The sequence below is a fragment of the Pelodiscus sinensis genome, chromosome 11, assembly GCF_052426305.1.
Source record: "Pelodiscus sinensis isolate ZL-2025 chromosome 11, ASM5242630v1, whole genome shotgun sequence".
NCBI classification, from domain to species: Eukaryota; Metazoa; Chordata; order Testudines; family Trionychidae; genus Pelodiscus; species Pelodiscus sinensis.
In genome coordinates, this window is record NC_143062.1 from 18,910,938 (window position 1) to 19,115,941 (window position 205,004).

The following is a 205,004-nucleotide window of genomic DNA, read 5'->3' on the forward strand; positions in this document are numbered from 1 at the left end:
CCACCAGTTCCCCTATCTGTCTGGGACAGTGCCTGCCTAGGGGTTCCCCTTGAGAGGAGAGGACTGTCTCTGCTCAAAGATGCTTTGGCCAACCCGGGGAGCCCCATACAGGCACAAAAAGTATGCCAGGACTCCTGGGTCCTAGCGCTACCATTCTTTTGAACAAGTCTCCTGTGCTTTCGTTTTCTCCTTCACCACCATTTGTCTATTTAGATTGGAAACTTTTCAGGGCAGGGACTGTGCTTCTGCGCAGCATCCAGCAAGATATGGCCCCCACCTGGGTCAGGGTCTATGCAGCAGCAGGACCTAGTGAGATGACCCCAAGGGGCTGAGTAGGTGGGGTAGGCACAGTGGGGTGGGGAGTTCGGAGTAGTACAGTCAGTTGCTGAGAGGCTGGAAAGGCCCCAGGCAATCTTCAGTGCTTGAGAAGTCAGGTCACACCTGTGTTTGCAACTAAACCAGCCCCAGCCAGCGAGCCCTGGACACAGCCCTAACCTGCCAGTTAGGTTAGCAGGGGTGGCTGCAACACACATGCAGCACTGGCCCTCAATCCCAGCCCCATTCTCCTGCTATCCCAGATGGTGCCCCACGGCTGAGGCTCCCCTCTAGCTTTGCCATCAATGTTATAGCACCCTGCTATCCCCACCCTGGCCTCCTCCCCCACTTCTAGCTCTGCTGGTATCTCTTAGTCCCAACCTGCAGCCACCTAGTGGACTGGTTGGATCTGCCCCAGGGAATTAATACTAATAACATGTAACGAAGGGCCTTTTGTTTGGTCACATCAGGGTGGGTAAATGCATCCCATGTGACTTGGGGGCGGGAGCAACAGCTGGGTCCTCCTCAGGGACTCAAAGTGACCTTTAATGACCTTCAGCTCCCAAGGCCAAGGGGAGGCTGGTTCCACTGGGCAGGTACCAGAAACACAAGCCATGGTGGGTTAGAGTAAGAGGGCTAGGATGTTCCTCAGCTCTGCCTTGACTTGCTGTGTGACATTTCTTCCCTACTCTGTGCTTCAGTTTTCCCCTCTGACCACTGGGGATCATGCCCTGAGCTGACTCTCAAGGGATGGGCAGGGCTGGCTCCTGAGGATTTATGGATCAATGTATAAACTTTAAGATCAACAGGTGAGTGGGGCACAATGGATCTGCCCCTCCCCCAAGATACACCCCTTTCCCATACACTCCCCTGAGTCTGGTTTGGCCTGGGCACAGGATCTCCTAAGGTTACCCCAACTGCGGATGGGTGGTTAGACACTGCCCCATGTACCTGCTCCCAGTGGTAGGTCTCTCTCTCCTGCCCACCAACAGGGGCAGATGGACACATGTCTAAGTTGCCCCCTATTTATTTCTGTCCCCCTTTCCTCTGCTATATGCCATCCCATGAGCCCACCCCACCTATAATCGCCCACGAGGACTCTAATGCCCCCCCACTGACCACTAAGATGCCCCAAACATTTCCAGCCCCAGCCGCCTGAACTGGCCCCCCAGGAGTCCCCAGAGTCCCTCGCACCAATTAACAGCCCCGTCAGCCGGCACGCTCTGAAATCCCAGACGAGCCCCCTGCCCCGACGCCGTCTCCACCCCAGCCCGGGATGCCCGGCCCCAGCCCGCCAGGCGCGGCGCTAGCGCCCTGGGCGCAGCGTGGCTGGAAAGCAAGGGCCAGGCGAGCGCGTGCAGCCAGGCCCCACCCCGCTGCTGCATATTTATGAGGCGCGGCCCCGCCCCTTCCATTTGTCAGCTGGGAGCCCAGGAGGAAGTGCGCCGCGATGTCCTTTTGTGTCCTACACTCGGAGCGCAGCGCAGCGAGCCGGGCTGAGCCCGCGCCCATGGCCCGGCCGGCCCCCCGCGTCCCGGGCCACTGAGCCCCGCCCGGCCCGGACACGCTACTCCGGGCACCAAGGTCAGTGCGGAATCTGGGCAGGGGCCCCCACCCGGCCCATGTGACTCCCGCTCCGCAGGGGGGCTTGAGCGCGCGGGGACTGGCAGCAGGGAGACAGACGGGCGCTGCAGGGGCAGACAGCCGCGGGGCGGGACGCGAGGCGACACGGACACGCGTGGGAACGCGCGGCTCTGACACCGGGACGGACTTACAGGGGCGCGGGGACACGCAGACAGACTTGGGGAGGCGGACGCTCCTGGGACCAGACAGCCAGACGGGGGGCTGCCCAGTCGGTCAGATTCTCGGCGGACACGGACAGACTCGCAGGAGTACGCGCCAGCCCTGGAGACTGACAGACCCGCACACCGCTGGCCAGATTCAGAGAGGTTCAGAGCTGGCCACACAGGTAGGCATGGAGTCTCATAGGCGGGACCCACGAGGAAACACGGACCCCTGGACAGACAGGGAGACTTGCAGGGGCGTGAGCAGCTGTATCCTCGTGCCAGAGCATGTGTTCCTGGAAGTGACCATGTGTCAGTCACACAATCTCCTGCCCGGACACAGCCTCTCGGGCCCCCTGCTGCCTCTGGCCTGGTGGGTGCTCTGGCCAGCCTGCCAGTATGAGTGTATGTGAAGTAACTGGAAGGGAGGAGGGGAATGGCAGGTATCAAACTGCCTTTGCCCCCCCCTTCCATGAGCAGTCAAGTCTGAATCCTCTAAGGTCAAAGGTCATAGTCCTGAATTGGCCCAATGCCTAACCCCAGAGAAGAGAGCAGGTGGACAAAAACTACAGGGGTGAGCTATGCTGGGATCAGAATGGGGAGGCTGTGGAATTCTCCCCCACACTTGGAATCCCCACCCTGCCCCTCCAGCACTTAATGGGGCCAGGAACCACCAACCCAGATGATGGATGTTATTTACTGGGACTTTCTTGGACTGGGAGCAGAACACAGTGTCACTACTCCAATACACACCTGAGGGCCTCCTGGTACATGTTCCTGTTGCCCATTGCACCCCCCTCTAGGGGTGGGGGGAAAGAAAGTTTGACCAACTTTTCTATGTCTGTGCTACAAATGGGAGGGAGGATATAAGCAGGGTGAGGGATGAGTGCAGGGGAAAGGAGGGTGAAAGCGTTGTGAGGGTGGGGTGAAATGGGGGTACATGAAGGGGGTCCCAATCTCCCCCAGTGTCTGTTGCATTCCCCATCCCAGTTTCCCCTGAGGACTGCCTCAGAGCTCCAGGTTAGCTCTGGGGAGGACGTTGGCCTAGGGTTGGACCAGTGTTGGGGAGTGGTGCAGAAAGGAGGGTGCATGGATAGTGGGGTGCAGAACAAGGGTAATGGTTGGGGGCTGCAGAGGGGGAAGAGTGCAGGAGGGTAGAGGACAGTCTGTAATCATAATGGGGCATGAGGGAGGGTCCAGGCCTTGCTTCCCCTCCGCCTACTCTTTCGTAACCTCCCCTTCCTCCCCTGCTGCGGGACATTAGGACAGAGACAAGACAGCGTAAAGGGGACAAAGGTCGGGGGGGAACACGGGGACAGAGGGAATAACAGACACTGCTGGCACGCCTGGAATGCTAAAGGATGCAATGCATGGACATATGGGGAGCACTCTAATATGGGACTTACACGCATGAACATGCCTCCCCCCCAGCTGGAGTGAAAGTGGCCTCTAGCATTAATTCCTGGCCCAGTCTGTACTGTCCTGGACACCTGGGTTCCATTCTTGATCCCAATTTTTCCCCCCTCCTGGTGAGCTGGGAGAGCAGCCAGGTAAGTTCCAGTGTGGGGGAGGAGGAATATGGGTGCTGGGCTGGTGTATGTGTGTTTTTTTTGGGGGGGAGGGTACAGCTTTGCAGGGTTACAACCCTTCCCTGACCACATGGGCTCCATGTGACGAGTGCCTGGCCTGGGTCAGTATGTGGGAGCACAGGCAGGTTAGCCCTCCCCCCCCACTCCCAGATCCTCTGAGACCCTGCCCAGAAACTCCTTCAGAGCCTGGCACTGAGTTAAACAGAGCAGTAAGGAATTGTGTATGGGGGGGGGGGGGAGAAGGGGCTGAGCCCTGGAGAGTGAGTGTGGGGTAGGGGATATCTGTGCGCTAGCAAGTGGGGATAGGTGTGTTGGGGAGGGGGGAGCTGTCTGAGCTGTGGCCTCCAGACTAATCCCTCTGCCGTGACCCTTATCTGCCTTCTGCAGCCTGGGTTGACTTTAGTGGGGGGGGAGGGGGGGCGGCGTTAATTCCTGCACCAGAGATTGGGGGAGAACACAAAGCTGAGACTATATCTGCAGCTGGGCTGTTGGTACCAACTTTTGCCCTCCCAAAGCCCCCTCCCTTGCATGCCCACCCTCAGCTCCCCTTAAGCAAATACACACAGCTCCCCACCCCCAGCCTGTGATCAGAGTCTCTCTCTGTGACCTTGAGCCTGTCACACACCCGACCCTGAGATACTGGAGCTGGCACTGGGAGGGGGAGGGAGTGTGCTGAACATCTGGGAAGAGGCCCCAAGGTTTGTCGGGGATCTTGGACAAAGGTGCTCAGCTCTGACATCAGAGCCAGCAGGATGGGACCGAGTCTCCCCTGTCAGTTTTCCCGTAGCTCCCAGGGGAAAGACCAGGATGTGGAAAGGGATCTGTGTGTCTGGTTCTTGACCCTAGAAAACTCCCACAGTGTCTTGGCAGGGTGTAAAAGGCCAGATGGAAGGAGAGTGTCTTACTGCCCCCTCAACCTTCCTTCTCCCCCGTGTCGCCCCCCGCAGGCCACCCCAGTCATGTCGTCTCGGGATCACCGTGCTGAGTTCTTCATCAAGACGGAGCCGGCCTCCCCGGACAGTCTGGCTCAGCGCAGCCCCAGCGGCTCCTCCGATGCCAGCGGGCCCCCCCATGACCTTGAGCCAGGGGCACTGACTCGCCGGCGCCATGACCAAAACCCTGATGAAGCTTCACCCCGGGGCAAGTATGTGCTGAGCTCCCTGCCCAAGCGCCTGTGTCTGGTGTGCGGGGATGTGGCCTCAGGATACCATTACGGCGTGGCCTCCTGTGAAGCCTGCAAAGCCTTCTTCAAGCGCACTATACAAGGTAACCCCCTCCACAACCCCTGACCCACAGCTCTGGGCCCCATCTGTGTAGTGAGGAGAGGTGGTGCTCCCTGCTCCTCAAGAAACTTGGAACTGAGTCCTAGTTTCCCAAAGGGGTAGTCACACACCCCTGCCCTTATCTCAGCTTCTCAAATGCTGGGCTGAAAGGAGGAGGGGGAACCTATCCAACTGGATGGGACTGGGGGAGGGGATGGGGCAACTCTGCAGAGCTCCCTGGTCATGATTAGTTAGTGATTTTCCATGTGGGGCAGGGGAATTCGATTACGCTTAAATTGTTCTGTTTTTCCCTTGGGAAAATTGAGATGAAATCTCGAGTAGATTTGGCCTCAGCTACTGCAGTGCCTCTTGGGAGCTATAATTCAGATACCCTGTGCTCCCCATTCTCCTGGAGGCTGGGTTTCACAGCAGAACTACATCTCCCATGATGCACAGTCATCACCCTTATTGAACTACCCTAGTGCTTGATAGGAATTGTAGTTCAGGTGCCTCATGGGGCAGTTCTCCTAGGGTTGGGCTACATTTCCCATCGTGCCTGGTGGTCTCTCTCCTCCCAGTTGCATTGCGGGAGATGAAGCCTAGGAGTTACAACATTAAGAGGGAGGGTCGCTTCTGCTTTGTGGGTGGGTGTGTGGCACTGGTCTCCCTCTCCTTCCGGCTATATACCTTCCACGCTGGTTCCTCCTCCAGTTCTCAATAGTTTGGCCCCTCCTTATTGCATGCCCCCACTTCCCTCCCCATCTCAGCCTCCCCAATGCCCTCCCACCACAGGCTCATCCCCCTCTTTCCCCTCCCCCAGGGTTTTTCCCACTGCCACTTAAGTTTGTCTCTGGCTGTCTTCCACCCCAACTTGGTCTCAGCCCCCTCTCGCTATGCTCTTCCCCCAGGCAGTATCGAGTACAGCTGCCCAGCCAGTAACGAGTGTGAGATCACCAAGCGGCGCCGCAAAGCCTGCCAGGCCTGTCGGTTCACCAAGTGCTTGCGCGTCGGCATGCTCAAGGAAGGTACGGGGGGTGGATGGGCCCAGGGCGGGGGTTGGGGAGACAGCAAGGGTGGTTCTAGGGAAGGAACTGGGTGGGTTGGCAGGAAGAATTGGGAGGGAATTTGGGAAAGGGGAAAGAGCTGGGCAGGATTAGAGGTCTGCTGAAGGAGCAGTGGATGGTGAGCTGGGGGTCAGGTGGGGGAGGCAGGATGTGGGAGAGTCAGGCAGACATGATAATGTCCGGGGGAACCATCAAGAGAACCTGGGGGGGAAACAGCCCCTCATTTTCTCCCCAGCTGTTATGAGGGTAGAGTGGTCTCCTTGGGAATGAGCAGGAGGGGTGGGGAAGAGGAGGGTCGTGAGGGGTGCATTCTGACTCCACATCTTCTGCTTTGCCCCCTAGGGGTGCGGCTGGACCGGGTGCGAGGGGGACGCCAGAAATACAAGCGCCGCCCTGAGGTGGACGGGGCCCCATTTCCCAACACATTTGCCACTCCCCAAATTGCCACAGCAACCAGCAAGAAACCAGGTGAGTGTGGCTGGGCTGTGGGTCAGGATTAAGAGGCAGAACTGGGAGGAGAGGGGGAAGCTCAAGGCTATGGTAGCAGGGGACTATAGGTCAGGATTGTGGGGCACAGGCAGATCTGGGAGTGGGAAGAAGGCCCATGCGATAGGGCGCTAGCGGGGGATCGAGTGCTGGGGATCTCCTCATGTTGCCCCATCTCTGCAGCTCCCATTAACCCCATGGTGTCCCACCTCCTGGTGGCGGAGCCTGAGAAGCTGTATGCAATGCCTGACCCAGCGCTGCCTGATGGGCCCCTCCGTGCTACCAGCGCCCTGTGTGACCTTGCTGACCGTGAGATTGTCGTCATCATCGGCTGGGCCAAGAACATCCCAGGTAGGGCTTCACCTGCTCTGCAGTGTTCTTTATAGCCCCTGCTCAGCATGGCCCCTTTGCTCCATTCCCATGCGATGCCCCTCCAACTCTTTCTCCCTCATCCCCAGCAGGTTTTTGTCCAGGCCTGCCCTCCCACCCCCATCTTCCCTTCCCCCCCCCAGGGTTTCCATTCCCCATCTCAACTCCTGTTCCATAAGCCTCGCTGTCATCCCAGCCCCCTTAATTCCTCTTCCCCCTTCCCTGCCCCCCCCCCCCCCCGAGTTCCTAGCCTGCACTGCTCCCTAACCCGCGTCTCTCTCTGCAGGATTCCCAGCACTGTCACTGGCTGATCAGATGAGTGTGCTGCAGAGTGCCTGGCTGGAGGTGCTGGTGCTGGGCGTAGCCTGGCGTTCGCTCCCCTGCGAAGATGAAGTGGTCTTTGCCGAGGACTTTGCACTGGATGAGGAGGGGGCGCGTGCAGCGGGGCTGTGGGAGCTGAGCGCCGCCCTCCTACAGCTGGTGCGCAAATACCGTGCGCTGCGGCTGGAGCGTGAGGAATACGTGCTGCTCAAGGCCCTGGCACTTGCCAACTCAGGTGGGTCTTGCCTTATGAAGGGTTGGGGGGGGGGGGCAGTTCTCTGCACCTGGCTTTTATATTCTCTGGGCTGGGCCCAGCTCTCCTTCTGCACGGTGCCCCCCTCCCCCCCAACTGCCTGCTTCTTGCCAGGCTCTGCTTACCACCCCTTCCTCCTTGACTCCCACCCCAGATATGATGGTTTCTCTGCCCCTCTGAGTTGGTGCACAGCAGTGACATGGCAGCGCCCCACACCCCTCTGGCTCTAACCATGTACTATTCCCCCCCCCCCCCAACTGAGTGCACATCAGAGACATCGCTTCCCGCCCCCCTCACCTACATGGTATCCCGCCAGATTCGGTGCACATTGAGGACATGGCAGCTGTGCAGCGGCTGCGGGATGTGCTGCATGAGGCCCTGCTGGAGTATGAGAGCAGCCGACGGCCGGAAGAGCCACGCCGGGCAGGAAAGCTGCTGCTCACACTGCCACTGCTGCGCCAGACAGCCGCCCGCGCCCTGCACCACTTCTACGGCATCAAGCTGGGAGGGAAGGTGCCCATGCACAAGCTCTTTCTTGAGATGCTGGAAGCCATGATGGACTGACACCTCCCCCTCCTTTGTGTGGGGGGGACAGACGCATGGACTGGGGTGAAGGCTCGGGGACTGACTGACTGACCGACTGACCTGGGGCAGGGAGACAGATGCATAGATATGGGAGAGGGGCAGGGAGGTATGGGACAGATGCTGGAGAGAGACAAGCAGGAGGAGTAGGGGGGTGGGGGTGGGGACGGGGACAGACATATGGACACTGGGACAGTGAGTGTTGGGGGACAGACACATTCTCTGTCTGGGGCTGATGAGGGATGGGGGGGATGCATGAGGACAGTAGGGCAGATAGTGGGAGGATTGATGTGGCTGGTGGGAGCAAAGCATGGCCACAGGGCTGGAGACAGAGGGGGACATTCGTGGGAGGGGACAGACTGACATGGGGATCCCGCCCCCCCATATGCACTGGAAGCCATATTCTAACTTATTAGCTGGGGGAGGGATTGGGGGGAGCACCAGGGCCCCCTATGGAAGCCATAATGGACCTGAATAGCAAAAAGTTGGACTATAGGGATATGTTAACCTCATATACGCAGACCTGGCCTGAGGGGTCGCTGCCTCAGAACAGGGGAGCTCCTCGTTGAGTGGTGCTTGCCCAGCAGCCAATGCATGCTTGGACTGTAGGTAGCTTGCCACTGGAGGGGATCAGTTAGGTGGGGAAGGCAGTAACAAGGGCAAGTGATTTTCTCTGAAAGCGGGGCCTTCCTAGGGACATCACCCCTGTTTGTCGGGTGTCCCTCTCTTCACTGAACTCTCTGCTTAGGGGAGAAAGTGTGTGTGTGGGGAAAATAACCTTCTCAAACCAAAGTGGGACTTTGTGAGACCTACCACCCCTGCCCCATAGTGGGGATGAGGGGTTTACAATCCCTTCAAGCAATAAACAAACAATGTATGCACTTGGTGGGGGGAGGGGAACCCTCTGATGGTCTCTTGGCTCAGGGCTGGGAGAACCCTGTAGTGGGGATACTGTAGATGAGGAGAGTGTTGGGGTCCCCTCAATTGGGGATCGGAGGCTGGGGGGGCGATGTCCCTTGACTTAGCCAAGGAAGTGTGTGGGTGTCTCCTAGATTAGAGGGGAGTATATTCTTGTGTCCTAGGAAGGAAATTGAGATTTGGGGGGTGGTAAGCCTGTACTTTGCCTTGAAACATGGTGGAGGGTGCAGGAACCCGGGATTTCCAGGGAAAATCTAGTGGGGTGGCATAGATAACTTAACAGCAGGATCTGGGAACCCCAGTGAGTGCTAGTCTCCCCCCACACCCAAAATGGTTGAGAATCTGACAGGAGTGGGGGTCTGACATGGGGAGCCCCTGATGTAGTTGGGCCCGGGCTGGGGGGGGTGACTAAGACAGAGAAGGCTTTGGAATTTGGAGAGGGGAAAAACAGCACTGTGATTGGGCAGCTGTACAGATAGGAAGAGGGGTTGCAAAGGCTTGGCCATATTGAGGGGGTCCCTAGGGAAGGAAACAGAGGCCAGTATCCCCTCCATCCCCCCTCAAGTTTCCTCTTGACCCTCTGCTGCCCATAGCAATAAGCCCCCCCTTTCCCTTGGGATGGGGTGAAGATGCTGAGAAACATGTACATAGCAATATATCAAACTGTATATTTGTTGCAGGATAATACGTGACCCCTTCATCTCTGCTCCCCTCTGGGGGTGTATCCTCAGTCTCCCCATTTCTATAACAAGTGGGGTGACATGGAGGGCGTTTGTATTAAATTATGTATGTGTATATATTATAAATACCTCTATTTTGTGTATAGGTGCTATACACACACATACATAGAGCTATATTCCAGAGCCAGAATAAACCATGGAGATATCAGTCTGTGTCCAGTCTTCCTTCCTAGCAGTTAAGAAGGAGCAGGATCTTTGTCTTGTTCTGTGTTTGTGCAGCACCTAGCCCACTAGAGGCCTTGCTCTTGACTGGGTATCTGAGCAGTGCCCACTCCACCGGGGGATCTGTTTCAGGTCTAGGACTCCTAGGTACCACTGCAAACCAAATAACTATCCAAGAGGAACAGGGAGTTCGGTGCAAGGTGTGGGGTAGGTCAATGCTCGGACAGACCCAGGACTAAGCATGGAGATGGTACTAGAACAGAAAGTCGCCAGCACAACAGTGGGTGGGAGGAAGCCCAGGGCTGGGATAGCTGAGAGCTGCAGGTTAGGATTGAGCGACACAGCAGGGGAGGAGGGACAATTAATAGATGGTATGCCCTAGGCCAGGCTCCACCTCATAGTTTTATTTATACACAAACCAAACAAGCAAAGACTGTCTTCTACATCATACAGGACTCTCCCTCCCACCTCAGGGAGCTCCCCTACCCCATCTTTCCGTCTTGGACACCCAGGCCCTTCACGTCTCCTCCTCACTTAGCAGCATGTTGGGGATGCCCTTGGTGATGGGGAACTCCCGGCCAGAATCAGGGCACTTCAGTACACCTTCCATCACCTCCACCTGTGTGTGAGGAAGAATCACGGGTCAGCTACAGTGGACAGCCTGTGCCCTGGCTCTACCCAATCCAGACCTGAAATGCTGTAAGGGAGAGCTGGAACTTCCCCAGAACACCAGTTTTCCCCTCTCAAATGTTTGAGATTAGAGGTGTTTTGCTGAAGTCACAACTCCCTAACCACCTCATGATTCTTAGCAGTTGGGGAGGGGGCAGGATGCTCTGCAAAAGCCAAAGGATCATATAATCCAAGTGCTAGAGTGTCTGCTGAACTGCCAGAACCCATGAGAGTGGATTTCAACACACAGCTAGAGCAGTGGGAGAATGCGCTGCACTATCAACATACTCTCACTGTGAGTGGGTCCCCTGGGCTTACATTTAGAACAAGAGCAACAACTGAAAGAGGTCCCCCACGCTGGAGGATTCCAGGGAGCCCTAGTGTCTCTATGGGTGGATAACTCCCCGGTGTCTCAGCCAGACCAGGAAAGGATCTGTGTTTGTATCATAGGCCCCTGTCATACAACCTTAGCCAGGGTTTTTGTGGTGCCTGGGAGCCAGGGCCCTGCACCACACAGGATGCTGGTGGGGGGTTGTGGACAAGGATTGTGGAGAAGAATCTCACCTCCAGCAGCACATGATGCACCTTCTTCAGGAAGTCTTCATTGTTCTCATACTCAGGAGGCAGCTGGGGAGGCAGGTCTGACAGGTGGCCCAGCTGTAGGAGGAGGAAGATCCATGTCACAGTGCTGCACCAGAAGAGAGGGTTTGCTCTTATCGACTCAGATGCTTCCCAAAACCACTTCTCTCCAATCCCCCCAAAGGCTGCAGTGCAGATCCATGCTGCCTATCTGCCATGATAGCGCCCAGAGTGAGCTCCTCCCCCTGCCAAGCTCCTCCCACCCATGCCCTGAACGGGCTAGCCCCTCCCCCATACTCACGCTCTCAGCAGCCTCCACCAGGGCCCCCCACTCCACCTTGGGGATCATCCGTGCCACGAACTCCTGGTTGAAGTCCACGTTACTCACTTTCACCTCGGTGGCCTGCGGGGAGCGGAAGAGCCAATGAGGCGCAGCCGGGGCCCCATCAGGCCTATGGGGGGAGGAAATCAGCCCAGGCAGACGTGGGCCCCTGGTTGCTGGAGGATCCTGTTACCTGGATACGGAGGGGGAAGCCGCCCCCGGGCCGCACGCCCCGCACGTGCGAGGTCAGCATGTTGTGCGTCAGCAGCTTCATCCTCGCGCCGCTCCCGCGCAGGGCGCCGCTCGCGTACTCACGTGGGAAGCCAAAACTTGGCTACTTCCGGTTCAATTCGCACCCCCCCCCCTCGCACAAACGCTGCTTCCGACTGGAATGTCCCTTACTCAAAAGGATCCGGCGGCTGGAAGGGAAACACGGGGCCCGAGCTGAGGGTTCCGGAGAGATGCGGAGATAGAGCGCCACCCCGAGGGATCCCGGCTACTCCACTGGGCCTCTCGTCCCAAAGAGGAAGAGAGAAGAATTGGACTGGAAACAAAGGGATTGATGTATGCAAATAATATTCAAATTACATGCAGTTTTGATTTAAGTATATGCACAAGATAGAAGAAAAGCAGCCATGAATCACAAAGCTTGTGTTAATTGTATGCAAATTAATGCCGCGCTACCAATCAAAATCAATCTGTGTAAACACTGTACAAACTTGTCATGCAAATGAGCCACCTATGATATGCAAATGTTATGCAAACACAGACTTGTGGGTTGCGGCGCATGGGCATTCCATTCCACCCTGAAGGTGGCAGCCCCCCCGGCCGTTTCCTTGGCAACTGTCATTCAGGCGGTCTCCATGGTGACTGTGTTGAGGGGTGTGGCGGGGGCTGCTGCAGGCTGGGCCCCCGGCGCCGAGCCCAGAGGATCCGGAGCTGCCGAGCCCAGCGGCTGTCATGGCGCCCGTCAAGGTGAGAGCGGGCGGGGCGGTGAGAGGGGCCACCGGGCCCTCAACCCTCCAACCTGCCCCGCCCCTGTCTGGGCTCCCCTTAAATCAGCCGCCGGCCGGGGCCCCCGCCAGAGAACCGGGGCCCCGAGCGGAGCCACCTCTCCCGAATCAGGGCTCCCCCTCGCCAGCCTGGCCTCGGGATCCTTAGAACCTGTGTCCGTGCCCCCAGGGCTCTTGCCTAACAAGGGGGCCCCGAGCGCCCCACACCCTCCAGATCTAGGGGGCAGGGAGAAGTTGGGAGTAGAAAGGACTGGGGGGGGGATGAATGAAAGGCAGGATGGAGAAGGGGAAAATGGGGGAGGGGGTTAGGCTGCAGAGAAGGGGAGCTCGGTTATGGGGTGAAATGGGAGGCAGGAGTGGGGGGAGCTTGGGGTCGGAGCAGGCCCATATGCAGGAATTTCTGTGGGTGTGGGTGCCTTTTTGTAAATGTGCACCACAAAGGTGTGAATGCATCCCCCATGGCTCCCCTAAGTAAGTGGGAAATCAGCCCCAGCCTTCCCCTGGCTGGCTGGAGCATGCTCACTTGGGGGGTGCTTTTGCACCATTCGCACAAACCTCCCCGCCTCTCTACCTCCTCCCCCCACCCTCATACATGCCTGCAGAGGGAGCTGGATTGTGCAAGAGGGAAAACAGGGTAGAGGCTGGGGGAAGGGTAGGTGTGAGCTGAAGATGGTGGGTTGATTGTAAGGGATAGTGGGAGACGTGGAGGTTGGTTGGGATTGTGGGGGGATGATGAGCAGGCTGAGGTGGGAGGGTTATTGGTTGTGAAAGGGAATAGGGTTGTTTAAAAACAGTTAATTAAGCAACTAACCACTGAAAATTCTCAGCTGGCTCCAGGCTCGCACCAGCTCCGCCTACAGCCCTTCTCCCGGAGGGGCAGCAGCAGCCAGCTCCTTGGGAGCCAGTGTGCGGCTCTCAGCCTTGCTCCCAGGCAGCTCATTGCTGCCCTGTGCTGCAGGCTCTTGATATAGAGCCCACAGCGTGGGGGGGCAGCTGGCTCCCTGGGAGCAGGGCTGGGAGCTTGTGTGTAACTGTTGACGGTAACTAATAAGCCCAGACTTATCACGTAACTGTTCGAACAGTTATACTATTACATCTCTAAAGGGAAGTACACATGGCAATCCAGAAGGTTTTGGGTGGGTATGAGGGACAGGGAACTGGGGGAGGTGTCTAACTTATGAGCTTGAGTAATCTGTTTGGAAACTCCAAGGCAGAGGTGCTGAGTCACTGAGTCTCTACCCTGTTCCCTGCCCTGGATTGTTGTGACAGCACCCTTGCACATAGACACAACTGAAGGGTGCACATGGGGCTCTCCCTATGCCAAGGGGAAGCTCATCATAGGCTTTGTGCTTCTGCTGGAGGGGTGTCTTTCCAGGCCTGGGGGGCAGCTTCTGAGACAGGAAGCTGGCTGGATGGGAAGGGAGACCCCCCCCCCCTTGGTCCTCAGCTGCATAGGGTCCACATCTGCATCTGTTCTAGTCATGCCCTGTTGGTGCTGGGACAGAGGTGGGAGGGTTATAGCTGGGGCTAGAGGAACAGGCTCCTAGTTGGAATTCCTGAGTGTGGGTAGCTCCTACCCCCTGCACTGGAGTGGGAAGATGTTTGCCCTGAGTGGTGGGGTGGAAGGAGACATGGCAAGGCTTCCCTCAGCTCTCATCCTCTGTGTCCTCCAGGTTGGAGACAAGCTGCCCAGTGTGGAGGTGTACGAGGGAGACCCTGATACCAAAGTGGATGTGGCAGCACTTTTCAAGGGCAAGAAGGGGATTCTCTTTGGGGTGCCTGGTGCCTTCACCCCTGGCTGCTCCAAGGTGAGGTTTGGAGACCCCCCGCAGTTCCCCGTCTCCCCCCCCACTACCTTACCCATTTTAGAATACACACCGACTCTAGAGCACCCCCACTCACCCTTTGTAATCCCTATCCTAGACTCCGCTCCCTGCTCCCTCAAAGCCCCCATCCCAAGGTGCCTTCAAGCACTCCTCAGAGTATCCCCATTCCCATCCAGTTCCTCAGAACTCATCCACCAGAGCACCCCTCCTCCCAAGCCCATCCCTGGAGTGAAGGGATTCACAGGATGCGCTGAGAAAGGGACACATATATGAGCTCAGTATATCCTGTCCAGCACCCTCCCTGGGTGCTGAGGGACATGCTGGGTGAAGGAGGTTCCTTGGGCTGATGTCTAATGCTCCCCCCACTCTGCTCTCATGCTGGGAAACTAATGCTCTTCTTGCTCTCCTCAGACCCACCTGCCGGGCTATGTGGAACAGGCCGGAGCACTAAAGGCCAAGGGCATGGACTTGATTGCCTGCCTGGCTGTGAATGATGTCTTTGTCATGAGTGAGTGGGGCAAGGCCCACGGGGCTCAGGGCAAGGTGAGAAGTGGGGGCAAGGCCCACAAGGCTCAGGGCAAGGTGGGAGGGAGAAATGGGGACAAGGCCCAGGGGGCTCAGGGCAAGTTGTGTGTGTGTCGGGGGGGCAAGGGGGGAGGGGAGAAGTAAGGGCAAGGCCCATGAGGCTCAGGGCAAGTGAAAGGTAAAGCGGGAGCAAGGCCCACAAGGCTCAGAGAAAGGTGGGGCATGGGGGCAAGGCCCTGAGGGCTCAGGCCAAGGTGGGTGGGGGAAATGGGGACAAGGCCCATGGAGCTCAGGGCAAGGGCAGGGGCAGGAGGGATGGGGACAAGGCCCATGGGCCCAAGGCAAGGGAAATGAAGGGGGGCAAGGCAGGAGTGAGTGTGGAAGTTGAGCTATGGCACCCAGGATGAGAGGGCCGCAATGCCAAAGCCTGGAGGAGCGGAGGGCTGGTGAGGACACCAGCCAAAGGGAATGTGCAGTGTACCGGGGCCATAGCAAGGGGAGCGAGGTTGGTGGGACTAGGGGTTCCTGGGCAGGGGGAGTGAGCAGGGGTCAAGGCCCAGAGCAGTGTCTTTATAGGGGGTGTATGGTGTTGAGTCTCGAGGGGCAGAGGAGGAGTCTCTTCTCCCTCATCCAGATGTTACCTAACCCCAAGGCTGCATGAGCCCTACCCCACCCCTGGGTGACTCATCCAGGCTACCAGGAGCACTTCCCTTCCTGGCAGGAGTTGTTGGTTGTGCAAGGGCCTGTAGATTGTGTAATTCCAGGATTGGGTGTAGCACTTGACACTCCTAGCCCTTGCCCCTGCCTCACAGCCACCTCCCCATTGGCTCCCTAAACCTTTCTCCCTTCCCCCCCAGGTGCGGATGCTTGCTGACCCCACAGGAGCCTTTGGAAAGGTAACATCCTCCCAATCCATGCCTCCATGTGCCAGCTGGTGGCATCATTCTTCAGGATTAGTTCCCATTTCCTCCCCCTCCCTCCCCTCATCTGTATGCCTCTCTCTGACCCTTTTCCCCCCTAACCAGCACCACAGCCCAGATTCAGGCTAATTCTCTTTCCCACACCACCATTTGCCTGTCCTGTCTTGACCTCTGCTCCTCCCCTTGTCCTCAGATCCAGCCCCTGCTCCAAGTGGGGGGTGTTCCTGCTCTGGGACTGTGGGGAAAGGGACTATGGAACCCCATCCTTCATTAGAGGCCTCCGGGGTTCTGCCTCCCAATGCCATCTCCCTGACACCAACAGAGTTGTGGTCAGAGGACGTCTGGAGACCAGGCAGCCCCACAGGCCTTGTGAGGGGCAGTGTCTAGGCTCTGTCTGATTCCATCCCTTGCACTCTCTTTCTCCCCTAGGCTACAGAGCTGCTGCTGGACAAGGAGACTCTGCGTGATCTCTTTGGGACCAACCGCTGCAAAAGGTAAAGCAGTGTGCTCCCTACCCTGCTGCAGCCTCTGGGATACCCCTCGGGGAGAGCTGGGGGTTTCCTGTCTGTAAGGGGACCTGCAGCTGCCACTGTGAGCCTCTGGGTGTCCCCTTTGCCTCCGGGGATGGTATGGAGGGAAGGGGAAGGAAATTGAGACCTCCTCTCTCCTCTCCATCTGCATGGGGAGGAAAAGCTGACAGTATTCTCAGCTCTCGCTTCTCCAGGATGTGGGAGGGAGCCCTGGCTGTGTTCCCACATTGAACTCCCCAGTCTCCCCCTGGGTTCTCTATGGTGGTAGGAGTTGGGGAGTCCTGGAGGGAAGAAAGGGGGGAATCACTGTGGAGGGGAGGCAATTGTGTTATCTTGCAGACACATCCCAGGTTTTCTATGGTGGAGCATGGCATGAGGGGAGGGGGCCCTGGCATTTACCCCCCGCCCCCCATCTCTCTCAGGTTTTCCATGGTGCTAGAGGATGGTGTGGTGAAGGCTCTCAACGTGGAGGAGGATGGAACAGGGCTGACATGCAGCCTGGCCAATCACATCCTCTCTCAGCTCTGAGCACCAGGACACCAGGGGCTCTCCTGCTGCTGTTGCTGCTTTTCCCCCTCCCCACTGTGCCCTAGCACCAGGTGTGGGGCAGCGCAGCACCCTTTATCCTCCTAGTGTGATAGTCTGCCCCCTGAGGGGGCATTGCTGCTGCTCCTGCTATCATGGGCTTGGTATCTAGGGCACTCGTACCTTGATGGTGGGGTACAGCCTCACCCTGCTGTGTATCAACCTGAAATAAACGGTTTTTGTGTGCCTTGCCTCTGTGTCTCTGCTGGGGGGAATCTAGCCACAAAGAGAGCATGGGGGGAAGCAAGTGCCAGCATGTGCCAGCCCCCAGTTCTACCTTGCTCAGCTCCCCTCCACCCCAGCATGTTGTCCTGCCCATGCCTCCTGCACACCCATTCTCCAATCTCTTGGTCCTCTCTTTCCTCCTTGGGTGTGGAATAAACAGGCTGGAGAGGGGCCACGTGAGCAGGGGGAGATGGGTGAGGGGGCTCTATACCCTAGAGATGGGGTGGGAAGAGCTCTAGGAACATTGCTGAGTCATGGGGGAGGGTTCCTGCTTCCCTGATCTCCCTGCCGTGGCTGAGTGGTCATACTACAACCCCCTCCCCATGGTGAGTCTCCCCAGGGTGCCTGAGTGTATGAACTGGGGCCCACCTGAAGTCATGCTCTCCCCTAGCCCTGGGTGACAGTCACAAGATCTGGGAACGGGGGAGGGAGTGGGACTCAGCATCCCCAAGATGCAGGACCCACCCCACTGACCATTCCCAAGCAGGATCCTTGGTGTGGGCTCCTGCCTGGCCATGGGGGGGCGCATGTGCTCCACCAAATGCCAGGACTGCCTCATGTCTGGTGGAATGGGGAAGGAGGTGGTTGGAAACTGCTTCTTGGGTGCTAGAATTCTTGCCCTGCAATGCCCTGGCTCCCCTCCTCCAGCCCAGGAGCCCTGACTTCCCACCTCACTAGGCTGGGAGCCCCACTCTCCACCTCCCCCAGAGAGAGCACAGGCTTCCTTCCCCCTCAGGCCAGGAACCCAACTACCCCCACCCCTCTAGCCCAGGAGCCCCAGCCATTTCCTGTGTTCTCTGCCCTGTGTTCTGGCCTCCAGGGCCAGGAACCCTGGCTCCTTCCACCGGCTTGCACAATGGGTCCTGGCTTCTCAGATGGAACCTGAGCCAGAGCAATACACAGCGCTGAGAGGCCAATTTCCCACCCCCACAGCAGCAGGGGGTGCAGCACGTCCCCCTGCAGCTACCACCAGCATGAGAAGCAGATTTGCTTCTGGCCTAAAATGATTTAAGAGGTGTATTCTGGGTCCCAGTTCAGAGCCCTTGTCAGGCCAGTGCTGCACAGACCTCATCAAAAGCAGGTCCCCACCCAGGGCCAGGCACTACAGACACATAAGGAGCAGGATGTGAGTCAATTGGAGACCCATCTCCTTGGATTGGGGTTTCAGGGCAGGCCTCTCAACCAGTGCTCCATCTAATATTTTGCATCCATGTGCAGAATAAGTTTTGCTATGTGCACTGAGGTATGAGTGGATGGGCACCACCAGTAGAAACACATTCTCCCAGGTGTGGGCACTCTGTTAATCAGCTGGTGGGCACCTGAATCTCTCTTGGGTGGCCGCACAAGTGCTCAGCTTACAGGGAACACTGCCCTCAATTGTGGGTACTGGGAGACTCCTGGGGGACAGTTAGGTGGGGTTTGGAAGAAAGGGGCTCAGGGAGAACTGTGTCCCAGGGGGACTGCTGTGTTGCTTTCCCCATCACAGGGATTGGGGGGGGAGGTGTTAAAAAGCAGCTCAGCTGTCCTCTATGGGGCACTGTGGGTCTCCTCACTGCTGGATGGTTTCAGGATCTGACCAGGAATAATGCCTTCAGGTTTTTAATGGGGAGAGGTGGTGACGTGTGTGTGTGTGGGGGGGGGGGCGGTCTGACACCCCATCCCCCAATTAAAGGCAAAGAGCTGGTCCTGCCCTGATGTGGGGTTCCTATCACCTCGGCTCCAGCTCTGCTCTGTGGCTGTTGATTGTCATGGCCCTTCCTCTAGGGCTGATCACAGTTGGAAGCAGGCTGCTGAGCTAAATGGCCCGTGAGTCTGATTCACGGTGGGAATGCCCAGGGGTTTGACCTAGAAGGGGAGTAAGATACAGGTCTGATCTGGAGCAGGAGGGAGGGAGGGACTGGCCAGAGGGGCCCATGCAGCTGATTTAGAGCAGGGGAGAGATGGGATGGCAGGGTAGACGGGCCCATAGGGAGGTATCCCCAATTCCCCCCAAGCCAGGAGTGGAGAGACCTACCGGCAGCTTTCAGAAGTCTGGTAAGTGCCGGTGGGGATTTCCTTCCTCCCACCCCACAGTAGCGCTGCCGTGGGTGCTGGTTTCCTGACATCCCTGCCCCCCCCACAACCGCTCCCCACCCTGTGATTGCGGAAGTTCCTCTTTGCGCAGCGCGGAAAACTGGAGTGGGGGGAGCCAGCTGGGGCGGGGGGAGCGGACGCACCTGGGCTTGGGGTCCCCTTTGTGGGAGCCGCACCAACCACAGAGACCTAGCAGACGATGGATGGGGACGGGCGTGGCTTGGAGAGCTTGGGGGATTTTGTCTCTGGTCCCCTTGTCACATGGGTGAGTGTTGCTGGGAGAGGAGAGCTGTGCCTCTCGGGGAGGGATGGGATTTGTGCCCTGGGTGGAGTTGTGCCCCTTTGGGGGTGTGAGAGCCGTTCCCCTGTGGAGAGCTGTGCCCCTTGTGGGGAGGAGAGCACAGAAATGTGCTGGCTCAGGGCAGGATGCTGCTCTCTCATACCCTGCAATCGGGACACTATACCCACCCTTCTAGCATGGAGCAGGGAGGGGCTTGGTGCTAGATAAGGAAAGGGGGCTGGAGGCAGTTAGGGTGAATGGGAGCTTGGGTGGAGTGGGGAGTAAGAAGTGAGTTGCAGCTTTGGGGTGATGTGGGGGTGCTCTATGAAGGGTTGGGAGTGATCTGGGTGGACAAGGATGGGGGAACCTATCCCCAAGCCTGGCATGGGGTCGGCACAAGCCCCAGTCAGACATCCTGGGCCTGGGTCTGGCCTCCCATAGGCACCTTGGAAATGGCCAGGGGAGGGAAGCACATCGTGTGTGTACTGCACGGGGCGGGACAGGAAGCTCCTTGGGATCCCTGACTCTTTGGAGTCAGAGTTAGCAGGGACCCCTGGGCATGGAGGCTCTGGGGTCAGGCCCAGGCCAGGGAGGGGCAGAAACAGTGCTGTCTGTCTCTGCTCCCCAGGTGAGGACGCTGGAGAGCCTGGTGCCCCTGGGGCAGGCGCAGGATGAGCCCCAAAGCCCCAGCGCCCCAGATAAGCAGGCAAAGGCCCGGAAGTATTTCCTGCACTTGGTGGATGGAGCCTTCCTCACCCAGGTCATGAGGCTGATGTGAGTGAGGGGCAATGAGAAAGGGGGATGCACCTGAGCTCAGAGACCAGCTGGGCAGGCAGTGGGGGGGCCTGTGCTGTGTTGGGGGCCCATGTGGACAGGCAGTGGGGGGGTCTGTGCAGTGTTGAGGGGCCCTGCTGGGGACAATGCGGGGCTAGGGCTGTTTCGGGGCTCGGCTGGGCAGGCCGTGTGGGGCTTGTGTTGCATTGAGGGGCCCAGGTGAAGGACAGCGTGGAGCTGGGGCTGTCTGGGGGCTCAGCTGGGCAGGCAGTGCAGGACTTGTGCTACATTGAGGGGCCCAGGTGAAGGGCAGAGAGGGACTGACCCTGATAGGTGACTCAGCTGTGGGGCCTTGAGGAGGGGCTGGACGGGGCTGTGTTGGGGGGGGCCCAACAGCGGAGCAATGGGGGAACTCTCAACTATGCTTGAGGAGCATAAATGGGGACCCCAGGCTATATTGTGGGGCCCAATTGGAAGGCAGGGGGGTTGTCTCACCCATTCTTTGCATTCCCCCCAGCAGAGATCCAACTCCTTGGGGTACTCGGCCACCCCAGAGCCAGCAGGGTGACAAGACCCTGCGACTCCAGACCCTGCGTGCCCTGCTGAAGCAGCTTCATGCCTTTTACCAGGTGGGGGTGCTAGGATGTGGGGCAGCATGTCCAAAGAGAACTCTGTCCTCCAGGGCATGGTGTGGCTGGGGGCCTGTGGAGTATGCTTGAGTCTGCCTCGCTTTTCCTACCTGTGTACTCTTGTGCTCTCGTATGTACACACTTGTGTCTCTGTCAGCAGTGCACTCTCATGTGCTCGCATTTGCACACTTGTGTTTGCTGGCCCATGGCTCTGCCCGGCTACGTGCACAGGGAGCTGTTCCTCTCTCACCTCTGCAATGTGCAATCCACAGGGGCAGGCAGGAAGGGGAAGTGGTCAGCGTCTGTGCAGCTCCTGGCGTGCAGCTGGGGGAGTCACTCACCCCCCCAGTGACACCTCTGGAGGACATAGGGTAGATTCAGGGGCAACCCACCAACCCTGAACCCCTCCCCACAGCCAAAGGTTCTTTACATCCAACCTCTGACCTTTGCAGGATGACCTGCAGCAGCTGATTCTAATGACTCCCCCTAATGTGCAGCTTCTTGCCAGAGACCCCCTGACAGGTAACTGGGTCTATAGCTCTGGTGTGCTCTCAGGAGCTGGTAGAGGTGGGATGCTGGGCTCGATGGGCTCTGGAGTTTGATTCCTTGGAGGAGGGGTGGGGGTCTTTCTCTCGCAGGCTGTATTCACCCTTCTCTCCCGCGGTCTCAGAACAGGGCATTGAGGCGATGCGGAAGCTGCTGCTGCTGCTGCTGGGGGCTGCTGTGCAGGTATGTGGGGGATCCAGGGTGTGGGGGAGTGAACCCTGCCAGTGAGGAGGGTCTGTGCAGCTGTCACTGCTGGGTCCCTGGTTTGCTGATCCCCTTCTCAGTAGCAATGAAGTGGAGAAGAGGAGTCTGTCTCCCTGTGCCCCCAGTAGGCTGGCTGGGACGTGGAGCAGCCTTTCAGGGGGACCAGGGGTTAATGCAGGTTCCCCCCGGGGTTGGGGTAGCATAGATTTGAAGGCCAGAAGAGCCTGTTGTCGTTTAGTCTGGCTCCTGTCTAGTGCAAGCAGTAGGCTGGCCCTGAAACAATTCCTGATTGAACTTATTGAGCAGATCTTAGAACAAAACATCCAGTCTTGGTCAGAGCCCGCTTCAGATCAAATGGTGCCCCAAGCGACGAACAGCTTCACCCTCCATTTGTTAAACTTTTGAATAACTTATTTTTATTGCAGTTGTAGCCCCTTTAATGACTTTGGTGCATGATTTGCATGCCTGCTTTGTCCCTGTCATATGAGATGATACATGTGCATGCTAGGAGCTGTAAATCTGTGTTTATTCATGCCATGTATACGCAAATTCAAAATCGGTTCCTCTCAGTTTACAGAAACTTGTTAATTTTAAGAATAACTGAAATGTACAAACATCAAAAAAAACAAATTGTGCCCCAACATTAAGTGGACCAGAATTAAATAATGTTACAGTTGGTGGCAGTCTCAGAATGTTACCCTTATCCTTTAGTTACCAAGGTCGCTTTTCTCGCCTTTGCCTTTGCAAACTGAAGCACAGTGCCAGAGAGATCCAGAGACTGGCCAACAGCGTTTTCAAGCAATAATTAGCCAGTTATGTCAGACTCTCATCGGCCATCGTCAGTGTGTTTTCATGAGCCCGAGCCTTGAAAAGCTGCACCTGCCATGTGGAGCTGTGGATTGCAGCATGAGCAGAATCCTCAAAGCTATCGGCATCTGTCTCTCTCCCTTTCTCGGGGTGTCTCTGAGGGATGTAGTGGCCCTGAGCCCCATGTTTCTCCGTTGCCCCCTCAGCCTGTGATGCCCTGGTTCGAACACTACTGGACTCCTATGTCCAGACTGCGTGCCCACAATTTGAGAAGGCTGCTAAGAAACTGGAGAGGGCTCAGAGAAGAGCCACAAGATCAATGAAGGGACTAAAAAACATGAGACACCCAAAGAACTCAGTCTGTTCAGCTTAATGAAGAGAAGACTGATGGGTGACCTACATAGAATCCTAGAGTACTAGAACTGGAAGGGACCTCGAGAGGTCATTGAATCCAGTCCCCTGCCCCCAATGGGGAACAAATATTTAACAAAGGGCTCTTCAGCCTGGCAGCCAGAGGTCTAATATGGTCCAGTGGCAGGAAGATGAAGCAGGACAAACTCAGATGTGAAATAAGATGTAAATTTGTCCCACTGACAGGAAGTAACTGGGGGGACAACTTGTCAAGGGCTATGATAGATTCTCTATTGCAGCCATCTAGGGGCAGGCGACTGCCTACAGTGCTGGGCCTAGAGCGCATTGGGCTTGGGGAGCTGTTCCTGTTCTTAGCAACAAAAGGGAAAATCAAATGTTCCCAGCATTCTGTCTGACAGCTGTTTCTTTGTGACCCCACATCCCTCCCCCTCTCTGTGCTTCCTCCCCTTCCCCAAACTCCTTCCTCTCTATGCTGCCTCTCCTCCTCCTACACCCCTTCCTATGCACCCACCCCTTTGTGCTCCCACCTCATCCCTCTGCCCTCCTCCCACATATCCCATCCCCTGTACCTCCTCCTCTGCACCCTGCCCCATACTGCCTCCTCCCATAGTGTGAACGGAAGGCAGAGATCATTGAACAGATCCAAGGGCTGGACATTGAGACTCAGACTGTGCTGGCTGGTGCCATCCAGGAGGTAAGGACACCTCCCCCCGGGCATGACCTTTCCTTTTGCTCCTATTAGCTGGGTCCCCCCAGTTGAGTTCCCATTGGGCAGTCACTAAGTGGCACCCCACCAGGCAGTGCCAGGCTGCACTTGCCCAGATACCACGGGGTGTGTGTGCGAAAGGTGCGAACACCCCCCCCCCCCATGGTCTCCCTAGTAGGCGTGCTGTGGCCAGCCAGGGGAAGGCCAGAATGGCACATTGCCTGAGCCTCCCTTCCCCATGCTCTGGCTGGCTGGGGGAAGGCTGGGTTGATTCCCCGTCGCCCCTGGGGGGTGCATTTGTACCCTTGTGGTCCACATTTACAAAAACGCACCCCCCACCCACAGTAATTCCTGCATATGGGCCTGTGAGGGTAACTGGGGAGCTGTAGGCAGGGATGCTGTAGCACTTGTGCAGGCAGCAGGCATGGGTAAGACTGCCGTGTGAGGAGCTGCTGTGTAAGGGCTATGAGATGTGGGTCTGTGGGAAGGGGTGGCCATAGAAAGGGAAGCTGTGCAAGGAGCTTGTGTGCAAGTGGAGGCCATATGAGGAGCTAACATACCAGGGGAGACCATGTGAGGAGCTAACATACCAGGGGAGACCATGTGAGGAGCTGTGTGAGGGGAAGCCGTGTGAGGGGAAGCTGTGTGAGGAGGGGCCCTCAGGCATGTGCCAGGGCAGGCACACAGGGAATTGTGTTGTATTGCTCTGGTATTGCAGGTGACACAGGATCCAGGGGTAGTGCTGAGCCTGCAGTGGGGGGCGCTGGCTGAGCTGCATCCCACGGAGCTGGCACAGGTCCTGCAGAATCTGTTGTCCCAGCTGCGGAACCTGGTGCAGGAGCGGGATGCAAGTGCTGAGGTGAGGAGGGTCTTTGGATACAAACCTGTCACTCCTTGGGCTCTTCCCCTCTCCACAGCCCCTCATCTCTTGGGGTTTTTCCACCCGCTGCCCCCTTGTTCCCCTGCCCCCACAGCCTCTGTTACCACTTCCCCCTCATGCTGTCTTCTTGAGCTGTCCCCATACTTCTGCCCCCCATTGTCCCTTCCCCTTCACTCAGCTTCCTTTATCTCTCTCCCCCTCCTGCTGTCTCCTGAAATTTCCCCACCCCACCTGTTGCCGCCTGCTCTCCTTTAACCCAGCTCTCTTGCAGAGACTGTGGGAGCTGGAACAGGAGCGGGAGAACTCACCCCCCCATGGCCCGATGTCCCCCGAGGGGTCGTGGGACAATTGCCAGCACCTCGGGGTGCAACTGGCTGAAGCCCGGAGCCAGACCCGGCGCCTGCGCCAGGAACTGTGAGTGGGGGGGGCACTGATGGGAATGGATTAGGGGTGTAGGCCTTAGAGGACTGGGGGGCACAAAGGCCAGGAAGATGGGGAAGCCTGGGATGGGGGTTCCACTGAGGAGGGGCTGTCCATGGGATTGGGAATGAGGGTGAGTGTATGTGGGGGGAGATCATGGGGTTTCTCTAACGTGCCCTCCTGGGGCTCTGACCCCATCCCACCAGGGAGGAGAAGGCCGAAGAGCTGCTGGATCAGCACCAGGAGCTGCAGGAGCTGGAGGCCGAGCTGAGGAGGCTGCGACAAGAGGTACCAACCCTACCCCGCTCCTCTAGTTCCATCCACCCTGCCCTTTCCCCTCCACCCCATCTCATTGCTCATCCTGTGACCTCCCCCAACCCTCTCTCCAGCCTCCCACCCACCCTGCTTCTCCAATATCCCTCATATAGCCCTCCATCTTAAACTCTCTCCCCCCTAGCTTCAACCCTGCTTCCCACATCCCCCAAATCCACCCACTTTCTTCATGCCCCCACCCTTATACCCCATTTCCTTGCCCTCTGCATGTATGAGATTTCCATGGGGCATACACCCCCCAGCTTTTCTTCTCATCCCCAACTCCTCCCACAGCCCCCCATTAATCCCAGCTGTATCCTTGCCCTCCCACTCCTGCTGCTATGGCCCTGCCTGCCCACCCCCATATCACGCTTCCGCTCTAAGCCTGCCCCTCACCCTTTGTCACTGCCACCCACCTGTCCCACCCCCCAAGATGCCCTGGGCTGTCACCCCATCCCCTGCATCAGGGCCCTTTCTGTGTCAGGATCTAACCCCATCCGCAGTGGTGGCCAGGGTGCTGAGACTGTATTTCCACACCTCCTCTCCCCAGTGCCCTGAACAGTGCTCTGACCCTTTTCCCCCTGCCCAGTGCCCTCCCCTGTTCCCCTTAGCCCACTGCCCTGGGCCCTGCCCCTGTTCTCGGTACTCCCAATACCCCAGGTTCTTACCCAGTGCCTCTTTCTCACAGCACCGGGCGGTGGCAGGTGAGGCACGCCTGGCAGGGCTGTACCGAGATGAGCTGGATGCCTTGCGGGAGAAGGCAGCCCGGGCTGAGCGCCTGCAAGGGGAACTCTCGGCCCTGAGGGAGCGACTGCCCATGCTGGAGCTGTGCCGGGGCAGGTTGGAGGTGAGGTGGCACGGGGTGGGAGAGACACAGCAGCTATGGGGTGTGTGACAGATCCAGAGGGGCGGGGCTATTCCCTCAGCTTTGGAACAGTCTCTTGGAGGACCCCTCGTCCCTTCCTGCTGAGACTGCCCCTCCAGGGCTTCGCAGGAGACTTGTCCGCTCTCAGGGCTTAATGCAAGGACACCAAAGTGCACGGAGAAAGGAAGGAAACGGCCCATGCCCAGCCTAGAGCCCAGTCAGGCTGCAGCAACCTCACTGCCAGACTGTGTCACGCTCTGACCTGTCCTCAGGGGAGAGGGCCCAGGCCATTTCCAGCAGCCCCCAGCCTGTCACCACCCCCAGCCCTCCGGTCACCAGCTGGGGGCTCTGTAAATCCAAGCTCTGGAGCTTGTCTTGTCTCTTCTGGCCCCAGCTGAGCCATTCAGTTTCAGCCACTTTCTTAGAAATTCTTCATTCCCTCGAGGCAGGGAGGTGAGACACGGCCCCCATGACTGAGTCAGCCCTGAAAGCAAATGTAATCCAAGCCATGCAACAGAGAGGGGAAATTGAGGCGCACACAGGCTAAACCCTACAAAATTCCCACTCTGTCACAAGGCAGTGGGAGGCTCTGAGCTGGTGAGGGACTTGCGGGGGTGATAGTGAGGGACAATGGGGTGATAGTGGAGTGATAGTGGGGATCATAATAAGGGGTGAAGGCCCAATGATAGAATCATAGAACTGGAAGGGACCTGGAGAGATTGTCAAGTCCAGTCCCCTGTGCTCATGACAGGACCAAGCACCATCTACAGCCTAATAAAGGCGGGGGGATAGGGTGGCATGGTGGTTTTCTTGGCAGAAGGAGTGGGAGCTGGGGGGACTGCAAGGGGCTCAGGAGGCCAGTAGGTGTTTCTCAGCAGGAGGCGTGATGGAGGGACACAGAGACGGGCTGTGTGACAGTTCTCAGGGTACCCAGGATTGTGAGTTACCTTGTTACCCCATCCCTAGCAAGAGGGAGACTTGCTCATAGTTGGGTGTCAGCTCCCTACCCCCCAGCCTGTCAGCCACTATGCACTCTGCTCTGGGCTGCGTCTGTCTTTGTCTTGCAGGGTAACAGTAGGTGCACCCCAGTCCTGAGCCCCTTTGAAGCCTTCCCATCATACCCTGCCTCCCAGAGGAGCAGTGGGCCCCAGTTAATTAATTTTATCATGAATCATTGCTCCTGTAACCCTCATACTTATAATAAAACCCCGAAAGGTTTTGTTAAGCAAGAACAGAGATTCCACCAAAAATGAGAGGGAAGGACGTGAAGTTACATACAAAACAAACTCATCAAGTGCTCAGGAACAATTCCCTTGGCTAGTTAATGAAACTCCTCTCTGCTGCAGAGCTGGCTTCACAGAAACCAGGACCCAAACACCCCACTCCATAAGATATTTCCTCAGTGAATGTATCCAGGGTACCTCTCCACACTCTGTGTGATACTGAAACAGCCTCTTGTCTCTGTTCCTAGCCGGGGCTGTCCCCTGTCTGTTGTAGTGGTTCTCCTTTGCCTCTCAGTGCTTTCTGTTGTCTACAGTGGGCCTGGTGGTTTTCCATTGCTAGTCTTGGAAGGAGCTAATGGAAGGAGGGGGGCTGTGTGGCAGTCAGCGGGGCTTCATGGTGGGGGGCTCTGATGGGACTTTCCCTGGCAGGAGGAACGAGCTTTCTCCCAGGCCCTGCTGGACAGTAAGGCCCAGCTGGAGGGGCAGCTGGAATCTGCCCGTGCCCGTGCCCAGCGCCTGCCCCAGCTTGAGAAGGAGAATCTGCTGCTGAGGAGTCAACTGGAGCAAATGGAGGAGGTGAGACCCCTGGCCTCAAACAGCTCCTTGTAGCCTCTCCACAGTGCCCCCTCCAGGCCCCTGCACACAGCCTGTCCTGTTACTAGATTAACTGCCTCTGCCCCTTGCTGGGCTTTCCCCAAGTGCCCCCCATTGGTGCCAGTTGGGATCCCATGATTCACGCATCTCAGGGCAGCCCCTGGTGACAGGCGTGGGTCAGTCAGTGGGCCTCTGTGTTTGTCAGCCAGCCAGCCTTGTCCCTGGCAGCCTGGCTGGCCTCTCCCCATTCGCTCAACCCCAACCTGATCTAGAGACTTGAGAGGAGAGACCAGGGATCCTTTGAGCCTTGGGAAGAGGAACATCCTCCAGCCCAGTGGGGTCACCAGGACACTGCTCCTGCTTGCCATTGTTCCTGTCACTCCTTTGCGTCTCCTGAGAAGCTCTCCTCTGTGTCCGTTTCCCCACCCTGCTCAGTCCTAGCTCTGTGCATTGGGACAGGCAGCCAGGCGCAAGGGAAACCCGGTCACACAGACTTATCGGAATAAATGCTGCAGCCCTTCTCCCCCATCTGTCTCCCCTCCCCCCATGCCCTTTTCTGGAAAAGGCGGGCTGGAGTGGCTGGGACCTTCCCTCACAGCCAGTGCTCCTCCCCTACTCCCTACGGTGCCTTGGAGACTTCCCCTCTGCCCCCCGTTAGCCTTCTGACCCTCCCTACAGTGCCCACTGCAGGAGCCTCTTAGACTATGCTAGCAGGCTCTGTGTCATGGATTCACAGGGTCTGGTCTCTTTCCCAGCCTTTAACCCATCTCCTGGGGGTGCCCGATTATCGTGCTGGACCTCCAGGATCCATACCGTTCTGCAAGGGCAGGCCTGTTGCCTCCATGGCTCCAGAACTGGGGCTTTGGGCTCCAGCTACCCCAGTGTCTCTCCATGGCTCCCTGCAGTGAGTCCAGCGGAGCCATCCTCTCACAAGAGAGGTTTCCCATGTCAGGGCACAACACTCCTTAGGCCTGCTCTGCACTGGAAAGCTTGGCTCAGGGGCCTGAAAAATCCAGCCCCCACGTGACACTGTGAGGCCTCAGTCAGCAACGGCAGCAACACCAGGCACCTGGTTCAAAACAAGGGCACCTTCGTTCATCACCGGTCAGAGGTCTTAGTGTGAGGGATGCAGGCTCAGGACAAAGTTCCTGCTTTGCCATGCCCTGGCCCTGCTGCCCCTGAGCTCCACCCACCCTCTCCCTGTACCCCTTGTTTGCTCATGCCAGGGGTGCCACGGTGTGGCTGTGAGCCCTGCTCTTCCTCGCCCTGCTTCCCGACACCTCTCTTCCCTCTCCACCACAGCCCTGCCACACTCCTCAGCTGCCTCTGCAGCCTGGAGTTTGCTGTCTTTGGGGATCTGCAGATGTATCCCCGCTCTGAGCCAGACCCTCATGCCTCCTGCTCTGTGCCAGGAAAAGCACGGTAGCCCCTCTGCAGCTAGTGGGTAACTGTACCAAGGCCAACAGGGAGATGCCCACTTTTCATAAGGCCATTGCAGAGAACTCCCACACGGGTCACCCTCTGCCCCCAGGAGCGGGAGAGGGAGCATCAGCAGCTGGAGGAGCTGCAGCAGGAGAAGGTGTTGCTGGAGGGGGAGTTGAGACAGAATCTGGGGGAGCCTGTGCACCTGTCCTGGGAAGAGGAGCAGGAGCCAAATGAAGTTCCCAATGGTGAGTGCCTCTTTCTCTGCTTCGCCTCTGGCCTGTAATGCTTATAAGAAGCACATAGAATCTTTTTCAGGGGAAAATGCAATATGAAAAGCTGCATCCCTCACCTCCCAGGTGTTCTTATAGTTACCAGTCCGTTGTGGCTCAAGTCCCTCTAATAGCCAGTTAGACTGAACATGAGTGAGGAGCTCGGGTCTAGCATCAGACGGGTAGCCTTGTTAGTCTGGATCTGCAAAAGCGACAAGGAGTCCTGTAGCACCTTAGGGTATGTCTACACTACCCCCCTAGTTCGAACTAGGGGGGTAATGTAGTCATTCGGAGTTGCAAATGAAGCCCGGGATTTGAATTTCCCGTGCTTTATTTGCATGATGCCGGCAGGCGCAATTTTTAAATGCCGGCTAGTTTGGACCCCGTGCCGCGCGGCTACACGCGGCACGGACTAGCTAGTTCGGATTAGGCTTCCTATTCCGAACTAGCTGTACGCCTCATGGAACGTGGAACGAGGCGTACAGCTAGTTCGGAATAGGAAGCCTAATCCGAACTAGTTAGTCCGTGCCGCGTGTAGCCGCGCGGCACGGGGTCCGAACTAGCCGGCATTTTAAAATGGCGCCAGCCGGCATCATGCAAATGAAGCCCGGGAAATTCAAATCCTGGGCTTCATTTGCAACTCCGAATGACTACATTACCCCCCTAGTTCGAACTAGGAGGGTAGTGTAGACATACCCTTATAGACTAACAGATGTATTGGAGCATAAGCTTTCGTGGGCAAAGACCCACTTCGTCAGGTGCATGTAGTGGAAATTTCCAGAGCTAGGGTCTGTCGGTCATGAGCCGAATCTTCGAGGTGCTTTGCAGGACTGAACCCAGAGTTGGCAAAACCACCCCGTTTTTATATTTATAAATTCCCATTGGCGTCTATGGGTTTTGCAGTGTCATGCTGCAATCCTTCATCCTTAAGTGGTGCTAATCTTTGGGGTTTCCTGCAGTTATTCTTAGGTGGTTATTGTCAGGCTTCCCATGATTATCTCTTGTTTGTCTTCTCACCTTTGCTGTCCCCAAGGTTCATCACTTCACCAATTCATTCAGCCTTGGGCACAATGGGTGTTTTTTGATAATCTCCAAGTTTCTCTCGTCATCTTGACCATCTGGGCATTTGTGATGGCTCTCACACTTATCCTTAACTATGCACACAATCTTTCTCTCCCACTAAACAGTTTTACAGAACGTTTCAGACAAAAGATTACATAGTTATTAAAGAACTAACAAAAGACCCTTACATAACTTCATTTGCAATGCCAATAAGAAACACAAATTAATTTGGGATGCTTATGTAACCCACACACCAAGGCTCCGTCTACACTGTCAAGTTTTTGCGGAAGAGGAAATGCAAATGAAGCACTCATTAGCATTTCTCACACTCTCACTTGCATATTCTCTTTCTATACTTTTTGGGGAAAAGGTTTTTGCGGAAAAAAACGCAGTGTAGACTGGATCATTTTGTGCAAAAAAACCCTCAATGAGGAATAAGGGTTCTTGCGCAAAAGAGTTTTTTTGCTCAAAATGACCCCGTCTACACTCTGTTTTTCCGTGCAAAAACCTCTTCTGCAAAAAGACTGGGGAGAGGATATGCAAATGAGAGTGTGAGAAATGCTAATAAGTGCTTCATTTGCATTTCCTCTTCCGCAAAAACCTGACAGTGTAGACGGATCCCTGGTGTGGTTTGCTGTCCCTTGTAGTGGCACTAGACCACTTACAGTAAGAGATAAGAACAAGGGAGCTCTATAGCCTAGGTTGAGAGCCAGCTGGCTTTTAGCTCAAGCAGTAGAGGCTCCTATACTAAGCTCTAGAGGTCCCAGGTTCAAATCACCACTAGAAGCAAGGTGGGGTGAAGCAGAGAACCATACAGAACTGATAAGCAAATCATATAGAATTTATTACCATCATTATAGTTATTCTGATACCAACACTAAAATACTACATTTTGGCTACAGACCTCCCAGCTCTCCACCCTCCCCAGCTCATTGATGTGACACTTTCTCCCCCCAGACCTGGCTGAGGCTCCTAAGTCCCTGAGCTACGAGGTGACTGAGGTGACATCTGGCCGCCTGCTAGTACTGGAGCGGGAGAACCAGGAACTGCGCCGGAAGCTGCAGGAGGCACTGGAGACCCCAGGAGAACCCATGAGTTTGGGCCTTGAGCAGGAGAATAAGGCTCTCAGTAAGGAGGTGAGGGAGATGGGGCTCCAAGAGAAGTATTCAGGGCCTTGTCTCCCTCATTCCCCAGCCAACCACTTCCCTGGTCCTATGGCTGGACTGGAGCTGGCACGCCTGTGTCCCATTCCTTAGCCAGGAGGAGTTGAGCATGTGTCAGGACGATGATTGGTTTTTGGGGATGAGGGGGTTGTGCTTGGGGGAAAGGCTGTATGGGGGGTTGGGGAGAGAGATCACTCTTTGGGGAAGCCTGGGGGGGGGGTGTCTGTGTATTGGGGAAGGCTACAGGGAGGGGGTCTGTGCTGTGTTTTGGTAGAGGGAGTTTGGTAGAAGGATAGAGGGAGGGGGTCTGTGCTGTGTCTTGGAGGAGGGTTGTATGATGGAGAGTGTGGGGGAAAGGCACTCTGTGGAGGAGGCTGTGAGCGGGGAGGGTCTGTGTGTGGGGGTTCAGGGGGAAGGGTATCTCCGTGGGTGGTCCCTGTGTGGGGGGGGGGGTCTGTCTCCATGTCAGCCCAGTCCCCCTTACCCCAGTTGCCTGGCACAGGTGCAGCGGCTGGGGACAGAGCTGGAAGCTCAGCGGGCCCAGAGCTGCCAGGAGCGGGAGGAGCTGAGCACCGCCCTGCTGAGGGAGAAGGAGCAGCTGGAGCAGGAGCTGCGCAGTTTGCAGGAGCAGCGGCACCGCGAGGTGGGGCACGGCGCCCGGGGCAGGGCACAGCACGCTGTGTAAAGGTTGTCATTTGGGCAGTAGAGGGGAGCTGCAGGGGGAGGCAGCAGGCCCAGGAGTGCCCCTAGCATGGTGCCCCCACATAGTTGCAGTGTGAAGGCGTCAGTCCCATTGCATGGAACCCCGAGTGAGGGGCTGGAGGAGCAGGCAGGCAGGTGGGAATCCCACCACCACACCCTCCCAGTGGCCAGCCCCTCACTCCCCCCGGGAGGAGACACATGCTGTGGCAGAGCCTGGGGGGAGTGGATTGGCTGCAGGTTGTCGTGGATTGACAGGGCAGTGACCCCACTGGTGTGCCAGAGCCACTTTCCCCAGGCCTCAGCAACTCCAGGACTGGGCCTTCGGGTGCCAGCCTCCCAACCCCCCGCTTCCTCTGTGAGCTCCTCCCGCCAGGCCAACTGCAGTCAGACCCCTGGGCTCCGGAAGCGATGTGCCCAGGGAGAATCGCCGGTTAGGCCGGGCAGCCTGGCCAGGCCCAGAGAGCATCACAGGGTCCTCAGACCGGCCTGGGAGCTAGGCTTCTACCAGAGTCTGTGTTAGTGGAGGCCAGTCCCCAGCATGTGCTGCTGCCCTGGGATCCAGCTTTACTCTCAGTCTGGGGGAGGTTTATATGTCTTTGGCCAGGAGGACACATGGGTACGAGGAGGCTCAAAGGCAGCCTGGATCCCTGGTGATCAGCCTGGGGCAGGCACCTGCTCTGAGATCCCACCACACGGGGAAGGAGGTGCCTGGGGCTGGTGGGGGCAGGAGAAGGCATCCCTCAGTACAGCAGTGCTGGGGGCAATGGATCCCACTAAGCTGCTGAACTGTCCCTGGTGCTGATGCCAGGTTTGTCTTTATCTGGAGCAGATCCAGTGCTGCGTCATGTCTGGGCACAGTGTTGGGGGAGGAGGAGGTGATTCCTGCCTCCCTAGCGGTTGGGCGAAGGATCCAAGGGCAGCTCAGGCATGTGGCTAGGGATCTGGGAATCCAGGTGCCCCTGCCACGCCAGTCAATGTCTCCCCTGCTCTGTTCCCCTTCGCCCCAGGAGTCTCTGCAGAGCCAGGCAGACAAAGGCAGCTGGGCCCAGGAGAAGCAGGAGGCACTGGAAGAGAGTGAGCGCCGGCTGTGCCAGGTGGAGGAGCGGGCATCCAGCCTGCAGGACGCACTGCACCGACTGGAAGCCACGCACACCAAGGCCCTGGAGGGGCTGACGGCCTCCCAGGAGGCACGGGGGCGCCTGGAGCAGGAGCTGCTGAGGCTGCGGCAGGAGCTGGAGCAGCGGCGCCTGGAGTCCTTGCTGCTGGAGCAGCTGGAGGCGGAGGCCCAGGCTCTGGAGAAGGAGCGGGAGATGCTGCGGGCAGACCTGAGCCAAGCTGGGCGGGAGCTGGCAGAGGCCCGGGGCAATCTGGAGGTTGAGCGGCAGCGGGCCGGGCGCCAGGCTGAACAGGCGCGGGAGGCTGCGGAGGAGTTGCGGGTGTCAGAGCGCGAGCTCGCCACTCTCCAGCGCGGGCTGGAGCAACACAAGGCAGCCCTGACCCAGCTGGAGGGCGAGCGAGGGGCGCTGGAGGCAGTGCTGAGTCAGGCCGAGAAAGAGCGCCGGGAGCTGGACAAGGAGACCCGGCATCTGCGGGCTCGGGCCCAGGCCCAAGAGGAGGCGCTGGCAGAACAGGGCCGCAGAGCTGCCCAGCTCGAGGCCCAGAGCCGGCTGCAGGCGCTGGAGCTCGGCGGGCTGAGGGAGACAGCGCAGCGGCTGCGGGAGCTGGAGCAGGAGAGCAAGGGGCTGCGGGAGCAGCTGGCAGCCGAGCGCAAGGCTGCAGCTGCTCTGCGAGAGGTAAATAGGGCTCCGGGGGCAGGGAGCAGCACAGCTGCAAGGAGTGGAGCAGGAGAGAGCTCCTGGCTACTCCAGCCTGGCCTGGCCCAGCAGGGGGTGCTGTAGGGAGGGGTGGAGGTCCTGGTCTTGCGGCGCTCCCAGCTATTCCAGCCTGGCCTCTCCCAGGAGTGGGATGGGCGGGCTTGCTGCAGGTGACAGTGCGGGACAGGGAATGGTGACAGGAATCCGCCCTCCCAGTGCACAGGGTCCTGGCTGGGTAGCGAAGGTAGGAAGGGGAAGCCCTGGCCGCACCCCCCTCTGTGCTCAGAGTCCTGTTGGTTCCTGCAGGAGCTGCTGGGTGAGAAGGTGAAGGGGCAGGAGCGAGAGGCCACTCTGGTACGGCTGCAGGAGCAGCTGGAGCGGAGGGAGGAGGATCAGCGCCTCCTGGAGGAGCAGCAAGGCACCCCGCAAAGGTAAAGCCATGCCCACACTTGTACTGGGGACAGGGATCTCAGGGGGAACTGGGCAAAGGAGGGCCAGGGGTAGGGATCTGGGGAGGGGCTGGGGCAGTTTCCAGGGGCTTTGGGGTGTAATGTGCCCCCCTCTCACCCTAGTCAATACCAGAGCCTGGAACAACGGCTGGAGTCATCCTTCAAAGAGATGCTGGCTCTGAAGGAGGAGAAGATCAGCGCCCTCCGCAGCCGAGTGGAGGAACTGCTTACCCTGAACCAGCACCTGGGGAAAGAGCTGTGCCAGGTGACACACCCAGTGTCCCCTGCCCTCACCCCTCAGATACCTTCCGCCCTCCCCCTCCCTACACCCATACTCTCACTCCCAGTGCCCCCAACCCTCACCCCTCGGACATCCCCTTCCGTCACCCCTCAGTGCCTCCTGCTGGGAGAGGCCAGGGCTGCAGTAGTCTCCCACCTGCTCCTTTTCACCCCCTCCCTTGTTCTCCATGTCCAGGTGAAGAGCAGCACTGGGGTCCCACCGCCTGAGGTGCCAGGGGCCAAGGAGCAGGGCCAGGGGGCCCCTGAGCCCATGCTGGGACTTCAGGCTGAGCCAGAGAGCGACACCCTGAGCAGGCATCTCATTGAGGTGGAGCGCAGTGTGAGTCCAGGACACAGGGTGTATTCGAGGGGCTTTTCCTTTGCGGTGGGGTGGATGGGAGCTGGAATCTGGTGCCTCTTGAGGTGAGACAGGGAGGGGGGATAAAATGGGAGGTTCCTCGGAGACTGGGGCATGGGGATCCCATCCTCTCCCCACAGGAGGGGCAGGGATTGTGGGGGTGGAGGCCCTTTGTGATTACTGGGGACCCCCCTCACTTGCTGATGTTCCTTGCACAGAATGCGGCACTGCTGGCAGAGAAAGAAGCTTTGACAGGGCGGCTGGGGCAGCTGGAGTCTCAGCTGGGCACCCTGCAGAGGGAGCTGCTGAGCTTGCAGGGGCAGAGCGGAGGCCTACGGGAGGAGAGTGGCCGTCTGCAGGCCCAGAGTGGGGCCCTTCAGGTGAGACAGCCCATGTGTACTCCCAGCCCTCTGTTGTTCCCCCCTGGGCCCAGTTTGGGCTCTCCATTGAGTCAGAGAGTTGAAGGCCAGAAGGGACCCCAGATCGTCTAATCTGACAAATCACCACCACTAATCCAACAGCCAGTGCTCTGAGGATACGTCTACACTGCAACACTATTTCGGGATACCGGAGTATCCCAAAATAGCTATCCCGTGTCTTCACAGCAAGCCCCTTATTTCGGGCTCACTATTCCAACGCCTCTGTTAACCTCCTTCTACGAGGAGTAAGGGACATTTTGGAACAGCAATTTATTTTGAAATTTGGCGCTGTGTAGACAGCACCAAATGACAAAATGAGCTATTTTGAAATAGCATCGAAATAAAATACACAATTTGTGTAGCTTAAATTGCGTATCTTATTTTGAGTTATGGTGCAGTGTAGACGCTCCCTAGGAGACTGGCCTGCTCTGAGCCCCAGGCAGAGTACAGAGGAAACTGAGGGGCCCCCAAGGCTCCTGCAGTGGCAAGGAATTGCTGAGATGAGCCATGTCCAGGTGGTTCCAGCTCCTGCCACTGCTGTAGAAAGAGGTGAAAACTCCCAAGGGAAATTCCCTCCCAGACCCTAATCTAGTGATCAGCTGAACCGTGAGCAACTGGCCAGCGCCCACCAGCCAGGCTGCTAGAGAGGAGATTCTCTGGAGCAGCTCAGCGCTTGGCCCCTCCTGCCTGGTGTCCTGTCTCTAGCTGTGGCTGGTCCCCCACCTTTCAAAGGATGACAAAAAAAACCCAACCCAGAATTACCTTTGGTGAAAACCCTTTCCTGGCCCTACAGGTGACTGGCTAAAGCCCTGAAGCAGTTAGGAACATACGACATAAACCAGAAAGGATTCCCAAGGCTGCCGAGCCCTGCCTGCTCCCCCCAAGCAATCCTACCACATAATCCCATTCCCAGAGGAATCAAGCTGCGCGGGGCGGGGCCCCGTCTGACTGAGGTCTCTTTGCTGATATAACTTTTCTGTGCAGATCGGGCCTCCATTCATTCCTGACCAGTTTGTTCCTATTTGTTCTTGTGCCAGCATCAGCCTTTAGCTTCAGTTGCTGCTTTCCTTCCCTGAAGCTAAAATCCCCCACGTATTTATAGACACAGCCAGGTCCCCTCCCTGTCTTTGCCCAGGCAGGCTAAACAGGCCCAGCTGGCTCGGGCTGCTCTCTAAGACCAGCTCTCCTCTCCCCTGGGCAGCCTGGGAGCCCTTCTCGGCACCGGGCAAGTTTGGCCCCCTCCTTCCTGACCATGGGTGACCAGGACTGCAGGTGACTTCCCAGTGCCTCAGCCTGGGGCATTAATGCTTCCCTATCTCACTTGAAACACCTCGCCAGATATGGCCTTGGATCCCACTGGCCTTTTTTGCAGCCACATCACACAGTGGCTCCTGGCATCCTGTGTTGGGCCCGTACCTGGGGCCTCTCTTGCCCTCTGTGGCTTTCAGGAGATGAACCCCAAGGTTATAGAGGAACTATTAGACCCTAAGTGCACTTCTAGAGTGACTAGACGTCCGATTTCATAGGGACAGTCCTGATACTCAGAGTTTTGTCTTGCATGGATGCTGCCTCTTACCCCCCCTTCCCTCCCACTGCTGTCTGGTCACTGTGCACTCCACACACTACCACCCTGAGACTATCACTCACTCCAGCCCCCAAGCGTTACCCAGTCCTTGGGTACGGTGCAGCTCTTTGTGTTGACAAAGGCTCAGTGCCTGTCCTCAGCAGGCTTTGTTCCCATCCTTCTTTTGTGCTAATGTTCAGGGGGATCCATCTAAGACTGGGCCCTAAGGAACTCCCCTGGCAACTGGCCTCCAGTCCTAGAGGGCAGCATTCAGCACCGCCTGCCACCTTCCTTCCTTTCACCAGTTCTCTGGGGAGACACTGCCCCTGCCCCACACCTCTTACCCTCCCCACCCCCCCCGGATCCAGTGCAGCGCACTCTAGTAAGATACTAGCCCCCAAACACCTGTGCCCCACAAGTAGGCCCAGTGTGGAGCCCTCAGGTGAGATGCTGCATCCCTGGCTCCCCCTCCTGCCCCAACCCCAGATCCAGTGCGGGACCCTCCAGACCTCCAGATAAGACACTGCCCCACCCCAATTCTCACTCTGTCCATTCCCCCCCCCCCCTCGTCTTTCACTGCCCTTCCCCTGGCAGGTGGAGAAGGCGGCGCTGCTGTCTCAGAAGGCAGCACTGGAGGCCCAGTCCTCGGAGCTGCGGGAGCGACTGGCAGGACTGGAGGCCGAGGTGCGGGTGGCCCGGCAGGAACGGGATGAGTGGCGCGGGCGCCACGAAGGCCTGGTGCGCAACCATGACAAGCTGGCACTGCTGCACGAGCGCCAGGGTGCCGAGCTGGAGGGACTGCTGAGCAAGCAGGCCAGCCTCAAGGGTGCACTGCGGGCACTGGAGCAGGAGCACCGACAGCTGCAGGACAGGTAACTGGAGAGGCTGGGGACACCAAGCCAGGTAACGCCCCCCAGGCAGGGGTGGGGGACATGTGGCTGTGATGGGCCAGGTAACCCCAGGGAACATGGGGAGTTGCAGGGCCAGGAACCCTGGGGAAGCACGGCTGAGAGGGCCTAAGAGGGCAGCACATCAGGCTATCCTTTGGAAGGTGTCTTGGCTCTCCAAGGCTTGGTACTCCCAGTTCCTCTGGGAGCAGCTCTGTTATGTGCTGAGTCTGCCGCTCTACCTGCCCAGGGCTGGGGCTTGGCTCCAGCATCCCCTGAGCTCCCAGTGGCTCTCCAGCCCATCCCACTGAGTTCAGAGAAGCTTTATACCTTCAAGGGAGCCAGTCCCCAGGGTGGATCTGCAGCAACCTAGCCAAGCCCAGCCCAGCCCAGCCTGTTCAGAGTAGGGATGTTAAATATGGGTTAACTGAATAGTCCATTAACCTCATGAATTCTTATCGGTTAGTCGACTATTCTATAGTCCCTGGGGACGAGGCTGGCAGCCAGTGCGCTCCAGCCCCCACTCCCGAGGAGCCCCCTGCCATCCTGCGCTGCTGCCTCTGTATCAGAGGCAGCAGCATGGTGTGCCAGGCGGGAGCAGGTCCATGAGGGGAGCCAGTTTAAAAACCAGCTCCCCTTGAAGACCTGTTGCCCTGTGCTGCTGCACAGCGTGGGGTGGCAGCAGCCCCTGTACGGGGGGAGGTGCGGGGCTGAGCTCCCAGACCCTGTGTGAGCCGGAACTGAGCCGGTCTGCCTGCCCGCCTGGCTCCTAATACAGTTTAAATGCTGAGCTGCAGCAGGGGTGGGTCCCGGACCTGGCATGAGCCAGTACTGAGCTGGGCTGCTGACCAGCCTGCTAAAAATTTACCAGCAAAGGCCGGGGGGCAGGGAGGAGGGAAATGCATGTAGTCGATAGCATTAATCTATAAGCTTTTGCTTATCCATTAACTGACTACCCTATTACATCCCTAGTTTGGAGCAAGCAACGTTTATTTATCCACTGGAACCCAGCATTAAAGAGCCCCTGTCAGGTTGGGGAAGCCAAGCTTAAACCAGAGAGCATGGGAGCAGACTGGCTTGGGAGCAGACTGGCTTCACCTCACAGCTTTCTGCAGAGGGAGGAAAACTGGGCTAGGGCAATGCTAGCTAGACCTGGGGCTCTGGGGCCAATTAGTGAGGCCTCGGCCTAGTTAGGGGACTGTACTGGTGGCCTAACTCTAGGAGTGAGTGTGAATTACTAACCGTCAGGAAGCTCATCCCAAGTCCCTTCCTTAGTGCAAAAGGGGCTGTGAACCATTCCCCCCCGGGGGGTTTGTGCTGAAGGCTGCACTTAAAAATTAGATCGACTCAACTCCTAGGGAATCTTCAGATCTGAGGAATGTTGTGCCCTGAGCACTGGAGTTAGGTCACGTAATCCCCCAGGGCAGCCGCAGCAAGTCTATGGAAAGAATTTTCCGTCAACCTAGTGGCCCTCTTGCAGAGAGCTGAGTTCATTACAGCAACAAAACACCCTCCTGGGGATGTAGGAAGCACCTGCGCTCTGGCGCTGTGGGACCCAACTGTCGTGCAGACATGGCCGGAGTGAGGGCGACCCAGTTAACCTACTCTGTAGATGCAACTAAGTGGATAGAATTCCCTCAGCCTAGCTCTTACTTCTGGGGGTGGGGGGTATTACTGCATTGATGGACACCCCCCTTCTGACTTCCCGCTGTCCTTGTCACTGCTTGGCTTGCGCTGTCCACACTGCATCTCCAGGGTCCTCCATTTGCCTGGGTTGATCCCATCCACTCTTGGATCACGCACCTAGCTTAGACAGGCCTCTATGGCTCACAGCTGTCCTTTTGCTCTCTGCCCTAAGAAACTGGCCACCCCCTAGGAGGGAGGGGCTAATACCAAGTGAGTGAGGAAACTGAGTCACAATGTAATTCATTCAAGGATGATAGTAATTCCTATTTTCTCCACAGCAGATACCCTGGGGGGGCACCAAAAGTGTGACGAGCCAGTTAACTCCGGAGGGGCACAGGGAGCTATTGGTCAGATAACCGCAAGGTGGCATGGGAGGGAAGGCAAATAGGGGCAGAGGGCAGATGACTGTGGAGGGCCTGGCAGGTGGGGCTGGAAAGCAGGTAATCATGAAGGAGAAGGGGTCATTGAGGCAACCTCATGGGGGCCACGTGGAGTCTCTCGCCCCATGCTGCTCCCCCCTTTCTCTCCCCTCTAGGCACAGCCATCTGGTGGCACAGCAGGCCGGGCTGGAGCAGCGGGAGGCAGCCCTGCGGGGGGAGCGAGAGCGGCTGGAGGGGGCTGAGCGGGAACACCGGCAGCTGGGGGAGCAGCACGCCCGGCTGCAGGAGGAGCATGCACGGTAACTGGGGGACCGTGAGATGGGGGGTTCCTAGCAGATAGGAGGTAATGGGATATAGGGAAGTGGGAGATGGGGGCTAGCACTGGGTTCAGCGTATGGACTTCCCCCTCGGAGCCCCCCCATTGACCCCTTGCCCCACACAGGGTGCAGGCAGCACTGGCAGCGGCCGAGCGAGCACAGGCGGAACAGCAGGGGGAGCTGCGGGGCCTGCGAGGTCGGCTGACAGGGCTGCAGCTGGAGCAGGCGCGGCTGGAGGCGGAGGGCACTGCCCTGCGGGAGCAGAACCAGCAGCTGGAGATGGCACTGGGCCGGATCGGAGACCAGTGTGAGGTATACAACCTCTGGTACTCCCTAACCCCACCCCAGCCTGAACCCCTCAGGTCTTGCCCAGAGCAAGGTGTTCAACCCCCTAACTCTGCCTGTGGTACCTCTGCTCCCCAGCATCCCTACAAGGACCAGAGCAAGGTGCACAACCCTGCTGCCCCCAGTTCCACTCCTGGCACCCCCCAGCCTGAGCCCCCCACAAACACACACTGCCCAATGCCTTTGTCTACCTAGCCCTGCTCTCCCCAATGCACCCTCCATAGCCGCCGGCCATGAATTCTCAGGCCTGGTGCTCTGGATCAGTCCCTGGGAGGGTCCCTCCAGTGTGTGAGCCCCCAGGTGGATCATGCTACAGCAGACCTCTCGCCTTCACTGCCTCCTGGGACCAAACCTTGGAGCCTACAACAGCCCTGGGTCGCACTGTGAGCTCCCCTGAGCGAGTCCATCTAAACTGAACACCTGGGGAAGACCTGCACCCCCCAAAGGGAGCAGCGCAGCCCTGGCTTCCCCAAGGTGCAGTGACTCAGCCAGCGGTGGAACTGCGAGGGGTTTGTTAGGCATCTGGAGCACAGCATAGAAAGTGCTTCATTAACAGAGAGAACAGAAAGTTACAGCAAAGTCCATCCGGGTCACTCCAGAGCCCCCTGGCCCCTTTAGACACAGTTCAGCAGTGGCCCCCTGCCTTCAACAGCCCACCCATCACCCCATCTGACCCCTCCCCAGACCTTTGTCTTTCAGCTGGTCACACCCTGCTGGCTTCCTAAGGAGGTGGCCGTTCATGGTCCTTGGTCACCAGGTGCCGAATACCTGGGCAATTAGGGTGGCCATTCTCCATAGGCATTGGTCCTGACCCCAGGAATCACATGCAGTCTCTGGGTCTCTGCAAGGAGCAACCCACCTTTGCCCAACCTAATTAAACCAAGGCTCCCTCACACCTTCCACAGCTCCACTCCCCCTGCTCCAAGCTAACAATGGGGACTGGTCCCCCCTGAAGCCCTGATCAGAGAGGGTTTCAGCCCAGAGGGCCATGGCCTGTTCTATTAATATCTCTGCTGCCCCCCCCCCCCAGCTCCTGGCCCAGCTGAAGGGGAACCAGGAGGAGGAGAACCGACACCTGCTGCAGGAGATCCAGAAACTGAGCCAGGAAAACCGCACCCTGCTGGAGCGCAGCATGGAGAGCCGGGAGCAGTACCACTCGGAGCAGCGCCAGTACTTGTGAGTGCCTCCCACCCTCTGCCAGACCCCCAGCACCCTATGCCACTGGAGCTGAGTGTGGAGAGCCAGGAGCAGTACCACTCAGAACAGCACCTCCGAGTGCCCAGATGGGAGGCTGGCAGCATGTGCTTGGGGCTCCCTCGGGCCCATGGGGCAGGTGTGCAGGGAGGGGGGCAGATGGGTGATTCGGGGCACATGGCAGTCTGGATGGGGAGTACAGGAGGAGGGAAATCACCCCCAGACCCTGCTTGGTTCTTGCTCCCCAGGGACAAGCTGAACGAGCTGCGCCGGGAGAAGCAGAAGCTGGTGGAGAAGATAATGGACCAGTACCGGGTGCTGGAGCCAGCACTGCCCAAGAGCAAGTGAGTGTGCCCCCGCCCGCCCCAGGCTGGCCCCAGCCACAGACCTCCCCAGGGCCAGCCTCAGCCAAGCTGCAGTGCCCTCCCACTGCCATGGACTCCCAGGGCCAGATTAACTCTTGTGCGACCCCCTAGGCTCTACAGTGGGGTCCAAAACAAGAGGTTCAGTGTGCAGGAGCAGGCCGTGGGTTGAGGCAGGAGCGGGTGAGGGCTCCAACAGTGTGTGCCAGCTCTGGGGTTGGGCTGAAGTATTTGGGATGCAGGAGGAGGCTCCAACTGGAGCCAAGGGGGTTGGAATGCAAGAGGGGACTCAGGGCTGAGTTGCAGCATCTGGAGATAGCTAGGGGTGCAGGAAAAGGCTCAGGGCAGAGTGTGAGGTCTGGAAGGGAGTTAGGGTGCAGGAGGGGGCTCAGGGCTGGAGCACAGGCTTGGGGTGCAAGGCATTTACCCGGGGCAGCTGCCATTTGGCTTCACGCTGCCCCATGCTCACCTGAAGGCACTGCCCCCCTGCAGCTTCCATTAGCTGCAACCCCCAGCCAGTGGGAGCTGCAGGGGCAGAGGCTCCAGGTGAGGGTAATTTGGGGACAGCTTCCTGCCATTCACGGTGATGTGGCTAGGGTTGCCAGGTGTCCGGTTTTGAACCGGACAGTCCAGTATTTGAACTTTCTGTTTGGGAGACAAATTGAGAAAATAGAAATGTCCGGTGTGTTGTAAATCAGACGGAATATCGATTGTGATGTCATGTCAAGTGTGTCCGGGATTTTTGTTGAAACCGCCTGACAATCCTAGATGTGGCTCCGGCTCTGGTAGGGGGTGGGGAGAGAGTGCACAGAGCTGCTTCTTCCCCCTCCTCCCACAAGGAAGGGCTGGCCGGGATCACAGGGGCTTTAGTGGCTGCAGCCCAGGAACCTGGGCTAAGATGCCCTCTTTAGCCCAGGGCCCTGGGCTGCATCCCTAATGCCCCTTTCTTAATCCAGCCATGCAGATTCCCACACCTGACCCCCAGCCAAGAATCCTTCCCTGCCACCCTGGGCCCCCCATTATCTGAAACAGACCAAGCCACCAACGCTGGCCCAAGGCAGGGGACTCCCTTATACCCCAAGCTTGGGACACCCCCCTAGAGCCTACGACCCCCCAAGGCCTAGTCTGAGCCAGGGACCCTCACTGCCAGTTGACCAGAGTGCCCCTGCATGGGCCAGTGTGGGGGGGGTGGAATCCCCCAGGATACATATCAGGGCTCACCTAGGCCCCCCAGCATGTGACTCTCACTCTCCACCCCACAGGAAGAGCAGCAACTGGATTGCAGACAAGATGAAGAAGCTGATGAAGCCGCGGCGTGAGCCCTCCCGGGAGCAGCAGCGCCCCCTGGCCGAGGGGGCCAGCAGCATTGAGAACCTGCCAGCACTTGTGGGGCAGGATGGGCGCACGCCTGATGGGGGTGAGTGTGGGACCCTTCACCCATTAGGGTCTGGGGTGGAGAGACCAGAACAGGGGAGGGGACCCAGGCTTCCGGGACAGCAATGCAAGGTGTTCCCATGCAACACTCTCCCTCCCCTGCCCCACTAATCCCTGCTCCGTCCACAGACTCCAGTGCCCCCGCCTCGCCCGGACCCCTGCGCAAGGCCACCAGTGTGCTCAGCCTGTCTGATGCCCAGCGGGTGCAGCTGCGGCTAACTCGGCGCAAACTGAGCTCCCGTGTCCTGGGCAGCGAGTCCTTTGGGGCTGGGGATGCCACTCCCCGCCAGCGCTTCCGCCAGCGCCAGCGGCCCCTGGGCTTCCTGGGGGGCTCCCGTGAGGAGGCCACTGCCTCCTGGGAGGCCCAGGAGGGGTCGAGACGCCCCAGTTCTGGCGGCGAGGAGAGAGGTGAGGTGTTGGGGGGTGGGGAGGTGTCATTCCTGGATGGGGGGATAGAGTGTCCCCCAAGGATTGTGGGGGCAGGGACAGGGGAGGCATTACTCCAGATATTGAGTGTTACCCTCATAACCTAAGGGGCAGGAACTGAGGGAGTGTCACCCTCCTATAAAAAGAACATGGGGGAGTCACCCCAGGATAAGAGGAGACATGGGGGGCAGATACTGGTGGGAGGCCAGAGAGCGAGAGTCTGCCCCAACAACCAGAAGAGAGGGGAGGAGGAATGGGGGGGTCAGGGAGGGGATTTCCTCTGGAGGAGGGGCTGTTGGAGCACTTGGGGCAGGTGTGACTGGGGGTCCTGTCTCTTCCCAGGGCTACTGCAAGGCAAGGAGAAGGCACCGCTCTCACCCCAGCTCAGCCAGTGAGCTCAGATTGTTCCCGTCGCACCCCAGATGGCAGCGACAGAGGAAACGGAACCAGGAAGGGGTCCTGCGGCAGCCCCTAGTCCCACCATCCTCCAGCCACGTGCCTGGAGCACAGAGGATTGGCTGTTTCAGCTCCCCACCCCCATCCTGCCCTGACACCCTGTCTCTCACAGGCAGAGCTCAGGATTTGTATTGTATTTTTATAATTTATTAGAAATAAAATGTATTATTTATCACCCCGTCGCCTGTCGTCATTGTAGCCTCCCCACAATGTGCCTCCTTCCATCCCTTCGCTCCCCTCCCCCTGCCATTTCCTCACTGCCACTCCATGGCTGTCCGTCTCTCCCCTCCACCCGCCTCCCCAGGCACTGTTGGGAGGGAAGGGGTTTCCTCCCAGCTCACCGCGCTCACTCTTGCACCATCAGTTCCTTCCTCTCTCACGGTTACATCACTTTCCTAACTGCAATCCAGGAGCCCCTGTGTTCCCTTCAGTGCTGCATCCTCCTGCTTTGCACCACCTTCCCACTGCACCCCCACTCTGCACCACCCCCACTGCATCCCCCTGCTCTGCACCACCTCCCCACTGCACCCCCCGCTCTGCACCACCTTCTCACTGCATCCCCCTGCTCTGCATGACCTCCCCACTGCACCCCCCGCTCTGCACCACCTCCCCACTGCACCCCCCGCTCTGCACCACCTTCTCACTGCATCCCCCTGCTCTGCACCACCTTCTCCCTGCACCCCCCGCTCCTCCCCACTGCATCCCCCTGCTCTGCATGACCTCCCCACTGCACCCCCCGCTCTGCATGACCTCCCCACTGCACCCCCCGCTCCTCTCCACTGCATCCCCCTGCTCTGCATGACCTTCCCACTGCACCCCCTGCTCTGCACGACCTTCTCACTGCACCCCCCGCTCCTCCCCACTGCATCCCCCTGCTCTGCATGACCTCCCCACTGCACCCCCGCTCTGCACCACCTTCTCACTGCAACCCCTGCTCTGCACCACCTCCCACTGCAGCCCCACTCTGCACCACCGCCTCACTGAATCCCTCCGCTCTGCACCACCTCACCACTGCATCCCCCTGCTCTGCACCACCTGTTACACCCCCCGCTCTGCACCACCCTCACTGCACCCCCTGCTCTGCACCACATCCCCACTGTACCCCCCAATCTGCACCACCTCCCACTGCATCCCCCTGCTCTGCATCCTCTCCACTCTGCCCTACCTCCAGTCCCCACTGCACCCCTCTGCTCCGCACCACCTCCCCACTCAGGGAGGAATGTGGGGAGCATGTGAGGTCTGTCAGTCCCATCTGGTGAGGAGTGTGAGTTGAGGGAGGGATTCTGCACAGGGAGGTTGGGGGTATTCCCCATGGGAGAGGTGCAGGGATGGTCTTGTTGGTCCTTCCCCAGGACAGGAAATGTGGGATTGGAGGGGTTTCTCTACAGGGAGTGCAGGGGGTTAGTTGGTACCACCCTGGGCAGGGGGTATGGAATCTGGGGGTTCCCCTTTGGGATGTGGGTCTGTCAGTCCCTCCCCAGGGCAGGGGTGTGGGATCCAGGGGAAGAGATGCAGGAAGCCATGTCTGCCTGAGCTATGTGGGGTCTCTCTCTAGCTTCCAGGAGCAGGTGTGGAAGCCAGGAGCTACCTATGCAGGTGGTGAGGTCCTTAGGAAGTGTGGGGTCTGTGAGTCCCTCCTAAGAGTGAGGGGAACACAGGGGCTCATCCATTGCTCCCAGGGGCTACTGGGGCAGGATCCATGGGGGCTTTCTCTGGTGCGTGTGAGGGTTCCACAGGATCGGGGGGTTCCCTATGAAGATTCCGGGGTCCCTGCTGGAGGGGTTTCCAGTGGGGAGGGAGATGAGTATCTGTCAGTCCCTCCCTGGGGGCTCCCTATGGGGTGCCGGATCCAGGGGGTTTCTTATGGGGATCTGAGCGAGGGGTTCCCGGTGGGTGTGCGGGATCCGGGGGTGTCAGTGCGGAGGGGTCTCGCTGTTCTTTCCCGGGCGGGGGGTGCGCGATCCGGGGGTGACCGGGGGCTCGGGGGGGTCTGTCGGTCCCTCCCCGGGGCGGTCCCTGCGCTCCGCTCCCCGCTCGCTGTCACATTCCTGCCGCCTGAGTCAGGCCCGGAGGCGGCGGCGGCACCAGGAAGCGCCGGGCCCGGGCCATGTAACCGAGCCGAGCCGAGCAGATCCCGGCCCGGCGCGGCCATGGGGGACGGGGCCGAGGAGGAGACGGTGGAGCTGCCGCTCACGGACGGTACTGGGCGCGGAGGGGCGCAGGGGGCACCGTGCCGGGGCGCAGGGGGCCTGGAGGGCTCGGTGCGCAGGGGAGGGGCAGCTCCTGGGAGCTGGGGGAGAGCTTCCTGGGCTCGGGGAAGGAGGGGAGTCGGGGGAAGTTCCCGGGAGCGGGGTTGGGGTGCTGCAGGTCCAGGGTGCAGGGAAGAGGAGGTGGCGGGTGCAGTGCAGGGAGGAAGGAGGAAGTGAGGTGCAGTTCAGGGTTGCAGTGCAGGGAGGAAGAGGTGAGGGGTGCAGTTCAGGGTTGCAGTGCAGGGAGGAAGGGGTGAGGGGTGCTGTTCAGGGGTGCAGTGCAGGGAGGAAGGGGTGAGGGGTGCTGTTCAGGGGTGCAGTGCAGGGAGGAAGGGGTGAGGGGTGCTGTTCAGGGGTGCAGTGCAGGGAGGAAGGGGTGAGGGGTGCAGTTCAGGGTTGCAGTGCAGGGAGGAAGAGGTGAGGGGTGCAGTTCAGGGGTGCAGTGCAGGGAGGAAGGGGTGAGGGGTGCTGTTCAGGGGTGCAGTGCAGGGAGGAAGGGGTGAGGGGTGCAGTTCAGGGTTGCAGTGCAGGGAGGAAGGGGTGAGGGGTGCTGTTCAGGGGTGCAGTGCAGGGAGGAAGGGGTGAGGGGTGCAGTTCAGGGGTGCAGTGCAGGGAGGAAGAGGTGAGGGGTGCAGTTCAGGGGTGCAGTGCAGGGAGGAAGGGGTGAGGGGTGCAGTTCAGGGGTGCAGTGCAGGGAGGAAGGGGTGAGGGGTGCAGTTCAGGGGTGCAGTGCAGGGAGGAAGGGGTGAGGGGTGCTGTTCAGGGGTGCAGTGCAGGGAGGAAGAGGTGAGGGGTGCAGTTCAGGGGTGCAGTGCAGGGAGAAGGAGAGGGTGCTGGTGCAGCTCAGGGGCACGCAGGGGCCACTGGTTTGAACTGTGCATGCCCCTGGGACCTGCGGGGATGCAGGGCCACTGGTGGAGTGGTGTCGGAGAAGGGCAGCTATTGGGGGAAAGGAAGTGCAGTGCCATGGGAGGGAAGGTAACCCTGCCCCCCCTTCTCCCAACCCTCTAGCACTCCCCCATCGCTGCAGGCTCAGCCCCGTGGGTGGGCAGCAGCAAGAGGGGAGCGGGGGTGGGGATTAGTCACTGCTTCCCCCCTTCCCCAGGGACTGGCAGCTCAGAGGGCTCACAAGAGTTGGCGGCATATGAGAGACAGCCTGCTGGGGAATGAGGCTGAGGGTGGCCAGGGATATGGGCAATGAGACAGGCAGCTACTTAGGGGATGACATGGACAGTGGGGTAGGGACAGCTACTTAGGGGGGTGGATGCTAGTGGGGAGAGGGGGCGACATAGGCACAGGGGTAGGGGCTGCATGGAGGGCAGGCTGTCCCACCCAAAGCTGGGCACTGGGCTCTCACACCCATTGGGTGCCAGGTTCAAGCCAAACTTGCTCCCATCTTTGTCCTGCTGCAAGGACGCTCACGTTGCCAGGCTGGGTGCTGGCCTGTCTCACGTGGCACTACTCTCTGGTGCCTGTTTAAACCCCAGTGGGTGGACGGTGGCAGGGGGCACTCACTGCTCTGGGCTGGGCAGTCTCCTGTCAGGTGTCCTGGAGCCTTTGCAGTGATGGAAAGAGTGAAGGGACGGTGCCAGGTGATCATCCTGGTACCTGCCACTTGGTGCTGGCTGTGGAGGGTCACATGGGCAAATTATAGCCTCCCAGGACAATGTGAGGGGTTGAGGGGAGGGGTCAGAAGCCTTCTTGTAGCTGCCAGGAGCTTAGAGAGGCAGGTTAGTGCCAAGCAAAACCAGGCAGCATCTGCTGCTCTTTGAGGAAACTGTGGTGGCAGGTAAGGTGGGGGAGATGTAGAGAGATCTGGCCAAATTTGGTGGGGGGGGGCTAAGCAGGTAATCTTACCCACCTTCCTCCCAGGGGTAGACTCCCTATTTCCCCACCGCACCCCACCATCATCCCCTGAGCTCTGTCCCCTTTTCCAGAAGGGGTTGTAGCGACCCTCACCTTGCAGTCCCCATTGGGTGAAGGAGATGTCTCTCTAGGTCCTTCATACCTCTTACCCCCACAATTGCCACCACACCCAGGTCCACCCTCTCTCATAGGATCCCCTGGGGCTGGTTCCTTTACCCACAGTTCTGGGCTGTGGGGGAACCCCTGGGTTGGCAATCTTCCTTTGAGCAGAGGAAGTAACATGTAGTCTTCCCATTCGGCAGCATCACAGGGCTAGGCTGGCATGGTCCATCCTAGAGACATGGGGGGATTAAGTCATGTCCCCACCTGGATATGGAAGAGGCTCCCCCTGCCCTGGCTCCATCCCAGGATGCCCCAGGAGGTCCCAGGGTGTCTGTGGGATGGGAATTGCTGAGCTCAGGCCTGCCCAGCCCCTTGGCACCAGAGCTGCTGTGAGTCACTGACAGGAAATGAGGACTGCTCATCACTGTGCCTTGACCCCACCCAGAGGCTGAGGCATGGGTGGGTGGGGGAATGAGGTGCAGCAGGATGGGGGGGTAAGGCAGGGACAAGTAGTGGAGGGATGGGATGAGGCTGGAGGGGGGATGGAGAGATGTGCCTGTGGGGGATGCTGGGGTGAGACAATGTGGGAGGAGGACAAGGTTTGTGGTTAGCAGGTGGAGGGTGGGGTGGCACTGGACCACAGGCTGGCTTTAATCCCCCACTCCCATAACCTTGTCTCTGTGGTAGCAAACTTGACTGGCCATGAAGAGAAAGTTGGCATGGAGAACTTTGAACTGCTCAAGGTGCTGGGGACTGGAGGTGAGTGGGATACACTGGGGGGCTGTGCCATGGGAGGGCACTAGAGGTGATCAGAGGTACTGGGGGGCTGTGCCTGCATTCCTCCTCCCAACGGCATGGCATCCTCCCCATCAATCCCCTGTTCCCCCAGCCTATAGGAGGATCCTCTGCCCCATTGAGCTTGCTGCCCCCATCTCCACTTTCCGGGGTCCCATAGTCTCCCCACTGTCCTGGGATCCTCCTGATGTCCCCCTCTGGGGCATCAGCCTACAAGAAGATCCTCTGACACTCATCTGTATCTCCCAGCCTACGGGAAAGTGTTCCTGGTGCGCAAGGTGACAGGCCACGACATGGGGAAACTGTACGCCATGAAAGTGCTGCGTAAGGCTGCCATCGTGCAAAAGGCCAAGACCACGGAGCACACACGCACGGAGCGGGCTGTGCTGGAGCATGTGCGGGCATCGCCCTTCCTAGTGACCCTGCACTATGCCTTCCAAACCGGCTCCAAGCTGCACCTTATCCTGGGTATGGGGGAACGCTGGGAGAGGGCAGGGAGGGTGGGATGCTGGGACCCAGGGGTGTGTGTGTGGCAGATTCTAGGTGGATGGGCCAGGGGCAGCATAAAGGGGGAGTTGAGAAGATGGGCACCTCAGAGAAAGGAATTGGGGATGAAATCCATGGAGGTGGGAATCTCAGAGGTTGGGGTGTGTGACAGAGGGGACCCATAGTGTGGGGGTGGAGCTGAGGAGCAGAGGGACTCCAAGGAAAGGACATAGTTATGGGACCCCAGTGCACAGAGTTAGTAACCCAATGGCAAGGGGTATGGAGCAGTGAGACCCATGGGAGCCCTAGAGGATGGAGTGTGGTAAACGCCCAGGTGCAAAGTGGACCCAAAGGAAAGGGGAAGGTGAGACTATGGGACCCAGCAGGTGGGGGGATCAGGGAGACCCTAGGGTGGGCATTAGGTGAAGCTGGAGAATAATCAGTAGTTTTTACCACAGCTGTATTCAGTGAAAACAGAGTGGGTGAGGTTTTTTGCTTAACTTTTCCAGGGGAAAATTTTCAAGTTTTCAGCAGGAATTTAAAAACTGATATATTATGATAGAGAAATACTGCTGCCATGCCTGATGGGAGTCGTAGTTCATATGCCTTGCATGCCTGTGCTTTTATGTACTTTGCACCACTGTTGGACTACATCTCCCATGGTGCAGCAGGCAATGGGGCCACGGGCACATCCCTTAGGCTATGTCTACACTCGCGGCTTCTTGCGCGAGTAATATGCAAATGAGGCTAAGCGTGGAATATCGCCGAGCCTCATTTGCATACCTAATGAGCCACCATTTTTTTAGAAGAGGCTCTTGTGCAAGAAGGAGGGTCTACACTGCCCCTTCTTGCATAAGAAAAACCCTCTTGCGCAATGCTGTTACACCTATTACTTTTCAGGAAGAACGGCATTGCGCAAGAGGGTTTTCTTGCTCAAGAAGGGGCAGTGTAGACGCTCCTTCTTTCACAAGAGCTTCTTCTGAAACAAATGAGGCTCGGCGATATTCCACACTTAGCCTCATTTGCATATTACTCGCGAGTGTAGACATAGCCTTAGTGTCTTCACAGTGGGACTGTGGTGCTTTGTGGGTGATGTAGTTTGCTCAGGGAGCTTAGTCTATAGAGGAGAATGGAGTGCATGTGTGAGGCAGCTGCCCTATAGTTCCCATGAGGCGTTCAAGTCAGTTGCAACAGTTGCAAGAGGAGGCGGTGGTGAATTGTGAGAGATGTGGTTCAACTTGGGAACTTTGCTTATAGAAGAGAATGAGCGTGTGAAGCACCTGCACTACATCTCTCAGGATGCACCACGGCCAGGGACTCATAGCTAGAATGGGGAGGGGGGGGGAGACTGGACCATGGTGCATCATGGGAGATGTATGGTATATTTGGTTTTTCAGTTAAAAAAAGCAAGTTTTCTCCAGAAACAGGCTTTTTGGGAAAATGTTTCCTTTTACCCTCCCCTCTCCTCCAATTTTTCCAGGGGAAATGCCTTGCCCTGGGGGTGGAGCACTAGGGTTGATATAGGGCATCTTGTGGGCAGGGAAAGGCCTTCCCATGCAATGGGGTGTGAGCGACTCCAAACCAAGCTGAGAGGGGCCGGAAGGGGACCAGCTGGGGGGCTGGGTGCTCACTCTCTGTCCACCTCTGCCCTCCAGACTACGTGAGTGGGGGGGAGCTCTTCACCCATCTCTACCAGCGGGATCATTTCACGGAGGATGAGGTGCGAATCTACGCAGGGGAGATCGTGCTGGCGCTGGAACATCTGCACAAGGTGGGGGGCTGCGCCCAGTGATGGGACAGGAGGGGACCCACTTTCCAAGGGATGCCCATTTCGTGGGGATGTGAAATACCTGGAGAGTACACCCCAGATCCAGAGTCCAGACAACTGTTCTGTCATGGAAGGACTTGAGGGGCTGTGCCACAAGGACTGTGGGGGTGCTGTCTGTAGGAGTCTGTTGGGGGTCTCTCGGGGGGCTGTGTAGGAGGAATTCCTGGGGAGCTCTCAAAGGCTGTGCTGCAGGAGCCATGGGGGTGCTGTCTGTCAGGGCCCTGAGGGGCTGGCAGGCCAGGTCGAGGGGCACTGAGGGGAGCCTGGGGCATTCAGGGCTGGAAATCCCCATTCTGACCCTATGCCTGCCTGCAGCTGGGCATCATCTACCGTGATGTGAAGCTGGAGAACATCCTGCTGGACAGTGAGGGGCACGTGGTGCTCACTGACTTCGGCCTCAGCAAGGAGTTCCTCGCCGAGGAGGTCAGACACCCCTACCCAGCTCACCAGCGCCTCCCCTGGGTGCTGCCACATCCTGCCCCTGCCCATGATCCTTCTTTTGGAGATCCGCCCCTTTTGTCCTCCCTCCCCCAGGAATCTCCCTGGCCTCACTCTGTGTTCCCCCATCTTCTTGATAAAAAGGGGGGAAGAGTCTCTTTGCTTTCCAAGGGGGGGGATCTTTGCCCTGCCCCTCTAGTCACTGATGTTTAGGGGCAGAGGAGAGATGGCAGCCTCTCTTCTTTGTGGGGGCTCCATAGCTTGCATCCTGGCATGGAGCCCCCCATACTTCTCTCCCCTCCCCTCCACAGAAAGATCGCACCTTCTCCTTCTGTGGCACCATCGAGTACATGGCCCCTGAGATCATCCGCAGCAAGTCAGGGCATGGCAAGGTGAGGGGGGCAAGGCAGGAGTAAGGGCATAATGAATGGGAGGCTGTGGTGGGGGAGGAGGGGTAAGGTGTGAGAGTCAGGAAGGCCATAGAGGACACAGCAATGGGGCCACGAGAAGTGGGAAGGCCTGGCTAGATGAGGGGAGTGAGTGGGGAGCTGGGGAAAGGCAAGGCTGAGGGGGCAAAGTGTAGTCAGAGGGGGTGGCAAAGAGAGTAGTGAGGGAGTGGGGAGTTAAGTGAGCAGGGGGTAACTGGGCATGGCAGGCAAATGGGGGGCTGGCTAGCGGGGGGGTGTCTCAGACTGTTACCCCTCACCCCAGCAGCAGTGTGAGGAGGGTTGGGGAGCTGTCTGCTGGGGGGAGGGCATCGTTCCAGGTTCACTGACCCCTTTCCTGCAGTGCAAGGTGGGGTTGGTCTGGGGGGGTTCTAGGCTCATCACCCCACACCCCTTCCCCCACAGTCAGTGGATTGGTGGAGCCTGGGGATTCTGATTTTTGAGCTGCTGACGGGGGCCTCGCCCTTCACACTGGAGGGGGAGAAGAATACGCAGGCTGAGGTGTCCAGGTGAGGGGGCTGCTGGATAACGGAGGTAACAGGGAGGGAGATTGGCGGGGGCTGCTGGGTAACGGGGGGGGGAGGGTATTTACAGGAGCGGAGGGGGTCACAGGGAGGGAGATTGGCAGGGGCTGCTGGGTAATGGGGGGAAGGTGTTCACAGGAGCTGGGGGGGTCACAGGGAAGGGGATTGGCAGGGGCTGCTGGGTAACGGGGGGGGGGGGGGAAGGTGTTCACAGGAGCCGGGGGGGTCACAGGGAGGGAGATTGGCAGGGGCTGCTGGGTAACGGGGGGGGAGGTGTTCGCAGGAGCCGGGAGGGGTCACAGGGAGGGAGATTGGCAGGGGCTGCTGGGTAACGGGGGGGAGGTGTTCGCAGGAGCCGGGAGGGGTCACAGGGAGGGGATTGGCAGGGGCTGCTGGGTAACGGGGGGGGGGGGGAAGGTGTTGGCGGGGCAGGAGCCGGGAGGGGTCACAGGGAGGGAGATTGGCAGGGGCTGCTGGGTAACGGGGGGGGAGGTGTTCGCAGGAGCCGGGAGGGGTCACAGGGAGGAAGATTGGCAGGGGCTGCTGGGTAACGGGGGGAGGTGTTCGCAGGAGCCGGGAGGGGTCACAGGGAGGGAGATTGGCAGGGGCTGCTGGGTAATGGGGGGGAAGGTGTTCACAGGAGCCGGGGGGGGTCACAGGGAAGGGGATTGGCAGGGGCTGCTGGGTAACGGGGGGGGGGGGAGGTGTTCACAGGAGCCGGGGGGGTCACAGGGCAGGGGATTGGCAGGGGCTGCTGGGTAACGGGGGGGAGGTGTTCGCAGGAGCCGGGAGGGGTCACAGGGAGGAAGATTGGCAGGGGCTGCTGGGTAATGGGGAGCTGTCTGTGCCGTAGGCGCATCCTCAAGTGCCAACCCCCATTCCCAACTGTCATTGGCCCCGTTGCCCGCGACCTGCTGCAAAAGCTGCTGTGCAAGGACCCCAAGAAACGCCTGGGCTCGGGGCCCAATGGGGCACAGGACATCAAGGAGCATCCCTTCTTCAAGGTGAGCGGGAGGGGACACCCTCACCATGGCCACAGCCCACTTACACATGGCTCGAGCCCCTCAGCAGAGCCCCATACAGCCTGGGCAGGCCCCATTTTGCATAACCCTCCTTCCCGGCAAGGCCCCGCACATATAGGTCTTAGGTAGGGATTGCCCCTGCCCCACAGCTGCCCTATGTCCCAAGCAGAGAGCCCCTCATTTACTCCCATCCCCCTGGGAGGGGCCTACGTACAGCCCCTCTTATACTGCTTGGTCATCAGGGCCCCCTGGCCAGATCTCACTCCCTTGTCGGCCAGAGATCCTTGTGCAGCCCTCACATCTGGGAAAGAACCTTGTGTGCACCCCTAGCCAAGGTGCCCGTGAGTCTGCCCTGGCAAATCTTCCCTCCACAACTTGCAGCCCCCTCCCCTGCAATGCTCCTCTCCTCCAGCCTTGGTGCACTCATCACATGCAGAGCTCCCCATGGATTGGCCAGCACCCCAAATCCTAGAGTTTGTCTTGGGGAGCGAGCCCCAGTGCCTGCTATCCAGCCTAGGCTCTCAATATCTGCTGGACCCTACCCCTATTTCCCCACCCATCTCCTCCCCCATAGGGCTTGGACTGGGTGGAGCTGGCCGCACGGCAGGTGAAGGCCCCGTTCAAACCCATCGTCCGCAGTGAGCTGGATGTTCGCAACTTTGCTGAGGAGTTCACCCGTCTGGAGCCCGTGTACTCGCCTGCTGGGACCCCCCCCAATCTGGACCGCGTCTTCCAGGTGAGACACCCCCCCCCCCATCTCCCAGCAGTACCCAGCATCCTGTGTGCTTGGCTGCTGGAACCCTCCCAACCTGGACTGCATCTTTCTGGTGAGACCCCTGCCACACAACAAGGTCCCCACCAAATACTCCCTACTGTGTACTTGCCTTCCCCCCACCAAACTGCAAATTGCAAATGAGGCCTCTGCCCTGCTATGCCCTCCCCCTGCCAACCTCATCCGTACAGTGACTGATCTCTGGGCCCTGGCAGAGGACACTGGCTCCTGAATCCTCTGCTCTCCCTGACAAGGGGGGGCTCTCTGGTGTGTGTGCAGAATCTCCCAGGCCCCCCAGAGCTGCGGGGTGACTCCAATGGGTGTAGCCATGGAGATATCATAGCCCCTGGCTCCATTGTACCCCTCCCTCCCTCTTTCAGGGCTACTCCTTCATTGCTCCCTCCATTCTCTTCAACCACAACGCTGTCACCACAGACGTGCTGGAGCTGGCGCTGAGTGGGGAGCGCCCGGGCAGTACTGCTGTGGCACGCAGTGCCATGATGAAGGTAGGGGCCTCTTGTATGAGTGGACTTGGTGAAAGTGGCAGAGGCTGGGTAATAGGTGAAGAAATGGTCCTGGTTTGCACTGGATTCCTCATCAGGGAGACCTTGTGGGGGGGGGGGGGGACTCCTCCCCAGCAGTGGGCGCTGTTGATGCTCCAACTCTCCCTCCCTCCAGGACTCTCCATTCTTCCAGCTCTACGACATGGACCTGAAGGAGGCAGCGCTGGGTGAGGGCAGCTTCTCCGTGTGTCGCCGATGCCAGCAGCGCCAGGGTGGCACCGAGTTCGCTGTCAAGATCATCAGCAAGAGGTGGGGTGCTCCCCCCCATGCTTCAGTTGCTATGGCAACCCGTTCCTCCCCCATGGAAACACCCCCACGACATTGCCTATAGCAACCTCTCCATGTGCTTCCCCGACTTCCCAGCTCCCACACCAACCTCCGAAGGGCCCATGCCTAGCTCCCATAGGTGCCTCCCCAGACTCACCTCTGGGATTAAAGGGGGAAGGTGTGCTGCAGAAATTGGGAAGTCACTCTAGACTTTGCCCCCCAACCTCGTTGACCCTCAAGCGCTCCATTGCCAACACCACCCAAATAGGATCTTTACCCTCCATCAGCCACCACACTCCCCACCCCCACCATCATCTCCCTTCCCCTGAACTCTCCTCCCACTTCTTTGCTGTCCCATTCCCCTTCCCCCCCAACTCCCTGCTGGGTCCTTCCTTTCCCCCACTCCATCCCACAGTGCAGTTCTCCAGAGGCTCTGCTAAGGTCTCCCTCCCCTTCTCCTCAGGATGGAGGTGAACACCCAGCGAGAGGTGATGGCCTTGCAGCTGTGTGAGTCTCACCCCAACATCGTCAAACTACATGAGGTGCATCATGACCAGGTACCCCTTTCCCCACAGCACCCTCTGGGACTAGCACTCCCCTTCTTCCCTAGGCATCAATAGCCCCCATTGCCTCTTCCCAGAGATGGTGATATCTCAGTGCTGGATGAGGGATCCCTGTGAAACTGGCCCCTGTGCCCCACCCCAAAGGTAGCTGCATCTTAGTGGGGACAGCATCTCCATGTTGTAGGATCCCCTCTGCTCAGTGACGTTCCTCCCCTCTCCCTGAGCAGTACCACACGTACTTGGTGATGGAGCTGCTGCGGGGGGGTGAGCTCCTTGATCGTATCAAGAAAAAGCAGCATTTCAGCGAGTCAGAGGCCAGTCAGATCATGCGCAGCCTGGTGTCAGCCGTCAGCTTCATGCATGATGTCGGTGTGGTGCATCGGGACCTCAAACCAGAGGTATGGGGCAATGGAAATAGGTTCGTGGGCAGGGCCTCGGGAGATCGAGTGCATGACCAACATAAAATGTTGGGGAAATGGCCTAAGGGGCTTGGGGTGCAGGGCCTGGGAGACTATGGAATTGGGGCACAGGGCTTTGGGTTTTGTGCTGTGGAACTTGGGAGATTTGGGAATAAAGGTGCGGGGCCTTAGGAGATTGGGATGCTGGGGCTCTGGGGCGTGGGCCCTGGTGCTGCCCCCAGGAGCTCAGGGCCCCATCCTCCTGCTGTCCCCCAGAACATTCTGTATGCTGACGAGTCAGAGGGTGCCCCAGTGAAGGTGATTGACTTTGGCTTTGCCCGCCTGCGCCCCTCGGACTCGCAGCCCATGCAGACGCCTTGTTTCACGCTGCAATACGCCGCCCCCGAGCTCTTCGCTGATGAGGGCTATGACGAGTCCTGTGACCTCTGGAGCCTTGGTGTCATCCTGGTATGTATGGGGGGAACGTTGAGTACAAAGCACCCCAGATCAGCACAGGGCAGGGGCATTGTGATGGCAGGGTTCTGGAAGGGTCCCAGTCTCCCTGCTGCTGTTGCTGAATAGGCACTTTGCACTTCACCCCAGCATCCCAGAGGTGAATGATTTCAGCTGGGCTGAAGAATTTAACCACATGGTGGCACATTCCCCCCACCCACCACCCCAGCGCAGCCCATAGAGTCCAGTGGGGAGCAGGGGAAGTACTTACAGCTCTGTTGTCTGGCTTCCTGCCCTCTTCCCTGGGAGGAGAGTTAGGACAAAGGCTTTTGACTTCCCTGTTCTCCCATGATTTGGATAGGAGGAGGAAGAGGAGGAAACAAAGAGTTAATCCCCACACACACACACACACACACACACTTTCACCAGGGTCAAAGAGCATGCTCCCAAGGCTGGACTTGGACTCTGCCCACCGATAATAAGCCTGTGTATACATGGAGCTGGGCTGTTAGGAGGCTCCCCTCTTCTCCTGCCACTCCTGGCAATGGCAGCAAGCCCCGCTGTACTTCTCTGAGGAATTCCTGCTAGGGCTGGTCCTGTGAGAGACATATAGTCCCAGTGCTGGCATGAGGCTGGCAGGGTCCCACAGAGCAGCGAAGCTGAGATTATTGAGGGCTGCTCCCCCCCTGAGTGATGGACTCATGCTCTCTGCAGACTCAGGCAGGGGTCTCTGCCTCAATTTTGCTCAGGGTAGCTTCCCTCCTCCTCAACCCAGCGGTCAGCTCAGGCTCTCTGCAGACTCAGGGCAGGTGTCTCACATTTTACAGCTTTTCCCCCAAACCATGATACCTACAAACTGACTTTATATAACAGAAGCTGCTGTTCCTCTGCAGTCACCTGACTCCACAAGCTGGTGCACCAAGCACGTGCCAACCTCTAAACCCAGCCGCTGCCTCTGGAGCAATAGTACTGTGTCCTGAAGAGCCATTGGCCCTGTGGGGTGTCAGTGAGGGAGTGTTGTCTGGTGGGGTTACTCCAGGGCAGGGGGAAGGGAAATGCAGAGGGGCTAGTGGGTTCCCCATGAAAGCAGAAGTCTGTGCTGGGGGGGCCACTTCCACAATCTCTGTTCCTCTCTGAGCAATTTGAATGGAAAAAGCAAATGCTCAGCTCTGTGCTGTGCTTGTAGGTGGGTAGAGCTGCAGGATCACCCCCTTCCCAAGGGACCCCAGCATGAGGGAGGGGATTTGGGAGACTGGGGGGAATCACACACACCCCTTGGAGTAGCTTGCTGGTATTTGCCCTGAGTCAGCTTCACCCAGCGTGTCTGGTAACACCCCCATTGTCTCTCACTCCCCCCAGTACACCATGCTGTCCGGACAGGTGCCTTTCCAGAGCAGCCAGGAGGGCGGTGCACTGACCCACGCAGCTGAGATCATGCACAAGATCAAGGAGGGACAGTTCTCACTGGAGGGCGAGGCCTGGAGGGGAGTCTCCGAGGAGGCCAAAGAGCTAGTCAGAGGTGAGGGGGGCATGAAATAAAGGGTCAATATATAGCCAGTGGTCCCCAACATTTGGAGGTTGACGGGCACCAGGGCGCGTGGCCGTTCGCCTGCCAGGCACCAGGGGTGGGGCCCCCCCATATCAGCGTGCCCGGGGGCGGGGCCACCTTCCAGAGCTGCATGCCCGGGGCCGGTGTCCCCCCTCCCAAGCGCTGCGCGCCCGGGGCCGGCCCCTCCCCCCCCCCCGAGTGCTGCGTGCCCGGGGCCGACGTCCCCCCTCCAAGCGCCATGCGCCCGGGTCCGGAACTCCCCCCCTCCAAGTGCCGCACGCCCGGGGCCGGAGCTCCCCCCCAAGTGCCGCGCGCCCGGGACCGGCGCCTCCTCCAAGCGCTGCGTGCCCAGAGCACGGGCGGCCAATTCGCGGCGCTCCCGGGGCCGGCGCTCACCGTGCACCATGCGTGCGCCACATGCCCAGGGCCAGGCCAGCCCCGAGCACTTGGCGGACGTACACGAATGACCCGCGGGCACCGTGTTGGGGACCACTGATATAGGCCAATGTTCCAAGAGTTGGGGGGTGAGAGTCTGTGGTTTATTCCTCCTCCCACTTCAGATGGAAGGTGTGCTGCAGAAATTGGGAAGTCCTTCTCCCAAGGGATGAGGGAAATGGCATGTATGACAGATCTGGCAATTGCCTGTAATAGCTTTGAGGATCTCATTGTATTACATTTCCTTATCATTGTTGATGGTTTGCAGTTCCAAGAAGAAGGGGGAACAATAGCCCTTCAGGAGTGAAGAGTAGTGAGGGTTGGGTAGGGGTGATTATGCAAACTCATTTCAGGCAGCAGCACCCCCACAAAGATCCCACCACCTGAAGAGGCTGGATGGTTCTCCATGACTGGTGGTTCTCCAAGACCAGTAGATTGAGAGAGGTCTTTTGGATAAATAGCCTGAATTTAAACTGACTGGCTACGTCTACACTGGCCCCTTTTCCGGAAGGGGCATGTAAATTTCACGAGTCGTCGTAGGGAAATCCGCGGGGGATTTAAATATCCCCCGCGGCATTTAAATAAAAATGTCCGCCGCTTTTTTCCGGCTTTTAAAAAAGCCGGAAAAGAGCGTCTAGACTGGCCCCGATCCTCCGGAAAAAGTGCCCTTTTCCGGAGGGTCTTATTCCTACTTTGAAGTAGGAATAAGAGCCTCCGGAAAAGGGCGCTTTTTCCGGAGGATCGGGGCCAGTCTAGACGCTCTTTTCCGGCTTTTTTAAAAGCCGGAAAAAAGCGGCGGACATTTTTATTTAAATGCCGCGGGGGATATTTAAATCCCCCGCGGATTTCCCTACGACGACTCGTGAAATTTACATGCCCCTTCCGGAAAAGGGGCCAGTGTAGACGTAGCCACTTTGTGCTTAGCAAACAGGCAGATCCTTCTTCTGAGGAGGACCCAATGCTTCCTGGGAAGGGTTAAAAGGGCTTTAGCTTGCTGAGGCCTCTGTTAGACAGGGTGGCTGCTCTCTGCGAAGCCTTTAGCAGTGGGTATCAACTTCGATATAATTCTGTGTAATATTTTCACCTTAAGAATAAATGTGCCTGCTTAGAAAGGGCTATTCTGTAACTTGTGATTAGTCTGTCAGTGTGTTTGGCTGGGCTATTGCTCCCTCCAGGGGGAAGGGCTGGGCATGGGAGAACTTCCCCTTTCCTCAGGGAAAGAGCTGCTGAAGGGCCAACCCACTCATGCTCCCCATCACTAACCCATGGTTCTCCTCTCCCCAACCTGCAGGGCTGCTGACTGTGGACCCTTCCAAGCGACTGAAGATGTCAACGCTGCGCTACAGCGAGTGGCTGCAGGATGGCAGTGCCCTCTCCTCCACCCCACTCATGACCCCTGACATCCTGGAGTCCTCAGGACCCGCTGTGCGCTCAGGGGTCAATGCCGCCTTCATGGTGAGAGGGTGTGTGGTGCCTGGCATGAGGGAGCTGGCCTGGTGGCAGAAGGGAAAGTGGGCTGATGCAGGTCGGTACGGTACATTGTTAAGAACCAGCCACTGGTATTGGCTCACAAATGGCTGACGTTAAAGCACTGCCACAGCTGCACTTTAATATCGCTGCCCCTTTTGATTCTCCCATTGGCAGCTCTGACGTATGGTCTGGCAGCCACGTTAAAGCACTGTCAGACCCTACTGTTGGGCAACCAACGGTGGGGGGGAGCAAAAGGGACAGTTGCTCCAGGGCCCAGAGATTTAAAAGGATGTGGGACTTCTGGCTGCTGCGGCAGCAACTGGAAGCCTGGGGCCCTTCAAATCACTGCCAGAGTCCTGTGGGTTCTAACTGCCACAGTAGTAGTAGAGGACTAGTTGTGAGGGGGGTCTGTTCCCAGCCCTGCCCCTTCCACCCAAGGCCTCATCTCTGCCAAAAGCCCAGAGCCAAGGATGCAGGGCCTGTGCAGGGCACACCAGTAAGTTCTGGTGTCTACTTTCACCCTTAGTTGGCGGGGGGGGGGGGGGGGGCAGCTGAGGCTCCCTCATATTGGGGGCTGATTCTCAGGGGTGTAAGAATGGGTTGAGGCTTTGGAGGAGCATAGTGTCAGGGAGGGAGAGGGAAGGGTCTGAATAGGTTGAAAGAGGGCTGAGGAATAGGCCCTATGGGGGTAGATGTGTGGGGAGACAGACCAGGGCAGGGAGTAGTTTGGGGGATCAATCTTTGGGTCTCATCTTTTCCCTCACCCTCAATATCTTACCCCCCAGGCCTTCAACAAGGGCAAGCGCGAGGGCTTTTTCCTGAAAAGCGTGGAGAATGCACCCCTGGCCAAGCGCCGCAAGCTCAAGATGTCAAGCACGGGGGCCGAGGCCCGGCGCAGCTCCTCCTCCTCCTCCTCCGGCTCCTCCTCAGCACCCCCTGCCCGGCACCCCCGCTCCAAACCACCTGGCCGCCGCCACAATCCCCCCTTGTAGCGCCTGTAGGACAGGGAGGGGGGGCTATTTATTGTCTCTATTGCTTGTGGGGGAGAATGCAGGTGGGTGTCTCATTTGGGGTTTTTTAGGGGGGATGAGGATTCTGCCCTCCATGTGGACATATGTTTTTCATTCATCTTGTTTTTCCTTTTTTTAAGTTTGATTTAAAACTGGGGGTTGTCCTGTGTACGTATGGGAGTCATGGGGGATTGTTTCAGTGTGACAGAAATTTGAAGTCCTCCAGGAGCTAAAGTGAGGGTGGTCTTTGGGTTGACAGGTAAGTGGGACAGCCCTGGGTGATTGTGAGTGGTGTTCTGTGGGGCAGGTGTGGGGATCATGGGGTTATAGGGCAAGGAGATGTCTCGAGTAGATGCATATGCCTGGGAGCAGTTCTGAGGCTTGGCTTCCAGGTGAGACCAGGGTCTATCTCTGCCCCCTATACTTTAGGGTTGTCCCAGTCCACCCATACAGGGGAAGGAGCAGCTGTTCTTTACTGGGGAAGGGAGATCCAGTGTGTACTGCTACCACCACCACCACCTAAAATCTGAGGGCAGGTCCTTTCAGTCAGACTCTGGGGCTGGAATGAGTAGCGAAGGTCAGACTGGTAGGGTCACTCTAGCCCAGCCAAAGGGGGGGGGGTCTATATTTTTATTTCTTTTAATCTTTTTTTGGGGGGGGTGAGTGGGGTCACCATGGGCACCATCTCCCCTCAGGATTGTGCTGGGGGATAGACCCAGAACAAAGAGCTGGACCCAGGTGCTGTCCCAACCAATGTGTTCCACATCTCCCAAAGCAGTTAATGTGATACCCCTGCTGTAAGGAAAGGGGGCAGGACCCCCATTGAGCAATGGAGTACAGGGTAGGGAGATGAAGGTGAGTCCCTGGGATGGTGGGTGGGCTAGAATTGCATCTCCCCTTCCCCACGCAGATTGGGGTGGAGGAAGAGGGAGAAGATAAGAGATTTTTTAAGAGAAAGAAATATCTATTTTTAAATTAAAAATGTGGGGTGGTCTCAGAATATAGCCCCTACCCCCAGCTGGGAGTGAGTCTAACGGAAGCCACCACCCAACAAAATTAAACCCTAGACAGCCCCTTCCAAGCAAGCAGAGTGAAGCAGCACAGGCATGAAAGGCTTTCATGGAGGGGTCACTTTAAGGGGGGGCTCTGAATCAGTCACTTTAAGGGGGGTTGTGCAATTGGCTCTGCCAAAGATTGGGGACGTGTGGGGGTGAGGTGGGAGAAGAGGCCAGGCTTGTGGGGGCGGGGAGACAGGGGGCTCGGGCCCATCCCACTTCCTGGGTGCTTCCATCCTGTGTGCCGCCTCCATGTGCGGGGAGGGCGGGCTAGCCTGGGCCCCCCCGGCTCTCTGGCGGACCCCCGCCCCACTGCAGGGGGGTCAGACCAGGGGCTCTCCTGAGCGCCCCCCCTGCGGGTTCTGTTTCGTAGGCGCAGCTAAGACTCAGGGGTGACGTCTCGGGGTGTCTGGGCGCCCCGCTGAGCAGTTGCACGTTGGGGGCGGGGTTGACGTGAGGGGGGGGGGGGCGCCTCGAGCCGCCTCTCGTCTGCGCGCGAACCGCCTGTGTTTTGTATTTGAGAATAAAACGCCTCTGACACCAGGTTCGGAGTGTGTAGGGGGCGGGGAGCGCTCGCCGGGGGCCACGTGGGGTCCTGCCGCTGGGCATGACGGGAAACCGCGCCGCTATAAAGCCCAGCGCACGAAGCAGTTACAGACGCCGCTCACAACGAGGCAGTGGGCTCTGCGTAGTCCTGAGACAAGCGACCGTCACGCGCCCTAGTTCCCCGGGTCCTAGCGAGTCTGCGAGCGCCGCCTCCTCTTATTGGCCCTTCCTTGGGGCAGGGCAGCTGCTCATTAGTTCCGACAACGGCCAATGGGGTGAGCGGGTTTAGTATAAATTTAGGCGGCGCGGAATAAGGAACCGGAAGTGGGACCGCTAGGGCGAGGCTGTCGAACGGGAAGTGATTTGAGCTATAAGAGGCGGAGCTCCCTCCCAGCGGGTTAGGAATTGTGGAGCCTAAGGCCTGGTTGCCAGAAGTGCCGCGGCTTGCCTGGATCAAGTCCCCGAGGCTCACACCTCCCCTCAGTATTGGGGAGCCGCACTCTGGCACTCCAACCCCCCTGCCCTCCCATCACATGGCTGGTGCTCACAAAACCTGATAGCCTGGGCTCCCCCTGCTCTACTGCAGAGGTCTTCAACCTTTTTGAGCATGAGATCACTTTTTGAATTCAAGTGCAATCCAAGATCCACCTCAGATATAAATACCCTTGCCCCACCTCCTCTCCAAAGCCCTGCCCTTACTCATTCCATCCTCCTTGCCCTCCTCTCTTGCCCATCATCATTCCCTTTTATCAGGCTGGGGCAGAGGGTTGGGGCACTGGTCTTAGATTAAGGGATCTGACATGTGAGGGACTCTGAACTCTTGGGCTGTGTCTAGACTGGCATGATTTTCCAGAAATGCTTTTAACAGAAAAGTTTTCCTTTAAAAGCATTTTCGGAAAAGAGTGTCTAGATTGGCACGGACACTTTTTTGCAGAAAACAAATCTGAGCTGTCTACACTGGCCCTTTTGCGCAAAAGGACTTTTGCCTGAACGGGAGCAGCATAGTATTTCCGCAAGAACAATGACAATCTTACATGAGATCGTCAGTGCTTTTGCGGACATTCAAGCGGCCAGTGTAGACAGCTGGCAAGTTTTTCTGGAAAAGCGGCTGATTTTCCAGAAAAACTGGCCAGTCTAGACACAGCCATGGGGTAGCTAGTTGGGATTTAGGAGTGGGTTCTAGGTGCAGGCTCTAGGAGGGGGTTTGGATGCGGGGTGCTCAGGGCAGGAGTTTGGGGTGCAAAAGGGGGTTCATGACTGGCGTAGAAATTTGGGATGTGGGCTCCAGCTGGGCATTGCTGGTGGCTCCTGGTTGGTGGTACAGTGGGGCTAAGGTAAGCTCACCCCTGCCCTGGCTCTGAACCACTCCCAAAAGCAGCCAGAAAACTCCATCCTAAGTCCTGTTGTGCCCCCTCTCTGCTCTGTAGAGAAAAGATATAGAGTGAGAGGGGGCACCTTGACATCAGCATCCTCCTCCCTCCCCTGCCCTGCCCAGAAAGCAGGAGGCTTCCCAGGGGGAGGTGCAGCTGCAAGCCAAAGGGCAGGAGATGAGCAACAATGTAGGGTGGGGTAACTGAAGTACTGGCACTTGATAGCCTCTTGGCCAAACTAGTCAAGATCACCCTGCAGCGGCTCCAAGATCTACAGTAGTTCCCATCTACTAGTTGATGACCACTGCTCTACTGTGTGAGGGGAATACGGGGGCTGCATCTAGACTGGTATGATTTTGCACAAATAATTTGCTTTTGCACAAAAGCATCAGTGCCAGTGTAGATGCTCTCTTGTGCAAGAAAGCTCCGATGGCCATTTTAGCCATCAGGCTTTCTTGCGCAAGAAATTAACTTGGCTGTCTACACTGGCCCTCTTGCGCAAGAATACTTGCACAAGAGGGCTTATCCCTGAGCGGGAGCGTCAGAGTATTTGCGCAAGAACCACTGATTTTGTACAGTACAAAGTCAGTCTTCTTGTGCAAATACTCGCGGCCAGTGTAGACAGGCAGCAAGATCTTGCGCAAAATCATGCCAGTCTAGACACACCTGGGGAGTGTCTTTCTGCTTCTCAGTCAAGCCACATTAGTGATGCTTGTTGGGTTTTTTTGCTTCTCATTTGGGTGCGATCCCAACTGATTTTTCTGTGGGCCAGCAGCCTCTGAACCAAAAACCACCACTGCCCAAGGCATAAGCCTTCTCTCCGCTTCCGCTAACCTTATAGGCTACGTCTAGACTGGCATGATTTTCCGGAAATGCTTTTAACGGAAAAGTTTTCCTTTAAAAGCATTTTCGGAACAGAGCGTCTAGATTGGCACGGATGCTTTTCCGCAAAAACACTTTTTGCGGAAAAGCATCCGTGGCCAATCTAGATGCGCTTTTGTACAAAAAAGCCCCGATCGCCATTTTCACGATCGGGGCTTTTTTGCGGAAAACAAATCTCAGCTGTTTACACTGGCCCTTTTGCGCAAAAGAGACTTTTGCCCGAACAGGAGCAGCATAGTATTTCTGCAAAAAGCACTGATTTCTTACAGTAGGAAGTCAGTGCTCTTTTGCGGAAATTCAAGCAGCCAGTGTAGACAGCTGGCAAGTTTTTCCAGAAAAGCGGCTGATTTTCCGGAAAAACTGGCCAGTCTAGACACAGCCATAGAGTAGGACTGAGAAGCATACCCCATCCATTCCCTGCAAGCAGGCATACTTTCTACAGGCCAGCTTGCTGGCTACTGCCTCTCACCAGGCAGGTAGTAGGTCTAGCTGCAACTATCTTTTGACCTAGTGCTGAGATTCAATGGCCTGTTTGCATTGTAGCCCACTGTGAGAACTAATCTCTTTTACATAAAACACTGAAAAGATCAATATGTTGTTCCTGGGCCAAACTTGAGTTTAGGTCTCCCAGAGGCTAGGAAAGGCACATTTTAGCATTGTAGTCAAGCCTACTATGAAATAGGCTACAATCTAGATTAACATGGCACAGGGGTGGCCTTGAGTAAGGCCAGCATTAAAAACATGGGACATAGAGCTTCTTTATAGAACAGTGATTTTCAAACTTTTTTCTTGTGATCCAGTTGAAAATTGTTGCAGCTCATGACCCAGCATAATTATATCTTTAGAGTAGAGTACAGGCTCCAGGGATGAAAGCGCAGGGGGAGAAGGTTTTGCCCGGATGTGTGGGCACTGGGGCGGGGCCTGATATGAGGGGTTTGGAATGTGAGGTGGGGAGTAGAGCAGAGGGGTTCTGTATGTGGGCAGGGACTCTGGACTAGAGCATAGGGGTGGAGAACAGGGGCTATGGAATGGGGCCAGAGGTGAGGTGTTTGGGTGCAAACAGGATTTCTGGGATTGGGGGTCTCAGGGCTGGGACAGATTGTTGGGGCACAGGCTTACCTCTGGCAGCTCCCATCCCAAGCTCTAACTCCACATTTCCATTAGCAGTTTCCTGATTTGTCACCACGCATTGCTGAGCAAGAATGGAACAAGTTCATTTTTGGGCTTGTTTTGCTTTTTAATCTTGTGAGAACTGCTAGGCTCTACCTAGGAACTGGACTTGCTGCCAACTGCTTCCAGGGCACAGTGCAGTTCTTAGTGCGAGCACATGCAGGAATCTGGCCTTAGCATCCCTGCTGGTCATCCTACATCAAGGCAACCCAGTGCCTGATTTCCAAGACCCATACTTTGAAAATCACTGTATAACATGGTGGAGGTGGGGGAATGGGGAAAACGGTTGAGAACTCTGCTGTAGTAAACAACCTTGTCTGGGAGACCTAAATTCAAGACCTGACCTAGCAATATAGATAAGGTTATATTAACTTTTTACTGCAGCTGTGCCTGTCCCCCAACAAACCTTTATCTATTGCAGCCCAGGAAGAAACTAGTGTGCGTGCGCAGGCATGCACACACGCACGCGCACACACACGCACACGAGTCAGCACTTGGAATAGAAACCACACAGAGAGACTTTATTGAAAATAAAACCTTACACTACCTGGAATGGAACTGAAGCATCCCCCAGAAGCCAATATGGATTTGGGGGGGAAGGAAAGGAATTAAGAGATAAGGGGGGAGGGGGGAGAGAATATTAAGCAGTTAAGAAATTAACAGTCACAATATCCAACATATGCAGATACATCCAGGAAGGCAACAGTGGCCAGTCAAAGAGACAAAGTCAGCTGCCCTACCACCGTCCAGGAGCATTCAAGTGGGATGCTGAATATGGGAGGGAGAAGAATCATCAGATGGAAAGCAGTTTGCAGAGCCAGCCCACAGCAGGGGCCTGCTCCCCCAAACAACTTAGAGGAGCAGGCCATAGGTCCTGCTGGGCTTCTGTCCCTGTGGCGCCCAGCATACAAGCACACATTGCAGAGGAGGTGAAAGCATGCACTGTCCTCAAAGGAGAGCAGCTGCTGATGGCAGGATGGCACCAGGGACAGAGGAGGGGTGACGTGGCAGCAGTAGGAAGAGTCCATCCAGTCTGTACAGGGAATGGGATGCCCTACCAGAGCCTACTTAGCTGTCATCATTTGTACAAACTCTGCAAAGCAAAGGCACAGGGTCAGAACAAGAGAAGAGACTGACCCTCCCTCCCAACCTTGCCCAATTTCAGGCAAAAACAATTTCCCCCACCCAGGCTGCTCTTGGAGGTGCTGGGTCTCCATTTCTAAGAGTCAACAGTATTTCTGACATATTGAGCAGCAGAGCTGGGATGAGGCATTCTTCCCAGACTTATCATACCCACTGCACTTGGAGAGACAGCTCAACAGAATCCCTGGGGAAACAAGTACCCTCTTCAGAGTAGTATTATCCTGTGCACCAGCTGCACCCTCTGGATAGACAGTAAAAGCTGCCCTGCCCCCCTCACCTTCATAGTTGACTTGTCCATCACCATCGATGTCAGCTTCCCGGATCATCTCATCCACCTCCTCATCTGTCAGCTTCTCACCCAAATTGGTCATGACGTGGCGCAGCTCAGCCGCACTGATGTACCCATTCCCATCCTGGGGGGCAGGAGCCATGTCAGGCAAGAAAGCCATAGGGCTGGCCCCCCTTAGCACAAGCACCATAGGGACCTCACCCTGTTGGCCTCCACACAGGTCTGGGGGGGAGGAGCAGCAGGTGGACTATTACAGGCATTCCCCCTTTCCAGCTTCTCCCTCCCCCCCCCCCCCCAACACACAGAACCACCAATGTCAGGTAGCTGATGACTCTCCAGACTCAACCCCATGTGCAAAGGGAAGCTGTCCAATTGTAAAGCTCATGCACACATGTACTCAGCTGTCCCTGCAGGGAGTTTAGCTCTGGCTGCTATTTTGGCACTCGTGGGCAGAAAGAGGGGGAGCGCATGCACAGCCACTAGGGATAAGGGGGAGTGAGTGGAACTCCACAGCCTCACCTTGTCAAAAACCCGGAAGGCCTCACGGATCTCCTCTTCACTGTCTGTATCCTTCATCTTCCTTGCCATCATGGTTAGGAACTCAGGGAAATCAATAGTGCCATTCCCTTGAGCAGGGAAAGAAGCCATTAGTGCTGGCACTGACACTGGGTTGGTGACCCCATGTGGCATCCAGTATCCTTCCTCCCACAAATCCAAACCCCCAAGTATGGGTGGAGGGGAAGATTGCCAAATGGGGAATAGGGAGCTTTGGGGAATTCACTGAAACACCCCCTTCCCTCAATTACAGACTTGCCTTGAAGAGATTCTTCTTCACCACCCCCCTACAGAGTTGTGGAGGTCCTAGAAACAAACCCCAGCGCTTTGTAGTTTGGGCTGCTGGCTGGCCTACAAACTTTGAGTAAACCCCCTAGGTTTAACTCAGGTACAACACCCATACTGGAGCAGGAAGAGGTAGTTCTCTAAGGGGTCTCCATTACTTTGCGATGAGAAGCCACAAACCTTGGAATAAGATGATTCTCAGCTCAGCCCCAAGAGACCTTCAACTGTGTGAGCAGGGTAGCTAACAGCAGTACCCACAAGGGAGGGGCTGGGATTAGGTGTAACACACAAGGACCTAGGGCTAGAAGGAGACTCCTGGGTCATCAAGTCCTGCTGCAGGCGGACAGTGCTCTCTGTAAGATGGGCACTTGTGCAGCCACTCAGGAGAAATGCAAACGCTGACCAGCTGATCAGCAAAGTGCCCATAGCTAGGCTTTGTGTTTCTATTGCTAGTGCACATTTGCACTACTTGGTGCTCATACGAATTATTCCACACATGTATGAAAAAAATCCACATTGATGGAATGGATTAGAGGGAACATTGCAGATAGGTCTGTCAAAATCTCAGACAGGAACTTATCAGTGTTTCCTCCCACTGGCAGGCTGTTTCAGAACCTTACTCTTAGCTTTAATAGCTCATTTTCTCCTGGACGTATTTACAAAAAACAATCAGATCTACCCTCTCAAGTTTCATCTGGCCAATCTATACAAATCCAGCTCTTTCAGTCTTCTCTCCATTCCTCTGATTGCCTAGAAACCCTTCTCAGCCCCTAGCCCAAAGTTCAGAGTCTAAACAAAAAATATTAAGGGAAACTGAGGCACAAAAGGAAAACGACACCAAATTCAGAGCAATACACAGAACACAGTAGCTCTGCCCCCCCCCCAGCTCAGATCATTTCTATCCCAACCCTCAATGCCATGAGCACAGGGGCTGTATCCCCACCCGCCACACAGCCTCCTCTCACCATCAGCGTCCACTTCATTGATCATGTCCTGCAGCTCTGCCTCAGTGGGGTTCTGCCCTAGGGACCTCATGACAGTACCCAGCTCCTTGGTGGTGATGGTGCCATCCCCATCCTTATCAAAAAGGGAGAAGGCTTCCTTGAATTCTGCCGGGAGAAAGAGTCGTTGAAGGCGGGAGCTGCCACAGGGCCCCTTCTCCCTGCAGTCCCCTCCCTCCCCTCAGCACCCTGGGCAAACAGGCTCGTGGGCCTGCGGCCAAGCACACTGCGAAGCGCCAGGCCCCGTACACAGGACTGGGGGCAGGAGGACGAAGGGATCTCACCTGCGATCTGCTCCTCTGTCAGCTGGTCTGCCTGCAAGAGGAGACAGTTACTGACCTGAGCGCCCGGCGCCGCCCGCAGCCCTGCGGGCCCCCCAGCCCCGCCCCGCCCCGCGAATCTGGGGAAGAGATTCCGCCCTCAACCGCCGGAGCCCGCGCCCCCTGGTGACCCCCGACTACCTGCTCCCGCTGGCCAAGGGGGGACCCCACCCGCCGGCCAAGGAAGGGACCCGGGCGCCCCTCCCCACCCCTATTGCTCTCTCCGCGCACGTCCCCAGCACCCCGGCCCCGGAGTCTCAGCAGCCCCCTCCCCCCGCCTGCCCACGAGAGACCCCTGGCCCCGTTTCTTGCCATGGCGGCGGCGAAGGCAGGGGGCTGGTGCTACAACCGCTCAGTTCCCCGTATTCTTCAGCTCCCTCCGCCCGGGACGCGCCGCCCAAATCCCTCCGCCCGCAACGAGTCCCGGACCCAGCAGTAGCCTTCCGTTGCGTTTTGCGCCGAGCCCTTTAAATACCGCCCGCCCGGCGCGGCCACGTGACCCGCCTGCCCCGAGCCCATTGGCCGGCTCCCACCTGCAATGCGTCAGGGAGGCCGCTTAAAGGGGAAGGGGGAGACGAGGCCGGTGTTCGGCCGACGGAAAGTGTCGGGGGGGTAGAGAACAGGCACAGAAGAGCAGGTGTATTTAAAGGCGCGGTGATGTGTAAAACGGGAGGGTGGAAGGCGCCCAGGGGGAAGCAGTGGGGAGGGCTTCTCCTGTTCAAACACTGGCTCCTCGGCCAAATGGGAGGGTGGGGAGTCACTCCTGGACTTACAGGCCCAGCATGCACTGGTGCAACTCTTCCTCGTGTGCAGGGAGATGCAATCACCCCTCGTACCCAGGCTGCTCTGCTATAGGTCTGTGCAGAGGGAGCCAACTGCCATGGGTCGACCAGCTCTCATGTGGGCGGATTTAACTACAGGCCAGGGACTTGCAGAGTCTAAGGATCTGCCCCCAGCCACTCAGTAATCACAGCAGAAAGAAAAGGGGATCCTCACAGTGCAGGCAAAAGGTGGGGGTAGATGACAACTAGTGAATATGAAATGTGTGTGGTTTGGGGGAGGGGGAACATTGTCTTTCCCTCCTCCCCTCAAGGCATGAAGCAGCAAGGGGAAAAAAGGTCATGGATCATACTAGAAGAAGAGACAATCCAGAATCACTAACCAGAGCCTTTTATTAACTAGTTCCATGCTGATCCCAGCAGCACTCACAAAGGGTGTAGCACAAAGCCCTCCTCCCCTTACACACACCTGTCCCACAAATGGCACCGGTCCCCACCATAGGGAGAGAAAGGAAGAAGAGAAAGACAAAAAAGAAGAGTGACCCCCTATGCGATCCCACCACACAGAGCACCCAAAATGGGGGTGACCATGGGAGGAGGGGCAGGGGGGATGACAGAAGGGCAGGGCCAGCCCCACAGGAGCTAGAATAACTTTGGGAGTGCAAGCTGCAGCCAGTGGGGTCTAAACCCTTTGGTCCCTAAGGCCTCGTCTACACTACCGGAAGCCCATGATCTAAGTTACACAACTTCAGCTATGAAGTTGATGTACTTAGATTTACTTACAGCTGTACCTTCACTGCAGTAAGTCAACAGCTGACACTCTCCTATCAACACCAGGATAAGGGGAGGTGTACCAGACTCACAGGAAGAAGGGGAAAAAAAATCTGATGCCCTCTTTCCCCCCCTCCCCCTCGATCAAATCGCTGCCCATGGATCCGGAGGATAGTGAAGACAAACCCAAAAATCTAGTTGCTATCCCATCTTGGGGAAACGCAACGTGGAGCCCAGATCTGCTATAGGCACCATCCTCTCAGGGATGCTAAGGGAGGCTAGCAAGAACTGGGGCACATCAATCACCAGTTTCCCTTCCCACTGCCAGCCTGCCCTTAGGAGTCCTGGAGGTCTGTCCTGATACATGCCAAGCTCCAGGGTCCTGTTCTCCCAACTCAAGGGAGAACATAATATAGGTGCCTTCTTACCTTATGGCTGCAGTTCCCCTGCCCTCTCCCCATCCCCACCCCCACCCCAAGGCCTCACTGCTGCCCCTGGAGGTGTTAGTAGGATTCACATGAACAATATCCTTTCCTGGGAGGTGGGACACCCTGGCCTGCAGGGGAGGCCCCTTCCCTAAGCTACATAGGGGAAGTGCAGCAGCAAGCCCTCGGATGACTCCAATGTCAGATCCTTCAGGGACAGCTGCCCCTCCTGACGCTGGGGGTCAGTGCTGAGCTCCACAGTGGCCTCAGGAGGCAGATGAGAGTGGGTGATGGTGATAGGGATGCGGGTGGCAGCAAAGTTGAGGACCACCAAGAAGCGTTTGTTCTGGTCCCAACTGCGCAAGTAGACGCAGACATCTGGTGCTGGCGTGGGTAGCATCGTGAACTCCCCATGCAGCAGTGAGCGCTCCTTGCCCCGCAGCTCGCTCAGGTGCCGGAACAGGGAGAGCAGCGAGGAACGGTCCCCAGTCTGTGTCTGGGATTGAAGACATGAGGTTAGTACAGGGGGTTCTCAAGAAAAAAAAAATTAGGACCTCAGAGGGCACCCACCAACTCTTGCAGGTGGCTGCTCTCACTAAATTTTCCAAATAGTTAATTATTTTTTCCTAGAGTTATGCACATAAGCTATAATGATTTAGATATGTATTTGCAGGATTTTTTTGCAGACTCAAAAAAATGTACAGTTGTGTCTATTCTTTACTAAACCTGAAGAGAAACACAAATAAGGGGCTTTCTACAGTCTTGTCTTGGTTTTATTGTTTATTGCCTTAAAAAAAAATAGGGCTGTCAATTGATGTGCGTTAACGCCTGCGATTAATGCAGGGCAGGATTAACGCGTTAATTTTTTTAACACATTAATCGCAGGCACTCCGGTGCTTCAAAGGGGCAGTGCAATAGGAGCCTGGGATCAGCTGGATCCCCAGCTGCCGGCGGGCTCCACCTTGTGCTGCCCCGGTGCTTCAAAGGGGCAGCGCACTAGGAGCCTGGGCTCTGTGCAGCGCTGCCCCTTTGAAGTGCTGCTGTGGTGTTTCCAAGGGGCAGTGAGGCATGGAGCCCAGGATCACCTGGGGACTCCACCTGATCCCGGGCTCCTGTGGTGCTTTCCATTTGAAATGCCGCCGCTGCATTTCAAAGGGGCAGCTGCATTGAGCCTGGGGTCAGCAGAGGACTCCAGCTGATCCCGGGCTTCTGCAGTGCTGCCCCTTCGAAACCACAGCATTTCAAAGGGCAGCACATGGGATTAATCACACGATTAAATTTTTTATCTCAGCATCCCTAAAAAAAATACATATTGCAGCTAGCGAGTCTGCTACAGGGAAAAGTATATGTTAATATCACTTTTCACAGCCTACCAGCTAGTTGCTAAGTCTTCAGTGAAAACTGATATTCACATTGATATTCTTGTGATATTTGTTTCTATGTGAATATCACTTCTCAGAGAAGACCTATTCAGCTCTCAGGAAGCCCAAGGACAAATTAAGCCCTGCATGGGCACCAGAGCACTGTACAGCCAGGACAGTGGAGATAGTGAGTCAAGGGCTGGGGCTAGGGCCTGCCATTGTGCAGCCAAACCCAGAGAAGGCAGTAAGGACCAAGTGTTATGGGGGGGGGGGGGTGAGCCCAAGGACTGACCCTGAAGCCCTGTGGCTGAAGCTTGGGGCCCCAGAGCCAGTCATTGCCTAGCTGGAACCTGAAGTCCTGCGGCTGGATCCTGCCCAGAGTGGAAGCCAGAGTCCCACCATTCCCAAAGTTGGGAAATTCAGTAGCTGCATGCTTGTGTAGAGCCCATCTCTTGGGGATGGGTCGGGACGGGGGGGAGGGGAGGGACGGAACGACACAAACCCTCCTGGCAACCTCAGGGGAAGGACTGCTTTGACCCCCCCCCCCCCCCAAAAAAAAATTACTGACTAGGAGATTGTGGCCTCAGAAAAAGCCTTTGGTGGCCACACTTGAGAATCCTTAACTCCTCCCACACCCTAAGTTCGGTCCACATTTAGCCTACCCTCACCATACCACCCATGTTCTTCCTCTGAGCTCTGCCTGCATGCCAGCCCTCACCTTCACAGTGAAGTTGCTGCTGGTGTCCCCATCCTGAGGCAGCGTCTTTGAGGAGAAGCCAAAGTTGGCCGAATCATCCCACCGCATGCGGGGTGCACTGGACTGGGGAAGTGACAGGCATGGTTAGAGAGAGTTGCACAGCTGGTTGCCCATCTCTTCTTGCCCCAGCCCACCCATCCCTTCCCCAGGCATCCCTCCCCCCGCAGGAGCTGCACAAACCTCCCTGTCCCCATCCCTTCCTCCCCCCAACCCCTCTTCTCTACCATCCTCCCCCTACCCCAATATCGCTCTCTTCCCAAGCACATTCAGAGACTTCAGTCCCCCTTCATCTTCCTACTCGTATAGAATCATAGGACTGGAAGGAACCAGGAGAGGTCAAGTCTAGTCCCCTGCACTCATGGCAGGACCACACTCCATTCAGAGTATCTTGTCAGGTGTTTGTCTAACCAAGAGATTCCACACTCTCCCTAGGCAATTTATTCCATCACTTACCCTCCCTGACAGGAAGTTTTTCCTAATCCTCATAAGTACATAAGAGCAGCCATACTGGGTCAGACCAATGGTCCATCTAGCCCAGTATTCTGTCTTGCCAACAGTGGCCAATACCAGATGCCCCAGAGAGAGGAAACACAACAGGTAATCTTCACGTGATCCCTCCCCTGTGACACACCTCCAGAGAAACAGAGGCCAGGGATACCATTCCTACCCATCCTGGCTAATAGCCATTGATGGACATAACCCCCATGTATCTATCTAGCTCTTTTTTGAATCCTATTAAAGTCCTAACCTTCACCACAACCTCTGGCAAGGAGTTCCAGAGGTTGACTAAGTGCGGAGTGAAGAAAAGCTTCTTTTTGTTTGTTTTAAACTTGTTGCCTATTAATTTAATTTGGTGACCCCTAGTTCTTATATTGGGGAATAAGTAAATAACTTTTCCTTATTCACTTTTTCCACACCAGTTATGATTTTATAATCATATTCTAATGTCCAACTTAAACTTGCCTTGCTGCAATTTAAGCCCCTTGCTTCTTGCCCTGTCCTGAGATGTTAAGAATAATTTCTTCCTCCACCTTGTAACTACCTTTCAGGTACCTGAAAATTATTATCCTCCCCACATACCGTTTTCTCTTTTCCAAACTAAACAAACTCAGTTTTTTTCCAATTTTCTACACCTTTAATAATTTTTGTTCTTCTTTCTGGACTTTTCAATTTGTCCACATATTTTCTTAAGTGTCGCACCCAGAACTGGACACTATACTTCAATTGAGACTAGGGATGTTAACAGATAACCCACTTGTCATGGGTGGAGGACTGATCCAGCCCCACAAACCCTGTGTAGGGCCACCGCTTCTGCCAGCTCCGTGCTGCTTTATTCAATTGGGCTGGAGCATCCCCCCATCTACCTCCATTTAATCAGTTAACCGATTAAACTTAACGTTTAACCAGTTAACTAATTAAACAGGAATTTACATCTCTAGTTGAGACATAATTAGCAGAGGGGAAGAATTACTTCTTACGACACTCCTGCTAATCCATCCCAGAATGAGTCTGCTTTTTTTGCACCAGCGTTACACTGTAGACTCAGTTAGCTTGTGGTCCACTGTAATCCGTAGATCTCTTTCCGCAGTACTTCTTCCCAGGTAGTTCCCATTTTGTACTTGTGAAACTGATTGTTCCTTCCTAAGTGGAGTACAGGTTGCACCTCTAATATATGGTACTCTTTGGTCCAGCTGCTCCTGGACCAGAGAGCCTGGGAGCCTAATGGCAGGGGGGCCAGCAGCCCAGCCAGGGCTGGGGGCAACGGAGCCAGAGGAGCCCTACAGCAGTGCTGGGGCCAGTGCCAGGGCTGTAGCACCCTTGCAGCCCATGACAACATGGGGCTGTGGAACCTTGGACACTTGCAGCAGCGTGGCGCTGGGGAATGGAGAACCCCATTCAACCATGGCAGCATAGGGCTGGGTGCCAGAGAAGCCCAGCAGCACACAGCAGTGTGGAGCTGGAGAACCTCAGCTGCACACACAGGGCGGGGCCAGAGGTGAAGAAGCCCAGACACCTGCAGCAGCAGGGGGGAGGGGTTGGAGAATCCCAGTCACTCATAGCAGCATGGAGCCAGGGAAATCTGGCCGTTCACAGCAGTACGAGGCCAGTGCCCGGGCCCAGAGAACCCCGGCCCTCCCATGGCAGCTCAGAGGGGGCAGTGAAAGCGGCAGCACAATAGACAGCCCAGTTTGGGATGGAGTAGAGGGATCCAGAGTCGGGAGACCAGCTGACTTGGAGCAGGTGGCACCTCCCCTGGTCGGGCAAATTCTCTTGTTCGGGACAGGTCAGGTCCTGATGGTGCTGGACCAGGGAGGTCCAACCTGTACTTTGCATTTGTCCTTACTGCATTTCATCCTATTTACTTCAGACCATTTCTCCAGGTCATTCTGAATTACAATCCTATCCTCCAAAGCACTTGCAACCCCTCCCAGCTTGGTTGCATCTGGGAACTTTATAAGCATACTCTATGCCATTATCTAAATCACTGATGAAGATATTGAACAGAACTGGACTTAGAACTGATCCCTGTGGAACCCTGCTCATTATGCCTTTCCAGCATGACTGAACATGAATAACTACTCTCTAGGAATGGTTATTTAGCTAGTTATGCAGCTACCTTATAGTAGCTCCAGCTAGGTTATTAATGAGGTCATGCAAGACTGCATCAAATGCCTTACTGAAGTCTAGATATACCACATCAAATGCTTCTCTCTTATCCACAAGGCTTGTTACCACATTAACTAACTTTCCCAGACCTTCCCCTACATAGGCTGCAGAGGAATTGCCCAGCCATGACCGGGAGGCCACCATGGATTCTGAGCCCCACACTGCCCCTACCTGTCCTGGCAGCTTCCCCAGACCAATCTCATCCCCATAGTTGGTGAAAGGCGTCCCCGGCAGCGTGAAAAGTAGCATGTGATAAAGTCGCAGCAACCGTTCCTTCACCAAAGATGCCATATGCTCTGCCTGCAGGCCCCCAACCTGAAGAGACAGCAGAAAGGCAGTGTCAGCACAGGAGGTGAGAGCTGGACATCATCCCCAGCCCTGGGAAGGAAAATGGGGCTAGTGGTCATGTCCCCAGCCTATCGTTTTAGGCAGCTAACACAGAACACACCTGTGTGCTTTGTGGCAGAGCTCCTTCCCAGCCCAAAGGGTAAACCAGTCTGAGCACTGGAAGCTAAGATACAGATTCAAAGAGGGGCTTAGCAAGGCAATCCTGTGAGGCAGGGATAGGGGTGGATGGGGGGGGTCCATGTCCCAGCTCCTCCCCCCACTGCCTATAACTGAAGACAAGGAGTAGGGGGAGAACAGCACTTACACTCCAGCTAGGCCATTTCTCTGCAGCAGCCTCGATGTAGTTTCTAATTGCGTTTTCCATTTGCTCTCCAGGGGGCTCTGACCCTAGCTCCATCAGATATGGGCTGGCCAGGAGATCAGCACTAGTCTCGTTCATCAGGGACAAAATCTGTGAGGAGTTCTGCTGGCCTGTCCCAGCGATCAGCACTCTGGCAAGAAGGGAGTCAGGACACAGTGAGCACTGGGGTCAGTTCTGAGGTGCTAGGAATGGGGAGTTGTAGGGGGAAGTGTCTGAAGATGGAGGGGTGTTTTCTAGAAGGTGGTGAATATGGGGGGGGGGGTTGCTGGCATTTAAGGGGTGGCTATGGGGAGTTGGCACTAGGAGATGGGAGAGGGAGCCTGGAAAGTGAGCCTATTCAGGAGGGCTAGCATCCCAGTGGGCCAACCAGTCAGCCACCACCTCAAAAGAGCCAGAACCATTTGATGAGAACTTGGCACCCACCTGGTGTTGCCATCAGAACTGTATTGGCTGGTGAGGTTCTTCCAGTCCATCAGGAGCTGGGGGTCCTGCAGGAGGAAAAAAACCTGTGAGACAGTCACCCCACATTACCTCCAACCCTAAATACACAGACTAGCAGTTACTTACATTGAGCATCTCCACGCTTTTGATCTGGATCCCCGCCACACCAAGCTCCAGCCAGTACTCCAGCGCCGCCTGCCCAGAGATTGAGTGTCAAGCACCACTACTTGGTATTCCCTACAGTCACCAACCCTGATGCCTCCTATCACCTGGCAGCTCCCAGCCCCCACCCTCCAGTGTAGCCTCCCCCCAACATGAGAAACCCAGATACAGCTACTAGCTGCTTTCCCCTAAATAGTGAGGATTCAAGGAAGTGACAAACCAGGCCTAGACAGATCCATGGGGAGCAAGACACCCCAATCCACCCAAAACATAGTTAGGCTTCCAGCTGTTCTCAAGAACCCCCCTCACCTTCATTTTATCCTGGAAATTATTGTCATGGGGGGTCTCTAGACTGAACCAGGGAATCTTGCCACTGTAATTGGGGGTCAGGTCCAGGATGACTTTGAGACCTAGGGAGAAAGGGATGTCAGGTGTACATCCTGGGGAAGGGAAAACTCCCCTCCCAAGACACCAGGTTTCCCATTTTCCACCCCTCATCCTTGGAGGGTGGGGGGAGAGGGGGAATCAGATCCAGCACCTTCAGGGGAAAAGGCACCATACAGGGATTTTTCTTACTCTTTTTCTTGGCAGCTTCCAGCAGCTTAGTGAAAGTCTCCTTGGTGCCAAACTTAGGGTCCACTGTCTGCAGATCAGTGGCAATCAGACTGTCTGGGGCATTAACATGTATGGGTCCAATTACCAGCCCCTTCACCTTCAGGGAACTCAGGTAATCAATGCGCTGCTGCACCCCTGGGGGAGAGTGGACAAGGAAGGGAGGGCCAGGTTAGAGGCTTGCGGCTCTCCCAGTCTCACACAACTGCTTCCCTCAGCCCAGGTAAAGGCTGTCCCCATAGCCCCTGCTTCTTGCCCACCTTACTAGAGCCCTGCAGGTATACAAAGTTTGTATCCATATCCACAAAAAAAGAACCGTGGCTATATCCATGGATATCTACATCTATAGATAAAGTAGATATCCGCTATTTGCAGGGCTCTACATATTACCCCTACCCCCCAGGCAAAGGTTACTGGCCCAGTCTCCCTTCCTCCCCCACCCAGAATGGAACCTTTAACCCAGCCAATTCCCCAAGTTGATATTAGCCTCCACACATTATGGGCCCTTTGGCCCCCTGCTCTCTTCCTCCCCACGGGACTTTAACCCCACAGCTCCCTCCCCCCCGCGGGACCTTAACCCCACAGCTCCCTACCCCCGCCCATCCTCAAACCCTCCTGATAGCTGAGTCAGCGCAGCCTGGATGACGTCAGAGCTGATGAAACAAAGCCCAGTGCTTGCTGCCAGCCGGCTAAAACCGGCTTGGAGCAACTTGGACTGGAGCAACTCCGCCAACTCTCCCTCCCCCGCCAGTGGGGGCGGGCAGCCAGCCGCCGGCCAGCAAGCACAGGCTTGCGCTAGGAGCACGTGCGGGGACTGATTCCCCCACCCCCAGACAGGGAGAACCGGAGAAGGGGGCTCACCCCAACGCCACCCGGGCTCCAATTTGTGGCAAGGCGGCAACTAAACCCCAGTGTTCATCCGGATGTTCTGCCACCCCCCATCCTTCCCTCTCCCACCATCACCCTCCCCTTCCCACCCTCCTGGATTAATCCCTAGCTATGGGAGGGAAGTGGGGCCCTGGGTTATGGGGGAGGGAATGACCAGGACTCCTGGGTTCCATTCCCAACTGGAGTCGGGGGCGCGGGGGAGAAGGACTGAGAATCAGAACTCACCTGCTAAGTCCCCGACTCCATCGGCATCTGAATCCTGGAAGGCCTCCAGCGCCTGGATGCGATATATGCCGCCTTTGTGCCACCACTCTTGGGGAGGCAGCTCCTTACAGCGGGGAGCCTGCACGATGATGACGATGGCCCCCGCCAGCATACCCAGCCACCCCAGCCAGAAGAGGATGAGCAGGGCCCAGCGGGTGCGCACCCACGCTGGAGTGCCCGCTACCTGCAGCAGCTCCTCTTTGGAGAGCCCCGTGAACTTGGTGTCAGCATCCGCCTCGCCATCCTCCGGCACTTTCACCTTCACCATCCCGTTCTTCTCACCCAGGCTGCCTGGGGAGCCCGATGCCGGTGAGGAGGGAGAGCCCGTCATGGGCTGCTTCTCTGGCTCCATCTCATTCAACTCCACCTCCTTCATGTCCACCTCCGTGTCCTGGCTCATGATGCCTGGTTAGATGCCACTGAGTATCACTACGGCCTGCAGCGAGGGGAGAGAGGCAGAGCCATGTGCCCCAGGCACAGAGCACCCGCCCCCCCCCCCCTCCGACTTTGGCGCACAGCCCTCCAGCCCAAACGTATTTCCCCCCACTTGACAGAACTCCTGGTGCGGAATTCAACCGCAGCCATACTAACTTCTCACCTCGTGCCCCCCGCTGCCAGCCCCCTCCTATAGCCCTGTGCGCGCTGGTACCCAGTCCATGCGCCTAGGGCGCAGCGCTTCAACACGCCAGCCCCATGTGCCCAACATACCGCTGTAGATCATACCTAGAGCCTGACTTCCCTGACTATAGAATAGAGGCGCCCGAGCTGCCAGCACTGATATATCCAGATCCGGATCCGCCTTCAGCTCCGCCTCCTACCAGGCTTAAGGTGGAAACCGTTAATTACTCTATGTTCCTATGAGCTACTGCTTGGAGAAGTGGAGAGTATCCTGCTTGAGGAGGGAGAGAGACGGGGAAATTGGGGACTATGAAGGGAGCAGTGCCCCAAGTTTTAGATGGCAAAGAAAATGACGAGAAATTGCCTCTACATGGAAAATTTGAGGTTGAGAATGGAAGGGTTTCCAATAGGGGATAAACAGAATGAATCAGAGAGTTTGCCACTGGATGTCTCCAGGGGTGGGGCAAAGGGGGTAACTAGGCTTGAAAAGAATACGTTCATGAGTGTGCCTAGTGGTTAAGATGGAGGGGCTGGGTGTGAAGACACCACTTTACCATCAGTGTTCTGTCCCCACCTCTGGCAGGAGTGGTAATACCTAGTGGTTAGAGCAGGGAGTAGAGCTTGGAAAGCAGGATTCTGCATGCCTAATCCCAGCTTCGGTGACTCATTTGCATGTGGCTCCGCAAAATCTTTTGCTTCAGCCTGACTCCATTTTGCCACCTACTCTTTACTTCATAGTCTGGCTCTTGCTGAGAAAGAAAACCATTTCGTGGTATGGGGAGGGGACAGATCAGTGTCTGGGAACCTTGGGTATGGGGACATCAAAGGTTAGGAACCCATGAGGGAGCTGAGGGATCATAGTCTGGGAACCCTAAGGGGGAAGGCTAGATCAAAGGTTAGGAAGTGGTGAGGCCAGGAATCAGAGTCTGGGAACGCCATGGGGGGGGAGCTGCCATCAAAGGCTGGAAATCCAGCCCCTTCCCTCCTGCCCTGACAATCACAAGAAATCCTTGATTGTTCCCTGGCCCAGTTTTGTCACCAATGAGAGAGTTCTGTGGTGGGAGCCTCAAAGAGAGAGCTCTGTGGTGGGAGCCCCCCGCCCCACAACTCAGCCACATACATAGCAGAGAGAGGCAGCTTGAGGGGGCTACAGCAGCTTTTCCATTTTCTGACCCTTGTGAGAAGCCTTAAGCTCTAAATAGTCCCATGTACCGTTGGGAATATGTGACTAATACCCCCACCCCAACCGTGGGTACAGGGAGGGGGAGATACTCCTTCACCCCTCCCCCAGGCTAATCAAACCTCCTCCTCAAGAAACCTCCCAGGAGCCAATACCCCTCAGTGCTCCCCCAGCTAATCCTACCCCCTACCCAGCTAACACCACCCTGGTTATGTCTACACTCGCTGCTTCTTGCTTTACAGTACGACATGGTAAAAGAGGGCTTCTTGCGCAAGAGCTGCACTCTTTTTTAACAGGTGTAAGCCCTCTTGCGCAGGAGCTCTTGCTCAAGAGGGCAGTGTGGACGCTCGGCCAGGGTTTCTTGCGCAAGAAAGCCCTATGGCAAAAATGGCCATCAGAGCTTTCTTGCACAAGAGAGTGTCCACACTGCCATGGATGCTCTTGCACAAAAGCACAGCTGGCACATGGCAGTGTGGACGTGTTCTTGTGCAAGAAGCCGCTAGTGTAGACATAGCCCAAGTGATTAAACACAGATCTGCCCTTACCTGTGGGCTTCTTACCCACCAACAAACAGTTCCAACTGCCTCCTGGTCCTGGAACACCCCTTCCCCCACCCCCTCCATAAAGTCCAGTTCTCAGCTGCATCTGAATGGCATTAACTGGGCAGGGCTTCTGGGGCTGATCTGACCATGGAGACAAAGTGCCCCCTCCAGCCATAGCAAGTTCTCCCCAAAACACACACTGAGGCAGGGGTGTTACAAGGAAGCTTGCCAGGCCACTACTCTGTGATGGCTACCACCAAACTGCCCCAATTCAAATTGGGCATTGAATTTACCCAAAAGGAGTGGAATGGGGGAGGGTTCAAGTGCCACAGCTGAGGTGCTGATCTCCCAGCACAGGTGCCCCAGCTCTGCCACCATAAGCAGCAGCACCTGAGTCAGCAGAGAAAACCAGGAGCCACGCCCCCTACCAAATGTGGCCTAAAGGCAAGGGCTGTAAACAAGTGCCAGTCACACAAGCTGTAATCAGAGACTAGTGCCCTCATCCCTTCAATGGGCAGCCTCCCTGCTCTGACCAGCCTCTAACCTCTCTCAGCACCCTCGTGCTATGTATATACCCCATTATTCATCCCACTCTATGTACCCCCCTTTTCTCCCACTCCATGTGCTACCTGGCCTCTCCATGTTGTATATACACCCAAATATTCTCCTCCATGTGCACACCCTCTTGATCCTGTCATTCTGTGCACCCCTGACGTTCTCTATCCTGTATACACACATATCCCTTGCCCCTTTCTCTCTGCCCACTGTGCAACCCTCACCATCACATATGCCCCTGCCCTGACTCTGACATGTGCATGTCACTCCAGTTCTCTTCTCCCACAGCAGCACACACACACATACACAAACCCTGGGGAATGCTCCCACATTGTCATGTTGGGGCTTGAATCCTCAGGAAGCCAAGGGCGTGGGAGAGACAGGGAGGGAAATAGCAGGCGCCAAGATGCTGCTCCAGAGCCACAAATGGATCCTGAATGCTTCTTGCCCAATGTTGCCAGCCAGTCAGGGTGGCGCCAGGAATGGGAGAAGAATTCACCACCCCAGGGAAGGTTTAGGCCCTAGCACAGCTCAGCCATCTTGGGAGAAGAATTACACAAAATGGCTTCCAGCAGCCATCTTTGTGTTTCCACTGACCTGCCAACAGCCATTGCATCTTGTCACGCAGCCATCTTTGTGCCTCCCCTATTCATGACCATTCTCCTCCTTGGCAGCCATCATTGTGCCAATCTTTCTTGGAAGTCATCTCTCTGTGTTATTACCCTGACAACCATCACCCCTTCTCTGGCAGTCATCTTTGTTTTGGAACTTAGTACTGCCCCCTAGCGCCATGGACCTGTGATGACTGGGAAAGGGGCACCCCCACTTCCATGCCAGCAGTTGCACTGTAGGGCAGCATCAAGATTGGGTATCATTTCCTAAGGGCCCAGGCCTGGGAACCACTGGCAGAGCTGGGGGGCCCCTTCCCTGTGGGTCTGTGTTGAGGCAGAAGAAGCAGGCTCCATGGAAGCCCCAGCTCTGCTGACCTCAGCCCTTAAAGGAGCTGCCCTGCTTAGAGGAAGTGAAGGGGATACACCTCACCTCCCCCTACTGCATTTCCTCAGTAGGGTTGCCAGATGGTTTCAACAAAAATACCGGACACACTTGACATTACATCACAATCTACATTACATCTTATTTAGAAGATACTGGACATTGATATTTTCTCATTTATATTTTCTCAATTTATTTCCCAAACAGAAAGCTCAAATACTGGACTGTTCTGTTCAACACTGGACACCTGGCAACCCTATTCCTCAGGGAGTCTGGGCCTGTGAGCCAGGGCTGCAGAATACCTCACACTCCCTTTGGGTATGTCTACACTACCCCCCTAGTTTGAACTAGGGGGGATAATGCAGTCATACGGAGTTGCAAATGAAGCCCGGGATTTGAATTTCCCGGGCTTCATTTGCATAAAGCCGGCCGGTGCCATTTTTAAATGCTGGCTAGGTCGGACCCCGTGGCACGGACTAGCTAGTTTGGATTAGGCTCGTGGAACGAGGTATACAGCTAGTTCGGATTAGGAAGCCTAATCCGAACTAGCTAGTCCGTGCCGCGTGTAACCGCGCGGCACGGGGTCCGACCTAGCCGGCATTTAAAAATGGCGCCGGCCGGCTTTATGCAAATGAAGCCCGGGAAATTCAAATCCCGGGCTTCATTTGCAACTCCGTATGACTGCATTACCCCCCCCTAGTTCGAACTAGGGGGGTAGTGTAGACATACCCTTTATTCCCAGCACTTCAGCTTCCGCTGCCTAATCTAGAATACCCCAGTGTCCATTGATTTCCAGTGCCCCTGTACATCCATTCCCAGTAACCCCTATTGCCCATCCCAGCTGCCAGTGACCTTCCCTATTCCATTCCCAGTATCCTCACATCACCCAGCCTCTGCTGTTCCAGCTCTTGCTGATAGCACCCCATCAGTCCCCCCAGCCTCTAGTGTTTGGCCCCCATTACTACTACTCCAGTCCCCAGGGCCCTTATTACTCCTTAGTGCCCCCATCTCTCCCTTGTGGTGCCCCATCAATCCCCAGCCTTCCCTTCACCAGCCTACAGTGTCCTCCACTGATTCTCTCTCCACCTAAGATCTATTGCCCCTCCTCCAATCCTGTTTATCCCACAGACACATTTGCTCCTGGCAGAACCCCTCCCCCCTGCAGTTGTTGTTATTGCAACAGGAGCTGTCAGGGGTTATTAATAAGGCCAGTCCCAGCCCAGAGCCCCTGCCAAGCCAGTTCAAGGGGAGGGGAGGGACTCAGCCGCTTGTTGTTGTAGCATGTTTTGCAGTTAACAGTGTCCTTTCTGTGCCCTGCTGGAGAAACACAGACAGAATTCCCTAGACTCAATCTGCTCAGACTTTTTCTCCCAAAGATTCCTCCACCTCACCCCCACCCCCAATCCAACCTAACCTATCCCCACCAATTTCCACTTGTCCAACCTAAGCCTCAGCCAAGTCAGAACCCCACTTAGAGCTACAATAACTGAGCCTGAGATCTCCAGCTCCCTCTCCAGCCCTAGTTCCCTCCACCAGCCTTAAGCAATGTCCCCTTCCTCTGGCCTATGTCGATTCACGCTCCACACAGAGTTTGCATCCCCAATCAGGAGCCCCACACTCAGGTTTACATGATCCATAAAGTGCAGGAAAGAGGAGTGAATTTAAAGGAGGCCATACCCTGATCCCCACCATCTCTCCCCTTCAAAGTCTGCAGCTGGACACCGAGAGATGGGACCTTACAGGAACCTCCTGTCCTGGGAAGAGACAGGAAATTCTGGGAATCAGAGGAAACAGTGTGAAGCAAAAAGGAATTCTTGCTCCCCCTCTGCCTGGCTGGGCTCCCAGGCAGAGATGTAAACAAGACTATAATTATAGGGATCATGGCTGAGAATGAGCTATCCAGGACTCTGGCTGTTCCTACAGGGGATTAGTGACTCAGTGCTGTCCCTAGTACCTCAGGTGATCAAAGGGTAAAGTGCTGCAGAAAGCAGTATGGGAAGATCAGAAGGGGGAATTCTCCCTCACTGCAGGCTCCCAGTGCCCCAGAGTGGACTAAGGGCATTGTGCTCCTGGCAGGCACCATCTTTAAGTTCTGCAGTAAAATCCAGGGGTTTGTCTCTAATGTTATTATTTATTTGCATTATAATAGCACCAAATTTGGTGCCTCATTGTGCCAGGTGCTGCATGGATCCCAAACAAGATTGGGATCCCATCACTCTGGGAGTTGCACAGTGACAGTCCTTGCACTGAAGAGGTCACAGTAAAACTATAGAAAAAAATGAGGGAAACTAAGGCACAAAATGGGATGGGGGGAGGCAGAAGAGATTTTCAGTTGCAGAGTCAGGAATAGAACCTAGATGTCCTGAGTCTCAGTACAGTACAGTACCCCACCTTCTGGACCACATGTGACCCTAGAGATTGCCTTCTCCCTTCTCCTTCATCCCTTCCCCATGGCAGATACGCGCCAATATGTTGGATGGGCCATGGCATTGTTCTGAATGATTGTGTGTTCCTCATGCCTTTTATGAGCTGCACAATGTCCCTGAGACTAATGTTGCCCCTCCCAAGCTTTCCCCTTCTTGGGGATCTAACAGCACAGTCTCTCCCCTCATGGGCTGCTGGCCAGGATCAGAGCCATGGTCTGTCCTTCATCCACAGTTACTATGGTGACCATATAGTGGGGGTGAGGCCAGGCTCTGGAACCCTCCCAACCATGGCCATGTTCTGGAACATGGCCAATCACCACAGTAACAGCTGGGGGGGGAATTCAGGTAGGCACCATGTTGGGGGCCCACCGCCACTCTATGTTCACCAATGCTTGCATCAGCCCCTCCCTGGATCCCAAAGCCCGGGCGCCTGGCACCCTCTACCAAAAGAAGGGCAGGGTGCACCTGTTAGGACTGCTTTCAGGCTCCCTTCCCCAAGAGGTAACTCCTGGTACTCCCTGCCCCCTTTGTGTACTGGCATCCCACAGTCCTTGGGGGCCCAACATCTGTTTTCGACCACCCAAACTCTACCTTCCTCTCCCTGCTGTGAAGGACTCCCACAACGGGCAAACACCCAGGGAAAAATTTGGGGCTGCAGTTTGTTTTTGTAGGGTCTCCTTACCTGGCACGTGTCTTTCTTTCTCACTGTCCTGTGTGGATGTTTGTAGAGTGACACTGCTGGCTAAGTAGAGAGAGCAAGGGAGTGGAGTTAGGATGCACTACTTCCAGCTTTAGGAGGGAGTGTGGTGACTAGTGGACTAGGTAGTTTTGAGCCAGGACCTACTGAGGGAAAGGCTTCCTGTCCCAGTCTCTGTTGCCTGAGCCAGCCAGTCCCCTAGAAGAAAAGCCAGGTCCTTCTTGCCTCTGCTCTGCGGTTTCAGGAGGAGGTTTTCAATAATGGTGATGGAATCGTGGTCTTGATGAGGAAAGGGAGGAGAAAGGGGTCACCCAGAGGTCCCCCCTCAGGGAGAAGAGGCAGCCGGGTCCCATGCTGCAAGATGCAGGAGTCCTGTGTGAGTGACACCTGTGATGGGGACCAGGACTCGGCCCAATCTGCAGGAAGGTAAGTAGGATGGATGGGATCCTTATGGCCATTGGGCCAAACTTATGCTTGCTGCTGCTGCATAGAGATTTTATTAGTAGTGTCCACATGTGCCGACTGAGATCAGCACCCCTTTACGGCATGTGCTGCACAGATCCCAAGACCAGGGCCACAATTGTGCTGTGCACTACATAGACCCTGACCAAGATTGGGGCCCCCATTCTGCTGGGTGCTGCCCAGGCTCGTCAACCCAGATCAGGGGTCCTCATTGTCCCAGATGGTGCACAGATCCAGACCAAGATGGGGACTCCACTGTACTGGGCACTGGACCGACACGCAGTGAGAGACAGTCTCTACCCCAAAGGGCTTGCCTTGTAAAGAGACAAAGGGAGAAGAGTGGGTTCTACTGGGCTAGAGCCATGAGGAGGGGGGCAGCTAGGAGTCTGTTGCTGGCTCAATGTGAGATGTGGTCATGTCTATGGTATGCCCTGTAGATGAACCCATTGGCTTAGTCTAGGGTAGCTGGATAGGAGTAGCGATGCTGGGCTCATTAGCTGGGGGATACTAGGCTAGGTGGCTCCATTGCTCTGATCTGAAACTCATCATCTCCTTTTCTCCCTACCACCAGGCAGAGAGACATTCCTAAGGACCCATTTCCCTCCAAGTCAGCTCCTGCCTGCACCCTTGATCGCCCACCCCATTGCTCCCGCCCCTCCTTCCCCTTCCAGTGGATGTGGGAGGAATTCTCACTCAACGGCCGTGCCCTGCTCCCAGCCCCTTCCCTGGACCAGATGAAGAAGGGGGAGCCCCGCAGAGCTCCCAACAACTCTCCCCGTGAAAGTGTCCACCCCAAGAAGATGGGTTTGCATAGACGTGCAGACCAATGGGCTGGCAGCTCACAGGGGCACAGCAGCACTGAGGGGGGCAGGGTTAAGCGAGTACCCCACCCCACCTCCAGCAGCCTCTCCCCACTGTATTGGAAGATGGAGGCCCGGAGTGAGGCCCGCAAACGCCAGCTCCGGGAGGAGAGGAGGCACTGGCTCCAGCTGGCTCAGCAGTTGCTGAGTCTGGAGGAGGCTGTGTCTTCCCCGGCCTGGGAGACGTCCACCTCTGCCCAGCAGCTCCGGGCCAGGCTAAGAGCTGAGGCTCTGTGCCTGGCCACAGAGCCACAGGACCCAAGCCCCAGGGGGCACAGAAGGAAGGGCAAAGGGCTGGCCCCCAAAGACAAGATCCGGTACCAACCCATCATTAACCGGACCATCCCTGACTTTGAGACACTCCACAAGAGGTTCCAGGAGCAGCTGGAGAAGAGGAAAGTGAGAGGTGAGCCAAGGAGATGGATGCAGTTGCTTTTGGGGGCTGTTTAAACGGAACCTCATGCCCGGCACTGAGATGGAGCTGCCTCTGATGTGGGACTGCTTATACAAAAATCCCTGGAGTAGGAGGCACAAGGGCTGATTATTCAGAGACTCTTCCCCTGGCAATTAAGATGCAACTGTTTCTGGCGTGGGAAGTGCAGCTGATGGGAAGGTTCAGGAACCCTCCATTAATACTTTCTGTGTTTTCCTCCACCAGCCAAGATGACCATCTACAAACCCTTCCATCTCCACATGGCCAGCAGCTCTCAGCACCAACCTGGGGACCAGCTCAGAGACTGGGAGCAGCACCAGCTCTGGAGCTTCCACTGCAGGTCCCAGTCCTGCTCAGAGTTCGACCCCTTCCTCTCAGTGCCACCCACCAGAGCCTCTGACAAACGGCAGGAGGCCACCAGGTATGGACAATGACCTTCAGTTCATTCACACCCCAGTTGTTCCAGCCCTGGCTTCCCTCAGCTCTGCTGCGGCCCCTCTGCCATCCCCTCCCCAGCGCTGCTGGTCCCCCATAATCCTGACCTACAGCTAGGGTGGCTACTCATGCATTCCAGAAATACCAAACATTCCAGTGCTACTGGGAATGGCAGGAGCCCACATCTGCCAGTGCCGCACAAGGGGCGCTATTTTGAAGAGCACACAGCCCACCTCTGCCAGCATCATCTGACACATGTGGCGTGCATGCCAGGTCACACCAGAGGGGGCAGAGAGGCACTCTTCATTATGGCATCTCTCATCTGATACTGGACAAAGCCACATTGTTTTTCTCAGTACTGGATAGAAAGGCAGGATAGTCTGGCTAAAAGCAGATAACTGACATGCCAAGCTAGAGGCCCCTGCTATCCCAGGCCTGGGTTTCAGCACACACTGCCCTCCAGCACAGCCCCTCCACCCTAACCCACAGCCTCCAGCTATGCCAACCAGGGGTGCTGGAACAATTTTTTTAGTGGGGGAGAGAAGAGCCACTGAACCAAATTGGAAACCCTATATATAATGGAAACTATTCAAGCCAAGGGGTTCAACAGCACCCTTACTTCCAGCACCTGTGCCCCCAGCTGTGCCTGTGCCCCTCAATCTCAAATCACAGTCCCCTGAAATGCCCCTTGATTGATCCTCCCCCTTGGCTTCTGGTGCAGGCTATTGCTGTTGGAGTGGGAGCGACGGGAGCAGCAGGAGAAGAGGCAAGCAGAACAGCGCCGGGTCAAGCAGCAGCAGGTGCAGAGGGAAGTGGCCAAGTGCCTGGCAGGCTATAGTCCCCCTGACAGCTTGGCTCAGACCACACAAAAGAAGAGGGAAGAGCTGAGGTAATGGAGAGAGGAAGAAGGGAGTAAGTAGCCTGGTGTGAGTGAGAGAGGAGTCAGTGTGGATACTACCATATGGTGCTGTGGTGCCTCTTGTCCCAGTCCTCAGCCCCCTGCTAGGCCAGCCCTAAGCTCCCCTGGAGCTCTGCCGGTGCTCCTTAAATTGGACCTATGGCCCTCTACCCTCTTCTATTGGCATTAATTGTCAGTAGGTAGAACAGAGAATTAGTGCTTGGAATACCTGGGTTCCATTCCCATCTGTACTACTGTACTTCAGCAAGACCCCTCTGGACCTCACTTTGTTATCTGCCCCCTTTTTCTGCTTAGAATGGGAGCTCGCTGGGGTGGGGACTGGCTCTCATGAGGGGGCTGTCTACAAAGCAACTGGGAGGTGTGACTGCAGATCATGCAGAAATACCTATACTAGCTTTGATCTAGCTAGCATACTAACAGTAGCTGTGTAGCAGTGTCAGCACAGATTAGCAGCCAAGTATAATCCCACCCAGGGGCGGATATAGGGCAGGGCGAATGGGTTGGCCGCCCCGGGCCCCGCGCTTCAGAAAGCCCCGTGCATGCGCCGTGGCGCCGCTGCGCATGCGCATGGCGTCACTGCGCGTGCGCCGTGGCAAAGGGGGGGCCCCGTGGAATTATGCTGCCCGGGGCCCTGCAAAACGGTCATCTGCCCCTGATCCCACCCAGTACCCTGGGTATGGATGCAGGTAACTAGCCAGTTCCACCGTCTATGCCGCCATGGCTATACTTTTATTTTTAGCATGCTAGCTGGATCACAGCTAGCTCAGGCATGGCTACATATTCTGCAGTCACACTTCCCAGCTGCACAGTAGACAGAACCTGTGTGTCTGTACAGCACCTGCTTCAGCAGGGGCCACATTCATGGTTAGGGCCTCTAGATACTGATACACCTAATAATAACAATCCAGAGATCGTTTCTGTTCATGTGCAACTTTTCTCACATAAGTGGCCTTCTTGAAATCAATAGATTTGATAAACAAACTTATAATTAATTGAAATAATTGTTCATAATTTAGATACATAACAATTTAATACTGATTATAATCAGCAGTGATTTAAAATAATGCATCCATAAATTTAACATAATGTATGGTAATTAACAGTGATCAATAGCAAATCAACATGCATAATTATCAGTTTATATTAATTCAGTAATAATATTGATTTTTGTTAATGTAAAGCTATTAGTAGTGATCAATATTAATTTAACTGATCCACAATAGTTAATATTAGGGCTGGATTAACTCTTCTATGGGCCTAGAGCTATCAGATATTGTGGGTCCCCCTAGGCTCTGGGGCAGAGCCAAAAATGAGGGGTTAAGTGTGTAGCTTGAGGCAGGAGGGTGGTGAGGACTCCAACTGGGGATGCAGGCTCTGGGGCGGGGGTGGGTATGAGGTGTTTTGAGTGCAGGAGGGGGCTCCGGACTGGGGTCAAGAGATTTGGAGTGCAGGAAGGGTCTCAGGACAGGAGCTTGGGGTGGGATTCCAGGGTCTGGGTGGGAGCTATGGTGCAGGAAGGGGCTCTAGTCTGGGGCAGAGGATAGGGTTGCAGAGTCTAGGAGGGAGTTAGGGTATGTCTACATAACAGCACTAATTCAAACTAACTTAATTTGAATTAGTTAATTCGAACTAAGCTAATTCAAATTAGTGCATCTAGACCTAAAAACTAATTTGAATTAGAGTTTTGCTAATTCGAAATAGCATATCCACATTGAGTGGACCCCAGTTAAGGCTGGCCAGAACCAGTGCCGGCAGGGCATCAGGTTAGGACTTAGAGTGTGGAGCTGCTGCCTCAGGCTAGCCGAGGGCTGTGCTTAAAGGGACCCGACCCCCACCCCGGACAGACAGTTCTCAGGGTTCCCCGCTTGCTTGTCTACCTTGATGAGGGACAGCAAAGCAGTCCTGTCTAGGAGTGCCCTGAGTGCCTGCACTTGGCACATCACAGCACTTGGCCATCAGCCCGGCTGCACTTGCCACAGGCTACCATCCGGGGGGGGTCAATTGGGGGCTGTCAGGATACAGGAGGCCCTGCAGGAGAGCTTCCATCCCAAGGAGCCCGCACAGCCACCCCAGTCCGCCCCATGGGGGCTCGTGCCCCATTCCTCCTTCACCTCCTTCCACTTACCCCTCCCTAACCCCCCTTCCTGATATAAAAAATAAAGGACACGTGTTCAAAAATAGAAACTCTCTTTATTTAACAAAACTGGGGGAGGGGGGGATTAATCTCTGGGAAGACTAGGAAAAGGAAGTGGGAGAGAGAGGGTGGAAGAAGGGAGGGGGAAACCTGGGAGGAGGGAGGTGGAAGGGGGAAACCAGGGGAAGAAGGAGGAGGGGAAGTATAAAACTATGGTTCACCATATCTTCAGTACTGTGTACAGATGTGGTCTCCTCACCTCAAAAAAGATATTTTGGCCTTGGAAAGGGTTCAGAAAAGGGCAACTACAATGATTAGGGGTTTGGAACAGGTCCCATATGAAGAGAGGCTAAAGAGACTGGGACTTTTCAGCTTAGAAAAGAGGGGACTGAGGGGGGATAAGATAGAGGTATATAAAATCATGAGTGGTGTGGAGAGGGTGAATAAAGAAAAGTTCTTCATTAGTTCCCATAATAGAAGGACTAGAGGACACCAAATGAAATGAATGGACAGTAGGTTTAAAACTAATAAGCGAAAGTTCTTCTTCACACAGCACATAGTCAACCCGTGGAACTCCTTGCCACAGGAGGCTGTGAAGGCTAGAACTATAACACAGTTTAAAGAGAAGTTAGATAAATTCATGGAGGTTGGGTCCATGGAGTGCTATTAGCCAGGGGGTAGAAATGGTGTCCCTGGCCTCTGTTTGTGGAAGGCTGGAGATGGATGGCACAAGGCAAATCGCTTGGTCGTTGTCTTTGGTCCATCCCCTCTGGGGTATCTGGTGTTGGCTGCTGTCGGCAGACAGGTTACTGGGCTAGATGGACCTTTGGTCTGACCCAGTACGGCCGTTCTTATGTTCTTATGTTCTAAGCTCAGGGCTTAGGGTTGGGGGGTCTCACTGGACCAACTTGATTTTCATGCAAACCTGCTCCTGGGTTCACATGTGGCCTTTGGGGGCCAGGCTGGCCCTAGACGGCTGCATTCCTGTGCCTAGTGCGGAGGTCGTGGACGTTGGAGGCCTCCCCCCAAACCTCGATGAGGTCCATGATCACCTCACTAGACCAGGCAGGCGCCTGCCTCTTGCGGCCCCGGGCAGGTCCTGGGAGTCGCCAGCCTGGTCCTGGGAAGAGGCGGAGGGCTGGGTGGCAGCGGGTGGCTGGCTCATGCTGTGCCAGGTGCAGAGTTGTTAAGGGCTCTGGGGCTGGGAGGGGGGCAGAAAAGTTTCCCTGGTTTGGCCCAGAATGGCCACCAGGGCAAGCTGGGAAGGGCTAGCCTCCCACTAGTTCGAATTAAGTGGCTACACAGCCCTTAATTCGAACTACTTAATTCAAACTAGGCGTTAGTCCTCGTAGAATGAGGTTTACCTAATTCGAATTAAGCGCTCCGCTAGTTTGATTTAGATTCGAACTAGCGGTTTGCATGTGTAGCCGCTATTAAAGTGAATTCGAACTGATGGCTGTTAGTTCGAATTAACTTTGTAGTGTAGACATACCCTTAGAGACTTAGGCGGCAGGAGGGGTCTCAGTGCTGGGGCAGGGGATTGGGGTGCGAGGCGCGTACCTCGGGGAAGCTCCTGTTTGGTGGCGGTAAAGACATGTGGCTCTGTGCTGTTCCATTCTCACCTATTGGCACTGCCCCATGCAGCTTTTATCGTCCATGATTCCCAGCCAATGGGAGCTGTGGGGGCAGAGCCTCCAGGCAAGGGCAGCACAAGAACAGAGCTTCCCAGCCCTCACAGCTCCAGCCCTGGGTGGGGAAGGTTTTGTGGAGCTGCCTTTCCCACTCTCACCAGGAAGGTTTGGCCCAGATCACAGGAGTTTTAATTGCTGCAGCCCCTAAGCCCCTTTCTTAATCTGGTCTTGGGTAATATTGATGTAGTAAATTTTAAATATTAGTAATTACTAGAAATGTAGTGTTAATGATGATCAATATTATTTAATATTGAGAAATAAATGCTAGTGATTAATATCAGTATTTTAATGGTGACTCATATTAATTTAATATTTATTAACAGTAGTAGTTAATTGTTATTTCTTTTGATACAAACAGTTAGCCAAATTTTTGGTATTGTGAGTTGCCCCAGTTAGGAGGAAAAATTGAAGACGGAGTCAGGGTTTTTCTTTGGTGCTATTCTGTTTGTTATCAAAGTTCGTACTAAGTCCTGTTTCCCTGAACACTGGAGGAAGCAAACAATAGGAGATAATTTCTTTGCTCACAGCCCCAAGCCTCCTCAGTAGCACGAGGCCCACAAGTCATCAAGCCTCTTTAAGCTTCTCTCAAGGTCCTACACCATGCTCACGTCTGCTAAGTCTCTCACTTCCTGTGTGCTCTCTGTTGCTTCTCTTATACATATACAGGCATTGGGCTTATCTCTGTGGTGAATATTTTGCAGGCATAGTAGAGCAGCATAACTAGCCTGCCAGAGCCCCCTAGAGGAGATGCAGTGTAGGCCATTAGAAGGAGTTTTGCCAGCACATTGACATCAGCCCGCTGAATGACATTAGCTAGGGCTGGATCTACACCAGTGGTCTCCAACTTTTTTAAGCACAAGACCACTTTTTTATTTTAAGTCAGTTCAGGATCAACCTCAAAACCCAAATATACCTGTCAACTCCTTCTCCAAGGCCTTGCTCCACCCCTTTGCCAAGGCCCAGCCCTCTTCACTGTGAAGATGGGGTACAGAAGAGGTGGACAGAGTGACAACAGCACCCCCCTGGCTCTGTCTCCCCCACCCTGAGCAACAAGCAGGAGGCTCTCAGGGGGCAGCTCTGAAGCTCTGGATAGGAGCAGTAGGGCGGTGGGGCAGCTGAAGTGCCAGCACTTGATAGCCTCCCAGTCAAACCAGTTAGGATCATCTGTCAGAGGCTCCAAGATCTACCCATAGATCCTGATCTACTGATTGGTGACCACTGGCATAGATACTTAACTCTTGTCTACACTCCTGTTTCCTTCAATATAACTTACAGTGCTCTGGGGTGTGAATAATCCACATCCCTGAGTGACATAAATTGCTCTGACCTACGTGCCAGTGTGGACAATGCTATGCCAGCCAGAGAGTATAGCTACTACCTCTCATGGAGGTGGAGTTATAATGCTGATGGGAGAGCTCTTTCCTGTATGCACAGAGTGTCTACAAAGGTGCAACTGTGCTGATGTGGCACATCTAGTGTAAGCTAGCCTTTAGTACAGTGGTGGGAAGGGTTCTCTTATCACTGTAGCAAACCCAACTTCTTGTGAGAATTCCTCTATCAAACTGTCTGTCTCTAGGGATGTAAAATCCCAGTTAATCAGTTAACCAGTTAAACCTTAAATTTAACAAGTTAACCAGTTAAGCGGGATCCTGTTCCCACCCTCCCTGCATGCAGGGGAGGGGGGCAGCTTCTGGGTGCTGCTTACCAGGTAACTGGTTAACCAATTACCTTTTCACATCCCTAATCTCCACCTGTGGTTAACTCATCCTAACTTTCTCACTCAGGGGTGTGAATTTTTCACACCCCTGAGAAATGAAGCTTGGTCAGTCTAATTATCTACTGTAGACCAGCCCTAAGACTACAGAAGCAGCACTCTTGTGTCACTATAGTTGCATCTACACAAGGAGCATTGCTGGCACAGATGTGTCAGCCAAAGGGTGTGGTTTTTTCCTCACTCCAGTCCAAACCAGCCTAGCTATGATGGTAAAACTCAGGAGTATAAGCGTAGCCACGAACACTCACATGTGGTCTGTGCCTAACCAAAACCATCTGCCCACATTGTTCCAATCCCTGGGCAAACTCACAAATGCTTTTGTTGTATTGGGAGTGCTGATTTTCCATTTCTCATTGCTATATTAAGTAAAGGGCAGCAGCCACCCTCACTAGCCTCAGTGATGCTTCATGCACACACATACCCCACCCAAACAAACACATACTAATATTCAATTATTAATTAATCACAGTGTTCACTCAGCTTGTGTGTTACACTCCTTCCCCCATCGTGTGTTGTCTCATCTATGTAGACGGTAAACTTTTCAGTGTAGGGACCATCAGCTACTTTGTGTTAGACAAATGTTTTGCAAAATGGAGTCAAACCTTAGTTGGCCCTTAGGCACTTCCATAGTAAACATGATTAATAAATAAAAATAAATAAATTATAAGTGAGTAGTATATGGTAATTGTTAATAGTGACATTAACCAGGTGTCTATCAATGATCAATATATATTGACATACTATTTGTGCAACATAGACATTAAGATTTTTAGCATTCATAATAAAGTAATAATATTTAGTATTTATGGATATTAACACTAGAAATTATATTGTACGCCATGGCCGAAGAACTGCTAATGTAGTTCCTATTTTTAAGAGTTCCTAATTTTAAGAAATGGGGGAAAGAAATTAAAGGCCTCATAGTTTAACTTCAATTGTATGCAATGTCCCGGAACAAATTTTGAAAGAGAAAATAATTAAGGACATAGAGGTGAACAGCCATTGAGATAACATACAGCCTGGCTTTACAAAAGCTAGATCATACCAGATCAATTTGGTCTCTTTCTTGGAGAGGATAGCTTTTTTTAAACAAAGGAAATGCAATAGACCTAAACCTGGATTTCAGAGAGGCTTTTGCGGCGAGGAGTCCTGTGGCACCTTATAAACTAACCGAAGTGTTGGAGCATAAGCTTTCGTGGGCAAAGACCCACTTCGTCAGATGCAGAGGCTTTTGATACAGATCCATGTGGGAAATTATTAATTAAATTGGAGAAGGTGACGATTAATATGAGAATTGAAATGTGGGTAAGGAACTGCTTAAAGGGAAGATTGCAACAGGTCACACTGAAAGGTGAACTGTCACGTGGCAGGGAAGTTACTAGTGGAGTTCCTCAAGGATCACTCTTGGGACCAATCTTATTTAACACTAGAAGATTTACCCAGCATTGCTCAGGTCCTTAACTCAATTAACTTTTTTCTCTATGGAAAATAAAATGAAAATGTTCATGCTTCACTTAAATCCATTGCTCTGGAGTGAAGCTGGGGGTGAGGGGTTCAGTATGCAGGCTGTCTCCAAAAGAGAGGCAACCATAGCCCTCTCTCACCACAGGAGTTTGGGGCTAGGTGAGAAGTACCTCTCCCTGGCCACTGCAGCTCCACAGGCACAGCTGCGGGAGGGTTGCATGTCCCCTAGCTGAGGTAGATCCAAGTTCGTCTGCCCCCTGTGCTCCCCAGCCAGAGTGAGGAATGCAGTAAACTGTGTACTTTCCCTTCACTCCCCGATAAAGGGGAACAGCCAGTAATGGTCCTGTGCAAATGTGGGGGGGGCACATTACCACTTTCACCCACCCTAAAGGACATCTGTGGGGAGGGAGGCTCAGGGCAGGAGCAGTCCTGGACAGTCACCTGTCTGGTAATTCTGTCTACTGTATGGTTTTATGAGAAGCAATCCTATTCCAGACACAGCCCATTTCCCTTGCACAACCAAACCCTTATCTTGTTTAAGTTATAAGAGGAAGCTGCATACCAAATTTGGTGAGAAGAGTTGTTTAGGTGCCAGTATGTATGTAAGAACAAATAGTTATAAACTGGCCATCAACAAGTTTAGGCTTGAAATTAAGTGAAGGTTTCTAAGTATCAGCGGAGTGAAGTTCTGGACCAGCCATCCCAGAGGAGCAATGGGGCAAAACACCTAATTGGCTTCAAGACTGAGCTTGATAACTTTATGGAGGGGATGGTGTGATGGGACTGCCTACAATGGCATGTGGCTTATCTGTGACAACCTGTTCAAAATCTCCAATGGCTGGAGACAGCACCCTAGAAGGGGAGGTCTCAGAGGGTATGTCTACACTACCCCACTAGTTCGAACTAGCGGGGTAATGTATGCATACCGCACTTGCTAATGAAGCCCGGGATTTGAATTTCCCGGGCTTCATTAGCATAAGCGGGGAGCCGCCATTTTTAAATCCCCGCTGCTTCGAACCCCGTGCAGCGCGGCTACACGGGGCTCGAACTAGGTAGTTCGGACTAGGGTGCCTATTCCGAACTACCGGTACACCTCATTTCACGAGGAGTAACGGTAGTTCGGAATAGGAACCTAGTCCGAACTACCTAGTTCGAGCCCCGTGTAGCCGCGCTGCACGGGGTTCGAAGCAGCGGGGATTTAAAAATGGCGGCTCCCCGCTTATGCTAATGAAGCCCGGGAAATTCAAATCCCGGGCTTCATTAGCAAGTGCGGTATGCATACATTACCCCGCTAGTTCGAACTAGCGGGGTAGTGTAGACATACCCAGAGTTAGTACAGCGAGTTCTTTCCCAGGTATCTGCCTGGCAAGTCTTGCAGATATGCTCAGAGTCTGCTTGCCATATTTGGGGTCGGACAAGAATTTTCCCTTGGGTCAGATTGGCAGAGACCTTGGATAGTTTCCACCTTTGCAGCAAGGGGCACAAGTCACTTGCAGGTTTAAACTAGTTGAAATGGTGAATTCTGTGTAACTTGAAGTCTTTAAACCATGACTTGAGGACTTCAGTAACTCAGACTGAGATTGGGAGTCTATTACAGGAGTGGGTAGGTGAAGTTCTGTGCCCTGCAACATGCAGGAGGTAAGACTAGATGACCATGATAGTCCCTGCTGACCTTAAAATCTATGAATCTATAATAATTAATATTGCTGTAATGTATTTATGAATTATTTATCTTAATATAATATTAATAGCTGTGGTGAATATATTAATATTCTTAATACTGGTTAATATTATTATTACTATTATAAATTACTATTAATGCAATATTTTAAATATAACTACTAGTGTTAATTTATTGTTTGCTGCATTAGTATAGCCATGTGATCTCAGGATATGAAAAGGACAAGCTGGGTGAGTTAACAAACAGAATTTGGTCCATTAAAGCTCGACTCTCTCAGTATTAATTTAGTAATTGTTAATAGTGATATTAACTTACTATTCAGGAATTACGGAGATGTTAACATTTATTAAGAATAGTAATTTATATTTAGTAATTAGTAATAGTGAGTAATATTTAGTATTTATGAATGATTATTATTAATGTAATATTAATTAATGAATTAACATTATATATTTTAATATTCAGTATAGCCTCTTGGATAGAGTTCTGAACTGAGACTCAGGAGACCTCATGGCTCTGCAAGTGACCTACTGGGTGACCTTTAGAAAATGACTTCATTTTTTCTGTGCCTCAGTTTCTCCATTTGTAAAATTAGAATAACAATGCCAACCTCTTTTATAAAGGACTATGAAATCTGCTGATGAAAAGTGATACAGGAGAGCTAATTATCTGTATTTGTATTTTCCTTTGCTTTGTCCCATCACTCAGGGTACATCTACACAGCAGGTCTAAAGTTGAAATAAGCTATGCAGTTTGAGCTATGTCAATTACGTAGCTTAAGTTGAAATAGATTATTTTGGCTTTTTGCGCTGTCTACACATTAGGAAGTCCTAGATAGAGCACTCTTCCTCCGACTTCCCTTACCTCTCATAAAATGAGGGTTAGAGGAGTCAGAGTAAGAAGTCCTCCAGCTTGACATTATGTCAGAATAACTGCTTGTAGTATAGACGCAGACTATATTATTTTGGAATAACATCAGTTATTCCGAAATAACACTAATGTGTACAAGTACAAGAGCTGTTGACCCTGAGGGTACAGCATCTCAAAGTGTTCTTGTTAAATCGGTTTCCTAGCTGATAAAAACATTCTTCATATCCTCTTTCTATAATAGTATTATTATTTACTTTGCATTAATAGTAATTTATAATGGGTTCAGGGGTCAATGCTGAGCTGTCAAATCAGGGTGAATTGCTTAGAAACAGGGCTACTTACAGCCAAGTCCTCCACTATCTTTAACAAACACCAAAACAGTGACAAAAAGCACTTCTGTTTGACACACTGGCCAGCAAGAAATCATACAAGCAGCTCCCTCAGGGTACGTCTACACTACAACGTTAATTCGAACTAACTTAGTTCGAATTAGTTAATTCGAACTAAGCTAATTCGAACTAACGCATCTAGAACTAAAAACTAGTTCGAATTAGCATTTTGCTAATTCGAACTAGCGCGTCCACATTAAGTGGCCCCTGAACCAGGCTTAAGGATGGCCGGAAGCAGTGCCGACAGGGCATCAGAGGAGGACTTAGAGCGTGGAGATGCTGTCTCAGGCTAGCCGAGGGCTTTGCTTAAAGGGTCCCGACCCCCACCCCAGACAGACAGTTCTCAGGGGTGCCCTGCTTGCAAAGCAGTCCTGGCTTGGAGTGCCCTGAGTGCCCACACTGGGCACATCACATCACTCAGCCATCAGCCTGGCTGCACTTGCCGCAGGCTGCCATCTGGGGAGAGGAGGCAATTGGGGGGCTGCAGGAGAGCTTCTACCCCCAGAAGCCCGCAGAGCCAGCCCAGTCCTCCCCATCAGGGGCTCGTGCCCCATTCCTCCCTCACCTCCTTCCACTTACCCCTCCCTAGCCCCTCTTCTTGATGTACAAAATAAAGGACAATTGTGTTCAAAAATGGAATCTGTCTTTATTGAACAAAACTGGGGGAGACTGGGAAAAGGAGGTGCGAGAGGGGAAGAGAGAGGGTGGGAGAGGGGAGGGCAACTAAAATGATCAGGAGTTGGGAACAGGTCCCATATGAAGAGAGGCTAAAGAGACTGGGACTTTTCAGCTTAGAAAAGAGGAGACGGAGGGGGGACAGGATAGAGGTCTCTAAAAGCAGGAGTTGGGTGGAGAAGGTGCATCAAGAAAAGTTCTTCATTAGTTCCCATAAAGAAGGACTAGAGGACACCAAAGGAAAGGAATGGGTAGCAGGCTTCAAATTAGTAACAGAAAGTTGTTCTTCACAAAGCAAATAGTCAACCTGTGGAACTCCTTGCTGCAGGAGGCTGTGAAGGCTAGAACTAGAACAGAGTTTAAAGGGAAGTGAGATCAAGTCATGGAGGTTGGGTCCATGGAGTGGTATTAGCCAGGGGGTAGGAGTGGTGTCCCTGGCCTCTGTTTGTGGAAGGCTGGAGAGGGATGGCACGAGACAAATGGCTTGGTCACTGTCTTCGGTCCATCCCCTCCAGGGTCCCTAGGGTTGGCTGCTGTCGGCAGACAGGCTACTGGGCGAGATGGACCTTTGGTCTGACCCAGGACGGCCATTGTAAGCTCAGGGCTCAGGGTCGGGGGTCTCAGTGGACCACCTTGATTTTCATGCACACCTGCTCCTGGGTGGCCAGGCTGGCAGCTATCCTGCCCAAGCCGGCCACTTTCCTGTGCCTACTGCGGAGATCGTGGACAAGGACCACGATGTCCGCACTAGCCCAGGCGGGTGCCCGCCTCTTGCGGTCCCGGGCAAGCTCCCAGGAGCCGCCAGCCTGGTCCCGGGAAGAGGGGGAGAGCTGGGGGGCATCGGGTGGGTGGTTCGATCCGTGCCAGGTGCAGGGTCTGCTGGCTGGGTGCTGGCAGGCTTGCACCTGGCACGGGCACCGTAACCAGCCCGTGCCCCTTTAAGCGGTCCGGGGCCGGGAGGGGGGCAGTAGAGTTTCCCTGGTGTTGGCCAGAGTGGCCACCAGGGAAACCTAGGGAGGGCTAGCCTCCCACTAGTTCGAATTAAGGGGCTACACACCCCTTAATTCGAACTAGCTAGTTCGAACTAGGCTTAATCCTCGTGGAATGAGGATTACCTAGTTCGAACTAAGCTCTCTGTTAGTTCGAATTAAATTTGAACTAACGGAGCGCTACTGTAGCGCCTATGAAAGTTAGTTCGAACTAACATCCGTTAGTTCGAACTAACTTTGTAGTGTAGACGTACCCTCAGACACTTGAGCTTCTCTTGAGCCAAACCTTACACAGATGAGAGGTTATGGAAACCAGTCTCACCAAATCTGAAGAGGTTCTTCTGGTCCCAAAGGACTTGTTACATTCCCAGGTCAGTTTATACCTTAGATCTTACCCAAAAGAGCACACTATGCCAGTCTTTTAGAACCTAGGATCTAAATGTTCATTAATAAAAGAAAGAGAAATTGAGAGTAAAATTGTTAAAGAAAACATATTACATATATCAGAAGGGTAGCTGTGTTAGTCTGAATCTGCATGAACAATGAGAAGTCCTGTGGCACCTTATAGACTAACACAGGGGTTCCCAAACTTTTTGACACCGGGGATCAGCAAATCCATTCTCAAGCTTTTGGAGGACCGGGACCATTTATTTGCATATTTGCATATTCATTAAGCAAATTATGAATATGCAAATAAATTGTTTCTGGTCCTCCCAAAGCCTCCAGTGCCAACTTTAGCCTACAGAAAAGTCAGTCGGGGCCACATAAGTGAGATACAAAAACACAACCCCTCCAAACCCCTCAAACCTCACTAATGTGGTCCCATCTGTGCTTGTAGGTGCTGGGACAGAGTTCTGGGGAAGGGTGTCAATGAGTGCTGGGGCAGGAGATGGGGGGCTTGTGGGTGCTGGGGCAGAGTACTTGTGGCCGTCTGGCGGGGAGGGGACAGGGACTGATACCTGGGGATCCTGTAGCTGCCAAGACCCAGGAAGTGCGTGGGCTGCCTCCCGTCCCCCAAACAGCGGCGCAGTATTTGACACGCTAATCCATTGCACGCCTGATGCCTTCCTGCGTGGGGGATGGGGAAGTCCTGGACAGCGCCAGCCCCAACCACTCAGGCAGCGTGTGCTTTGCTCCTCCACTCCCCACAGCAGCACACGCCGCCCAAGCAGCCAGAGCCGGCGCAGTCCCGGATCCCGACCCACTCCCACACACGCAGGAAGGCAGCAACGGAACAAAGTCCCCAGTGCGTGATGGACTGGTGTTTTAGGTACTGCATTGGCTGTTGGGGCAGAGGGGAGAGCAGCCTGCACACATTTGTGACCTGGCGCGCAGCTGCAGAACTGACCCCTGACCCCGCAAGAAGCCCACACTACCTCTGTGGTCCCTGGAGGTAGCATCAGCATGGCTTGCATCTTGGGTGTTGGGGGCAGCGAGGCGGGCTCTCTCGCAAAAAAATTTCTGAGGCCTGGTATTTTTTTTTCCATGGACCGGTACCAGGCAGCAGACCACAGTTTTGGAAACACTGGACTAACAGATTTATTGGAACATAAGCTTTAGTGGGCAAAGACCCACTTTGTCAGTTGCATCTGACAAAGTGGGTCTTTGCCCATGAAAGCTTATGCTCCAATAAATCTGTTAGTCTATAAGGGTATGTCTACACTACAGCACTAATTCGAACTAACTTAATTCAAATTAGTTAATTCGAACTAAGCTAATTCGAACTAGTGCATCTAGACCTAAAAACTAGTTCGAATTAGCATTTTGCTAATTCGAACTAGCATGTCCACATTGAGTGGACCCTGAACCGAGGTTAAGGATGGCCGGAAGCAGTGCCGGCAGGGCATCAGATTAGGACTTAGAGCGTGGAGCTGCTTTCTCAGGCTAGCCAAGGGCTGTGCTTAAAAGGACCCGACCCCCACCCCGGACAGACAGTTCTCAGGGGTTCCCCGCTTGCAAAGCAGTCCTGGCTTGGAGAACCCTGAGTGCCCACACTCGGCACATCACAGCACTCAGCTATCAGCCCGGCTGCACTTGCCACAGGCTGCCATTCAGGGGGGGTCAATTGGGGGGCTGCAGGAGAGCTTCCACCCCGAGGAGCCCGCAGAGCCACCCCAGTCCTCCCCATTGGGGGCTCGTACCCCATTCTTCCCTCACCTCCTTCCACTTACCCCTCCCTAGCCCCCCTTCCTGATGTACAAAATAAAGGACACGTGTGTTCAAAAATAGAAACTCTATTGAACAAAACTGGGGGAGATTGGGAAAAGGAGGTGGGAGAGGGGAAGAGAGAGGGTGGGAGAGGGGAGGGCAACTAAAATGCTTTAGTTTAGAACAGGTCCCATATGAAGAGAGGCTAAAGAGACTGGGACTTTTCAGCTTAGAAAAGAGGAGACTGAGGGGGGATATGATAGAGGTCTATAAAAGCATGAGTGGTGTGGAGAGGGTGCATAAAGAAAAGTCCTTCATTAGGTCCCATAATAGAAGGACTAGAGTACACCAAAGGAAATGAATGGGTAGCAGGCTTCAAACTAATAACAGAAAGTTCTTCTTCACAAAGCAAATAGTCAACCTGTGGAACTCCTTGCTGCAGGAGGCTGTGAAGGCTAGAACTAGAACAGAGTTTAAAGAGAAGTTAGATAAATTCATGGAGGTTGGGTCCATGGAGTGCTATTAGGGGGTAGAAATGGTGTCCTTGGCCTCTGTTTGTGGAAGGCTGGAGATGGATGGCACGAGACAAATGGCTTGGTCACTGTCTTCGGTCCATCCCCTCCAGGGTCCCTAGTGTTGGCCGCTGTCGGCAGATAGGCTACTGGGCTAGATGGACCTTTGGTCTTACCCAGCACGGCCATTCTAAGCTCAGAGCTCAGGGTTGGGGGTCTCACTGGACCACCCTAATTGTCATGCAAACCTGCTCCTGGGTGGCCAGGCTGGCAGCTATCCTGCCCTAGATGGCCACTTTCCTGTGCCTAGTGCGGAGGTCATGGATGAGGTCCACGATCTCTGCACTAGACCAGGTGGGTGTCCACCTCTTGCGGACCTGGGCAGGCTCCCGGGAGCCGCCAGCCTGGTCCCGGGAAGAGGGGGAGGGCTGGGTGGCAGTGAGTGGCTGGTTCGTGCCATGCCAGGTGCAGGGTCTGCTGGCTGGGTGCTGGCAGGTTTGTACCTGGCATGGGCACCGTAGCCAGACCGTGCCCCTTTAAGGGCTTCGGGGCCGGGAGTGGGGCAGACGAGTTTCCCTGGTGGTGCCCAGAGTGGCCACCAGAGAAAGCTGGGGAGGGCTAGCCTCCCACTAGTTCGAATTAAGTGGCTACACAGCCCTTAATTCGAACTAGTTAATTCGAACTAGGCGTTAGTCCTCGTAGAATGAGGTTTACCTAGTTCGAATTAAGCGCTCTGCTAGTTCGAACTAGAGGTTTGCCTGTGTAGCGCCTATCAAAGTTAATTCGAACTAACATCTGTTAGTTTGAATTAACTTTGTAGTGTAGACATACCCTAAGGTGCCGCAGGACTTCTCATAGTTTATATTACATATACCAATTACAAGGCTCCTGGTGCAGGCTTGTAGCAGAGATGGAAAAGTCTGCTGTCTTATAAGTGTCTGGAATACATCCTTTATTGGGATGGGTCATTAGTCCTTCTGGGCCCAGTTAATACCAAAGCTGCTTCTGAAGTGATGAGGTGGAGTGAAGGCAAAGATGGAGGAACCCCTAGGGTCCTTTTTATAATCTTGCCCAGGTGAAGGGAATTCCATTGTTCTCCCTGTGTGAAAGTGCCTCCCAAAATGGAATTTGTCACATGAGCAAGTCACCTGTCCATGTCCTTTTTAGGCAAGCCACAATCGTCTACCACAATCGTCTTCTGGTCTGCATGTTCACAGGGAAATTCCTTAGATGTGGATTGCATCTGTAAGGTCCATTGACAGTGAAGTTCTGCTGTTCACTTAAGTAGCCACCATTTCACAATAGCCGGGCAATGCTTTTTGATATTTTCCAGAAGCAAACATTTGAAATATAAGTACACAGCCAATAGTCATAACTTCAAAGAAAAAAATCATACAGGCATAGGAATAGTATAAAGAGAATCAGCAAAGCATCAGCTTTCAATAGACACCTCACTTGGCCCACTTTGTACAAATTTTGGGCAAACACACAACAGTGGATGCAACAATGTTCTGCATGTTCGCACCAAAAATTCAATAATGTCCAACCTTAAGCATCTCTAACCATCTTTTCGTGAGTCTTCCTTGTGATCTTTGTCCTTTGACTAGTAGTTCTTGTCTCTGGCTACCATATCCCACATGTTGTCGTCTCACATGACCCAGCCATCTCAACAGATTCTCCCTCCACTTTTCTGGGGTGGTGGCTACCTACAGCATGTTTCACTGCATAATCTATTAGCTCTCGTCTTACCCAGTGTCCAGCTGAGCATTCTTATTTGGCAGCATGAAGTAGTTGTTTTTCTCTCTTCCTCGTTAGCCAACATTCTGACCCCATGCATCATGGCTGGGCTAATCATGATCTTACACATTTTGAATACTTGGGATATTTGTATAAAAGACAATTCCTGTCAACTTCCTCCATGTACACCAAGTATTTTTCATGTGGCTTCTAACTAGAGTTCTTAAATATTGGTTAATTGAATAGTCAATTAACCTCTTGAATTCTTATTGATTACTCGACTATTCTATAGTCCCCAATGGTGGGGCTGGCAGCCTGTATGCTCCAGCCCCACCCCCGAGGAGCTCCCTGCCATGGCATGCTGCTGCCCCTATATCAGAGGCAACAGTGTGGGGTTCCAGGTGGGAGTTGGTCCATGAGGGGAGCCAGTTTCAAAACCAGATCCCCTCGTGGTCCGGATGCCTGTCGCCCCCGGGCTGCTGCTTCTGTTATAGAGGCAGAAGCGTGCCATGGCAGCTGCAGCAGAGGTGGCAGCAGCCCCAGTCCAGGGGGGCCTGAGCTCCTGGACCCAAAGTGAGCCAGAACTGAGTCAGGCTGCTTGCCCGCCTGGCTCTTAATACACCTTAAATGCAGAGCCGCAACAGGGGTAGTTCCCGGATCCAGAGTAAGCCAAGATTGAGCCAGACTGCTGGCTCACATGCAAAAAAATTTACTGGTGGGAGGGAGGGTAAATGCATGTAGTCTATAGCTTTAACTGATTAGCTTTTGCTGATCAGTTAATCGGTTAATCAACTATACTATTACATCCTTACTTCTAACACCCACATCTATATTCCCATCATGTCTCAGCGCTGAACCGAGGTATTTTAATTATTGCACATACTTTATACCATCTAATTTTACTGGCTTCTCATTGTGCCACTCAACAAAGTATTGCATGTATTCCATCTTTTGCTGGCTGATTTGTAAGCCATTTTCTTCTAATGCAGTCCCCTAGCCCTCTAAGTCCCTTTCTAGTTCATATACGTCTTCACAACACAACAAAATGTCATTTCCCTTTATGTCTCCTACAATATTTGGGTTGCAAACACTGCATCCATTGTTAGCTTTCCTGGCATAGACCCAAATGAGCAGATGCTTACTTGATGCAGCAGTTTCTCCCAAAATCTTGCGGATAATTCTTTCCAGCCATCTCCTCATGTGACTTGTTAACAGGATGGGTTGGTAATGAGGACATTCTTGCACATCTCCTTTCTGAATAAAGTTAGGGACCAATGTGATCTTTCTCCAGGCCTCAGGCTTTTTTCCAGGACAGAGAATTAAGTTGAAGAAGTTTGCCTTTGTTCTCATTCCCTCACAGCCTAATGCTTTAAATGCTTGATTGTCCCACATCCTCCCCATGTTGCAACATCTTTGCGCTGTTTGCATCCCTATCATGAGGAGAGGTCCTGTGAGGTTATTGTTGGCAGATACTTCCCTCAATAAACTTAAAAAACAACAAATTGACTTGCAACATCTATGTTTTGTTACTCTTTAAGGTGCTGCAAGACTATCCATTGTTTTTTAAGTTTTTCCAGTTACAGACTAACTTGGCTACCCCTCTGAAACTTCCCTCAATGTTTTAATCATGTTCTTTTCATTGAGCAGCTTCTCATAAAATCACTGCCATCTCCTAATGATTCCACTGTTTTCCAGCAGTACTTTTCCATTTTCACGTTTGACATATTTTCCAAATCCTCTGTTTCTTTGCTTCACTTCTTTGCTTAATTGTACAAATCTAAGGCCAGGTCTACAGTAGACCCAGCAGCTCAGCTTAAGGTATGCAACTCCTTAAGGTATGCAACTCCTTAAGGTATGTTAAGTTCCAGTGGGACAACTTTTGTGTCCAAGTCTGGGCACCACATTTCAAGAAAAATATGGAGAAATTGGAGAAGGTCCAGAGAAGAGCAACAAAAATGATTAACGGTCTAGGAAGCATGACATATGATAAGACTGAAAGAAATGGGCTTGATTAGTTATAGAAAAGAGAAGACTGAGAAGGGGACATGATAGCAATTTTCAAGTACATAAAAGGGCGTTACAAGGAGGAAGGAGAAAAATTGTTCTCCTTGATCTCTGATGATAGGAAAAGAAGCAATGGGCTTAAATTGCAGCAAGGGTGGTTTAGGCTGGACATTAAGAAAAACTTCCTAACTGTTAAGGTGGTTAAACATTGAATAAATTGCCTAGGGAGGTTGTGGAATCTCCAACACTGGAGATATTTAAGAGCAGGTTAGATAGGCATTTATCAAGGATGATCTTGATGGCACTTGGTCCTGCCATGAGGGCAGTGGTCTAGACTTGATGACCCCTCAAGGTCCCTTCCAGTTCTAGTAGTCTATGATTCTATATGGTAGCTATTCCATACTCCTAAGAATTTTTGCTGCCCTTTTCTGAACCTTTCCAATTCCAATATATCTTTTTTGAGATGAGGCAACAACATCTGCATTCAGTATTCTAGATGTGGGCCTACCATGGATTAATATAGAGGCAAGAAGATTTTTTCTGTCTTATTATCTATCCCTTTCTTAATGATTCCCATGATTGATAGCCATTTTGACTGGTGCTGCATATTGAGTGGATGTTTTCAGAGAATTATCCACAATGATGCCAAGATCTCCCTCTTGAGTAGTAATAACTAATTTAGACCCAACCATTTTATATTGCAGATTATGTTTTCTAATGTGCATTACTTTGCATTTATCAACATTGAATTTCACCTGCCATTTTGTTGCCCAGTCATCCAGGTTTGTGAAATCCCTTTATAGCTTTGGACTTAACTATACTGAGTAGTTTTGTATCATCTTCAGATTTTGCCAACTCACTGTTTACCCTTTTTCCCAATCACTTATGAATATGGTGAATAGATTGGTCCCAGAACAGATTCCTGAGGGCATCACTGTTTACCTCTTTCCATTCTGAAAACTGATAATTCTTCATTTTCTATCCTTTAACCAGTTAGAAGTCCATGAGAGCACTTTCCCTCTTAGCCCATCACAGCTTACTTTGCTTAAGTACCTCTGGTGAGGGACCTTGTCAAAGGCTTTCTGAAAACCTAAGTACACTATTAGGGTTGCTAACCCTCCCACTTTCACCAGGAATCTCCCAGAATCATTCTCTGTCCCTGGAGGCTATCTCAGCTAAACTGGGAGATTTTGAGTGCTAACAAAAAATAGTACTTTATAGGCTGCTTAGTCTATAAAGTACTACCAGACTATTTGTTGTTTTTTAAGTGAAAAGAGAAGATTTAAGATAAGCTTGATGGGCAGATTTCAGATCCAGATCAGAACCCAAAGGTCCCACGGGATCACCTACCCCCTCACTTACCCAGGCCCTATAAAGCTTCCAGATCTCTCATATCCTATAGATCTCCCACAATTTCCCAGATTTTACAGAGCCTCTTGCATTTCCCAGTCCCAATGGGCCAGACCCTATAGATTGCCTGGTTCTTCCAGACTCTATAGTTCCCCCTGGATCCTCCAACTCTACTGGACCAGATTCTAAATGCCCTGGGGCAGAGGATCCAGCAGATCCCTGAGCATCCTTGTGAACAGGCACTGAGGAGGGGCATGACTGGAGGTGGGATTCACTGTGCTTACCCTTTCTATGTTGTTGTTCTAGGAGGCTGGAGCAGCAGCGCATGGCAGAGTATGATGCCCAGCTGCGAGAGATCCAAGAGAGGGTGGAGAGTCGGCCCTACCTCTTTGAGCGTGTTATGCAGGTGAGAGAGGAGTGGGGCTACTGGGTTAGAGCAGAGGGAGAGGGCTGGGAGTCAGAACTCCCGGGTTCCATTTCTGGCTCTGAGAGAGGAGTGGGGTCTAATGGTTAGACAAGGGAGAATGAGCCCTTAGGACTTCTCAGTTCTATCCTATCAGCTCTGGGAGGGCAGTCTAATGGTTAGGACGGGGAGTCTGGGAGCCCAGATGTCTGGGTTCTACTCCTGGCTGTGGACTCCCCCTATTGCTGTCTTGGCTGGAGGAGGTCCCTGCTACGCAGTTGGGAAAGGTTTGAGGTTGGGCAGCCTGAGCCCAGCTCAGTTCTGTGTCTGATGCGAATGGTGTCCCTGCCTCTCACCTCACAGACCAACGCCCGCCTGGCTGTGGAGCGGCGCTTCTCCCAGGTGCTGGCAGCACTGGGCATTGATGAGGGGATGCTGTGGAGACATGCTGGGCGCCTGGCCAAGGGCAGCACTTCCAGGACAGCTGGCAGAACCACACAGGGGAGGTCACGGAGCCTCTCTTAGATCAGGTGCTGGATCCTGCAATCCTGGGCCCTATACAACCCCCTATCCTGTAGATCCCTCCTGGATCCTACTGCTCCAGGTCTGATAGAGTTCTCCTGGATCCTACCGCTCTGAGCCCTGTAGATCTCATTGTCTTGGCCCCTATAGCTCGTCACCTGGCTGTCCAGGCTCCAAGCGCTATGTCTCAGACAGCCATGGGGTACTCCAGCCTCTATAGATCCATCATTCCTCTTTGTCCAGGATCTATAGATCTCCCAGCACAGGGCCTGCTGATCCTCCTGCTTCATCCATTCCTTCTCAGAACTCCTAGTTCTCTGGGAGGGAAGGGGGATCTAGTGGTTCATTTGGTTCATGTCCTGTTGACAGGTTGCTGCTCAATAAGAGGTTAGAGTCTCTTCTGGACTCTTTGGATACTGCCTGAGAATAACCCCGTCTGGAACGGAGAAGGGTCACATTCAGCTCCCTGAGTGAGAGAAGCAAAGTACCAGCAAATAAATGAGTCTTTAAGAACAGAGTTTGCTTTTTTCTTACTGGGATTACTGCAACAAAGTGAGTTGGAGGTGTTACGAGCTGGAGACTGAGAGCCAGGACTCCTGGGTTCTATGCCTGGCGTTGGAAGGAGGATATGGCCCAGTGGTAAGAAGAAAGCAGGAAGCTGGGAGTCATTATTATTATTGTTATCTTTATAGAAGTGTCAGTGAGAGGCTTTGGCTGAGATTCGGGCCCCCAATGTGCTATCTGCTACATAGACCTCCCAGTGAGATCAGTGCTTCCACCGTGCCAGGCACTGCACAGACCCCGACTAAACTCAGGGTGCCCATTATGCTGTGTACTGCATGGACGCTGACAGCAGATGCTCCATTTTGCTGGGCCCTTCACAGACACAATGAGGGTATGTCTACACTACCCCGCTAGTTCGAACTAGCGGGGTAATGTATGCATACCGCACTTGCTAATGAAGCCCGGGATTTGAATTTCCCGGGCTTCATTAGCATAAGCGGGGAGCTGCCATTTTTAAATCCCCGCTGCTTCGAACCCCGTGCAGCGCGGCTACACGGGGCTTGAACTAGGTAGTTCGGACTAGGTTCCTATTCCGAACTACCGTTACTCCTCGTGAAACGAGGTGTACCGGTAGTTCGGAATAGGCACCCTAGTCCGAACTACCTAGTTCGAGCCCCGTGTAGCCGCGCTGCACGGGGTTCGAAGCAGCGGGGATTTAAAAATGGCGGCTCCCCGCTTATGCTAATGAAGCCCGGGAAATTCAAATCCCGGGCTTCATTAGCAAGTGCGGTATGCATACATTACCCCGCTAGTTCGAACTAGCGGGGTAGTGTAGACATACCCTGAGAGAGTCACTGCCCTGATGAACTGATGGGTGTATAGTTTTCAGGGTTAACACCTCACTGAGAAACCTGGAGCATCTCAACCTTCCTAGAGCAATCAGCTCAGGCTTCCTGCAGACTCAGGCAGGTGTTGCTGCATTGGTGATATGAGGATTGTGGGGTGATATTTGGTAGCAACCACAGGACTGTGGAAGGGACAGGTCCCTGGCAGATGAAATTAAAAACAGGCCGGGGGGGGAGGAGGATAGTGGGAACACAGCTGTAGGGACAATTAAGACATCAAATATGCTGTCAGCGATTTGGCAGTACCCAAGCCCGGAGAGACAGAACCCTAGTGTCATAGACCATGGCTGGAGAAAACATGGCTTGGGGAGGAAAGAGCACTGCAGTACTACAGTCAGTACTACAATCAGTGGGTTGGGGTGAGGGAAACTCTCAGACTGGGGTCTCCCGTGCTGCCCCAACCCCAGATCCCCTTATCCTAGATCCTTACTGCCCAAGCACCGCTCCTCCCCCTGCCCTGAGTCCCTCTCAAACCTAGATTCTCCCCTCCACTTTCCCCAGCCTCAGATCTCCCACTGGACCCCTTCTCCCTCCTACCTGCATCCCCCTTCGTCTCTGTAGCCCTGGATCCCTCCTTCATTCCTCACTACCCCAGATCCCCTCACCCCCAGTGCTCCAGAACAGCCCTGGATTTTCTCTTCCTCTCCCCCACAGCCAGAATACCCTCAGCTCCCTGCTCCACTTAGCACAGCCCTGGACCGTCCCTTCCCTTCAGGCTTCCTTGCCCCTCCCTACCTAGGCAGCCGACTGCCTCCCAAGAGCCCTCTCTTCTGGCTCGTCTAATATTTCTCTCCTCGCCACTACTTAGTTCTGTCTTTTTCCCGCTCCCCAGGGCTGCACAGGCACTGACGTCTCCCACCCCACAATCCAGGTGAGACGCACTCAATCTGGGGAACAAGGCTCGGAGAGCATGTGGAGCCCGGATCTTGGCTAGAGCATGCCTGCCTCCCTGCTGATTGTTTACAGAGCTCTGTCCTGGCCAGGTATGAACACAGAACTCCTGGGTTCTGTCCACAGGTCTGGGACAGGAGTGGCGTCTTGTAGGTTAGAACAGGAGGGCTTGTAAGTGAGGATTTCTGGGCTCTATTTCCAAGTCTGGGAGGAGAGCGAGACCTGGTGTGACAGAGCAGAAGGAACAGGGAGCCAGGACGCACCCCTGCCCTGTGGCAAATATGTGTGTGCAAGGAGGGGGGAGGGCAAAGGAGGCAGGCTGGGAAGCAATATTAGCACCATGAATGCTTAGGAACCGGTTTATACTGATCCCGCTGCAACTTGCTGCGTGGCTCTCTGACCTTATTGTCCCCCTATTCTCCTTCTCCCCTCCTCATAAAGGACTCTGCACCTGCCTCAAGATAAGAGCGGATCATTGTCCCACCCACTGAAAGCTGAGATGAGCTCCACTTCGGAGGGACGATCAGCTCCCAGCTCTAGGGGCAAAGTGAGGTCTAGTCGCTAGAGCAGGGGACTGGGAACAAAGACCCCTGGGTTCTAGCCTGGCTCTGGGAAAGGAATGGCAGCTAGTGGCTACAGCAGGGAGGCTAGGACCCCAAACTCTGTTATTGCTGCCCCTCCCGTCTCCAGGCTTCTGGTTCCTGCTCTACAATGGCTCTAAAGAGACAAACCCACCTGGTGAAATGCTCTGAGAACTAAGGGAAGCACAAGTGCCATGTAAGTCTCCCAAAGGGCAGAGGTGTGTATGGGGGTACCTGAAATGCCATGGGGATTATGGAGGGTAGCTGAATGACAGTGGGTATCTGTCAGGTTTGGGGGAGAGGGTTGTCAGGGTGTATGTGGAGGTACTGAAGTGGATTTGTCATTGTGAGTTTGTGGGGATACCAGGTACATCCATGAGGATTGTTAAGATGTGTGTACGGGTGCAGGGGATAGCTGAGTGGCTATGGGGGGGGGCTGTCAGGCTGTTGGGTGGGTGGAGTTGAATGATTCTGGTGCGAAGGTTCTGTGTATGTGCGCAGGTGGTAGTTGAACAGCCATTGGGGGCTATTAGTGTGTGTGTGAAGCACAGACCTGAAAAGTCCTCATGGTGTGTGTGTGGGAAGTGGCAGTTGATCCACTGTGAGGGATTATCAGGGGTGGGGGAGTGTGTAATTGACCAGCTGGGATGACAGAGAAGGAAGTAATGGATCGGCTGTGGGGGGCGGGGGTAGTTGACTGGGGTTGGAGGGAATGAGCTGTCAAGGGTGTTCGGTGGTACAGGGGGATCCCTCATTTACCACTGGGATGTACCTTCTAATCAATGTTCCCTCTATTTTTTTTCCTTCCATGTGTGGAATAAATTTTGTTATGTTCACTGAGGCATGTGCAGATGTGGAACACCAGTAGAAACACATTCTATAGGCTTTCTGCTAATCCGCTGGGTGGCATTTGGCAGTCGTCCAATTGCTCAGCTTTCAGGGAACACTGCTTCTAACCCCTTCCATTCCTTGCCCTACAGCTCCCCTCCACACACCATGAAGCTTGGCTACATCAAAGTCTATGTCTGGCTGGCCTGTGTCTTAGTCGCCAATGTGATACTCTACACTGTGGTGATGCTCTCAAGGAGGCCGCTCAGCCTGCAGACTTCAAGGAGAACAATGTTCATTGGGGGCCATATGAAGCTCTGGCAGCCCATGGACCTCCATGGCCTCCCACTCTGGCACCTGTTAAAGCTCTACATGGCCCAGCTGGACAACCCCATACTGAGGAATGTCACAGCTCAGTTCAATCTCATGCTGCCAGGGACGTGTGGAGAGAGCTTCCATGGGGCCTCCCAGAAGTTGGCAGATTTCTCCTCCTATCCCAGCCACCTCCAGGCTTTCGTCCTGTCCATGCATTGCAGGGACTACACACTGCTCATTGGGCCAGCGGATGACAAGGCTTGCTCAGATGGGACCCAACTGCTGGTGGCTGTTAGGTCCCAATTGGCAAACTTTGACCGACGTCAAGCCATCCGGCAGACTTGGGGCCAAACAGGGCTGGTGAGGAATGTGACAGTGCAGACTCTCTTCCTGCTGGGCAGGCAGGGGTCAGGGGACAGATATCCAGATCTGGAAGCACTTCTGCAGTTAGAGAGGCGGAAAAACAAGGATCTCCTGCTTTGGGACTTCCAGGATACCTTCTACAATCTGAGCCTAAAGGACATCCTATTCCTAGGGTGGCTACAGGGACACTGCCCCAGTGTGGAGTTCATCTTCCTGGGGGATGATGATGTCTTTCTTAGGGTGGATGCTCTTGTGGCTTATACTGGGAGCCTTAATGCTATTCCTCAACGGGGCTTCTTCACTGGCCATGTCATCCAAGATGCTGCCCCAGTCCATGACAGCAAACACAAGTATTATGTCCCTGAGTCCTTCTATCAAGGCACCTACCCACCCTATGTGGGGGGTGGAGGGTTCCTCTGTTCACGGGATGTGGCCACCCAGCTCTACGAGGCCTCATGCCACTTGCCCCTTTTCCCCATCAACAACGTCTACCTGGGGATCTGCTTGGAGGAGCTGGGGCTTGTGCCACAGAATCATCCTGGTTTCTGGACTTTCAACATGGAGGATGAGGGACAGGAGGATCTGTGTGCTTATAAAGATCTCATCCTGGTGGAACACAGGAAACCCCAGGATATCATTCGGCTGTGGCGAGGCCTGCATGACCCTGCTTTGGCCTGCTAGGTTATGGGCATTTTGGTTGTCTACTTTTCTTTGGTGGCCATCTTGGTTTTCTAGCTTTCATTGGCGGACATATTGGCTGACCATCTTGGCTAACTGGTTGACCAGTGTTCTTTGAAGGCTGTCTTTGCCTCCTGAAGGATATTCCTCCATTCATGCATGGCTACATCTCCCTCATGTTGACTCCAAGAACTGCTGCACTTGTAGAGGTCCAGTTCTGAATCCCACAATCCCAGAATCTGGAGGCTGATTAAGCCATTGGGACCCACTCCACCTCGCTACCTTCAGCTGATGTCTTAGACTCCCTACCTTCAGCTGATGCCATCTCCAGCCCTGGAAAAGCTGGTGTTGGTGCCAATATGGTCCAGGGTGTGGGGGGCATGGGTGGGGCTCAAACCCATGAAGATGGGAATGCCAGTGTTGCCATGTTGGAGGAGTGAATGGCTCAGTAGGGGGCACTCTCCCCTCAGAGTAGATGCTTCCCCCAGTGCCCTAGTGTGCATTTGGGAGCTCTTTGCTGCAGAAAACAGGACAGGGAGGTCTGAAGGAGGTGCTCTCCAGTCGCAATCCATGCTGACCCCACATTGAATTAGACGTTGTTACCTGTAAGGGGTGCATAGACTTATCTTGGGGCTTATCTAGAGTTGCAACTAGAGTGGTCATTTTTATATGCAATTCATTGGCAACATGCAGAAATCCTCTCTTTTTGTTCTTGGTTCCTCCTGCATTCAGAGAAGCAGGGCGTTGTACATTTCTTATAAATGATCAAGATTGCATCAAAGAAATACCTGAATATCACCAATATCTCCTGTTAACTAGAACACCTCCTGAGCCCTGAAATTTGACTATTTGCTTGGATCAAAAATGGGCAACACCACAAACTTTACATGGTGCATCTCACATCAGCAGGTAAATTATGGTACATAGTAACTACAGCGCTGTCTATGAATTGTGCTGGCTGTGATATATTGCATGTCTTTGTTTGTCGTTTGCCTCCTGCTAGACAGTAACAAGCTGGTAGGGAATGTTTTCCCTCACCCTGCTGTTGCCTGAGCTATGCTGTTCTGTAGTGATACCATAGATACAGTCTTTGGTCACTGTGGCTATGTCTACATTGCACGCTTATTTTGAAGTAACTCATGTTATTTTGAAATAACAGAGTGCGCATCTAGATAGCAAGGTTGTTATTGTGAAATAATTTCAAAATAATGGGCATCTTACTCTGACTTCTGAAACCCTCATTTCATGAGGACTGCGTCTAGATTGACATGATTTTCCGGAAATGCTTTTAATGGAAACATTTTCAGTTAAAAGCATTTTCAGAACAGAGCATCTAGATTAGCACGGATGCTTTTCCGCAAAAGCACTTTTTGCGGAAAAGCGTCCGTGCCAATCTAGACGCGCTTTTCCACAAAAAAGCCCCGATTGCCATTTTTGTAATCGGGGCTTATTTGCGGAAAACAAATCTGAGCTGTCTACACTGGCCCTTTTGTGCAAAAGCTTTGTGCAAAAGGGACTTTTGCCTGAACAGGAGCAGAATAGTATTTCCGTAAGAAGCACTGATTTCTTACAGTAGGAAATCAGTGCTTTTGCGGAAATTCAAGCGGCCAGTGTAGACAGCTGGCAAGTTTTTCCAGAAAAGCGGCTGATTTTCCAGAAAAACTGGCCAGTCTAGACACAGCCGAGGAGTAAGGGAAGTTGAAGGAAGAGTGCTCTTCCTTCGACTTCCTGCTGTGCAGACAGCACCAAAAGCTGAGTTAAGCTACTTGGATTTCAGCTACGCAAGTAACATAGCTGAAGTTTCGTATCTTAATTTGACTTTAGCCCGCAGTGTAGACATACCCTGTAAGAGACAGGAAGGCTGGCCTTGGCTTTAAGGCACAGAGCTGAGACCTAAGAATTTTGGTTTCCATTTCCAGCTCTGCTACAGTCTCTCTGTGTGAGCTTGTGCAAGTCACTTCATCTCACTGGGTTTCAGTTTAACCACCTACAAAGCAGGGCTCACAATCCTTTATTTGTCTAGTTAGATGGAGCTTTTCAGGACAAGAGATGTCTCTCAGTGGTTGTCTTAAGGCCTGGCACAATGGGGGCCTTGGATCAGACCTCCTGGTTTCTCTACCTTCTCCTGCCATTATGACTATAGCCAGCTTGCTTCCTCTCTCTGCCTCATTTTGTCTTTGCCAGGGGTTAACTTATGAACAAGCTTTGAGCTCTTTGGCAGCAAGAGGCCTGAGAAGGGGAGGGGCAGAAGCAGTAGGAGCCCTGGACAGGCACAGGAATGTTATCTGATCATGCTGAGAGCTGCAATTTCACCCCCCACGCTCCAGTTTACATCTCTCCTATTGCACTCTGGTTATGAACCAGCAAAGGAGAAAGAAATGGAGAGCAGCTCCTTCATAATTGGCCAGGAGTCAGGACAGTGCCCTGAAATAACCCTCTGTGTAGAGGAAAAAGAAGGTGAACTGAAAATACAAGACTAACAAAACATATAGATGGTATCATAAGCTTTTGTGGGCACAGCCCGCTTTTTCAGATGACCGGAGTGTTGGATGTCCAGAACTCAGTGTTTTTAGTTCTGGACATCCAACACTCTGGTCAGCTGAAGAAGTGGGCTGTGCCCGTGAAAGCGCATGATACCATCTACATGTTTTGTTAGTCTTTAAATGCTACCAGTCTATTTTTTGTTTTTTAAGTTTATCCTGTACAGACTAACTCGGCTACCCCCTGAAGCTTTTGAAAATATAAGATGAGGAATAAAGGTTCCTTGGGGAACTGTTACCTTCTCCTCCCAGTAGTACAGTAGTGCGAGAGTGAGATCTAGTGGTTAGAGAAGGGGAGGCTGGGCGTGAAGGTCAGCACACTTAGGGTATGTCTAGACTACATGGCTGGGTATAGTTTACCCAGCATAGGCAAAGAAGCGGGGAATTAAATAATGCCCGCTTCATTAAAATAAACATGGCCACCACGCTGTGCCGACGATCAGCTGATCCGGCACAGCGCGGCAGTCTAGACGCGGATCTGACAGCTGGGGAAACCTTTGTTGACCGCTCCTGTAAACCTCGTTTCTTTGCCTATGCCAGGTAAACTAGTTTACATGACTCCATCGACGGAGCCATGTAGTCTAGACATAGCCTTAGGTTCTATCCCAAGTTCTGGGAAGGGAGAGGGGCCTAGTGGGCAGCATTGGGGGGCAGGGGAGCTTGGACTCACAACTCTTGGGGTGTGTCTAGACTACATGCCTCCTTCGACGGAGGCATGTAGATTAGCCAGATCGGAAGAGGGAAATGAAGCCGCGATTAAAATAATCGCGGCTTCATTTAAATTTAAATGGCTGCCCCGATCTGCCGATCAGCTGTTTGTCGGCAGATCGGGGGAGTCTGGACGCGATGCGCCGACAAAGAAGCCTTTCTTCATCGGCACAGGTAAGCCTCGTGAAACCAGGTTTACCTGTGCCGATGAAGAAAGGCTTCTTTGTCGGCGCATCGCGGCCAGACTCCCCCGATCTGCCGACAAACAGCTGATCGGCAGATCGGGGCAGCCATTTAAATTTAAATGAAGCCGCGATTATTTTAATCGCGGCTTCATTTCCCTCTTCCGATCTGGCTAATCTACATGCCTCCGTCGAAGGAGGCATGTAGTCTAGACACACCCTTGGGTTCTATCTTACTCTGGCAGGATTTAGGGTATGTCTACACTACAATGTTAGTTCGAACTAACGGACGTCCATCTAGCCCAGTAGCCTGTCTGCCGACAGCGGCCAACCCTAGGGACCCTGGAGGGGATGGACCGAAGACAGTGACCAAGCCATTTGTCTCGTGCCATCCCTCTCCAGCCTTCCACAAACTTTGGGCAGGGACACCACTCCTACCCCCTGGCTAGTACCACTCCATGGACCCAACCTCAATGACTTGATCTCACTTCCCTTTAAACTCTGTTCTAGTTGTAGCCTTCACAGCCTCCTGCAGCAAGGAGTTCCACAGGTTAACTATTTGCTTTGTCAAGAACAACCTACTCTTACTAGTTTGAAGCCTGCTACCCATTCCTTTCCTTTGGTGTCCTCTAGTCCTTCTTTATGGGAACTCATGAAGAACTTTTCTGAATGCACCCTCTCCACCCAACCCCTGCTTTTAGAGGCCTCTATCCTGTCCCCGCTCCATCTCCTCTTTTCTAAGCTGAACAGTCCCAGTCTCTGTAGCCTCTCTTCATCTGGGACCTGTTCCCAACCCCTGATCATTTTAGTTGCCCTCCCCTCTCCCAGCCTTTCTCTTCCCCTCTCCCACCTCCTTTTCCCAGTCTCCCCCAGTTTTGTTCAATAAAGACAGAGTCAATGTTGGAAGAAACGTTATCTTTATTTTGTACATCAATAAGAAGGGGGGCTAGGGAAGGGTAAGTGGAAGGAGGTGAGGGAGGAATGGGGTACGAGTCCCCGATGGGGAGGACTGGGCTGGCTCTGCGGGCTTCTGGGGGTGGAAGCTCTCCTGCAGCCCCCCGATTGCCCCCTCTCCCCAGATGGCAGCCTGCGGCAAGTGCAGCCGGGCTGATGGCCGAGTGGTGTGATGTGCCCAGTGTGGGTACTCCGGGCAATCCAAGCCAGGACTACTTTGCAAGCGGGGCACCCCTTAGAACTGTCTGTCCGGGGTGGGGGTCGGGACCCTTTAAGCGCAGCCCTCGGCTAGCCTGAGACAGCATCTCCACGCTCTAAGTCCTCCTCTGATGCCCTGCCGGCACTGCTTCCGGCCATCCTTAAGCCCTGTTCAGGGTCCACTCAATGTGGACTTGCTAGTTCGAATTAGCAAAACGCTAATTCGAACTAGTTTTTAGTTCTAGACGAGTTAGTTCGAATTAGCTTAGTTCGAATTAACTAATTCGAACTAAGTTAGTTCGAATTAACGTTGTAGTGTAGACGTACCCTTAGAGTTTAATAGGTCAGAATAAGGTTTTATTTCAGCTCTGGGATGGGACTGTGATCTAGTGGCTAGAGAAGGGATGGGTGAATAGGCTGCCAGAACACCTGGATCCTCTGTGTTTAACTGACCCTGATTTTCTATGTGATCTTGAGGTATGTCCCTAGGTATCTGGCCCCCATCATAATTGGATCTGCACCTCTGTTTCTTTGTGGCATGAAGATGATATGTCCTGTTCCCAGAGGAGGCAGGGGAAAGGGAAATGTGATACAGTTATCTGATCTCTGCACAGACCTTGGGGCCCAATGTACTTCTCTTTCTCTTGTTAGTTTTTCCAATGGCTGTCTTAACTCCAATTAACTGCCACCAGGATCCACAGCTCTGCATTGCTGGCTCCAGCTTCACCAGGAAGCCAGCTCTGTGCATAGAAAGTGCCCCCATCATGCCCAAGAAGGAAGTCTCTGTTTATTTTTAGGGATCAGAGTGATTTAAGAGATAGTCAGAGGCTTATTTCAAGTATTTATATAGGGCCACTTTGGCTGGCAGTACAAAACAGACCCTAACCTATTTATGCTAGTTACCATTTTAAGGTGCAAGAGTAAGTAGCAGGGAGTCTGCAGAGATGTTGCATCAGGATTCAATTTTGTCTGTTTTCACAAGCTAAGATGCTGATGCTGATGCAGTAGGGCAGGGGTGGGGAACCTCAGGCCCAGGGGCCAGATGCGGCCCCTGGCTTGCCTGGATCAGTCCTCCAAGGCTCAGAGCCAGCTCCCCAGCATTGGGGAGCTCCTGCTGGCCCCCCAGCTCCCTGTTGCCCCCCACAGGGCTGCAGTACAGAAAATCTACTAGGCTAGGGCCCCCAGGCTCTGATCTGCGAGGGCAATGTAGGGAGTGTCTCTTTCTCATTTGGGGGCCACATCAGTGAGGTCAGCAGCCTCAACTCAATAAGGGTTCCTCACCTCTGCAGTAGGGACATTCTCCTCTCGCAATCTGCTGGCCCCAAAGACCCAGCATGGTGGAAAAACTGATTTGCCTCTAGGGTATACCCCGATACAGAAGGGTGTATGGGTCATAGCATCCCTTCAACAAAGCAGAGGAGGGAATGAATCTTCATCCCACCACTCCCAATGATATTTCCCCCTCTCTATACAGAAGGATATATGGCTTATACTACCCCTTCCTCTGCGGGATGGAAGGGTGATGATTCTTTCTTCCACTATTAATGGGATTTCTCTTTGGGTATGTCTACACTTGCCCCCTACTTCCAAGTAGGGAGGCAAATGAAGCATATCGAAGTCACAAATCAAGCCCAGGATTTAAATATCCCGCGCTTGATTTGCATGTTCCCAGCCAGTCACCATTTTAGAAATTCACTAGCCCGGAGTAACTGCCCGCGTCTACACACGGCAGTGAAACGGGAGTCCGATTTAAAGCCCTAACTCAAATTAGCTGGTATTCCTCCTGCAATGAGGTTTACCAGCTAATTTGAATTAGGGGCTTTAAATCGGACTCCCGTTTCACTGCCGCGTGTAGACGCGGGCAGTTACTCCACGATAGTGAATTTCTAAAATGGCGACTGGCTGGGAACATGCAAATCAAGCGTGGGATATTTAAATCCCGGGCTTGATTTGCAACTTCGGTATGCTTCATTTGCCTCCCTACTTCAAAGTAGGGGGCAAGTGCAGACATACCCTTTGTGTATAGATCTATTTATAAAGAAGAGAAGGGCTATGTCATTCAAATTATTCCCCACCTCTGTTGTGGTGTGAAGAAGAAATTATATAACTAACCCCCCAAGTACAATAGCATGTTCCCCTGTTAGGAAGGCAGGACCTCAACAATAAGTTTGGCACAATATGAACTTATTATCAAAATGTCACTTTAGTATTAGTATTAGTATTATTAAAGTGTCTAAAACACTGACTTTTCAACCTGTGATATGTGGGTCCCTGGGGTCCTCAGAGTGTGTCTAAGATTGCCAAAAGGGTCTGTGGCTGCATTTGAAAATGTTTAGAAGTCCACAAATGAAAAAAGGTTGAAAACCTCTACTCTAAAAAAATGACACTTAATTATGGTATTTCCTATAACAGAATTAATTCAGAATAAAACTGAGCATGATCTGGGTGTGATGGCAGCAATATAAAGGGGTTTCTGAATGTCCCTTCTTGTCCACAATGTTATCAATCCCTGTGTACAGCTTCACTGATGTACTGGAGTCATTGAAGTTATTGAATTGGGAATAAGTGAATTTGGGATGATATTTCCTTTTAATAAACTTTCTCTCTGAAAATGACTGTCTGGTAAATATACACTAATCCAAGTTTACCATCATCTCAAAGGGCAAGATCATCTATCTGAGAAAAATCTCCTTTAGGAAAAATTTTCAGAATGGTATCAGTGTCACAGTCTCTCCCGCCACCATACTTTATGAAAATTTGCTTATGAGAATACATAACTCAAAGATAGGGTTGCCAGGTGTCCAGTTTTGAACCAGACAGTCCAGTATTTCACTTTCTGTCCGGGAAACAAATTGAGAGAATACTGGACATATAAATGTCTGGTATTTTCTAATTATGTTCTTATTATTATCATGAGTATCAGTACGTAGTTGCATACTGCCTAGCTGGTAGACATACTCATGCAGAACGCAACTATGCAGTAGAGAGGAGGGGGGCAGGGGTGGGATGGAATCCCCAGGGCCAGACTTGCCCGTGTGACCCGCCGAGACTGTGCGCAGGATGGGCAGCACCCTGGGATCTGCGTGTGCCTGGGCCAGCCCCACTCCCCGGCAGCCGGTTCCCAATCCTCCCATTCCCCCCTTCCCGGCCACCCCCGCTCCCCTCTCAGACGGTCCCTCCCCCCGATCTGAGATCAAGTATGTCTGGTATTTTTTTTAAACCATCTGGTAACCCTACTCAAAGATGTTTTATGCAAAATAAATAATGTGACATGTAATTTTAAAGTTTGTAATCCGCTGAAATTGTATATCCTATTTTTGGGTTTGTATCATTCTTGTATGTGGATCTGTTAATTCTAAATGTGTTAAAAAGGATCATTACTGATGCTCTGGAAACGTAATGACTCAGCTCTCAAACTAACGATCTGTGAATAGCCTTGTTTGTCCTGTGAGTCCAAACTATGGTTGATCCTAGACAGATATGTGGCCAGGACACTTGAGGCTGAAACCCATTTTGGATCTGGTACTTTTCCACTTAAGGTGAGAAAAGTTTGAATTGAGCACAAAGAATTCCTGCCTTGGGCAAAAGGAATATGGGCCAGGGCAAAGAATAGGGCAGTTGCCAGATGCCAGGAGACTCAGCAATTACCTAAGATGCCTGCTGGAAATATCTAGGACTGAACAGGGGGAAAGGATTGGGCCCATAATAGCAGGCTGCTTAGCTTGTGAAAGAAATGTTTAGATCAATTGTTTTAGGATAAGAATTCACATGCAACACATTTCTTAGTATATCAGAATTAGCTGGGTTTTTTTTTATTTTAACTTTGTAACTAACTTTGATCTGTTTTCACTTGCAACCATTTAAATCTTACTATTTGTACTTAATTAAAAACATCTACGTTTATTACCAAGCCCAGTGTAAATAACTGTTACCTGGGGGATTGCAACTATATTCATATCTCTCTTTCATTGATAAAGTGGGCGGGCATCTTTACAAGTTTTCTCTGTGTAAAACTTTTACACAGGGGAAGACGAATTTGTTTGGGGTTTTGGTTCCTTTTGGGGGTTGGTTTTCTTGGTGCTAAGCCCTTATAACTGACTCTTCCCAGAGCTAAATTAGTTCAGTGTCAGTTTTGCTCTGCAGGGTGGGGCAGGAACCCCAATTCTGTGCCTTTGCTGGGGGAAACCAGAGCTTCTGGTCAAGCAAGACAGGGTGGTGAAGAGCCCCAGAAGGCAGGAAAGTGGGCATTATTGACATGATCAGCACACTAGGGGACAACCTCAAAGGGACGTCTGTAATCTAACCCATCACAATCAGATCTTGGTTTACTGGAGATATACACAATCCTTTTAATTTATTCCCAAGTCCAGAAATAATATTTTAGTTCAAGAATTTCTAACTATAAATCTGGAAGATAATTATCAACATCGGTGCACAAAACAGTGACAGTATTAGTAAAGAGATCCATAGTAGAGTTATCAATCCTAAAATTTTCTCAAACAGTGAAGAGTCACAGTGTAGCAAAAGGCAAATCCTTCTCTTGTACATATGTTAAGATGAAACACAATATTGATGAGGAAATCCAAGTCACTTATATAGTCTCTGTCTTCAGTAAGTTTGTCATTGTCATTGTCATTGAGTTTATCCCTCTTTTCCAAAAAAGTTAGCACTGGCTTTCCATATCTCAGATTTTTTTGTGATCCTTTCCCTTTGACAGCCAATGAACATTCCAGTGGAGCACTAGCTCTTCCTGCAAAGCGATCCAGTGGGATATTTTGTGTTCATGGCTACATAGATTTATGCCAAATGCCACTCAAAATCAAACTTTTTTCATAGGGCTATAGTGTCACACAGTAACCCTATAGATTTAGACTCTTTTCCTTCTATAAACAAGAACGGGTTTTCCCAAGCCATGTTAAATTCTTTCCTTGCAACAGCATTGTCATAGATTTGTTTGGATGTGCTGGGCTTACTAAACAATACAGTTAAGTAGCTAGCTGTACAGAGTTCAAAGGCCTCACAGAACTATTATAAATCATGAGATGGATGAGATGGTTGGGCCTGGACTAAGGATGTTAAATATCAAGTAATTTACTAGTTGAGTAGTCGATGGAATTTTCATTGAATACTCCACTAGTTGATAGGCACTTCCACATTCCTCCTTTGAAATGTACAAGAGCCCCTGCTGGGGTACTCTGTGTGCAGCCTGGGGACAGCAGGAAGTCCCGCTGACTCTGGGCTGCACAAGGATATCAGCTTTAAAATGCGCAAAAGTCCCCAGTGGAGGCTTTTGTGCATTTCAAAGCAGAAGCACCTGCATGGAGCCTAAGGTCAGCGGCAGATTCAGGGTACACCTAGAGGGCAGAGTTTTTCTGGGATACCAGAGGTATCCCAGAAAAGCTCTGCTGCATCCAAGCAATGCATCTGCTTTTAAAAAAAAATTCAGAAAAGCAGATGCATTTTTTGGCATCCCTGTAAACCTGGTTCTGTGAGGAAGAAGGGATGTTCCAAAAGAGGCTTTTTTCCTGACATTTGGCCTGCTGTAGACGGGCCAATTTTCAGAAAAGCCTCTTTCTGAAGAAAAGTGGGAAGAAAAGTGCAATTTGCATATCTTTTTCTGATAGAACTTGGTAGTGTAGACGCAGCTTCAGAGTCCACCACTGACCTCAGACTCCATGCTGCGCCACCTCTTTGAAATGCCATGCAGAGGCATGCCCCTCTGGCTGACCCCGAGCTTCATGCAAATGCCACCATGGTGCTTCAAAGGGGCAGTACTGCATGGAGCCCCAGGGCAGCTGTGCGCGACACTGCTTTAAAACGATGTGGCGTTTCAAAGGTGCAGTGCCGCACAGGTGAGCTTGGGATCAGCTGTGCAGTGCTGCCCCTTTGACAGAGCAGCACCGCACAGAGCCCATGTATGAGCCCTGTGCAGCATTGCCACTTTGAAGTGTCCACCCCTTTCTTCCTCCCCCCCCTTTGCTGCCTCTGTCAAGGGGAGGGGGAGGGAATTAACTAGTCGACTGGACTATCTGATAGGCATTTGCTTATCAGAGAGTCAACTAGTCCTTAACATCCTTAGCCTGGACTCCATGGGAGCTAAAGGCCTTTATTTATTGGGGTTTTAAAAATTCTTTGACACTGGGATGCCTGCCACACCCTGCAATGTCTGCCAAGGGCAGCTAGAGCCACAGAGCGTCCGCCCCGCGTGATGTAACGAGGTAGAGAAATATGTGTCCTCCCCCTCCACTGGTAACTGCACATCCCAGTTGCCTGGGGGCAAAGACGAACTAGGGGACAACTTCAGCCAAACAGGAAACACACCCTCTTGACACGGAGGTAATAGCCTTGTAAACAGGAAGTGACGTACAAGTATACGGGCATTAGACAGGTCTGAACAGGAAGTAGCAACAAACGAGAAGTGACGTACATATAAACAGGAAGTAACCTATAAATTATCCGGAATTCGTGCGCAATGAGCCTGGACGAGCATGTAATGACCCGGAAGCACTGTAGCGCCGATCCCGGAAGTTTCGTGTTGCGTCGGTGCCATTTTGCGTCTCCATGGGCTCCTCGAAGAAGCACCGGGAGCGGGGAGAGACCGGGGGCTCTGAGGAGCAGCAGCCGCCGCCACCGCCGCCGCCCCCTGCTGCCTCCTCTTCCTCCTCCCGGCACCGGGAGCACAAGAAGCACAAGCACCGCAGCGGCGCGTCGGGCGAGCGGCGCGGGAAGCGCAGCCGGAGCCGCGGGGAGCGGAGCAGCCGGCGGAGCGGGGGAGAGGAGGCGGCCCGTGGCAGCCATGGCCGGGCCGGGGACAGGGGTGCCCAGGAAGCCGAGGGTCCCCGGCGGATCAAGCGGGAGAAGCGCGACGAGGGATACGAGGCGGGTCAGCGTCCGGGCAGGGGAATGGGGAGGCTATGGGACGAGCAGCCCGAGAGACTGAGACGCTTTTGAGGGGAGGACACCGGGATTCTGGGAAAGGGCCCAAAGGGAAGAAGTGTGGGGTAGAGGAGGAGGCTGCCATTGAGGGGCTATTGATGGCCGAGAGAGGATGGGCTGTCAGTGAGTGTCCGAGAGAGAGGAATTTGCGTGGGGGTGCTCTCGGGTTCAGCAGGCGATTACGGGAGTTAAAGATTGGCGTGTGACTATGGGGCTTGTAGAAGAGTTATGGTCAAGGCTCTGCGGCCCAGGGAGGGGATTGGTGTGGTAAATGAGCTCAGGAATGAGTAGAGTAGTAGGCTTGGCGAGAGGTGCTCTGGGATGGCAAGTGTCTGGAGGTGTGAAGGTGGCTATGAGAGTTTGGATTGTCTGTGAGGTTTTATGGCGGGGACTGGCTGCTGGGGAGATGTTATGGAGGTCACGTTTTGGGAATGGGATAGGTGGGGGATCAGTGCATGTGCACCCTATGTTGTGACACTGAGGCATGAGCTTTAGGAGGGCAGGGGGCATGACTTCGTTGGGGGGTATTGATGAGGCATTCTAATCTGTGATGGTTTAGTGTTGGGCATGTGAAGTTTCATGAGATGGAGGAGGAGGAGTCATCAGGGGCTGTCCTGGTGGAGGTGGGGCATGAGGTTTAGGGAAAATGTAGACTTGCTGACTTAAGGGGTGGTGAGGTGAGTTTGCAGAAGGAAGAGGAGTGAAAGAGTAAAGCAAGGAGTGTGAACATGCACATACGTGTAACTTTTCATAAATGGGTTATGAAAGGATTTTGGAGCAGATGAAGTCAGGACACGTCAAGGCTGTGTCTACACTGGGCCACTTATTCCGGAAAATCAGCCGCTTTTCCGGAATAAGCTGCGAGCTGTCTACACTGGCCCTTGAATTTCCAGAAAAGCAACGATGCTCTACTGTACAAAATCAGCTGCTATTCCGGAAAAACTATTCTGCTCCCGCACGGGCATAAGTCCTTATTCCGGAACACTGTTCCGGAAAAGGGCCAGTGTAGACAGCCCAGTAGTCTTTTCCGGAAAAGCGCGTCTACATTGGCCACAGACGCTTTTCTGGAAAAAGGGCTTTTCTGGAAAAGCAGCCTGCCAATGTAGATGCTCCTTTTCCGGAAAAACTGAAAACGGAATAGTATTCCGTTTTAAGCAGTTTTGGAAATTCATGCCAGTGTAGACACAGCCCTAATGTAAAGGGGCTTCTTTGGTTGGTTATGGAGCATCTATGTATAAAGTGCCCTGAAAAGGTGTCTTAATCCATAACTCTAAGCAATAACTGTAATGACCTATGATTTGGATAGACCTTTTTTCTGGCAGTATCGGTTTAGTACATCTTGTTTTACGGTACCATATTCTGTTGTGTCATGGTATCTAGCCACTGACCTTTGATGCTCCAGAATAGTGCAAGCTATTCAACAGAATAACAGCTTGGTTCCCTCTGTGGGGATCTTTATTCCAGGTAATGGGCAGTACTGTAGGAGACATGCTGAATTTTCAGGTTACCGTAAAGTGTGTCTGTCTTCACAGCATTGTTCATTATAAAAAGTGTATATGTCTGAGCTGGGTGGGGTCTTTGGTAAATGCTATGCAGGAGGTCACACTAGTTGATCAGAGTGGACTAGGGATGTCAACGTATAGTCAACTATACGATTAACCGATAAGCCTAGACTTATTGGTTAATCCTGTCAACTGCACACATTTTCCCCTCCCCCTTGCTGCCTCTGTATCTAAGGAGCTGATACAGAGCGGGAGCTGATAGAGGCAGCAGTGAGGTGGGGTGGGCTAGAGCTGATGTGCATAGGGAGCCAGCTTTCAAGCCAGCTCCCTGCACCTATCGGCTCTATGTACTTGCCTCCTACAGAGGTAGGGGGAAGTAGGGCAGGCAGGAGCCAGTGCTGGGAGGAGCCAGCAAGTCCCCCCCCCCCCCCCCCCCCCGCCCCGCTTATCAGAGGCAGCAGCGCAGGGGGTGGGGCAGGGGAGGCTTCCTCAAAGCAGCTCTGTTTCTGGCAGGCTGAGCTCCCGGTGAATAGAGGCTGTTCCACATCCCACGGAGCAGCCTCTGTCTGTGGTGAGCCTGGACCTACCACGGGCAAAGGTTGCTTTGCGGAAGCAGCCCGTCTGCAGGGGATCCATCCCGCAGAGCAGCTTCTGTCTGTGAGGAGCTTGGACTCCCCATGGGCAGGGATGCTGCTGCCCCACACTGCTGCCTCTGCATTAGGGCAGCAGGCAGCTGGTTCACAAGAGGAGCTGGTACAGAAGCAAGACCTTGGGATGGCAGAGGCCTCCCTGGGAGTGGGTCTGGGAGTGCACTGGCTGCTGGCCCCAACCCTGGGGACTGTTGAATAGTCATGTAATCACTAACATTTCATGCCGTTACGTGACTATTTAATTGCAGGATAGCTAACATCCCTAGAGTGAACCCTTCTGGCTTTAACAAAATCCTTGTTTGAATACATTTTACTTTTATCTTGTTTACAAACATCTCTCTGATTTATCTCTAAACAGCTGCTAGCTCAAAGGCCAGCTTGGGGGATGCTTCTCTCAGCATCGAGGAGACCAAGTAAGTGAGATGCTATATCTAAGGTGCCCTTCCCATTGTGTCTGAACACCAAATGCATTTATTCCATCCTATGAAGTTGGATGATACTTTTATCGCCAATTTTCAGATGGGAAAACTGACACATTCAGGCTAAGTGACTTTAATTTTGTGTGGGAAACGTAGGTTCTGTAACTTATTTCTCTAATTGGCACTGAGAATGCAGAGCCTCCTGGCTCTTTGGGGAATTTGGAAAGAAATGAATGGGCAGTGGGTCAGAGATACGTAAAGATGACTCTGAATCTGAAATCTTTGCAGTACATCAGCCATCGCTTAGGGCCTGAACAAGGCTCCACCATCTAGTCTGTCATGCTTTCTGCTAGAATGTTACCTTGTGTTTCTGTAACTGTTTTTAGAAGGGGAGGCAGCATGATCTAGGGGGAGAACACTAGACTAAGAACTTGGAAGATCTTGGGTCACCTTCCCACGAGTTAGACTCCTGCCAGCAGAGCTCTCAGGGTCACTAGATGTACAAGCATTGCCACTGTCAAGGTGCAATTCCCAGGGAAGGCATAGGGCATTTGTGTGCATAGTTTTCACTAAGGAAAACTGGGTAACCAAGACTCAGCCTTGGATTTTATCACTTGTGTGTTCCAGTAGCTCCCAGGAACCACAGTCATGAACCAGAGCCACATTGTGGTAAACACTGTGCAAACATAAAGCAATGCGTTGGTATTTGTCTTCCCTTCTCACCATTCCTGTTGCTCCCTAATCATTGATGTATCTATCCTCACAATACCCCAGTGGAAACCTGAGGCACAGAGCGATTGACCTGTCCAATGTCACACAGAAAGGGGTGGAGTTGAACCTTGCTGTTCTGAGTCCCATACTAGTGCTTGTGCTTTCTTCCTTTCTGTAAAGGAGTCCTGTCTTGCAGGCTGTGTGTATTTGATGGCTATGTCATGTGACCCTATGTTTTGTTCTATCTGCAGTAAACTCAGAGCTAAACTTGGGCTGAAGCCTTTGGAAGTCAATGCCATCAAAAAGGGTAAGTCTGGCTTTCATGTTAATTAAATCCCCAAACCTTGCGTTTGGTCCCAAACTACTTTGTAGGAATGTCACAAAAATGCAGGGTCTCTAATATTTTGCCACCTTAATGTTCTCTCTTTTGAGTGTATTATAGTGGGTGTGCACTGGGTTCACTGTGGGGCATGCTGGGTTGAAATTCTCTAGTCTATGCTATATAGGGGTGCATCTACACTGTACTGTAGCTTGAAATAGGATTTGAGTTATGCCAATTGTGTATCTTATTTAATAATAACCCGCTATTCTGAAACGTCCCTTTCTTCTTGTGGAATGAGGGTTAAAGGGACGTCGGAATAGCGAGCCTGTTATATTTTGAAATAACAGGCTTGCTGTGAAGACGTGGTAATAGCATTGCAGTGTTGATATAGCCTAGGAGGTAATGCTGGATGACCTAATGGTCCTTTTTGGTCTTAAGCTTTCTGAAACCATTAAATATCTTTCTCTTAGGCTCTTTCTGTAACACCCAATGGCCCAAGACCCCTTTGTGCTAGGCACTGTACAAATAATACTGTTGTGTGTACTTATCTGGCCGCTATCTCTCTAGCATTGAGAGCTTCAGCATTTGATATATTTATCCACACAGCTCCCTGGAGCAGTAGGACAACCCTGTTACGCAGATGAAGAAATGAAAGACAGGGGTCTTGTTTGTGCTAGGAGCTCCTTATCAGTATACTCTATCAGTGGAGCACCTGATTCAGTAATACTGGTGTTGTGCTGGTCTAGTAATCCTATCCCCCCATGAAGCAAAACTGCTCCAAGTGTAGCTGTAGCTATACAAACGAGCCTGCACTAGAGGCTGTTGCTGGCACAGTTCTTGTCAGTTGCTAGTCAAGCCTAATCAGACCCCTCGCTGAGAAAAGTCTGTACTTTAGACATAGCCTAAGCAACTTGCCTGACGTCACACAGGGAGTCTGTGATATAGCAGAGACTTGAACCCGGGTGTGTCCCTCAAGATGAGGGCTGGCTGGAAGTCTCTCCAGCTTCTGTCTGAATTCTCTCAAGATGATCTGGATGGGCTGGTCAAGAGCTCTCAATCTTGGTCTGGAAGCCAGTAGGCATAGAGTTAAGGCAGTGCTAAGTGATTGTTAAAATTCTGCTCTCCGCCAGCTGAGGCCTCTAGGGGCTCCCTTCCAGCATGCTTTTCTGCACTAGGTATGATGGCAGGGCAGGCAGAACTAGATGTTATAGAAGGGCTTGGGAGCTGTAGGACCCCTTCTTGGTGGAGAAGAGCAGGTCTCAGCTAGACACAGACAGAGCTCATAGTTTTCCTGACCTCTGTGCCTCAGCTTGCTGTCTAGCATCACCAGGGCTTGACAAACTATAGAATCTACTTGCCCGTGGCGAGTAGATTTCAGCCGCACGCCCCGTTTACTGGCAGCTCTTGTGCATGTGCAGTGCAGGGCTGGCGAGCAGCTTTTGCCACTGTTTGTCAAGCCCTGAGCATCACCATACAGTGTATGCCTACAGACTGTTCTGGACCAAGCTCCCAGAAACATGCCTGCTTCCTGCTAAGCAGCCCTTTGGAATGTGGTCTCCAGATCCCACTGCTGCTCTGTCCCCAGGAAGCAGGGCTCTGTGATCAGATGTGGGAAAGACTCCACCCTATGCCCCCTCCCAGTTGAGTAAGACCTATAATTGACCCCACTGCTGTTCTTTTTCATCAGCTAAGCACTAATAAGAGGCATGCAAGTGGCAAGAGGGGGGCTGTTGCTGCAACTCCCCTGTCCTATGTTTTCCCCTGCAGAAGTGGGCAGTAAGGAGGACCCTGTGGCAGCCGAGGTGATCAACCCAATTGTGCTAAAGCAGAGGGAGGAGATCCGGGAGAAACTAGCAGCTGCTAAGGAGAAGCGGCTTCTCAACCAGAAATTAGGGTAAATTCCCCACCCCACTTTGCTTTGTTCCTGCTTGGCCCTATTATTGTTGAGTGAGATGCAGTGTCAACACCCACTGTCTATTGCTCTGGCCCCACACTTTATACACATGTAAGGACATCCTGGGTTGACAACAGAGGTTGAACCTGGGGTGCCTATATCTAATGGCTTGGTGTCATTAAATAAGGCTCACGTTTTTCCTAGTGAGGGTAATTAACCCTAGGAACAAGTGATCAAGGGCTCATGTGGATTCTCTATTGCTAGCCATGTTTAAATCAAGATTAGATATTTTGAGATCTGCTCTAGTTCAACTAGGAACTACTTCAGGGCAGTCCTATGGTCTGTGGTATTCTGTGGTCAGACTAGATGATGCCACGCTAGTAGCCTGCAGAATTTATTGACACGGGATATTAACGTTGAGAATGTAGCTGGATTCTAAGAGGTGGCTGGACATTTCTATGGAGAACAACAATATTCAGCGTAGTTAATACAGTCACGTTATGAGAGATCTAAACACTTGGGCTTCAGGGCTTAAGCTATGAATTGTTACATGAGATCTTCATGGTGAGCAGATTATCAGAGCCCTGCAAATCCATGGATATTCACAACTCCTTTTTGTGGATGCAAAATTTGAATCCGCATCTGTATCTAGAACCCTGCAAATTTGCAGATAGGTATTCCGTGTCCACACACGGAATTTTGTATCCACACAGGATTCTAAAGGTTATCCAACCCTGCCTACTACAGGGTTTTTGTCCTCTGAAGCATCTGGCAGTGGCTAGTGCAAAGAATACAATACTAGCTCTGATCAATTGACAGTTCCCAATATGCAATGATTGGGTCCAGCAAAGCCTGACACAGATGAGAGGAGAAAACAGTCACAGAGAGGAGAACTGTCATAATAGGTATATTATGTTAGTGCTTGGAGCATCCAGTCAGAGTGGGGCATCACTCCAGGCACTGGACAGGTCCCCAACCGATATCAAGGAACCAGGAATGGTGTGCGTGGTGTCCTATTCCCAGACCACACTGCTTTCCCTCAGGCAGTAGGGAGAAGTGGTCTGTCTTTGCAATACCCAGCCATGGCCGACTCAGAGGTGCTGGCTATCCATTTTATCATCTGTCTTGGCTTTCCAGAGGAATTTCAATTTCCAGTGTCTGGTTGTGACCGAAATTGGGAATCCTAAAACCTTACGCATTGCTTAGTGGGTATTTAGTGTCTCTCGTCACTGTCATATCAAAGCACCTCCCTGTGAGGTGAGGGAAGATTATCTAGATTAACAGGTGGAGAAACTGAACCACTGGGTAGTTCTAGTGAATGATGCAGGGTCACACATGAAGCCTGGCAGAGCTAGGAATGGAACTCTGACAACTGAACCATCCTGCTCTACTTTCCCTCTTCCACCTCTCTCTAATACATGGCTCTGCATTGATTAGAATTTGGACCCAGGTCTCCCGTAGGGGTAGGCATATGAATTCTATTGCTGAACCACCAATACCTTTCCTCAGGTCAGGGAAGGCATTTGAATGCCTGCTCACTTAAAGGGTCAGAAGGACTCCAGAGAGGTGGTGACAGTGGAGGGGAACCCTCTAAGGTAGCACAACCGCCTGCCTTGCTAGCTTCTGCCTCTGTTCTCCGCTTTCAGGAAAATCAAGTCTTTGGGAGAGGATGACCCCTGGCTGGATGACACAGCAGCCTGGATCGAGAGGAGCCGGAAGCTGCAGGTGGAGAAGGACCTGGCTGAGAAGAGGGTTAGTATAGTTCTGGAGCATCGGGCTGCATGGGCAGCTTGCTGGGAACACTAGCTGCATGTGTGAAATGGACCAGCTGCTCTTGCCTTCAGTTTAGTAATGAAGTGTGTTCCATCCCTAGCCAGCAGCTGGTGCCATCTAGCCTGCTCTCAGTTGTGCCAGCTCTCTGATTGCCTTTGCACTAAGGAACTGAGGCTGTCATTTGCCGTGTGTGCTGGAGAGTTACATGGTGACTGGTACTCTGAGGCAGCCTGATGCAAGTGCAAGCATTTGGTGTAGGAATGCATGCACTGGGATGTTGTCTTGCTGTATGCTTTGAAAGAAATGCTCTTCAGCTTAGCCAGCCCCTATCATGCTGTGAGCCTGCTGCAGAGGCTAGAAGATGTTGGCAGCAGCCAGGCTTGGCTCTTGCGTGGTTTAGGTGTATTACGGTAGTGCCTGGAGCCTCCAGTCACAGTGGGACATCCCTCCAGACACAGTACGGGTTCCCAACTAATGTCAAGGAGTCAGATATGGGGAAAATGATAGATTCCGTGACAGAGCTTGTCCAGGAGCTAAAGTTCTCTCCCCACACATGCCACTGTTCTCGCCTCTGGATTGTGCTCAATGAATAATGGAAACCAGAAGTCCTAAAGCCCATCTCTAATCACTAGACTCTACTGCTTCCCAGTGCTGGGGAAGGAACATATGAGTCCTGCCCCCCAGCCTTTTCTCCCAACCTTTAGCCACTAGGCCCTGTTTCTTAATATATCCTGTGTGAGTGCGGTTAATTTTAAAACTCTTAGCATTGTTTCTCTTTGGTGGTTAAATTTAGGCCAAACTCCTTGAAGAGATGGATCAGGAATTTGGCATCAGCAGTCTTGTTGAAGAAGAGTTTGGACAGAAGAAGAAGGTGAGAGCAATTTGGAGGTGCTGGCAGACTACAAATGACTCAGCAGCGTGTAGAGACCACCCGCAGTCAGGGCTCCATTGTACTTCATCCTGTACAAATACAGGGTCACTGTCCTCAAGGAGCTTACAGGCCAGTCGGGGGGGGGGGGGGAGAGGGAGGGGGAGCACAGCTAAGGAAAAGGGGTACAATGCAGAAGTAGAGTGAACAATGCTTTGGCCACAAACATCTTGATTGTTCTAGGGAGGGCATGAGGTGGAGCAAGTGCCAGTCAATGCAGGATAAAGTCCCTTCAAATCAATACAAAACATTGTCTTACAGTCCCAGTTTCAGCTCATTCGGCTCCTTCCAGTATTAGTCTCTATTTGGCTCTCCCTGAAGTTTCTCTTGCCATAGCACACATGGCTGCTGAGTTGGGAGTGCCCCCAGAGAGACCGTTGTGGATCTGGGGCATACTGGGAAGGAGGGCTGGCCATGTTTGCTTACTGAAGATGTGGTAGTATTGATGTCTTTGTTCTGACAACAGCTTCCTTGGAAGGCTATCCAGGACTCCATGTGCTATGGTCCTAATTCATGTCAATCACTCCCTTACTTCAGTGCGGCTCTGTCAATTTCATTTATTCTGGAGTGAATTGGGCTGTAAGTGCTGCAGCCATGGTTTCCCCCTGCAGCCTGACATTGCTTTATGGTAGAAACGGCAGGTCCTCCACCTCCAGGCATCTAATCTGAAACCTGCTTCTCTGGTCTCTGTATGACACTGAAAACATACAGTGTTTGGCTGCTGGATTTGTGTCCCATTCTAGTGTGCACAGATGCAGAAGGATTTTATAAACCAGAGAAGGCTCAGAAGAGCCATGCACCTTACTAAAGGATTGGAAGCGTTGTCTTCGAGTGTGATAGGCTGCACACTCAATCTAGCTAACTTAAAAATTTATAAGTGAGGAGAGTTAACAACTTCCCAAGGGCTGTAGTGGATTCTCCATCACTGGCAATGTGTAAATCAAAGTTGGAAGTTTTTCTAGCTGATCTGGTTCAATCAGGAATGAATTAAGGGCTGTCCTATGGCCTGTGTAGTACAGGAGATCAGTAAGATGATCAGTGGTCTCTTCTGGCACTCTAATTTATGCTTCTACTGCAGGGATGGTTGGTAGTGTCTGAAGTTCTGGCTTGGGGGCTTATTTGGGCCTTTTCCTCCCTGATGCCCTTCTGTTGGATTTTTCTTTTGCCAGGATCGCTACAGCTCCCGGGACCTGCAGGGCCTGACAGTGGAACACACCATTGATTCCTTCCAGGAAGGAGAGACTGTTATATTGACACTCAAAGACAAAGGTAACTGAAGGAGCCTCCCTTGCAACCTCAGTATGGGAGTGGAGGGTACGTCTGTCTGTATTGGGTCAACATGCTACCATGAGGGCCTTCCCCACTCCCTGTTCCTCACTGTAAGATCTGAAGTTATTTTTGGGCCTGTCTGTATAAATCCTTGAAAGAAAATCTGTCAGTAAAATTGCTATATGGTTCTGCACACAACCTATGTACTGGTAGAAGTGTGTGTGCTTGTGAAATTCAGCCAATAAAGTTATTCTGGGTGCTGCACAGATCCTGCTCTCAAGTAGTTCCTGCCTCAGAGAAAGCACAGGCTGAACTGGAATAGGGTGAAGGGTGTATGTGTGGGGACAGGACTGAGGCAGAGAGCGGGAAAGAGCCTTGCCCAAGGCTGCCAAGCAGGGAATAGAACACAGATCTCCAACTCCCAGTCCAGTGACCTGCCCATTAGGCCACATTGCCCCTATCCACAGAATGGAGATAATGGGGGACATTCCGGAGGCTGGGCAGCTGGGGGCAGGTTTCATACAGGTTTCAGAGGCAGAGCGAGCTCAAACTTGGTGTAACGCCTGCTGTGTGAGAAGCCCTTTGGCTGGGGACTCCATTATTGGCATACTTCCCCTGCATAGCAGTCATTGAGTCACTGTGATTTGCTTCAGATTCCTACCCTACTGGCAGTGGGAGGGAGAGTGACCCAGAGGCTGGAGCAAGATAACAGGAAAGGCAGGGACTGGCTTTTGTTTGGTTTGAACAGTAGATAGCAAAAGGGTCCTGGTCTGTGGGTAGAGCTCCTGGGCACTATCATCAGTGCCACTGCTGACTGAACTCTGACAAGGCACTTAGATGTGTTGGGCTTTGGTTTTCCTTTTTGGAGCCTCTCTGGGGTGTGGTCGGGGATAAAATGCCAGATACAAAGGACCTTGCAGGTATAGAGGAGCAGGAGGTGATGTTACACGCTGTTGTTCCTCCTGGCCAATTGAAGCCCTTGAACACAGTGGGTAATATATAGTTTGGGGGACCATATTCTTCAGCTACGGTGCTGGGAGCGCTGTAGCTGGGGCCTAGCCAGGGCTGTACGGTAACTCCATGGCGATGGTCTCCTCCCAGGTGTCCTGCAGGAGGAGGACGATGTCCTGGTGAACGTCAATATTGTGGACAAGGAGAAAGCCCAGAAAAATGTGGAGCTGCGGAAGAAAAAGCCGGAGTACAAACCGTATGAGGAGGAGAGTGTGGATGACATGGCCATTGTAAGGGCAGTGTGGGATACAGGCAGGCTATGCTGGCACTCATACCCTCCTCCTGTAGTTTAAAATGGGCCCAGGTTCCTCACGTATGTGTCTGCGCCCTCATGTCTGGAATCTTCTGGAATGGTAGCATGAAATGTCATAAGTGACCTAGATCCCCAAAGCCAACAGCCTTTAATCAAGCTATTGGCAAACTCCATGATTGGTGTCTAACTTCTCACTTGTTCTCTAATCTCCTTCAATCCAGGCCCATGGGCATCAGGGTTCTTGGGTTACAGCAGTACTGTGGCTCTAGAGCTGGGGGTCTCAAACTCAATTTACCTTGGTGCTTGTGCCAGTCCTTAAATCCTCCTCCTAGTAGGCACCCTCCCCCTCTCTGGCAGGGCTCTGGCTGTGGGGGCGGGGGGGGGAAAGGGGGGAACTCCCCTAGCCCCTAGCCTTGCCTGCTGCTTCTGGACAATTTAATTCCCCTTGGGGAGGAGGAGCCTGGTGCCACCACCAGCAGTACAACAAGGCTAGAGCAGTTTCTGGCTGCTAGCTCTACCCTGCTTCCCTGTGGCCTGGGGAAATGTGTGCAGAGTCATCTTGTCCGTAGGATGATCTGGCGCAGCTGCCCCAGCCCCACACTTTGCTGCCCCATACTTAGGTTAGCTTGCATGGCCCTAGGTGGGCTGGGGTTGGCAGCAGGGGTTGGGCCCACCACATTCACTGTGAGGAGCTGTGGTGAATCAGAGTTATGCAGCAGCCTGCTCCCCTTCTCTGCCAACTCCCAAGGCAGCCCATTACCAGGGCGCTCAGTTTCCTGCCACCTTGATGAAGTGGAGTGAACAGTCTGGCTTACAAGATGGCGGTGGAGCGTAGCAGAAGCTCCTTTGTTGCTCTGTTTCCTTATGACTCCTGTTGCTGCAGTGGGGGAGGGTGGGGAAAGGCTGTCCTGTGCCAGGTCTTGCTCCCTCACACCCCCTGCCAGTCAGTAATCCTTGAGGCCACATCCCTCAGGAGGGGGGTTGAGGGAAGAGGTGTGATGGAGGGAAAGGGTGGGGCAGGAAGAATGAGGGAGGTGGAGCAGAGGCTGGACTTGGAGTGTGGGTCCATATCCTTCCCCCAAAGTGGCCACAGGGACTAATGTGCCAGCAGCTGTGTGTGGGCTGAATTGTGGAACTACCTGGGATGTGACTTTGAGACCCATGCACAAGAGGGCTATGCACTTAGCATGCAGAGCATTTCCTGCCCTGCCTGGGAAGATGCCCTCATGTAGGTTAGGCTGAGGACCAGCCTACTCAGAGGGTGGATTCCTGGTTTCACTGCCTGCCAGGACTAGAAGTGACTTGCTTTGACCATGGAGACTGCAGTTCAGACCCTGATCCTGAGAGGTGTGAAGCATCTGCACAGGGTGGGAAAGGGCATTGTAGATGGTGCTGTGATCTCTTCCTCTGTGACCTGCTTCATGGCTGAGATTGGAGGTGGGAGCCCCCAGGGATAGCAGGCAATGCTCCAGACACAGTAATCTAAGTGATCTCTTAATGCCTTCAAATCCAGACCAGAGGCCTTTCTGGGAGAGGCTTTAGCCAAACACAAGATATTGGGCCCAGTCCAGGGGAAAATGGGTGAAATTGTTTGGCCTGTAATAGGTCAGAGTGGATGCTCTAATGGTTCCTTTGGGCCTTAAACAAACCAGATCCAAAGAGATTAATTGGGGCAGGTTGCCTGTGGGATTGTGGGCAGTATAGCTAACCAGATCACGAAAGATGGAGGACATGAATTGGGGGAGTGGGCGGGGAGCTAAAGGAAATAGCCAGTCAGCAGAGAGGAAGACATATCCTGAGTGGAAGCCTGAAGGAAAAATGGTGGGGAAGACATGAGCTGCCCATGAGCAGCAAACCCCGTCCTTCTGATTTCCCCCCTCACTCCAGCTGGAACGCCTTATGTTGCCTTGATCCTGGAGGACTGGGCGTGGGAGAACTCTTCTGGATGCTCACATGCTGTCTCTCCCCCAGTATAAGCACAAGAACATCCTGTCCAAGTATGATGAAGAGATTGAAGGGGAGAAGAAGAAATCTTTCAAGCTGGACTCGTGTGGCATGGCAGATGGCTCATGGGAGCGGGAGCTGCAGCAGGTTCGCGATAGCCTGCGGAGCCAAGCCCAGAGCCTGGACATGCCTAGTCTACAGCTGGCCTCGGAGTATTTCACCCCAGAAGAGATGGTAAGGAGGCTAGCACCAGCTCCTTGTTTATTCCAGAATCTAGCTCCTCACTATAGTAGTGGGATGGATCGAACAGGGCAGGCCAGGCTCTCTCTCTAGTTGCCAGCCTTATGGGCCTTATCCAGATGCTCAGGGTCCAGTTGAAAGCTAAATTTGGGGTTGGAGAAATTTGACCAAGGTCAGATTGGCAGGGTCCTCGGGGGTTTTCACCACCTCCTGCAGCCTGGGGCAGGGATCGCCTGCTGGGCCTCGGTTGTTGGCCTCTTGCTCTCTCTTGCCAACTGCATATGGGGTTCACTAAAAGTTAGTGCCTGAGGGATGAGATGCTTAATTTTTTGACTTAATTTGGGGAACTGAGTGAAATTCCTGGCCTGTGCTGTACAAAGCCCACACTTGGATCTTTAAACTTTATGAAGCTGAGACTGATGTTGCTATTTCTGTTACAGGAGTGCAGGGGTGGGGAACCTAAGGCCCATGGGCTGGATGCAGCTTCCAGCTTGCCTAGATCTGGCCCCTGAGGCTCCCCCCACAAAAACTGGGGAGCCTGTGCTGGCACTCCAGCCCCCTCACTTCCTTGCAGGGCTGGAGCACAAAAAAAACCTACTAGCCTGAGCCCTCCTAGGCTCTGGTGTGCAAGGAGAGTGTCTGTCTTCTCATTCGGGGGCCACATGAGACTTTGTTGTTGTTTTGGTTTTTGCTGCTTGTTTGTGGCCAACTGATTTTTCTGTGGGTCAGCAGCCCTGACCTCTGCATTAGTGCCTAGAGGGGGCTTGTATCCTAGGTGCTGCAGAGGTGACTGTGATCAGGGCCTCATTGTGCACCAGGCAAAGCACAGGTCCCCCAAACTGGGATAGTGGCTCTTCCCATGCACAGAAACAGTCCCTGCCTCAAAGAGTTTGTAGTCTGACTAGACAAAAAGTGGGACTGGGGCATAGAAGAGATGGGACTGATGCCAAGGTTAATGGCAGAGCTGGAAATAGAACCCAGGAGTCCTGGCTCCCAGTCCCAAAATGGTGCTGCCATGTATCCATGGTGGACATTGGCAAAGAGGGGTTGGATACCAGATTCCCTGTGGGCTGGCAGGGACTGGAGCTGAGCTCTGGGCCCCAGCCAACCTGGCTTGGTGGGTTAAAGGCAGTGCCTTGTCCCATTTGCTCATGGTATGTATTAGGGGATGGCATTACGGGGTGTGCACCTGCACTTGTGGCTCTAGGTTTCCAGGCTTGGCAGGGGCAGGGAGAATTGGTGCAGTGCAGGGCTCCAGCTGCTCAGGTAGGTGTGTGTGGGGGTGGTTGGCAAGGTGCTAGGACATAGGTGCTCATGAAAATTAGGGCAAGATGCCACCAACCAGGCCAGGACCCTTCTGTGTGGGTGAGGGATGGGGGCTGTGCTCTACTCACCACTCTGGTCTCTCCTTGCAGAATGTCACCTTCAAGAAGGTCAAACGGCGGGTGAAGAAGCTGCGGAAGAAGGAGAAGCCGGTGAAAGCAGATGATCTAGTACCTTTGGGCAATGAGACTAAGGCGAATGACTTTGGCTCCCGGTAACTGGGGGATGCAGGGAATTCTGGGGTGGGGTAGCCAAGAGGGCTGTGGCAGGGAGGGGAAGGTTGGCTCACATGCTAATCAAATTCTCCCCACAGGTTACGGGGCCGAGGGAGGAGAGTCCACAGGGAGAGGGAGAGAGAGGAGGAGGTGGAGGAGGAGGAGGATGACGATGACGATGAAAGAGACATAGAGCAGAATGCGAACCAGGCAGCAGACCTACCACTCCAGTCAGATGACAACCGGGTGGAGAACATGGAAATCAGCAGTGATGGTGAGGGGCTGTGAGCCAGGACTCCTTGAGTTCTCTCCCCTGTTCTGTGAGGAGAGCGAGCTGTGCTCTCACTCGTCTCTGATCTCCCTCACAAGTTAAGATGGCAGCAAAGCTGGTCCCTGGCATCAAGCACACTGGTTAGTGTGTCAAGGGCTCTGGTAGCCTGGCTTCTTACCCAGCAGCCCCCAGTGCCTGGCCTGATGCTTCCCCAGAGCCCAGCCTACTGAAGCAAAGGCCTCATGAGATCCCATTGCTGACTACCTCTTCCCCCCTCTTGCCTCATGTTTCTTTGCCTGTAGAAGATGCTGAGAAGGTGCCCAAATCCCCAGTTGCCCTGGAGGAGGATGAAGCAGAGCAGGAGTTGCAGAAGCAGCTGGAGAAAGGCCGTAAGCTCCGGCAGATGCAGCAGCTGAAGGAGAGTGGGGAGAAGGTGAGGAGCCTGGGATCGGGGTTGGGGGGAGGCGGGGGCTTTGATCTTGGTCTGAGAGGCAGTCTGAGTGCTATTCCATATGGAATAGAATGAAGTCAGAGCTAGAACCCAGGAGTCCTGGCTCTTAGTGTTCCCCCAATCCACTAGACCCCACTTCTCTCCATAGTCACCCTGTTCTATGGATGGATGGATTTGGCCTCGACTGCTCCTTGACTGAACACTTCACAGAACACATGGTGCACAGTCACACCCTTCCCTAGAATGCAGATCCAGTGCCGTAACTGAGGGCTCTTAGTGATCTTTGGTCCAGTGTGTGAGCCCCCTGCCTTAGCTCCCAGCTGCTGTCTAACCTGGCCTCTTGCTCCCAAAGCAGGTCATTGAGATTGTCAAGAAGCTGGAGACACGCCGTAGCCGGGAGGATGACGAAGAGCTGGAGAAGAAAGGAGCGATAGTTTTCAATGCCACTTCAGAGTTCTGCCGCACACTGGGCGAGATCCCCACCTATGGGCTGGCAGGCAACCGTGAGGACCAGGAGGAGCTCATGGTGCGGCTTCCTGAGGGTTCCTCTAAGCTGTGAAAGTGTAAATGTGTACACAGTTAACAGATGAGCCTGGGCTCATTGTTAACATGCATGGTTACATGTAGCCCTGCTTCAATATCAGCAGCAGTAGGGGGGCAGGTGGTAGCCGGTGTGCGTGGGGAACTGCTGTCTCCCGTGTGTCCCCCCCCCCCCCCATGCTGCTGCCTCTGAATCAGAGGCAGTAGCATAGGGGCAGGGGGGAGGTGGCTCAAAAGCTGGCTCCCCATGCACGCTGTAACCTGAAATTTTCAGCAGTTACATGTTTACCTGAATAAATGCATTTTAACATCCCTAGGTTCTTCCTATTCCGTCTCCATTTACACGGTGGGCCGGGCTGTAAGGAACCTGCCCCAGATGGAGGGGCATCAGCAGAGCTAGCAGGGCAATGGAGGGCTATGGGTCAAGATTAAGGGGTGCTGGCGGAGTGGCCAAGGTAGAAGAGCCCAGGACTGCGATAGCAGCAAGCTGAGTGTAGGTTGAGACTGATCAGCACCAGCACAGCTGAGTGGGCTGGGGGAGAGCCCTGGAACTGGGATAGTTGTGGATTAAAGGTTGAATCAGACATCGTGCCTTAGGGGAATTGTGGTCCAGGTGCCTCATGCTCCCATTTTCCTCTATGGGCTGGGCTTGAACTGGCTATCGTTTTCATTCTACACCATGCCCTTTCCTCTGGTGCACTACATCATGGGAGTCCTTGGCCATAGTGCATCCTGGGCAATGTAGTCTGGCCTATGAAGGAAAATGAGCATATGAAGCAATCGAACTACCACTTCCAGGAGCCTCTGTGGCAGCACAAGTGCTTCCATTTTGGGACTCTGGGCTCTTAGGTCAGCCCTACCTGGGAGCATGGGACTGCAGTGCATGTTGGGACATGCGTTCTCTATTAATGGAAGTTGGGGAGACCCCTAGCTCCACTTAGCCAGCCATGCTAATGCCCCAGCTGGCCTCTCTTCCACTGTCAGGACTTTGAACGGGATGATGAGAGGTCAGCAAATGGAGGCTCGGATTCTGATGGCGAAGAAAACATCGGCTGGAGCACAGTCAACCTAGATGAGGAGAAACAGCAGCAAGATGTGAGTATGGGGAAAGGGAGGTGTGAGGGGGGGACAGGAATCACTGCAGTCAGAGCTTTTTCTGGTGGGGATTGTCACTTTCACTTACCCTTTTCCCCTCCGTATAAACTCGGGGGCTGCAGGTCAGATCTGAGGCCCATTGGTAGAGGTGCAGGATGGGAGCTCAGAATTGGGATAACAGGAAGCTGTGGGGCAAGAGTGAGGGGCCCCAGCAGGGTGGAAGGAGCCCAGAGCTGGCATAGCAGGGGGTTCTAAGCAGATAGTTCCAAGCCCTGTCTCCTGATTTTGCAGTTCTCAGCATCCTCTACCACTATCCTGGATGAGGAGCCCATAGTGAACCGGGGCCTAGCTGCTGCCCTCTTGCTTTGCCAGAATAAAGGTAAGTGGGGAGCTCAGGATGAGACCCCTGTCCTAGAATCCCTCAGTTTTGCCTGCTGTGCTACATACACATGACTGTGTGACCTAGTGTGTCTGGGGCATCTCTCACTGGAAATGCCAAGGACAGGACAGGCTGCAAAAAGGGGAGCGGATACTCCTAAGGCTGGTGGGTGGATGCTACACTCCCCAGCGAGTCACCAACTGTGCTTCTGATCCTCACACTAGTTATCAAGAAGGGGGGGGGTGGTGGGAGGAAGGAATCACGTAGCCTCCTTATTGCATTGCACTTCTTTGGCTCCCACTCATACCTGGGTCCAGAACAGTGAGAAGTTATTTAGTGAGCAGAGGTGGTGTGTGTTTTTGTATTTAAAAAAAAATGTTCTTATGACCCCAGTGGACCAGCCACATTGCCAGGTCAGCATTAATTTGGCTCCACTATTCCCCATAAGCTCTGCATTTGTGCAGCCCCTCAGGAGAGATTCAGGTGCTGCCCAGCTGATTAGCAGAGCACCCACTGCTGGGTTTTTTGTTTCTACTGGTGGTGCACATTCACACACGCCTTGGTGCCCATGGATGGAAAATATAGAGGGAACATTGGCTGGTTCTTACCCAAAATACCACACTGCCAGCCAATCCTTATAGCATTTAAAACTAAAGATTTCTAATAAAAAAGAAGAAAGTGAATCTTTGTATACATGTGACTGCTTTACCATTTAAAAGTTCCAGTATCAGGTTCTATGCAATATTGGTGAGTTGCTGGCTTGAAAGTCCCTCTGGAACACATCCACCGCTTAGATGGGTGTCTCTGCCTGTTGTTCAGAGCTTCCATTTGTAGCACAGTTCCTCCAGAGGTAAGAAGCAGTGAAGACCAAATGGAGATGATGCAGCTGCCCTTTTGCCATGTGTCTGGTACTTTCTTTATTCCAAACACAAACTTCTAGGACATGGCATTGAAAGGCCTTGGAGCATTAGTTCTCACCCTTTTGTACCGGTGACCCCTTTCACACAGCAGGCCTCTGAATCAAGTGGTGTGGTGTTTTGTTTTGTTTTTTTTTTTTTAAAGGAGGGGAGGCTGACTGCTTGCAATGCCCCCCCATGTAATAGCATTGGAACCCCCTGTGATGGGTCACGAATCATGATCCCCAAGTTTGAGAACTCTTGCCTTTGCGTTCTCTCCATAGGCACATCCCAGCATGCCTTGCTGAGTCAAGTTATAGTCCCTGGAATGGCTCATTATACAGCTGATGTCCCTTTACGGGCCATCAAGCAGGCTAGTGCTCGTGCCAATCTGTCTAAACACAGCCCAAGTTTGGAAACAGCTATCCCACACATACCTATAACTCATGATACCAAGGTGCTACACAAACACAAACAAAATTATCCTACTTGGCAAACTGTAACACTTTCACAGTTGCCTCAAATAGCATATCTAGTTAGATTCCTTGCAGTTTTAGATCTCTATCGATATCGGCATCTCCCATATTTCACACAGCGTCACAGACGGTCTCCCTGTTCATGGCAGGCCCGACTCCTCAGTGTCTCTAAAAACCCTTCCTGGTGGCTAGTGAATTTGTAGTAAGGCAGGAGCTGCACACCTGCTGGACGGTGCAATTGTGAGGTTGGGCAATACAGTTGTGGTTCTCCTGACCAGGAGAACTTTGCTCAGACCAGAGGTAGGAGGAGGAAAGATGTGTCAGAGCTAGGAACAGAGCCTACGAGTCCTGAGTCCCACTCTGCTGCTCAGCCCACTAGAATGTGCTGCCCCTGAAAGCCCTTTTCTGAGTGATCCAAGACCTGAGATCTCCAGGGGCTAGTGTTCTGAGAGGGAGCTTCTCTGAACATTAATGGCCACTGAACAGGGCCTGACCCATGCCTCTTCTCCCCGTCAGGCCTGCTGGAGACGACCGTGCAGAAGGTGGCCAGGGTGAAGGCCCCCAACAAGTCGCTGCCCTCTGCTGTGTACTGCATTGAGGATAAGATGTGAGTGGCCTGGTGGGGCAGGCAAAGCCCCAGGGTAGATCAGTAGCAGGGACTGAATCTGTCATCTCTGGGTCTTGGTGCCTAAACTAAAGCCCTACTGTGTTAGCCTGGTTGTAGCACCTGCCACCACTACGGGGTGTAGTGTGGGTGATAGTGTCTGTTGCCAGAATAGGTGTTAACAGTGCCCCTGTGCCCTGCCCTGTGGCAGGTTCCCCCAGAAGAATGCCCATGGCCTTGTAGTGGAGACTGGCAGCAAGGGGAGCAGTTGTAATGGTGGTTTGGGGTCTGTAGGCACTGGTTGTGCACACCCAGGAACACCTGTCCCTTCTATCATAGCTCTGGGCTCAGGTGTCAAGTTATTGAAAGTCCCTGAGTGCCAGGGGATCATTAGTAGTCAGGGGGCTAAGAACCCTGGTTTAGTGCCCCTAGTGCTGTGCTGAGTGCTGGCTTCAAGGGGAGAGCAACCACTGGCACCACACCAGTCTCGGCAGTGGCTGCAGGGAGATCCCTCCCCCCACTCCTCCAAATTAACTCTCTGGTTGGGCTCCTGCAGGGCCATTGATGACAAGTACAGCCGGCGGGAGGAGTACCGGGGCTTCACCCAGGACTTCAAGGAGAAGGATGGCTACAAGCCTGATGTCAAGATTGAATATGTGGACGAGACAGGTCGCAAGCTCACCCCAAAGGAGGTAGTAGGAATGGGGTGCTGGGGGGGGGGGGAGGCAGTACTGATGCAGCCACATCTTCCCCATCTCCAATTTTGGCTGGGGGAGCAACTGATGGTGAAATAAGGCTATTTCTTTTGGTGGTGAAAGGGTTGGTTGGGAGCTGCGATGGTGAAAGGAGTTCTGTGGCAGGATCCCCTGCTGCCACGCAGTTGGGCAAGGGAGTTGTGGGTTTCCCACCCCTGGTGCTCTGTGGAGGGTGGTAGGAGGCTCCCTGAGTGGGGCTGTGCCAGTCAGTGATGACCCCCACTCTGTCCCCCAGGCCTTCCGGCAGCTCTCTCACCGCTTCCATGGGAAGGGCTCTGGGAAGATGAAGACAGAGAGGAGAATGAAGAAGCTGGACGAGGAGGCGGTGAGTGGGCTATGTGGCTGGTGCTCCCCAAGAGCAGAACCTGCAGGATGCTGCAGGAGGGCTGGGGATGGGTGGGGGCAGGTCCAGTTGCTTACTGCAGGGTAAACAGTGTCAGGCATGGATTGGAAGCCTGAGGCAAGCTGGGAGACACAGGGGTTCACATGGGGTGGGTGTTTTCACACTGTCAGTGCTGGCTCCAGTACCTCAGTGTGGCACTAGGGGGTGCTGTGCTTCTGCATCAGAAAAATGCTGAGTTATTTGTAGTCATCAGTGATCTTGCTTTGGCCTTAGTCAGATGGTTATGCCTGGGGTCCTGGCCAAATTTCTCTTCAAATCAATTGTCTTCTCTAATCCCCTGCTGTTGAAATAGGGGAGTTCTTCCCTTGCTATGGGCTGGGTTGGGCTGATACAGCCCTAGCACTGAGTGAGGATCCCTGGCTTTTAGCCTAGGCTCACAGGTGAGCTGGTAAAAGTCTGCATGGGGCTTTATTGACCTAGGCTCTCCCCGCAGTTGCTGAAGAAGATGAGCTCCAGTGACACCCCCTTGGGCACAGTGGCGCTGCTGCAGGAGAAGCAGAAGGCTCAGAAGACGCCCTACATCGTGCTTAGTGGCAGTGGCAAGAGCATGAACGCGTAAGTACCTGTCCTCCTGGCTATCAGGTGGTTGGTCTGGCCTCCCTGATGCTGGCATGCCATGTCCCAGGGCCTAAAATCCCCAGGCAGATGGTTGGAAGGGGAGCATAGGACACGGGTCTCCCAAGTCTAGTGGAACTAATATAAGGGTGATTGACCTCTGTTAGGGGTGACCCCTTTCCCCTGGCCTGAGTTCTCCTAGGAAACATCCCCTCCTGGGTCCTTTGCTTATGTCCCCTTTCTCCTTGCTTCAACAGAAATACCATCACCAAGTGAGTTACCAGCACCAATCCTGGAAGCAGATGCGGCTTGCACACCAGCTCCCAACTGGTCTAACTTTGTGCATCCTTGGTTCTGAGGGTGGAGAGTCTGTACCGTCCTGGGGGCGGTGCTCCAATCCTGCCCCAACCTCACCATGGACCCACAGGTTGTAGAATGGGAAGTCAAGGGGGAGGATGACTTCCCATGGTGTTGTGCTCCCTTGAGTGGCTTCCACCTTTCAGTATCTGCTGTGGGGGTGTCATACTGTCCTACACCATAGAGGGGAGTTGTCCCTAAGCAAGACACTGGGGTGCAATATGTTAAACTCTCCCTTCAACTCTTGATGACTTGGATGCAGGCTGACCTGTCCCTGCAGGGCTAGGACTATGTATATAGTTGAGAAGCTGTGATTCTTAGCATCAAAACCTTGTTTTTTGTATTGATGTGAAACCAAATCGTTCATTAAAAGCACCAATTCCTGTCTGGGAGTTGGGCCCTATTCTTGTCTATGGGGAGCAGTTAACTCCTAGGGTGTGGGTCTATGTAAGCCTGGAAGTAGGGCTTGGCTCCTGCTGTTTCTACAGTACCTAGCACCACACCACATGACTGAGGCGCCCAAAAATTACCCTGTCCAACTTCCTGGTCCCAAGGAGGCCTGACTAGGGATGCAAGCAACTAGTCAACTGTCCGATAAGCATAAGCTTATCGGATACTCAGCTAGTAATATGACTAGTCGCTCACCCTCCCGGCCCCTGGCTGCCTCTCTCTGATGGAGGCAGGAGCCAGTGTTGGAGAGAGCCAGCTTAAAAGCTGTTTCCCCCCCCAGTACCATCTCTGCGGGAGACAAGAGAGGTGGAGAAACAGAGTGAGTGGGGACTGAAGCATGCTCCTGCCAGTACTGCTGTGATTTTGCTTTTGAAATATACAAGAACCCTGGGGAGGGGGTGGCTCTTGTACATTTCAACGGCTGAGATGCCACAGGGAGTGCAGAGCCAATGCCCTGTTGGTCCCATGCGCCCTGCAGGGCTTCCTTTTGCAGTTCAAAGGTGGAGGTGCCCTTATTAACTAATCGAATAGTTGATGGAAATCCCATCAACTATTTGATTTGTTAATCTAAATTTAACGTCCCTAGGCCTGACACCTGTCTGCAGCACATTTGGTTCTGTTGCACAGGGTGACTGTGCTGTACTGCTCATCAGCACTATGAGGGGAGGGGACATAAGGAGTGTCCTGAACCAGGAAAGTGCTGGTAGCTGGCCTGTGTAACATCAGTGAGGGTAGCAGTGAGCTCTACCTGCCACCCACTACAGTTCAGAACCTGTCCCTGGGACCCAGCTGGCCGCCTCCATCCAGAGCTGGCATAGGAACATCTGCTTGTTTTTGTCTTGTGCAGTTTCAAATCAACCCATCTGGCTGCCTGTGGGAAAGTCTTTATTGAATAAGGCAGAGGGGAGGCAGCTTATTACACAGCATTTGTACCTTGGACAGACAGCACCCAGTGCTTTGCCCCAGGAGCTGGCATTAGAGCAGAGGGCAGTCCAATCCCCCTTTAAGAGGGGCCATAGAGTGGTGAAGCTGGGCTACTCCATCTCTGATGAGGCTTCCCAGCTGCTCAACTTTACTCCTCCCCATTCCCGTTTACAGCTTCAAGCAGCACTGCTGCCTAGAACCCCATTTCCCTTTGCCCCAAGGATCAGTGCCACTCTCCCCAAAGTGGGTTGGGTTAACAGTGAAATAATCATGCCCTCGGCACCACAAGCCCAGCACTTTCCTCTAGTGAGCAGGCTGCTCCAGCAGCCCCTGGCTCAGATAGCAGAGATGGAGAGAAGAAATATGCCCCCAATGGGGGGGGGGGCAGCACTGAGGCAGTCCCAAGACAGCTGGAGCATTTACCAGGCCTGTGGATGTGAGTTCAGGTTCCTTCCTGCTGCTTCAGATTCCTCAAGGGTAGGGAGGCTAGAAGATCACATTTCTGACCACGGGTTGCTATTTTTCTTCCTCCTCTTGGTCACTGGCCACCACAGCCTCCTCCTCGCTGTCATCCTCGCTCTCTGTGCAGCTGTAGTGCAGTCTGTTCGTGTTCACAAACAGGTCGCTGTCGTCATCTGAATCCTCTTCCCCCGAGGAGTGCACAGCCCTTTGTTGCTCCTCCCTGCTGCAGGAATGGATGGTGGTCAGTTCTAGGCCTTTCTAGCTCCTTGGAGGTAGCTGCCCAATGAGTAGGGCAGTGGTCTCCAACCTTTCTACACCAAAGATCACTTTTTTAAATGACAGACCAGGCCAAGATCTACAGCCCGGCCCTCTCTATTCTCCTCCTCTCCATCACTTGATATCCCCAATCCTTATACTGCTGCTTTTTTTTTTTAAATCCTTCTGTAGGAAGAGGTTTTTTTCAACATTTGGCCTGTCTACACTGGACCAAATGTCAGGAAAAAAAAACCTTCTTATTCCTTATGGAAAGAGGAATATAGGGGTGACCAAAAGAGCCTGTCCGCTCTTCCACTAAAAAAGCGGAAGAACAAATGCAACCCTGGATGCAGAAGAGTTTTTCTGGGATATCTCCAGAATCCTGAAAAACTCCTGCAGTCTAGCTGGACCTTTGCTGTGTTGAGACAGGATGTGTAGGCTCTGGGGTGGGAATGAGGGATTTGGGTGTGGGAACGGGTGAGTGGTGCAAGTTCTGGGAGGAAATCTGGATGCAGGAGGAGGTGGAGAAGGGGACACTAGGCTGGGCAGTGTTGGGATACTAAGCAAGCCACAGGCTTGCGGATGTGAGGGTGTAGGAATTTGGGTTGGGGTGTGTGAGGGGCTGAGGGCATGAGGTTCCAGTGTTTGATAGGCTCAGATCTAGAGTCTGGGGAAGGGGAATGCAAGAGTGGTTGTGGCCAGATGGGGGCTTGGCCCCAATTGGGGGTTTGTTGGCCAGGCTTCATTTTTAAATAGAATACTATGTTAAACACAAAAAGTTTCTGCATTGTCTTTATTTATGAGAATGGCAGGGAACCTGCCTTGAGTTAGGGGTCACTGACCCATAGAAAAGTAATTTGGGAGCAGGGGACACAGTACTGGGGAGGAGTGCTAGTGGGTTCTGGAGCAGGGAACAGGGTGCCAGTGGGGGCAGGGTGCCAGGACAGGTTTCTGCAACAGGGGACAGGGTGCTGGGGGGGACAGGTTTCTGTAGTAGGAGACAGGGTGCTAGAAGGAACTGGTTTCTGCAGGGGGGGCAGGGTGCCGGGGGACAAGTTTCTGCAGTGGGGGCAAGGGAGAGGGAACAGGGGGCCAGGAGGGCGGGGGACAAATTTGGGGCAGAGGAGAGAACAAGGTTGGGGGCAGGGAGTTCTCTACACCAGCCACGGAGGGAAGCCTCCGACCCGCGCTCCCTCCGGACTGACCGCAGGGCAGCCGGGCTGGAGCGAAGAAAAGCGGCTGCCTGGCCAGCTGGCCATGGTGCTCAGCTAGGGTGCCACCAAGCTCCACGTTGGCAGGCGCAGAGGGGAAGCCACCCAATCAGCTGGAGCGCGGTTCAGCCTCCTTTGGGCTGAACGCCACAGCCAGCAGGCCAGGCAGCTTCTCCTCTATGCCAGCCCACGTGGAGCGTGGTGCACTCTGGCTGAGCACCCTGGCCAGGCAGCCACTTTTCTTCCCTCCAGCCCGGCTGCCCTGTGCTCAGCCTAGGGAGGCTGCGCCTAGCTCCAACTGTGAAAGCCACAGTCAGCTGGCTGGGGTGTTTCAGACCTCCTGACCTCCCAGCTCCCACCATTCCTCGCAGCTACTCACCTGTGTTGTTGCTCAGTGAGTAGCTGCTCCTCAAATGAGGAAATTAAATGTACTGCGCAGTTCAGAGAGGGCTCAAGAGCTACTCTTGGAGCCCCTGAGATCTACCGGTAGCTCACGATCTACTGGTTGGTGGTATTAGCCTAAGACTACAGTGAACTTTCTGACCCATAACCCTCACCTTGCTAACACAGCCAACCTGTCACAGAATCCCAGTGAAACCTGTATCCAGCTCCTTCTGTAAGCAGATTGGGGGGTTTCATCCTCATCCCTGGGCAAAGCTGCCCAAGAATCTCCCTCTTCTGAAGTGTAGAAACCCAATTTCCAGTCTTTTATTCCTGGACTGTTTTGTAGCAGTTCCACTCCTTTCATACTCACCTCGCCTCAGAGCTGGGCTGACTTTCTGCAGTGTCAGAGGAGAAGGCCTCAGGCCTGTGGGGAGGAGAAAGACATGAGATGAGAGAGCAGCCCTGGCTTTGAGGCAATAGCTTAGGGAATGGGACACTTTCCCCTCTAGGGAGGGTTTTAGGGAATAAAATATGGGGCCTTTCCTCTTCACTCCAGCCCCTGCCCAGGGCATGTGACTATTTCAGCCAGCACAGACCTTTTTCCACCAAAACCCAAACTCATGGGAAAACCTCCTATGACAGTGTTTTCCAAGCTTCTCAGTTAAACTAGAACCTGAGACATGTTTTCAGCCATATTTTCAAAAGTTTTTTAGGAAGAAAAACTCCCTCTATTCTGTCCCTGCCTCCCTCCTAGTAAGGGTTGTAAATCAAGTGAGCAGAAGGTGCTGGGATCATGTGTAATCTAAGTCCTGTGTAACAGGCTCCAGGATGCCCAGAATTAATTCCTTTTCAAACTAGATTAAATCTTTCCAAACTGCATTTAAAAACTGCCAGCATGGTAGAATCCACCTGAGCCACTGCTCAGTTCCAGTGAATCCTCTGCCTTCCAGTATGACTGTTTAATTTCGGTTGCCAGTTGCCTTGTTTGATGTTTGTCTGCTAGATTGTAGAGCCTGTTGTCAAATTTCTGTTCCCATGGCAGGTGGGGATAGCCTGGGATCAAGTTACCCCCTAAGCTAAGGTTGAGTTCTGTCACCGGTCCTCTTTTTCTTGTGGCTCTTCTCTGACCTCTCTAATTTATCAAAATGTTCCTTGAATTGGGGCCCCATGGTTCCAGCAACAGTCATACCAGCCCCCAACTGAATACCAACAGCATCAAAGCACAGGTTCCCCTGCTAGAGATTTACTGCCCCATTTGCACCATGGAGCTACCCTCCTCCCCAAGCTGACTGCTTTGCATCTATTCCTACAGCTCATGTGTGATGGAAATCTCAGCTTCAGGAAGGACACTCAAGCCAATGCCAATCCTCACTAACACTTTCTCCAGCACCTTGGTGGCAGGCAAGAGCAGGGACTTTAGGAGCTTGTAGTTCAGCATCCTCCCCCATGTCCGACTCTTACCAGAGCCCTTCTTTCTTTAGGTATCGCATGTGGTCCTTGTATAACACAAAGTTGATCTCAGCCTTCACTTTCTCACCCTCTTCAATAGGGTCCACCAGCAGAAAGTCCCCTGCAATGATAGAGACACAGTGTGTCGGTGGGAAGGAGGGTTGGCTGATTTTTAGGAGATGGAGAATGTGGTCTCTTCCCTCTAGGAGGGTGCTAGATCTCAGCTAGCCCCGGGGTAGGGGGAACTCATGGATAGCAGCGGTGGATTTAGGGCAGAGCAAGTGGGGCGGCTGCCTTGGGCTCCGCGCATGCGCCATGTCAAAGGGGGGGCCCCCGTGAAATTGTGCTGCCCGCGGCGCACTCATCCACCCCTGGTGGATAGTAGTACTCCTACTCTAAATGGTGTTCAGGGGAGGGAGCATATGGGGCCTTTCCCCTCTAGGGGTGCCATGAACCTAGTTGCACTGTACTCACCTCGTTTGATCCAGATGTTCTTGCGGAACTTTGTGGGCATGCTCACTAAGAATCTGGTTCCTTCGGCCGTTTCTACCTCATGGAGGTTGTTTCCTGGGGTCCCTAGGACCTGGAGGGAGGAACAAATTGATAGGAAGGGGGATTAACCACAGAAACTGCTTCCTGGAGAAATGGATTCTCCAGCACTTAGCACCTACAGATCAGAGCCTGCCTCAAAGTGACACTCTAGCTCAACCACCAGAGATGGGCTGGATGCAGGATTGGCAGGGAGGAGTATTCCACAATCTGACTTACATGGGAGGTCAGATTCGATGATCAGGCTGATCACCTTCTGGCTTTGAAATCTACTACCCATGTATGGCTTTTAGATGGCTCACACTCCACCTGTTCTGCCTTGCTCATGCCACTAGCAGCTCTGCAGCAAGCCAATGGGGAACTCCTGATGCATGAGCTTGGAGTGCACTCATCTGCAAGGAGCATGAACAGGTTTTCCTCCCTAAGGCTAGGTCTACACCATAGCATTTTTTTTTCCGGGAAAAAGCTACACAAATTGTACTCCGCAATTTGTGTCGCTTTTTCCAATTGGTTTTCCAGAAGAGGCTTTTCCACCATCTGGCCCAGTCAAGAAGGGGCCAAATGGCGGAAAAGCGGCCTCTTTCAGAGGAGACCTTATTCCTTCTAGAACGAGATATACAGGACTCCCCAAAAGAGTGCATTTGGTCTTCTGCAAAAAAAGTGGAAGAGCAACTGCGTTCCCTGGACACGGCAGAGTTTTTCCAGGGTATCCTGGAAAACCCCTGCAGTCAAGATGTACCCTAATACGCAACTAAACAGATGTATTCAGGGATTTTCTTGCCTTCTGCTGAAGCTCAGAGCGTGAGGGGTGGGATGGCAAGAATAGCTTAGGTGAGACATATCCAGATGCTTCCCAGCAACCCAAACCTCATGCTGCAGAGGAAAGTGAAAAGTCCCAGTGGAGCCCAGCAAAGAGGGCTACTTCCTTCCTCACCCGGACAATCTGCTGTTGAGGAGATGGAACCACATACTCCTCCAACACTTCTTTCACCACATGCTTGCGTTTGGTTGCTTGGGACATCCTGGTGAGTTAGCCCTCAGGAACAGGATCCTCACAGGGCAGGTGAAGTGGTGAATAGCTGGAAGGCACACTTGCTCTGGAAGGCTAGCCGAAGAGAAGGAACAGAGGGAGAAGAGCCTTGTTGCATCTCCCCAAGATCAAATAAGCTTCTAAAGGCAAAAAGTCCCCCCAGTGAGCAGGGTCCTGGAGTAGGAGCCAGGATAGCTGGGTTCTGTTGCATGCTCTGCTGCTGTCTTTGGTCCAGTCCTTTTGCCACTCACTCCATTTTCCCATACATACCACTTGGCTACATCTAGACTGGCCCCTTCTTCGGAAGAGGCATGCTAATTTCGAACTTTGGAAGTAGGAATAAGAGATCCTCCGGAATAGGGCTTTATTCCGGAGGATTGCGCCAGTCTGGACGCTCTTTTCCAGCTTTTCCCCAACCTGGAAAAAAAAGCGGCGGCCATGTTTATTTAAATCCCCCGCAGATTTCCCTATTCCAAAGTTCGAAATTAGCATACCTCTTCCGAAGAAGGGGCCAGTCTAGACGTAGCCCTTCTGTCTAGATGGAGTACAAGCTGTGTGGGGCAGGGACTACCTCCAAGAGTCTGTGTACCCCCTGGCATGATGGCATCAGTCTGTACAGTACCCAATACCATGTGCACACAGAGTACCTGTCAGCCCCCTTACTGAGATCAGGGTCTCACTGTGTCAGGCGTTGCATGGACACACACTAAGACAGTCCATGCCCTAAGATGCTCACTGTCTAAACAAACAAATGGCTGAAGGAGAAAATGAGGCAGAATAGAACCCAAGGATCTCTGGATCCCAGGCCAGTGCCTTGCTCATTAGACCATACTTCCTAGTCATCAAGAACAACCCCTTGTTATCAGGTTTATTAGAGATTCCCTATTTGTCTTATCTACTCCACTTAAAATGGGGGCATAGATTTCTCTCAGAGGAAGCCAGGAGTACCAGTACCTGTGTGGAGGATAAAGAGAGGCTGTCCGTCTCTGACAGCTGAGGATCCAGCGCTGAATTCACTCTTGGAGGCATTCACTGGCACTGGATACTCTAGGAACAAAGACAATTTTATGGCTTGTGGAAATGGACTGAGACTCCCTTACCCAGGGAATGAGGTAGCTTCAAGATTCCTCTATTCTGCTGGAAATTTTCAGGCCAAACTCCACACATTGTCTCCCACAGTAAGAATTCCACTGAAAATTTTTTAGCTGTGAATCTGAAAGTGTTTTAACACAAGGAGGTAAGGATTGTCAATAAGGAACTGATGCAGGGAGAGGAGAAGGGACCACACAGGCAAACAGTGGGAGGTGAAACTGAGGAACAGACACATTATAACAGAATAACATTCAGGCAATTCTACTGATGATTTGCATGAGAAAGTTAATTCTTTAGGGCTGCATTAACTTCCCAGGTAAAATCTCATCTACATCACAGAATGAAACAAAGATCCTATAGGAGATCATGGAAACAAAAAAAAGAGATTGATCCAATGTCACTTTGTGCCTTAACCCTGTTATGGCTTCCTTGCAACTGGAGACAGATGTGTTGGGGTCGAGTAAATCTGTCAGCTCCGTGACTCAGTTTCCTCATATAAGAAGATGCCAGTCCGTGCTGAGACTCACTGCAGTCCTGCCCTACGCTTCAAGCCGCCAGGCCTCTCCCAGAGCTACAATGGAACCCAGGGGTCGGGCTCCGCTCCCCCAGGGTGGGATTAATCCCATTTGATTCTCCACCTCCCCGCCCAGATGTGACGGCCAGGTCCCCTCTCGGGCTAGTCCATGTCGCCGTGCTGGGGGCAGGGAGCGCCTTGCCCTGCACGCCCCCGGGAGTTCCCTGTTCCGCTCATTGGCCGGGGGAGAAAACTGCCGCTGCTCCTAGGGGCTGGACTGGGGGGGGGGGGTCCCTGGCTCTGCCGGACCGGGGGGGGGGGGTGAGGGGCTGCCGCCTCCCGTCCCTACCTCTCTGCACATGGGACGGAGTCACCCGCTTCCGGCTCCAAGTCCTGAACCTCCCCCAAACCTTTCAGCGTAAACTTCCGGGTGTTCCGGGCGCTTCCTGTCTCACTTCCGGGAGCCCCTCCCCCCACCATGATGTCCCCTGATGCTCTCCTTGGGCTCCCGAGGCAGCCCCGCGGGCAGGGCTATTATTATGGGATGGAGGGGTTGTCGTGGGCCACAAGCAGCGTCAGAGGCTGCCTCGCGCCGTCGGTTACTGTGGCCGGGAGGATGAGTTGGTATCACAGAGTTTTCAGTTGCCTAGAGTGTAGATGCTGAACTCTATCATCCAAAGGTGGCTGGAGCGGCCCAGAGCCGTTGGGAATCATAGAGCAGATGTGGATCGCTCCTGGCTGGGACTAGAGCATTATAGAGCGCCGCCTACTCTCTATGGTTATATGGGGCGCGAAGAGGAGCGCGTGCTGGCGTGGCCTGGAAGCGGAAGTGGTGTTTGCGCAGGCGCAGTGGGTGGCCGGTTGGGCGGGAGCGGCGGTGTTTGAGGCGCTGCAGCAGCGAGCGGAGCTGGTGGGTCGCTGCGGTGTCGGACGCGGGCCTCGGGCAGGATGAAGGCGGCTGAGGGCGGGAACGGGCCAGTGGGGGAACCTGAGGCGTGGGGGAAGGAGCAGTTCGGGGAGCGCTCAGGGGCCTCTGGGGAGGGCGGGCGGTAGCTGGGCATGTGTCTGCGAGGGCGCGGCCGGGGGGGGCGGAGAGGAGCGCGGGGAAGGGCTGGGTATATCCTGGTGTGATTTAGGGTGGGATGAATTGGGGAGAAGAGGGGGGAGGGAGGTTGGCTGAGGATGCCCGAGGAAGGGATTGGAGTGTTTGGGGTTCGGGGGGGGGGGGGGTTCTGCAAGGATGGTTCCTAGTGGGAGGTCTGGCCTTACCCTCTAGGAGGTGGGGCTGGGGATATGGGCCTGGGGAAGTTGTTGGTATCTGGGAAAGGGTTAGCTAGTGCTGGTAGTAATCATGACTTAACTCTGCTCGTTAGTAGCTCTCGAGAGGTGTAAAGGTGAGTTAGTATTGTCCATTTTAGCGATTGGGAAGCTGAGGTCAGCTGCTGGAGCTGGGAATAGAACCCAAGTCTTTTTGAGTTTAGTTCACTGCTCTATCTGCTGGGCTACATTGTGGGGAAAGGAAAAGTAGAGTGGAAGCCTGAAACTAGGGTGTGTGGGGTTTTTTTTTTTTTTTGGTAAAGGATAGTGCTCAGGTTGTTGGGCAGGTGTGATGAGTTAGGACTTCTGGTGATAAGAGAGGGATTGGTGGTATATAGCTGGTGTGTCTGGGAATGCTGGGAGTACCTGTAGTGATGGGTGGTACCTCTTGGGGGTTGGAAATTGTCTGACAAAGATTGGGATGGGAACAAGGTAGTGGAAGGTGTTGCTGAATGTGTGGAAAGAAGGTCTGGGAGGTAGGAAGTTGGGTTGAGTGCTAGGACACGGGAAGGGAGGGTGAGGATATGTATAAAGGAAGCTTTATCTGGTGAAGACGTGCCAAGTGCAGGATCTAAAAGGGCTGAGGATGCCTGGAAAAAAGGCGTCTTTTGGGAGGGATGGAGAGAATGGCTGCAGAGTCTGTGCAAGGGGTTTGTTGGTATTTGGATGTAAGGCTAGGGCTGAGGGTGCACATGGAAGGAATGAAATCATCACTGAGACTGGATGTTCTGCAGAAAGTAGGGAATTCAGGGGTCTTTGTTGGGGGTGTCACAGATCCATGGGCTCGATGCTCTTTACTGCTCTGGGCCCTTTTAGGTCCCTTTAGGACCTCACATACTCACTGGTGTAAGCCCCTTGACTTTGCTGCCTCTTGGAACTAGACCTCAGAGCAGTCAGCAATCCTGCTGAACCTTTGAGCTCCCCTCCAGTGAGTCCACTTGAATTGGATGCCTGAGGAAGACTTGTACACCCAGAGTGAGCAAGGCAGCTCTGACTCCATGACCCCAGAAGCAACTCGGTGTAGTAGAAACAAAAGGATTTGATAGAGGCAGCAAGGGAAGGGGGAAGCGACTAGTCGATGATCCGATAAGCATTTGCTTATCGGATCGTCGACTAGTCCTTAACATCCCTAATTCATGTATGGAATCATTTTTATGTGCATCAAGGAAGTAAGAAACACAAACCTAGCAATGGGCTTTCTGCTAATCAGTTGCGGCCGCACAAGCTTCCAGTTTACAGGGAGCACCAGTAGCAGAATGTATTTGTCAAGAACATACAGAGTCAAATTAAACTACTAGTTTTTTCTGAGAGTGTAACAATCCTTGTGGATTGAGGATAAGCAGTAGATGTGGTGTATCTTGACTTCAGTCGGACTTTTGATATATTTCACATGACATTTTCATAAACTAGAGAATTACAATTTGGATAGCGCTACTACAAAGTGGGTGCATAGTTGATTGGAAAACTGGAAATTTGTAGGCCATACCAATCTGGGGGGCATTGCCAGTGCTTTGGAAGATAGGATTAAAATTCAAAATGATCTAGATAAACTGGAGGAATAGTCTGAAGTAAATAGTATGTAATTCAATATGGATAAATATAAAGTACTCCACTTAGGAAAGAACAGTTAATTGCATGCATGTGAGGGATGTATAATCACCATTAATCAGTTAACCTAATGTTTAACTGGTTAACTTAATGTTTAACCAGTTAAATAAGCAGCATCTCAGGTTGGAGACTATTCCAGCCCAGCTGGAGCAGCCCCCAGCCCAAGGAGCTCCTGTTCCCACACCAGGCCAAGCTAGGGATGTAAGTGACTAGTCAAGTACTATTGGATAGTCAATTGACCACTCGACTACTCGCTTCCTATATCAGAGGCATCAAGTTGGGGAGGAAACCATCTTAAAAGCAAGTTCCCCCCAGCACAGTCTCCGTGGTGTGTGTGAGGGGGGGGCAGGGGGTGGAGGTAGATCCATAGCAGTCCTGGAGCCAGCATGAGCTGGGACTGCTCAGTCCTGGCTCTCACTGGCTCTGAGAATTACCCCCGCTGCAGCTCTGCAGTTTAAATGTAGTAGCAGCCGCCAGGCTGCCTGCATTCCTGGCTCTTACTATATTTAAACTGCAGAGCCACAGCAGGGTTAGCTCCGGGACCTGGTGTGAGCCGTGACTGACTGCCTCCCCTTATCGACTAATCGTGTAGTCAGTACAAATTGTATCAACTATTGGATAAATATAGTTAATTGCATGCATGCGAGGGATGTATATTCACCATTAATCAGTTAACCTAATGTTTAACTGGTTAACTTAATGTTTAACCAGTTAAATAAGCAACTATCGGTTACCCACTTCTTACAATCCTTAGGCAGAGTGGGCTGCTCTGTAGAACGGCTCCCAGCTGGTCTGGAGTGGTTCTCCCTTGCCCAGAGATCCACCCCAGCTCCCCAGGAGCCATGAACATAGAGCTACTTCAGTAAGCTGCCGGCTGACTGGAGTAGCCCTCTGTCTGTGGTTCCTGGGATGATGCTTACCAGTTAACCATTCACATCCCTAATGTAAACAAAATGGGAAATGTTTTCCTATGAAAGAGTTCTGCAAAAAATGTTCTGGGGGTCATAGTGGACCACAAGCCAAATATGAATCAACAGTATAAGACTGTTTAAAAAAAAAAAAAACAGTTGTCATTCTGGGATGTAAATCTGCTCTACTCCAAAATGGTTATAGGTGTAAGGTAAGGCAGCAAGGAGGTGAAGCACGAGCTGGTGCTGGGGGGAGCCACACACCGCATACCATCTCTGCAGGGGGCAGCAGGGAAACGGTGTGAGTGAAGATTGAAACAGTCCCACTCAAGCAGGTCCCACTGCTGCTCCTCTCCCTGTGGAATGTACAAGAGCCGCAGGAGTCTCCTGTACATCTCAAAGGGAGAGGCACAGGGGGATAACGAGCACCCCCCTTATCGATTAATTGAGTAGTCGATGGAAATTCCATTGCTGGATTTTCCATTCGGAAATCGCTGGGGAGCAGCTGTGCAGCGCTGCTCTTTGAATGCCACCTCGGTGTCTCAAAGGGGCAGCCCTGCACAGCTGAGCCTGGACTCAGTTGTGTGGGGCTGCCCCTTTGAAATATTCCCTCCGCATCTGATAAAGGCAGCAAGGCAGGGGGGAATCAACTAGTCGTTAACATCCTTAGATCACCTCTGGAGCCCTTTTTAAATATTGGCATCACTAGGTACAGATGCTGATTTAAAGGCTAGGTTACAAACAACAGTTAAATAGTTCTGCAATTTCATATATGAGCTCTTTCAGAACTCATGGGTGAATGCCATCTGGTCCTGATGACTTGTTACTGTTAAGTTTTTATTCCAAAACCTTATCTAATGACACCTCAGTTTGGGACAGTTCCTTAGATATGTCACCTAAAAAGAATGGCTCAGATTTGGGAATCTCCCTAACATCCTCAGCCATGAATACTGAAGCTAAGAATTCATTTAGTTTCTCCGCAAATACTTTATCATCTTTGAGTGCTCCTTTAGCATCTTGATCATCTGGGGCCCCACTGGTTGTTTAGCAGGCTTCCTGCTTCTGATGTACTTAAAACAATTTGCTATTAGTTTTTAGCTAGCTGCTCTTCAAACTCCTCTTTGGCTTTTCTTGTATTTTTACACTGTTTGATAAAGTTTATGCTCCTTTCTATTTTCCTCACTAGGACTTAACTTCCACTTTTTAAACAATGCCTTTTAATCCATCACTGCTTCTTTTACTTGCTTGTTAAGCCAGGGCGGCACTGTTTTGGTTTTCTAATTGTGTGGGGTTTTTTTTATTTGGGGTATACATTTAAATTTATAGGCCCTCCCCTAAGAGATGATTTCTGTCTGATCCTAATAAATCTAAACCCCTCCTCTGTACACCATCGTCTCATCTCATCCATGCATTGAGACTCTGAAGTTCTGCCTGCCTAACTGGCCCGGCACATGGAACTGGAAGCATTTCAGAGAATGCTACCATAGAAGTCCTAGATCTAAATCTATTTCCCAGCAGCCTACATTTTGCCTCCAGAACCTCTCTTCTACCCTTCTGTATGTCATTGGTACCTACATTTACCATGACCACTGGCTCCTTCCCAGCATTACACATAAGCCTATCTAGATCTCTCAAGAGATCTGCAACCTTTGCACCAGGCAAGCAAGTCACCATATGGTTCTCTGGGATATCACAAACCCAGCCATCTATGTTTTTAATGACTGAATATCTGTTACTAACACATGCATCTCTTGTAATGAGGTTAGGAGCAGGACTAGTGACAGTTTTCTTTAACCAGCATTCTTCGCCCATATTCCAGTCTTCCTTAGATTTTTTTTTACGTCTAAAAAGGACTAGGGATGTAAAGTCCTATTTAAAAATAATCAGTTAAACAAATGTTTAACTGTTTAACCAGGGTCACGCAGCTCCCGCCCCACCTCCCCCCATCCATAGCGCAGTGTACCATGCCTGAAGCAGCCCATGGCACAGCAGGCAAATGCTGCACCATAGGCTACTCCAGACAAGGCACATTGTATTGTGGATGGGGGAACTGCTCGAGCCATGCCAGAGCAGCCAGTTAACCTAGTAAGCATGCTGGTAAGGCTAATGCTTACTGTGTAACTTGTTAACCCTTTACAGCCTTAGAAGAGACCATTTCGTCTATTGTGACCTCTTGCATAGTGCCAGCCATAGACTTTCACCTAGTTACTGCTGTATTGAACCCAATAACTTCCCTTGGTTACATTCAGACTGCCTGCATGTCAGAAGTTCTATATATAGAACTGTTATATACATCCTCTCTTCTATTTATAGCAATGGGCACTAGCCATGCAGTTTATAGCTATTCTGAAAAGTGATCTGTGTGCCTGAACAGTGCTCTCTGAGGTTTGGCTGATGACTGTTAATGAGTCTCTCTGACCTGTGGTGAACCTGAGATCACAACTAAAAAGGACTCTTATGGGCGTCTGTCCACAATGAAAACATTGGAATCTTACTATTTATTAGTAGGATCTTGTAAATAGTTAGTATCTGCACTTGTTTCTGTGTTCACTTAAAACTAAGAGTGAGTAAGTTCTTTCTTTATGCACCAAAATACGTTTCATGCACATTCAAATCTCCAAATCCTGGCTGAGCGGGTGCAGCTAACATCGATCTCTGGTGCAGCAGGTTTCTGGGCTCTGTGCCACATGTGGCCTCTTATTTTACAGTGGATACTAACCTCTGACTTTCACCTTTCAGATCTAGCACCAGCCAGTATGTCGTCCACCTCCCAGAAGCATCGGGACTTCGTGGCTGAGCCTATGGGCGAGAAGCCTGTGGGGACTCTGGCTGGAATTGGGGATGTTCTTGGAAAGAAGCTGGCAGACAAAGGTTTTGACAAGGTCTCTGGAGACTCCCTCTCTTCCCCCCCCCCCCCCCCCCCCACCTCTTTGTTTCTTTAGAGGAGCAGAGTTCAGAAAACGCAGTTCTGCTGGGTCAAGTGGTTTGAGTGAAATTGATCTACAAGCTTTTTTTTTTCTTTTTTAAAGAATCTTGGATAACTCCAGGGGCAAAAGTTCCTCTTGGCGTACCTACATGGGGCACCTTCCCCCTGCGATGCTTCTGTCACAAGGGGAACTGGCCCTTTAAGGGGATTATAGCTCTTCTGGGTCTCCCTACCCAGACTGTTGTAACCAAGATTACTTCCTAGGATAAGGCAGTTTTGGTAACTGTGCTCACCTATAAGGAATATGTGGGGTGTGCCAACTGAAATGTAGAGCTTTGACTGGATGCAGAGTGTCCATGGCTCAATGTAGTGTGCAATCAACATGCACCTCACTTCATGTGCCCTTGCTTTAAGCATGTGTCACTTTAGTAATAACAGTAGGAAAAACACTATGTGGATGAAAGTCAGCAGAATCTGGCAACCCTGTGCGTGGGCAACGGTGAACAAAATGTCTCAGGGTTCTGTGTGTGGCCCATGAGAGTGAGTAAGTTCTTCTTTATGCACCAAAATACGTTTCATGCACATTCAAGTCTCCAAATCCTGGCTTAGTGGGTGCAGCTAACATTGATCTCTGTTAAGGAGAGTGGATAGTTATATGCTGGGGGAAACATGGGACTTGGAAGACTCTGCTAGAAAAACCACGGCACGGATGTAACTAAAAACTTCTGCATCAAGGGTGTAAGCCAGCTAGGAAGATGAGGGTGGGAGGTGCATAGGGGGAGGAGATCTGTGGTTTCAATATCTGCTATCGCAGTTCTGATGAACTAAAGAAAGAGAAATTGAAGTAGGGCCCAAAACCAAGTTGGACAAGCCCTGCTGCAACTTCTCTTGTAATGAGGTTAGGAGCAGGACTAGAGACAGTTTGCTTTAACCAGATCTTCGTTATCAGACCCCTGTCTGACACTGATAAGGTTTTCTTGGCATTGAGTTGCTTAGACTGGGATGGAAAGAGTATAATCCCTGTTACCTTTACATAGGTTCTGAAGCAGTGGAGGGCAACCTGTGGCCCATCATTGGCCACACACAGAACCCTGAGACATTTTGTTCACCGTTGCCCACACACTGGGTTGCCAGATTCTGCTGGCTTTCATCCACATCGTGTTTTTCCTACTGTTATTACTAAAGTGAAACATACTTAAAGCAAGGGCACATGAAGTGAGGTGCATGTTTATTGCACACTACATTGAGCCATGTGCTCTCTGCATCCAGTCAAAGCACTACATTTCAGTTGGCACACCCCACAGATTCTTTATAGGTGAGCACAGTTAACAAAACTGCCTCATCCTAGAAAATCGTCTTGGTTACAACAGTCTGCAGCCCACTGAGATGAAGGGCCACTCATGTACCCACTTGCTAGCCTAGCTTGCCCTTCACTGTTCTAAAGTCCTTAATTTCCCTCTGACTAGAATTGGCATGCCTCATAATCAGCATAAATACAAAACCCCCAGGCCGTTAATTCTCTAGACCCCTTGTTTTAAAAAAAATCCAGCTGCCCCATGGTGTGGAATCCTTCATATATTGAAGGAAAGCCTTTCACACACTACCATCTTGACTTGTAGCTATCCCAGCTGCTGTGGTTCTGGTGTCTACAAAACTTTTATTTCTACCTTGCTATGTATGCCCTCTAGAAGTCAGCCTGAATAATGGCTGTAGATGCTTACAGATAATGCCAGGGTGCATCCTTGTAGGGCTAGGAAGAATAGTGCAATGGCTGGGCACTCAGACTGTGGTTCAGATTATACTGAACCCAAGACTTCCTATGTGACCTTGGGCAAATCCACACTTCAGTTTTGTAGCTGTGCCAATAAGGGGTCTGGCTTTTTTGCTGTCAGCTCAGCTGGCAAAAGGTAGTGGCTTTTATACCTGCAAGAGGACTCTTCTGCCAGTACGGAGTCTATACTGGGAGATGACTGTTATAGCGGTGTTGTGAAACCTTAAAGATAGACAAGCCCTTAACTCATCCTGTGCCTCAGTTCCTGGTCTGCAAAAACTGGGATAATGCTCCCATCATTCACTTGCAAGATGCCCATTGTGTTAGTGCTCTATGGGACAGTGTAAAAGCTGTTCAGCTATCACTTGCCCCTGAGAAAATCAGGGTTGTCCTATCCCCTCCTCTGTTTAGCTGTGGCTTTTGTGTGTGTCAACTATCAGTTGTGATCCCCTTTCTTTTTTGTGTTTAGGCATATGTGGTACTTGGGCAATTCCTGGTTCTGAAGAAAGATGAAGAACTCTTCCGGGAGTGGCTGAAAGACACGTGTGGCGCCAACGCCAAGCAATCCAGGGACTGTTCGGGCTGCCTGCGGGAGTGGTGCGATGCCTTCTTGTGAATGTTGGTGGTGATTGTCTCTACACCAGCAGTCACTATTAGGGCTTTTATAGTTAGCAGGAAAAATCTTCCCAACCATTTCACTTTGTATCCAGTCCAAAGGGCAGAATGAAATTAATAATTTATGGAAAACCTGTGGCATTTAGAATGTCTGTTTACATGGCTCTGATTTCTAGCCAGAAGGAAAATTGTCCTTGGGACCTGCCGTTAGTGTAACTAACCACATTTCTTCTGGGGAAAGGGAGGGTAATGTTCTATTCTACATATTTGTTAGATCTATGTTTGGTTTTTAGAAATACAAGGTTGTTCATTGTTTCAGACCAGCTAACTTTTAAAGCCTTAATAACCTGCATGCTTGTAAAAGGGAGCTCTTCCATTGGCTTAATTTGAACTCTCATTGATCTGAGGCATAACTGTTTAAAGAAAGTTATGATTTTAAGCTCATTCAGGCTTATTTCTGAAGCAGTTATTTGTGGTTCCTCCAGATTGTTTTATGCCACTTGGCTTACTTTTCCAAAGAAAGCCAAGTGGCATAAAACAAACAGTGGAAGAAAACATACTTGTAAAGGTTTTTTTTAAACAATAAAAATCAGATGTGTTCATATCCCGGGGCTCTCATGAGTTCAACTTGTTTCCTAAGGGATCTGGGAAGTGGTGGCATAGATGGAGATGAGGCGTTGATTGCAGAAGGGTTTTAGGGATGTTAAGGACTAGTCAATTTCCACCCCACCCCTCATTGCTGCCTCTGAGATTGGCGCTGCTACTTTGAAGTACCCCTTCTTGCCCCTTTGCTGCCTCTAACAGCTGGACCGGGGCTCAGCTGTGCAGCGCTGCCCCTTTAAAATGCCAGAGCGCTGTGGAGCCCAGGGTCAGCTGGAGACTCCGCTGGGGAAATGCTGCACAGAACCAGGATCAGCTGGGAACTCCCAGCATTTCAGTAGAGCCCGGGATCAGCTGGGGACTCCCCATCTGACTCCAGGTTCTTTGTAGCATTTCCCTGGAACCTGGGGTCAGCCTGGATTCTGGGGAAATGCACGGAGGTGAGGTTTCAAAGGGACAGCCATGAAGCCTCGGGTCAGCTGGGGAGTCCCCAGCTGATCCCAGGTTCTGGTGAAATGCCATGCAGAACTGGGGTCAACTGGGGAGTACCCCGCTGACTCTGGGCTCCATGGCTTTGAAATACACGAGTTCCTTCTGGGAACTCTTGTACATTTCAAAGCAGGCCCCTACGTGCAGCCCAGAGCCAGCGGGACTTCCTACTGACCCTGGGCTGTATGCAGGGTTCACATTCCTCCCTTGAAATGTACAAGAGCCCCAGCAGGAGCTTTTGTACATTTCAAAGGGGTAATGCAGAAGTGCCTATTGAGTAGTTGATGGAAATTCCATCGACAACTTGACTAGTCAGTTAACTGCATTTTAACATTCCTAAAGGGCATAGCACTAAGAAGGTGGAACACAGCTTCTTGGAGGCTTAGATCTAGGCTGGAGAACAAGCTGCTGGGACTAGGTGTTGCTATCCTGCTTACATTTCTCTGGGTTTGTTAGAGGTACACTGACCATTTAAGACTGTGCACTTAGCCTTTCATTTTAGCACCAATTCTCCTTAAATCCTTGTTGCCTGGTAGAAGGACCCTAAGGAGTCAGATCTTCTAGCTTGTGGAGTTCAAGCAAAGGGATACCTATTTTGGCAGGTGGATTCCCCAGCAGTGTCATCACAGGGTTTCTGGTTTGGCACTTCAGGCAACTTCCTGCCAGTGTGTTGCTTGATTCGGGGGGAGTCAGCCTCTGATGCTGTGACACTGCTTGGGATGCAGCCTATTATCCAAATGTTGCTGATCACCCAGTTAGCTGTTAGGGAGCAGAATAGCTTAGTGGCTATGAAAATCTGGTTTATATACCCCATCATAGAGAAGACCAGTTCTGTTCTTGAGGGGGATAGGGTGTGAACCATTAACTTGCCACACTTCTGGTGATAGCAGTGATAGACACCAAAGTATACCAAAAGGGCTCGCATATCGTTGTCATCTAAGCCTACTTGGAGCTGTCACATCTCCAAGGATTGAATATTACACTGGGAATGCACATACCACATGTGGACAAATTCCATGGGGCAGAAACACCTTAACCCAGGAAAGTGTTTTGACAGCAAAGAGCCACCCAATTGTGCTGGGAAGATTGGAAAAAGCACTAGCCAACATTATCACTCCAACTCTACAGCTGCTTAGTCCTTGTGTGCCAAGGGTGCACCCTGGAGTTTAAGGTAGGTTCTGTAGAGGACAGGATTAAAACTCAAAACTACCCTGACAAATTTCAGATGAATTATTTAATCAGCAAGACAAAAGTCAAATGAACTAATACACAGGGGGGAAGAGCTGGTTTTACTGCTGAAAAAGATCTAGAGGTCAGAGGGGATTACAAATAGGACATGAGTTGACAATGAAGTGCAGCCCGGGCTGTCCTAAGGTGGGGTGCAGGATTTTCAGCAGCCCTACCTCTTTGTCCCCTCCCCCAAGCAATGTGGCCTGGAGGTTTACAGGGCCTTGTGCAGAGTGCAGCAGGGGTCCCCCCCCGTACCCACCACAAGGGCAGGGGGAGTCGGAGCATTCCTGCAGTCTGCCCTGCTCCCCCACTACGTTGCCCTCTTCTGGCCTGCTGCACCCTACTTCCCTGCAGCAGTGGGAAGCGGAGCACCCTGGACCAGGAGCACTCTGCTTCCTGCTGCCAGTGAGAAGCCATGCAAAGCAGGCTGGGATGGGAGAGGGCAACACCCTGGGGTAGAGCAGGCTCCTGGGACACTCTGGTTCCTGCTGCCTGTATGGGGAGGAGGAGGACCCAGGCTCCCAATCTACCCTTGGATACCTTCTATCCATAGCATAGTTGACATGGCCATTGTGGAGCTCCCAAAAATCCAAGGCTTGCAGTGGCTGTTCCGTTTATCTATGAACTGTGGGTGCAGCTGCAAAAAAGTCTAATATGTGGGGCTGTATTAGCAGGAGTGTCCTGTATAAGATGGGAGAAAATTGTCCTCCTGCTCTACTTGAGTAGAATACTGCACAGATACAGAATGTTATATCTGTATCTGCATGAATCATCTGTGGATACCCATGGCTCCAAAACAAATATCCCTGGATTTGCAGGGCTCTACTCCTGAGTCCTCCACAGGAGTTCCATGCCCACCGTGGGTGCCACCCCTTGGGGCAGATGAGACAAACTGGGGAGTTCAGAGGCTTTAGAGAACCTGTGAGAGAAGATTTAAAAGCGGCGCAGGGGCGGGAAGGGGAGTAGCGTTAGCCCTTGCGGGGCCATCGCAGCTCACTGGTAGCCCAGGAGGGCTCAGTGGGGCAGGGTCTGTCCCTAGAAGGAAGCAGGCCCGGGGGTGTGTGTGGGGAATGCAGGGTGGTTAGGGCAGCTGGGGCACAGAGGTCATGAGGGGTCGGTCCCACGTGTGGTGGGGGGGGGGCGGCAGCGCGTGGGGGCGGGCCCGTCTCTATGGCAGCGCGACGCCCCGCCCCGCTCCGCTCCGCAGCCCGTGTCGCGCCCCACGCGCGGAGGCGGCGCTCATTCCGCGGCCGGGATGCTGCTGCTGCTGCTGATCGGGCTGCTGCTGCCCGCTGCGCTAGGGGCTGGGGCGCCGCGGGAGCTAGACGCCGCCCGGGATCCGGCGGCCCTAGAGGCGGCTCGCTTTGCCCTGGAGAGCTACGGCCGGGCAGCGGAGCAGCGCGGGGGCCAGGCCCGGCTGGGGGCCATCCGGAGGGCGCAGGCCCAGGTGAGGGGCCGGAGTGTCCGGCCGCCTGGTCCGGTACAGGGGGCGGGAACGGCAGGGCTGGGGAGCGAGATGGCCGCGGTGCGGGACTGCCAGCTGCATCCTCCGGCCTCGGCTGCACGGGGTCAGGCGAGGCAGGTGCAGGGCTGAGCCGGGCAGGTGCGTGGACTGAGTTATGTAGATCAGGGTAGGGGTGAGGTGCCAAGGGACCAGCTGGGACGCGTGAGCTGGAGTGCAGCTTACAAGGGCTAGCGGAGTCGGGGTGGGGCGGGTACATGGGCTGTGGCGGTGGGTGTGCTGTATGACAAAGGCTGCCCTGGTTTGCGTTGTAGACTTGACGATATGCCCACTGGTAGCATAAAGCAAAGGGCTATATTGGGTTACTGGGCAGGGATACAGGGCAAAAAGAATAGGGATTCCGTATGGAGGCTTGGGCCTGATCTACACTAGAAAATTAGGTCATCTTTGCTACCTCCCTCACGGGGGTGAAAAATCCAAGTCCTGCTCTAGATCAGCAGAAGAATTCTTCTGCCAACCTAGTTACCGCTTCTCAGGGAGATGAATTACCTTGATGTGTACCTATTGGCATAGGTTGTGTCTACACTGTGGAGTGCTACAGAGGCACAGCTTTGCTGCTGTGCTGTTTTAAATATAGACAGCACCTGCGGTATATGGAGCCTGTGAGTTGTAGATTGATACAGGGGCATATGGGCTGGGCTATGAAAGGGTAAATCATGAAGATAGCTATTAGAATATTTAGTAAAAGCTCTGGTGATGTCATTTGAGTTACATGTGAGGGGTTTTAGAGAGGCACAGAACAAAAGGATTATGGGAGATGGGGATTTAGTAATATGGACTAAAAAAGGGCTGTGGACTGAATTATGTGAACTGGGAGCATAAACTGGGTTATGTGGAGTGGGAGGAATTACTAATTTCTCTGACTACTTATGTGCATTTCTAAGGATAGTTACCATCCTGTGAATCTGACTTTCCTACCTAGTACAATAATGGGAAGGGGAAAAATGAGAACATCTGTAGCGAGAGTAACAGATTTGTGTGTAAATTTAAGACTCATCCTGTCTGGCTAACTGTGATTTTCCCCCCATAGCTAAACAAATGAGCACATAACATAAGACCAGCCAGTCTGGGCCTGATCAAAGGTCCATCTAGCCCAGTATTCTGTCTTCCAACAGTGGCCAATGCCAGGTGCTCCAGGGAGAATGAACAGAACAGGTGTTATGCTTATAAGAAGTGCATGGGATCTTTTCTAAGGGAAAAGGCAATATGTTGCATTTATTGAAAATACAAAATGAAAAGAGAGCGCACGCAGGTCCTGCAGATGGTGCAGAGTTATCAGTCTGTCATGGCTCAAGTCAGTCCTACTGGCCAGGCAGGTTGACTGAGTGAGGAGTTGGGGTCCCTCTGAGACTTGGCTTGCAGGACCAAACCTGGAGTCCCTTCGCAGGAGATCCCGTTCTTATACCTGTAAATTCCCATTCAAGTCTGTGGGTTTTGCAGTGTCATGCTGCAATCATCCATCCTTAAAAGGGGTTAATCTGTGTTTTCCAGAATTATCCTTTGATGGTGATTGTCAGGCTTCCCATCCTCTCTCACTCTTGGGGAGAGGGGAGGGATTGTCTGCCTGTCTCCAGGGCTCTGTCAGTGTTGCTAATTCAATTCAGCCTTAGCCACAACGGTTGTTTGCCTGGTTATCTTTAAAATTTCCACTTCTTTCTTGACCATCTGGGCATTTGTGTTGGCTTTCACGCTTACACACTTCCTCCACTCACACCACACAATTGTGCAGAGCATCAGACAAGATTAATAGCTTCAGAGGGGTAGCTGAGTTAGACTGTAACAGGAAAAACGTAAACAACAACAAATAGTCTAGTAGCACCTTAAAGACTAACAAAACTTGTAGATGGTATCATGAGCTTTCGTGAGCACAACCTGCTTCTTCAGATGACAGGAGTGTTAGAAGTCCAGATCCAAGAATAAATAAGGGAAGGGGGGAGGGGTGATGAAGGAAGAAAAGAAAGAAAAAAAGGAGGGGAGGAAGAAAAAAGAGAGAGGCTATGTCTACACTTGCGGCTTGCGCAAGTATGGCCGTTCTTGCGCAAGAATCTGCAGAGTGTCCACACTGCCCGCCTGCTCTTGCGCAAGTAAATTTACAGTACAGTGAACCCTCGCTACTTCGCGGTTCGACCATCGCGGATTCACGACTTCGCGGACTTTTTCATTACATTATGTATATACGTGAATCCGCGATGGTCGAACCGCGAAGTAGCGAGGGCTCGCTGTATACATGTTAAATATACATGTCCCTACTTCGCGGATTTTCAACTATCGCGGTCGGGTTTGGAACCTATCTACCGCGATAAACGAGGGTTCACTGTATGGCGTGGTAAGAGGGGGCTCCTTGCACAAGAGCTACGCTCTTTTTTGAGAGGTGTAAGCCCTCTTGCGCAGGAGCTCTTGTGCAAGAGGGCAGTGTGGATGCTCAGCAGGGATTTCTTGCGCAAGAAAGTGTCCACATTGCCATGGGCGCTCTTGTGCAAAAGCACAGCTCGCACATGGCAGTGTGGACATTTTCTTGAGCAAGAGTTCTTGCACAAGAACACTTCTTGTTCAAGAAGCCACGAGTGTAGACATAGCCAGTAAGTAGATAAGCTTCAGAGAGTGAAGCTTCACTGAAGCTTATCTACTCACTGTCTTTTTTTTCTTCCTCCCCTTCTTTTTTTCCTCTTTCTTTTTTTCTGTCTCTTCCCCACCCCCCTTATTTATTCTTGGATCTGGACTTCTAACTCTCCTGTTATCTGAAGAAATGGGTTGTGCCCATGGAAGCTCATGATATCATCTACATGTTTTGTTAGTCTTTAAGGTGCTACTGGACTATTTGTGGTTTTTTAAGTTTTTACAAGAATAATAGTTATTAGAAGACACAACTTAGTTTGTGATGCAGACAAGGGGTACAACTTAATTTATAATGCTAAGAGGAAGCAAGACCTTACAGTAAACATTGTCTAATCATGTGAGCCAGGGTGAAATAGAAGCATACGGAACTTATAAGCAAGTCATTATACTTCAAATCAATATAACCAGGGCTTGACAAATAATGTAATCTACTTGCCCGTGGTGAGTAGATTACAACCCAGAAGAGCTGGCAAGCGGGGCTCGCTGCCGCTTGGCGAACCCTGATTATAACCAATAGTAAAATATACATTTTTGCTACATAGGTAAACATTAGGGATGTTACAATTTGGTTAAATATGTAACCATTGAAAATCTCAGCAGTTACATGGTTACACACACTGCAGTCTCTGCAGTATAAAACTTAAATAAGCTTTCTATTGCAGAGCCTGCCAAAGCCTCCCCAGGAGTAGGGCTGCCATCCCCTGCCAACTCTGCTCCCGGGGAAGTGGCTTCCCAAATCCAGCAAAGCCGCCTACCTGGGAGCAGAGTGGCAGTCCTTGCCCACCCAACTCCAGGGAAGGAGGCTTCACTGCCCTTCTGGCTGAGTGTAACCAACACCATTAACGGATTAGCATCAGCTTATCGGTTAAATCATTAGTTGTTTGCACTGTAACATCCCTAGTAAACATCAAGAGATATTCCCTGTTGCGCATTCCCAGCTTCTGGCAAACAGAGGCTAGGGATATTGTCCCTGCCCATTTTGGCTAATTACTGTTGATGGACCTATTCTCCATTAATTTATCTAGTTTTTTTTTAACTCTTGTATAATCTTGACCTTCACAACATCCTCTGGCAAGGAGTTCCACAGTTTATCTGTGAGAAGAAATACTTCCTTGTGTTTGTTTTAAACCTGCTGCCAATTAATGCCATTTGGTGACTCTGAATTCTTGTGTTATGAGGAGTAAATAATACTTTCTTGTTTATTTTTTCTACACCAGTTATTACTTTATAGACCTCAATCATATCCCTCCTTAGTCATCTCTTTTCCAAGATGAAAAGTCTCGGGATTATTAACATCTACACATTCCAAAGCCATTCCAAATTCCTACTTATTTTTGCTGTTCTTTTCTGACCCTTTTCTAATTCCTAGATATCTTTTTGAGATGTAGTGACCACTTCTGCATGCTGTATTCAAGATGTAGGTGTACTATGGATTTATACTGAGGCAATATGATATTTTTCTGCCTTATGATTATATCCCAACATTCTGTTTTTTGACTGCCACAGCACATTGAGTGGTTATTTTCGGAGAATTATCCACAATGACTTCAAGATCTCTTTCTTGACTGGTAATAGCTCACTTAGACTCCATCGTTTTATATGTATAGTTGGGATTATGTTTTCCAATATGCATTTTTTTGCATTTATCAGCATTAAATGTCATCTGTTTTGTCATCCAGTCACCCAGCTTTGAGAGATCCTTTTCTATCTCTTCATAATAATATGAAGAATGTGCTGTAGTTACTAAAACAGTTGGTGCAGTGGACCAGTTACATTCCAATTGAAAAACTAATTCAATTTGACACAGTCATGTGGGCTGGATGGTTCTGAGACTAAAGAGATAAACAGGAAGGTGGGTGAGCTAGGGAGGTGCCTACTTAACACAATAGAGCCTGGTTTGATTTAATCTGACGATTCAGGAGAAATAGCACATGTATGAAATGGGCAGAAGATGCGAATAGGAGCAGCTGGAAATCCTGTTGAAAACAGAAATAATACAAAACACTAATTCATGTTAGAAAAATGAGCTTTTTCATGGAGATATTGTACAGCTAATGCACATGACACAGAAATTAATCGGAAACCCAGATACTTTATTTGAGGGAGCACTAATCTGATAGATCAGGAAGTATGAATGTCATTGTACAGGGCACTGGTAAGGCATCATCTGGAATACTGTGTATCATTCTGTTCTGGTCACCCATTTTCAACAAAGATGAATTCAGACTGGGGCAGAGAAGGGTTCCCCAGCTGACCAGGAACTGGAGAGCTGGTCTGATGGGAAGACTGAAAGAGCTGGGTCTGCTTAGCCTGGCTAGGCACAGGTTGAGAAGGGATCTGGCTGCTCTCTTTAGATACAGTGGGGGAAAGCCCAGGGCCGGAGAAGGGCTTTTGAAGTTAAAGAACAATATTGGTACAAGAACCAATGGGGATAAACTGGCCAAGAATTAACTAAGACTGGAAATGACAAGAAGGTTTGTACCCATCAGAGGAGTGATTCTGGAACAGCTTGCCCATAGGAGAAGTGGGGGAAAACAAGCCATCTAGTTTGAAGATGAAGCTGGACAAGTTTTGGGCTGGGTTTTGCCTGGGTCTGCCTGCGATAACAGGGACTGAACTCAATGACCCAGGAGTCCCTTCCCATCCTGTGTTTCTATTGACTTAAAAAGTTGATAAAAGAAAATACCTCCATGTTTCACATGCCCTGTCATTACCCTGTGGAACTACTCACCTCAGGAAGTCACTGATGTCAAGAACTTAGCAAGATTCAAAAAAGAATTGGCTATTTGTATGTCAGTCAGGAATATTCAGCATTGTCCTATGTAATGGTAACAATTTTTGAAAGGGATATAAAGCCTCGTGCTTCAGAACGTCAGCTGATCTCTGTTTGGACATATCTACACAGAAGGGCTAAAGTTGAATTAAGCTATGCAACTTCAGCTACATCAATTGTGTAGCTTAAGTCAAAATAGCTTATTTTGGCGCTGTCTACATAGCAGGAAGTCTGAACTAGAGCAGTCTTCCTGTGACTTCCCTTACTCCTCGTGAAATGAGGGTTATGGGAGTCAGAGTTAGAAGTCCTCCCGCTCAACATTATGTCAAAATAACAGCTTGCTGTGTAGACGCGGACTATGTTATTTCAGAATAACGTCAGTTATTAAAAAAAAACCCACTGCTGTGAAGACATAGGCTTCGAGACCAGAGTAAGAACTAATGGAATAGAAGATCCCATATCTTCATATTTTGGGGTTCTTGTACCTTCCTCTGGAGCATGGCACTAGTCATGGTCAGAAACAGGATTTTAACTCTACAGATTTTGGGCCTGATCCAGTCTGGTGATTCCTGTGCAAGTTTCTCTTTCAGGATAATCCTGGGGAGACTGACCCCCCCCCCCAATTTTGCAATCCATTCTAGACCCCTCAGTGCTAGAGGAAACTCATTCCAGAGCAGGGAGGGCAGAGCATCCTGAGGCTGTGCAGGAGCCTGCCTGGTACTAGAATCATAGAATACTGGGACTGGAAGGGACCTTGAGTGGTCATCGAGTCCAGCCCCCTGCCCCCTATTGGTCCAGGAAGCAGAGAGTTGCTAGCATTCAGAGAGGTCCAGCTGCATGCCCTGCAATGGGGGGCTGGGAGCAGTACAGAGCCCTCAGCCCAGTTCTGCCCTGAGTGGTGTCAGAGAGAGTCTCAAAGGGCAGTTTACTTTGGTGCTGGGGCTCCTAGGAGTGACACAATACAAATACTAACGCTCACATTCTTTTGCGGTGCCAGAGTGGTGTGGCTGAGAAGTCAGACCCACTCTTTTGGGTCTGTAACCAGCAAGAATTAATTAATATAATTAACAATATGTAGCAACTTTCTGCTTACAAAGCCCTGTATAGAAGTAGGTTGATTAACCCTTCCAGATTCTGGTAAACAAGAAGCTGCAACAACTTATTCACACCCTTAGCCCAATGCGAATAAGCCAGTTATAGGAACCAAAAATAGAGCGAAGTGTTCTAAGTGAACAGGAGACTGGAGAGGCAAGGGAATCCTCTTAGGGTATGTCTGCTTGGCAGGGGGAGGTGCAGCTCCCAGCCCAGGCAGGCATACACATGCTAGCTCCGCTTATGTAAGCACATCCAAAGTAGCCATGTGACTGCAGTGGCACAAGCAATGGCTGGGGCCAGCCGTCCACATACGATCCAGTCACAGATGCCACATATGAACTCAAGCAGTGGCTTGTGCTAGCCACGTGGGTGCATTCTTAGTTGCGCTAACTAGCCAATTTTAGCATGCCTCCCCAAGCTGGGAATTACACCTTCCAGCTCCCTCAAGTTCTTGGCTTAGAACTTTCTGATGGACTTTTATATGCCCCTGTCAATCACAGCTAGGCCAGTACAGGAATATCTTCTGGAGTTAACCCAGTTATTATCTTTCCATACTTGTGTTGGTCCCACAAAGTGAAAATGTAAAATACGTCAGGAAATCCAATGCACAGGGGGCTGATTGGCCATTGCCTTGGGCTTGTTTAATCATTTGCACCTGTTCAAAGGGAGTGTAAAAACCCAATCAAATCAGAATGTTTGTCTCTTACTGCTAGTAATGCCTTACAGGCCTCTTTTCAGTGGAAAATCTGGCCCACGGTATTTATTTGCAGGTAGAAGTTAATACTATAATAGTGATAACACCTTGCTCTTATAAAATGTATTTGGCTAAGGGTTTCAAAATGCTGAGAGATGCTGACTGAAGCACACAAATTAAAAGGCACAAAAATCTCAGGAGAAACTGGCTAACTGTAAGAACTGCAGGACAATGGAACAGACTACCCAAGTTAGGTATGGAAGCTACTTCACTGGGGGTTTTCAAAAGCAGGCCGGATAGCCATCTGTCTGGGCTGGCTTAGACCTGTGGGGTATGTCTATGCAGCAGTGTTATTTTGGAATAACATGGTGCGTGTCTACACTACAAGCCTTTATTTTGAAACAGTTCCGAGCTGGAGGACTTCTGACTCTGACTCATGGCAACCCTCATTTCATGAGGAGTAAGGGAACTTGCAGGAAAAGCGTTGTTCCTTCAACTTCCTGCTGTGTAGACAGCGCCAAAAGGCAAATTAAGCTATGATTTAAGCTATGCAATTGATGTAGCTGAAGTTGCATAGCTTAATTTGATTTTAGCACTGTTATATAGATGTACCCGTGATGTCCATCCAGTTCTGAAGTGGTAGCCACTGCTATAGCGAACTAGCCACACTCAACTGGCCAGATAGCCACATGTGGCTAGTGTGTTGAACACCACGGACTTAGATACAACAAATCCTGTATCTTGGCAGAGGGTTAGACGAGATAGCCTTTGCAGTCCCTTCTAGTCCTATGGCTCTATGATTCTACATTCCATTTTACTCACACCTTTGTGTTTCTGCTGGCAACAATGAGGACTAGACCAGGAAATTTCACTCTAGTTTCCAGTCAGTGTTGCTTTTAAAATTTGGCTAGTACATTGGGTGGGTGTCTATAAGATATGTTCTAATTCAATCCCGCATTATTAGGCAGGATGCAGAAATCGCTGGGTGAAATTCCTTGTCCTGTGATAGGCAGGAGGTTTGATTGCATGATCATAGTGGTGCCCTCCTGCCTTAAAATGTGCAAATCTAGCCCAGATTGATCCTCAAACTTCAGATCAGGGCCGGGAGATCTTTGGCTTTATAAAGGACTGCTTCTGGTAGGATGCTTTCTGACTGCATTTTACCTCTGCATCTAGCACTGATGAAACCAGTAGTAGAGTATTTCGTACATCTGCAGGAGCCCCGTTTTAGAAAGAATTAGAAAAGGTGCAGTGAAGGAGGCAGGGGAGAAAATGCCTGACAGTGGGAAACTTCAGGAGCATGGCTCATTTAGCTTCTCAGAAAGATCAACAGGTGACTTTTCAGAGAGAAAACTCAAGGAACTAAATGGTTCTTTAGAGGAGAAAGGCAAAACAAGAACCAGTGTTGGGCAGTTAAAATCAGACACATTGCAGTTAAAAATAAGATGCACATTTTTACCAATGAGGAATTAGCCCTTGGAACAAATTCTCAAGGGAAGTAGTCGATTCACCATATCAAGGTCTATGACCCCAGACCTAGCTGCCTTTCTGGAAAGTGCTTTAGCTAAACACAAGTTCCTGGGCTGAACACTGGGGTGACAGTGAGGGATGTTCTATGAATTGTGCTATACAGGTGGTCAGAGTAGGATGATCTAATGGTCCCTTCTGGCTTTGCAAAATACTGAAAATGCTTTATGTTTGCCTGTATAAGCTTTGAAATCTGAACCCAGGCTTGTCACAGCAAGGTCCCTGTAGCATCTCTGACTGTAGAAATGAACCAGGACTTGGCTGTAATGAATATAGAGGGGATTCTTTATTGGGAAGGGAAGGGGAAGGGGATTGCGTTGGGAGTATGCCCCTGTGACAAGTCTGCCGGGACCCACACTGCGTCTGGTGACGGGGGGTCGCTGGGGAACAGTGAGCAAGTGGCAAACCCTCCACCGCTTTGCAAGGAGGCAGGGGAAGCCCCGCGCAGCTGCCAGCAACGGGCCGGCTGGGGAAATCGTGTTATTCCGGGGACAGTCGTGTAATTCAAAAAACGTTCCCTAAAAAAAAAAATCGTGCTATCGCAAAAACGTGTTAAGCAAGCATGTGTTAAATGAGGAATTACTGTAACTTCCCCCCCGACCCTTTTTTTTTTCCTCAATAAAAAAATCCTTGGTGTTCCTCAAAACAAAATTACTGTTTGGTGTTCCTTGGTCTTAAAAAGTTAAAGAAACACTGCCCTACGTTCTGGGCTGGGGTCTGCAGTATAGGAGCAAACTATGCCAGGCTCTGTCTACCCAAGAACTTTGATCTGTCTGCAGGTGGTGAATGGGATCAAGTACTATCTGGATGTGACCCTGCTGAAGTCACCGTGCAGCCAGCATGGATTCACAAACCAGGAAGCTGCCACCTGTGAAAATTCAGTGGAGCCAGAGCAAATAGTAAGGACCAGGTGGTTCTGTTTTGGATTTGGCACAGATCCACCCACTTGGTGCTACCCCCAGTTTTGGAACCCTTGGAGGGCACCAGACCCCCAATGGGGATCTCACCATCTCCACAGTAGGGATGTTAGCGTGTAGTCGTTTACACAATTAACCACCAAGCCTGGGCTTATTGGTTAATCCTAACAACTACACACACTCCCCCTTGCTGCCTCTGTTTCAAAGCCAGCTCCCCGTGAGCACTGGCTCCTGCCGGCCCCCCATGCATATAAACTTGTAACTGCTTTAAAAGAAAGAAAAGAATCCAGCAATTACATGTTTACACAAATACATGTTAATTAGCATCCCTACCCCGTAGTCTGAGCCAAAAGGGGTGCCAGCACTCCCATATCATGCTGTGAGTTCTTGACAGTGAGTGCAGCAAAGAGATACTTCTGGTGGAAACTTGCATGTTGTTCAGAGATTAAGGTACCTCGCCCAGCCTTGCCAGTGACACTCAAACAGTGTTGTCAAAACAGTCAGGGTTATTAGCCAGCTGGGACACGGCGTAGGCCTTCCTTAGGTTAGCACAGAGAAATGAAGGCCAAAGCTTAGTTCAGGTCTGTTGTGGCTATTGCAGAGGCCAGCCAAGTTTAGTAAACTCCAGATTCGGGGTGTCTCTTTCACATCCTTGATCAGCTCCTAGGTGAGAGCCCTGACTCCATCCAGCAGCCAACTCCTATTCAGGGGCGGCCCTAGACTAGCTGCCAGCAACTGGTGCCCTAGGCGAACCATGCAATCGGTGCCCCCACCTACAACCCCCTCAATAATATTGCACTGCCATTTGGCACCTCATTTAGCTTGGTGCCCTAGGCTACCGCCTAGTTTGCCTATATGGACGGGCCACCCCTGCCCTTACCTCACACTTTCCTGACCTCCATTGGGATTAGGGCCAGATCCTGATCTCAGTGCATCAGGATAAATGTAGATTCACTTCACTGATTTTAATGAGTCGACTCTGGATTTACACTGATATCGCAGAGAGCAGAATCTGGTGCAGAGACATTACAAAACATGGCCTTTCTCCTTCCCCCAGTAAGTCTGGAAGTTCAGAAATCGGGGACAACCAGCCAAGGGCCATACCTCCAAATGGGGAGGAGCCCAAAGGATACACTTAATTAGCATTAAATGTAGGTATGGTGAGCAGGGTACTGCACCTCCCAGCATGCCTTGCTCCATCTTGATTCAAGAAGAGATCATTACTGTTGAGCATAGCACCCTGGGAGCGGAGTCTCAGGTCTGTTTTGAGAGAAGGCAGACACCTAGGCTACGTCCTGAAAAAACGAGGAAGAGCAGCTCTTGTGCAAGAAGGTATTTTGTGCAAAAAGGAGCTGTGTAGATGGCTCCTTTTTGTGTAAAAGCTTCTTATGCAAAAACAGCCCCTAATTAATTATGCAAATGAAGCATGGCAATATGCTAATATTTGCATAGGCTTTTGCGCAAGAGGGATGCAGTGTACACGTGGCCATAGGGTGGTGAGCAGATACATGTGGAGGTCTCTTCTGGGATGCAGTAAAACATGGGGTTGTATTTGGGGATTGGACTTTTCCATTTCCCGACTGGGATTCTAGAAAGGGATGTTGTTCCCAAAGCATGATGGAGGCAGAACTCTGGGGCAGCCTTCCTCCCACCACCACCACCGGTCTGTGAGCACACCACTCATATGCAGAAGCATTCTTTGGGGCCAGAGGGGGAGAACTGAAGCAACTGTGGGGACTTCATAACAGCGGCAGTATAGAGAAGGGATCTGCCTATTTCTGAAGCAGCATCACTCCTGTGTGAGCTACGGAGAATTGCTTCTGACTGTTTGCAATACAGGGGCTAAGACACACTGTTGGTTGGTTGTCTGTTCATTGAAGTCAGAAGCAAGGGCACGTGGGTATGTACACCCACACCAGTGCCAGTTTTTTAAGTATTAAAAAGAAGCATCTCAAGCAGGCAGTAGAGCCAGGGCTCTCGGAGATGGCTCTGAAATGAAGGGGATGGGTCAGAGAGGGAGAACATCACTACCGTAGAGTGCAGGCGTCCAGTTCCGCTGGAAGCGATATGTTGGTCTGGGTTTGTCTTGTCAGACTCTCCAGCCATGAGTCAGGCCTCTGTCAGTTGAATCCTCTCATTCATTGTCTTGTGACTTGGCAAGAGCCCAAACACGCTGTAACTAGGAGGTCTTTGTGTAGCATTCATTAGCAGAGGATCAGCTGAGCAGCTTGGCTGGAAGGAGAGGGCTGTGGAGCAAGAAGTGATCATGCTCTTCTCTGGCCCCTTTCATTTCCGCTGAGGCTCCTGGAGCATTTTAAAAATAAGCTAAGACACGTGCTTCCACCCAGGAGTTAGGGAAACACTGGCCCTGCTGGATTGGAAACTGAGTGACTTCCCCAGTACCGTGGGGCAGAAGAATAGAACCCAGGAGTTCTGACTGTCCCAGCCAGGACCACCCCCCTCCACCAACCCACTAGTTCCTGCTGCCTCCCAGCAAGTTTCTCTAATGTTCATTTATGAAATCCTGATGCAAGGACTGTTTCTCTCTCTCCTGAAAGTCCTGTCACTTTGAGGTCTGGAGTCAACCCTGGATGAACAGGCAGAGGCTGGTGAAGCAGGAGTGTCGTCCAGCTGGTATGGCGGGTCTGCATGGGTGTCATCTGCTTAAGGGATCCTGAGAGGAAAGTAAACAAGAACATTATGTCTGGAGTCAGAGCCACACCCCTCACTACCTGCACACTTGGCCACTTAGTGTTTATTTCCTGAGGGGTTATGGAGGCTTTAATCCACTTCTGGCCTTACAGAGTCCTTTGGCACTTTCCCAAATAGCTGGCTGTTAATCCCATCTCCTAGCCAGACTCCAGCTTGGGGGCTTCCACTCTGCTGATCTAAATTCCACCCCTTGTGGATTCCATTGGCTGCTAGATCCTGTCCTGTCCCTCCCCCACAGCATTGCTGTGCACCGGTGCAGAGGCGACTTGCCTCAGCCCTGAAGGAGCTGCCTGTTGGCAATCCCTGCATTGGTGAAATTACCTCTGGGGTACTGCATCCAGTTTGGCTCGTGCACTGTGAAAAAGATGGGGACAGCTTTGGAAGGGGCTCAGAGAAGAGCCACACTATTCATCGGTTCTAAGGCCAGAAGGAACTACTATGATCATCTAGCCCAGGCATGTCCAATTGGGCACATGTGGCCCAATTGAAATCTTTTGCGGCCTGACAGAACATTTTATAAAAGAATGAAGTGCAGCCCACTGGCCGCTCGGAGCACGTGGCTGAGTGTCTGCTCACAGCTGGCCAGGCTGCTCTGCACACGCACTCACGGCCAGCTGAACGCTCTGCCCTGGGTGCCCCAGCAGGTGCTCACAGCTGGCCGCTGTGCTCATGTTGCCCCAGTGACTCAGGCGGCAACGTCGACTTCGGGACCCAGTTATTAGGTTGCGGGGGACTGGGAGTGCCTGGCTCTGGGGGAGGAGGGAGGCATTAGGTTGAGGGGCCTGGCTCTGAGGGAATGGAGAGGGTTTGGGTTAGAACGGGGGTATGGGAGTGCCTGGCTCTGGGGGAGATGAAGGGGTTATTTTATTAATATTTTGTTTTTTATTTATTTATTCCCAAATAAAATCACAAAATGTATATTAATTTTATATCAATTTATATGTCAATGTTTTGCAAGTGCAGGAATAATTATATCTTTATGCAAAATCTCAAACTTACAAAGTATCAGAAATTTTCACAGAAGCCTGTTCTATTTGATTAACCATGGTCTATACTTGTTTTTATTTCAACAAAACAAGTTATGTATCATACAAAATTTAAAAGTACCTTAAATTTATATTTACATTACAAATATGTAAATTAATTTTAAAATCATTTAATATGAGCAAATAACAATTTTACACATAACATTATTGTAATATTATAAAATATACCTAAAACATGATCTATAATAATAAATAACTACGCCTTCTACCTGGCACCTAATTTTTTTTTTCTCTAAACAAATTTTTCCTTTTTTGGTCAAACCATCTGGGAACCCTAAGTGGCCTTGAAAGCTATCAGTTTTCATTTGTGCAGTCCTCAGTTGGCTTCGAGTTTGACATGCCTGATCTAGCGTGACCTCTTGCATAACACAGCCCATAGGACGCTCTGGAGTAATTCCTGGTTGAACTAGAGCAGAGCTTTTAGAAAACTATTCAGTCTTGATTTAAACATTCCCAGTGGTGGAGAGTCTCCCACAGCCCTTGGTCTATTCCGATGGTTAATCACCCTCCCTGGTAGAAGTTGCCAGCCTGCATTGGTCTAGTTTCAGCAATTCCTGTTGCCAGCCTGCATTGGTCTAGTTTCAGCTTCTGACCTGAATGATTCCAGTTCTGGAAATCCTGCCTTGAGTGCGAGACTAAGGCTTGCTGTAGACTCCCATTTTGTCCTGGTACCGCTATGCTGGTTCTGTATAACATACCTAAAGCATGTAACAGAATCGTCCACTCCCAGCCCTAACGTGGATGCGGTTTGCTGGGATAAAGGTGCCTTTACCAGAATAGCACATTCTCCTGCTTTCCCAGCATAACTGCATGTGCATGCAGGGTGTGGCACCGTGTTAAGTAGACTGGTAGCGTTAAATAATTCTACTTTTGTGCATAGACTCAGCTCCTCAGAGCCTTGCCTATTGTGCTTAGAAAAGCGAAGGTGAAGGTGTGGCTGGAATTCAGGCTGCACGTGCTGTAAGTCTGCCCCCAGGGAGGAGAGTTTGGAGGACAGAGGGGTTCAACAGAGAAAGGCAGATCCAAAGGCTGGGAACTGAAGCTGGACAAGTTCAGGCTAGCAACCAGGTACACATTTTTACAGGAAGGGCTTTGACTATTGAAACAACTGTCCAAGTGGTGAAGAATCTAGCCTGTCCCTGTGAATGTTTAAGGATCGGATGCCTCTAAATCTGTGCTCTAGCTCAGCCATCAGATATGGGCTGTAGGCAAGATGGGCTGTGGAAGGTTCTCTGGCACAGGCTATGCAGGAGTTGAGAGTCGATGGCCACAGTGGTCCCATCTGGCCTTCCAGTCTGAGAATCTGGAAGAGTGAATGTGTTCCCCAATGGTTACCAACAGGATAAGGGACCTACTACTGCTGCTAGCCAAGGGAGATTTCCTTTAGCACAAGCACTAGAGGCCATTGGGTGTAAAAAAGGTGAGCCCTGGCCCTTGTTTCTCCATGCGTGAGATCTGTACACTGACTGCACTGGGGTAACTGGAGCGCCTTCTGCTGCCTCCTTCCATGCGTAGAGCCGTCAGAGAAGGTCCAAAGTGCAGCACCCCTGGAGGCAGAAGAGCTGACTCATGCCAAGGCACCGGAAGAGCCTGTTCACTTGGAGGCCCTTTCCCAGGTGGGTGGCTGCCTGCCTTGCTCATCCTCCTCTCTAGCAGTTTGTCCTGTGCCTCAAGGGCCCCCAGTTTCCCTTCTAGTGATGCTAACTCCTGGCTCTGTCCCAGCAGGGAGAGCCTGGGGGCAGGAACGAGGACACAGGAGGGCTCTTGCCTCCATGGTAGGGCAGGGGTGTGTGGACTGGATTAGGAGTCTGTCACCTGGGGCAGGGGTGCTCTTGGCTGCATTTCTCCTGTCCTCCTCCCCTGATATGCTGCTTCATACCTTCCCTCATGCCACGGCCCTGGCTCCACCCCCTCAGCACAGCACTCCCACTGGTCACCAACCCTAAGGGGAAGCTTCTAGGGGCTGACCTCCTGCACTGCTCCAGAGACCGACTAGCTGCAGGAGAAGGCTGAGAATGAGTCCACAGTGCTCCCTGCAGCCAAACAGAGCCTGGCTTCCAGCATCAATCACTGTGTTACCACTAACCCTCTGCCTCCCTGTCCCTAGAATGCATCCGTCCAGCTGATCTCACTGTTCAAAGACTTCCTGACCACCTACAAGAAGAGCTACAAGGATCAAAGAGGTGAGCTCCAGCTGCTGCGATATCTCTCAGGCCACCAACCCCTTCCCCCCAAATCCTGAGAGGTAGCTCCTGTCACCATGTCAGCTCTTCCCACCTGAGAGTCCTTTGCCCTGGTTCCTGCAACACAGGACAGTAGGACACTCTCCCTGTCCCACAATTATTCTGGCTCCCTGGGTCCATTTTTCTGTTTAGAAACCAAGAAGCGTTTGCTGATCTTCGCGGAGAACCTGGAAAAAGCTCGGACGATCCAAGAGCTGGACCAGGGCACAGCTGAGTACGGAGTCACCAAGTTCAGTGACCTGACAGGTGAGGGGAAAGTGACATGGTGCCCTTGGAGCCCTGGAAGCGCCCTATGGGGAAAAGCTATGAGCTTCCTGCTCGCTACATGCCTGCTGCTGGGAGGAGCCAGGGCTGGAGTAGCCAGGAAGTCTCCCCACAGACAGCGCTTCTGCCCCACTCCCTGTGGCGTCCCGGGCTCCCTGTGTCTCCGGAGCCCTGGGCTTTCTTCAGAACCACCTTCTGTCTCATTTCAGAGGATGAATTTCGCAACCTGTACCTGAATCCGCTACTGGCTAAACTCCCGGGCCGGCCCATGAAACCAGCTGCCATCCCCAGTGACCCACCTCCCACCGAATGGGACTGGCGGGAACATGGGGCTGTCACTGAAGTCAAGGACCAGGTGTGTTTCCATGGCTGCGTTAACCCGCCTACCTGACAGCAGCTGCTGCAGAGCTTAGGCCAGGGTGGGCAAGATAGAGACTTCAGGCCAGATTTTCCCACCAAGCCATTTAATCCGGCCTGTGGATGCCCTGCCTCTCCCCTACCCCTAGGCCAATTGAGACCTGGGAACGGGGAGCATGCGAAGTCTCCTCCCCCCGCCGGGGCAAACAGCGCCTAGAGGGAACTGCCAGCTGTTCCAAACAGCTGGGGGTTCCCTATAGGCACTGCGCACCCCACGCTGGGGGCCAAAAGACTTTGTGCCTTTCCCTGCTGCCAGGCCCTGATTGGCCTGGGGGCAGGGGAGCAGGAGAAGTCTTCTCCCCCCTCCAGGGTGGGCTGCATCTAGAGGGAACCGCCCCCTGCTGTCTGAGGCTCTGCCCCTTCACGAGGCGGCCCGTGACCCCTGTCAAAATTCATGAAGTGACACCCCCCCCTGCAAAAATTATTGCCCACTCCCAGTTTGGGCCAACATAACCTGCTGTGGCGCTCTGAGGCTGCTAATGCGTCTGAGCCAGTGGTGCCCAGCCCATTACTGGTGTGGGCCGCAAGTTGAGAACCACTGCTCTGAGCTCAGGAACCTGGTTTAGCACAAGCCGTACCTAGAGGCTCAGGGACGTGGATCCAGAGGGTGCAGGTTTGATCCCTCTGTGTGACTCCTTCCAAAGAGTACAGGCAGCGCCCTCTGCTGGGAGAGGCCCGGACTGGAGTTGCTAGAAGCATCCCCCCCAGCCAGCATTCCTGCACCCCCATTTCCTCCAGCACCCCTGCCTGGGATGATGGTGGTATGGAGCACTGACGTGTCACTCGTGGGCTGTCGTCTGTCTGGCTTTGTGTTTCCAGGGCATGTGCGGCTCCTGCTGGGCTTTCTCTGTTACCGGCAACGTGGAAGGACAGTGGTTCCTGCACAGAGGCTCTCTCGTCTCGCTCTCGGAGCAGGGTACGTGGCTGGCACTTGTGGGGTAGGAGCCAGGGCTGGGCTGTGACAGGTATATGGGAGATCCCTTATCCAGGACGCTGCATGGCCCAATCTTGCCACATGGGGAGCTCCCTGAGTCCTAGGCTCTTTGGCCAGGAGAGAGGCTGAATGACATGGCTGCTGCCCCAGACAGCCTGGCCAATTCCCAGGCTCCCTCAGCCTGGCTGGTTTCCCTGAGACAATCAGGAATCCCTATCAAGAATCGATCCCTGTATCAGAGGGAAGAACCCAAACTTGCTTTCATGAGAAGGGAGGTGGGTTGCTGGATTCACCCTCACACTCTTTATTGGGGGCGTGGAGGGCAGGTCATGATGTGGGAACTAATCCCCCTTCAGTGTCCTGGTCCCCCCTGCAAAGGTGTTTACAGCTTCCACTTTGATGTTAGCACTGTCCACACACCTGGCCAGGCCTGGGCTGGTGTTAGAGACGGACAGCCCCAGCCAAGGGGGCTCTACACAAGATCCTGACTGAGGTTGCCCCGCCCCTCTCTTGTCCCAGGTGCCAGACAGATGGACAGGGAGACACCCCTGCCCTGTAGAGCCTCCCTTCTAACTAGTCAGGGTAGGGGAGAAAATATGCACAGGGAGAGGACGGGACTCACCCCAGGTCAGTGCAGGTCGGGGAATAGAACCCAGGTGTCCTGACACCCAGTCCAATGACCCACACTACTTGCTGAACACCCATGGCGGGGAGAGACAAGGAGCAGCCAGCAGGGGGGTGGGGCAGCTTTAAGGCCAGCAAAGCTTTCGGAGACCCTCTCGGAGCCTTGGATATGGCTGCAGCTGGACACAAGCCTCCCAGCTAGGCCTGGAGGGACGGGAGCCTGAGAGCCTGAGAGCCTCGGTCAGTGTGTGCCGGTCTCTCTCCCTGCAGAGCTGGTGGACTGCGATGGACTGGACCACGCCTGTGGAGGGGGGCTGCCTTCCAATGCTTATGAGGCCATTGAGCAACTAGGTGAGCTCAGGACCAGCCTGGCCCAATGCAGGGAGGTCGAGGCCTCACCCTGACTGGGGCAAACGGGTGAAGCTCAAGGGTTGGGCAGTTAAGCAGTTACTAGCTGAGGTAAAATAGAATAGCGGGGGGGCTGCAGGTCACAACTAAGGCACAATGGCAGGGCTGGGGCAGTAGGGGCTGAGGGTTGGGATTGGGTCAGGGGCTGAGCTGTGAGTGGGGGATGGGATAGGGGCTGTGGGTGCCAGCTGAGGTAGCAGGGCCGAGCTGTGGGCGGGGGATGGGATAACGGGCTGTGGGTTGGGATTGGGTCAGGGGCTGAGCTGTGGGTGGGGGATGGGATAACAGGGGCTGTGGGTTGGGATTGAGGGACATGGCAGAGCTTTTCCAGATCCCTGTAGTCCTGTACAAGCCCCAGGCAAGTTCCCTGCAGTAGGACCTGTCTCCGAGCCCTGGCATTAATGATCCCCTTCCAGGCGGCCTGGAGACAGAGGGTGACTACAGCTACGAGGGCCACAAGCAGAGCTGCAGTTTCTCCACCACCAAGGTGGCGGTCTACATCAACAGCTCTGTGGAGATCTCCCGGGACGAGACCGGTGAGTCCACAGCTGGTCCCACCCTGCCCGGCCTCCTTCTCCCTTCATCACTGGGGGTTGGTGTGGGGAGGGAGGGAGACTTGGAGTGAGACCTGCCCTTCCACACAGCTGTCTGTGGTCTGCGTCACGGTAGATTGGGACCTTCTGTTTGCTAGGCACTGCCCAGAGCTCCCAGCCCAGATCATCCACTGGTTCATGCCTGGCACTACAGAGCCAAGACAGCCCCCGCCCTAAAGAGGCTGGGAGGGGAAAGGCAGGTGCAGGGTGGGGAAGGGCCTTGCCCAGGATCACGCTGCCAGTTGTGGGTAGAGTCCAGTTCCCAGTACACTGTGCTGCCTCCTCCCCATGCCTGTCTCAGGCAGTGCAGCCACCACCAAGCTGCTGCTAGCTGGGATGCACGTGCCAGAGCCCCATGAGTCCTGGCCGCAAGGAGCACAGGAAACCTCATGAGCCATGTGAGGCCACGGCTCCTTGGTGGCTGCTGGCGCCTGGTATTTAGGGGGGCAAACCTGCCATTGCCCTGCTCCCTTCCCAGCCTGACCTCCCGGGTGCAGCCCAGACTCACCTGTCCTGTCCATTCCAGAGATCGCGGCGTGGCTGGCGAAGAACGGCCCCATTTCCATTGCACTCAATGCTTTCGCCATGCAGGTGAGCAGACACTTGGGGGCCAAGCCACCTGCTCCCACCTCTGTGCAGAGCAGGTGGGATTCCAGCGACGCTCCACCTGGCTGGTCTGTTACAGCCTGGTGTGCGCTGGCAGGGATGCAAAGAGTCTGCACTTGCTCAGATGTCACACCCGGGGCCTGGAGCTCTCACGGGGAGGGGTTAGGACTGGGACCTGAGCTGTAGCCGAAGCTGGGGTATTGGTTCCAGGGGGTGCCAAAGATGAGCTGCTGCTCAGATTCCACAGGGGGCTCTCCCCTTGCAGTCGGTGCTGCCCCTGTACCTGGGCTTGGCACGGGGCTTAGCACTAGGTGTTACCCAGTGCTGAGATGTGGCAAGGGACCCCTGTATAAACAGCTCTATGCTCCACCGCAGAGACAGCTGCATCTGGGTGGCAATGTAGGGATCCGTACAATGAATTGGCTGATGTCTTGCTTGAGGATGTTAAAATGCAATTGTTTGGCTAATTGTATAGTGGATACAATTTGTATTGACTGTACAGTTAGTGGATAAGCGCCTCTGCAGAGCCACAGCGGGGTAGCTCCAGAGGAGCCGACGAGCTGGGACTGAGCAGTGGGCAGGGGGCACCGCAGAAAGCATGGGCGGGGACGGCTCGAGTCCCTGCTTGCCCCATGCTCCCTGCGGCACTTCTGCTTTTTCACAAGCAGAGGTGCCCACAGTGGGAACCGGTGTGAGCAGGGACTCAAGCCGTGCCCACTCACGCAATCTCCTGCTGTGCCTCTGCCTCTCCTGCCCCATGCAGATATGGTGCTGGGGGAAACCGGCTTTACCGGTCCCCCCCTGCACTGGCTCCTGCTCCCCCCCCTTGCTCCCTCTCTCTGATAGGGCAACGGGGGGCAAGGGGAAGAGTCGAGTCGACGAGTTGCGTTCACCCCTAGTCATGCTCCTCGTCTCCCTCCTCTTCAGTTCTACAGGAGGGGGGTCTCGCACCCCTTCAGGCTCCTTTGCAACCCCTGGATGATTGACCACGCTGTGCTGTTGGTGGGCTATGGGACACGTAAGTGATGCTAGTGTGGAATCCACCCCACCCCTCGGGTCATCCAGTCCCTAGGCCCCTTCGCCCTCCCCTCACTCACCTCAGGCACCATCCTGTCTGAGGCCAGTGAGGATTCTGGTTTCCCTCCAGGACTGGCCTCCGTGGCACTACGTCTGTACCGGCCAGCCAGGAGCAGGTGGTTCTCATTGCCACCAGCGTGTGGCACTGCTGAGCCAAGTCCATTTCATGAACCCTAGTAACCAGGGCGCAGAGAGGGGAGGTGGCTAGCTCAAAGGCATAGTGAGTCTGGCAGAGTCAGAGAGAAACCCAAGTGTCTTAGCTCCCAGCCCCTGCTCTGACCACTAGACCCTGCTTCCCTCCCAGAGCTGGGGAGAGAACCCAGGAGCCTGGGTACTACAACGACCAGTTTCTATAACCCACAAAATCCTTCCTACTAGAGAAGTGGAAGTTGAGAGCAGGGATGCAGGCAGGGCTGGCTAATGACGCCACCCCTAACCCATGGCAACCTGGACTCTGTCACGGTCAGGAACTGTCCAGCCTGCCCCCTATCCTCAAGCTTATCCTTCATGACGGCCCTTTCTACCTTCCAGGTGACCACACCCCCTTCTGGGCCATCAAAAACAGCTGGGGCAAGAACTGGGGCGAGCAGGTGAGTCCAGTTACGAGTGGCTGGTGCCCATGCTGTATGTGTGGGCTGGGAGAGAGACTGCTCTGCCCCCTGGCTTTGTTTCTGTTCTCCCTGTCCTTCCCCAGCCCTCTCAGGCAGGGTGGGCCAGGGATCCTTCCAGCGGCAGCTCCAGGTGGCCTCCCTCTGTTTTCTCCCCACATTTCCACCCTGGCCTAAGTCCTCACTATTATCCCTGGAACCAGGGCTGGGCAGCAATGGGTAGAAAAGGGAACCTCCGTCAGGGCTGCACCTCCCAGTCTTGCCACAGGGGGATGCACAAAGCTCAGCAAAAACGTGCAGGTGCTGGGAGAATTGGGCTGGGAGTAGCGGTTTGGTGGGTGATAGAAACGCATCCATCCACCTCTCTTTTTGTCCTTTTCCAGGGCTACTACTACCTGTACCGGGGCAGCAGGGCCTGCGGGATGAACACCATGTGCAGCTCAGCTGTGGTGGACTAGACGCTGCAGAACCTTCCCCGCCTCACCTCCCTGTGAATCCCCTCTGTGTCTCACTACACTGTCCCCAGCACCTGCCGTGTTAGGGCTCATTAGCTTCCCTAGAGCATAGGCAAGGGGCTTGAGGAGGGGGAATGGTCCAGGGTAAGTTGGGGGAGATGTCACAGTGTGGAAATGCAAAGGGGCATGGGGGGGGGGGACTTTATGTGGGGCTGGCTGATAAGCAGGATCGTTATTATTCCAGATGGTGGAAATGCAAAGGGGGAGGGGAGAGAGGCTGCACTATGGCAACAGGGGTTGCTTATCCATGCATCTTGAGCCCAGAAGTAGCCCTGGTCTGCTCCCTGCCCTGGAGGATACCACCCAGAAAAAGCTTGGCTGGGCTTCCCACTGCTGAATCTCTCCTTATGGGCCATCTCCCAGGCTTGCACCTTCTTTGCAAGCTGCTGAGGCACCTGGCTTGTCCCTCCTGGAGGTGAATGCTCCCCTCACGCCCCAGCTGAAATCCATGGGGCAGACTTAGTGGGCGAGGGGCCACCAAGAGTGGGAAGCTGGTGGCATGGCAGCTGCTGCCCAACCTATGCCACAGTCCCTTGGGCCTTGTCCAGCCATAGGTTTGTGCAAGACCCTGGAACTGCGCGCTGCACATCCTGAGTGCCCGCCTGCCCCACTGAGCCAGAACCAGGGGTCCTAGCTCCCAGCACCAGGGCTGCTTTTCAACCCACGTGCCGAAGGCGGCTGGCTTTTTCCTGGCAGAGAAATGACCCCATCCCCCGGGGTTGCTTTTGTTGGTGGATTGAACACAGTTCCTGCCAGCTGTGCCTGTGCCCATCAGGCCAGGGGAGGGGGGTGGTGCAGGTGCACTTTGCAAGGCTGTAATGCTAATTTCCATACGCTATGCCTGGCCTTCGTTTTGACACACTGCCCCTCGCTGCAGCTGCTGCTTCTCTTTGGGACAGGCTGGGACTGCGGTGTTCATTTTTCTAGCCTGGCTGACAGTCTGTTACAGGGAAACACTTAAATGAGGCTAAAGATGGGGCATTAAGCCCACAAAACTGACCAGTCTCTGGATTCCACACCTCTCCCTTCTCCTCTTCCCTCCCCCCCCCCCCCCCCAAAATTTTTTTTTTGCTCCCATCTTATGTCTTGGGACCAGATTTTCAAAAGCTTCAGTTCTGTGGGTGGGACCTTAAAGGCGCCTGGGTTTATCAAGGGCAGGCTCTTTCCCATCCAGCTCTCGCTTTTGAAAAACATTAATTGTAGTGCCCCAAATTCTCTGGGATACGCAGGCTGCAGCAGCAGCTTTGAAGGATCAGATACTACACTACAGAGTACAGCCAGGACTGGACTCATTCCAGATTGTGCCCAAGGCATGGAGTGGCCTCGGCGCCCCCCTCCATTGCTAAACCTTTGAATACCTTAGAGCACCTAAGCCCAGCACTGCAGGCACTCACCTGAGGTGCCTGCCCCTAAATCTGGCCCTGGGTGCAGCCAGCTGCTCTTTGGCTGGGATTTCCGCCCCTGGTTCTCCGTGGGCTTTTCTTATGCTGCCGAGTGAGCAGTCCTCCCTTGGGACTCCCCATCCAGCACAGAGCGAAAGCAAAGCTCCTGCAAATTCCAGAGCTCAACCCTGGCACCAGCTCGCATCTGAGCAGGGCTGTCCAGCCAGGGAAGCTCTTGGAGGCCCATTTCTCTGGGAGGGTGGGGAAAGGCAGCTTGGAGCACTGCATGCTGGGAATTGTAGTCCACCAACATCACACATGATCTGTATATTTCAACCACTCTGATGTTGCAATTTGGCTATGGAGAATCCAGCTACCCTGTAATGACAAACTGGCTTTCCCAGGCTCTCAGACAGGAGCCTGTTTAGAGGTGGTCAGAAAATGTTTGGGATTTTCAGTGGAAAGATTTTTTTTTTTTTTTTTTAAATAACTCAAAAATAGATCCTGAAAAGTGTCAACCTTGACTCCTTGATCAGACTACATTTCCCATGATGCACTATGGTCTTTATTCTTGCTGGCTAGCCCAATGCCTTGTGGGAATTGTAGTTTAGGTGCCTCTGTACTCATTCTCCTCTATAGCCTGGGCTCCTTGCTCAACCTAACCTCTCATGGTATGCTGGGCACTCCCCTTTAGGGGAGGTGAGTGATGTAACCTTGCCTATGATACAAGTTTGTCATGAAAGTCATGAATTCTGTGACTTTCCAGGATCTCCATGACTTCTGCAGGCTGCAGCAGCCAGTGCAACTAGCCCAGGGATCGCTTGAGCAGCCCATGGGCCAGCCTCACTGGCTGCTGCTGGGACAGTCTTGGGCCAGTGCATTCCCCATTCCCAGCAGTAGGAGTTTGGGTGTCAAAGGGGGCTCAGGGTTGGGGTGTGGAAGGGGGAAGGCTCTGGGCAGTGCTTACCTCAGCGGGTCTCCCCAGAAGCACTGACATGTCCCTCCCTCAGCTCCTAGCTCTGCTGCCTCTGCCTGCAGACGCTGCCCCCACAGCTCCTATTGGCCACAGTTCCTGGCAGCGCCTCCATTTCAGAGCTCAGGGAGGGAGCTGCTGCTGCTTCTGAAGAGGCTTGGAGCCAGGTAAGAAGCCTGCCAGCCCCAGCCCCCCTGTCCCAGGCTGCATGCTGCTGTCTGCGACCCCCTCCCCCAAGATTTACTCAGGGCATAGTACAAGTTAGGTGAATTTTTGTTTCCTGCCTGTGGCCTGTCCATGACTTTGACTAAGAACACAGATGACTAAAATGAAGATGGAGTGTGTTTGGGGAGCATAAAGGAGAATAGGGAGTGACATGAGGCACTGAACTGCCCTCCCCTGAAGCAGCGTGGAACCTATTGAATAGTGAAATGCTGAAATATTTTAATGGCCACCATACTTTGATAGCTGGGTGCTTAGGGTTTTTGACACACACACAAGAAAATCTAGATTTTTTTCCCACCAAAACTGGATCGTTTTCACCAAAAATTAATTTCCTGCTGAACTAACAGATGGGTCAGACAATTCCTGCCCAGTCTATACACTGCCTGTGTGTCCTCCCAGGCAGGGGTGGGCAATGGAAGGCCGGGGCAAGCACAGTGTAGACTGGATCTCCAGGCTTCTGCTTCCAGCTCTGCAGCTGCTATGCTGGGTAGTCTGTGGGCAAGTCCCTTCTCCTTAGCTGAACAGCAAAAGAGGCTAGTTCCCCCACCTCTTGTGGGATGCAAGTTCATATAGGAAGCCCTTTGCTTGGCAAAGTGTTATTATCAGAGGAAGCAGGGGGAAGCCCTGTGGCTCCCTGTATTCCCCCCCCCCCTCCCGCCGCCAGCACTGGTGTAAGTCCGCAGTAGGATTTGGTCACGTAGGCCTATCTGCGATCACATTCAGTTCTTTCCATTTTGCAGAGCTGCATGTAGCAAGGGCTGGGGGCAGAGGCTCTGAATTAACGCTGTTAGAGCCCGCTGCAGTATTTTCCCTCGTGGGGCTGCTGGATCAAACACACTGTGAAGGTGGATTAGCACAAGGCAAGGGGGCCATAGATTTTTGTGAGTCTGCTTTACGCCTGCCCTGGACGGATCCAGTCCTTCCTGTGTATTACCGAGTGAGTGGGGTATTAGTGTCATACACTACCTCAGCACCAGCCCAGATCTCTCCTAAGCAATAAAGAAAAGCTGCAGGTTGCTGGATTCCCCCTCCCCTGCTCTGAAAACTCAGGGCTTAATTAGCTGATCAGGGTTTCTGGCTCAATTACTGAAATGGCACAGAAAGAAGCTGGGGCTCTGATCCTTTGTGGGACTGAACCCCGGGTTAACAAAACAGGCGCTTGTCTCCATCAGAACACAGCAAGGGAGCTGTATGTGCAGGTAGGAGGAAAGTTCAGCGCACCATGGCCTACTTCCCAGGCGTGGGAGGAGTGGTGGAGTAAGGTTTGTTAAGCACTTTGCTTTTGGAGGATGCTGTTACAAGCAGAGAAGTAAGATGGGGAGAGGTGAGGTTTTAGGGAGACATGGAGAAAAAATCTGCAGGTTCTTGTAACAGAAACATGCGAAGGGCTGTTCTCTGTGCTCCTGGAGGAGGGAGAGGGTGGGCAAGCTGGGCTTGCTACAGAGCATGTGTAGCAGGAGTTCAAACTGTAGGGTTTGCTGTTCCTTGATCTCTGTTCTATGCTAATAATAAATGATGAACCCAGCATCTGAGCTGCGCTTTCTGTCTGGGCCTGCAGGCCACCCCCACCCCCAAACAAAGGGTGCTGCTTTGCAGCTTGAAAAAGGAGTTTCCATGGGTAAAGGGGAAGTGAAGTGAAATTGAGGGCACCTCCCTCCCTCAGACTCATCAGCAATGCTCATCGCTTTGGTTCCAAGCTCTATTTCTTTGCCTGCTTTTATTATAGATTCATGGGTGGTGAGGCCAGCAGAACCTCCTGGGTCACAGGCCCTAGGACTGCCCTGACTCAATTTCTGGTTCAACAGTGGCACCTATTTCAGAAAAAAAAATCCCAGCTTGATTTTAAAATGCCAGAGAATCTTCCCCCACCCCCTGGGAAGTTGCGCCAATGGTTAATTCAGCCGCTCCTCCTCCCCAAATGTATTTCCAATCTGTATTTGTCTAGGGTCAGCTTCCAGTCCTAGGTGCTTTTAAATGTGCAGTAATTTTCACTCCCTCTGCCACCAGTGTACAGGGATTTGAACCCAGAAAAGATAGTCCTGGGAGCCACTAGATTGTCCTTCATCTATGGGGCCAGGAGAAGTACTTCCCCAAGTGCCATTATTCCTGGAAACTCCTGGCTACAAGATACCAAGGCCAAGTGCTTGGATTCAGATAGTTCAGAGGGTCATGAGGACATGTGAGTTCCAGGGATGTAACACACTTAGAAGTGGGTTGGAGCTAACGCTGACGGCTTTGGGCCATGCACCCCCAAATTATCCCATCACTGCTGCATCTCTTGCTCCGGTCTACAAAGGACTGGGTGGTGACAGGCTACTGGGCACAAAGCCTCAAGGTAAATGCCTTGCCCTAGACGGACTGGCTCCAGTGAGTTACTGGGGCCGTTCTCACCAGCACGTGATCTCTTGGTGCTGCTGCAGCAGGGGCTCGCACCAGTGGAGCCCTATCAATGGTGTAGCAGCAGGGCAGATTGACGGGAGAGCCTGCATACGTAATGCTAGTAAATGCCAGATCCCAGCAAGGTGGCCTGGGGTGGGGGAAATGTTCTGTGACTGACTTCTAGCCTTGGCCCCTGTGTCCTTTGAGTGTGTGAAGTGCCTAGAATCTCACAGGAGACGTTGAAGGACAAGGCCTGTGTAATACAGAGCATGGGCTGAGGGAGGAGGTAGGGGGGTTCTGGAGCCATGCAAATTGTGCTGGGAACTTGGACCTGGTGGGAGGAGGCAGTAAGATGCAGAAGGAGCACTGAAAATAACCAGCCGTCAAGTCGCCCATGCTGCAGGAAAGAGGTTTATTGCTGGTAGTGAAGTGGGTCCAAAACCCAGTGGGAACAGAAAGAGCCCAGGGGCTCATTAAATGGAGATGATAAATCAATTCAGAAGTAGAGGAATTAGGTGATTTTCAACCCGTTTGGATTCAAGACTCTGAAGGATGAGAGGAAAGAAGTGCAAGACGGAGCCAGCCTGTCTCCTGAAGAGCTTTGATGCTGGAGCAGACATTTTGGTGCATGGTCATCTTGGCATTAGCCAGAGTGGGGTTCAGTGACTGACCAACTTGCAACGCTGATCTATCTGCATCTTGTGGAGCCAGGGCTCAGACCAGATCTGGAACTCACAGTGCACTTTCTAGGGGTGGAATGAAACACATTAGAACAGGGATGACTCTCAGAGGGGTTCCCAGTGAAACCCGGCTGTCCCCCCCAGCCTCATTGTAACCTTGGGCAAGTCATGTGTTTCTGTGCCTCAGTTTTCCCGCTTGGTGAAATGGGGGCCATGAAGCTAAAGTCGTTGCTATGCGTGCAGTGGTGAGATGCTTGACACTGGAAAAGCTAACAGAGCTCAGTGCTCAGTACATCTCCACCCCTGTATTTTGTGTGATTCTTCTCACACCCAGCCTGGCGGCAGGGCAGTGCTGCTCAGAGAAGGGAATTAAACCCGGCTTCCCTGGGCCTCAAGTTCATGATCTCCTCATCCACCACCCTTGTGACTCTGCCCAGTGGCCGCCTGCCTACTCCCTCCCAGAATCAGCTCAAGCAGTGTCAGCTTTTAACCTGCCCCCATTCTGTGCCCAGCAACTCCTGCTGTTTACCCTCCAGTTAGATCCACGATGAGGTGGATTGGGCTGGGAAAGCAGCAAGGCAAGAAGAGCAAAGGGCTGCAGGCTGACTCCCTCTGCCCCACACCAAGCTAATCCGCTGCTGCACCGTTGCCAAGGCCAGTGGAGGTTGCAGTCAAGGCTCACAACAGAGTCTGGCTGAGCTTGCTCCAGGCCCCCCTTCTCCCTGCAGTGTGGGCTGGGGCCAGCCTGGGCCCATGATACTTAGGAGCCGATGACCGTGATACACGATTTCACAGCATTAAGCCCGATGGAAACGTTTCCCTTTGCTCTGTTGTTCTCAAAAGCAGCGCCCAGCAGAGCGAAACTCGGACCCGACAGCCAGAGAACAATGGGTGTCAGCCCCTCCCTGGTCTGGGCCCCTCTCCCCTTCCCACTGGTTGTCCAAGTAGATGAAAAGGGCTTTGCCACAGGGAGTGTCCCTCAGTTGGGCTCCACCCAGTGCCTGGCATGAGGGGAACCCCCCATCTCCCTGGGGAAACATGGCTTTAATCATCACAGAATTTGTGGCAAACCAAACTGGTGCCCTGAACCCCCGAACAGCCCCAGTCCAGTCCTCTCACCTTCTGCTGAGGTAGGGGCGGCAGGAGGCACTTGTCCAGCTCCTCGAGGCCATCCTGGTTCTTCCTGCACAGCGTCTCCTCCAGCTCCATGGTCAGATGTAGCAAGAGTCCGCCCACCACCTGGAGGAACCACAAGGAGCCCAGCATGGCCGTGAGTCCCAGCCCCACACCCAGCCCTGAATGCCAGGGAACACGAGGGGATGAGCTTTGAGCCTCCCCATTGCCACATGCTGCCCCTCAGGCCATGTCCGAGTGAGGGAAAGGGGCGGTGTCAGATTGCCCCCCTCGGGTATGATCTGGGTTCAACGCCCTTTGCAGGCATCCAGGGATTTGCTGCCAATACCCCAGGGGCATTAGTGCCAGTCCCTGTGTCACACAGGGCAAGGAGTAGGAGTGAAGGGAAAGGGCAAAGTTACCAAAGGCCTCTCATTGGGCGAAGCCTTGAGCTGGGTTTTCAGTGAGGCAGAGGGACGCCCAACTGGCCAGTCTTGCGCAAGAACTTATGCAAATGAGGTGTGGCAATGAATATTATTGTGCCTCGTTTGCATACTTAATGAGCTGCCATTTTGCCCAAGGGGCTTTTGCGCAAGAGACATTCTGCCGCTTATATTCATCGCTGTGCCTCATTTACATATGTTCTTGCACAAGACTGGGCAGTGTAGAGATAGCCCCAGGTACCAGCCTCGTTGCCCACCCTCCTGGGGGTCCAAACTATCCATCTCTTTCTCTTGCTCTCCCCTCACATCCAAGCCCCACCAGCTTACTTCTACCTGCACACTGCAGGCTTGCCCACCCAGCTCTGCCCCCTCCATCCCAGCCCCAGCAAGCCCCTCACCCTTACCCCCCACCCTGCTCCCTATAGCACCTGCACTCACTCACCTGCTTCTGGGCACTCAGCACTGGTAGCCCCCGGCTGTAGTAGAGGCTTTTACTGCGCTGGTTGTAGGTCTGTACGGCCATGTGTGCCGCCTGCTGGACTTCGGGGTCTGACACTGGCACAGTGTGCAGCCCCCCAGGAATACAGGCTCCCAGAGTGAAGAGAACCCCCAGGAAGAGCAGCAAGCACAGCCAGGGCCCTGCCTCTGCTGCCGGGAACGCCATGGCTGAGAATGGCCAGAGCTGGGGATGGGATGCTAAGATATAGGCAGTGAGCCCCACCCTCTTGCACACCCACATGGGGCGGGTACCCTGCTCCTGATGGCTCCACCCACATTGGCCTCCCACCCACATGGAGTAGAGAAATTCCATCCCACATTAGATACAACTCAAGGTTAGATGAGAGCAAAACCCTCATGGCCTGATCCAGCCACTAAGGGCCAGGGGAAAGGGCCTTTATGGCCCAGATCATCCCAGAATTCCCCATTACGTGGAGCATTTCTTGCGCCTCCTGAAACAACTGGTAATGGCCACTGTCATAGACGAAATGCCAGGTTAGATGGGCTCAGTGTTCGAAATGGGTGTGTCCAGTCCTAGGGGAGTCCAGCCCTGATAGAGAGCCCCACTCATAGCAGATGGAGACAGGTCCGGCCTTAGGGCAAAGCGAGGAAGGCAGTTGCCTTGTGCCCCGCACCTTCAGGGCCCCGCGCCGCCTGGGACCTGCCCACCCGGCCACTCACTCGCTGCCCTGGCTGCAAGCTGCCCAGCCACACGGTGCAGCCAGCCACAGCACGCTGCCTTGGGCCCTCCAAACGCTTTGGCTGAGCCTGGATGGAGAAACAGCCCCTTCCAGGGACCCCTGCTAGCCGACACATGGAGCTCCACCCACCGGGGGTACCGTGCCAGGTCTCAGTTACATTTCCCTGGTGGTTGGCTATTAGTCAGGCAATGGCACCAATTGATGGTTTTCCTTTGTACCAAATCCATAGTATTTATGGAAGTACAAGTGCAAGGAGCTTGGGCACCAGTGACTTCCATTTGCCTGTCATGGCCTCTGTTATGTTCTCCCCAATGTACCCATATGGCCATAGGGGCCTGGTTCTGATCTGAGTCGGAGAGGTGAGGGTCACACTAATTCCAGCTGGGCTCCCAATTCCAGCTGGGCTCCCTGGCATGGAGCTGTCCCCACAGGAAAGTTGTGGTGTCCCGAAGCACATGCTATGTCCCCAAGCTGTACCCCTCCTTCACTCTCTCTCTAAGAACATAAGAACATAAGAACGGCCGTACTGGGTCAGACCAAAGGTCCATCTAGCCCAGTATCTTGTCTACCGACAGTGGCCAGCACCAGGTGCCCCAGAGGGGGTAGACCGAAGACAATGATCAAGTGATTTGTCTCCTGCCATCCCTCTCCAGCCTCTGACAAACAGAGGCCAAGGACACCATTTTATCCCCTGGCTAATAGCCTTTTATGGACCTAACCTCCATGAATTTATCCAGCTTCTCTTTAAACTCTATTATAGTCCTAGCCTTCACAGCCTCCTCTGGCAAGGAGTTCCACAGGTTGACAACACGCTCTGTGAAGAAGAACTTCCTTTTATTAGTTTTAAACCTGCTACCCATTAATTTCATTTGGTGTCCTCTAGTTCTTCTATTATGGGAACTAATAACTTTTCTTTATCAGCCCTCTCCACACCACTCATGATTTTATAGACCTCTATCATATCCCCCCTCAGTCTCCTCTTTTCTAAACTGAAAAGTCCCAGTCTCTTTAACCTCTCTTCATATGGGACCCGTTCCAAACCCCTAATCATTTTAGTTGCCCTTTTCTGAACCCTTTCCAAGGCCAAAATATCTTCATCTCTCGGATGATAGTCAGGCCTGGCCTCCCTCACTTGTGCTCAGGTTTATTCACACCCACATTTGCTGTGTTTCCCTGTGAGGACTTGGGGGATCTGTGCCCAACCAGCCCGCAAGCAGGTCCTGCCCCACCGGGACAATGGAGAGTTCTTAATTTGATCACACAATGATGGTGATGCTACTGAGCGGACAGCCAAAGGGAAACTGCTTGTGCCTATCCTCTATGAGGGAAGGGTTTAGGGGCCGTGAGATGTTACCAGGCCCACTGACAGGGAGGGCAAAGGCCCAGCGACTGCAAAGGGCAGAGGCTCTTGGCCACTGCCCCCACTGCTGCAACTTCGGCAGTGGCAGTGCTGGAATCCCAGCCCTTTAAATTGCCACTGGAGCAGAGAACTGCTTGGCCTAGGGTTGCCAGGTGTCCTGTTTGTGCCCGGACAGTCCATTATTTCTGGCCCAGAAAATACTGGACAACGTAATGTCTGGTATTTTCTGTTCCTCTGGCCAAAGGCAGGGGAGTGAGGAGCGACCTTTTTGCTCAACCCATTTTTTTCCTGCCGTGTTCAGGATTTTTTATGAAAGTATCTGGCAACCCTAGCCCGCCCCTGCACCCCGCACCTTGCCCAGGGGTCTGGTGAGGCTGTCGGGTCCCTTGGCCAGGCCCCTGGATGTCACCAAATCATGGAGCAAGGAGGAGCGAGTGGATCAGCCTGGCCAAGGGTGGCATCCTGAGGCAGAAGCCTCCATGAGGCGAAGCAGCCCTGAACGTAGAGCTGCCTGGGGTGGGACCTCACCTGCCTGCCTGGCGCAGCCAGTCCCCAGGGAAGGGGGCATACACAGGCTTTGGGGGCAGGAGCCCTGTGTTGTTGTGTCCAATCGGATCTGGGCTCTTTGGGTTCCATTGGTAAAGCAGAGGACAGCCACGGGGTGAGAGGCTGGGCAAAGCGTATGTGTGTTACCCAGCTGCCATGGGCCCTCTGAGAGAATTATGGGTACCCAGAAGGCTCCCACCTCAGGCTAGGTCCTGGCACAGAGCAGACTGAAGGGTCCGTGCTCTTAGCATTGCGGCCTGAGTAGCTGTGGTTGGCCAAATGTCCATGCTAGCGTTACTGAGAAATGCTTGAAGCCACTTTATGGTGGCATGGCAAAAGGTTCACAGGCTGAGGTCACTCAGTCCTGCTGGGCTCTGTGCACACCCTTTCGGGCACACACCCAGTGTCATGAGGATGTGCAGAAATGAGCCGACGTGCGATGAGCATTCAGTGTATGTAGAGTGTTAAGACACTTATGTCTGGCTTAAGGAGAAGTTTGTTACCAACTCCTGCTCAAGTGGGCTGCTCACATGTCCTGTGTAACAATGCCTCTGTATGATCACCAAAGGGTTTGGCACACAAATAGCCCCCTCCAACAGGAATCTTCTTCTATGACCTCCAGTTGGGAAACCCAATTATTGGTCCAGATGAGCTCTAGTCAACACACTGGAATCTCCAGTGTTACCAACCCCACATATTCAAAAATCATGAGCTGGACTCACCAAAAATCATCCCATTGGTTTACAAATCACGAGATTATGTACAAATAATCGATTTGGTATTCTTTAGATTTGCTGTCTGCTTTTCCAGCCTTTTGGATGCTCACGGATCACGTCTTGAAGCTTTTCCCACAGCTACAAGGGCTAGAAACTTCCTATTTTCTTTCAGAACGAAAGCTGAAGTATACATTATGTATCCACTTGGCTCCAGCACCTTGGGCTTTATCATGAGACTCGTGGCAAGAGCATGAGAGCTGCCAACACAGAATCACTGGTTAGAGAAAAGTGGTCCTGAAGGCAGAGCAAGGTGTCCGAGACACTCACGAAAGATAAAAGCCTCCCTTGTGGAAGGAAAGGGGGGACTCTCTCACATCAGACACCTGCAGCTAAAACTAAGAGCAGGTCTCCCCTTGAAACTCTGTGTCAGCACAGTTCTGCCAATCTGAATGAGCCACTGTCGCATATAATGAAGACGCTCCATGCCAATGGGAGAGAGCTCCCCTATCGGCATACTTGAGAGGTTGTGGCTATGTTGATGGGAGAAGCCCTTCTGCTGGCCCCGTGCTGGCTAAGAGGGTTAGATTGGTACAACTGTTGCTCAGGAGCATGGAGTTTTCACCCATGCAGGTCTGCAGTGCAGACCAGACCTAAGGTTATGTCCACACTGAGCTCACAACAGCAGCATAGCTCTGCCACCGCAGCGCTTCAGTGTGGACGCTGCCTATGCCACCGAGAGGGGTTCTCACACTGGCAGAGTAATCCAGCTCCCAGAGGCAGTCGTAGGTAGAGGGAAGAATTCTGTTGATCTAGAGCAGTTGATAGGTGGATAGGTGGGTGGACCTAATTTGTTAGAGGAGACCAGGCTTTAGGCATATAATGTCCTCACTAAGGCACTGCAGCGTCCCGCTGACATCTGTGCATCTGGGTCAATGCAGGGCTTTAAGTGCCCACCTGCCCTTGGAGTTACACTTTCTTACAACACCGGTGAGCTGGCTTTGGAGATTCAGAGACAGGCCTTCCTGTTCTCCCTTAGTTTCCCTAGGCAGTGCGGAAGAGGCTGTGTTCACTTTCTAAATTGATGTAAAGGCTCATTGAAGTGACTGGTGATCCAGAGAAACTGAACCACTGATTCACTGATGGAATTCCAATTGTTGTGACCCTGCTTTGCTTCCTGTGATATTTGGGTGAGTTTAGGGAAATTAGAAGTGACTTTTTACACTATGTCTGCACTTGCAGAGCTTTTGTGCTATCAGTTTCACTGGTGATAGGCAACTGGGAAACTAAAAGTGCTGTTTTGTGCCCTCACTTCCACAGGCATCCGATTGTGTTCACATTTGCAGCATTTTTATCCCTGATGTGAGCAGTGCTCTGATGGTAGCTATTCCCCAGTGCAGCTCTCTTCATGTTGAAGGAAAGGGGGAGGTGATCGTTCTGCGTCCCTGCACAGCCCCCTCTAACTTTCCCCAAACGCTGATCAGCTCCAGTAGCTCAGTATTGCTGAAAACGGGATCATTTCCTCCAGGTGCAACTAGACTGCAGGGTTGGTTTTTTTTTTTCCATCAGAAAAATGGCTGTTTTCCCAAAAAAACGTCACTTACATCCACACTGCTATTGTGTTCTTTCAGGAAAAAAATCAAAAGAACAGAGGGGTTTTCTGACATTGGTAAACCTCTTTCTACGAGAAGAAGCCTTTTTCTGAAAGAGTTATTTTGGAAAAAGGCGTATGTGGGTGGGGAAGAGGAAGTTCTTTTGAAAAGAGGAAAGAGGAAAAAGCACAGGTGCTTTGGTGGCCACTCCGTCCATAGTAATCACAACTGAAATGCGAGAGAGCGTCCATTCAGTGTGGATGCTATCTTTCGAAAAAGCAGATTGCTTTTTCGATGTGCTTTGGCAGTCTGGACGCTCTCTTTCAGAAGAAGTGTTTTTGGAAGATCTCTTCCAAAAAAGCTTCTTTTGAAAGAAGCCTGCAGTCTACACGTACCTTCGTGAAGCAGCCATTGCCACCTGGCCAGATGATAAGTGAGCACTTGCCAAGAAAATGGGAGGAGAAGTTTCGAAGTTTCCAGGGCTTTATGCGGGAGGAGCAGATGACTGTTTACTTGGGCATCAGAGCAGCTGAGTGGCTGGCCAAAGTGGGCACCTAGGCACTGTGGAATATTCTGCAGAGGCTAGCAGCTGTGCAAACAGAAAGATGGTGTCTTCACTTGTTCCACTTGCCCCACCACTGCCAGTGAGTGCAGAGGGGAGAGGGGACAGACCCTTGCTGCCAGCTCCAGCCCCCGACTCTGCTAGTTCCCGGGCAGCATCGCTCGGGGTGGGGCTGGC

At 52.9% G+C, this 205,004-nt stretch overlaps 14 protein-coding genes across 29 annotated transcripts; 9 read left to right on the plus strand and 5 right to left on the minus strand.

Moving 5' to 3' along the window:
- Positions 1 to 1,736: 1,736 nt before the first annotated feature.
- ESRRA (estrogen related receptor alpha) lies at positions 1,737 to 9,831 on the plus strand. Of its 3 annotated transcripts, none has more exons than XM_075939047.2 (7): positions 1,737 to 1,899; positions 4,636 to 4,954; positions 5,859 to 5,975; positions 6,357 to 6,482; positions 6,684 to 6,851; positions 7,156 to 7,425; positions 7,760 to 9,831. In XM_075939047.2, exons 2-7 carry the CDS (start codon positions 4,648 to 4,650, stop codon positions 8,005 to 8,007), a joined length of 1,236 nt encoding a protein of 411 aa, XP_075795162.1. In that variant the 5' UTR covers positions 1,737 to 1,899; positions 4,636 to 4,647; the 3' UTR covers positions 8,008 to 9,831. The 3 variants fall into 3 exon arrangements, with proteins under 3 accessions (XP_075795162.1, XP_075795164.1, XP_075795165.1); XM_075939049.2 differs by lacking the exon at positions 1,737 to 1,899 and adding an exon at positions 1,983 to 2,284; XM_075939050.2 differs by lacking the exon at positions 1,737 to 1,899 and adding an exon at positions 3,387 to 3,649.
- A 370-nt stretch (positions 9,832 to 10,201) lies between these two features.
- TRMT112 (tRNA methyltransferase activator subunit 11-2) lies at positions 10,202 to 11,796 on the minus strand. The gene is made up of 4 exons (XM_006129656.5): positions 11,609 to 11,796; positions 11,395 to 11,496; positions 11,079 to 11,171; positions 10,202 to 10,464 (listed from the first exon to the last, which is right to left on the minus strand). Exons 1-4 carry the CDS (start codon positions 11,687 to 11,689, stop codon positions 10,363 to 10,365), a joined length of 378 nt encoding a protein of 125 aa, XP_006129718.1. The 5' UTR covers positions 11,690 to 11,796; the 3' UTR covers positions 10,202 to 10,362.
- A 437-nt stretch (positions 11,797 to 12,233) lies between these two features.
- PRDX5 (peroxiredoxin 5) lies at positions 12,234 to 17,000 on the plus strand. The gene is made up of 6 exons (XM_075939051.2): positions 12,234 to 12,390; positions 14,102 to 14,236; positions 14,666 to 14,797; positions 15,637 to 15,675; positions 16,129 to 16,193; positions 16,652 to 17,000. Exons 1-6 carry the CDS (start codon positions 12,376 to 12,378, stop codon positions 16,755 to 16,757), a joined length of 492 nt encoding a protein of 163 aa, XP_075795166.1. The 5' UTR covers positions 12,234 to 12,375; the 3' UTR covers positions 16,758 to 17,000.
- Positions 17,001 to 17,154: 154 nt separating this feature from the next.
- Positions 17,155 to 44,881, plus strand: CCDC88B (coiled-coil and HOOK domain protein 88B). 4 transcript variants are annotated; one of them, XM_075939039.2, is made up of 27 exons: positions 17,155 to 19,377; positions 20,021 to 20,166; positions 20,684 to 20,795; positions 21,248 to 21,317; positions 21,466 to 21,524; positions 23,335 to 23,418; positions 24,149 to 24,289; positions 24,582 to 24,724; positions 24,937 to 25,018; positions 25,731 to 25,889; positions 27,560 to 27,706; positions 29,256 to 29,394; positions 31,438 to 31,616; positions 32,146 to 32,286; positions 33,353 to 34,138; positions 34,466 to 34,590; positions 34,732 to 34,873; positions 35,084 to 35,227; positions 35,464 to 35,625; positions 37,823 to 38,100; positions 40,337 to 40,480; positions 40,624 to 40,810; positions 41,874 to 42,019; positions 42,286 to 42,381; positions 43,662 to 43,816; positions 43,963 to 44,241; positions 44,602 to 44,881. In XM_075939039.2, the coding sequence occupies exons 1-27, from the start codon at positions 19,312 to 19,314 to the stop codon at positions 44,652 to 44,654; spliced, it is 4,365 nt and encodes a 1,454-aa protein (XP_075795154.2). In that variant the 5' UTR covers positions 17,155 to 19,311; the 3' UTR covers positions 44,655 to 44,881. The 4 variants fall into 4 exon arrangements, with proteins under 4 accessions (XP_075795154.2, XP_075795155.2, XP_075795153.2 ...); XM_075939040.2 differs by lacking the exon at positions 20,021 to 20,166 and having other exon boundaries at positions 20,687 to 20,795; positions 44,602 to 44,880; XM_075939038.2 differs by lacking the exon at positions 17,155 to 19,377 and having other exon boundaries at positions 19,394 to 20,166; positions 44,602 to 44,880.
- Positions 44,882 to 45,510: 629 nt separating this feature from the next.
- On the plus strand, positions 45,511 to 63,560 carry RPS6KA4 (ribosomal protein S6 kinase A4). Of its 2 annotated transcripts, none has more exons than XM_075939041.2 (17): positions 45,511 to 46,914; positions 49,620 to 49,691; positions 49,977 to 50,195; positions 51,869 to 51,984; positions 52,357 to 52,464; positions 52,791 to 52,871; positions 53,331 to 53,434; positions 54,303 to 54,453; positions 55,046 to 55,207; positions 55,624 to 55,749; positions 55,922 to 56,055; positions 56,537 to 56,630; positions 56,864 to 57,034; positions 57,311 to 57,502; positions 58,847 to 59,006; positions 60,763 to 60,996; positions 61,727 to 63,560. In XM_075939041.2, exons 1-17 carry the CDS (start codon positions 46,044 to 46,046, stop codon positions 62,020 to 62,022), a joined length of 3,291 nt encoding a protein of 1,096 aa, XP_075795156.2. In that variant the 5' UTR covers positions 45,511 to 46,043; the 3' UTR covers positions 62,023 to 63,560. The 2 variants fall into 2 exon arrangements, with proteins under 2 accessions (XP_075795156.2, XP_075795157.2); XM_075939042.2 differs by having other exon boundaries at positions 45,524 to 46,914; positions 60,763 to 60,926; positions 61,727 to 63,559.
- Positions 63,561 to 67,468: 3,908 nt separating this feature from the next.
- LOC102452499 (calmodulin-1) lies at positions 67,469 to 71,029 on the minus strand. Its single transcript, XM_006129661.5, has 6 exons — positions 70,880 to 71,029; positions 70,532 to 70,562; positions 70,212 to 70,355; positions 68,926 to 69,032; positions 68,395 to 68,530; positions 67,469 to 68,067 (listed from the first exon to the last, which is right to left on the minus strand). The coding sequence occupies exons 1-6, from the start codon at positions 70,880 to 70,882 to the stop codon at positions 68,039 to 68,041; spliced, it is 450 nt and encodes a 149-aa protein (XP_006129723.1). The 5' UTR covers positions 70,883 to 71,029; the 3' UTR covers positions 67,469 to 68,038.
- Positions 71,030 to 71,721: 692 nt separating this feature from the next.
- SLC3A2 (solute carrier family 3 member 2) lies at positions 71,722 to 81,132 on the minus strand. The gene is made up of 10 exons (XM_006129664.5): positions 81,002 to 81,132; positions 80,365 to 80,839; positions 79,216 to 79,389; positions 78,949 to 79,049; positions 78,604 to 78,672; positions 78,460 to 78,524; positions 77,980 to 78,166; positions 77,499 to 77,642; positions 74,622 to 74,723; positions 71,722 to 73,038 (listed from the first exon to the last, which is right to left on the minus strand). Exons 2-10 carry the CDS (start codon positions 80,801 to 80,803, stop codon positions 72,694 to 72,696), a joined length of 1,626 nt encoding a protein of 541 aa, XP_006129726.3. The 5' UTR covers positions 80,804 to 80,839; positions 81,002 to 81,132; the 3' UTR covers positions 71,722 to 72,693.
- Positions 81,133 to 87,056: 5,924 nt separating this feature from the next.
- Positions 87,057 to 111,381, plus strand: TSGA10IP (testis specific 10 interacting protein). Of its 2 annotated transcripts, XM_025188041.2 has the most exons (8): positions 87,057 to 87,218; positions 87,659 to 87,840; positions 88,448 to 89,142; positions 89,395 to 89,590; positions 90,326 to 90,493; positions 110,248 to 110,347; positions 110,708 to 110,874; positions 111,236 to 111,381. In XM_025188041.2, exons 1-7 carry the CDS (start codon positions 87,072 to 87,074, stop codon positions 110,867 to 110,869), a joined length of 1,650 nt encoding a protein of 549 aa, XP_025043826.2. In that variant the 5' UTR covers positions 87,057 to 87,071; the 3' UTR covers positions 110,870 to 110,874; positions 111,236 to 111,381. The 2 variants fall into 2 exon arrangements, 1 of the variants encoding a protein (XP_025043826.2); XR_016350429.1 differs by lacking the exon at positions 111,236 to 111,381 and having other exon boundaries at positions 90,326 to 90,516; positions 110,708 to 110,722.
- A 1,125-nt stretch (positions 111,382 to 112,506) lies between these two features.
- Positions 112,507 to 117,273, plus strand: LOC102453681 (N-acetyllactosaminide beta-1,3-N-acetylglucosaminyltransferase 2-like). Of its 5 annotated transcripts, none has more exons than XM_075939045.2 (3): positions 112,509 to 113,258; positions 113,857 to 113,943; positions 114,728 to 117,273. In XM_075939045.2, exon 3 carries the CDS (start codon positions 114,744 to 114,746, stop codon positions 115,932 to 115,934), a length of 1,191 nt encoding a protein of 396 aa, XP_075795160.2. In that variant the 5' UTR covers positions 112,509 to 113,258; positions 113,857 to 113,943; positions 114,728 to 114,743; the 3' UTR covers positions 115,935 to 117,273. The 5 variants fall into 5 exon arrangements, with proteins under 5 accessions (XP_075795161.2, XP_089637301.1, XP_075795160.2 ...); XM_089781174.1 differs by having other exon boundaries at positions 112,511 to 113,258; positions 113,608 to 113,943; XM_075939046.2 differs by lacking the exon at positions 113,857 to 113,943 and having other exon boundaries at positions 112,507 to 113,258.
- Positions 117,274 to 127,013: 9,740 nt separating this feature from the next.
- Positions 127,014 to 149,096, plus strand: SART1 (spliceosome associated factor 1, recruiter of U4/U6.U5 tri-snRNP). Of its 2 annotated transcripts, none has more exons than XM_014576808.3 (20): positions 127,014 to 127,396; positions 129,960 to 130,014; positions 130,983 to 131,038; positions 132,821 to 132,947; positions 134,594 to 134,699; positions 135,514 to 135,591; positions 136,818 to 136,917; positions 138,019 to 138,158; positions 140,153 to 140,359; positions 141,781 to 141,902; positions 142,002 to 142,177; positions 142,477 to 142,607; positions 142,981 to 143,151; positions 144,150 to 144,260; positions 144,552 to 144,639; positions 146,528 to 146,618; positions 147,172 to 147,307; positions 147,606 to 147,695; positions 148,207 to 148,328; positions 148,586 to 149,096. In XM_014576808.3, the coding sequence occupies exons 1-20, from the start codon at positions 127,075 to 127,077 to the stop codon at positions 148,602 to 148,604; spliced, it is 2,448 nt and encodes an 815-aa protein (XP_014432294.3). In that variant the 5' UTR covers positions 127,014 to 127,074; the 3' UTR covers positions 148,605 to 149,096. The 2 variants fall into 2 exon arrangements, with proteins under 2 accessions (XP_014432294.3, XP_075795146.2); XM_075939031.2 differs by having other exon boundaries at positions 127,015 to 127,396; positions 142,978 to 143,151.
- A 907-nt stretch (positions 149,097 to 150,003) lies between these two features.
- EIF1AD (eukaryotic translation initiation factor 1A domain containing) lies at positions 150,004 to 157,644 on the minus strand. Of its 4 annotated transcripts, none has more exons than XM_075939034.2 (7): positions 157,355 to 157,644; positions 156,354 to 156,446; positions 155,304 to 155,474; positions 154,295 to 154,403; positions 153,833 to 153,941; positions 152,742 to 152,795; positions 150,004 to 150,741 (listed from the first exon to the last, which is right to left on the minus strand). In XM_075939034.2, exons 3-7 carry the CDS (start codon positions 155,388 to 155,390, stop codon positions 150,576 to 150,578), a joined length of 525 nt encoding a protein of 174 aa, XP_075795149.1. In that variant the 5' UTR covers positions 155,391 to 155,474; positions 156,354 to 156,446; positions 157,355 to 157,644; the 3' UTR covers positions 150,004 to 150,575. The 4 variants fall into 4 exon arrangements, with proteins under 4 accessions (XP_075795149.1, XP_075795148.1, XP_075795150.1 ...); XM_075939033.2 differs by having other exon boundaries at positions 150,004 to 150,744; positions 157,355 to 157,420; XM_075939035.2 differs by lacking the exon at positions 155,304 to 155,474 and having other exon boundaries at positions 150,004 to 150,744.
- A 126-nt stretch (positions 157,645 to 157,770) lies between these two features.
- On the plus strand, positions 157,771 to 166,754 carry BANF1 (barrier to autointegration nuclear assembly factor 1). Its single transcript, XM_006129670.4, has 3 exons — positions 157,771 to 157,915; positions 163,578 to 163,720; positions 166,005 to 166,754. The coding sequence occupies exons 2-3, from the start codon at positions 163,595 to 163,597 to the stop codon at positions 166,149 to 166,151; spliced, it is 273 nt and encodes a 90-aa protein (XP_006129732.1). The 5' UTR covers positions 157,771 to 157,915; positions 163,578 to 163,594; the 3' UTR covers positions 166,152 to 166,754.
- Positions 166,755 to 169,675: 2,921 nt separating this feature from the next.
- Positions 169,676 to 195,765, plus strand: LOC102454736 (cathepsin F-like). The gene is made up of 14 exons (XM_075939032.2): positions 169,676 to 169,916; positions 179,476 to 179,595; positions 182,172 to 182,247; positions 184,887 to 184,987; positions 185,479 to 185,554; positions 185,747 to 185,860; positions 186,088 to 186,233; positions 187,115 to 187,211; positions 188,124 to 188,204; positions 188,678 to 188,797; positions 189,381 to 189,445; positions 190,388 to 190,478; positions 191,069 to 191,127; positions 191,529 to 195,765. The coding sequence occupies exons 1-14, from the start codon at positions 169,725 to 169,727 to the stop codon at positions 191,601 to 191,603; spliced, it is 1,413 nt and encodes a 470-aa protein (XP_075795147.1). The 5' UTR covers positions 169,676 to 169,724; the 3' UTR covers positions 191,604 to 195,765.
- A 1,136-nt stretch (positions 195,766 to 196,901) lies between these two features.
- Positions 196,902 to 199,519, minus strand: LOC102451680 (cystatin-like). The gene is made up of 3 exons (XM_006129752.5): positions 199,298 to 199,519; positions 198,419 to 198,538; positions 196,902 to 197,365 (listed from the first exon to the last, which is right to left on the minus strand). The coding sequence occupies exons 1-3, from the start codon at positions 199,517 to 199,519 to the stop codon at positions 197,279 to 197,281; spliced, it is 429 nt and encodes a 142-aa protein (XP_006129814.4). The 3' UTR covers positions 196,902 to 197,278.
- Positions 199,520 to 205,004: the final 5,485 nt, after the last annotated feature.

Bases quoted from the DNA above. Each gene is read 5' to 3' on its own strand.
- ESRRA (XM_075939047.2), top strand. From the start codon at position 4,648: ATGTCGTCTCGGGATCACCGTGCTGAGTTCTTCATCAAGACGGAGCCG. The intron at 5,976-6,356 runs GTACGGGGGGTG...TTTGCCCCCTAG, and splicing joins CGTCGGCATGCTCAAGGAAG to GGGTGCGGCTGGACCGGGTG. The intron at 7,426-7,759 runs GTGGGTCTTGCC...GTATCCCGCCAG, and splicing joins CCTGGCACTTGCCAACTCAG to ATTCGGTGCACATTGAGGAC.
- TRMT112 (XM_006129656.5), bottom strand. From the start codon at position 11,689: ATGAAGCTGCTGACGCACAACATGCTGACCTCGCACGTGCGGGGCGTG. The intron at 11,497-11,608 runs GTAACAGGATCC...CGCTCCCCGCAG, and splicing joins GCTTCCCCCTCCGTATCCAG to GCCACCGAGGTGAAAGTGAG. The intron at 10,465-11,078 runs GTGAGATTCTTC...CCTCACACACAG, and splicing joins TGCATCATGTGCTGCTGGAG to GTGGAGGTGATGGAAGGTGT.
- PRDX5 (XM_075939051.2), top strand. The intron at 14,798-15,636 runs GTGAGAAGTGGG...CTTCCCCCCCAG, and splicing joins CCCACGGGGCTCAGGGCAAG to GTGCGGATGCTTGCTGACCC. The intron at 15,676-16,128 runs GTAACATCCTCC...TTTCTCCCCTAG, and splicing joins CCACAGGAGCCTTTGGAAAG to GCTACAGAGCTGCTGCTGGA.
- CCDC88B (XM_075939038.2), top strand. From the start codon at position 19,952: ATGGAGGCTCTGGGGTCAGGCCCAGGCCAGGGAGGGGCAGAAACAGTG. The intron at 34,139-34,465 runs GTAAATAGGGCT...TGGTTCCTGCAG, and splicing joins CTGCAGCTGCTCTGCGAGAG to GAGCTGCTGGGTGAGAAGGT. The intron at 44,242-44,601 runs GTGAGGTGTTGG...GTCTCTTCCCAG, and splicing joins TTCTGGCGGCGAGGAGAGAG to GGCTACTGCAAGGCAAGGAG.
- RPS6KA4 (XM_075939041.2), top strand. From the start codon at position 46,044: ATGGTCTTGTTGGTCCTTCCCCAGGACAGGAAATGTGGGATTGGAGGG. The intron at 51,985-52,356 runs GTGGGGGGCTGC...GCCTGCCTGCAG, and splicing joins CGCTGGAACATCTGCACAAG to CTGGGCATCATCTACCGTGA. The intron at 59,007-60,762 runs GTGAGGGGGGCA...CCCAACCTGCAG, and splicing joins GGCCAAAGAGCTAGTCAGAG to GGCTGCTGACTGTGGACCCT.
- LOC102452499 (XM_006129661.5), bottom strand. The intron at 69,033-70,211 runs GTGAGAGGAGGC...TCCCTGCTCAAG, and splicing joins CAATGAAGTGGACGCTGATG to GGAATGGCACTATTGATTTC. The intron at 68,531-68,925 runs GTGAGGCTGTGG...CCTGCCCCCCAG, and splicing joins CCTTCCGGGTTTTTGACAAG to GATGGGAATGGGTACATCAG.
- SLC3A2 (XM_006129664.5), bottom strand. From the start codon at position 80,803: ATGAGCCAGGACACGGAGGTGGACATGAAGGAGGTGGAGTTGAATGAG. The intron at 78,673-78,948 runs GTGAGGGGGGTT...ATCTCTGGGCAG, and splicing joins ATTTCCAGGATAAAATGAAG to GCGGCGCTGGAGTACTGGCT. The intron at 78,525-78,603 runs GTAAGTAACTGC...TTCCTCCTGCAG, and splicing joins AAAGCGTGGAGATGCTCAAT to GACCCCCAGCTCCTGATGGA.
- TSGA10IP (XM_025188041.2), top strand. From the start codon at position 87,072: ATGTTGGGGGCCCACCGCCACTCTATGTTCACCAATGCTTGCATCAGC. The intron at 87,841-88,447 runs GTAAGTAGGATG...CCCTACCACCAG, and splicing joins TCGGCCCAATCTGCAGGAAG to GCAGAGAGACATTCCTAAGG. The intron at 90,494-110,247 runs GTAATGGAGAGA...TTGTTGTTCTAG, and splicing joins AAGAAGAGGGAAGAGCTGAG to GAGGCTGGAGCAGCAGCGCA.
- LOC102453681 (XM_075939046.2), top strand. From the start codon at position 114,744: ATGAAGCTTGGCTACATCAAAGTCTATGTCTGGCTGGCCTGTGTCTTA.
- SART1 (XM_075939031.2), top strand. From the start codon at position 127,075: ATGGGCTCCTCGAAGAAGCACCGGGAGCGGGGAGAGACCGGGGGCTCT. The intron at 132,948-134,593 runs GTAAATTCCCCA...CTCCGCTTTCAG, and splicing joins CTTCTCAACCAGAAATTAGG to GAAAATCAAGTCTTTGGGAG. The intron at 141,903-142,001 runs GTAACTGGGGGA...TTCTCCCCACAG, and splicing joins GCGAATGACTTTGGCTCCCG to GTTACGGGGCCGAGGGAGGA.
- EIF1AD (XM_075939033.2), bottom strand. From the start codon at position 155,390: ATGTCCCAAGCAACCAAACGCAAGCATGTGGTGAAAGAAGTGTTGGAG. The intron at 153,942-154,294 runs GTGAGTACAGTG...CTATCATTGCAG, and splicing joins GAACATCTGGATCAAACGAG to GGGACTTTCTGCTGGTGGAC. The intron at 150,745-152,741 runs GTGAGTATGAAA...CCATTCCTGCAG, and splicing joins CAGCCCAGCTCTGAGGCGAG to CAGGGAGGAGCAACAAAGGG.
- BANF1 (XM_006129670.4), top strand. From the start codon at position 163,595: ATGTCGTCCACCTCCCAGAAGCATCGGGACTTCGTGGCTGAGCCTATG. The intron at 163,721-166,004 runs GTCTCTGGAGAC...TTTTGTGTTTAG, and splicing joins CAGACAAAGGTTTTGACAAG to GCATATGTGGTACTTGGGCA.
- LOC102454736 (XM_075939032.2), top strand. From the start codon at position 169,725: ATGCTGCTGCTGCTGCTGATCGGGCTGCTGCTGCCCGCTGCGCTAGGG. The intron at 169,917-179,475 runs GTGAGGGGCCGG...ATCTGTCTGCAG, and splicing joins TCCGGAGGGCGCAGGCCCAG to GTGGTGAATGGGATCAAGTA. The intron at 185,555-185,746 runs GTGAGCTCCAGC...TTTTCTGTTTAG, and splicing joins GAGCTACAAGGATCAAAGAG to AAACCAAGAAGCGTTTGCTG.
- LOC102451680 (XM_006129752.5), bottom strand. From the start codon at position 199,519: ATGGCGTTCCCGGCAGCAGAGGCAGGGCCCTGGCTGTGCTTGCTGCTC. The intron at 198,539-199,297 runs GTGAGTGAGTGC...TGGTTCCTCCAG, and splicing joins TGCTGAGTGCCCAGAAGCAG to GTGGTGGGCGGACTCTTGCT. The intron at 197,366-198,418 runs GTGAGAGGACTG...TTCCACCCCTAG, and splicing joins CGCCCCTACCTCAGCAGAAG to AAAGTGCACTGTGAGTTCCA.